General features: G+C 39.6%; 15 protein-coding genes across 22 annotated transcripts; 9 read left to right on the top strand and 6 right to left on the bottom strand.

The window, feature by feature from the left end:
- The first annotated feature begins 11,109 nt into the window (after positions 1-11,109).
- LOC119724358 (UDP-glucuronic acid decarboxylase 1-like) lies at positions 11,110-23,590 on the top strand. The gene is made up of 13 exons (XM_038195377.1): positions 11,110-11,515; positions 12,643-12,679; positions 13,009-13,054; positions 15,315-15,358; positions 16,095-16,155; positions 16,451-16,631; positions 17,093-17,257; positions 17,727-17,848; positions 18,363-18,526; positions 19,306-19,366; positions 19,631-19,688; positions 20,405-20,508; positions 21,719-23,590. Exons 1-13 carry the CDS (start codon positions 11,428-11,430, stop codon positions 21,818-21,820), a joined length of 1,233 nt encoding a protein of 410 aa, XP_038051305.1. The 5' UTR covers positions 11,110-11,427; the 3' UTR covers positions 21,821-23,590.
- A 2,763-nt stretch (positions 23,591-26,353) lies between these two features.
- On the top strand, positions 26,354-47,178 carry LOC119724356 (structural maintenance of chromosomes protein 4-like). The gene is made up of 25 exons (XM_038195375.1): positions 26,354-26,496; positions 30,891-30,981; positions 31,580-31,776; positions 32,034-32,228; positions 33,319-33,498; positions 33,806-33,970; positions 34,599-34,726; positions 35,463-35,603; positions 35,802-35,952; positions 36,233-36,397; positions 36,564-36,742; positions 37,034-37,274; positions 37,546-37,707; positions 37,998-38,038; positions 38,256-38,443; positions 40,508-40,740; positions 41,262-41,385; positions 42,169-42,358; positions 42,809-42,926; positions 43,444-43,513; positions 43,776-43,906; positions 44,057-44,236; positions 44,535-44,767; positions 45,117-45,300; positions 45,575-47,178. The coding sequence occupies exons 2-25, from the start codon at positions 30,924-30,926 to the stop codon at positions 45,776-45,778; spliced, it is 3,858 nt and encodes a 1,285-aa protein (XP_038051303.1). The 5' UTR covers positions 26,354-26,496; positions 30,891-30,923; the 3' UTR covers positions 45,779-47,178.
- A 4,804-nt stretch (positions 47,179-51,982) lies between these two features.
- LOC119724357 (polyamine oxidase 1-like) lies at positions 51,983-55,277 on the bottom strand. The gene is made up of 2 exons (XM_038195376.1): positions 55,052-55,277; positions 51,983-54,408 (listed from the first exon to the last, which is right to left on the bottom strand). Exon 2 carries the CDS (start codon positions 53,861-53,863, stop codon positions 52,457-52,459), a length of 1,407 nt encoding a protein of 468 aa, XP_038051304.1. The 5' UTR covers positions 53,864-54,408; positions 55,052-55,277; the 3' UTR covers positions 51,983-52,456.
- Positions 55,278-65,736: 10,459 nt separating this feature from the next.
- Positions 65,737-95,774, top strand: LOC119724355. Its single transcript, XM_038195374.1, has 53 exons — positions 65,737-66,020; positions 66,175-66,381; positions 67,999-68,139; positions 69,190-69,294; positions 69,732-69,989; positions 70,306-70,462; positions 71,619-71,832; positions 71,971-72,151; positions 72,443-72,736; positions 73,060-73,426; positions 73,545-73,719; positions 74,033-74,197; positions 74,420-74,626; positions 74,793-75,067; positions 75,348-75,492; positions 75,770-75,988; positions 76,168-76,318; positions 76,531-76,814; positions 77,012-77,212; positions 77,336-77,474; positions 77,674-77,856; positions 78,057-78,175; positions 78,317-78,607; positions 79,816-79,981; positions 80,353-80,568; positions 80,807-81,012; positions 81,223-81,328; positions 81,515-81,631; positions 81,815-81,953; positions 82,065-82,245; positions 82,675-82,951; positions 83,370-83,559; positions 83,735-84,062; positions 84,231-84,350; positions 84,444-84,572; positions 84,908-85,042; positions 85,173-85,583; positions 85,836-85,979; positions 86,251-86,428; positions 86,698-86,848; positions 87,291-87,418; positions 87,635-87,774; positions 88,089-88,230; positions 88,430-88,636; positions 88,954-89,157; positions 89,638-89,793; positions 89,927-90,537; positions 90,736-90,880; positions 91,213-91,434; positions 91,851-91,943; positions 92,317-92,648; positions 93,049-93,250; positions 93,577-95,774. The coding sequence occupies exons 1-53, from the start codon at positions 65,813-65,815 to the stop codon at positions 93,843-93,845; spliced, it is 10,731 nt and encodes a 3,576-aa protein (XP_038051302.1). The 5' UTR covers positions 65,737-65,812; the 3' UTR covers positions 93,846-95,774.
- A 993-nt stretch (positions 95,775-96,767) lies between these two features.
- Positions 96,768-134,437, top strand: LOC119724354. 2 transcript variants are annotated; one of them, XM_038195373.1, is made up of 56 exons: positions 96,768-97,399; positions 98,117-98,200; positions 101,821-101,885; positions 102,502-102,603; positions 103,188-103,325; positions 104,529-104,633; positions 105,933-106,187; positions 106,386-106,542; positions 107,335-107,542; positions 107,866-108,046; positions 108,529-108,819; positions 108,940-109,306; positions 109,822-109,942; positions 110,270-110,440; positions 110,676-110,882; positions 111,089-111,363; positions 111,837-111,981; positions 112,209-112,418; positions 112,905-112,973; positions 113,138-113,219; positions 113,459-113,742; positions 113,943-114,143; positions 114,681-114,819; positions 115,102-115,281; positions 115,443-115,561; positions 115,714-116,004; positions 116,759-116,924; positions 117,194-117,409; positions 117,723-117,934; positions 118,170-118,275; positions 118,500-118,616; positions 119,664-119,802; positions 119,967-120,147; positions 120,305-120,581; positions 120,770-120,959; positions 121,761-122,088; positions 122,409-122,528; positions 122,769-122,897; positions 123,105-123,215; positions 123,510-123,683; positions 124,136-124,279; positions 124,438-124,615; positions 124,845-124,995; positions 125,315-125,436; positions 126,142-126,281; positions 126,540-126,681; positions 127,085-127,291; positions 128,020-128,223; positions 128,661-128,843; positions 128,972-129,615; positions 130,033-130,177; positions 130,543-130,764; positions 131,355-131,447; positions 132,622-132,953; positions 133,403-133,604; positions 134,006-134,437. In XM_038195373.1, exons 1-56 carry the CDS (start codon positions 97,338-97,340, stop codon positions 134,272-134,274), a joined length of 10,353 nt encoding a protein of 3,450 aa, XP_038051301.1. In that variant the 5' UTR covers positions 96,768-97,337; the 3' UTR covers positions 134,275-134,437. The 2 variants fall into 2 exon arrangements, with proteins under 2 accessions (XP_038051301.1, XP_038051300.1); XM_038195372.1 differs by lacking the exon at positions 113,138-113,219 and having other exon boundaries at positions 112,905-113,055.
- An 8,134-nt stretch (positions 134,438-142,571) lies between these two features.
- On the bottom strand, positions 142,572-158,494 carry LOC119724353 (armadillo repeat-containing protein 3-like). 2 transcript variants are annotated; one of them, XM_038195369.1, is made up of 19 exons: positions 158,356-158,494; positions 156,100-156,160; positions 155,621-155,738; positions 154,948-155,073; positions 154,601-154,669; positions 153,726-153,927; positions 153,294-153,462; positions 152,908-153,091; positions 152,579-152,734; positions 151,135-151,420; positions 150,705-150,777; positions 150,237-150,373; positions 149,516-149,684; positions 148,547-148,650; positions 147,641-147,748; positions 146,359-146,571; positions 145,764-145,926; positions 145,300-145,395; positions 142,572-144,387 (listed from the first exon to the last, which is right to left on the bottom strand). In XM_038195369.1, exons 2-19 carry the CDS (start codon positions 156,145-156,147, stop codon positions 144,277-144,279), a joined length of 2,532 nt encoding a protein of 843 aa, XP_038051297.1. In that variant the 5' UTR covers positions 156,148-156,160; positions 158,356-158,494; the 3' UTR covers positions 142,572-144,276. The 2 variants fall into 2 exon arrangements, with proteins under 2 accessions (XP_038051297.1, XP_038051298.1); XM_038195370.1 differs by lacking the exon at positions 158,356-158,494 and adding an exon at positions 158,095-158,156.
- Positions 158,495-158,720: 226 nt separating this feature from the next.
- Positions 158,721-163,870, top strand: LOC119724352 (succinate dehydrogenase assembly factor 2, mitochondrial-like). Its single transcript, XM_038195368.1, has 4 exons — positions 158,721-158,825; positions 161,417-161,601; positions 161,904-162,013; positions 162,364-163,870. The coding sequence occupies exons 1-4, from the start codon at positions 158,727-158,729 to the stop codon at positions 162,492-162,494; spliced, it is 525 nt and encodes a 174-aa protein (XP_038051296.1). The 5' UTR covers positions 158,721-158,726; the 3' UTR covers positions 162,495-163,870.
- Positions 163,871-164,044: 174 nt separating this feature from the next.
- Positions 164,045-168,320, bottom strand: LOC119724350 (dehydrogenase/reductase SDR family member 12-like). 2 transcript variants are annotated; one of them, XM_038195365.1, is made up of 9 exons: positions 168,210-168,320; positions 167,661-167,725; positions 167,239-167,372; positions 166,520-166,602; positions 166,093-166,188; positions 165,765-165,908; positions 165,437-165,541; positions 164,736-164,964; positions 164,045-164,327 (listed from the first exon to the last, which is right to left on the bottom strand). In XM_038195365.1, exons 2-9 carry the CDS (start codon positions 167,714-167,716, stop codon positions 164,197-164,199), a joined length of 978 nt encoding a protein of 325 aa, XP_038051293.1. In that variant the 5' UTR covers positions 167,717-167,725; positions 168,210-168,320; the 3' UTR covers positions 164,045-164,196. The 2 variants fall into 2 exon arrangements, with proteins under 2 accessions (XP_038051293.1, XP_038051294.1); XM_038195366.1 differs by lacking the exon at positions 168,210-168,320 and adding an exon at positions 168,119-168,197.
- Positions 168,321-170,065: 1,745 nt separating this feature from the next.
- Positions 170,066-180,716, bottom strand: LOC119724347 (zinc finger protein 271-like). 2 transcript variants are annotated; one of them, XM_038195359.1, is made up of 2 exons: positions 180,631-180,716; positions 170,066-173,399 (listed from the first exon to the last, which is right to left on the bottom strand). In XM_038195359.1, exon 2 carries the CDS (start codon positions 173,360-173,362, stop codon positions 170,897-170,899), a length of 2,466 nt encoding a protein of 821 aa, XP_038051287.1. In that variant the 5' UTR covers positions 173,363-173,399; positions 180,631-180,716; the 3' UTR covers positions 170,066-170,896. The 2 variants fall into 2 exon arrangements, with proteins under 2 accessions (XP_038051287.1, XP_038051286.1); XM_038195358.1 differs by lacking the exon at positions 180,631-180,716 and adding an exon at positions 175,227-175,737.
- LOC119724351 lies at positions 176,564-182,228 on the top strand. Its single transcript, XM_038195367.1, has 7 exons — positions 176,564-176,962; positions 178,065-178,254; positions 178,530-178,566; positions 178,778-179,011; positions 179,467-179,591; positions 180,193-180,313; positions 180,590-182,228. Exons 2-7 carry the CDS (start codon positions 178,135-178,137, stop codon positions 180,730-180,732), a joined length of 780 nt encoding a protein of 259 aa, XP_038051295.1. The 5' UTR covers positions 176,564-176,962; positions 178,065-178,134; the 3' UTR covers positions 180,733-182,228.
- Positions 182,229-182,278: 50 nt separating this feature from the next.
- LOC119724348 lies at positions 182,279-192,495 on the bottom strand. 2 transcript variants are annotated; one of them, XM_038195360.1, is made up of 10 exons: positions 191,301-192,495; positions 190,386-190,631; positions 187,989-188,194; positions 187,313-187,509; positions 186,826-186,923; positions 186,534-186,573; positions 186,313-186,378; positions 185,831-185,901; positions 185,132-185,611; positions 182,279-184,619 (listed from the first exon to the last, which is right to left on the bottom strand). In XM_038195360.1, the coding sequence occupies exons 2-10, from the start codon at positions 190,540-190,542 to the stop codon at positions 183,739-183,741; spliced, it is 2,196 nt and encodes a 731-aa protein (XP_038051288.1). In that variant the 5' UTR covers positions 190,543-190,631; positions 191,301-192,495; the 3' UTR covers positions 182,279-183,738. The 2 variants fall into 2 exon arrangements, with proteins under 2 accessions (XP_038051288.1, XP_038051289.1); XM_038195361.1 differs by lacking the exons at positions 187,989-188,194; positions 190,386-190,631; positions 191,301-192,495 and adding an exon at positions 187,856-187,973.
- On the top strand, positions 192,407-205,801 carry LOC119724346. The gene is made up of 30 exons (XM_038195357.1): positions 192,407-192,641; positions 192,908-192,952; positions 193,142-193,195; positions 193,334-193,417; positions 193,785-193,805; positions 194,124-194,156; positions 194,434-194,489; positions 194,813-194,917; positions 195,077-195,132; positions 195,455-195,559; positions 196,263-196,335; positions 196,804-196,834; positions 197,196-197,300; positions 197,834-197,917; positions 198,184-198,483; positions 198,922-199,133; positions 199,454-199,829; positions 200,166-200,432; positions 200,630-200,686; positions 201,007-201,225; positions 201,641-201,781; positions 202,108-202,268; positions 202,466-202,533; positions 202,849-203,045; positions 203,360-203,479; positions 203,672-203,770; positions 203,873-203,977; positions 204,541-204,691; positions 205,042-205,211; positions 205,543-205,801. The coding sequence occupies exons 1-30, from the start codon at positions 192,438-192,440 to the stop codon at positions 205,738-205,740; spliced, it is 3,897 nt and encodes a 1,298-aa protein (XP_038051285.1). The 5' UTR covers positions 192,407-192,437; the 3' UTR covers positions 205,741-205,801.
- A 637-nt stretch (positions 205,802-206,438) lies between these two features.
- LOC119724349 (peroxisomal N(1)-acetyl-spermine/spermidine oxidase-like) lies at positions 206,439-214,102 on the bottom strand. 2 transcript variants are annotated; one of them, XM_038195364.1, is made up of 7 exons: positions 213,899-213,969; positions 213,227-213,402; positions 209,966-210,057; positions 208,743-209,649; positions 208,062-208,162; positions 207,537-207,740; positions 206,439-206,970 (listed from the first exon to the last, which is right to left on the bottom strand). In XM_038195364.1, the coding sequence occupies exons 2-7, from the start codon at positions 213,396-213,398 to the stop codon at positions 206,830-206,832; spliced, it is 1,617 nt and encodes a 538-aa protein (XP_038051292.1). In that variant the 5' UTR covers positions 213,399-213,402; positions 213,899-213,969; the 3' UTR covers positions 206,439-206,829. The 2 variants fall into 2 exon arrangements, with proteins under 2 accessions (XP_038051292.1, XP_038051291.1); XM_038195363.1 differs by lacking the exon at positions 213,899-213,969 and adding an exon at positions 214,005-214,102 and having other exon boundaries at positions 206,440-206,970.
- A 1,333-nt stretch (positions 214,103-215,435) lies between these two features.
- On the top strand, positions 215,436-221,673 carry LOC119724344 (monocarboxylate transporter 12-like). Of its 2 annotated transcripts, XM_038195353.1 has the most exons (4): positions 215,440-215,949; positions 216,135-216,278; positions 216,882-217,694; positions 220,874-221,673. In XM_038195353.1, exons 1-4 carry the CDS (start codon positions 215,754-215,756, stop codon positions 220,984-220,986), a joined length of 1,266 nt encoding a protein of 421 aa, XP_038051281.1. In that variant the 5' UTR covers positions 215,440-215,753; the 3' UTR covers positions 220,987-221,673. The 2 variants fall into 2 exon arrangements, with proteins under 2 accessions (XP_038051283.1, XP_038051281.1); XM_038195355.1 differs by lacking the exon at positions 216,135-216,278 and having other exon boundaries at positions 215,436-215,949.
- Positions 221,674-221,742: 69 nt separating this feature from the next.
- LOC119724345 (monocarboxylate transporter 12-like) lies at positions 221,743-226,668 on the top strand. Its single transcript, XM_038195356.1, has 4 exons — positions 221,743-223,990; positions 224,423-224,558; positions 225,405-226,246; positions 226,444-226,668. The coding sequence occupies exons 1-4, from the start codon at positions 223,810-223,812 to the stop codon at positions 226,554-226,556; spliced, it is 1,272 nt and encodes a 423-aa protein (XP_038051284.1). The 5' UTR covers positions 221,743-223,809; the 3' UTR covers positions 226,557-226,668.
- Positions 226,669-227,542: the final 874 nt, after the last annotated feature.

Genomic DNA, 227,542 nt, shown 5'->3' with positions numbered 1-227,542 from the left:
TGTACTGATTAGTCGTTAGTTGAGCGAGAGGTGCTCAGTAGTTGTTGAATTTAAAAAGTATTGGAAGGTGGGGACTTTCTTTTTTGGTTGAGTGTAGTTACATTTACAGTTCTGACGGGGAGACTAAGTAAATTAACAGGGAAGATTGGGCTTGGAAGAGTGACTGTCCGCGCAACGAAATCTTAACAAAGTACTGTATTTCAACCAAAAGGTTACCCGTTGGGAAGTTTTTAAGAAGCTAAAGCAGTTCCATCCCCTCCCGCCAAAAAAAATTGATGGAACAACACATAATTAATTACGCTAGATATTATTTTTGGCACTCAACCCAAACAAACCAAATTTCTCAAAGCTTTAGGGAAGTCACAGTCCAGAAAATAATCATTTTCAGACTTCAAAACGTCTAAGGTCAGTTATAGCCATGATCAGTGAATGGTAGGAATTTGTATTGTGATGCTCTAGTGGGTGCTTTGTGTTAGGATCCATATAAATACGCTCCATTTTTCGAACCAGTCATCCGCTTGACAACAGCAGCGGCGGATGCCTTCATTTCACAGCTATTGCAGTGTCACCCTCGTCGTGTTGACTACGACTTCCTTTGCTAAAGGGCAAACCTGTTGTACAGACCGTAAGTTCCTTCTTGCACTTTGGGACTCTTTCATTTGTCATTAACGCGGTGACATAAAAAGTAAAAAGTTAACATTTTGTGATTATGACTGGAAATTATTTTTCTTCTATTTCGAGCTCAATGGTTATGACCTTAATTGGGCATGTCAGAGTCGGCATTGACGATTAGATTTTATGGTGGTAACATAGTCTAGTTTTTATTGTCGCAATGTTTTTTTAATTGCCACGGTTTCCGTAAATTTGTTACAATCTTTTTATATTATGATATTATGATCAAATAATGGAATGTGGTTTTTTTTCCATCCATTGTCTCCAATTAAAAGTAACTTTCATTCGAATCGGAATTTTAATTAATACACTTTTTTGCACACCTCCTGGATTGTCCTATATCATTTGCAACGACACCAGAAGTGATTCTGCATTTCTCCAGAAGCTTCAAATCAGCGCGGGCTTCAGCTTGGTTTCCAGCGCTGCATGGACATTGGGGACGCCAAGTCAACTGTAGCAAATTCTGAAAGTGAGTATTGTTTTGGATGGCGTTTAAATCTTACCTTCTCGTATATACAAAACTGAAGAAAATCGCTCAATAAGTTAATTCCTCGTGTACATCATCTACATTGCAGTATGAAGTACACTCCGTATTTTATTGTCATGCAACAATTTCTTACAAAAGAGGGCGCACTATACAAACACTGCTCACCGCACTGATCCGACGTACGTCTGGCCGTTCGATATGTAAACTACACTTATTGAAAATTGACAAGAACCGCCAAATAATGAATGTAATATATTGAAAGAAATTGACGTGTCAGGGTGCACACCTGTTAATAAGCCTAAACCCATCCGCCAAGTTCATGAAAAGAAGTTATACCCTCAAAATATTCTACATTAGAGAGTTATGAGAGCCGTAAAATTGGGGAATTGAAAAAATATGGCAATGAAACACTGTCCCAGACTTGGGACTTCCAATTCTGAGCATTTTGGATGCAATGAAGCTCGAAAGTGGCGGTTTTTTTTTTCATGTTGTGGAGGGATCGTTTTTCAAGATGGCTACTTTTTGTCCGCTTTGGGGAAAAATAGGGGTCGTCTTCTTTGGGTGAGAATTTCTCGATAAGTCAATAACGGGTCAACCCACCAAAAATTGAAAATAAAATAAAAGATGACATATTGATCGCCATTTCTCTGTGCAGCTTAAATACATGTAAGAGTTCTGAGTATTTTTTAAAAGAATTTAGAAGTATGGGCATTTAGCACCAGTGTCTATGGGAATTTTAATACACTGTTGCACCCGTAAGGACATTCCGTATTTTCTCGTCATGTCAACACAGTTGTTGTGAAATTGGGAACTCAAGATAAACACATTGTATTGCAATGAAATTTCCTATAATTCGTCATGGTATTTGACACGAAATTCTAGAAACTTGACAGGAACCGCCGGGGAATGAAAGTAATAGAATTTAAGGAAATTGCAGTACGAAGGACTCTCCGTATTTTCTCGTCATGTCAACACAGTTATTGTGAAATTGGGAACTCAAGACAAACACATTGTATTGCAATGAAATTTCATGTAATATTTTGTCATGGTATTTGACACCAAACTCTAGAATCTTGACAGGAACCGCCGAAGAATGAATGTAATATAATTTAAGGAAATTGCAGTATGAAAGACACTCCGTATTTTATCACCGTGCGACAATTTCTTACAAAAGAGAGCGCGCTACACAAACACTGGGAATTTTAATACACTGTTGCACCTGTAAAGACACTCCGTTTTTTCTCATCATGTCAACACAGTTATTGTGAAATTGGGAACTCTAGATAAACACATTGTACTGCATTGAAATTTCCTGTAATATTTCGTCATGGTATTTGACACGAAATTCTAGAAACTTGACAGGAACTGCCGAAAAATGAATGTAATATAATTTAAGAACTATTTAAGAGGTGCGCCCTCTATTATAGTGGTCTCCAGCTCTACCACCAAACTCAATTTGGGGCCAATAACTCAAGAAACACACGTTAAATTAAAATGAATTTTCGTGCACTCATTTGTCATGATGCTTAATTTCATTTTAAAAAAGTCAAATAATCAAGCTATTATGAAAGTAACAATACAAATACAATCCTAATGGAAGTCAACATGGATTTTAAACGTTTAAAACACTAGATTGTTAAGATCATATTATATTTGTAGCTACACGTTTTCTCACGCCATTCAAACCACTTATGCTACACATCGTGAAAACTAATTGCACCCAATTTCAATTTGATCCATTTGGTATTTCTTGAGTAGTTCATCGAAACGAGGTTGTTCTTTTTGTTCAATTGTGCAGCATCCGTGTTGATGCGTTGCCGAGACCACTATTTATGTGGCGCGCCCTCTATTATAGTGGTCACGATCTCCACAATACAGGGTTTTAATCGCGACAAATACAATCCTAATGGAAGTCAACATGGATTTTTAACGCTTAAAACATTAGATTGTTACGATCATATTATATTTATAGCTCCACGGTTTCTCACACCATTCAAACTACTTCTGCTACCAATCGTGAAAACCAATTGCACGAACTTTCAATTGAATCCCTTTTCGTATTTCTTGAGTAGTTCATCGGAAACGAGTTTCTTCTTTTTGTTCAATTTTGCAGCATCCGTGTTGATGCGTTGTTGAGACCACTATTTATGTGGCGCGCCCTCTATTGAACGAAAATTAAAATATTCTACGGCGTGCGGATGTATTTCATGGCGGTGCGAGACCAGTAGTTTTATTCAGCGCGCTTTTTCTCGACAGATTTTTTTAAGTTGTTTTACTGTTTCTCACAAAACTTAATCTCCTCCTGTAAGACATCAAGACCGATCACTTGCTAAACTTACAACTTAATATAGCTTGACCTGGTGAGCTCGGGTTATTGCTCAAACAACGAGTGTATTGTTATTTTTCCATAATTATACGTTGACTTTTCATTTTTCATTTGGTTTGAATTTCTCACGTATAAAATATTATATTTGTTCCGGGTATGCTCTTTTTCATTGTTTGATGCTTTCTCATGGAATTAAATCTCATAATGTAACAGTCATCATGACAAATCACTGAATATTCAATTTTGAAATACAGAACAAACTCGTTTTGGGGGCAACAACTCAAGAAATACACGTTACATTAAAATGAATTTTCGTGCACTCATTTGTCATGATGTTTGACACGAACAGATTTAATTTCAGAAAAAAAGGTCAAACAATCAAGCTATTATGACCGTAACAATACATGGTTTTAATTGCGACCAATACAATCCTAATGGAAGTCAACGTGGATTTCTAGCGTTTCAAACACTAGATTGTTACGATCATATTATATTTATAGCTCCACGGTTTCTCACTCCATTCAAACTACTTCTCCTACACATCGTGAAAACTAATTGCACGAAATTTCAATTGAATCCATTTCGTATTTCTTTAGTAATTCATCGGAAACGAGTTTCTTCTTTTTTGTTCAATTTTGCAGCATCCGTGTTGATGCGTTGTTGAGACCACTATTTATGTGGCGCGCCCTCTATTGAACGAAACTTAAGATATTCTACGGCGTGCAGGTGTATATGTCTTGGCGGTGCGAGACCACTGGTTTTATTCAGTGCGCCCTTTCTCGAAAGAATTTTGTTAGTTGTTTGACGGTTTCTCACGAAATTTAATCTCCTCATGTAAGACATCAAGCCGTATATCATAGCTTGACCTGGTGAGCTCGTGTTATTGCTCAAACAACGAGTGTATTATTTTCCATGGACGTTGATTTTCATTTTTCATTTGGTTTGTATTTTTCACGTTTAAAATACTGTATTTGTTTCGGGTATGCTCTTTTTCATTGTTTGGTGGTTTCTCATGAAATTAAATCTCATAATGTAACCCAGTCATCATGACAAATCACTGAATATTCAATTTTGAAATACAGAACAAACTCGTTTTGGGGGCAACAACTCAAGAAATACACGTTACATTAAGATGAATTTTTTGTGCACTCATTTGTCATGATGTTTGACATGAACAGATTTAATTTCATAAGAAAAGGTCAAACAATCAAGCTATTATGACCGTAACAATACATGGTTTTAATTGCGACCAATACAATCCTAATGGAAGTCAACGTGGATTTCTAGCGTTTCAAACACTAGATTGTTACGATCATATTATATTTATAGCTCCACGGTTTCTCACTCCATTCAAACTACTTCTCCTACACATCGTGAAAACTAATTGCACGAAATTTCAATTGAATCCATTTCGTATTTCTTGAGTAATTCATCGGAAACGAGTTTCTTCTTTTTTGTTCAATTTTGCAGCATCCGTGTTGATGCGTTGTTGAGACCACTATTTATGTGGCGCGCCCTCTATTGAACGAAACTTAACATATTCTACGGCGTGCAGGTGTATATGTCTTGGCGGTGCGAGACCACTGGTTTTATTCAGTGCGCCCTTTCTCGAAAGAATTTTGTTAGTTGTTTGACGGTTTCTCACGAAATTTAATCTCCTCATGTAAGACATCAAGCCGGTCACTTGCTGAACTTACAACTTAATATAGCTTGACCTGGTGAGCTCGGGTTATTGCTCAAACAACAAGTGTATTATTAGGTGTTGGGCTTTAGCCCAACACCTATTGTTTTTGCTAGGGGTTTTAGAATTATTTTTTTCTTCTATACATATTCCTTCTCCAGAACTGTATGTCAAAATGAAAACATATATGAACTTCAATTGTCAATACATGAACACACAACCTACCGCAGATGTGTTTTTTTGCAATTACGTAATCATGACGTCATCACGGGTCACGTGACGTCACTTCAAAGTTTAATAAATTTTATCTTTGAAATTCCATATAAAATTAACCGTGAGAGACCGGAACCTGAAATTTGCGGGAATCGACATGGTAATACATGCTCTTCATTTTATCTTCTGCGCGCAAAATCACGTGACCCTTCCTTCCGGTCGAAACCGGAAGTGCCTAATAATTGTAAAGTGGAAAAAGATATGAACTTGCTTTTAACGATTGAAGGGTCTGCCTGGATTGACCTTTCAAAAAAATAATGGGTGACGCCATGAAGTGTTGGAGCGCCCTCTAGCGGCAGGTTAAAAAACGTCAAAAACGCATTTTCACTTGATGTCTGTGGCGAAGTTTGCGGTAATCGCTTCAAAATTAATGTACATGATGACCTTAATGCAGACAGCACCTGTGCGCGAAAAAAAAATGATTACGTCATCAGACCGGAAGCTACAATAAAAAGACCTTTAAACCTTCAAAAATTGCTAGAAAATATACCGTGATAGATATAATCGAGATTTGGCTGTATATAGCACAGTTAAAATAGCTCTTGAACTTTCTGGTGATGACGTCATAATGACGTCATCCAGTATCGTATTACAAGCAATCAAAGATTTCTAGATTTAATCTTTGAAAATCAATATAAAATCAACTGCTGCAGATTTGATTTTGTTTTTTATGGCAATCGATACAATATTGCAGGATCTTCAGTTTTGGTATTAAGTGCAAAATCACGTGACCCTTCCTTCCGGTCGAAACCGGAAGTGCCTTATTATTTGAAATTGGCAGAAGATGCGAACTTGCTTTCAATGATGTGAGTGTCTGTCTAGGCTGTACTATAGCAATATATTACAGGTGACGTCATAAAATGTCAGAGCGCCCTCTAGCGGCAGGTTAAAAAACGTCAAAAATGCATTATCACTCGTTCTATAATTGGTTCCTAAAAGGAGCGAAGGTCACTCTGCCTGGGAGATTTCAAGCATAATATTTGGTTGCTAAATTTAATCTGTCGGCCAACAAAAGTATTATCATAATGACGTACCTGAAATGTTAACTTCTTTTATATCAGGGGTGTGAGTGACCACTGATAAAAATAGCTGAAAACAGCTGAAAAAGGTGTAAAAAAGCTGAACTTTGGAAATCTCCTATACTTTTGTACACAGCAAGTGAGGGAAAAAAGCTGAAATCCAAATCAAATCAAGCTGAAATCAGCTTAAAAGCTGAGGTTTCACACCCCTGTTATATGTTGAAATTTGAAAATCCGTGAATAAATGGCTGAGAACGATCTTTTACTGTTATGCTTGCATAAAACCGCAATTCGCCAGAAAGTATAGTTCCAGAAAGCAGTGTGGCTAACAGGTGGTATTTCATTTAACCACAAGTCATTATCTCGCTGGGACTGTGGAGCAGGGAGGGGAGTTTGGTTTACTTGTTCCCCAGGGGCTTTCAACAGTGTGAAACTAGCCACTTTCTTAAGAGGGCTGGTTTCGTCATGCAAAGTTTGCGGTAATCCATGGCCCAACACCGTGTTGTTGTTTCTACAACCTCTAGTTATTATTATTTTTCCATGGACGTTGATTTTCATTTTTCATTTGGTTTGTATTTTTCACGTTTAAAATACTGTATTTGTTTCGGGTATGCTCTTTTTCATTGTTTGGTGGTTTCTCATGAAATTAAATCTCATAATGTAACCCAGTCATCATGACAAATCACTGAATATTCAATTTTGAAATACAGAACAAACTCGTTTTGGGGGCAACAACTCACGAAATACACGTTACATTAAAATGAATTTTCGTGCACTCATTTGTCATGATGTTTGACATGAACAGATTTAATTTCATAAGAAAAGGTCAAACAATCAAGCTATTATGACCGTAACAATACATGGTTTTAATTGCGACCAATACAATCCTAATGGAAGTCAACGTGGATTTCTAGCGTTTCAAACACTAGATTGTTACGATCGTATTATATTTATAGCTCCACGGTTTCTCACTCCATTCAAACTACTTCTCCTACACATCGTGAAAACTAATTGCACGAAATTTCAATTGAATCCATTTCGTATTTCTTGAGTAATTCATCGGAAACGAGTTTCTTCTTTTTGTTCAATTTTGCAGCATCCGTGTTGATGCGTTGTTGAGACCACTATTTATGTGGCGCGCCCTCTATTGAACGAAACTTAAGATATTCTACGGCGTGCGGGTGTATATGTCTTGGCGGTGCGAGACCACTAGTTTTATTCAGCGCGCCCTTTCTCTAAAGAATTTTTTTCAGTTGTTTGTCGGTTTCTCACGAAATTTAATCTCCTCATGTAAGACATCAAGCCGGTCACTTGCTGAACTTACAACTTAATATAGCTTAACCTGGTGAGCTCGGGTTATTGCTCAAACAACGAGTGTATTATTATTATTATTTTTCCATGGACGTTGATTTTCATTTTTCATTTGGTTTGTATTTTTCACGTTTAAAATACTGTATTTGTTTCGGGTATGCTCTTTTTCATTGTTTGGTGGTTTCTCATGAAATTAAATCTCATAATGTAACCCAGTCATCATGACAAATCACTGAATATTCAATTTTGAAATACAGAACAAACTCGTTTTGGGGGCAACAACTCAAGAAATACACGTTACATTAAAATGAATTTTCGTGCACTCATTTGTCATGATGTTTGACATGAACAGATTTAATTTCATAAGAAAAGGTCAAACAATCAAGCTATTATGACCGTAACAATACATGGTTTTAATTGCGACCAATACAATCCTAATGGAAGTCAACGTGGATTTCTAGCGTTTCAAACACTAGATTGTTACGATCATATTATATTTATAGCCTCACGGTTTCTCACTCCATTCAAACTACTTCTCTTACACATCGTGAAAACTAATTGCACGAAATTTCAATTGAATCCATTTCGTATTTCTTGAGTAATTCATCGGAAACGAGTTTCTTCTTTTTTGTTCAATTTTGCAGCATCCGTGTTGATGCGTTGTTGAGACCACTATTTATGTGGCGCGCCCTCTATTGAACGAAACTTAACATATTCTACGGCGTGCGGATGTATATATGTCTTGGCGTCGCGAGACAACTAGTTTTATTCAGCGCGCCCTTTCTCGAAAGAATTTTTTTAATTGTTTGACGGTTTCTCACGAAATTTAATGTCCTCATGTAAGACATCAAGACCGATCACTTGCTGAACTTACAACTTAATATAGCTTGACCTGGTGAGCTCGGGTTATTGCTCAAACAACGAGTGTATTATTATTATTTTTCCATGGACGTTGACTTTTCATTTTTCATTTGGTTTGTATTTTTCACGATTAAAATACTGTATTTGTTTCGGGTATGCTCTTTTTCATTGTTTGACGATTTCTCATGAAATTAAATCTCATAAACACTAGTGTACAAATAACCCCTAACCCGGCAAACTGGCTCTGTCCGAATTTTGTGAAAAGGCGCACATTATCACCATTATTTTTGGGGGGTGTCAGAGCGGGGGGGGGGATGCTTTATTTTTAATGAATTTCTATGGTTGTTCATATTTCCGATTCTATATTTCTTTTAAAATTGAAAAAAATATCGTTCCCTGAGAACAATTAAACTCATGATTAATCCAAACTTTAAACATAACGAAAACACATTAGAACACATACAGCACATTTTAAATGTGCCATGTTTTTGAAATAAAAATCAAGTGTTTTTGGTTATGTTTAAAGTCTGGATTAATCATGAATTAAATTGTTCTCAACAAACGATGTTGTTATTAATATTTTTTTCAATGAAAATATATGAAGCCAGTAATTGAATGTGATTTTTTGGAAGAGATTGTTTGAAAACGTCCTCACGATGGGTCCGAGTTGGCAGTTGGGTCCGAGTTGGTCGTAGTTGGGTCCGAGTTGGCATGGGTTCGAGTTGGTGTGGGTCCGAGGTGGCATGGGTCCGAGTTGGTATGGGGTCCGAGTTGGATAGAAACTACAAGTTCAACCGTTGTATCAACTTGACTGTTGTGCGTTAACTGGAAAAGTCAAGTCGTCCGTTGCCCATCTTGTCTATTTTCCAATTTGTCCTTTGTCCAACTCGTCCTTTGTCCAACTCGTCCTTTGTCTAACTCGTGCTTTAGGCCATTTAAAATACATGTTTATATTTTATATTATTCCACTTTTTCTCAACTTCCGTGGTCAACGTGTGACTGGTGTGGAAAACGGTCGGGTTCCTCTAAAAATAACTCAAATCCCAAACTTTGCATCCTTATAGCGGCCTGAAGATAGAGTCTATTTTGTTCTTCTTCCTCACACAAAAAATCTGAATTCAACTTTATAAATTTACACATTCATATATATTCCCCCACTTCGTCTAGTTACAAAGGTTATAAGAGCAAGTGGTTTTTCCTTGTTTTTTTTCATTCGCCTGTAAGTTGGTATTTGAAATTGCACCAACTGAGTGTCTGTGTAGTTTATGTGATGATGAATTCATCAAATACATTCAAGTGTTATCTTTTAGGCATAATAGGCATGGGCAGTGGCGTAAATCTGTGCCGGCGACTGGGGGGATTTTTTTTTAGTCATCCCTCATACGGGATAGTCTGAGTATCACCCGTTATCCACGGAGCCATCTCCTGTCTAACAGGTCTATTACATAGACTAATCCGGGATGGGGGATGACTAAAAAAAATTGCCCGGCCGTGGAAATTTGGGGGGGGGGGGGGGGGGGGGGGGGGGAGACTTGCTGGACACCACATGACACATAGGGGCGCTGATCATGATACATATCTTATACAAATACGCCACATATGTATACAAATACGCCACTTAACCTTACATCAAAACAGCGCATTTTTAAAGCTTTTTTTAAATTAAGTTTTCTCCCTTTTTTTCGTGAGGTTTGGGAAGTTCGAAATATACCTTAAAATCCCACCCCCGGTCAAACTGTGGGGGATACCTCCCCCTCCCCCTCCCATTTAGTCTGCCACTCCTGCGCTTCCGGAAGAAATAACAGACATCGCCTAAATTGCTCACGTGTCATTAACTAATAAGTAATTATGTTTGTTGTTACGACCGACAATCCATTCGTTTAATAGTGATCATGACAATCGTTTTGTTTTTTAATAAGTAAAAAAAAAATACACTGGAGTGTGTTTCTTTTGTAGATAAGCAAACGGCTAAGTTAAATAAAAAGAATTAGGCCTAGAAGAAAACTGTGGGCATGATATTTAGCAGGGTGGATTTGCCAACAACTTTCATGCGGCGTAGTAGGCTTTGTGTTGTGTGAATGAACTACATCAGTCGCTATTTTGCAAACTGAGGGTACCGCCGTTTTTTTTCTGCCACGTAATCAACGTTCACGTGGGCTAGGCTGTGCCGCGGCCGGCTGCGCGGGCGCGGCCGGTCAGTTGAGGAACAATACGTACACGTAGCTAGGCTACGTATCGTACTCGTACCGTACCCGGCCCCGAGGATCATTCGCATACAGGTTTAGCAAACCAACGGACCAAAAGACATGGCTTCAGAAAACAGTAAGTTCATCCCGAAGTGGATTTCTTTCCAATATGTTGATGTTGCTGTTGATGTTTTTCCTTGGCAATTTAAAATGATCAATGTTATGTAGTGTGTGTCATGCTATGAAATGTATAACGTTATGGCCAATGGGGCGAATTGTTGGGGCGACTTTGCACGTAAGCTTTATCATCGTACGTGCATTGCAGTGAACAACGAATGAGTGTGCATTTTTGGTCAAATTTACTGTGTTATGTCATGGCTCTTGGCGTTCATGAAGTGGTTGTGTTGACTCGAGGATTATATTTACAGCTTGTATACAATTTCTTGTTTGACTTGGCCGGCCCTGCTGCTTCAGTTTTGTAATCCACTGCGTGTTCTGGGCGTCTGTAAAGGGAACTCCCTAATCGATCCGTAGCCACGGAGTCAAGGCGAGATTTCGAGCAGGGCCACGCCGCCGCCACTCGCCGGAGATTGTTCCTTAGAGGCGGCCGTATGAGTTTCACCTGGAGTAACGTGGCGATGTGTGTGAAGCGGTTTCGCTTGGCCCTGGTCATTGGGGTTGTTTTTGCCCTTCTTTTCGGTCAGTATTGGTGTGGTGTTAAAGCCCCATGAGCATTATGAGATGAGTTCCATTTGAGTGGTCACATGGTCTGAGCATGAATTCTACCTCCATGGTCTGAGTAACTTGCTTAGGCCTTGAATAATTAGGCCTAATGGGACTTGATCTGGCACCAGATGAGAAGATGTCCCAATTCTAAAAAAGGCAATAAGTTTAAGACAACTGAAAATGAATATAAATTTATGAGCAGGGTGACCGTGAGGTCATACCCAAATTCTGCTAAATGCAATTCAAAAATCTGTCAGATTTATCAAAAATCTGCCAAATTCCCATGAATTACTCGAAATACACTATAAACACTTTGCTATGTTTCTCTGTTAAATAACCATTTTTGAGGAATTCTGCAAGAAATCTGGCAGAAAAATCCATTCTGTCAAATTTTCTGTCAAACTCATTTTTGAACAAAAAAAAGTTAGCCGAAAATCAGCGAAAACGGTCACCATATTTATGAGAGTAGGCCTATAAAACTTAAAAGCAGTGGATATTGGCCGGCACTAGTTTTTTTTTTTTACCTATTTTCACAGAGACTTCCTTTGATTGGGTCATATTTGCTTTGTATTTGTTAGCTTTCTTTTAGAATACGTTGGTTTGGTAATTCCGACAAAATACAACTTCTGGTTGATTTATTCTACCTAGGATGGTTATCCTACCTAGGACTCGACTAGTAGGAGACAATGTGCTTATTTTGGTACATGTGTATTCTTATTAAATTGAGCTGCCAACTACTGGTACTGGCAGTATCACCCTCAGTCTCACTGGACTGGACTGATTCACAACATTCTCACCTTGACTTGAATTGAGCAGCAATGTTTGAAGTGGTGTTTTACCCTGTGGGATTTAATAATGGGCTGAAATACATGTATACTTGACTGTCAGTGATCAGGTGATGGTAGTTTTTTTTTTTCATTGTAGATGTTGTGTCTGGTCCTGTACTCTCCTGTGGCTTGTTGAAAGTCCATACGTAATATTTTGTGACTGATGGGACAAGAAACGAAGCTCTTTCAGTCTGTGAATTGTCTTTGTGATGTAATAAATCGCATGAACTATCAGAATATTGCTAAAAAGCCTTGTTTTATATTTATTTTTAGGTTTACTATGCGGGACTCATGGTGAAGAAGAATCAAGGTACAAATTTGTCGCAGTATTATGCCCCTCCACTGTTCAGTGCTTAGTGCTAACTTCAACTGTATCATGTGAAATTGCATATTTCCCTGTAATTCGGAAAACGTGATAATTTTGCCCCTTCTAACAACAGCCAGGTCTTCTTTCAGAATAAAACTGTTAACTGCTTGACGATGGTGGTAAATTTTCTTAATGGAATTGCAGGAACAAATATGTGTAAAGAATTGCCATGAACACTATATATTATAGTTTATACAACGTTCAATTTGATAAAGTAAATTTCACCTGTAAATTATACCGATGTGGTCATCATCTTTTTTCATTATTTTCAGATGGGCAAAAGATCTTGGGGAAGGTGTGCAAGCACAATTGCAAAAGGTAATGTCCTTCAATTTTGTTTCCTATGTTCCAGGGCAGTAGTGTATGTACATGGCTCTTTCATGCAATTTAACACATTACTCGGACTTTGTTTGAAAAGCAAACGACAAAGTAAAAGAACATTTTTAAAATTCTTCGTAATTTATTATGGGCATACGTGTACATGTACAAGCACTCAATACATACATGTACTTTGCCATCAGTTTTGGCAGACCATGCAGCATCTTGTAGGTTTGTGGTTTCGTGTTTTCATGGGTTTTTTCCAGTGTATATGCAGTACAATAGAAATTTGTTTTCCTCAAAAATAAAACTTTCTTTTACATGTAAATCATTTGCCCTGATGCTTAAACTTGTATAAACACAAAAAAGGTGTGTATTGTGTAGGCAATATATGTAAGGAAACCAAGGTGATTATGCTAGAAACTTGGTATTCATGGTATTAATGCTCTGTTGTTGACATATAAAAGGATGGAGTGGCAAGGCAAATATGTTAGGTGTATAGGTCCAGCCTCATGTATTCTACATACATACATGTACATTTTGCATTGATTGTTTAAAAAAAAATAGTGCTGGGAGAGAGAAACAATTGAACCGTTAATCAATAACAGTTCATTTACTTCTCTGTACAGGGCCAGTCAAAAACACGAAACCCAAATGTCGGGACTGGCATTGTTTTAGTGAAGTTCTGCATGTAGCATTTTCAAAATCTAGGATATGAAAGCCCAATTCATAAGCTTTCTTTTAGTACAAGAATCTTTCAAATCAATCATGTACTTGGCAAGTTACGGAATTTTAAACACACCCACTGATTTAAAGTTCTGTCCACGGATCACAAAAAGGCAAGGTTCTTTCAGCAAACCGAAAGCAAATCACAAAGGGGTGTGTGTGAATTGTGTTCATTTTGCCGAAAGAATGCGCCCCTCAATTTCTCAAACAATAAAAAAGAAAGGTTTGAATGTCATTGATGGGGAGTTTTTAAACAAAAACCCGGCTACAGTGAAAAGCAAATTGTTTCTTTAACCCTAACCGCCCTGAATCCTCCAAAATCCTTTTTGCAAATTGGAGGAATTTGCAGGATTGAGGTTACATGGCAAAAGTGCGTTGCTGATTTCGGAGTACGCACTGTGTCAAGGTCTTAGGCCGGACCTTGTGTTGTTTATGCTCAGCCGTGCATAAATTTAGTCCTTGATTATACTTGACATCCTGCTCAAGGATGTCACTGCCTCAGCCTCAGCCTATTGACAGTCATAGCCGGAGGATTTTGCAGGATTCAGGCAGTGGTCACCCCTCCATGGACCATATTCAAGAAATAACGGAGGAATTTGCAGGATTGAGGCTACATGCTATTTTTCCATGAGGCCAATTGGAGGATTTTGCAGGACTGAGGCTACATCCTAGCAAAAAGGCCTAGGGAGTTAGGGTTAACGGATACCAGGGTACCCATGTTTTTTTGTTTCAATAAGGAACCCGATTCCCCTACTACCATTAAATGCACACCCCTAAACCATGTAAAGCTTAGCCTTGGTCAAGGCGTTTGTTATTATCAGTCTGTACGATAACGGCGGCATATCCTCGCTGTGCAGTGCATGTAAAAATACAGCGCAAACGGCGACCCCATGTGGCCACCCTTTATATGCAAAAAAAATTGCTGTATTTCTCAACATATTCTGGATGTATCAGTTTTAGAGGAGGGCAGGGACATTTTGCCCCCGCCCACCCCATTAAATTTACACCAATATTACTTTGCGCCTCTTTTTTTTTTTGCTTTTTTTTCTTTTCTTTTTCTTTTTTTTTTGTTTTTTTGTTTTTTGCTTTTCTGGGGGGATGCATGTTGTCACTATATGACCTTTCATGGCACGCTAACTATAATGCAATTTTCACGCAATGATCGACCAATAACAAAACAACTTTTTTGGAAGTCAGCTTAGGCTATTAGCATAATGAGCACCAAGGCGTTGGTCTAGATCCAAATGATTCGCATATAAAGAGCAGCCGCATGAGGTCGACCGCTGGTGGCACTGTATTTTTACATGTACTGCTGCAACATAGCAATCCGCAGTCAGCGCGCGGCGAGGATAATGCGGCCGAATACCGTACATGATGAATGTCTTGACCAAGGCTATGTAAAGCTGTACTAAATGCTGATTCTGATGTTTTTTAATGTGATTCTGAATCATTTGTGATTCTGATTTGCTACATGGAGTGTTTGTGCCATGTCTAAATGAAATATTCAATTTGTCTCTCTCTCTCTCTCTCTCAGCTAATACAACCTCTCCAGGAGAGAATACTTAAAATAGAAAAGCAGTAAGTAACATCAAAATATTTTCATTTTTTAAATCCCAACCCTAACAGTCCTGAACCCTCCAAATTCAATACGATATTGAACACCTCCTAGAAGTATTGGAAATGTTGAAATGGTACATCTAATGTTTATTGATGAGTGACTGGTCAACACTATGTTCCTTGCAAAGAGGGAAAATGCTGGAAAAACAAAGCCTTTACTTGTATTTCAGCCAGCCTTTTTAATGACAACTTTTTGAACAGACAAAAATAAATGTAGAAAGTACAAAGCACCTGCCTGCGTAGCATGTTGGGGTGCGATTTATATTAACCTCTGAATAAATAATGCAGTTATTTCAAAAGCCATGCCAGATGCTTTTGGTATCAAAGTCATTAGCATAATAAACTTGAAACAGCTGTTCGGTGTAGGTAAACTCTTTAGGTTTTAATTTTTGGAAAATAGAGTTCTGACATTACTCTTTCCCGTTCTTTTTCCTTTTTATTGGGGTTGTGTCCTGTTAAAAAATTATACTGGATTAAATTTAAACATTAAACATTGTCAGCAAAGCGGCATTCCCCCCCCCCCCCCCAGACACACACACCTCACTTAACCCTAACAGTCCTGAATGCTCCAATTTCAATATGATTTTGCGCACCCCCTAGGGAGTTAGGGTTAATGATTTAATTATGCTACGGAACATCTGACAGCATATTTCATGGATTTGTTTATTCATTTTATGTATTCAACTCTTTTCATCAGGACTGTGAGGAAGTACCCAGAAGTCCGTTATCTGCCTGAAAGTGAAAGAAAAAGAATATTGGTAAGCAGAGTAAGACGAAACATGGTTACACATACCATTAAAAAAGAGGTGTCATGAAAGTTCTTCACACATGTAACTTGTCATTGTAAGTCATTGGCCAACCTCCGAATTCACAGATTTCGATAACATTTACAAACCATTATGTCAAATATGTATTAGGCTTATAAATCATATTTATACATGTATTTACAAATAGTGCACATGAGTAGACATTGGCGAAGCATGTGAGTGATATTCCAGTGGTCTTGGATTGAAGTCCTATTTCAATCAACTGTTTTTGTTACTGGATCCTTAGATAACCGGAGGTGCTGGGTTTGTGGGCTCTCATCTCACTGATCGGCTGATGCTGGAAGGTCATGAAGTCACTGTGGTGGATAATTTCTTCACTGGCCGCAAACGAAACATCGAGCAATGGGTCGGACATCCTAATTTTGAGTTGATCAATCACGATGTTGTCGAACCACTTCTCATAGAAGGTGCGCATTCAGCAAGGATCATGCATATTTATAATAACATCACCAATTTCATTGGTTAATAGCTGACTTCCCTCTCACAATCTCTTTGAGACAAAGGCTTTGCTTATTTGTGCAATAGTGCATGCATGTACACTGGCAAAATGTGCTTACCACAGTTAGCCTTCGGCTCGTGCTATTATCCACATCCAGGCCCCTTGCCAGTACCAGCCAAGCACATAGTTATTCCACGAGGGAGCGTGCGTACGCATGCACACGCGCGAAACCCCAAGCATCTGCATGTTCATGCGTGCAAGCTCGAACAAAGGAGATTTGGCACCCATTTGCACACATCCGCACCCATCGGCATGGACGTGCAAACACACTCATTTGCAAAGCGATATTCCTTGACAAAAGACACCTGGCTGCACAGTAGACTTGAATATGCTCATTATGTGTTAATATGTATTCTGTCGTTTTTGCAGTGGATCAGATATATCACTTGGCTTGTCCAGCCTCCCCACCCCACTACATGTACAACCCTATCAAGACCATCAAGACAAGCTCTCTAGGAACACTCAACATGCTGGGATTGGCCAAGAGGACACGGGCAAGGCTCTTACAGGCATCAACATCAGAAGTATATGGAGGTGAGACTTAAAGTAGGAAAACTTTGCAAGCACTTTCATTCTATAAGGAAATATGATATTGTGAAACTTCCCAGTGCATTTAGTGACAACCCCCCAAAATATTCCCACAGTAAGAATATGCAACAAAATCCTGCAAACACAAATATGATGTATTTATTATTATGATTATTACTTATATGTATTTCTGGTGATGAAACCAAGGCTACATCAAAAGTGCACTAGGCACTGTAGCTCGCAATCCTGAAGAAACCTGTAGAGAGGAGACAATGAGAAGAAACTACAGTTTTACACATGGAAGGAAAACCCCAGAAGAATATTCTGGGGAAAACCCACCGAATCAGGTAGGGACTGAAAACCCAATCCACATGTTGGCCAAGGTGGGAATCGAACCCGGGTCTTAATAGTGGATGCAAGGAAAGAACCGCTATGCCAACCTGACTCCCCTGACTTGCTTTGTCTGTTGTTACAGATCCCCAGCAGCATCCCCAAACAGAGGAGTACTGGGGTCATGTCAATCCCATTGGACCTCGGGCATGCTATGATGAGGGCAAGAGGGTTGCAGAGACAATGTGCTATGCCTATGCCAAACAGGTAAAAGTCATAAGTGATGGAGGTCATTGACCCACTTAAGAAGAAAGTGAAGAACTTCAGACATGGCTGGGGCTTGGACTCTAAGCATGTTTCCTTTATGAAATTTGAGCTCTTTCAAATATTTTAAAAGAGTCTTATGCGCAAGTAACGGGAGCAAATGGTGTGATTTCCAAATAAAAAGGGGTGGGGAGCAAAAACAATGAACTAGATCAATTGCACAAAGAAAGCTCATGTGTTTCATGAATATGCTGTATGGTTTTATTAACCCTAACAGAACTCAACCCATCAAACCCCAGGAATTTGCCAGGATGGGTATAGCTCCTAGTAAATCATGCTAGGGAGTTCAGGTTAAATGACACGTGGAGGTACTTTTTATGGTCTGGAATGGACAAATACTCTATTTGCAAAAAATTGTTCAGTAACTAATTGTCACAAAATATGACCTTGGTCTACATGGTCTAGATGCCTGAGCCAATTTATTTAATTAACATGTTGCTCTTTAACTATGACACAGGAAAATGTTGAGGTACGGGTGGCCAGAATATTCAACACGTTTGGACCTCGCATGCACATGAATGATGGCCGAGTTGTCAGCAACTTCATCTTGCAGACTCTGCAGGCCCAGCCTATCACCGTCTATGGCCATGGCAAGCAGTCTCGGTCATTCCAATACGTCAGGTATGAAGTATCCTGCTATTAGGTTTGATGCATGTCACAGCGCTGTGATCTATATGAAATAGCGCTTTATAAGAACTTGTTATTATTAATATTATTACATTTAACCAAACACTCACAGGGGTGCCAAGGCCTCGTGGTCTGGAGCATTGAATTTGTGGTCTGTGGGTAATTCTGCAGGTTGTGGGTTCGAGTCCAGCATGGGTTTATGGTGCCCTTGGCAAGGAACTTTGTCACTCATTGCTTCCCCACCCCCCACCACGGAGGAAATTAGGTACCTGTGAGGGCAGAGATGGTTATTGTGATTGATTTTATCTGCATTGCACCGAAATGGGAGTATGGAGTTGTGTAATTCCCAGGGAGCTGAGATGGTATATAGAATGTTTCACTGATCCAATGAGCAAAGTAATAAAACAAAAGGAATTTTGTCAGCGCGATAACTTGAGAAATACTTTACATGTGAACTTCAAATTTGGTTTATGGATTGTTTTTGGTAATCCTAAGAAGCCTATTGCATTTGGGGCCAAAATGTCGATGGTCAATGTCACAGTGTCTAAAACAATAGAAATCTTGTATTTATTCTGTGATCATAGGGATTAAATACTAAAAAAAAACCTACAGAAAACACTTATGATGTCAATGAACGTTCCATGTGACCCAAGTACATGTACATGTAAGTTGATGTTAAAAGAGTGGTGTTATGTCATGGGAACAGTCATGGTTGCGGGGCATTTGTGTTTGTAAACACACCTGACTTGTTTTTCATCTGTTCTTTACTGCAGTGATTTAGTGGATGGTCTGATCAAACTGATGAACTCCAACGTATCCTCTCCTGTCAATTTGGTAAAAGAATTTAAGATTTTTTTGCATAAAAATATCAAATAAAAAATATTATTAAGAATGAAATATAAATTGTTAATAAAGTGATTATCTTTGATCTAAAACAAATTCTTTGCAGCTGCATAAATATAAATTACAATGACTTATAACCCTAACCATCCCATACAGTCACTACCCCTTCCTGCTTGCAGTTTGATCATTGACTCACTTAAATCCAGTATCAGGGTTCAAGTTTGATTTGTGACTTTGTTTCTAATGTTATCACAGGGTAACCCAGATGAGCACACTATCATGGAATTTGCCCAGATTATCAGGAATAAAATAGGCAAGTACACAATTTATGTTAGTAAATCAGGATAAAGAACAACAAGTATAAATGTGTTTGATCAGCACCACCCAACCATTTTAAAGGTCACACTCACAGAGATTAGGTGCATAGTAACTCTATGGCCAAACTTTACTGAATGACAAAATTTAGCAGAGAGATAGAATTAAAACCTAAGTGGTTTTTAGACACTTGATGGCTTCAAGTTCATGTACAACTACGGTACATTTAAGACAAGATAAAAGAGGGATATTGCTGAAGCATTTCATGCTCTCATTTAACTTTTAGCTTATACATTGTACCTTTTGTATGGATCAGCTACTTCTTTGTTTGTTTTACTCGATATAAATGCCAATGATAAATTTAAAATACTATGAAAATCTTGGTCGTCTTGAGCCTTTAATCCAGTTTTGAATACCCCATTGTATGCTGAGGTGTGAAACAAATATTGAAATATATCTCTGAAATTTAAATGTTTCATATACATGACTTTTGACTCTTTGCTCATGGACAGGGACATTTAATTAAGGTAGAGAAAAGCTTGTTTGTTGGCAGACAATGACATGAAAATATGGATGTACATGTAGATTGTGAGTTTACTTGACAAAAGAAATCAAGAGGAGGACTGAAGTTTATAATCAGATGTCAACCTGACATTACTGATGTTCCAAACCTGATCACATTATAAACATGAATGTTACTGTTTGTTATTTCAGGAGGCAACAACATCATAAAGAATGTGGCTGCTGCTGAGGATGATCCACAACGCCGTAAGCCGGATATTTCCAAAGCAAAGAAAGTGCTAGGCTGGGAACCTGTGGTGAGTAAATAGTACAATGAATACACATAGTTTATTGGGACTTCTATTGTGGACCTTCACTTCCCTACTTCAGTTCGCATGTGTTTCTATTAAAATCTTAAAATTCCATGAAGTTCATCTATTAATGTGTGCACAAGATTTGAGGATACGTGTACAAATGCACCAGATAACATGTATACAGGGTGAGTCAAAAAAAGCGGAACCCAAACCCCAAAAACTATATTTCATGTTTAAAAAAACATGTAGCACCAAACATAATTATGACTGGAAAGCCAATTTCATAAGCCACTTTTAGATGAAAAAATTACTGAAATTGGTCAATCTGTTAAAAGAATATCACCATTTAAACACAATGGCCCTAAAACCTGTCTCGTCCAAAAAAATGCGATTTCAAGAATCGTCGTCACAATTGTGTTTAAACATCACCAGCGATAATCTCTTAGTTTAAACGTTTAAATATTCAACAAAGTCTTTTTGAAGGCCCGTCTTTTAGAAAAAGTAGATTTTATAAATTATATTGTTTGCCTAACCGGGGTTGTTAATAAAGATATTGTGCACTACAGGTGGTGACAGTTGTTAAAACAAGTATTCTGTGTCATTTTCTTTGTTGTTCCAAACAGTCAAAACGCACAATAAATTGCTTTTTTGGACGAGAAAGGTTTTAGGGTGTTGCGTTTAAATGGTGATATTCTTTGAACGGATTGAGCACTTTCAGTATTTTTTTCATCTAAAAGTAGCTTATGAAATTGGCTTTCCAGTCATTATTATTTTTGGTGAAACATATTTTTTTAAATATGAAATATATTTTTGGGGGTTTGGGTTCCGCTTTTTTTGACTCACCCTGTACAAGCTCATGGGGGGAAATCAGAACCAAACCTGCAGTTTAAAAAAGCAAGGGAGAAGGAAAGAACAAGAATTACAGTTTGTGCAAAAGTGAGAATAAAAAATGTTGTAAAACACAATTCGTACTTTAAAAGAGGAGCTTTTTCTCCATTTCATCAGTACCCTCTGTAATTCTGAAAGCTTGCAGCAAATTGTCTTGAAAGGAAAAGGCATCAGAGCTTGATGTGTGCAGTTGCCAACTGGTGGGGCACATTTGTCACTAGAATGCCAAGGTGGCTTACGTAGATACTGAATTTTAGTCTTAACTCCCCTACTTCTGTAAACCCAGTAATTATTTATTCTCTACCATGATTTTGTTGGTTTGCAGGTGCCCCTTGACGAGGGCCTACAATTGACTATTGACTACTTCCGCAATGAGCTGGAGCATGCCAACAAGATGAAGGAGGTGCCCAAGAACCCTGTGGAGTAATACTCTGTAGAATATCTCCAAGTCTGCAGAATTTGTATGCAGTTACACTTTCAAATTCGTAGTGGGTTTGGTTTATTTCCATACGTCACAATAAATAATGGAACAGTTATTTATATAATGCACACTAGGGGGTGATAAATGGTGGATACCAGGCAAAAGCAAATGCTTGTACGTGGCCTGTTTCCTTATTTTGGCACATAAATACACGTACAAATATAATTACAAAATACAAAAGAGAAAAAAATTACAAAAAGTAACTAGCTGAAGGTACAAATGAATTCTAGAATTAATAAGAAATTAACATAGAACAAAATTTTGCTTATAAAAAGTAAGGTAACCAGTGTGCCGTGTGTGCTTCACATGGCTTGTGACAAGTGCCCGGCATATTGGTCTTATTTGGAACATGTCACACACTGTTTTCTGCGTAGCAGCTCCACGTCTCTTTCTATGCTCATTCACTGGGGTCGTAAATCCGCAAGTAACTGGCTCACAATATGGATATTATGCATCAGATGATTTTTTGCTTAGAATGTTTTATTCTTTAAATGAATTTACCTATGAAACTTTTGAGTTCCTGCTGATATACACATGTATTTTTGGTTAAAACTTATATAGATTTTACCCATTAGTATACATGATTCAGTATTCAGGTTATGTACATCCAGTGCATGTTGGAGAATTTGGAGACATTATTTATTCTTGGTGATGTGTTGGCTGGTGCCATAATGTGTCGTGATTTAAATTTGTAAATCACTTCAATGATTTGTAGAAGACCAGTAGAGAATGATTTAATCTCAAATTTTATACATAAATTTATATGATAAATGGCATACAAACTTTATGTGGATTTGTACAATTTTTACAATTTTCTAGATTTTGAATTATGCTGAGTAGATGTTTGGTTAAATATTTAGCCTACTTTATGCATGTATGTGGAATTAGGTCATTGTAAATGGAACTCAATCACACTCGTGTTTGTTTCTAACAAGACTTCAACTTGTTGAACTATTTTTTTTGTTTAAAGCCCATCACATTTGTTCAAAATTGTGATCCTGTTGGTTGCATTTTTTCATGTGTTTATTTTAACTCTCTTTATAGTTTTGATTATTTTATTGCTGTTAAAGACATGAGTGGGCAAACGTCGTAATTGTTTCCAAGAAACAATAATTTAGTAGGTGTAAAGATTAGATACACCTTTCTTTTGTATATATCTGCACTTGTTGCTTTATAAAAATTCAGTTCACAACTGAAATTACATTGTTGCGATTTATAATCATTTTTTTTGTAGTGGGTCTGTGGCTGTACATCTAAAAAAAAAAAAAGTAGTGTGTGCAAAATTACTAAATTACTAACCAGAAAACGTGAATGAAACGACTTTTTGGGACCACTTTCTCATGGGGCTTATTTTCTTGTTGAATTACCTGATCTCTCCTGAAAGATTGTTTTCTTAATAATTGGCTGTTACTTTAACGAATTCTGTAAATTTAAGTTTCGGACAGTAACCTAACTTATAGTAGCGGATTGTTTCTTCTTTTTTGTTCACTAGGCATCTTAAAAATAGGCTCATTCCTTTTGTTTCTGACACTTTGTAGAATCTACCATTTTACATTGCATTTTCATTTCCATAGTATGATTACTAGGTACTATTTGCAGACAAAAATGATGCGATGTAGTCTGCACAATATAATTTCTTATTATCAGAGGATCTGTAACTGTTTACCGATGGAAGAAAAATAGAAAGAAAATAAAACGATTCTGTTTGGCGAATGAGTTGTGGTTAGTTTTGGTTGAATCGTGGTGTGTATTCCGATCATGGGAACCAACGGTTTTTCATATAGCCGGCCCCTCCCACCCACTCCAGCTGAGCACTGTAACATCCAAAAAAAAAACAATTTGGAAACTTAATTGCTTGTGGAAAGTGTAGAAATAAATGTTGCTATTGAATTGAATTGAATTGAATTGACATAAAGCAGCTACTGTGGTGTTTATTTATTTGTTGATAGATTTTCCCGGCCAATTTCCTGAAATGTTCATTCACTTCTGAAAATCAGTCATTCGTTTTCGTTTGAATTTGAATGCACGTCTTTAATCTATTTCAATTTATCGAAGTTCAGGCGTTTTCATTGTACGTGCATCGGTTTTGAGAAACGACGGCCAATTACCTACCTGTGCATTCATCTACGCAAGCATACCTTTTCTAAATTGATTTCAGGTACAGGTAACTTGATTGACGGTTAATGAAAAAGAAACCCCTAATTGTATCTGGTGCCGATGACATTAAACTAAAACTGAAATAGAATGGTGAATGTTTGAAATCGCCCTCTAAAAGCGAAAAAGAAGTCTTGTAAATGAATCTGAATTGACATAAACGAATGGTGCTATACTCAATCACTTAATTGATTGAACTGAAATGGAATCGAATGCTAGTGAAAATGAACGCGTGTTCAGAGCGATTCTCAAATTCAGACGAAATGAATGACCGATTTTCAGAAGTGAATGAACATTTTAGGATACAGGGTGAGTAAAAAAACGAAACCCCAATGTCGGGACTATTGTTTTATTGAAGTTCTGCATGTAGCACTTTCAAAATCTAGGATATAAAAGACCAATTCATCATTCTTTTAGTACAACAATCTTTCAAATCACTCATGTACTTTTCAAGTTACGGAATTTTAAACACAACCACGTACCGTTTTAAAGTTCTGTCCACGGCGAAAACAATTCACACACATCCCTGTATGTGTGATTTGTTTTCGTTTTGCTGAAAGACTAGCACTGACCTTTTTGTGATCCGTGGACAGAACCTTAAAACCGTGGTTGTGTTTAAAATTCTGTATCTTGAAAAGTACGTCAGTGATTTGAATGATTCTTGTACTAAAAGAAAGCATAATTATGTATTGGGCTTTTATCCTAAATTTTGAAAGTGCTACATGCAGAACTTCACTAAAACAATGGTCCCAACATTTAGGTTTCTTTTTTTTTTACTCACCGTGTATTTCGTGTTAGATTGGGAAAGGGGCTTGTCGATGTCGCGTGTGAGGGATTAACCAATAATAGGGAAAAGGAGTCCGATTTTCATATAGGAGTCAGATTTACGCCACTGGACACTAGGGACGCTATATTTCATGAAACTTCTCTGCGAGGGTCACATTTCGGGTTTTGTGTTGGGGGCATTTTGGTACTGGGTTAATATTTAGGGGAGGACCCCCGCCCCCCCCCCCCGCCCCCCCCCCCCCCGCCCCCCCCCCCCCCCCCCCCCCCCCCCCCCCCCCCCCCCAACATTAACAGCCGGGAAACGTACATATTATTTTATTGGGCACCACCTTACACTAGAGGGCGCTCTTCAGGATATAGATGTACAATGTACATGTATATCAATGATCGTACTCGCGCTTCCAAAAAAACCGGCGCATTTTAAAAGCTTTTGTACTTTGTTTCTCCACTTTTCAGTGCTATTATATACATTTTGGTTCTTGGGATGTTTGAAAATACCTCGAAATCCGCATTTTTTTTCATCACGAAATTAAAGGTGTTTGTGGGGGGGGGGGAGGGGGGAGGGGGGGATTCAATAGCCCATACCCCTGGGCCCAATTTGCTTACCGTTAAGCCAAGCAGCTCTTTGAAATTGGGCCCTGGTCTTAAAGTGGGGGGTATATATCCCCCACCCCAATCCCCCCCCCCCCCCCCCCGGGACTTACGCCCCTGAGATGTCATAAAATCTTAACATTTTCTTTACAGAAATTATTTGTTTTTAAGACTGAACTTTTTAATTACTTATATTAACATTTTTAATACTTTAATATAGGTTTTCCCGGCCAATTTTCTAAAATGTTCATTCACTTCTGAAAATCGTACGTCATTCATTTTCATCTGAATTTGAGAATCGCTCTGAGCACGCGTTTCATTTTCGCTACCAGAGCATTCGATTCCATTTGAGTTCAATCAATTAAGTGATCGATTGAGCAGCAAATTTGATAGATAGATAGATAGATAGATAGATAGATAGATAGATAGATAGATAGATAGATAGATAGATAGATAGATAGATAGATAGATAGATAGATAGATAGATAGATAGATAGATAGATAGATAGATAGATAGATAGATAGATAGATAGATAGATAGATACAAGTTATTGACTTTTATCTATCTATCTATCTAGATACATAAATTGGTTAACTATTTTTATTTATTTTTAATTTGCACGTGTCTAGCCTGGCTTGCAAAACCGTGACTTCACTGTATCAATACACGTCATGGATTTTTCGAAGCCTCAACTTTTCAAAACTAATCAGCTGTATACAATTCAAATCTGCCATATTTTTCTGTCACATTACCAAAGTTACAGAATTCTGCTAGAAATCTGCGTAACAATTCATTCTGCGGAATTTTCTGTCAAACTCGGGTTTTTCCGAAAACTTCTTCTGTCAAATTTTGCCGATATCCGGATAAAACTGTCACCCAACCTCGTCCTCAGTGCTTACTTTATTTCCAACCTCATAGAGAGTGTGGGCGCGTACTGCTCGACACCCTGAGGACGAGGTAGACAATGGACATCGATTGATTGAACGAGCCTAATATTAGGCATTGTCCAATCACAATCTTCGTTAAAAAGGCGGTCAATGCACAGCGCCATTTTCAATTCTACTTGTTTTGAATTGACAGAGCAAATTGGGTAAGTACTATTTGAACAAAAATTCCCACTCAAATTACTGTTTTGGCGATATAATGAAGAACTATTGTCGATAGACTTTTTACTTTCTACGTAGTGTTAACAACATGGTTAAACAGTGGGGGTAGGGGGGGGGAACATTTCTTGAAAAGGGCACTTTTTTGCAGTCGCACATCCGACAATGTCCGAGCTGAAATGTAGGCTAGACATGCTAGACACGTTTTTTTTCTCCAGACACTTTAAGTTGGCCTCCGTAATATCAAATACTAAATAGTGGGGGGGGGGGGGGGGGGGGGGGGGGGGGGGCTGGTGCTATCTGTCAGGCATGCAACTTTTACTCGGATCAGCTGATTTCCTCTTTTTTTACTTCCCATGTGTGCCATTGAAAATAGAAAAGGCAGTAGATATTTTGCCGGAGACGGCAAACCTTCAGTATTATAACGTTAGTTTGCCGGATATGCACTGAACATGCGCGCAGTTACTGTTTTTTCGTACTTAAACATTTTCCGGTGACAAATTTAATCTGGCTCCACCATCTGACCATGCCAATATTATCATTGTATTTTTGTATTTACAAGATGGGAATCAGACCATTTTATAATTTCGGACTTTATTTCCCTTTAAAAAAAGATAGGGGCCTAGTGGATATTTTGCCGGAGGTAATGACGGCAAACTAACGTTTACTAAAGGTTTGCCGGCGGCAATCCATATCAACAGAGGGCGCTGTACTCTTTAAGATAGGGCTGAATTATAAGATGTATTAAATTCCCACCAAAAGTTGTGAAGCACGTTTGGTGTAGTGGTTAAGCAATAGCTCTAGAGAGCGGGATGACCTGGGTTCGATCCCGATCCCCGCCACATTTTAAAGTTTTTTTTTCCCATCCACGAATAAATAAGAATATTCTTCTTTTATTATTTTAACATGTCTCAAACATTTTATTGCAGAGTGTTACATTTTCTTTTTCAGATTTGTGGCTCTGGAGGATTTTTTTTAAAAGGGAAATGAAGTCCGAAATTATAAAATGGTCTGAATCCCATCTTGTGAATACGAGGTTACAACGATAATATTGGCATGGAGCCAGACTAAAATTTGTCACCGGAAAATGTTTAAGTACAAAAAAACAGTAACTGCGCATGTTCAGTGCATATCCGGCAAACTAACGTTTACTAAAGGTTTGCCGTCTCCGGCAAAATATCCACTGCCTTAAAAAAAATCCTCCAGAGCCACAAATCTGAAAAAGAAAAAGTAATACTCTGCAATAAAATGTTTGAGACATATTAAAATAATAAAAGAAGAATATTCTTATTTATTTGGGGATGGGAAAAAAACCCCTTGAATTTGTGGCGGGGATCAGGATTCGAACTCTGGACATCCCACTCACTAGAGCCATTGCTTAACCACTGCACCGACTGTGCTACACAACTTTGGTGGGAATTTAATACATGTTATAATTCAGCCCTATCTTAAAGAGTACAGCGCCCTCTGTTGATATGGATTGCCGCCGGCAAACCTTTAGTAAACGTTAGTTTGCCGGCGTTACCTCCGGCAAAATATCCACTACCAATAGAAAAGCACTGTACAATTTACAAAGAAGTCTTGAAAAGATGTTAGTTTCCTCTTTTTTGTGTGACTTCCCAGTTGCATGCCTGATCTGTCAATGGGGGCGTTGTTTAAAACCGACATACTCGTTACTCCTAGATTAGGCTCCGCGTGAGCGGAGCCTCGTAGCTGATAGTTCTTGAACTTGGAGTATAGTGGTGCACACTGTGTACAGACAATATTTGGTGCTTTTCTGTTCAGGGTGATTCATGAGTGAAACTGAAATTAAAAAAACCAGGCACTCAAAATGGCCGATGGCACAAAAAAAGGGTGCGACTTTCTTTTTAAAAACGGCACTTGTCATGCTTGTTAAAAAAGGGGGGCACTTGTTAAAAAAACAAGGGCACTATATCACGAAAGTAAGCGTAAGCGCTGGTGAAAAAAAGGGCATTTGAACAATGTTGAATGGAAAAGGGCAGTCTTTACAAAATATTGGGGGGGGGGGGTGGTAATACTTTAATAATAATAGGGGGCCTATCATCAGATGCGTATTGTGTAGCCCCACTTGTGTGGCCTCCGTATTGCTCCGTTGTACGTTGGGCCACACGTCTGGTTTTCCAACCTACTGAGGAGATTAATCCAAAACCGGCACACCTTTTGGGGGGCATTTTGTTACATACCACTGCATACGGTTGTATTCTATGATGTCTCATCTTTTGCCCTCCGGGCAGATTAGGTAATCTTTTTTCAAATTTTTAGAGAAATTTAGACACTTTTCTGGAGCCCTTATGTGCCAGTTTGGGATTTAACTCGTCAGTACATTGGGAAACCAGACGTGTGGCCTAACGTACAGCGCAGCAAAACAGTAGGCCACACAAGTTGGGCTAACCTATTGTGCAAACCCGACCCGAAACCGGCCCGACTCAAAACCGACTTCGGGTCGGGTTGGGTCGGTTTGTCCATCATTTGAGTTGGGTCGTGTCGGGTCGGTTTCGGTTTTGCGTTTGCGATTTTCGGGTCGGGTTAGGTCAGTTAAGCCATTTTTGAAAAAACCCGAAATAAACCGAAACAGAATGGAAATTCACATGGTGCACTATTTAGTGCAGAGTCACTGCGCGCAATGCCACTATTGACTATTCAGCACTGAAAATTGTTTGCGGTCTGTCTAAATCGGTCTATAACATGTAGGCCCACCAGTTGGTCACTTTGTGTGTGCCGTATGGCATGATTCCGTTACTGAAAGCCCACATTTTTTTACGCGAAGCGGGTCAGTTCAGGCGCAAAAAAAATGAACACATTTGCCAAAGCCACTTATTTCTTTCGGGTCGGTTCGAATTCGGTTTGTAAAATAAATGTCTCGGTCAGTTTGGTCTTGTCAACCCGACCCGATGCACAACACTAGTAAAAAAAACCTTACCAGGGTCGAGGTCTTTTTTCCCCTCAAGATTCTTTGCAATGCAGGATCCTACAATCGCGTGAATTTACAGAAAGCTTTGTATGCAAGTACTTATAATACTTGTGAAATGACGTGCCGCGTGACAATTTGAGTGTATTTACGCAAGGATGGAGTGTGGCATTGTTTACAACGCCACGTTCATATGTGTAGAGTAACTCTACACCCCGTGAACGTGGCGTCAATAACAATGCCACGCCCTTCGACATGTTAAAAATTTTCAACCAGAACATCAGTTGTCCCGAGGTATTACATTTTTGAGGGGAATTTGAATTTTTGAGGGAAATTGGGGGGTAAAATGACAACGTAAAACGCAACACGAAAATAAAGATGGCGATCACCGCACGATGTACCGTCATGACTGTGAACGCGCAAGGCGCACTAAATTGCAGGGCACCAACTGTAAAACGTGTAGGAAAAACCCTAAGAAACTGTTCAAATTACAAACAAAAGGTGCCATTAGAATTCAGGCAGTACTGGAGTCATAATGTGACACTGACATCAAGTGGAAGGGCGATCGTGTAGTGTAGGGCCCCTGTTTAGTTTCGATCAAATTTTTTGTTACTCAAGAATGACTTTTTCAACCTAAAGCAGACTTTTTTTTTCAATTAAATAGGCGTAGCCAAGGGGTGGGGGTGGTTAGGGGGTTACTTACCCCCCCCCCTCCCCCACTATTGTGAAGACTGCCCTTTTCCATTTAAATGCCCTTTTTTCACCAGGTCTTCCCCACCCCCCAAAAAAATATTTGTAAAGAGTGTCCTTTTGTGAACAAGTGCCCTTTTTTTCTTAACAAGTGTCCTTTATTTTTAAAAAAAAATCAGTCGTGCCCTTTTGTGTGCCATCGGTCGTTACGGGTGCCTTTTTAAAACATTTCGTGCAGGTTTCACCCTGAAAAGCACCATGTGTTGTTAGTTCGTGTGCGTAATCGTTGGTTTTGAACAGCGCCCCATCGACAGATGGTACCAGCCCCCCCCCCCCCTCTCGCTATTGGATTTTATGGAGGCCAAGTGTTCAGAGAAAAAAAAACCTGTCAAAATTTCAGCATGGATGTGCAGTAACCTATTCAAGAAATGTTTAAACCCCCCCCCCATAAAAATGACCTTGCTACGCCCCTGACAGTACAGTGTCTTACCCGTATCTCCCTTATTCATGTAATACATGTAGCTAGAAGTTTTTTTTATGGCACAACAAAAATAACTACAGTGGCTTATGCGGCGCAAATGGCTGATATGCATGTCTTGAGCCCACTTGCAACCAGGTGGACCTACACGAAGCTCTAAGCATGCTAACTAAACAGAAGATATTGCGGCAGCTGTTATGCATGCGCAGAAAGCAATAGGCATATATTCAGGGCATGATATTCTTGTAGAGGGCCTAATTTATATCTATTTCCCCTCTACTTAGTGCCTTTGCAGCATCATTTTTGGGTTGTACAAAATGGATGGACAAATTGAGGAACCTATGGAGACAAATGCTGAATCACAGGAGAATAAAGGTAAAAGTTTAATATTTTGCCTTCTGTTTTATTCAGACTTCTCATAGACAGGGCCAAAACAACCTACATGTAACTTTTCGTTGGATCCACTGATTTCCTCATTTTTTACTTCTCATGAATGCCATTATAAATTGAAAAACACTGTGCAAAGTCTTGTGTGGTTTGGAGTTTTTTTCCTCTAAATTCCCAGTTGCATACCTGTAAGTTGTATGAATGCCAGTAAGCAAATTAGTTGCTAGTTAGATAAGTCCACCTGCATTTTTGATACATGTACAATAGTGTAGTCCAGTCCATCGCACGTCACAAGTCATCACAAACTATCACAAGTCGGTCACAAGTAACTCAGTTTCTAGTCACAAACTATTCATATGAACTTTGACAAATGCATTCCTTAATGAGTCTTCTTCCCTTGATAACTTGTGAAAGGATTTGTGATTTAACATGCATCAACATTGTTATGGACTTGACCACAACTCAAAACTTTCTAGAGTGGAAGAGGGAAACTGATAAAGAATAAAGTCAAACCTACAATTAAATCCACACAAAGAGTTGGAAAACTTGCCGTCATCAGCAAATTCATCGTTTTAATCCCATAAAGAGAATGAGCCTTCTCCAAGCCAGACTGACCCACCGCGGAGTATCAGCCATGAAACATCAATCAACACTTCACAGTCCAGTGTCAATAGTGCAGCTAAACGTCCATCACCAGATGAACCCAGACTCATGATCTCCAAGATTGTCACAGAAAATTTCAAGTCCTATGCTGGGAAGATCTCCCTTGGCCCATTTCACAAGGTAACCTTTTGTGTAAATGACACTGTAAAAATCATCAGTTCCTCATGAAATTATTTGTTTTTACATAACATTAGTGTGCTGTTAAGAAATCTTGTTTTGTTGTTTTGCAAACAATTTGAGATGTCTTAAAGCACTTAAATTACATTTATAGTTACCGGTACACAATGGACCTATCCACCTTAATGTATGATTACACACTTTGCTACAATTTGTCCGTATTTTATTATTTGACAATCATGATGACCTTTTCCTTGTAGAGCTTCTCATGTATAATTGGACCCAACGGAAGTGGCAAGTCCAATGTAATAGATTCCATGCTGTTTGTGTTTGGCTATCGTGCTGCCAAGATCCGCTCCAAGAAGCTCTCAGTCCTGATCCACAAATCAGAACAGCATCGTAACCTGACCAGCTGCACTGTAGCGGTCCACTTCCAGAAGATCATCGACACTGGGGTAACTTTATATACAACATTTGCAAATATCCAAAAAAAAAAAAAAATGTGTATCAAATTATTATGAAACAGTACCTTACTGGACTGTTAGTGAGGCAGGCTGTCAGCTGACATTTCAAGAAAAGTGACATTTTGTATCAATTTCTAACACTGGTCGGCCAACCAGCTTGAGAAAAAAATACTGGGTTTTTTCCAAATATTGCCCCCAATTTCACATGTTTAGTTAGTCCGCATTTTGTTTACAATCGAGTACACCCGTATGGATGGGTACAAGCCAGCTAGACTAGTTCCCTGAACTTACAATTCCCGGACGTCTATAAATTGCTCCGAAATTTCATTAAAGTGGGGTCAAAAAACCAGACTACATGAGCAAGATTGTTTTCTTGGCTTTTCCAGCATCTATGAACTCAAAACTTCAAACAAGTCAGTGTAACAATATTGCTATATAATCCATCCTTTTCTGAATATTACAGCAAAAGCAAGTGTTGTATAATCCCTTTAATTGGTCTGTGTGTATACCTTTCATTATAACAACTGACAACTCAAACTCTCAATTAAAACAACTCAAAAGATTAATATATGTCAGAGAACCATTCAAACCAACACATACCAAAAACTAAATAATTATGAGTAAATAAATACAAACTAATTCTTTAGGCACATTTGCCAAACAAAATAATGCAGCTTATGGCTGCATAAACAAAATGGCAATGAATATTGTAAGCAAAGTATTATTTATGAGTGCAATGGACACTATTTTGTTTCAGGTGACAGATGCAATTCGAATGAAATTATTCTTACCACTGCATGAATGTGAAACATTATTTGTTATATACAACACTTGAATAAATCATTGTCATCTGATTGGTTAGAGCCACCAATCATGTGACCGAGCAATGGAATTTCTATTTAACACCATGAAATGGACCTATTTTTTCGGTGTGGCTGGGCCATGGGTTAGGACAAGTAATTCAATGACGTGATCAAAGATCTACCAATCAGATAACAGGGATTTATTCAGGCATTGTATAAAGAGGTCTATATTAGAACCTAATTATGGATTTGTTTGTTTGTTTGTTTTTTTTTTTCAGCCGGGTGACAATGACTACAATGTGGTTCCCAACAGCACCTTTGTGGTCTCTCGTACTGCTTATCAAGACAGCAGCAGCAATTATTACGTGGATGGAAAGAAAGTCTCTTTCAAAGAGGTCACTGCTCTGCTCAAGTTGAGTGGTGTTGACCTGGATCATAACCGGTTTTTGATCCTACAGGTACATAGGAAATAAGGCTGACACTTATTGTTAGTACATAAACTTTTATTTGACTTATTACTCTTTTTGCAGAATGACTTCCATTACAGTTTAACTGTATGGAGACAATGAAATTGAAAACTATTTATATATATGTTTTGATATTAACTTCATGCCATGCACTGATACTGAAATTGCAATATTTCACACTTTTTTTAAAGTGAAGGAAACACTTGCTACATACGTGTGTGAATGCGTTTCTTGAATACCTCAATTCATTGCAGCCTATTTTCATTCCTGTTCATTTTTCTCTGCAATTCCCTCTCAGGGTGAGGTTGAACAGATAGCCATGATGAAGTCTAAGGCTCAGACAGAGCACGAGGAAGGCATGTTGGAGTATCTAGAGGACATCATTGGCAGCAACCAGTACAAAGAACCTATTGAGGAGATGGCTAAGGCAGTGGAACAACTTAATGAAGAAAGAGGAGAAAAGGTAGAAAGGAGGGCAGGGATGGGTCCAAGGGTGTGCATTATGGGTAGTACAGGAACCGGGTACCCAACTGAAAAAAAACATGGGTACCCAGGTACCCGTTTAAGAAACCCAACCCAAAAGTTCAAATCTCGGAAGTTGCTGTTCAGATTGTTCTTGAAGGTCTGCACGATGTTACCACATCCGTGCATCAATGTATCAAAATACAGGTGTGTACAGTGGGCTTAATAGCGTTACAGTGTAAACTGCAATATTCGTGAGCGTCATAAACGTGAAATATGTTTTGTTTTCCTGTGTAACCTGCTTTTCATTTTGAAAATTCTCCACGCTCAATACCTTTTTGTTTTTTCATTGTCTGAGAAGTTTAATACTAGGTATTTGTAAAATTGGTATGTAAAAATGGGCACCCGATCCCATAATCTGGAACCAGTTCCTGACATCAGCGGTCGGGTACTCCACGTAACTGGTTCTCGATGCACAGCCCTAGATTGGTCCACACTGCCTGATCCTAACTAAATGCTTGCGGCATAGCATTGCATAAAAGTCACATTGTTCAACTTTACCATCACTAAATATGATCAAGCTCTAGCAGTTAATACATATCATCTCACTGTTTCCTTGTGTGTTGTAGTTGGGTCGCGTGAAGGCTGTTGAATCTGAAATGGAGCAACTTGAGAAACCCATGAAGGAAGCTCAGGAATTCCTCAAGACAGAGAATGAAATCACCAAGAAAAAGCACAAGCTGTTCAGCAAATATGTGTAGGTTTTTTTCACAATGTTGTCTTAATTTTAGTTTAAAATTAATAAAACTGCTGCAGACTGCTCTCTGACTGGATTGACCTGAAATACTGAAAAATTGATGGTCTAAAGTTACTATCCTGGTAGAATCTTTGTCAGAGCCATTCTGCAAGGATCGAAATGTTAGGCTGCCCATTTTTTTTAGTTTATCTAACTTTTAGATGTTCATTGACCACAAGTTGTCAGATTATTAACCCTAACCCTCCAAAATCCTCTTTGCAAAATGGATGAGTTTGCAGGATTGAGGCGATGTGGCAAAAGTGTGTGGCTAATTTTGGAGTATGCTTTGTGTCAATTTCTTAGGCTGGACTTTGTTTATGCTCATCCGTGCATAAAGTTAGGCCTAGATTATACTTGAAATCCTCCGCACTGCTCCAGGATGTCACTGGCTGTGCCGCAACATGTTGACAGTGATTGCTGGAGGATTTTGCAGGATGGAGGCAGTGGTCACCCTCCAAGGACCACATTCAAGACTTAACGGAGGATTTGCATGATTGCAACGAGGCTGTATGCAATTTTTACTACATAGAAGCAGTTGGAGGATTTTGCAGGATTGAGGTTGCATCCTAGCAAAAAAATGTCTACTTCATAAATCAAAGGAAAATCCCTTCGGAATACATATAATTCAAGTTAAAGTGTTAAATGCTGTTGCTGAAAAAGCCACACATTTAAACATAGAATGTTTCCTTCTGTACAGTCAGGACTGCAATGTGAATGAGAAGAAATCAGAAGAGAAGCGAAACAAAGTGGCCGAGGCCTTCAAGGAGATGAAAGAAGAACTGGACAAGTTTGCTGAGGACAACAAGACCAAAACAAAGGAAAACAAGAAAATATTCAAGTCAGTAAAATTTGCATGTGATCCATCTCCCTATATCTATTGTGGTCTTGATGCCCCAATAAACTAGATAGAAAATATAATCCAGAAATGTCTATGAGAACTATGGTACAGACTAGATACGTGTAACAGCTAAAATATGGCTGTGGAGTTTCCAAACTCTTTTTCCCCTTTTTAATAATTCCATGTTTCACATCACAGGACGTATGAAAAACTGTCAGAGATTGCAGAACAGAAGAAGGCAGACTTTGCAGAGTTTGAACAACAAGATGTGAAGTGTCGGGAAGACCTGAAACATACCAAGGAGAAACAGAAGAAACTTGTCAAGAGTCTGCAGAAAGAAAAGACCAAAGTATGATCAGTTAAAAGACTTGACAGGTTTTGTTTTAATCTGGGAATGCTGTCAGTTTCATGTTCAAAAGCACATGTAGAAATGTTGAGAGTGTTTTCTCAATGTTTCAGATAGTATACCCTTTCTAATAAAGTTCTGTTGGTCTTGCCTTGGGAGTTCTTTCAGAATCAAAGCTTCTTCACAAAACAAATTGATATTCACATAGTGACATCCACAAACCCATAGGTAATGAAAGCACTGATAAGGTTATAAATCATTTACTGTCATTGTCCTGTGCCAGTTGGAGGAGTTACAAGCAGTGCCAGCCAAGAGTGAGCAGGAGATTAAGGAGCTGGAGGCCGGTAAGGAAACTTTGGAGAAAAGACTGAAAACAGAAGAAGCTAAGATGGGAGAGATTATGGCCTCCCTCAAGACAGAGACACAGGATCTACAAGCTGAGAAAGATGTAAGTTGGTCCGTGTGATCAGTACATGTAAATACAAAAGTACTCAAAGAGATGTTTGCAGCCTTGTCTGGGCAAAACAAAATGCATATATTGAGTCCAGTTCCTGACCATTTCTTACAACAAAAATAGCTTTGAAACTACACCCCTATCAATTCCAATTTACCAGGTGAAAGAAGAGCAGTTGATGGGTATGCAGAAGGCTGTCAACGAGGCCAAGTCCAAGAAAGCTGAGGCAGACTTTGAGCTTGAGACTCAGGTCAAGAAACAAGGCAGTGCCAAGGCTAAGCTGGAGAAGGCTAAAGCTGATCTGGAGAACACGACAACGACGCTAGCTGAACGGAAAGGGTAAGGCACCGTGCATCCCATTTCCTCAGCTTTACGTTGGTAAAATACAGGGCAAATAATAGATAATAAATGAAAATTGTAAAGACCAGTCCACCGTCCAATATTGGATTGTTTTGCTGGATTAAGTCCAAGCATTAATCCTAACAGTCCTGAATCCTCCAATGGTTTTCCACACATCGTAGGGAACTAGAGTTAAGACCGCCTTAATGTTTGAATAACCAGCTGTATTTCAGTAGACTTGTAAGACTTGGAAATGAACTTGACTGCAACTTTACTCCTTTTTTCAATCAGTTCCATCAAGGAATTGGAGCGGCAAATCCCACAGCTCCAGAGCCAACTGCCCAAGGCCCAGAGTGACCTAGCCACAATCAAGCAAGCCGAGGCCAAGGCTTCTCAGGAGCTGCACGCCTTGGTCACCAAGGTAGAAGAGGCTCGTAGCTCCTTACAATCTGCCAGGGATCGTGGGGCGGTCCTGGAGGGGCTGATGGAGCAGGCAAGACGGGGCAAGATTACAGGCATTCATGGAAGATTGGTAAGCACTTGTCAATGGTCATTCTGAATCAGCGATGTGAAAAGAAACTAATTTAGGGTGCTGTGAAATATGTATGGTTTCCTTGTGTACTTCAGATTTCCTGCTGGAATGTTCCTGCACAATGGAATAGTTGCACAGGTGCCCCTCATTGGTGAAGTGCAGAAAGGTGAAGGGTATCAATGTCATTCATTACAGGACCCAATTTCATGGCTAGGCTTAATTCTCACAAAGAATTACATTTGTTTGTGTTTTTTTGTCTTTGTGATTGTAGGGTGATCTTGGAGCCATTGATGAGAAATATGACGTAGCCATCTCTACTGCCTGTGGTGCACTGGATAACATCGTGGTGAACAACATTGAGACAGCAGAGAAATGTGTCAAGTTTTTGAGAGATAACAATGTGGGGGTTGCCACCTTCATCGCTATGGACAAGGTATCAGGCAACACTTCTTTCCATTCAGACATCTTAATGTATTCCTGAAAGCAATGTTTAATCGCAATAATCAAAGAGTACAATTTTAGGAATTATTTTTGTAGACTCTCATTGGGACTTAAAACTTTGAAAAGGTTTAAGATCGAATGAGAAAATGAGCCTCCAGAACTTTGATGCTGCATTGTGGCTTTTACAAAATATTGCTCTTGTAATTATTTGTTTCTCTACAGTTTTTTGTTGTGTCGTTTCCTATCTGATACATTCAAAGTTATATCATTTTTCAACTTCAGATGGAAGAGCGGGCTAGGAATGCACAAGTGAAGTTCAATGCGTAAGTATCCTTACACTTATCCTCACGGTGTCAGTTCATTGCATCTGTATGTTTCTACTAAAAGAAAACTCTAAATTGTTTATATAAATAACCATAAAGATTACACATAAGTAAGTCAATATTCACAAAATGATGCAGCATAAGTAGAATATCTTACGTATATGAGATTGACCCAACTTTTTGTGTGTGTATGTTGCACTCACATGTTTGTCTACAGTCCAGAGAATGTTCCCCGTCTTTATGACCTAGTGCGCATGAAGGATCCCAAGTTTGCTGGAGCTTTCTACTATGCTCTGGGTAACACACTGGTAGCCAAGGACCTAGACCAAGCTACTAGGATTGGACTGCAGGGAAGCAAGCGCCATCGTGTGGTCACACTGAATGGACAGCTGATTGAGGCAACAGGTAAAGTGGGCATTGTAGTAACAGCATTTGTCAGACAAAACGGGCGATTCCCAGTAAAGTGCGACAGCAAATGGTTGCCACGGAGAGTTGACAAACAACAAAAACATGGCGGATTTGCTGTGGTTCAAAGGTATAGTCCATCATTTGTAATTTGTGCATTTTGTTCGTTTGAAGCAACAAACATGCTCAAAATCTAAAGAAGGGTCTGAACAACTAACCTGATGAAGTTTCTGCTCAGCTTCAGCTGTACATTTCGAGAAAAACAGCATTCTAGGATCTAGATTTCAAATCAAAAGTTGCTGAATCATGTTTTGAATTGTGCCTGAATTCAGCGTCCGAGACACGTTCACACTGAGCATATTGCAGTTACGGGATGTTGCGCACTGATCCGACGAATTATAGCAGCGCGCGCGTTTGCGTCGTGTCAACGCTTGCGCTCATTTCGCCGAATTAAAAAACGAACTACTAATGGAAATTTTAAGATGCACCATTGGAAAGGCCTTCTTTCGTTGATTTATTCAAAATGACAGCTTGCCAGAAGGAATAATTTCACAGGGTGTTTAGTCCCCTTACTATCTTTCAACCAAGTATGTTTTTCAACAATAATTATGTCAGTTACTTTTTGGATAGCTGCAAATGATGGACTGTAGCTTTAAACGAATGCCACTAGACAACTTGAGGAATTTTTTTATAAATCGAGGCATATTCTGCCGCCTCACAAAAAATACATTGTGATAAAAAGAAAAGACAAAAAAATACTTGTATCGTACGCTTACGAAACTACAACTACAATGTTAAGTGTCCCGCGCCACGGCGCATTTGTTGACCATCTCTCACAATGAACTGCGAAAAATTGACTGGCTGTGGCAACTTCTTGGTGGCACACTGTATTGGAAATGGCCCGTATGGGCCAAAGGGGAATGTTTATATTCAATGCAAAATTGATATGCCATATTGGTTGAGGATTGATCACTAAAGTATTTTGAAACTCTATATACATTGTACATTGTAATTTCTTGTACATCCTGTGGCACTCTCCACTTTTCTTAGTTTCAGTTAACCCTTGTAGGGTATACAAAACATTGTGGATCACATGTTGAACTTTTTTGTTTTTTCGCCAACGCTTCAGGTGTGTTGGGGTTGCTGTAAAGCAACTTATAGTGCTTGCACTTTTCCCACTACCTGATTTGTTTTGTTTAGTATTAATAATGATAACATGGCTATTGGTATGAGGGAGTTGGGTTGGCAAAGCGATACTTTCCTCGCCTTTCACGACTTTGACCCGGGTTTGTTACCTGCCTGGGCCAATGTGGATTTATTTTTCAGTCCCTACCTGATTCTTTGAGTTTCTTCAGAATACTCTTCTCTTCTGGGGTTTTCCTCCCACATCTTAAAGGGAATGTACAACATTTGCTTTTGCTGCAATTTTCAGAAATAAATGGATTTGGAGGATCAGTATGTAATAGAAAATATTGTTACACTGACTTGTTTCACATTTTGGGTTCGTAGATGCTAGAAAAACCAAGAAAACCAATCATATTCTTGTAGTCTGGTTCCCTGACGCCACTTAAGATGAACCAAAGCAATTTATAGACTTGGGGAATTGTAAGATCATGAGGATCAGTCTAGCAGGCTTGTAGTCTTCACAGGTGTGTAATCAATTGCAAAGAAAACGCAGACAAACTAAATATGAAAAATTAGGAGCACTTTTTGAAAAAAAAGCCAGTTTTTTTTCAACGCTGGTCGGCCGACCAGCGTTGGCAAAATACACTTTTTCTTGAAAATGTCAAAACGCCAGGAGCCGCAACTTTAAAGGATGCTTTAGACTGTCATTCCCTAACAATCCAGTGAGATATTTCATGATAATTTGATCATTTTATTTTGTGATGTTTGCAAATTTTGTATCCTCCCTTTAACCTGTAATTTCTTCACATTGTCTTCTCTTTATTTGACCCATGGGAGACAGTGGGTTCCACTGAATGAGCTACCCAGTTGAAATAAGAATTAAATAAATATAATATTTACAATAAGAGCTGATTTATTTGGTACGTTCTGTCCTTCCAGGCACAATGAGTGGTGGGGGCAAGCAGGTGGCCAAGGGACGCATGGGCTGTGCCGTGGTGGTGGACATCACCCCAGAGCAGTTTGCTGCCATGGAGCGTGAGCTGGAGGCTAAACGCACAGCCACAGCTGAGTGTAGGGACAGGCTGAGAGAGTTAGAGCAAGGGGCCCATGAGCTGGAGAAACAACTGAATGAAACCAAACTGACTCTCAAGAAACACAATATGGATATAAAGGTAATGCTTTGCTGTTTAGTGTGCTTTTAATCCTTTGTTTCAATTATAGGAAGTACAGCCCAAGAAACTGAAATTAAATTCAAAATTTAGTCGTTGAGAATGTTCTGTTGCAATGAATTTTGCAAGATACTTGATGGATCAAACTTGGCGAAGTTCGGGCAAGGACCATTAGTCAAATAGTGGTTGATTTGTGACGTACCTTACGCCTGCGCACTGATAGCAACGTGCGAACGTCTCTAGTCAAACGCTGGTCAAAATGTCATCGCAAATCTTCTGGATCCTGGCTCCCTGCTAGCGTTATGAATGCGCGCGGATATTGGTTACCAGCGAAGCAACCAACCCCAGTAGGCTGGTTCCAAATAGTCGACTAGCGTAGTCAACCACCGTTGACTAGACAGTGTTCGGGCAAATGTTAGTTAACCATTGGTCAACTATAGTCCTTGCGCGAACTTGGCCATAGATGAAACTTGTTCTCAAAATTGGATTGCATCAAGATTGTCTTTTTCTCAATTATATTTTAGGCCAAGGCTGAGCAGGAGGTGACATTACGAGACCAGATCAAGGAACTAGAGACAGTGTATAAGAACTCAGGCAAGGATGTTGACATGACTGCACTGGAGAAGAATGCTGCCAAGTACACCAAGGGTAGGCCATGCTGTGTTTGATCAGTAAAGTCCTTGATTTACAGTACAGTACCTACTATTTCCAACCCAGACTGACCAACAAGCTCAGTAATTCAAAGTGATGAGATGTCTCCACTAGTGAGCTTGTGAATGTCTTCCCATTAAACTTAATATTTTATGTGTGTAGTTTTGTGATTTTTATATTATAACTATGCAATTCAGCTTTTAGCTGTGAACTGGTATGACAAATATGAATGAATGAATGGGGAACAACTCTTGAAAACAACTTTATATATAAGTGCACATAAAAATGGTTGTTGGAATGTGCAAAATGATATTGATATTAATCTATTATTCAGTTTGGTGCACTGTTTAAAATTAATAAGTGCATGCGCTGCGGAAACTTCCATATATGGATATACCTCTGCTATTTAAATTGTGGATGTGTCTAACATATGACACAGTAAGTCGCCCATACCAATCTCCTTTTCTTTCATGTCCTGCGCAAATGAACAGACTTCTAAAGAAATTAGACCATTTGTTCTCATAATGGGAAGAATTCCATAAATGGACATCACTAATATTTCCCTGCAGTGACCTATCAGTCATCAGAAAGCGATAACATGTCATAAAAAGTCAAATTTAGCAGGGAAAATATTGAAGCATTTTATGAGAAGGCACTTGGAATTTTTCAGACCAGTTGCATAGGGTTTGTGCACAGGGTGTCAAGTGATGTCCAGATATGTAACTCTTTCCCTCAAAACTCCTGTCTGATCAATGACAATTGTTCCACTTTCCCTTTCAGAATACAACAAAGTGGCTGATGCTGCAGCCAAGGTTGAGGGAGAAGTCAAGGTCTTACACGATAGAATCATGGAGATAGGAAGCACTAAGATGAAATCTCAGCAGGCTAAGCTGGATAAGGTGACTAAGGAAATTGATGAAACTTCCACAGGCATCACCAAGGCCAAGGTGGCCATCAAGAATGCTAAAAGGTAGGTGACACTTGGGTCATTCTTGTTGTGTCTGTCTGTATTGAATTTGCTAGCATAATGCTCAGCCTGGACAGAGAAATGCTTACTTAAGGTCGGTTCAAACATGATGCAACTGTGAGATTTGAAATGCATTGAATAAAATTTGCAAATGCATCTCCAGATGATAAACAGAGCACACTGTTCAAAACATCAAGTTAAAACAACTAGGTCTTCTCAGAACCACACAACTCAGAAGAGATAAAATTCATATGGTGTTTCCACAAACCTTCCATACTTTATTCATGTCCATCATGTAAACCTACAAGTCTCATTTTTCGCCTTGCATGTTACTTGATTTTACAGATTCAGAAAGATTTTTAGCAAACATTTCTAACAACTAGTAGCTGCAAAGATGTAAATGGTCCTTACCCATCTGTTTTAGACATGGTTGTAATTTTGTCTTCATCTCAGGAACATCAAGCGTGCAGAGGAGAGTGTGGAGAACATGGAAAAGGAAGAGAAGGAGAACGCTGAGACAATGCAGAAGATTGAGGTGGAATTTAAGCGACTTGAAGATGATGCTACAAGGGTGAGACTTACAGTCCAAAAATGTTTCTGTTTCTTAATAGTGCGTACTACCTGCGATAACTCACTAGAGAGATATTAAAATAACAATACTCAGAATACTTTCATCCCTACAGAACCATTTGTGAAAATATGGCCACCTTCAGATCTTGAGAATGCACCAAGCTGTATGAAATATGATCTTACAGAAACTATGGAAGAAGGCAGTCCTTGACTCTGGCACCTAGTCATATTCTGTGTTTCTTTTGTATGATAGAGGCAATATAGTCCCATTGATTTGCCCATATGCATATCTAGTAGCTGTCAGAATGAAAAATAGTTTTGACACCGACAAAAGCAATAATGCTTTATTACAAGCAAAGTCAAATTGGATTTTATGTGCTTCTTTGGATTGTTGTATTTGAGTGGACATTGTGAAAAACACAGCAACATGATTTTAGGAGTTTTTTGGTCAATGTATATTAAATCCAAAATACCTTTACAGTTGTATCAACCTGTCACCTTGTTTACTGCATATGCAGGTTTTGGAGGCGTTCAGAGAGGCGGAGATGCAAATGAAGGACATGGAGGGCCAACTGGAAAAGAGCAAAGGTCTGTCAGCTTTTTTAGTCACATCAAATATAAAAATCATTGATACTTTCATTGCTAATCTGTGGCAAAATCCCAAATGGCAGTCATCAGTAGCCATTTTCCAACTTGGGCTTTGGAAGGTACAGAGGATGGTAAGAAGCAATTAGTGCTCAAGAATACTGGCCTTCTCAGACTGGACTCAAACCTACAATCTGCAGAAATTACTATCAGGTGTTGATTGCTTGAATTTATTGTATCCTTTTTTCTCTCTATCTTTGGGCAGTTGAGCTTGAGAAACTTCAGCAGCAAGAGTCTGAGATCAAGAAGAGACAGGTAGAGGTCAAACATGAGCTGGAGAAATACGACTCTCTGGTCAAAGAGAACCAACAGAAAGGCAAACACTGGAAGAAAGAGGTAAAGGGTCTAAGGTTTGGATGACATACAGCAAAATTGCTTTGCTTGTTATTGTGGTTCACTGGGAAGCTGGGTGGGCTAGTGGAGATTGCACAACTGTTGTCTGCTGCTAACATTTCCAATGTTGTTTTTTCCTGATTTTATCCATAGCTCGGGAAGCTGGAGCTGCATGCTCTGGTCGGAGAGACCTCTGAATCTCTCGAGGAGCTGAGTGAGGAACAGTTGGCCGGTATTGATACAGAGGAAGTCCAGTATGAGATCACAGTCTGTGAGGAACAGCTAGCCAAGATGAGCCCCAACCTGGCTGCTATACAACAGTACAAGAAAAAGGTCCGCCACAATCCAATAGAGGGCACCATAACGCTTACTTAGGGATATCCTGACAAGATTGCCAATACTCAAGCACAATGCAAGGCCCTACTGCCCTCTTACCTACCACTTCGAAAGAAGCAGTGAAGAAAACCTTGATTTAGTTTCTAAACCTTAACCAAATGCCAACTTTTTATCAGTGCACAATGTAGGTTTTGGTGTTTGCCCAAGTTTGCGTGGCGAGCTGTATTGACATATTATCATACATTTGAAGCACTATAATAAAATCTTTTGTTGTCACCTGCATTGGTTCTCTCAGGAGGAAGCCTACCTAGCTCGCGTAGCAGAATACGATGCCCTGACTGAGTCTCGTAATGCCCAGCGTCGCTCCTTGGAAGACATGCGCAAGCAGCGTCTTGACATGTTCATGCGAGGCTTTGGCTCCATCAATGAATACCTGAAGGAGATGTATCAGATGATCACGCTGGGTGGAGACGCTGAGCTGGAGCTAGTAGACAGTCTGGATCCATTCTCTGAAGGAATTGTCTTCAGGTTAGTAACTGAGTTCCATGAGTTTTGTCCGTCATGTGCAGAGGTTTAACGACTGCTCAGACAAGGAGGACCTAGCACATGAGGTTTTCTCAGCCAAGGAGGACCTAGCACATGGGGTTTTCAGTGCAAAATGTGATGGAAAATCATGGTGAAATGGTCATCCATAGTTTGGATTTTGGACTTTGTGGATTCATTCTTCGTGGACTCATTTTTCTTTAATTTAATGCTAATGGATGAACTTATGTTAGCACATCAGACCCATTTCCAGTATTTTTCACCCGAACCTTTTCACTTTGTGTCTATATGACAAGCTGATGTGCGTCTCTCTCTCTCTTTTTTTTTTAACTAGTGTTCGCCCACCCAAGAAGAGCTGGAAGAATATTTGCAACCTGTCTGGCGGTGAGAAGACACTGAGCTCCTTGTCTCTTGTCTTTGCCTTGCATCAGTTCAAGCCTAACCCACTCTATGTCATGGATGAGATTGATGCTGCCTTAGACTTCAAGAATGTCTCCATTGTAGGACACTACATTAAGGTATGCACTCTATGCGTGTGTGTTTCTGGCATTGCTATGGGCTCCGTGCAAAAGTACCCCCTGCAACGGTAGCGAAGGGAGAGTTGGGGGAGACCACTTGGATTGACATTTGAACACATTGACTATGATGCCTGACGTTCACGCGAAGACTTCATGGGTTTGTGCACATTCAAAGTAAAATAAGTCATGAAATAAACATTTGTTTCCTTATGCTAGTGTATGAATCTCAAGATGTGTGGAAACTCTTCATTTTTTTCTTTGATTGTTCACTCAGGAGCGAACCAAGAATGCGCAGTTCATTGTCATCTCGCTGCGTAACAACATGTTTGAGTTGGCCGATCGTCTGGTAGGCATCTACAAGACACACAACTGCTCTAAGACGGTTTCTATTAACCCCCGCAAGCTGGCGGCTCAACAGCCACCACTGACTGAGCAACAGCAGCAGCAGCAGCAGCAGCAACCTGTCACCTGCTCTTGAGGACACAATCCCCAGCCATACAATAGACAGGAAATATTCTTCTTGGAATACTGCACCAGGTGGGCAGATAATTCACATGGACTTGCCGAATTTTCTTTTGTTTGCCAGAATTGTTTTTCCAGCATGGTTTATACACTTAATTGCATTTCGACGAGTTCGGAAGGTCAGTTCTTGTGTGAAGCTCATTTTCTATTCTTTTTCCATTGTAATCATGTGTCACCTTTTAATACCGGAGCTTAAGGCCGTTCATGTGGTTGAAGTGAAAGATGCTGTCCAGGCAGATTCCAGCCACTTTAACTGAGCAACCTACACCATATTACACCCAACTTCCATATCTTAAAGCTAGAGTGGACTGCAGCTATCCAAAACATGACCAACCAAAATACTTACTTATTAAAAAGCTTACTTGGTTTAAAGATGCAATGACACTTTAAAACTCTCTGTGAAATTATTCCTTCTGGCATGCTGTCATTTTACAGAAAACATTAAAAAGGTCATTTCCAAAGATGTGTCAAGTGACACATTTTTGGAAATTAGCAGTTGGTTTGAAATTGGGTGAATGGGTGTGCACAAGCATTGACACAGTTCAGTATGTGACATCACATAGCTGCAATTGGCCGTTTGAGAATGGATGCTGATAATACGGGCGCAGTTGAAAATATGGCTCGGCAACTTTTGAATTAAAATCGAGATCCCAGAATGTTGCTTCCTCGGGAATATACAGCATTCACAGAGCTAAAACTTTGTCAGGTTGTTCAGCACCCTTTTCTTAAGATTTTGAGCTTTTTGTTGCTTCAAAGGAAAAAGACTGCACAAATTACAAATGATTCTCTCTGCCTTTAATCCATTGTACAATTCTATTGATGGGAAAAATAACATTGTTGAAACTGTACAGCACAGTGGTCGTGTGAACACAATATGCTATTGCACTTGTCCGATATGAAAATAGGTAAACTCACATATATGTAAATACATCATTAGACATAAAATTCTATTAGCCTTAGAAGTGTAGGATTATTGTATTCCAGTTCACTTGGTCCTTTGTGGCATGCCAGTCAGATTTGTCCTTTAGGTATCTGTCATGCAAAAACCAGGTTGTATAAATGTGGAATGCATTGAATCACGCTTGGAAATTACCGGTAATTGTTTATGTAAATATATGTACACAGAAGTCATAAGAGTTGCTGGGTGTTTTGTAGATGTCCGTTAGTTATGCAGCACAGTTTTCTATCAGGGCCGAGTCTGGCCCAACTTTGTTACTCCTTTCTCTCCTTGAGTTGATGATTTTTTTCAACTGTGTAGAGCACACAGTGTTAATGTAAATATTTAAAAGTTTTGTTTTGGGTTTTTATTTAAACCATTTGGTAATAAATGAGGAAAGACAAGTAGTAAGTCCAAAACTGATCATGATTTTCCTTTTATTTTGGTTTCTTTTGTTTCACTCATCTTCTTTGATTTGAAACCAGTTTTTTTTTTACATTTCAGTTCTTTAGTTGTTGACATTTCTCCACATTCACATAGAGTCAATTTATTCACCTGCAAATGGTACAACTTGATGTGTCAACCTTTGTGTGGTCACACAATTCCAATCATTGTTGTGCTGGAGGTCTGTACATGTTGATGAATTAGTGCAGACAGGATACTAGCCTTGCGTACAAAAGCTGTACTTAGTCACCTGCAGTTTCCTTTTGCACTTTGTCCTTGAATTATTTTCAACCCCAGTTGCCTACTTTGTCTGTTGACTGAATTTGCTTGAAATATGATCTGATTGTTGGTGTCTAGCCTGTGTAAAAGGCATGGCAGGGGAAGTGGGTGAAATTTTTGACTGTCTGTGACTGTTCAAACAGTGGGAATTGTTCTAATTAATCGTTATTTGGAAAGTTCTACTACAGTGTGTGTGCATTTTTCATCATAAACCATACATCATCATAAACTATCATCAAAGTGGTGACCTTTAACCTGTTGTGTATAGGCGATATGCACTGAGTACATAGATACGGACATGTACGTGTTGGCAGGTGTATTGTTGCACAATCAGTGACGGATGTAAGGGATGTTTGGATACAGCTATAAATAGCATGTTATTGCCAATTGCTTTACGCAAGACTCAAGGCCTTTTCAAACCGTTGGCAAATGCAACTACTGTGCTGGAAATGTACCAGTGAAATTCTGCAGCTGCAAATGTATTGTGGATGAATTGGTAAACAACCCTAGACTTGTTGCGGTTCTGTTTAAGTTTGGAACCATAGGATCAAGAATGCTTGTAAACCTCTGCACAGTTGACAACATTTAAGCTCCGTTTTTCTGTTTGTTATTTTGGAGAGCCTAAGGCATTTACACATGTATCTCTTTCATCTGCCAACAACTGAAACAACTGAATTGAATGCAAAGATACCTATAGAGAAAGAGAGATACATTTTGTACAGAGAATAGAAGGCAATGAGTGGGCTCGGCAAGGGTGCAAAAGGTATAGGCAAAGGGGGCATCAAGCGTCATCGTAAGCTGATATTCATTCCCCTGCCTCTTGGCTGCCCTGCCATCCGCCGCTTGGCTCGTCGGGGAGGGGTTGGACGGATCTCAGGCCTGGTGTACCATGAGGCAAGAGAAGGGCTGAGACACTGGCTGGAGGAGGTCGTACACCATGCAGTGATTCACTCGGAATATAAAGGCAAGACGACGATCACAGCATTGGACATTGTGCACTCACTGAGACTGAAAGGACACATCTTGTATGGATATGGCTACTAAGAACAGTCCTCTTGTATGGATATGGCTACTAAGAACAGTCCTCTCCTGTACACATCTTGTATGGATATGGCTACTAAGAACAGTCCTCTCCTGTACACATCTTGTATGGATATGGCTACTAAGAACAGTCCTCTCCTGTACACATCTTGTATGGATATGGCCACTAAGAACAGTCCTCCCCTGTACCTTTTAAGAATCACACAGATCAGCTGTGCATACTTGTGCACTTATCCTAGGATCAGCTGATTTTCACATATGCTTCACCAGTACACCATGAGAAAAAGGGGGGAAAAAAAACACTTTCGAGGGATACTGCTGAATTTGTATAGTAGGATGTTTCATTATCTTGGTGCGCATTAACTCTGAATTAAATTGAATTTGGTGTGGATTTAGCAGCAGTGCTCCTTATAAATCTGGCTGGGGGGGGGGGGGGGTGGCCAAAACACTTCAGAAGTAAATATATATTTGAAGGTGAATCTCGTAAAATGGGGATAATAGTTGTTTTTAAACATGTTGAATGAGGTAAAGCTCTTTAAGTAGAGAGTAAGCCAAGGCCAAGTAATTTATAATCCGTACAGTCATCTTGAGCTGACAACAGCTCATTTCCTGCGGCCTTCCATTTCTCTTTGGTTCTGCATCCCTGCCACAGGTTTTTGTATTTGCTGTATTTACATCACAGTTAATAATAAACGTGTATCTCTCTTGTCCATACTACAGCCTTATCCAAGGCGAAATAGACATTTTAACGGATAGAAACCACCTTGCATGTATTCAGAAATTATAATTGCTTTAACAGTGCTCATCATAATTTATGAATCAGACTCAAAAAGTCCTAAACCTGATCACTGCTAGGTCCACTCATGGTACTAAGCTGGAGGTTATTGACAGCAGACTCGCTACATTTGTACCATAGACCTTACAACAAGCTGTTAATTTTTATTTTACTGATTTTTATAAAAACAAAGCCATAAAAAAAGCCACACGGGAGAATCACTTTGGTGCATGTATATTGTTATCTCTTTATTTCAAAACATTCAACTTCAAATATGAGCAGCAAGGCATAGCTTGTTTAAGGTTTTTTTTTATTCTGAGCCTCTTACAAAGACGACAATTGTTGAATAAAATTCCATAACATGAAACAAAAATTCTAGGGTTTTGTTCATATGAAATGAGTATAACCTAAAAACTACAATATAATTGCAGATTTTACTGGGGTTACCCACACAAAAACTTAAAAGCAATTTATGATCTTTTACACTGCAGTTAATATATTCCACTGTTTCTTGAGCCCTCTTAAATTATGATTTGAAAACAAAAAGGAAGTTAATTTTGTTAAAAAAATTGCTGATATACATGTACATGTATTAGTGTTTACCTCGATGACTTGGCAAATCATGCCCATATGCCAACGAATGTGCATACATAAAAATACTGTAATTTTCTATTTTTCAAACCTTTTAACAAAGTGCGATTAGTTTTGTTCACAGGCTGTTTTCATCTATGGTGCATCTACATGTATGTATCCTACCACAAACGTGGATGAAAATTTTTATACAAATCAATTAATACTCTAATCATAAGAGTGATACACTTTAATGTATCACAAAACACCAACGTTTATGTGGTTTCATTAAAAACAAATTTAATTACCACAACCAATCTAAAACAAAAAAATGTAATTACTACAGTCAATAATCCGAGTTCAAAATTTGCACCATATGGGCGTACTACTACTAAGTTCAAACACTATTTTTGTACTAAGGTTACGTTACTCAGGCTTCAATTCTATACTATTAAAGCAGCCTTTCTGTGTATGTTCATAGGTTGCACATTGCAAACCAGGCAGCTAGGCTTTTGAGTGTTTGTGTGGGCGTGTGCATTCACTTATTAATTCATACATCAAGCATTTATCTCTGAATGTGTCATGTATCAATTATTACAATTAACCACAACTATGTGACCAAACAGGTTGTGGCTACTAGGAGGAGCTAGCCAGTGTGGGAAAGTAATACAAATTAAATCCTCAGGAAGTGGTAGATTCCAGAACTGATCTGACCACAATTGAATTCTAGAACTGACCACACATAGATAGTTTCTTGGAATAAGGAAGGATATATGCCTAGGCCTATTATTAGTAAGAGAAGGAGGACTTTCACTTTTTGAGATATAGATAGTCAATTAAAAGAAATTTGTAGAGACCAGATAGAAAAAAAGTTACATTTTATGCAGGGTAATAGAGAAGTACATTGTACATGTACAGTTTTGTATGAAGTGCGAAGCGTCTCTTCTAGAGTACAAGGAAGGACAGAACAGAATAGGCAAAGAAGGGAAGCTGCCTGGTTAATAATATATCCTTCCCTCTTAAATATTTTAAAACATTCGTTCATAATATCAAACTTGGTCTGCTCTACAAGCCATATTAGAAAAAGTGATTGCAGAATGTGTCAAGCTGACAAGTGATGATAAAGTCAAGTTAACACAACAATTGATGGATCTTTGATCAAATCTTTTTGGGGGTCAATACAGAAACAGCCACACTGACCAAATTCAACTCAAATCCAAAGCAAACAAAACTTTCATCAAACTGCATCAGGCAAGGCCACATGTGACATTTTAAGAATCCAATTGCAAAAAACATTTTAAATCATATACATTCAAATGAAAAATTAACCATCTACACAACAGTATCATATTGATCCATTGGTTAATTATTGTAAATATGATTGTGCATTATAATACGCATCTACATTTTATTACGTGTCATACATTGTAAAATGACTGCACGAGAGCAAGTGCCTATATCGTCCTTTGTAGCACAATTTTGTATACTTGCTTTTCTGGTATGTAAAGCTTAATCTTCACAACTTAAAGGGAATATACATTTGTTTGTTTGCTGTAATTTTCAGAAATGGATGGATTGGGGGGAGGGGGGCAAGTGTTTTATAGCAAATATTGGTTCACTGACCTGTTTGAAGTTTTGTGTTTGTAGATGTTGGAAAAACCAAAAAACCCAATCATGTTAATGGAGCAATTTATAGTAATCGATTGCAAACACAATTCAGACTAACTAAATAATTATGGTAAACTGGAGGCAGTATATGAAAAAAAGCCAGTTTTTTCCAACGCTGGTCGGCCGACCAGCATTGGAAATTGATTCAAAAACACCACTTTTCTTAAAAATGTCAGCACACCAGGTGCCATGATTTTGCAGGATGCTTTAGACTGTCATTCACTAACAGTCCAGCAAGGTATTTCATAACAATTGGTAGGTTTTTTTTATGATTGCAAATGTTGTATATTCCCTTTAAAAGTAAAACTTAATATTCCATAGAAACCTCTTACATGTATCTTTAAAACAAACATTAATATACTAGGTAATATACTTTAATTATGTCCTTTATGATAAGAATGTGTCTTTTTTTGTAATTTTTATTTCATGCTTTTAATATTTTTTTGTTTTTTTTGTTTTTGTGTCTAATCTAAATTGGCCAACATCATTAATGTAACTTACACCACTAAATTTGAAAATAATTTGATGGACAGAGCAACTGAATCATACACACTATAATATAATCCTTGCCCAAACATTTCTTGCAAAATAAAGTAGAGCTACAAATGCAAAAAGAACTTACTATGGAATGTAGTTCTGTACAAGAATTGGAATCTGAAATGATGTAGATTTAAAAAGCACAATTTGAAATACACAGGTATTTTTTCTAGCATGCACATGTACTACTTATATTTTGCAAGTAATGATTGGAAGTTTGGAGACCTGTGAAATGAGGACCGGGGAGGAGAGAAGAAGATAGCCAATTTCTTTTTAGAATTTTTTAAATTAGTTTTTCACACTATTGATTACAACCAACACCAATTTCACTCAACTATTAGTTGACATCATCAACTCATCCAATGATCTGTTTCAAACATCTTTCATTTGCCTAAAAACCCTTTGCGTTTAATCTCCCACTTCAGCACTCCCCGCATTATCTTCTTAGCCTCTCGCTCCCCACTCCTCATTCCCCCGATCACAAACCCCGCAAACTTGTCATCTGTAGCCTCACCCCCAAAGAAGATTCTCCCAACCGGAGTTTGGAGCTGATGGAGAATTTTACTTGGGGCACCATCGGGTAGAGGGGCGGAGAATGCCCCCATCTGGAGGGGGTCATTCAGCCAACCTGACAGCATGATATCAGTTGGATATGGCACTTGCTGTTCCCCATACAGGCCTCTCATGACAGTGATAATCTCCTCTCGGGTGGTGTCTAGTGGTTGGTTCTCTACTCGTTGAGCTTCAGCCCCAACTACAAATGCAATCAGGATGTTGGTACCAATGGGGAACAGACCCTGGGCCTCCATATTCATGAAGGCCGGGTAGTAACCCCTCCGGTCACTCACGTGCATGATCCACTCGCTGTCATCCCAGAATTTACGGGGAAACTTGAGGAAGATCTTGGTAAAAGCCCCCATGGGGGTATGGTTGAGGGCGGTGGTTTTCCAATGTGGCAGCGGTGGGGTGAATTCTACGAGACCGCTCTGCAGCACGCCGAGACTGAATGTGAGCAGCACGGCATCTGCGCGAAAGACTGTGCCATCTGCACATGTCACACAGACCTTCTCAATCTGCGAATGGTCGATGGAGATAACCTTTCTATTTAACAGGAGGCGCCTCTTTTCAACCAGGTGGGCGACCACATCAGCAAAGATGATCTTGAAGCCCCTCTGATCAATCACAAACCCTGAGCTACCTACACGATCCCAGTGCCCCACATCAAGTGAAGCTTGCTCTGGTGGGACTGTATACTCAAAATCAAAGACATACCACTCGACAGCCTTACGGAGGGCATCTGATGAGCTATCAGAACAATACCTGTCGGCCATGAAATCCCTCATAGTCAGCTCACTATTCAAACTATTGGCTGCAAAGTCACCAGCCTCCACCATAATGTCACAGACTTCAGTGATAACTTGCTCCACTTCCCACTCCGGGATAACTTCTCCATTCTCACTCATGACCATCAACTTGTGTTGATTGAACTCAGCTTTAACTTTCTGGCATTCCAAATCAGCTTTCTCTGCAATCTTCTTCATGGGTCCTCCAACGGGCTGCAGCCAATTAGCCCCCTTCTCAAGACGGATCCCGCCAAACTCAACATCATGAACCCGCCCACCGATGTGGTCTGCCCCTTCAATAACCAAAAACTGGTCAAAACCTTGACTCAGGAATGTGCCCGCCGCACCCAGTCCTGCCGCGCCTGCACCAAGGATCAACACTTCCACATCCCTCACGCTGCCAGTTCCACCTTCTTCCACAAGTTTCCCCGCGTTTTTCTGGTTCATTTTTATCAAACGGCATACAATTAATTACAGCAAAAATATAATTCAGTTTAATCAAAGGTTTCATGCAAACGTCACCATTTACATAATCAAGAGCAGCTGCGTGATGACGCATGCACATGCAAAATACCCTCTAATTACTGGAGGCTATAACTAAGTGTTTATTATAGGGTGTATTATTCAATGGGAGTATCAACTCCCTTGTAGTTCTCAGTATCACTTGGCTGGCCATTGTCTTTTCTATATTCATGAAGTAGTTATTAGGTAGTCTAGCTAGGAATTGTGTCTTGTTCATTTGCAGCCTGCACACAAGCTGTTGTTTCCACAGATCTCTGGAGTCCTGAAAGTGCCGCATTCTTGTCCGTTCTTCCGAGTTCAAAACTGGAAATACAAATATCAGCTGGTGCTCCACACCCTCCGATGGCAGCAGGAATGCATGATGAAAGCGTTTAAAAAGCAAGACAGAACGTTGAATAGATGTGTTGAGTTTTGTGCGTTCCCCTACGCTTTGGTAGGGTGAAGATGCTCGGGCAATATCAGCGGGAATTCTGGCAATTAAAGAAAAACATACCGCAAATTTATTAGAAAAAAAAATGGAAAGAATGTTGCATCCTGACACCACTTTTTTCATATATCATCTCAATGAAGGTCAGTCATTGCAAAAATGTTGGAAAGACATGAATCTGGAACTGAAACATTTCCAATTTGGTTAGAAAATACTTCAAAAATGTTCTTGATTCTCCATAGACTTCGTACACAACTGCTGAAGTGGCATCGGGATATGGATAGTAGTTCTTTTGAAATAATTATCTAGTAAATACAAAAATACTCTTTCGACAGCAAATATTACATTACTTTAGGTTGATTGTATTGATTGTTGATCTTTAAACAAACACACACACATAGAACACTTGTTGGCAGCCATATGTTTTTGTCTCGAGTTAAAATTAAAAATGTAAACATTAACATCTCACATTATAACGTCTCACATTTAATGTAACACCAGAGGCACAGACAGTGCTAAACCGGCAATATATGTGCAAAGTCTTTTCCGGATTATTTGAGGGACAATATCTGCTGATTGTGATAAATTATTTAGCATAGGCGATTACTAATACTTTACTAACATTTACAACGTAGGCCCTATGTTAGTATGTAATAATTTAAGAATTTCGTAAACATTGAACACACCTTTTGTTTTGACTCGATCTTTTAATTTACCGAAAACTCTTCTTCATAGAGGATAAAATTCTACGAAGCTGCAATTCAGCAGACCATCTCAGCTCGTTCTGATCACAAAAGAGACGACAGGCTGAAGTGTCAGAACTTGAAATTTGGAAATGTTATCCTCCTGCGTCACGTCAACAGCACAAAGCACACGACTCTTGCACAACTGATCGACGAAAATATCCTGTCGATCAGCTGATTTGTCATAACACAAGCTGCGCACGCACGTGACCGAGGGCTGGGCAGTTTGCCAAGGTTACTGCCATAGACTTGTACCAGTCCTTTGCTAGCAAAGGACTGGTATAGCGTGCTATACGTGAACAGGTGCAATTATTGTATCACTTCCCAGCTACCCCCCCCCCCCCCCCCCCCCCCCCCCAAAAAAATAATAAAATGAGCCCATGGTATTTGAAACGCTAAAATAAGAATTTGAAAGTGTTATTGAAGTAAACTTGACTTTGGTTTTGATTTTATACCGGTACCCTGATGCGTTTATGTGCCGCTGTTTCTTGGCTACGATCAATGAATGCAAAGAATATCAAAGAATAATTCATACCGCCACCCAAGGATACTGATTTGAAGACAGGTGTAGCGTGAATATCCGACTCCATGAAATGTGGACTCATTGGTAGTACTGCGCACGCGTGAGTACAATACAATGCTATTTTTAGGATCGTTTCGGGAGAGTACCTGTCACGTGCGAGGGATCAACCAATTATAGGGAAATAGGGGTCCGATTTTCATAGGAGTCGGATTTTCATGTGACACCGCCACGGTATTGTATGCAAATTTCACTGCCGCAATAACTTCTTCCATGATCTGGTCTGGAGTAAATGAAGCTGACATAATAATTGCACAATTAATTCTGCTACAGTGTGTATCCAAAAAAATGCGAACAAAATACAACGGAATGTCAAACGTAGAATATGTATAACCAACATATAGATAATATAGGTGGTTTGATTAAGCCTTTCCACTTCAAAATGGGACATCAACCGTCCAAACCTGATAATTTTTGACAGAGTTATATTGACCATGGGACCATGGAGGTACCAAGTTTTCAATTTTAGGCATTGGGACAAAGGTAGCCTAATTTTGCCTCTGTGTGGATATTTGCCTTGTCTTCAAAAATGTGTTTAGCGAGTACATGTGTAAACACAATTCTCAACACTTTCTTGCTATCACCTCATGCTAAAAATGTTTAGCATGTAAACGGGAAACATTGGCATATACATTCCAGAGGACAAACATGGATATTTAAGATTGGAGACGAATTGATTTGGTCACGTTTAAAGTATTTTTAATGAAAAATAATAATGGGTACTTATATAGCGCTTTTAATTAAGATCAAAGCGCTTTACATTATTATTACCCCTGATCATTGGGCAAATTAGACATTCTAAATACAATATCAGCTCCCTGGGCAAGGGCGGATCCGGGGGGGGGGGGGGGCAACGGGCCATCCCCCTCCAAAAAAAGAACCCCTTTTATGTGAAGTCGCAATAAAGTCAGGCACTGCATACACCACCATCTTTTCCGCAAAAAAAAATGATTAAAGTGGTCAGATACTGCCTCGAATCGCACCACAGAGCGTCTAGAATCCCACGCCGTATTTTTTGGGACCCACTTTTTGGGGGACCAACTTTTTTGTGCCCCCCCCCCCCCCCCCCCCAAACTGTGTTCTGGATCCGCCCTTTTCCCTGGGGAGTATACAGCTCGATGCAGCCACTTCGACGCAAGGCAGCTAAAATCAATAACAATCTCTGCCCTCAAATGTGTCCATTTGTACCTCAGGGGTGTGACTAATGAGTGACAAATTAAGTGCTTTGCCCAAGGGCACGCACCACAACCCCAGGGCGATATAACAAGAATTAGTTTATTTCATACACTTCTCTTTTTTTCGCCATAACTGATTGCAATGGTACTTCACCAGTTTTTCAATTTTTATTTTGGTCAAATTTAATCTGATTGTAATCATCTCACTATTTCCTGTCATACTTTAATGCAGGAGTCCTTACAATGTGGCCACGAACCATTCTTTCGTTAGCATAGAGCAAACGTTTATTATGCCCTGCAAAGACCAAAAAGCCACAAAATTCATTATTATTTTTTTCACAAAATAAGCATATTTTGTTGCTTATGCAGAAAATTAATGATTCGTACAGTCTAGCCACGAACCGTTCTTTCGATAATAAATTCAGAATATAATGTACGTCTGTGCAAAGACAAAAACAGCCATAAAACGTGTATTTTTAGATGACAGGCATGTGTTACATTAACTCCAAGGACTTTAGAGGCTCCGTCAATCTCTAAATTGAAGTTTGTCGTTTTTATTTTCGGGTAGCCATGTGCAGCACCAGAAATGCGCTTCAAAAGTTAGATTATGTCTTCCATATTATTCGCCGAGACAGCACCAACTCTCAATTGAGCAAGCAGTGATCAAACTCCTTTTTTTGTGCCGCAGTGTGGTTAGGGTTTGTGACTCATGATCAGAGGGTCAAGAGTTCGAATCCAGCTGCTGGCCATATGTCCTAGGGCAGACTTCACCCCACTTGCCTCTCTCCATCCAGGAGTGTAAATGGGTGCCGGCATTAGCTGTGGAGTAACCTGCGATGGACTAGCATCCCATCCAGGGGGAACAGAAATATTCTCTGAAACCGGAGATAAATGCCGGCGCTGCCCATGGCCCAATGGGCCACATTAAATTTTGCTCCTGACGGACTTTACTACTTAATAACTACTTTTATTATCTAAAAAGTGGTGGGTTAATGCCCCCATGCCCACCCTCGAAATAGGGTAAATTGAGAATATGCTGGCAAGGTATTTGGGGTTTTTATTATTTATTATAATTATTATTAATATTATTATTATTCTAGTTTATTAAAAATCAAATGTCTTGCAGCCTTGCGGCTGAATTGCACATGGTTACAAACCATTTTCTTTTTTGTTTGTTGGGGGGGGGGCAAAATGTGCTTACCCCCCCCCCCCCCCCCTCCAGAAAAATCCCGGCGGCGACGCCCATGGCATTCGACGTGACAGTCCCTGGCGGGTAGATGTGTGTGTTCCATAACTATTTGAATAACAATCTGAAGTCTTTATTACGGAAAAAGTTCACCGTACAGATGAGCCAGTTGATGGCCAAGATTCATTGATGACGCGCCCCTTCGTTTCAGCGAGGAATGTGATTTGCCAGGACGACCGTCATGACGAGCTGTCATGACGAATCGTCATGACTAACCGTCCAAAACGAAAGAACGCTATTAAGACCTAGAAAGTACAAACTGTTTTTGTTGCCACTGGACAGAACGCCCTGGTTTTGGTTTCTAAGGAGATAACACCGGCGTCAATGTATCATTCCCGCCCGTTTCATAATCACGAGTCAATTGTATTTATTTAAACAAAAATCAGATTGAATGTCACTCAAAATGAATATGTGATATTTTCGGTTTTCCGAACGCACACACCCCGGTGTTGGAACAGAATTTGGGCGTCAACAGCTTGAAATAATGTTCCTTTGTGTTATTTGATATTCTCTCGTTAAAAGCTTTCAACATGTTTTACTTGAACCTCTTAAAGTGGTATACGTATTGGGTGGATATTGGATAGCGCTCCCGCAAAAGATTTCTGCTGATCCGCATCCGCGGTTGCCCGAAATTTAACATAAACCTGAAGTCAATTATAAACTTGAACTGTTGCCACAAGGCCATGTTAAAAACGTTGTATTTGACTTCTGTTTACACTGCATTACTAAGCAACGACGTTTGGTTTTTGTGCACTGTTAACAATAAGGTGAGCCGGTGGCCGGTGTGAACTCGAACCCGGATCTCTTCAAGTGTGAAAAGCTCTGCAAACATCTTTGCGAATAGGTGCAAGGAAACACAAAACCGTTGCCTTCTGTAAGGTACGAAATGTCGTTGGTAGTAGGGTGCTCGAGGGAACCTGTCACGTGATTCAAAGAGGTTGGAACACCTTTCACATCAGTTCTGATAAAAACGAATATAAAGATTGAGTTTCGGTCCTGAGCTGAGCATGTTGCATTAGAACTGGAGAGAGATTATCATCCATGCCGATCATCAAGTGATCACATCTAAGGTAGGCATTCAGTGATGTACATGGCTTTATTTAGTCATCCAATACTTGGGGTAATTGCCTTTAACAACGCTTACCCATTATGATGGTATTAAATTGTTTTAATTAAACACCCAATTTCGATAGCGGTATCTTCGTGGTTTCAGTATATTTTCATGGCAACTCACGAATGTTTGTGTCAAACTGGTGCAAACAATTCTCCCCAAATGTATTAACACCTTAATTAGCTTTAAAAGATTTGTCCCGAATGTATAGTAAAATCAAGGACTTTCAATTATTCAAGTTGGTGCTTCAATGTAGGCCAATTTTGTACCCAAAGCGAAATGCTAATGTCGTGCCATGCATTGCCGTGTTGTGTTGGTCACTTTGGAATATTTATTTTAAAGCTGAGAATTATGTTGAATACTCTTAAAATTGCGATTTGCGTTTGTGCTCATTTAATGCACAAACGACGCACTTGCATTGTCTTCTGGCCGCCAATAATGGGAATTTAATAAAGTAAATTATTGCATTGACACCTAAACGTATGGATGGATATGGGGGGAGGGGTTGGTTCGATGTTTCATTCAAAATCTGATATAAACAGCTTTTGTAATGCTGTAGAAATTTTACAAACAGATTCAGTTTTTTTCGGGGTGGAATTTGCCAAAAGACCTTTATCATGCTGCCACCATTTCAGTCACGTTCCCTGTCTCCAATAACAGTACTGATTGATAATGGGTTTTTGTGCAAAAGGAACCAGACTATTTTTCCTTGTAGCCTCGCTTTGGTTACGTTGATTTGATTGGGAAAATCCAAATGGCCGCAACATGATAATGGTCTACAGCATGTGGAGAGCAACTTTAATCATGACAGTGCATTATTCATAATTGTGTAATAACCAGTAACCCACTGGAACTCATATTGGGAAGCTTAAAGGTTTGTCCGTGCCCGGAGAGTAAATATTGTTTCTAAGTTTTCGTCGAGAATATTGTCATCTCGGAGCTTCGGACAACTAGACCATAGTTTAATGATTTACGATGGCAAGATAAACCAAAAAAAGTAAGGAGTTCCTAAATCTATATAGAATTACTACTACCCGGATGTACCCGACAATCAAACAGACACTGTTTGCGGATGCCATGGCTGTGAACTGACCCGGATTAATTGTTTTGTAGGCCCCAGGCACCAGTGTTCCATAGGCCCTATACTCCGCCCTATAAGCGCCGGCACCAATACAAATTAGTAAAAAAAAAAACAAGTAAAGTACAAATCAAGCCAGTCCAAACTGGTATAGGTCCTAGCTCTAGCTGTTGGCACCAAGGGCGTCAGGGGCGGATCCAAAGAATTTTCGCAAGGGGGGGCCGGGGGTCATCGACCAAAAAAAATCTGAAATGTACAAAGGGGTTTTCCTCCGGACACTTGTCCTCCGAAAATCAATGGGGAGCCTATTACCATTAAAAAAATCCCTGTCAGAGCTGTTTGACCCCCCACCCTTGATCCGCGCCTGGGCGTCTATCGCTTCTCATGAGTGCATATACTGTGTCTTCTTGGTCACAACTAAATGCGAGTGCGAAGCCGAGCGGGGCCCATTTATTAGGGCCCTGAAAAATTGGATTCTAACGCTCTATGGCGCGATCTGACTGAGGCAATTTCTGACCACTTTAACCACATTATTTTTAGCAAAAGATCATCATTTAAACATCACTTTCGAGTTTGGAGTAATTGAATCGACTATTCTGAGTTATAGAATAAAATGTAGACTAAACTTTTTGTTTATTCGGGGACGAAAATAGTTGGAGACATACCCCCCCCCCCCTTTTTTCGTAGGCCCCCGGATGTTTCGTAGACCCTATGCAAAGTGCCTGCCTATTGGATAATCCGGGCCTGGCTGTGAATCAGTGTATTTGCATTTTCAAAGGGCAGTTCAATTGTTAAAATCTTAGGAAAGCTATATCGAATATTACTGACCAGTAGGTTTATTGGTTTAGTTAATTTAAATAACTATACAGTTAGCTTTATTGTTGGTTGGTAAATAATGTATTGATCGTAATATGGACGTGCAGTCCAAGATTATACATCACCGTGAGGCGCTGTTTTGTTTGGGATTTATGTTTTGTCTGATTTTTTCTCAATCGGTCATTATTATTAGAGTTAAATTAAGTGGAACTGTAATAGGTTTTGTTTATGAAGTCTGTTCGTCGGTTCGATGTAATTTTAAGTTCTTGTAAATAAATTCCTTTTTAATTTTTTTGCTTGAAATCTAGAATTTGTGTCTGTGTCCCTATAAATTCACTTTCCTCGTGACCGTTCCTTTCAAAGATCCCGAGTTTAGTTTACAAATGTATTTTTATCAGTAAAATCCCCGTAGAGTCTTTAGTGCGAGTTCCCCCATAGTGTCGTGTGTTTTTTTACAGGTTACACTTGCAACAATGTTCCTAACGCGGCGAGGCCCAGGAGGCTGCGTCATTAGACTTATGCTGTTACTGCTGATTGTTCAGCCACTAAGTGTACTAGGTGAGAACGTAACTTACAAAATAAAAAACATTGTATGACTGACATAAAGAGTAATAATGACTCGAGTCGATAGCACAAGTTTTGGATGAGTCGACTCGACTCGAGTCCCTTCGAATATAACTGACTCGACTCGACCGTATGCGTACTATTGTCCGCCACGTCACCTCGTGTATGGTTTTATAATGTAGCTGACAATTTAACTACAGGGTTTACTATGAGGTGCCCTTTATGACTTTATTACGAAACAAAACGAAAATCAAATATATATAGAACGTAAATCCAATATATATAGAACGTAACTCCAATATATATAGAACGTAACTCAAATATATATAGAACGAAACTGAAATATATATAGAACGAACTCAAATATATATAGAACGAGAAAAATATATCGAACGACAATTGTAATAATTATATAAAACGAAGCAAGTTGCAGATGGACTCCGTCAATTCAGGGTGACTGTAAGGTCAATGCCAAATTCTGCTAGATGTACTTCCAAAATCTGATTGATTAAACAAAAATCTGCCAAATCACCTATGATTTACACGAAATACATTATAAACACTTATACTCATATGCAGATGTTATAAAATTTCCTTACCCCCCCCCCAAACAAAAAAATAATAAAATGTCCTTTATAAAAAAAGTTATTAATCTTTTTTAAATGGCTCGTGTCTAGCCTGGTTTCCAATGTCTACAGTACTTTACTGTGTTCTCGTACCTCAACGCTTAGACTGGCCAAAAAAATAAATCCTTTTTTTTGCAAGCAAATCAGCTCTGCTATATTTTTCCGTCCAAATCACCAATTTTGCAGAATTCTGCTAGATATCTGCTTTAAAAAAATTCATTTGCTAGATTTTCTGTGAAACTTTTTTTCTTCAAAAACTGCTATATTTTCCCGTCAAAATAACCAATTTTGCAGAATTCTGCTAGAAATCTACTAGAATCAATTCAATCTGCTAAATATTTTGTCAAACTTTTCCCCCCCCAAAAAAAAATTTGTAAACCAGGCTAGACACGAGCCATTTAAAAAAGATTAATAACTTTTTTATCTGCATATGAGTATAAGTGTTTATAATGCATTTCGGGTAAATCATAGATGATTTGGCAGATTTTTGTTTAATCAATCAGATTTTGGAATACATCTAGCAGAATTTGGCATTGACCTTACAGTTACCCTGAATTGACGGAGTCCATTTGCAACTTGCTTCGTTTTATATCATTATTACAATTCTTGTTCGATATATTTTTCTCGTTCTATATATATTTGAGTTTCGTTCTATATATATTTGAGTTTCGTTCTATATATATTTGAGTTACGTTCTATATATATTTGATTTCGTTCTATATATATATTTGTTTCTAGTTCTATATATATTTGTTTCGTTCTATATATATTTTTGAAGTTCGTTCTATATATATATTGGAGTTACGTTCTAAATATATTGGAGTTACGTTCTATATATATTGGATTTACGTTCTATATATATATATATTGGATTTACGTTCTATATATATTGGTTTCGTTCCATATATATTTGTTTCTCGTTCTATATATATATTGGTTTCGTTCTCATATATTTGTTTCGTTTAATATATATTGGTTTCGTTCTATATATATTGGTTTCGTTCTATATATATTTGTTTCGTAATAAAATCATAAAGGGCGCCTCATAGTTTCCCGCACATTTTAAAACTGTTTTCATTCAAATTCATAAACGGTTAACTTCAATTTCGTCTTGAAAATTTATGATCTTGCATACCCTATGTTCTATTTCGTCTTTGGTTGCTCATTTTCACGTTTTGTTCAAACAATTTCATACCATATCCATACTTTCTCATGAAAGATCATTCAATTTCGTCGTCTGCAATTTAAACGGAGAGCTAGAGCTGGATAGTGTTTAATCAAAATTTTGGGAACAAATTAAGTTTTGGTATTTGAAAATTTTGTGACGAAGGCAGCCCCGCCCCCTCCGAGCTGTTCACGCCGCTTAAGTTAATTAATTTGAACAAGCTCTTAAGTTATATTTTCATGTTCCGCAAGTTCCAAGGCATCAATAAAAATTGTTTAATTTTCCCAATTTAAATTTTGTAGTACATTTTGCTCAGTATAGTGGGCACTGTCAAGCACGCTTTCATGTGCATGTACTTTTCAATGGGAAAAGTTAACATTTAGGCCTACCTGTGTTGGAAAATGGACATTTTCGTGTCGAACTTTTAAAGCCTCATTTTCATACACTTGGTATGTCAAACTAACCACAAGACAGAGCAACTGGCAAAGAAACTTGGCAGGCCTGAAAGGGCGACCTCTAGCGGTACGTCAAAAGATAGATGGAACAATTTAAAAACTATCACAATTTTACAAAATTAATTGCCTCTATATATTCTTTGTACAACCTCGAAGAATTTTTCCAAGGTTTCAGAATCATGACATCATCCGACTGGAAGTTATTGTGCGGAAAAAAAAATGATCAAGTTTTTTCCTTTAAATTTAAATTCGTCATATTTGATCGGTGTTCGCTGTGTTCGTACTTAATAATGTACTTCATCATTTTAACTTGTCACATAATTATATCGACCCTGATCAAAATCAAAACGAACCAAATTTCTTCCATGTACATAGTAAAGTATAGATTACACTTTTAACAATATGACGTCACAAAAATAGTTAAATAACTCACTTTTAACCTTCATAACTTCCTTCATTTTCACAAATTCTTTTCACTTTTAGATGAACATGTATCCTCTTTATAAACTGAGTCTCTTAACTAAATCAGTATTCATTAATTTGTGCATTTTTAATTTATGATATGTCATCAAAGTGGAATTTCCAATTTTAAGTTTCTACATACAATTTTAATACTCAAATTTATCATGCTCCAAAAGATGTTCTTTTTTCTCCAAAAGGCAAATCGTACTTCTCAGAAGGTTAATGATCCTCTTCTAGTACGATATTCACAAGTACACTCGGCAGGTTCTTATGAAAATGTCGCTCGATCACCCTGATTTTTCCTCACAATGCCATTTTGTCTATATATTTTGTTTTCCCCCAAAAATGTGTTTTGGTGTCCAGCACTTTGTTCAACAAGATCCTACTTGGGGTGCCATGTGAAGTGCGGCATTCTCACAACTGTTTTTCTTCACAATATCTTTTGTCTATACATTTTGTATTTTGTTTTCCCCCCCAAAAATATGTTTTTCGTCAAGAACATTTTTTTTTTTGGTGCTAAAATGTTTTTTTTCATCTATGGTTTTAATTGCGTGTGTTTTTTAATTCTTTCGTTATTTTTAGTAATGTATTATTCATTATGTCTTTTATTGTTTGTTTTTTTGTAATTTTTGTCGTTATTATATCATGGTTTTTATGTAATCCAGGGCCCCAGGGGGCAGGGAGAACAGTTGATCATAGTGACCGTTTTAGCCGATTTTCGGCTATTTTTGACAGATTTTTTGTAAAAAAAAACGAGTTTGACAGAAACTTTGACAGAATGGATTTTTTGGCAGATTTCTGGCAGAATACTGCAAAAATGGTTATTTGACACACAAACATAGCAAATTGGAGATTTGTTTTTTTAAAAAGCTTCAATCTTTTCAAACAAACACTTGCAAAAATAAGACAGGTTAACTGCCTTGTCTATGTGCTGAGGTTCACTGGGAATCGGATTTTGTCGTGACACAACCTCGTTTTTGACTGAAATTTACGCAATTTCATGACACCTTTTATGTGACTATAGATTGTTTATAATGTAATTTTAACTTTAATTAAGGCACCATATTACAGCATCTGCATATGATTTTAAGTGTTTATAGTGTATTTCGAGTAATTCATGGGAATTTGACAGATTTTTGATAAATCTGACAGATTTTTGAAGTGCATTTAGCAGAATTTGGCCATGACCTCACGGTCACCCTGCAGTTCATTGACAACTGATGGGGCTACCCTGGTAAAATAACATGATGAACTATCATCGTAAATAGATAAAATAAATAAATAAATAAATTTCGATAAATAAAATTGAAAACATACTTCCTTATATCACATGTAACACTTTCCAGGGCAAGCTGGTTATGTAGAATGCTATGTGGACGACAATGATGACCGTGCCTTTCGACACGATAAAATAGAGAACGACAATATGTCATGGGAGTGGTGCATGGACAGATGTCTAGATGTGATTGGTGGCAGTTGGGAATACATTGGCCTAGAGGATGGTGACGAATGCTTTTGTGGCTATTTCGGGATTGACTACTGGCGGCATGGCAGTGGATCAGGTTGCAACGATAAATGTGCTGGTGATAGCAGTCAAAACTGTGGCGGAGGGCATCGGATTGCCGTCTATCGAAGTAAGATTAAGAAATACGATTCACTTTAGGAGTTAATTGTTTTAAAAATGATAATGTGCATCTGATTAGAGGGATATAGGCTTAAGTTTCAGGCTTGCATGGAATTTAATCAATTATATAATGATTTCCCTCTTTATGGAATATTCCTTTTCAGTATCAGATGCAGTGTGCAGCCAGCCTTCACCAAGTCATGGATCATACAGCGTAGAATCCAGACCTTCTTACGCTCACTATTTGAATTTCTATGAGTACCATGGAACTCGTTTGCGTTTCACCTGCAACAGAGGATACTATTTTCCATCAAACCCTCCAACAACCACATGTAGTTCTGGAAGTTGGAGCCCTGCCTCTGACTGCCAAGGTATGTGCTAAGGACAGGTTGTGTGATTGAGCTACAGTTTTTGTATGCATTTGTACCATTTTCTGTAAACTTACGAACTTACTAAATTGTTTAGAAATAGGCTAAAAACTTTATCCCTTGTAAGTATTGGTTTGATTTTCACAAGGGTTTGAAATTATTCTCATTCAAATAAAGGCTTGTCAAAAACACACTCACTGCTTGCGATTTCAAGGTAATCATGCACATTTTTTCTAATGTGGAAATGGTTGATCATGTTCATGGTGTGATGATCTCGTTGCCTTATTTTACTTTCTGTGTTTTCTTTCTTTTTCAATCTAAAGATGCATTTTTGGAAATTTCTGTTAGTAGCGAATTAAGCACTTAATGAGTGTGCACAATTAATTAAACGTTGACACGATGCACACATGTGCGCAGTTGCTTATTGGTTTAGTGTGTAAAATTGGCCTTGAAATCGAGAACCTAGAATATTGTTTTCTGGGAAGATAGGCCTATAGCATTTACTGAGCTAAAACTCCATCAGGTTGTTAAGCACCGGTCTTTAGAATTATGAACACTTTTGTTACTTCAAATGAAAACAAAATTAATAAATACCTTGGAGAGTTGATGGTTTCTGATTGGTCGAAATTCGATCACGTGGCCGGGCATTAACGGTGATAATGACCGGGTTCAAAGAACAAGCGAAAAAAATGGCCCCTGAACCAGCATTGATCCAGCCCCATTGGAAGGCAATGATTGGTCAAATTTACAACAGTCATACGGCTAGCTTGTAACAATATAGCACTGCACATGCGCTCAACCACCTTCGCGTGACACTGACGCGCGCGTACGCAACACAGTTGCTATGGGTGTGCGCGTGCGTAAGGAAGTTTTAAAACGACTGGACATCGTACATGTACATACAGCAGTGCAGTATCTGATATACTGAGGATGTTTACGACGAAAGCGTAGATCTACGATATATTTTCTTGAAACACTTCGCCCAATGACATATTTACCTTTCCTAAACCAAGCATCTTTGTAATTCTGGACACGAGGAGTGTGTAAACGAAATTTCAGCTTCCTCCATCAGGTAAAAATATGAAAACATTGTTGTAAATATTTTGTTTCGCTACAGCAGCAGAAGTCCAAACCCTGGACGTCGTACGCGTACGCAATGAAGACGTTGTCCAGCAATGTCCAGCACAGCCTGGGCCCGGCTGTTGGTGTATATAACAACGCTTATGGTACCACGCATAAGTTAAAATATCGCCCATGAACATGAACACAAAAAAGTCTGGAAATATCGCCGAAAGAAAGTCACAAAATTGGAGCATTTTAACTGTTTATTTCGTTAAAAAGGTATTTATTAATGGGAATAACAGTGTGAGGATCCGGTCTTCACTGCGTGATAATGACCGGGTGTGGGGGTGACCGCTGTTAATGGACCGAGACGAAGTCGAGGTCCATTAACAGCGGTCACCCCCTAACCCGGTCATTATCACGCAGTGAAGACTGGCTCCTCACACTGTTATTCCCTTATTATTATCTGACTTTTTAGGCTTTACAGAGAGCTTTACTTGTATTCTGTCCCTATAATTTCAGCAGAGATTATGATTGCTTTCTCTATGTATTCTCCAGCATGTACACCAATATCACACTGTGTTTTTGGCCAGTTACATTGCACCACTGCCACTGACCAACAATGTGACCAGTGTGATGGAGACTATGGGCCCAATGGAGCAGCCTACTTGAGAGTCAATAATGGAAGAGAATGCAGAAGTAAGTTGAATATATCAATCTGATTTAACATCATATCAAACTGCAGTGACTTGTGTCTTCTAAATGAAGATGTCACGCCCCAACTATCGCATCGGTCCCAACTATAGTTGGGCCTGTCCCAACTATAGTTGGGACAGGCCCAACTGTAGTTCCACAGTTGGGCTGGCCCAACTATAGTTGGGCCACTCCGATCTTTTTATTTTGCGGTGTCCCAACTATAGTTTACATTGATGTACAACCATAAAACGTTCCCTACAGCTCTGATACACGTCTGACTTTACTGGGGACCACTGAAATTAGCTATTGATGGGGCGAATCTATAGTTGGGCCATCCCAATCTTTTTATTTTGCGGTCCCAACTATAGTGTACATTGTTGTACGATTATAAAACATTCCCTACAACTCTAATACACATCTGACTTTACTGGGGACCAATGAAATGATCTATTGGGGGGGACCATCTGTAGTTGGACCACCGCAATATTTTTATTTGGCAGTCCCAACTATAGTTTACAATTGATGTACGACTATAAAACATTCTCTACAGCTCTGCTTACATTGGCTTACATGTCCGACTTGGGACCTTTGACATTAGCTATGGGTGGGGCCCATCTATAGTTGGCCGGCCATGGCAATCTTTGAATTTTGCAAAATGTTGCTGGATAATAAAACCCAGCAGCTGGACAACTCGTCCAACTAGGCAGTACCACGTGACCGGCCAGCCTTGCGGCATGCATGCACCACGAATACACGGTGCCATCGCCGCGGAACATTTAATCCAACAAGATCTATCAAGCATGAAGCATCCGGCGCAACTCCAGTCCTAACTATAGTTGGGCCGACCCAACTGCCGCACTATAGTTGGGACAGTCCCAACTATAGTTGGGACCGATGCGATAGTTGGGGCGTGACAAAGACAAGTGACATGATGGCCGGGTTTTTTTACATGGGACATACTGAAGAGCACGGCATATAATCACATTGCAAGGCAATTAACATTCACTTGTATTTTCATCAATGTGTCATGTGTTTCTGATTTTGTTTTATTAGAGCAGTGTTCATGGAGGACTGACAGCAATGCGTGCTACCCAGGCAGCTGCACATATGCCCAGTGCACATGCAGCAGTGGATTCTCAGGAACGGACTGCAGAACAAGTGAGTTTGTATATATGTGTAAATTGGGGCATGTGGACTTCGTGTGCAAACTAAAGAGAGCACAATTAAGTTAGATTTTTGGAGGACAAGTGAAGTGATACAAGCTGCTGCTTAATGTTTTCATTTCAGTTTAAATGTGTACCATAGAAGGCATGAAGGCATAAAGGCATAAAGGGAAAAGCCCTTATCTACAGAACCTATAAATAAGCTATTTTTGTTCCCAGTCCCTCCATTGTTTAGAGTTCAGAAAAATGGGTTCAAACTTTGAGCCAGTCAGATCATGATCATGATTAATTATCTGGGTCTCTTACGGTATTGCCTTTTGATGCAATATAATGAATGCAGGAGTAGTAGCTTGGATAATGTTGTAGCCTTATTTGAAAGTAAACATCGGTGCTATATGGCTAAGACTTTGAATACTCTTTCTCACAACTTAGTTGGCAGTAGTCAAGCACCAGTCCTATCTGAGCATCTTGCCACCCTGAGCATTGGGGAGTCAACTCTAGAATCCCCCGCAGTCAATGGTAGTATGGACACCGTCTACACCAATGTACACAATTTCACAAACTTGAGGATCAATTGGATAAGCTCCTACCGACCGACTGGACTTCCAGACCCTTCTGCTGGTGGACATCCTTATATCCAAAGTGCTAGCTTGGGTGTCATAGGGGCAAGAGTGAATGCTGTTGTCAATCGTGAGTTCAGCCTCGAAGTGTGCACAGATAATTGACTCAATTGACTCATACTTAACTGGCTCAAGTAGTTAGATGTTGGCCTAATTTTTTATAATCGTTTCACATACATGACTTTTTGGCAATTTTGAAAGAAAAAAATTAATATCACAACAGCATGCTATTCTAGGACTTCAACTTTGTTAAAGTTCGACTTCAAGATTGAGCTTTGTTTGTTTTTTACAATTTCTCTTGAGACTTGCCCTGATCCATAGTTCCCACTTTATCCAGTGAATAACAAGATTGTATACTTGTACCATTATCTTGTCCATGCATTAAGGCGGGACATCAATGGTATATCAGATAGCCTTATCACAACCCTGCACCACAACAAATGGACTGCATTTCAGTCAAGACAACCCTGCTAAAGCCCTAGTTGACTGTGAATTCACAATCAACTTGGATTACAGTCGATGGACTCCTGCAACTAGAGATGTGTAAGTCATAACTGTCTGTATACTTGTATTTTAGGGGCAAGTTAGTTTGATAAAACAACTAATAGCAATGACACAAGGCAAACTGCTAAAACTGGTCCCAGAGCACACAACATTCTGTACAATGGATTCAGTTACTGGACTTGAAGTTTGCTTATCCCCCTCGCTTTCAAGCCAGACGATCGCGTATTGTGATCGCGCATTCCTGTGTGTGTCGGTGTGTGCGTGCGCGCGTGTTTATGGTGTAAATTGAGGACACACATGTGCAACATCATCGATGAATCGAGGACTCTTTGGTTGGATAACGTGTACAAAACCAATGAGAGCTGTTTCGAAACAAAGGAAAAGGGAAGAGGAACAAAAGAAAATCCTTGAAGTACACCATAAACAAATTTATTACACCATAAACAAACATGTGCATGCATGCATGCCGGTGTGTCCATTTTACTTTACAGTTCAGTCATCAATCTCCGCCATACTTGAAAGGTGTCTGTGGAGAGAAGGTCGATGTCAAAAAAATCCTTTCCAATATGTATATTTACGAGGTCTCTGGAGAGATACTAATGACTGTAACATATGTTAGTCCGGTGTCTCACCGAAACTCTCCATTCAACCCAAACTCCCCAAATCAACTGAGAACTGGTACCTGCTGGGTAATCAGGCAGTCACTGAAAATTGTCCTTACGAATATAACTGCCTGTACATGCATGTATACAAATTAGTGGCAGGATGCCAGGGGGATCGCACGTTTTACTTGCAGTGTTTTTATGAACCTGGTGTATACAGTGGATCAGATAAGCCCATTACAGGGTAATCCTAAACAACCAGGCTAGTGTCGGCCATTTCAGTCAGTCAGTCTGTCAAGAACCAGGTACAGAGAGACTGCATTGGACATCTCAGACCAGCAAATAGGTAAACAGCCAACATTTCTTGTACATATGACTTGGTGGGTTTAAAAAGGTTTTTGTCACTTTCTGAACAGGCCTGTGAAACTTTGTCACTAATGATTGACTGTGGTGCAGGCATTCTGATTGTTTTACTCTGCTTAAAACACAAAGAATTAAACTCCTTGGAAATGTAAGGCACTATAGTACAAGAGACGGAGCTCAAATCAAGAGTGCATAATTTATTTATTTCGAAACTTCTTTGTCTGTTGCAGACTGAGATATGATGTATCTACAACCAATGGCGGGTACCTGAAACTCTACAACAGAGACAACGCCAACGCCACCATCACACGCTACTATAATGGACAGACGGTATCTGGGGATTCCACTTTCACCTTTGACTTTGTTGACCCCTACCACTGTGTGGATGTTAGCAGTGGATGTCGAATCACCATGCTGAATGCAGGGAACGACGTCACCTCGCTGGTTAGCCATGATACTTTTGTGTACATTGTATACATTGTTTGGATTAGGTAGTGGGTATCGGTATGCAAGACTACATGTAGCTAAAGTGTTGATTTTCAAATGACTTTTTAAGTTTTCCAGACTTTTATATCATCACAGGCTACTGTGACAGTCACTTGGCAAGGCTGGGCAGATGATCTCGCTGACATCAAAGAATATGATCTGCTGGTGCGACAGCTGTCAGGTAGCCATGGCAATGAGATGACAGAAATCTTTGACAGTCCGGCTGTTTATGAAGGAGTAGCTAGCTCTGGGCAGACTGTCACCCTGCCCCATGTTGGTAGGTTTTGTTGGCTAAGTAGCTGTGATGTGAAAGAAATGACAAGTAACTTTGATGATATGGTATATTTGTTGATGGATTTAACCCATGCAAAGCCCAAAGCAGAGTTGCATTAGCCCAACCTGCCTTTCTTCTGGATTAGACCATCTGTTTACAGTTTAAAGTCTTAGTGCTTAGTGGGGGCATCACATCATGTGATTGAGTCCTACTCAAGTGCACCAATATTGTTAGCCTTTATCCATATTTTCTCCAGTAACACTCTTCTCATTATTCATCCACTCTTCTCCACAGGTGTTTACTCCGTCATCCTTACCGCTGTTGACAACGCTGGCAATGTGAAACTCAGCAGGCGTTTTGTGTTCTTTGATGATGATCCTGATGATGTCACTATGCAGAGCAACGCATCGGTGCGATTACTTTCAGCGACTGAAGAAACCGACTTTGAGTGGTTGATTGATCTAGACTCCAGCGGAGGGATGACATCAGTACTTCTTGATTGGATGAACAGATTCATTAATATTCATCACCTGAATCAAGGATTGCTGAAACCCATAGGGGATTACGTCAGCGCTACTATTGACAGTGGTAATTAATTAATTGTTTAGTGGAAAAATAAATGCAAAAGAGGTTTTGCATAAGCAATCCGCCCACGAATAGCAAGATTTTGATGTATCAGACAAAGTCCTGTATTCATCTTAAGAAAAATAGTTTTTGAACCTTGCTCAGTTTATTGTTGAGTTACTAATTTCTTCAAAACATCAGACAGTGTTCAAAATGGAGAGATATGATGCATTTTTATTAATGTTTTCAGTACATTTCTGTAAAATAATTAAGACTTCACGACTATTGAGGAACCATTACAGGGTAAAGAACAGTTTAAGTAATCTTGATGATTGGTTTGCTCCTAGATTACGACCAGTACTTTGGGCTGCGTGGCCGTGCAGCCATCCCACATGCCCTTGGTGTGACTGAATTCCGCATCTTGTATGACATCGATCACAGCGGTGGAAGGACCACTGTCAACGTCAGCGACGACAACTCAGACCACTGGAGTAATGAAGCTGCAGACACACAGGCGACCTACGACCTGACCCTGGTGGACGGTGATTCCATTCGGTTCTGGGTGGAGGCTAGGGACCTAACTGGGCACTTTGTGAGGGACAGTGTGTTGGTTCATGCTGATTCCTCCCCGCCTATAATTGAAGACTTCTGGCTGGTACGGGACGGGGAGGTGAATCTTGCCGTTCATAATGCAGCCGAGTTGCATAAAATGAGGTAGGATTTTTCATTTCATTTGATTTCTTTTCCATGATTACTAATCCAAAGCTTTATTCACGTTTTTAGTTGACAGACAGATTTTTACATTGTCGTTCTCTGCTTCTTCATCGTTTAGTGTTGAGTTCAGGACATACGACATTCACAGCGGTATCAGAACCATTGAATGGTATCTCTTCGACAACTTCACTGGCATAGAAATAGAAAACGGGAACCAGACTCTACCAGATAATGACACTGGGCCACCGATAGTACATGGCCATGGAAAAATAGCTGCAAGAAAATTGAACACGGTAAGGCAACTGGGGCATTAGAAACTGGTATTAAGATATTTAGAAGAATAGAAACATTACATATTCATTTCAATATTTAAAAAAACCCAGCTAATATTCTTTTCGTAGTAAATAATGTGTTCTGCACATTAGTTTAAGGTTTTAAGGATTTTCATTAAATATTAATTCTTTAAAAAAATGTATTGTCTAGCTATCAACACGCCTTTATTACGAAGCATGCACTTTTATATGGACATTTCAAAAAGCATAGGCATGTTGGAGGCGTGGGACATTTGGCTAGCTAATTCTCAGCAGTGACTTTTGCTTTTCACAGGAGGATTGTGATCCAGTCAGCTGTTTGTGTGTTCCAATCGGCGACTGTTACGCTGTTGACTACGGTTTTAAGCCAACATTCCACATTGGTACCCATGACTACGATTACTTCATCACTCTGACGGTTACCAACCATGCAAGACTGGTAACCACCCAGACAATCCAGGTATGCTTATGGAAGATTGTGTCTTTGCAACTATATGCCATGCTAGTCAGGTTAATGGGAGATCAGAGGATGAGTAGCTCAGTTGGTAACTAGAAAGTCAATATACCGGGCAGTGTTCCAGATGTTGAAGATATTCACCCACTATACATGTAGTTATTCCTCTCAATTTACATACATCCTACCAATTAATGCAGATATTTCTATTCCTACTGATTCATGCAGATAACAGTAGATACGTCCGGCCCTCAAGCCGGTGTGGTGCATGATGGGATACGCGGGTCTAATGAGGTAGACTTTCAGGAGGGCAACGACCTCTCAGCTCATTGGGAGGGGTTCTTTGACAAGGAGAGTGGGGTCAAATTCTACCAGTATCTCTTTGATGATTCCTGCTGGACCGGCAATACATCAATCGGCAGCGTCAGAGATTCGGTAGGTTTTGGGGAGTTTTCCTTTGTGCCAGAGTGTTGTTTTTAGTTGCCATTAAGCAAAAATGCAAGTAAGATGTAATGGAAAGCAGATGACAATCTACCTCCTTTGATGCAATGATACATCATGAAACCGTTATTGTTGGGTTGCCTCTTTACGCCTCCTGTAGATGAACAAAACAACCTCCACGCATGCGAGTTGGACAGCCCCCTTGCCTGGCCAGTACTGCGTCACCGTCATCGCTTACAACCGAGCTCTGGAACCCTCAGAGGCTGTCTGTTCCGACGGTGTCATGATCGATACCAGCCCTCCAGAGTTGACCCAGATTGCTATCAGCTATGCTCGGATGTGGCCTGGTCTGGCTACGGATGCCGAGGGTCGGGTGTGGTTCATCAACGAGCATCGCAGGAAGATAGAACTGATGAATGCATCCAGTGACTGCAGGTAGGGACATTAGTGAGATTGAAGATGTCATGCATTCAGATACATTGTATCTCTCATAATGGTCAGTGACAGCGTCTTCTCCACTTCTCCAGTTTCAACCAGCAGTTAGGGGGTAAGGGACTTTCAGTCCCCGAGCAAAACACTTTACTGCAATTGACTTTCTCCACCAAGGAGTTCAAATTTATAAAGTGACAGATGCTCTGCAATAGGATTGTAAAAAAAAAACGTAGTTACAACCAATATTGTGTACATTATATGAATGTATGTTTTTTAAACACAGTGCTAAGGCTGCTCTGGTAGATGATATATCTGTTTATCCTGAGATGTCTGGCACCAACGACACCTCAGCAATTCTCCAAGGAGACCTAGACTGCCTCTGGATCTCAGCCGTCCAGCAGAAGTTCTACCTTCCAACCGACAAACACGTACGATTTACAGATATGCTTGACTGGGCTTAATTAGCTGGGCTAAACTGGACTGCAGGGCTTGGTTGTATGGCATCGGCATGGCTATTTTGGGCTGAGATATAGTCTGGTCTGTGCTGAACAGGGTTGGTCTGGGTCAAGTATTTGGTCTGGGCTGGGATTGGGTAAGCTAGACTGGGCTGAGATTGGTTGGCTAAAAACATTTAAAGGATATTTAATTACTTAAGTCAACTTTTATGATTCTGTTGTTGATTAGCTTTGTTTTTATTAATGATAGGTGATAATTTCTTGGAATGGAGAGGATGCAGAAAGCTCAATCTATGACTTCGAGATCGGTCTCAGCAGTGATCCCTCCAATCCGACTCCTGACCTTGTGACCTACATGTCAACATCAGGTCATGATCACTTTGTGATGTACCATCCTCATATCAGCCATGGAGCTGTGTTCCATCTGGTTCTGAAGGCCATCAACAAGGCTCAGTTATCTACTTCCAAGGTGTGTGAAAAATATATTGTGCAGAACAGACAAGCCAGATAACTAAATGACCCTGCGGGCGGCACATTATGTTCTATGTGGTTCTTTTCCTGGTGGTGATGATTTCAATTTCCCCTTTTAAGTTAATACACATAATAATCATGTCTTTAAAACATTCTAGCTATTTTCCTGTTAACTAGGTGATTGGGCCAATTATCGTGGATACCACCCCGCCCATGTTTGTTGGGCGTGTCTCTGTCCATGTGGAGGATGAGTACTTGATTGCTGAATGGGGAGATAGTGGCTTCATTGATGATGAGGATACCAGCCTGAGATACCAAGTTGCCATCGGTGAGTCAACAAAATGTTGATCATTTGTCCAAAGTGCCCCGCAAATGTATGTTGGGCGTGTCTCTGTCCATGTGGAGGGTTAATCATTTGTTTTCCAAGTAGAAAGGCTTCGTTAAGAATAGCATACTCGTCTGTGTTATGACAGGTTTTGAGTGTAAAGTTAAATTATTTGGATCGTTTCAGTCTATATGATTTTTTTCTGCACTTTCCAGGGAGCACCCCAGGCAGCACGGAAACTCTCGATTTCCAGTCAGAAAAAGACTACAAAATGGGACCATGTACATCTCTGACATCCTGTGCTGTATTCTCATTGGCTGACCTAGACTGGCATCTCCATGGTGATCATGAATATTACGTGTCAATCAGAGCACAGAATGGCGCTGGGTTAGCTACGGTGGGGACGTCATCGGTTTATAGACACATCGTGCAGTTACCATCTCTGGGTGTTGTATTGGATGTTGCACCCCCTGGGGAAGGTGCAGTTGTCAGCTTAGGGGTATGACTACTGATTTATTGTCTCAAGTTAAAACTGACATCATTATTTAAAAGTTAATAACTTGCAGTTGCTTCTACTCATCTGGTTTTGAGATAATGAACCATTTGGGACGTGTCTGTGTGAATATGGTTTTCTAATTTTATAGAGTAGTTCTATTTAGATATTTCACCCATCCCTTCCCGTTTATTTGCTCGTAGGTGGCCAAGGATATTGACGTACAGATGAACACCACAAGCATCTCAGCTCGTTGGTTTGGTTTTGAGCATCCTCATCTTGATATCAACTATGAGATTGCTGTCGGATCAGAAGGAGGTGCTACTGATGTCAGCGATGGTTTCATCAATGTCGGCAATGCAACCTTCTATCGACTGCATGGACTGGATCTCACACCACTCATGGTAATGAAAACATGAATTTGAAAAAGTTGAAATCATTGAAATGACTTTCCCTTAAATTGAGACCTGACTTCATCTTGATGCTTTATGTTTTTCAACATCTTTGTGGTGATATTTTATTGACAGACCTATTATGTGACCATCCGTGCCAACTCTGAAGCCGGTTGCGTCAATGTCACTTCGGACGGTGTCAAAGTCATTCAGGAGGGTCAGGCACTGGAGGGAGCTGTGGCCAAAGACGGACTGGGCTGTGATCAAGATGAAAGTAAGGCCTTTCATTTTTCTTATTTCTTAGACAATGCAGTCTTTACAATGGTTAAAAGTCATTTACAATTGGTAACATATTTAAGTTTGAAAGACGTCTCTCTAGATCAGTGACTGTCTTTTGAGCAATCCACTAAGGCTCGTTTGACCATCCTTCGACACTCTTATCTAACAGTCAATATTTTCCCTCCTACTTGCAGTGTCTGATGTACCATCAGGATTATCTCATCACTCATCTGTTACTGATCAATCCTGTCAGGATGACATCACCTACCAGGCCTCCACCTCTGACATCTCAGCTCGTTGGACCATCCCTGAGATGCTGCAGCCCTTTGTGACTAACATCAACTGGGCAGTTGAGCAGGAGGTTGAGATTTATTTTGGTAAGCTTGATTTGAAAATTAAAGGGAATTATTATGATTTTCCTTTCAAACTCTGGTGCAAAGTCCTCACAAAATCAAAATCTAGTCTCTTTTCCTCGGGTTTGCATCCAGTCTTCAAAGTTAGGTACTATGAGTATTTTAAATCCAATTCGATTCCAATTTGTAGTGTGAAGAAGGACATTATGTTGTGTCTCTCACAGATGATGAGAAAACTACAACTGAGTGGATCACGGTGCTTGATGATCAAGATCTTGGCATGGCATTCCAACATGTTCAGGCTGGTTCAGGATTGCACAGTGGAGGTCATTACAGATCAAAGGTAGCAGAAACTTCTCCATTTATTGAAAAACAAACGAGTCATTGTCCAGTCCCACTCTTAGTCAGTACATTTATCTCAACAGAAAATTGATTCTAAGGTAATACAACTAGTTTCTGATATGCTTTCTTTTTATTACATTAGGTTACATTTTGTCATGTTAGTGTCTGCTTCCAACCCATCGTCAGTGATGGATTCTGGGTATTATCGCAACCTCCCGAGGTCGGTCAGATCACAGTCGGCAACATTGAGACCACGCAAGGCAGGACAGAGATCAGCGTGGTCTTCCAGCCTTTTGCGCATGATTACGTACGTCATGAAAACCCACATGAACTGATGGATTTCTATGAGTGGAGCATTGCTGAGGATGGTAGCGATGGAGCACTGCTGAGTCCCTGGATGAGAATCCAGGATTTGGTTTTGACTGGAGATGTGGTAAGTATTATTTATTATTATTATTATTATTAAATGGTTTATTTTACTCTCCTGTCGCAGCCCGAAGGCTGAATTGTGGGCAGGTTTACATTGGAAAACATTTTAAAAATAGACAGAGGTAAAAACTGTATGTATTACAATAAAAATAATTAGAAGACCGGGAAAAAATTATAATGATAGTTAAAACATAATGCATGTAACAACAAGAATGGTGAGTACACAATAAAACAAATTTACAAAAAAATGACTAAAAACAGTTGATTAAAAACAGTTGGGAAAACAAACATGGAGAAATGGATTGCTCAGATAATGATAAACAGTAAATAAATGAAGATAAATATCAAACCAGGGTGTGAGACGTAGAGCTTAGTTGTTCATTAAGAAGATTGGTTAAAAATGGGATTGCACTATTCTTGTATCGGTTGGTTCGACATCGAGGGATTGACAGGGTGTTGGTATTGCGGAGGTTGTTTCGCTCTTTTGGGTGGTAGCCAGTCACGGTATTTATGAGATGAGAGAAGGTTTTTACCAAACTTTAAACAGAGATGATCACGTCTTTTCTGGAGAGAGGGGATTTGTATCCTATTAGACATAAGGTCATAGGGAACGTGCTCGCAAACGTTAATGGAAAGGATTGTGCGAAAGTACACAACTGAAGCATAAAAGAGGGACAAGAGTAGAGGGAAAGTATGACATGAGTAAAACCTTTCAAGACAAATAATGCAGTGGTACAGTTTGTTATCCTGGATTTATTTGCCAAGGGAGTGTTGTGTTTGAAAGTAGAATGGTTGTATACAAAAATGACACTGTTTTGAGAGTAATTAGTAACTTCTTTCTCTGAGGACATAAGCTTAACTTTTGTCTCGTTAAAAGATCATTGGGTAAACATGGTTTGGTGTCTTAATAATGGACAATGCAGAAAATTCTTGCGCACCTGTGAACTGTTATTACAATTGATCATGAAATGTCTCTTATTTCCCAGTCATTTTGACACCAATATTTCACACTTTCAGCTTTAGAAAAGACAGTGTTTTAATCTGTAAAAACCCAGATCTTCTCCCAAAAGAACAGTTGTTCAGCTCTGTTAGACTGGTTTGGTGCTATTAAGCAAGTAGTGTTAGTTCTCACAAAATATGTTGATCACAAAACAGTGCAGTTTGTCCATCATTCAGATTTCTGAATGGATCAGGAATTCTCTTTTCCACCAGGTGCGTTTCACAGCATCCTACAGTGGTTCCTTGGACCTGGATGTCTGTCTTCAGTTATCAGTGAGGGGCTACAATAAGGCTGGTCTGTCTTCCATCGCTAGTACCAAGATTGTTGACTGCGATGATGTGAAGCTGATCGTCCCCCATACTGTCATTGATGCTGATCGTAAGTTTATCTTCTTTGCTATTTTGTAAATTAATCAAACGCAGGTTTAGGCAAAATTCTTTGAATTACGGCTGGTTTCTCTCATTTATTGCCTGATTTCATGGTACTGCACTGTGCTTAAAGTGTTGTGCAATAAATATAAGTGCTAAGAATCAGAAGAAAGTTTCAGAAAATTCTCAGAAGAATGGTTTCCTTTAGAACACAGATGATTGGTGCACAAAATTTATCATGCGCCATGTGCGTGCAAACCAATGCCTGTATGCAATGCGTCCCTTCCACACAGCTCACACAGTAATCCCGCAACACCATTTTCTGGTCATGCACTGAGCGCACAGGGAACACTTCATATTTTTTTATCTTGTTTTGAACAGATGAAGTCTTCATGGAGCAGAATGCCAAGTGGCCGGAACCAGACAAGAACTACATCTCCTCTACGTCTTCCTTATCAGCAGTCTGGCCCACACTACGCCACAGGGCCTACACCTGGGCGGCCATTTTGGACACCGGATCCACTGCATTTGGAAACTTGGACAATGGTCTGCGGTATCCCTGTAATCACCCATCAATGAAGGCCTGTGGAGAGACAAGTATGACATTGCTTCATTTAGAATGCCATTTTGAATTGTGACCTTTCAATCAGATTTCATATCAAAGGTTTGTTTGGAAAAATATTTTGAAAAGTGAAGAATTTGAAAAGAACAATGGGGGAGGGGAAGTGACTTAATCATGATGTAATCCTATTGGATGCAGAAAGTAATGAATTATTAAACAATCTGAAATGAGGGATTAGGATACGACACACTAATATTGGTTTTGGTTCAATAGGTAAAGAGTTTGTCAACATTCCTGATCTGGTCCTGCATTATGGCATGCGTTATCACATTTGCATCCATGCTGATGAAGTGACATTGGAGCATGAGTTTTGGAATGAACAGCTTCCTGCTGTGTCCAGCTGTAGTGATGGCGTTGTCATAGATACGACCCCACCGACCCCTGGCTCTGTCTGGATTGGAGTGGATCAAACTTACCAAGTACGTTTCTCATGTTTCTGCTTGATCAAGCTTTTTGGGGTGCAAGAAAGGAAAGCTTAGTCATACTAGATTGTTTTAGTTCTGGTAATTTATGTCTGGTTTACCCAACAATTTTTTGTTTGTGGTATGTGAGTCCTCACCACCAAATTTGTGAGGCTAGTTCTTGGAGATTACATTATTTTTTTCCTCTGTTCATGTTTTTTAATCTAGAGTTCTGTGTCTGAGTTAGTTCTTCACTGGGAGTCCTTCACTGACATTGAGGAACATGGCATGGCACGTCATCACTCTGGGATCAAGTACTATGAATATGCCATCGGTAGGAGCTGCTTGGTTTTCATGAATCTGCTAAATGATCCTTTGGCATTCAATAATGCAATAATGACATCGTCTGTCACACTCTGTATTTACAAATCATCTATAATTAAAGGCAGTGTTTATTATCAAACTTTACAGCAATTTAGGGAATTTAAACTTGATAATTATAAATTTCTTAATTTTTCAGGTTCAGAGCGAGGTGGTAGCGACGTGATAGATTTCTCGCGAGTTGGAATCACCAACAGCATTATTGTACACAACATGAGATTACAGAATGGTCATAGTTACTATGCTACCATTCGAGGTAAGCATCTGACGCAGCAAGAAACGTCTTGATACAAGTGTTTTTAAAAATGAAAACATTCACCAGCAAGCTTCATCATCTCCTCTCTCGTAAATTGCATCTCGTGTCAGTTGTTTTAGTAACCACAGAGAATAGGATTTTGCAACTGATGTGATTTCAATTGTTAATTTGTTTTCCACCCAGCGACTGACTTTGTTGGTCTGTCATCACAAGCAATGTCAGACCCAATCACAATTGATACGTCGCCGCCTGTCATCAGTGCTGATCATACGTTGGACATTGGAGGCAGCTTCATTCAATCAAAAACTTCCATCTCAGCAAGGTATGGTCAAAATCTGCTTATCGCCATAAATTCAAAAAAATATATAAAAATTAGAAAAAAAATCTACCAACCTGTTGTCACACATCATGTTTGATCTGTATTACTTTTCAGTTGGGAGAATGTGTTTTCTGACCAGGAGAGTGGTGTTGCATATTATGAGTGGGCCTTGGGTTCACATCCAGGCCATGCAGACATCATGCCATTTACTAGAGAGAGTACAGAGATCGGGGTCAGTGACCCCTCTCGACCTTTGCTCCTTCAAGAAGGTCACTCCTATTTCGTTTCAGTCAAGGTAGGCCAATGCCTTCATCTTGTCTTGACTCAAATGATTCAACACGCACTGTACTGGAGTTCTATTTGTCATGAGAAAACAAAATAAGGTCTGTCAAACTTTCATAAATTTAAATTAAAGTCAAGTCATCCCAAGTTTGTCACAAGTCAATCATAAAGTTTTCAGTCAGGTAATTAGCTTTACAGTTGAGTCGTAAAAGGCTTTCCTTTGTCATTGTTCACTATCTGTTGTGACGTGAATTGTATTAGACTGGGCTTTAACTCTGTGATCCAGTCATAATCACTTGTGACAAAGACTAGGCTTATTGGATGAAACTTGAACTCAACAGAGGCTCAAACTGAGACTTGAAGCTTATGACTAAAAACAAACCTGTCCCGACAACAACAATATAGAAGCATAAATCTTCATTTTTGAAATTATTTGACCCAGGCCATCAATACTGTAGGTCTGATCACACTGAAGAGCTACGGAGCATTCACAGTTGACGCAAGCCCGCCATTGGCTGGCCACGTTTTTGACGGAAACCCAGCAAACACCTCGGCTAATCACAGAGACCAAGACTTCCAGGAGGATCGTATGGTGATCAGGGCATTCTGGGAAGGGTTTCATGACCCACACAGCGCCATCGTTGGATATTCCTGGAGAGCTGGGATATGTTCAGGGTGTAGCAATGTCATACCTGAGCAACATGTGGGCTTGGACACTTGTAAGTACATCTGTTAAACGAAGATTGGCACAAATTATTTTTGTTTATAAAATTTGTGTTCTTAAAGCAATTAGGGGGGACAACTTTGGTTTTTTTAGGCAATAATTTATGTTTGAATGTTTGTTTATTTAAAGAAAACAACACTTTTTTGTCAAGTTAAGAGAATATGATGTGATTAAAATAAAACAGTGTAAAGTTAAAACAATTTTCAAATGCTACCTTAAATTAAGCTATTTTGCAAATGAAACTGATAAAACAGTGAAATTGTCAAGTATTTCTTAGTGTAGAAGGGTTCTACACTGGTGTGTAGATGTAGATTTTTTCCATGGAATTCCACAATCCCCATTTTATAATCAATACATCCCTCTTTCCAAACATGGTGTGCTAATTGTCAGTGTTGATGCAATTCACTTTCTAGATGTAACTGCGGAGAACTTGAACCTAGTGCCTGGTCTGACCTACTATGTGACGGTGACGGCTTGTAATGCCGCTGACCTTTGTACCTCAGTGACCTCTGATGGGGTCACGGTGGACGACTCTTCCCCGGTAGCGGGGCGTGTGTATGATGGCGGTCCTGGGGGTGGGGATATCAGCTACCAATCCTCAAGGTGAGTTCACCCCTGAATGTCACATCAAATTATTTATCTGACCACTAACGGTTGACCACTGACCAAAGATTGTGTAAAAATATAATTAATTGAAATAGAAATGGTTACATTGTATTGCTGCAAATCATTGCAGGTGTGTTTGTCTCAATGCTCATTCTAATGATATTCCCTGCAGGGTCCAGCTCCGAGCTCATTGGTGGGGTTTCCATGACCCTCACTCGGGCCTCTCCCACTACGAATGGCGCGCTGGCACGGCACCAGGAGCTGAGGACATTCTTACCTCTACACGCATCGATCTGTCAGAAGATGCTCTGATATTCCTGTCAGATTCGGATCAGATGCCAAACAACACCGATATCTACATCACGGTGCGCGCCTATAACCGGCTTGGTATGTGGAGTCAGGCTACGTCTAATGGGTTCCGTGTGGACTCTAGTCCACCTGATGTGCTGAATGCACCTGCTGTTGATGAGACACGGGGCATGGCTGTCAACAATACTCAGGTAGGACTTCTGATCACAGTAGGCTGGAGCTGCATTTCTTGTTCTACCTAGAATAATCTTAATCCTTTCTCCGACATACAGATATATTCTATCCAAAGAAATTTCCAGCTTTTCATGATCTTGCATGTAAGTAAAACTTCAACATCTTTATTTTCTTATGTCTCTCAGGTTTTGCAGGATGTGATGCACTTTTCCTGGAAGTTCAGTGACGCTGAGAGCGGCATTAAGGACCAGTTTGTATCCGCCAACACACATCATAATGGAGATGTCAATATACCTCCAACAAAGGTGAACTCTCTATTAAAAGAAAAAAAGTTACAATATAATTTTCATATTATGGGTAAACGAAATACATGCCAGTTGTGGCGTTTTTGATTACAGATTGCGGGGAGTGAGTTGGACCACACCTTCACCAATCTGACATTACATGAAGGCAGTCGTTACATCATTACCGTAGTGGCTTGTAACTTTGCTGGTGTCTGCACACAGGCCAGGACAGAACCTTTATTGGTAAGTAACCATTAGATCTGAGACATAATGACGTCATGCTTTGTTTACATGGGAAGGTAGGGACAATTACCTGGCTCATATAGGAAAGTGCACATGTAAACAAAGCATGACGTTTTTATGTCTTAGGTCTATTAAAATTGGTCATTGCTGAAAACACCACTTTCACAGTTCAAAATGTTTCAAATTGAATTGAGCAACCACATTCAGTAGAGTTTTTACATTGTTAGTTATGATTGCAGCTGTTTTGAATCACTGTACATGTCCTTTACGATCTCTGAGTACCTTTGTGGTCAAGACAAACTTGCCATTATTCCTTGTTTGTTTGACTCTCTCAGGTTGACGGTAGTCCACCGTCCGTCGGGACGTTTGCCGTGGGTACAGAGAGTGCTGCTAACTTGGATCGTCATCATATCATCTGGATTGATCCAACTGAACCAGTGATACCAACTATCACAGATCTACTGAACACAGTGAGTCATTTTTATTATTTGATAGTATCACTCTCTATATAACATGCAAACAACCTTAGTTTGGTACCAGCAACAAGTGCAGAATTCATACTTCAAGGCCTTATTATGGTTATCTCTTGAAACAATGCAGATTAATGGCACTAATTTCACCGATTCGACCAACTTCACTGCTGAGTTTGTTGCCACAACCGACTCAACCAACTCAACCAACTCTACTGCTGATTTCAACAACACCACTGATTTTGACAACACCACTGATTTTGACAACACCACTGATTTTGACAACACCACTGATTCATCAACCAACTCCACCACCGATGTTGCCAACACCACTGACTCCATCAACACCACGACCCAGAGTCCACCAACCACCCCATCTCCCCCACCCTACCACTCTGGTTGGATGACTTGGGTAGAAGACCCCCGTACATCCCTTGGTTCCTTAGCCCTTGCCTGGCTGGGATTTGCTGATGTACACTCTGGTATCAGCCACTACTTGGTCTCCATCGGACGCACCTATGGCGGTTCGGAACTCACTCCGGTATCTCAGTCTAGACATTTTGTTACTTTTGAATTCCCCAAAAGGTTGTTATTTGAAAGACTTGCTGGCATTGGAGCCAAAATTCAAGCTATTATTTTTATGAAGATTTGTTATTTGATTTTTCGGTCAATTAAATTTTCTCTTTTCCAACTCTGCATTTTTTAGTCTTTTCTGTGATCTTGTTGAAAAAAAAATCAGCATTATCACAGTGCCACTATTCCAAACAAGATCATATTTTCTCACCTTGTATAGAGTGGACCAGTCCGTGTTGACCACAGCTATGACGGCATGTCATTAGATGAGGGCATCGCGCAGACAGCCATCATACCACTAGAGGGCAGTATAACTGACTTAACTCCTCCATATCTCTACATCTCCATCTGGGCTGTCAATGGGGTAAATTGCTGCTTCATTCCATTCAATCGACAAAAAAATATACAGATGTTTTTCAAATTTGAATCAACACCGATTAGTCTAACGTTTTGATGTGGTGGTTACTAAAATAGCACATCAGCCCTGGAAAGTACCATCTAGGCTTTTATGTGGAAACTCATCGTCTAAAGTATTTTCACCGGTCTCATCACTGATACGTAGCAATCTTCCCTAGCATGCAATTGTTTGTTTTTGCTCAAAATTTCTTCACTGTCGTTTTTTTGGTCCATCCCAGGCTGGTCTACCAAGCACTCGCCATCATTCTACTTTTGAGGCTTCCCCTACTTCACCAAGTGAGGGCGCTCTTGTCCTGTTACGTCGCTGCTTGCCTGTGACATGTGAGGGCCACTGTGCATGTGCACCCATTCATCAAACGTGTCTTATGGTTCCACAATGCACTGACCTAACTTACAGTAAGTACAAAATCTCACATTGTACAGGGAGTCATACAACAATTGCATTCTTTTGATTGAAATGTGTTTTAATATCCTTCAAATTAATTGTTTTCACTAAATTATTGTAAAACTTGCAAGTCAAAATAAATGCATTTGAAGCTTCCAAAGAAAAAAAAACATTTTTTAGCCACTTTTCTATGTATCATAATGGGTTAAGTGATCCAAATATTCGCAGTATCTTCCAATATTGCTTTTCATTTGATTATTTTCTCATTATTTTTATCAAGATAATTCCAACACTGAGATCGAAGTTCTGGATGTACTGGATCTGATGCACAATGATATCGATAACGTGATCGATATTGATGACACAGCCACTCAGTATATGGCAGGTGCAGTCTGGCGAGTCACTGAGCAGAAAGGACTGGACATCAAGTGGTGAGTTGGCTCATACAATATTTCCTATTATAGAATTGAAATCAATGCTACTACTTAGAAACTGCAACTCAATCATCAACAACTTGTCCTTTTTGCAGCCCTGTATGTGATCTTAATCAAAGAAAAAAAGTGGAAAGAGAGCATTCACAGAAGGCTTTGACAGTTCCAAAATCTTGTCCAAATCAGAAGCAGAATTGAAATCAATAATACTACTTCTTAGAAACTGCAACTCAGTAGTCAACAGTTTTTCCTTTTTGCAGCCCTGCATGCAATTTTTAATCAAAGTAGACATGGAAATCAAGAAAACGTATCAGTAGACTTTGACCGTTTTAAAATCTTGTCCGAATTAGAATGAGAAAGGTCTTTGTTAACACACAATATGGGACTTGATAATGCGATCCTGGTGTGTCTAACACCTAGGGTTTTTTGGCTTTTCTTACAGGTATGAGTGGAGTATTGGTGATGATACGTCTTCAGACTTCGAGCCAACGGGAGTCTTTGATCCTGCCTTAGACAGAGTGTGGTTTGATGTTGGACAGGACAATCATACTATCATCCTGTTTGACGAAGGTATTAAGATCAATTGATTCCTGTGCTATCTAAAGTTTTGGTTGTTCAGTTCCTACATTTGGATATGTTCTTCCTTGGGAAAAGGTCCAAATAAAAAAAACTGTTTCTACTCAGGTTGGCTTCTCTTGAATAAAGCATCAGTAATGATTTGAAGAGAACAGCTTGTTCATTTCAATATATCTGAAGATTGTTTGCATTCGGTGTTTCTCCTTATAGATAGAAAGCTTAAAAGAGAGGTAACATATCACGTGTTCATCCGGGCCTGGTATGACGCAACTACATACGCAGTGTTCAGATCAGACGGCATTACACCTGATATCACACCGCCCAAAATATCAACAATCAGAGGCACAAAGGCAGGTTTCAATTTCTAGTTCACTCTAAGCTCTTTTGGTTAAATTAAAATTACGTGGTCTATTACTGGTCCTTTCACTTCCCAATTTGTTTAAGATTTATACTGACCAAACCTGTTCATAGGCCTTGTAGGAATCCTTTGATCTTCCAAAAATTAATCATACTGATCAAGCAGTCAGAATTGAAAGTTTGCTCCTTTGAGAGGATCGGGTATCTGAAATGACAGCACACACATTTCGATGAGTTTTGACAAATCTGGGAGACCTTCAACTTCAACATGGGCCCTCCGTAATGCTTCTGTATTTGTTGCTCTCAGGTTAAAGATCTTACAAGACCAGATGCCAGCAAAGACACTGATTACTTAACAGATCCTGATGTTGTCTTCATCTGCTGGGAGGGAGTGTTTCTAGACAAAGCAACATCTCACTACCAGGTTTCTCTAAGTACCTATCCAGGAGGTGAGTTTTTGTTCACTCTGCTCCGTCTCTTATCAGAGCTCATTTCCCAATTCTTTATCTTATCTTTAAAAAAAAAGCAGTCTGTTGTGCCGTGTTTAGACTGAACATTGGGAACATTTGCTACATGCTATCCTACATGTTTCTACTGGACTGTATGAATCATGCGTCGGCACAAACCTTGTTTGTTCGTCCTCCTCAGGTGAAGATATTCGTCAATTTGCTGACCACGTCTTCCCAGCCAGTGTGTCGTCCACACAGTTCACCAGCCTAAACCTACAGAGTGGACTGCGATACTACAGCAATGTACGAGCATTCAACAAAGCTGGTCTGCACACGCTCAGAAGCAGTGACGGTTTTGTGGTGGATACCAGGAGGCCAGATCCAGGCCTGGTCTTTGATGGCATAGGTATGAAGCCTCTTACCCAGTTGGCATTGATAGAGGATATACTAGTGTGTGCGTTACTTCCAGTTCATTTCTTCAAGAATCATTGGATGTGCTCAAGAGGACTCTCACTTCTCGTTCCTCCATCCACTACTCCTTGCCAAGGTCTTACTTTCTTCTTCATAACTTACCACAGCTCAAGCAAAATATCAACAGATACCTCCAACTCACTTCAACTTTCTTATTTATTTTTTGTTCATAAAGTCACCATCTTTAGTGGCCATGGCCTTGGGGTTGGACAATAAAGAACCAAAGACTTCTACTTCTTTATTTTATTCTAGAACTTCACGATGTAGAGTATCAGAACTCCAGCACAGTCATCTCAGCCTCCTGGCATGGCTTTGTGGATCTGGAATCCTACATAGACCATTATGAGTGGTGCGTTGGACAGACCCCTAGCCCTACAGATGATGGCATTCTGCCCTGTACAAGTGTTGGAATCCACCTGTCTGCCTCCAAGACTGTAGCTGTGCCTCTCACAGATGGTAAAATTGAAACCAAATTCACTGTTGTCATAAAAGATGTCAAATCAGAAGAAAGCATGAAGCAGTTTGCTGTCAAATTTGTTATTCAGGTTTTAATAATGATTGGTTCCCCAGCTTGAGAGCTATAATGTCAAAGACAAATCAAAAATAAAACAAAATATCAGTTATAATGAAAAAAAAAATTGCATCTCCCATGTTGTCTGTTAATATATGTTACATTGGAGCACAACATAAACAAAATAGTTTTTGGTGTGACTGGCGATTTTAACATCATTGCTAAGTTGAGCATTCTCTAAGCAGGTTCTTTGTGTTAAAGATTTGAAAGAATTAAGAGAAAAGATGGGTGAACTCTTCAAGAAATTTCCACTTGAGTTCCTTCATGATTGGCTTTGCTTTTCAACCCTTACCTTCACCTTAGTCTCCTATAAATGATGGATTCACAAATGCATAAATGCTACTCCTTTATTTGTCCTTGATCAGGCATCCGGTATTACTCCAAGATCTCAGCTATCGACGCTGCCGGCCTGCAGTCTGAATCAGTCTCTTCAGATGGGTTTGTGGTGGACACTACACCCCCTGAACCACTAGAACATACCCTTCTCGGGGAGAACTTGATCCAGAATCCATCATTTGAAGGTATAGAAAGATCTAATATTAAAATTAACCATTGGGAGACTTGGTTTTCACTTATAAAATATGTGTTCGGATTTTGTGGTATTCGAAAGATGTTTCAATGTTAAGTAATTAATAGATACGCTTATCCTTCCAGATATAAATGCTGAATTGTCAACAGACGAAACCACAACAACCCAAGGCGAATTGAAAACTGAATCAGAAAGTGAAGGAACAGAATCAACATTAACAGAATCTACAACAGTTTCCACCTATGAGGATGTGTCAGATAGCTATCCCACCGCTGCCACTAATTTTGTGACTAACATGCCACCCACCACAGATGGTATGGATACTGTTGAGGATACACAGCTGCCTGAATGGGATGTTGGATCTGTTAGCCAGGTTTCTGTCATCACATCTGACAAGAAGATTGCTCAAGATGGCCGTTCTTACTTGTCTCTTCATGGCTCCATCTCCCAAACCTTTGACACGTCACCGGGCAGCCACTACCAGGTGGTGGTCTTCGCGAGTCATGCCGTGTTGTCCCACAATCCTTTGCTGAATCAAGAAGGTCGCATTGAGGCTCCAGGATTGAATCGCGTCTTCAGGTTGTATGACCGGCCGACACACGGTCACTCAGACCAGAGTCTGAGGTCCATCCAATGGCATCAGCACAGGTTTTACTTCACAGCCAGCGACGATGTATCAACATTAACAATCTCCTCAGTCGGAGAATGGAATGGAATCCTGTTGGATAATATTCAGGTGAGTAAATCCCTGTCCATATACCCTTTTTTACCATATACCCTTTTTTATTATATACTCTTTAAAATTTTATCTCACATAATACTACTCAAGACACGTTTTCCTGTACCACCCCCTGTTATTGATATCAGCTTGCACATTCCATGGTGAATACCTGATAACCTAGCATTTTATCGGTTTTTTCCTTGTACATTTCAGGTGAGGCAGTTAACCACTGGATCAAGTACCGGTGATGGGTCCGTGGAAGTCCATACTCAGTTCATTCACAGCTGGTCGTCAATCCAGGCCAAGTGGCATTTCATTGACCCTGAGAGTCCCATAGTGGACTACAGCTGGGCTATAGGTAGGTTGAAGCTTGTATTCTCTAGTCACCCATTTAAGTACTATGTTTCTCCTCACGGCAGTGCGTCAAAGTTGTTCAGATTTAAGACGTAATTTGTTCGTCACATTTTTATAATCTTTTTAGAAATTGACAAAAGGAAACATGCCAAATGGAGATTTTAAAAGTAATTAGGCATACAACTTTTCCTCTGATCCAGTCATTTTTTACTTCTCATGAATGCCATTACAAATTGAAAAACACTGTACAAAGTCTTGTGTGGTTTGGAGTTTCCTCGTTTTTTCTAAATTTCCAGTTGCATGCCTGAAGTAATGTTAACACTACAATTTTGTTAGGAACTACGAGAGGTGGCACCCAGCTTCAAAGCTTCACGTCAGTGGGTTTACAGACAGATGCTATCAACACTGACCTCAACATGGCACATGGCTCCTATGTTCATGTCACTGTGATGGCAAGAAATGCAGCTGACCTCATTGCCATAGCAACCTCTGACCCCATACTGATTGACCTAACGCCACCACTAATTCATTTTGTGATTGACGGTGGCGAGGCTCATGGTATGTAAACTTAAATTTCCCTTCAAGAAATTTAAAGTATACAATTATCTAAGTCCAAAATTACTCATGACAAATTGTGAATATGTCGGTAATGAAAAAAACTTCTGTTTTTGATGGGAAATGAAGCCCATTCAAAAGCAGAAAATTCCAGCCCATATCTGAGTGTGATAAAAACCAGATCCAACACGTGGAAGGCAAATCTTGCTTGACACCACCCTCAAACTCTTTCCAAGTTTCTAACCAATTGAGATCACATCAGGGAACATTGGCAAAAGAAGCAACCTACTGGAAAACGGTAGTTTAAGTGATACACCATGTATTGCTCTGACGTAAGATGATAAATCAATCACTCATTTTGCATCCTGTGGCACCTTTTCAGCACAGGTCTCTGTCTCTTCTTCTTTATCTCTCAACAGATGTTGACTTCAGTGCGGATGATTCTTCTCTGATCTTCAGTTGGTCAGCGTCTGATCCTGAGAGTGGAATTGATCACTGTGAATGGGCAGTTGGTAAGTCCCTCAGTTCTCTTTCTAATGGTCAGCCTGAGGATCTGAACATCAGTTGGTCAGTTTTCTGAGCCTTAGTTGGTCAATCCAAGATTTGGGCACAGTAAATAGTCATGGATTTAGTTGGTGTATGTCAGCTTTTTGCCCTGCATCTGTCCCCAGTTGGTCAGCAATATTACTGACCCTCCGTCAGTCCACCCTTGGATAGCTAACATTTCATCCTGGTCATCTGACTCTTAGCCTTAGAATCCGATCAGCAGTTGGCATGACCTTCACTTGGTCAGCGTTTTGCTTAAAGAGTAGACAGTGAGTTTGGTATCTTTATTCTTTGACCCCCTGCATATTCAGTAAATTTTTAAATTTTTTTTTCCTCAAGGATCAGAGCCTGGATTTGATGACATCCTACCAAGCTCATCGTCTCCTGACGGCACTTCCACTGTCAACACCAGCCTGTCCCAGGCTATGGTTGAAGGTCAGCGACTGTACGTCACTGTCACATGCTACAATCACGCTGAGAAGTCGTCATGGAAATCATCAGATGGCGTTACCATAGAAACCGTGCCTCCTAGTTCCTCATCTGCTGTAGTCAACGTGAAGACACTGTCAGAGACTCGGCATGAAACACGCAACTCGTACCAGTCACAGAGAGACTCCCTCAAAGGATCATGGGATGGATTCATGGATCCATTCGGAATTCAGTCTTACGAGGTAAGTGCATTGTGCAAAATCTTCTCAAAATTTTAAATGTACAGCATTCCAGAGTTCGTCTGTGCAGGTATTTTAAGAGATTGTTTTGATCATGTGTAACATTATTTCCGCTTATTACGCGCTTATGTCATACATTTTGCTGCCTAAGTTGCCAAGAGAGAGAAGTAATCTGTACAAAATGTCTTGCTTAAGGACACAAGCAACTTGCTCATTTGCTCATTTGCTCAACTCAAATTGTGAATTTTTCTAAGCAAAACTGTGAGTGTGCGAGGGATGTTCATGGTGTGTTGGTGTCGTAGACATTGCAGTAATAATAAGGGAGGATGGAAACTGACTCCAATAGATAAGAAGCTGACATTTATAAACTCTTTACTTATGGATTGTTATGTTCCCCTCCCAGTGCCACCTTAGTGGACCCGATGCCTTCACCTCCTGGACACCTTGTGGATCCACATCAGAGACTCACCTGGATTGGTCAGGTCTTAGCCTGGTGGATGATGCAACCTATAGCCTGTCAGTCAGAGCCGTCAATCATGCTGGTTTGACCAGCCAGGCTATCACAAGCAACTTCACCGTGGAGTCTGCAGAGCCTATTTTAGGAGGTATATATCTCAGCAGTGTTGATTGTTTTCTTGCTTAATTTTCTAAATTTGAACAGAATATTCATCTGTTAAGTGTTTTAAGGGCTAAATAGTGATTCTAAATTAAAAAAACCCTTAAACTTTATACCCCTTGATTGCTACCCCTTCTAGTTGCAAACAAGGTCCAACTTGTGAGGTACCATTATTCCCATGTACCACATGCTCATCCCTTCATGGTTCACTCATCCACCCACCCAACTCACGTGAACACCACTTACCTTTTGATTTGTTGGTGTCTCTTACTAACTTGATTCATTCTTCTTGACATTTCTTGATTGATGTAACAGCCTCAAACCTGATCAGATATTTTTGGCGTGGTGAAGGGACGGTTGATCTTGCCTGGGATGGCTTGTTCTCCTCCCCTTCCTCCTCCTTGGTCTATGAGGTATCTCTGGGTACCATCCCAGGAGGTAGTGATACCATGCAGTGGGTGGAGACCATGGAGACTGATATGCGTGTCTCACCGCTGGCTCCCTACACCGACTACCACTTGACGTTGACAGCCATCAATGCGGCCGGCTTGTCACAGACAGTCAATAAGATCATTAGTGTGTAAAAGATTTACAAAGTCAAGATGGAAATGCTGCTTAATTTGTTTGTTTCATTACTGCTTTGAGACAAAATATGATTTTTGTTCCTTTCTTAATGGCATTTACTCATCAATTTATATACATGTTCACAGATTAGTTTGCATGGTTAGGAAGCATTTTTTTCATTTTGTCATTACATTGTGTAAATTGTATTAATTGTAAATTGTTCTCTGAGGCTAACGTTTTAAAGTTCATTTATAAATTCAATACTTTCTCACCATTGGTCTGAAAAAATAAGCATACACATGTATGTATACATCGTAACATACCCTTAGAATTGCAGAATGTTAAGCCGATTGCAAATTACACGAATCTCATTCCTTTTACTATTTTGTATAAATGTCCTCTATTTTTTCTCAGTTTTGTATCACAAACTATTATGTCAACCTTGACCATCTTAGATGATGTTACTTCTAACTGTGCGAAGAGTTGTTAAATGTTTAACTTTAGGGCAGCTGACAGAAATTGTGTCTCTTGAAATGTTCATGCATTCACGTAGTTTGAAGAACGGCTTGATTTATACAATATTTGTTCTTTTACATGCTGTGTAATGCTCATTAAGTTGTTCCAATTATTACCTTTTTATCAATGTCTGTTTTATAACATATTGCTGTACAATGAGAAACAGTTGAGAATTATAGGAACTTTTTCATATTTTATTTTAATCGTTTGTGGCTTGAAAATCTTGTCCACAACTTTGCTGTGTTCTGAATGAGTACTTTGGCTGAGAATCATTCAGAAGCAATAATCATGACATCACTTTTGGTCGGTAACCATTTTTCTTTCTTCAGAAAATTCTTAATGTTGTACTCCATTTGAAAGACATTCGTTCACTGATTCTTATTGTACTTTGTGTACAGGCTCATCATGTTTGAAATGTATGAGTGGACTTTACATGTTGATCAACTGTCATCCACAAATGCACATTTATATTGTAAGCCTTCTACTCTGCACTTTGGATTTCCTGGGTAAAATGATACACCATCCTACACCAGGATATCCAGTGAAGTGTGGACATGAAGATACCGATATTGTAAATGGAAGTTACCAGTTTGTAAAGTATAATGACCTAAAATTTGTCTGATTGACTGTGAGTTTCTGTACTTAATTCTAATTAATATAATCCAGCCCTCCAGGAATTCTCGTCAGCTTTGTAGACAATGGACAATTCCTCCATGTTTTTCATGAAACATTGATGGCAATCTGAAATAATATTTAAATATGTTTTTATAATGTTTACTTTACTGCACAAACTGGTGGGGGGGGTTTGGGTCTAAATATCCATGTTGTATCAAAAGTAACAATTACTATGACGATGAAATGAACTTTTTAGCTCCTAAAAAAGGAAATATTTTCTATCCTTTTATATAACCACATAGTTTTAATTTTGATATCAAAATGTAGGCCTTTATAACAATAATCGTTATCGTAAAGAATAATTCCATTTTTATTTCCATCATTTATTATATCATATAGTTAAATTTTCCTATATGCAGCTGCATGGAAATTCTTAGTTACATGTTGTTAGCCTGGATTCTTCTGGGTTTTTTAATGATAGCACAGCAAGTGAACAAGGTAAAGAATATGCCAACAAAATTTTTGTAGATTTTGGGAATGTTGCACGTCCACCAGGAAACAGATAGTATGGGCTTTATTAATGCCCCTTTGATTTAGGTTTTCAAAACAGAGTGTTCAAGGTCATCATTAATAAGTTTCCAAAATCACAGACCAACAAAACAAGTTAAGAATGAATTACAGCCGTGAAAAAAAAAGATGATTTTTCAGATATTTGAAAGTTTGGTATCTCCTCGTATTTATACCCAGATTTTGTTGGAAATGATTGAAGCGGCGAATGATTTTGTACTTAAATAATAAACTTTGTCTTTGCAAGCATACTTTGTAGATGTTCACGTTGTATTATTGCAGGTGATAGGACCATGGAGCTCCTTTTTTATAGCTCCATGATAGGACAAAGTACATGTACACATAAGTTAAAAAGGAAACCTTTCCCCTTCCATTTGGTGATTTATACAGCCTTGACAGGTATTTATCGTTGTGCCGCATCAGGTGACCTGATGAGCCCCGTTTGTGTTAATGAACGTTTAAATATTTCCCTTCCCAAAGGGAAACTATTGACCGCAATCCTAGGCTACCATGGCTACAAACGAAGGCCAGGTACAATATCCGGGTCAGTTTGCACTGTTATTATTTGACCGGCACTTCACGGGTTGAGCGCAAATTTGCGACAGGTGTGATGCGCAAATATTTGGTTGCAGTACTTGACATAAAAAGACGGTCAACTTCTACTTGTATGGGTTGCATTACATTACAGTCAATTACGCCAAGTTAACTTTGAAATCAGTCGATATTCCAGTGAGAAGTTGCAAGAACTTATAACTAGCCGAAAAAAAGAAACGCAACTTTATGGTAATTCAGGATTACACTGGAGACCGTGTTCTTTTTTTTTCAGCAACATCATACACCGGGCTTCTTTTTGGGAGTCACTGAAGCGTGCCAACAGGAACCAACTACATGTACTGAGGTTTAAGACAGTATTGTGTATCGCAAGCAAGATTATCTTGAAAACTATTATTCGAAGTTGCGTTTCTTCCTTGGCTAGTATATTTATCTTTCCATCTACTCTGCTGAAACAAAATGAGAGAAAATAGTCAATTGAACATGATCACACCTATCTGAAAAATTATCTCTTTGGTTGTAAACATGCAACGATGTAATGCGTATCTTGATCTCGCAAGAAAGTTTCCGGACCTCCGTGTAAACACGGAGGTAGTGTAAACTACCATTGTGAATGAACTTGTAGGCTCACTTTCCAGAGAACACAGTGTGAAGGAAACTGCAGTTATGTAACAGCTTACAATTGTGTCTATATGCTCAGTCAACAAAATCCGGGTCAAATAAGGCCGGACACTCATTCCTGAATATTTCTTCCCTTTGACATGGCAGCAAGGTGACTGAAACTGTGGACGGCCCTGATGCGATCCTAGCCCGGCTTTTATTTAATTGTCTGTGCTTCATGAAAACGTCATTGTTTACTGTCTTAATACTGCACAGACCGCGTGAGCTTTCTGATTATGCGGTAGAATAGGCCTACACATTATAATCCTTGAAAGTGGGATTACTGAAGTTAATAGTTGCATGCGCACAAGAGTCGTTATAGTCACGGTGGTATGTGGAATGTGAGACGAACGTCACCATTTTCCTGCAGATTTGCTGTTTGAGAGAGATGATACTACACTCGACTTCAATAGGCCTGTAAACTGGGGTGAAGTTCAGGCAGAAGATGAAAACGGATTCTCCCAGGGCCACATCGAACTAATAAGTCGCTCTGCCATTAAATGTATGATGCTGCTTTGAACGCCAAGACGACGATCAATTAACATCAAAGTAGCGGGCTGAACGATTTTAATTTACCAGAAAGAATCAGATCGAAAGGCGTCATGTTAAAGCTCGGCTGTCTCCTAATCGTCTTCAAGTTGCTCACTATTTCGCCACGTGCACGGTAAGTAGGATACCCGTTTTCCCGCTATTTTTTTTAAACGTCATGGTATAGGCTATTCTTATGATAATCATATTTAATTCCATACCCAACAGTTGAACTTTTGGAAGTGTTTCCAGTTTCTAAGAAATTCGGTTTTCATAGCACAATCGCCATCTATAATTAGTTTTGAATAAGCAGGGAAGTATGAATTGCTTATCATTGCTCTTAGGCCCATGCTCGTGGGTTCATTCATTGCATTCAAGGTGCCACTTAAACTTTTTAAATAGCGCCATCCTGCAACCAAACCGGATGTCTTCAATCCCAGTCCGAAGGGTGTGTCAATCAATTGACAGTGCCAGGGGGAATACACAGTGGCCAGCAGTTTATGACCAGTTATATAATATATGGGGCAAAGTAAATAAGAGCAGGAAGGTCCTTGAAATGAGAGTTCATGCATGTGCTGAGCGAAAAGTATAGGCCTATTCGAAACCGGGAGCCCTATAGAAAAAAAAAACAAGTTTGGATTACTGAGAGCCTATAGCTCCATGCTTAGAGAAAAGGTACATCCCCATGCAATTCTCAAAGTGAAAGTACATTTTAGAAGAGAGACTGATTTTTTTCCTCCATTTTGTTTGGCATGAGTACCGTAAGTGTTGTCATTTGTTTCTACTTTATGTGCAGGCAAGGGACATATGTTTTCTAAATGGAAACCATTATGCAGCTTTGTTTTTTAAACAGGGCCACAGTTTGTTCGTACAACTGCCCACAGCGCTACACCACAACGTGTGGATTTTTGGGCTTGTCTCGCTGCACCAGATACAGGTAATTCCTTTTACACCATGTTAATTCCTTCCTCCATGGTTTACCACACATCATTATAGTAGCAGTAACAATAACTAGAAAGCACTCAGAGCGCAAACCTCCGCCAAGGCTAAACAATTCCCCGCCATGTTGTCAGTTCACGCAAAAGAAATAGGCCTACTTATAAATGGTGAAGAATCCTAAAAAAAAAAATACAAAAAAAAAATACGGGATCCAGACCCGTACCCAGATCGACCCATATCACTTCCAAAATCGAATCGATTTGTACTTGTTCCAAGGACCAACCCTAACAAATTGTACATGAAAACCGTCAATAACTTTTGGAGTTATCTTGTTAACAGACAAACCAACCAACCCACCAACCAACAAACTAACAAACACCGATGAAAACATAACCTGTCCTTGGCGGAGCATATGCAGGTTCTTATATAGGGCAATAAGATCAAAGCGCTTTACATAATATAGTACGGCCTCACGTACAATGACAGATGTTTAAAACAAATGTAATTGAAATATTGAAATTAATCACCTTTCCTGATTGGTCGATTGCGCGTGACACCTTTAGAAGAAAGAAGAAACTACGCGCCGCGCACCTTTTTTTTTTTTTTTTTTTTAATCCTGAATGGACTAATGGACATTGACTATACCAAATGGAGATCAATGCAAATACATCAGAGGTATGCGTTCGAAATGTCCCTTCCTTACCGTTGAGGGGGTACTTGTACATGGAACTCGCGCGCTGTATAAAGCTGTTTATGCATGAAATGGTAAACAAGTTGAGGAATGTGACTTTGATGTACAGACGGTTTTAACTTTTTGGTGTGGAAAAGACACACCAACCAGCTAGTACTAATACAGGAAACGTATTTATGAATTTTAATGGGCATTCACAGTGTCAGTAACCATGCAAGCTAGATCCGGCGGTAAGTTTATAATACAGGCCACATGTTTCTTGAGATGAAATGTTGAAGTTGAGCTTAATAAGTTATAATTTACGCAGTGGCTATTGTTACGGCAGCCGTAACGCATTTCCCATTTTCTATCGTTACGGTAGTACTGCAACTTTTATAAAAACATGAGAAGAAAATATAAATAAGAAGGAAAAAAGTGAATTTGAACGTTATAAAATTCGGACTTTATTTCCCTTTTAAAAAAAACCCTCCAAAGCCTAAGGTTAGAAAAGGAAAAAAAATTGAGTGCAAAACTGAGATGCGAACCCGCAACCTCGCGGTGCAAAATCCTACCCGCTATCGACTGAGCTGTCGCACTGTTCACCGAAACACGGGAAAACAAATAATTATATACCTGCGTGCGTATCAAAAAAGAATCGTTGAGGGCGCTAAACAACGAATGCCGTAACGATAGCCACTTCGTATAATTTATAGTTATATTGGTCAGTTGGTATACCTTACTTTATGGCATATGCACAGTCCCAAATCATGTGGCCAATTTTAAATGCTTACGGGGAAAGATTCTCATATCTGGCCATCACTAATTTTTCCCATCAGTGACCTAGGCCTGTCACTGTGATGTCAGCTAGTATCAGAAAGTGGTAATCCTTACTTTTAGGACACCTCTATTTTGTACGAGTTCTGTTCAAAACTGACTTTTGCAGATGACTGTCCAGTACCAAAGTGACTTTTGCAGGCTAAAGAAGTCTTTTTTCTTCAGACAAACTCATGTTAGTTATAATTTTGAAAGCACTTTCAAAGAAAATGTGACTTTCCTACCTTTTTTTGCAGTTCGCCATCTTGCTTTTTAAATTTATTTTCTGTTTGTCATCGTCGTCTTTAACCCCTCATAAATCAAAACCCTGCCCTCTTTCTACAAAATTAAACCTGCTGATATTCAAGAGGTGTCATTGCCAAATGTTCAAATGTGTCAATAAATATCAGAATGTCACTTTTGAGTGTCATAGTCAGCTGTTTTGGTGAGTCTTTTAACCTTATATAGGAAAGGGGTCCTAAAAGTAAGGATTACCCAGAAAGTGATCAGGCATATATCCAAAAAAGTAAAATTTAGCAGGGAAAATATTGAAGTATTAGGCCTATTTACTCACTGAGATGGAGAAAACATTTTTAAAAAATTCAGACCAGTCTCATACGGTTTGTGCATAGGGTGACAAGTGATGGCCAGATATGGAAATCTGTCCATTTACGGATGCAGTCTGGTAAATTGGCCACATTTATAGTCTGGTTTCCAGACCAAGAGATGCTGACTAAGCCTATTCCTGATGAATCTTTAGGTCAGGTAGCCGTCAGTACTACTGACGTGACAACAACGGGAGGAATTCTCCTTTTTCCGAAAATGTCCAAAGTTTGCTGAATTCATTTCATCGACAATTGGATAGCGCCCGAGTATTTCCCAAATTACTATAGGTTTATTAACTGCTAATTAATTGCTAATTAAAAACTTTAAAAAATGAGTTGATAATTAATATTCATTGACATTGCTTTCATTTAGAAAACTTGAAATTCAGCAACGATTTTGTGCATCAAGTATACTCGGAATATGTATATGAGGGGCAAACTTTTGGCGATCGTGTTTCTACGGGCCCGGTTCCTATAAGGAAATAAAATCCACTGTTTAAACTATTTAACCTACCAAACTAGTTGGTGACATTAAGAAGATTTTCCAAAACTGGACGTGGTCTCTAACAACAGTGCTATTTTTATTTGGTTGCCTAACTTTGAAGATTCCAGGTCAACATTAGTCAATGTTTTCTTACAGAAATATCAAACTGAATATCATAACTGTATGATTATTATATAGCAAGTGATATTTAATAATTTGATTGGAACATTAAAAGCTACCTAAGTGATAATGCGAATTCGGAAAACGAAGCCGAGCTTTGAAAAAGGGCGTCAATGTTGTCATGTTTATTTTTAGCCACGGAGGCTGCCTGACCTTAATTTAGACGTGAGCGTCAGGAACAATTATCAGGTCTGGGAACCAGACTACATTTAATATGGGGCTAGGGCTTGCTCAGTAACTTGCTTCTGATACTGACAATACTTAGGCCACGCCCCTTGTCTATTCAATTTATTGAAGAGAGATTTCATTATATGTGGAGCGCTGGAACTACGGTACCCTCGGTAAGCGCTGCACCGAATAGGCATACTTTGATGACTGGTACATGATATGCATTTTGTGCATACCCTCGCGAAGACAAAAGGCCCCCCACCCAAAAAAAAACAAGGAGTAAAGAGAATACAAATGGGAAAGACAGTATTGTCAGTAACCCTGGATACATTCATGACATCCCATAAGACCCCTTAAATTGTTTCCAACATGCAGTAATTTTGAAGGGAAAAAAAGTCTGATAAACAACTATCCATTGAAATAAGACTAATAATGAATATTATATAAACTAAATATTCAAGAGAAATTCAATATTCATAGTGACGTATTGCACTATCATTGGCCGGCTTGTGTGTTGTCGATGTCATGTGTAACGTGCTGTTAGACTTCCAGACACTTCAAACACTATGGCCGGGTGCCATAGTGACGAACACGTTTGGAATACGTAATAGCTGAAATCTCAGCTGATCAATAAATTAATTTAAATGAAGTCTTCCCGTTGCAACCTTGCAATTTTATCTATCTTCTATCTTTCTCAGAGACCGAAATTGCTACCAGTGTTGTAGTGGATGGACTGGAAGCACTGATTCCGGTTGCAGCCAAGGTACAAAGATTGATTTATGTTTAACAGTAATTAATACTGTAGATCTGAGGCATAATTTCAGCAGGCTTTTTGCTTACGCATATTAAAGGTAATTTACAACCTTTGCTTTTGCTGTTATTTTCAGAAATGGATGGATTTGGGGGTTAGTATTTTATAGCAAATATTGTTACACTGACCTGTTTAAAGTTTTGTGTCAATACCATAAGGGGATGCTGGAAAAACCAAGAACAAATGCTGTTCTTCCCTGACCCTACTTCAGACAAAATGGAGCAGTTATAGCAATTTATAGGTCAGGGAACTTGACTAGCTAGGCTGCACCCTTTCATGGCTGTGTAACCAATTGCAAACAAAATGTGGACTAACTAAATTTGGTAAATTGGGGGCAGTATTTGAAACAAGTCAGTTTTTTCCGACCATCATTGGAATTAATTTAAAAATTCCTCTTTTCTTGAAAATGACAGCACACTAGGCGACACGATTTCACAGGATGCTTGAGACAATTATTCACCTAAAGTCATATAAATAAGGTATTTCGTAATAATTGGTGTTTTTTTTTAGTTTTCAAGTGTTGTATATTTTAAACCAAATGAGATTTTCTTTTTTGGGGTCTTTGTAGCCATTTGTTTTGGTGTCACTACATGTCCCAATGGAGGATCTTGTACAAATCCAGACTCTTGCACCAATTGCAACCGAGGCTATTACTCTCCAAGATGTGATGGTAAGTCTTGAGAATATGGACTCCCATTTCTTATAACTGGATTTGTTATCTTGGGAAGTTGTTGACATTAGGGTTTTTCGTGGGGTCCACCACATGCCCATCCCTTGTCCAGTCACAAATAAACCACAAGTTCATTCACAAGTAACAATTGTTGTACAAAAACAAAGGAATGCCTTTGTCAAAGCTCATATGAATAGCTAGTGAGTTGAATTGGGACTTTTGAGGATTTGTAGACACACGTAATTGACTTGACTACAAGTAACAACGCTGTTGGAGTTGGACACAACTGGACAAATCAAAGCTGATGACCCTGTTGACCTTGATCTCAGGGGAGGGACTTTTTCCCAAAACAAAATCTGTTGCAGAAATTTCTGACTAATTAAACAAATCATTGAGGAGGGTAGTGGGTTATAGTGGGAAGCGGGGGACAACATAGATTTATGTCCAAATGCAAATATAAATCCTGGTATGTAGGCTGTAAGTCAACTACATTTTTGGTAACTTTTCTTTGAAGGGTCAAAAACTTATTAAATTTTAGAAGTGTCTTTTCAATCTGGATGATTTGTACAATTTCTTTTTGACAGCGTGTTCACCCATTGCCAACTGTCTTGAAGTGTTCTGCAGCTCATCTTCAGATCAGAAATGTGATCGGTGTGATGGTGAATTCGGCCCTACTAGTGGAAATGCCTTTCAGAAATCTGGTGACCAGAGACAATGCATCAGTAAGTTTTTGTCCTCCAATAATAATCCCCCAAAATACTAGTCAACGTATAATGCCCGCAACAAACTTGTGAACTAAGATTTGGTGTCCAAATCATTGCAGTAAGGATTCCAATGTTCTAGGTTTTTCCGAAAGAACATAGTTTGCTCTTTATTTTGAGTTATAAATTTTGCAAGTCTGGCACCGATCGCATAATTTGGTTGGGTTGGGTCACATACGCTTCTTTTCTTTGCCTCTCAATGCAAACATCAGTGAAATCTGGTACTAAGATTTGAGTGCCAAGAGTAATTTATTGAAGGCCATCATGTGGTTAAAGTTTACTAATACGTGCCAGATACACCTTCCCTGTTATCAGACCTATGCAGTTATTTATTCAGTTTTTCCTCCCAAAATGGAATCCCTAAACCCTAACCCCCTAAAGGCTCATCGGGGGGGGGGGGGGGGGGGGGGGGGGGGGTCATAAGGACCAAATACCACAGAATACTACATGTGTTTTGCACACTTGTATGGAAAGAAATGCATACTACAGGTAACTACTCACTTAGGGGCGGTTAGGGTTAAGCCATGCCCCATGATGTTGGACCAATCACAGTGGTGATCAAAATGTCTGACCTGCGTGAATGCATGTATGACGTGTGTAACTGACAAAAATCACTGCCTGCAGATTGCCTCACTGCTCTCCCTTACTGTTCTATACAGCACTCACAAGATTTTATTTTTTGGGTAATCCAAAGATAAGCTAAACAAGACCTGATGGTTATTCAAGTTCACTTTTCATCCTTGGACGCATCCCCCTCCGATCCTACCCAGCCTGACTGTTTTAATGGCAATTCCAGATGTCTTTACTATAAAACCACATCCAGGAATTAGCCAGCTGTTGCCTTGGCCTGTGTAGTTTTCCGTTTCCTGCTTATGTTTTATTATATTTCCATGTCATTTTACCTTGCAGAAAAAAACCCACTGAATTGAATTGACCAGGAAAGGTTACTGCTTTTCAAAGACGTCCTGGGTCATCACACTTCTACAGAATTTCCTGGGTGATTGTAGATTCTGTGGAGGACGCTGTTTGATTCTGTTTATAAATATCTGATATATCTGTAGGGTGATGCTAAAGAAATGGTTGTTAAAACCTGGGCTAGAGTGGGATTATGAACCATAACTCTATCTGTTCCTCACCCCATGTCCTTTTTTCTCCATATTTTAGAGCAATGTTCATGGCGGAGTGACAGCACTGCATGCTACCCAGGATCCTGCTCAAATTTCCTGTGTGCTTGCAGCCCAGGATTCTCAGGAACTGACTGCAGAACAAGTGAGCGGAATCGTTAGACAACAAAAACAAAATTGAATGTGCAGCAAGATGATGCCCTCTACACCAAGACAAAACTTTTCCCCATAGTTTTTTAATTTCACACTCCCATGCCTAACTCTAGAGATGAACCATAACAGTTAGTCCTTATCGACCTGTGTTTCAACATTTTGATGTGTATTTGTAAGTCCCATCTTCATTGGGAAATAGTAATCAAAGGATCTAGACAATAGAATTTTCAGTGTCTATAAAAATCATTTTCTAAAACATTGAAATAAAATGTAAGTTTTAATAGTTATGCATAGCTGCCAACTGTTACGAATTTTTCGTAATTATTACGAATTGTTTGTTAAATTACGAAAATACGATATGCCACTAAAACATTACGAATTTCCCATTTTCTACCTAACGGAAAAAAAAATACTTGTATAGTATCGTTTTTGACCGAAAACTTCTGGCGAAATGTCGCGATAATGGATGGACTGGTGACAAGTCTAATAAGAATGCAGTCAAGCACCTGATAGACATCAATGCAGTGTGCGCAGTGGAGTACTTGAGGACCAGACTAAATCTATTTTTCAATGGTGTGTCATTTGTGTGCTGCATCTCGTGGATGTGTGGTTGTGTGTACTGTATGCGAGTTGTGAGTACTTTTCAGTGACGATCGTGAGCACATTTGGTCGCTTTTTGCTGGGATGAGTCTATCAGTGCGAGATTTTAATCATGGAATTTAATAAGATTATGGTTGGAATAATTGGTAATAGAGTTTGAGTTTGTCACAACGTCCAGAAAAGATAAATCAGCATGCGTTTGCAAGGTATGTTGATGGGATATTTCTATTGCATACGGTGGCCCTAAATCAACGTGTGTAAAAACGTTGATACGAACTCGAAACTCCACATCGATAGCATGCATCTCAAAAAAAATATGCGCACATGTTATTATTGTTATTATTTATTTGACTTCAACAAACAAATACAGACATTGAAACAAAATTAATTTTTTTTAATTATTTTTTTAAATTATCTTTTTGCCTACAGTACATTATTATTCACAACAAGAAGGGTATGCACATGTATGTGTACATGTAAACCATGTATCTGTACTCGATGTTGATAAAGCTTTTGATAAAACGAGCAGTTGAAAATGACCGCGCGGGTTGATTACTAATTGGGATTTTGAAAAGTTGGCAGCTATGGTTATGTAATGGAAACTCGTTTGACACCTGTCTTTGTCAAAAGTTCCCAACTTGGACAAAAACTTGATTGCTTTACATTAAATGGATTGCATTTTCCTGTGTAGTGAGTGAAGTACCAGTGATATCAGAGCATCGTGTCACCCTGATTGAGGGGACGACAACTGTGGAATCCCCCACGGTCCAGGGAAGTACGGCCACTGTTTATACCAACCTAAGAAACCCTCGCAACCTCAGAATCAATTGGATTAGCTCTTACCGGCCATCTACCACGCTCCCAAACCCTTCAGCAGGTGGACATCCTTACATTGAAAGTGTGGGCATTGGTCTCATCAGTGCACAGGTCTCTGCTTATGCCAGACGTGAGTTTACCCTTTACTTTGCCATTACCGATTACTGTGTACATTTTGTAGTGGTTCATTCCACAATTCAAGTGGAAAGAAGAAGATTTTCAGTTCAATTTGACCGCAGTAAGATCTCAACAACATCATTATAACTGTTGGACATTATTTCAACATCACAATGGGATTTGATTATATTTTTCTCTTTGCGTGCACTAGGTGTCGGCACTGGGACAAATGTTTATGAATCGGGTTCACAGGAGTGCACAACATCAACAACTGGAAATTCTTTCAATGCAGACAGTCCTGCTACAGATCTGGTATCCTGTGAATTCACATTCAATGTCAATGCCTACACACCACAAACAGGAGATGTGTAAGTCTGAGACCATTTCATCCACAAGTTCGAAATCTAGCTATTTGTATGGTGGGAGGATTGGTTGTTAACAAAGAAATGCTCATTGTCTTGACAGAGCTGTGAAGCTGTGAACAGATGGTTTGTTAGCACAGAATGTATATATCCCCTTATCGGTGACAAAGACAAAGTTTGATGGAACCTGAAATGCAATCAAATTAATCATGCACACTGTGCATCAGATACGTCTGAACCAGGACAGGCACGAATGGTGACTAGAGTTGCACCTTCTTTTGTTAACGTACAAATGGCCATATGTTGTATTGGGTGCAGTGGCAGATCATATCGTCACCGACACCACAAACTGAACACTCAGTTACACGTGAGTGTCCAGCACGCGCGCGTACTTTACAGAACCACGTTATTTTCGTTTTTCACGACTGTACCGACCTTAATTTCACCAGTGAAATTGTTCGTAATTAAACTTTTGTGTAAGCCCACAAGAATATGGATGGATTAAATTCGTGTCATACCTTTCAAAGCATGTTTCTCCGAATGGTATTTTCGCAACATGCTTGTGCTTCAGTTCTTGCAAAACCAAAATCATTATACTTCAGTGTACGAAGTGCGTGCCCGCAACTAGGTGTCAGTTCGTGAAACGGAAATTATTGATTACGTGTTTTTCACAAACTGACTCCAAACAGAGGGTGCGTGTCAGATCGTGAAAACCTTGACGATATGTACCCTAAGACTTCTCCTCTGGAATGGCTGAATTAGAATTCACTGTCTTGCATCTTGTGTGTTGTATTGCAGACTGAGGTCTGATGTGGAGTCTTTCAACGGTGGAGTCTTGAAACTCTACAACCGAGACTTCTATAATCTGGTTGTCCCACGATACTACACTGGCAGGTCAACCTCCAACCATGCAACCATCACCTTTGACTTTGATGAGCCTTATCACTGTGTGAATGCTGGATGTAGAAACTCAATGCTACATGCAGGCAATGATGTGACTACACAGGTCAGTCCATGCAGTCTTTGGTAACTGTGCCCAATTTAGAGATGTCGAAGGAAAAATGTTTTGTCCTTTACTGTCTGAGGAACAAAAGCTTGTATTAAAAATACAAGCTTACAAGTTGTATCCAAAATACAACTTGTATAAAAATAACAATCTTGAGCTATTTTAAGTTTTCATTGTCTTCTTAGATAATTTGTCCCCAATATTTTTTTTTCAAAAGCTTTCATACAGTATTGAGCATGGTTAGAAAATTATTTCTGCAACTGGTCTAGAGCCCTGAATCAAACTTTCGTGATGATTCCGTAAATTTGGCAATTTGTCTCCAGGCAAGGATTACCATCACATGGCAAAGCTGGGATGACAGTCTCTCTGGCATCAAAGAATACGATCTGCAAGTGCGACAGCTGTCAGGTAGCCATGGCAATGAGATGACAGAAATCTTTGACAGTCCAGCTGTTTATAGTGGAGTGACCAGCTCTGGTCACGCTGTCACTTTGCCCCATGTTGGTAGGTTTGCTTTGCCTCTGTACCTGATTTATGATTTGTTTTGTGCAATACTATCTTTATTCACCCTCTGAACTCGGTGTAGAATGTTGAATGATTTGAGAAAGTTTTGGCACACACTTTAATTAAATGTAGCCTTGTTAAATTATTTTTTAGAATGACTAGGATGATCTCTGTGAGTCACAAGTCTCAAAATGTATGGCTGTAGGTTCTGAGTTCTCACAGATAAAGAGTATGAACTGTTCCTAGAATTACTTGTCATTTAGAGATTGATTAAAATTTTGCAAGACAAGAATTACTCAATATCAAATTTAGATAAAAACAAAGCTAGTAGAGGACAATCGTTGATTGGAAAGGTGCATAAAACCAAAAGAACAGTTATTGGAATGCCTTATTAGGATGTGCTTTGAGGAGGGTATTTTAAAAATTATGTTGAATCTTAAATTTCTTGTAAATTCCCTGTTATTCTTTTCCATCTCCTGCAGGTGTGTACTCCATTATTCTCTCTGTCATTGACAATGCTGGCAACGCCAAACTCAGCAGACGTTTTGTGTTCTTTGACGACGATCCAAACGACGTCACTATTCAGAATGATAACCCTATGAGGATCCTGTCAGCATCTTCAAGAAGCAACTATGTCTGGCAGACCAATCTAAACTCGGGAGGGACGACATCCGTGGAGATACAGTGGACAAACAGATTTATCAATTTGTATTATGTCAACCAAGGATTGTTAAAACCCATCGGGTCTTACATCGGCGGTAACATTGAGAGCAGTAAGTGTGTTGTTCAGGCAGAATTAATAGTTTAAAAATCAAATACATCTTGCTGCCAATATCGGAACTCTGTGTAATTAAACAATATCTTATTGCATGCATGATGACTTTTTTCCCTAGATTATGACCAGAACTTTGGGCAGCGTGGCCGTGCAGCCATCTCTAATACCCAAGGCATAACAGAATTCCGGGTCTTACACGACATCGACCACAGCGGTGGCAGGACTACCATCACAGTTAGCAATGACAACTCAAACAACTGGAGTAATGAAGGCACAAACACACAAGAGACCTATGACCTGACCCTAGTGGACGGTGATTCCATTCGGTTCTGGGTGGAGGCTAGGGACCTAACTGGGCACTTTGTGAGGGACAGTGTGTTGGTTCATGCTGATTCCTCCCCGCCTGTGATTGAAGACTTCTGGCTAGTACGGGACGGGGAGGTGAATCTAGCTGTTCATAGTTCAGCCGATCTGCATGAGATGAGGTGAGAATTCTTCTCTGTAATAATCAGTAGTGGTGTGCTGCAAACGTCGGTTTGATGACATTAGTTAAAACAGGGTGGACCACGTGAAGGTTGTGATTCATCATATGAGTTCTGGTTGATCTTTCACATTTTTCATTTAATCAACCTTTGCTTTCTCATTGTACAAGTTGTCTTTGAAAGACGGTGATCTTCTTCAACCTTGTTCGTCCTTTTTGAGATCGCAAATTAAAAAGAATTTGGAAATCACAATTTAAAATATAGTGAATGAGGATTACAGTGTTCAACTTGTGTGCCGTGGTACATAAGTTCATAGCCTTATTCAGTCAAATATTTTTCCACAAATCTCTTTCAAATCATAGATCTTAATTGAAATACAAAGTAACTAATGTAAAGTTGAAAATTCATTTGAATATTTAATCAAGTTTAAAAGTACCATGTTATTAGTCTGCTTGCAACTGTGTTCTTGATAAATCTAAGGTTATTTTTTATTATTCAACATTGTCTTTCTGTCACAGTGTTGAGTTCAGGACCTTTGACATTCACAGCGGTGTAAGGACCATTCATTGGCGACTCTGGGATCCTGTGACGGAGACAGAATATGGCAGCCAGACCATTCCAGCCAGGCAAATCAATCCAGTGAGGCAACCATTGTCATAATATGCAACCTTGAGCGCTCTAATCTCCTGCTTAAAAGTCTTCTGTAACCCTTGCAAAATAAAGTGTCTTAAAGATTGGAGACTCATTTTTTGAGCATCCAATAAATATCACATAAAGGTTGTGGCTTATTGTTATCCAGCTGATATAATATTATTGGTTTGGCATATATGTAAAGGGTATAGGACAATTATGTTGTTCCCTATTATTTACTTATAACCCTCTTGATGTTTTTGTCCATGACATGCCCTTGTGTCACACTTGCCAGCTTTGATAAGCACAGCCTGTTTTATATTTTTGTTTTGACAGGACACTGAAGACTGCGATCCAGTCAGCTGTATGTGTGTCCCAGTCGGTGATTGTTACGCTGTTGACTACGGGTTTAATCCAACTTTCCACATCGGCGCCCATGACACTGATTACTTCATCACATTAACGGTTACCAACCATGCAAGACTTATTACTACCAAAACAATCAGGGTATGTGTGCAGCATGGTTCAATTCCGCAAGCAATTTTTAAAAGAAAAACTTAGTCGAAAACCAAAATTAGAAATTATTACTGAGGTGGCACAGAATCACCTGCAGTATGCCTGTACTTTGGGTTTTTTAATTACATGCATTTTTTCAAATGAAGAAGTGTGTAATTTGTGCGCAAGTGTGCTGACTGCCAGAATTTGAATCTTTATCATCTACAACCTCTACATCCAACCACAGATAACCGTAGATACGTCAGGCCCTCAAGTAGGTGTGGTGAATGATGGGATACGCGGGTCTAATGAGGTAGACTTTCAGGAGGGCAATGACCTCTCAGCTCATTGGGAGGGGTTCTTTGACAAGGAGAGCGGGGTCAAATTCTACCAGTATCTCTTTGATGATTCCTGCTGGATGGATGAGACGTCAATCGGAAGGGTAAAAGATGAGGTGAGTTGCAAGTGGATCTCGCTTTTGTTTTCCTTTTTTCTTTTTGATAAAGCCATTTACCGTAAATCATTGGTTTTCTTGTGAAGCTTCAAGAAAATGTGGAAATCAAACCAAATTTCAGAAGTGAATACTTGGCACTAGGGACAGATCTCCTAATGGACAGTAGACCCTAATCCCCACCATTTTTTACATCGTCCATTCTTTAGATGACAAGAACCACTTCTACGCATGCGAGTTGGACAGCCCCCTCGCCTGGCCAGTACTATGTCACCGTCATTGCTTACAACCGAGCTCTGGAACCCTCAGAGGCTGTCTGTTCCGACGGTGTCGTGATCGATACCAGCCCACCAGAGTTGACCCAGATTGCTATCAGCTATGCTCGGATGTGGCCTGGTCTGGCCAAGGATGCTGAGGGTCGGGTGTGGTTCATCAACGAGCATCGCAGGAAGATGGAACTGATGGATGCATCCAGTGACTGCAGGTAGGGACATTACTGAGACTCAGATGTCGAGCCGAGCATTCCGATAAAACGGATGCTGCATATGGACCCCCTGCAGGAACAGAAGATGCTGCTTAGCTTCATGGAGTACTGAAGTGAATACGTCACGTGCACAAAATGTGCGTGAAAGACATTGGCGCGTGATTTAGCCCGTGAACCAACACGCGTGCATACTCCACTCATTTGCACTACACTTTCTGGTTCTAAATGACGCCACACTTCGGTACTCCATTGTGTGAAACATGCTGCATAGTGTGCATTGCTTCACACATATTGGTATTTCCCACAGTATGCACAACTTATTTCATTCACAATGTTAATGAACAACTGACAAACACGTAGTGGCAATGGTGTTCACATGCCTCTGTGCACCCAATTACTGTCGGATCTTTGGGCTTAAATTACCAATGGAACTTTGTATACTTACGTGCGCTATTTACTTCTCTTGCCCTCAGTGCTAAGGCTGGTCTGGTAGATGATTTGTCTGTTTATCCTGAGATGTCTGACATCAACGAAACCTCAGCAATCCTCCAAGGAGACCTAGACTGCCTCTGGATCTCAGCCGTCCAGCAGAAGTTCTACCTTCCTACCGACAAACACGTACGTTTTACAGATATGCTTGATTGAGCTTAACACATAGTCAAAATTGACTTGGTTTAGTGGGCTGGACTATAGTTGGATTGGGATATTCTGGTATGGTTCAACTGGGTTGGTACAAGGATTGAAGCTAGACTAGGTTAAGGTAGTTAGGCTTGGGTCAGCTGGGATGTTTTAAGTCAACCTGCAAACCTTAAGATACCTGACTGGTTGTATTTTGTGTCTGACAGTTGACTATCTCCTGGACCGCAGAGGATACAGAGAGTTCAATCTACGATTACGAGGTCGGATACAGCTCAAGCCTCGTCATCGACTTCTTCACCTCCGTGTCGACATCGGGTCATGATCACTTCATGTTGCACCATCCTCACTTCAGCCATGGATCCGTGTTACATGTGACTGTGTTGGCCATCAACAAAGCTCAGATATCTACGTCCAAGGTGTGTAAAATAATATACATACATCATAATTGCCAAGAAACAATTGATGAGATTTCCATTCACATCCCATGATTGAGACATCCTGGTCAGTTTTATTCCATGTGAGACTCGGGAACTTATCTCATTCTTTTAAATTGACCTGGTGTGTAGAACTGGGATTGTGCTGTGAATTTATGACATAATTTTGGATGTTGTCTTTATTTAAGACGGTGCCTTTTTGTAATAGGAATGAAGACTTAGCGTTGACTCTTACACATGTTTGATGGATCTGATCCTTGACATTAATGGAATTGACCTGATAATTGCGGGAAGACTGATGCCGCCAATGCCACAGATGACATTGAACTACGATGTGACTCTCGGTATTGGTTAAATGTTCTCCATAATATTAAGTTATCACCTTGCTGATGATGCCACCCCTTTGAATGTTTTACCTTGCAACATTTGGGAACTTTTAATCTTTGGAAACATTTGATATCTCTGCAGGTAATTGGTCCAATTATAGTAGATACCACCCCACCCATGTTTGTTGGGCGTGTCTCTGTCCATGTGGAGGATGAGTACTTGATTGCTGAATGGGGAGATAGTGGCTTCATTGATGATGAGGATACCAGCCTGAGATACCAAGTTGCCATCGGTGAGTCAAATGTAGATAGTGTTGGTTATTGGTCCAAAGTGCCCTGCCCATGTTAGTTGGGCGTGTCTCTGTCCATGTGGAGGATGAGTACTTGATTGCTGAATGGGGAGATAGTGGTTTCATTGATGATGAGGATACCAGCCTGAGATACCAAGTTGCCATCGGTGTGTCAACAAAATGAACTGTTGACATGTTAGTTTGTTTATGTTTGCAAGTTTCACTTATATTACCTGCCTAATAATTCAAGAAATATTGATACTGTCTCTGCCAAAGCATTGTTTTCACTGTTGACTTGTAGTAAAATAACTATTCATGCAGCGTTTTTGCAATGATGCTCTTTCTAACTTCACAATAATAAGAGTTCTCCTCAAGATTTGGTCAAAATTTTCCTGCCTTATTCCAGGGAGCACCCCAGGCGGCACAGAAACTCTCCCTTTCCAGGAAGAGAAGGACTACAAAATTGGTCCTTGTTCATCCCAAACCTCCTGTGCTGCATTCTCATTGGCTGACCTAGACTGGCATCTCCATGGTGATCATGAATATTACGTGTCAATCAGAGCACAGAATGGCGCTGGGTTAGCTACGGTGGGGACGTCATCGGTTTATAGACACATCGTGCAGTTACCATCTCTGGGTGTTGTATTGGATGTCGCACCCCCTGGGGAAGAGGTGGACGTGGACTTTGGGGTAATGTATCCTGAAATCAATCCTACTGCATCTTTTCTATAACTTATTGTTGATTCCCATACATTTCTTAGAAGCTAAGAAATGTGTCACAAGTCTGTAACAGGTCAAGTCACATGTAAAGAGAAACAATGAGGATGGTATTATTGTCTCCTGTCTTTTTAGTCAAAGGGATTATAGTTGCTAACTTTCCACCATAACAGGTAGCCAAGGATATTGATGTACAGATGAACACCACAAGCATCTCAGCTCGTTGGTTTGGTTTTGAGCATCCTCATCTTGATATCAACTATGAGATTGCCGTCGGATCAGAAGGAGGTCCTACTGATGTCAGTGATGGTTTCATCAATGTCGGCAATGTAACCTTCTATCGACTGCATGGACTGGATCTCATGCCACTCATGGTAAATAGCAGCACGTTTGAAACTTGTAGTGTACATGCTTGTATGCTTCTTGGAAACACAGCACACACCAATTGACTGATGATTGTACTCTCTGGATGCACTCCAAACAGGTTCCCTTTTAGAGCAGACCATTCTGAGATTGTATGCATGTATGCACTCACTTGAGACACAAGCCTTTCCACAAGGCAAAGAGGAGAGCGTGCATTCTTGAAGAAACTTGCCCATATTTCCACGTTGGCAGAAGACATCATCACTGTACTCTAAAATGTCTTTTGAATGGGGGCAAACTTTCTTGACATATTTTACTCAATTTCTGAAGACAATTTTGGGTGATTTCTTCCTCTTAAAGAATTGTCAACCCTTCTGAAGTTTCTCTTATATGACATTGGGATGTCACCTTTTTAAATTGTCTTCGTAGGTCCACAAGCCCCCTTCCCCATGCGCAAAGACCCTCCCCTCCAAATAAGATAGGTCTTCCTTGGTCTTTTCTCAAGATAATTTAATTCAATTCTTTTTTGCATAATGCTTTCTCAACAGACATATTTTGTGACTGTCCGAGCCAACTCAGAAGCTGGTAGTGTCACTGTCACCTCAGATGGTGTCAAAGTCATTCAGGAGGGTCAGGCACTGGAGGGAGCTGTGATCAGAGATGGACTGGGATGCAGTCAAGATGCTAGTAAGACCTTTACTTTGTTTTATTTCTTATCTACTTCATTCTTCATTCATTCTAAAATGAAAATGTTTTTTGTTATCTAACAATTAGTCGATATTTAAGCTTGAATGTTGGTCCCTGTAGAACCGTCTATCTCCTCTGTACCCTCTTTTCAGTTTCTGGCATCCTTCTTGCAGTGTCCTTACCATCAGGATCTCTCATCACTCAGAAATCTCAGCTCAGACCATCCCTCTAGATCCCTCCCTACTCTCTCTTCATTCACAGTTTCTTGCCTCCTTCTTACAGTGTCCGTATCATCAGGATTATCTCATCACTCATCTGTTGCTGATCAACCCTGCCAGGATGACATCACCTACCAATCCTCTACCTCAGACATCTCAGCTCGTTGGACTATCCCTGAGATGCTGCAGCCTTTTGTTACGAGCGTTCTCTGGGCAGTTGAACAGGAGATCGAAGTCAATTTGGGTAAACTCATAAAACTTGTCTCATGCTACATTTTAGTTCATGTGTCATAAGTCTGGGGTTTTGACATCTTTAAAATCCCACACTGTCAAAAGTGTCTTTTTACCTTATTTAATTTTTTGTAAACATTAGTTTTCTAAAGGTTATTTTTTTGTATTACACAGATGATGAGACCACTACAATGGAGTGGATTACATTACTTGATGATCAAGATCTTGGCATGGCATTCCAACATGTTCAGGCTGGTTCAGGGTTGCACAGTGGAGCTCATTACAGATCCAAGGTAGCAGAAACTTCTCCAGTTACGGAAAAATAAAATTCTTGTCCGTACAGTTCAAATCTGACTCTAGTCTGTTTTTCGTTTCAACAAAAAAATTCATTCCAAGATAATCTTCTCAGTTTTCCATGTGGTTTGTATGTATTTTTATTTGTTAGGTTCAGTTTTGCCATGTTGGCGTCTGCTTCCAACCCATCGTCAGTGATGGATTCTGGGTATTATCACAACCTCCCGAGGTCGGTCAGGTCACAGTCGGCAACATTGAGACCACGCAAGGCAGGACAGAGATCAGCGTGGTCTTCCAGCCTTTTGCGCATGATTATGTCCGTCATGACAACCAACAAGTACTGATGGATTTCTATGAGTGGAGCATTGCTGAGGATGGTAGCGATGGAGCACTGCTCAGTCCCTGGATGAGAATCCAGGATTTGGTGCCAAGCGGAGATGTAGTGAGTTTATTATTCAGATCGAAGCAAGTAAATTACAACTCGATGGATGGGGGAGACAAAGGAAGACTAATCTCAAATGTTGATGTTGCAAGAAGAGTCTATTTATGAATACGACTTTAGGGGTACCTTTTGAGGTGCTTTGTTTCAGAAAAGACAGTGTTTTAATCTTAAAAAAACCCCAGATCTTCTCCCAAAAGAACAGTTGTTCAATTCTGTTAAACTGGTTTGGTGCTACTAACCCTAACCGCCCTGATGAATCCTTCAAAATCCTCTTTGCCAAAGTGGAACAATTTGGAGGATTGAGGTCACATGGCAAAGTGCGTTACTGATTTCGTAGAATGCACTTTGTCAAGGTCTTGGGCCGGACCTTGTGTTGTTTTTGCTCAACCATGCATAAATATAGGCCTGGATTATGCTTGAAATCCTCTGTACTGCTCCAGGATGTCACTGGCCAAGCCTCAACACATTGACAGTCACTGCCGCAGGATTTTGCAAGATTCAGGCAGTGGTCATCCCTCAACGGACCATTTTCAAGAAATAATGGAGGAATTTGCAGGATTGAGGCTTTATGCTATTTTTCCATGAGGCCAATTGGAGGATTTTGCAGGATTGAAGCTACACCCTAGCAAAAAGGCCTAGGGAGTTGGGGTTAAGTAATTACTGCTAGTCCTCACAAAATTTGCTGATCACAAAACAGTGCAGTTTGTCCCTCGTTCAGATTTCTGAATGGATCAGGAATTCTCTTTCCCGCCAGGTTCGCTTCACAGCATCCTACAGTGGTTCCTTGGACCTGGATGTCTGTCTTCGGTTATCAGTGAGGGGCTACAATAAGGCTGGTCTGTCTTCCATCGCTAGTACGGAGATTGTTGACTGTGATGATGCATCACTGGTCGTCCCTCATACTGTCATTGATGCTGATCGTAAGTACATACTCTACTCCTGGGTTCTCTGATGGATCTGATGAAAGATAGGAAGTTTTATTCATTGCTGTCCTTACTTTGTCAGTTACTTACATCACTTATTTTGGAATTTCATCAGACGCTTGAATTTAATGTTTGCATTTCTTAACTATTTATTCTTCAGTAGCCCAAAGTTAGAATGTCAGATTCAACCCTGCTTTTAAAGTTGACACTTTTGCTATGAAAGATCCAATTTTCATAACGTACTCTCTTATTTTCTTGTGTAACAGATGAAGTCAACATTGAGCAGAATGCCATGTGGCCGGAACCAGACAAGAACTACATCTCATCTACGTCTTCATTATCAGCAGTCTGGCCCACACTACGCCACAGGGCCTACACCTGGGCAGCCATTTTGGATACTGGATCCACTGCATTTGGCAACTTGGACGATGGTCTGCAGTATCCCTGCGATCATCCAAGGGCGAAGGCTTGTGGGAAAACAGGTAGGAAGATTGAGAAAGAAATTTTGTTATTTGTGAATTACTTAGCACATTTTAATGCAAAATGCTGGCGTAACTTGGAACGGAAGACAACAAAAAACATCAAGTTTTGAAGTTGGAAGGAAAAAACCAAGACAAATAGTTTGGAAAACAGCTAATAAATATATAGAATGAAAGTTAGCGCATATTTTAGCCTAAGTGAGATTTTAATTTTATTCACACAAATGTAATCAACGTACTCACCAAATGTCATTCTCACAGTCATAGCAATATATAGCAGTTGAAATGTTTGTTTTCTATCTTGTCATGTTTGTAGACAAAGAATTTGTCAACGTTCCCAATTTGGTTCTTGAACATGGCATGCGTTATCGCATTTGTATCCATGCCGATGAAATGACATTGGAGCATGAGTTGTGGAATGAACAGCTGCCTGCTGTGTCCAGCTGTAGTGATGGCGTTGTCATAGATACGACCCCACCGACCCCTGGCTCTGTCTGGATTGGATGGGACCAGCATCAAACTTACCAAGTAAATGTTTCTTTTACTTATTTAGTTTTTTTTTACACACAAATTGTTAATCACAACTGCCAGTGTGTCAGCGTGATTCAACTCTTTTAGACTGCCTTTTACAAAGCCATTTATCACGATTACTTTTTGGCACAAATTTAGACTTTAATGAATACCTTGTTTTGTAACATTTTTGAGGAATTGGACGTTTTACCATGACTTTGAATCTGTCTGTGTCTTGTTTTTGTCGTGACAGAGTTCTGTGTCTGAGTTAGTTCTTCACTGGGAGTCCTTCACTGACATTGAGGAGCACGGCATGGCACGTCATCACTCTGGGATCAAGCACTATGAATATGCCATCGGTAGGAACAAACTTGGCTTTCTTAGTAGAATTATTGTTGACTTGAAGGTTAGCAAACATGCAATATTAACTGTTTGTTTGCATTTATTTCTAGTAGTTCCACCACCAGTTTGTTTTTCCTTTGATCCATTGACACGGAATTCACCCATGCCCATGTATTTTTCCCTAAAAAAAGGGTAATTGTAATCACTTGTCATATATTTTTATACATTTGACCTCTTTCAGGTTCGATGCGAGGTGGTGGTGACGTGAAAGAGTTCACTCGTGTTGGAATCACCAACGGCGTTATTGTACACAGCTTGAGATTACAGAATGGACACAAGTATTATGCTACAGTCAGAGGTTAGGAATAGATGATAAATGGGTGTAAATGGGCGTAAATAAATGGGCGTTATTGTACACAGCTTGAGATTACAGAATGGACATAAGTATTATGCTACAGTCAGAGGTTAGGAATAGATGATAAATGGGTGTAAATGGGCGTAAATAAATGGGCGTTATTGTACACAGCTTGAGATTACAGAATGGACATAAGTATTACGCTACAGTCAGAGGTTAGGAATAGATGATAAATGGGCATATAGCTAAGTGATAATGAGTGGCTAGTGATATGAGTGATATGAGTGGCTAGGTATTGTTGAATAGATTGTGGTTTCAGATTTGAAGCTCTATAAACAACGTATTTAATTTTTGTCATACTGATTGAGACAAATACAAAATGTTTCAGGGCATATGTGGTTTAAATCTTTCTGTGCATTGTTTGTAATGCTCTGTAGACCGTTTCACAGATACCACCATCTTTGTTGTCATGAGTTAATCCATGGAATGATGGGACATATTTCAATGAAATTCCCCAGAGAGGGCAGTATCCATGAAATGGTCAAATCATAGTATACAAATAATGAATGTGTATGAGTGCAATGGTAAGACTTATTTCATGGGGTGACAGATGGAATGTTCCATTCCATGAGGCGAAGCCCTGCCATCGCTGCATGAAATTATTCTTTCCATTGCACGAATGTGAAGTATTCATTATTTGTTTTATACAACACCTGGATAAATCCTTGTCATCTGATTGGTCAGAGCCGCCAATCGTGTGACCGTGCCATGGAACTTCCATTTACCAAGGAATGGAACTTCCATTTACCAAGGAATGGAACTTCCATTTACCAAGGAATGGAACTTCCATTTACCAAGGAATGGAACTTCCATTTACCAAGGAATGGAACTTCCATTTTCGCTGTGCAGCCGGGCCGTGGGTTGGGACGAAGAATTGTATGAAACGTATTAACAACCCACCAAGTCGACCCTGAGTTATGGGACAGTAAAGCTTCATGGCTGTCAGGTTTCATTTCAAGACTTTCTTGATCAAATTTTATCTCCCACCAGCAACTGACTTTGTTGGTCTGTCATCACAAGCCATCTCCGATGTTATTGTCATTGATACATCATCGCCTGTCATCAGTGCTGAACATACATTGGACGTTGGAGGCAGCTTCATCCGATCTACAACTTCCATCTCAGCAAGGTACAGACACACATCAACAATCTTAAACTCGACCTAAGATTTATGATGATTTTTCCCTCTTATTGACCAGCCATAGGAAACAACTCCAAGTAACTCCAAATATTATGCTTACTTTGGATATCAGTGAAGTTATTTCACACTGGTTTTTCTGTAATTTCTTTCAGTTGGGAGAATGTATTCTCAGACCAGGAGAGTGGTGTTGCATATTACGAGTGGGCCTTGGGTTCACATCCAGGTCATGCAGACATCATGCCATTTACTAGAGAGAGTACAGAGATCGGGGTCAGTGACCCCTCACAACCTTTGCTCCTTCAAGAAGGTCACTCCTATTTCATTTCTGTTAAGGTAAGCTGAAGGTTATTGATATTTTCGTACTATTCATCCTTGCTCGTACATGTAGTTAACGAGGCAAAGCAATCTTTTGATCAACATATAGTTGATCAACATAATTTGATCAACATATTTTACATTGAGTTTCTGATTTCTGTTCCTCCTTTTTCAGGCCATTAATACTGTAGGTCTGATCACACTGAAGAGCTACGGAGCATTCACAGTTGACGCAACCCCTCCATTGGCTGGCCACGTTTTTGACGGAAACCCAGTAAACGCCTCGGCCAATCACAGAGACCGAGACTTCCAGGAGGATCGTACAGTGATCAGGGCATTCTGGGAAGGGTTTCATGACCCACACAGCGCCATCGTTGGATATTCCTGGAGAGCTGGGATATGTTCAGGGTGTAGCGATGTCATACCTGAGCAACATGTGGGCTTGGACACTTGTAAGTTTCAAATACTTATTGTTTAATTCTGATTGGTTTTAGTATTACAAAATCTCCTGTCTATCATCCAACTCAAGTACACCGAAAAATAAACATTTTTTGCACAATTTCTTCAATTTTTGAAAATGACTTGGATTTTGCAAGTGAAGAGATGTAATCATCTAAAGATTGGTTTATTTCTCTCACAGATGTTATTGCGGAGAACCTGAACTTAGTGCCTGGTCTGACCTACTATGTGACGGTGACGGCTTGTAATGCTGCTGACCTTTGTACCTCAGTGACCTCTGATGGGGTCACGGTGGATGACTCTCCCCCGGTAGCGGGGCGTGTGTATGATGGCGGTTCTGGGGGTGGGGATATCAGCTACCAATCCTCAAGGTGAGTTAGACAAAAATTTCCAAAAACTGGAGACAAATCCCAAACAGGAAGAGTCACAATGGTAGATGCCTAATGGGGCTGACAGCCAATTCTCTAAAATAACTGAAGTAGGATTGGAACCTGTGACCTCTAAACTGCCGTACTATCACTCAAACAGAAAGCCATGCCCCATGCTGGTGGTCTCCTAATTCGCGGAGAGTAAATTTTTCAAGTTTACAGTCGACAAAACATGGCCCATTTGAATGAGTGTCGGTAGACAACTTGAGCTAATATGTCATAGATTGGGGCATAGCGTTCTGCTGCCTTACAAAAACACCATATTGATAACAAGAAAAGAAATGGGCAAACAGATCCTCGAATCATACACTTAATTACGAAACCACTGACTGGAAAAACTAACAATTTCAAATGTCCCGCACTGCGAATTTGTCGACCATCTCCCACAATGCACTGGGAAAAATAACTCTCCGTGGCAAACTCTTGGTGGCGCACTGCACTGTGAATCGCCCGAATTGATCTGACTTATCCTGACCAGTCAAAACGTAGTCTTACTGAATTGTTTTTGATGAGAATTGACTAGAGTCGGTGGTATTTGAGCTTGGGCTCCTGAGTTCTATACTATTGCTTCACTGCTATATTTGTATAGGTTTCCCTTGCAATGTCAGTTTCCTTGTTCTGTGCTAGTTACAGGTCACACCATACTTAACATGTCAGGAATTAATAGATTACAGTTCAAGAGTTTCATAAATGACTATGGTGCGATATGATTTCATGATTTGTGTTTTTTCTGATTGTCTGTAGACTTGAGTTACGAGCTCATTGGTGGGGTTTTCATGACCCTCACTCAGGCCTCTCCCACTACGAATGGCACGCTGGCATGGCACCAGGAGCTGAGGACATTCTCCCCTCTACGCGCATCGAGCTGTCGGAGGACGCACTGGTATTCTTGTCAGATTCAGACAAGATGCCTGCCAACACTGATATCTACGTAACGGTGCGTGCCTACAACCAGCTTGGTATGTGGATTGAGGCTACGTCTAACGGGTTCCGTGTGGACTCTAGTCCACCTGATGTCATGAGTGCACCTGCTGTAGATCAAACTCTAGGCATGGCCGTCAGAAACACTCAGGTAAGAATACAAAAATGACTTTCAAAAACATTTCTTCTTCTTGTGTTTTTTGGGAGTTTCTCTTAATTTAGTGTCGCTGAGAGAACAAAAATATTAAAAATTTGAAAGGTTTTTGATTCTTGTCTATTGAAGTCTTATAAAAAAATTCTCCAATCATTTTCAAATTTCAGAGCAGACTGGTATTAATTTGTAATTAACTTTGTGTCATTGTTTTCATTTCTATTCGCAAGCTCCAAAAATGAAGATTTTACCTCGCTTTCAATTTAATATGGCCAACTTGGAATAAAGCCCATGATTGGTTTGTACTGTTCAATTTTCAGGTTTTGCAGGATCTGATTCGTTTTTCCTGGAAGTTCAGTGACCCTGAGAGTGGTATTAAGGACCAGTTTGTATCTGTCAGCACACACCGCAACGGAGACGTCAATATACATCCAATAAAGGTAAAATCGTTTTATCAACACAAACTGTTAAAATAATAAACTGGGTTAGAATTTAGTGGGAGTAAAAGGAATGTAATATTTTTAAATCTGGAAATGAAACCACCGTTCAAAGTTCTACAAATCTTTTGACACAGGGAAGAAAAAGCAGTTCATTTTGTGTGGCTGTATTTGTTTTGAACAAGTTTCTAATCTGTTTGAGTTCCAGCAAATGAGAGTATCTTGTTCTTTCATCATTTGCAGATTGCGGGGAGTGAATTGGACCACACCTTCACCGATCTGACATTACACGAAGGCAGTCGTTACGTCATTACCGTAGTGGCTTGTAACTTTGCTGGTCTCTGCACACAGGCCAAGACAGAACCTTTATTGGTAAGTGACATCCACTGCACCCACTGTCTCATCATACCACTTATTAACCACTGCAGTCAAAAACTGTTCAGTATCTCCTGATTCTTAATTGGTTCTTACATTGTTGTATTATCTTCATTATGAGGTTTTGTATGCTTTTACCAGCTTGTCCTGTCAAAAATAAAGATGGTACAGTTCCATCTTTCATTGTCCGATTTATTTCCTCAGGTCGATGGTAGTCCACCGTCCGTTGGGACATTTGCTGTGGATACAGAGAGTGCTGCTAACTTGGAACGTCATCATATCACCTGGATCAACCCAAACACCGAACCATATGATGTAAGTCTTTTATATGCCACCCAATCCTTAACTTTTCTGGGTGTTTTTTGACTTATGATTTGACTTTTTAGTTTATTTCCAACCACTACACAGTAAGTTAAAATGCTCACTGTGTGCTGATTAAAAGTTCTAAGACACTTAATTTTTCATTTGAAAATAAAATATCTCAGTTTAACGAGGACTCTCTAACACTGTAAAAAAGGACAAATGCTGTAGCTTCTATGCCTAGACTTGCACAATGTGTGTATTTACAATAATACTATAAATGTGGTTCAATTCTATCCCTTGATACAGCCTGATGTAGCTTCCCCACCCTACCACACTGGCTGGATGACGTGGGTAGAAGACCCCCGTACATCCCTTGGTTCCTTAGCCCTTGCCTGGCTGGGATTTGCTGATATACACTCTGGTATCAGCCACTACTTGGTCTCCATCGGACGCACCTACAGCGGCTCCGAACTCACCCCGGTATCTGTACAAATTTCATTGAATTGTCATATATGGGTGGTACATTACTGTCATTATTAAGTGAAAATCACTGTTCAAAGGCAACGAGAAATTACATAAACCTTAAGTTCCCAAAGGTTTCCACAAGAACTGTCAGTTTCTTACTAAAGTGCTTTTAAGTTTCATTTAATTGCTTATTTTTTGTGCTCATTAGTGCTACAGGTGTGTTCTTTCAATCTTTCAATTAAGTTAGAACTTTCAATAATGATCCATTCTCAATATTGTTTTATATTCAAGTTATTTGAATTTCCTTTGTCCACGTGTTACTGTGATATAGGTCTATCCTTCCATGTCTGTAGAAAACAGTCCAATGCTGTAGTTTTATAACATGGATAATGCAACCGTGTCAATATTCAGAATATCATCCTCCATCATGCATATTCATTGACTTACAAAGTTTGTGATTTCTCCAGAGTGGACCAGTCCGTGTTGACCACAGCTATGACGGCATGTCATTAGATGAGGGCATCGCGCAGACAGCCATCATACCACTAGAGGGCAGTATAACTGACTTAACTCCTCCATATCTCTACATCTCCATCTGGGCTGTCAACGGGGTAAATATAAGTCTCATAAATACCCTCCAAAAAAGAATTGTTCAAAAAATTGATGAGATCAAAATAGGAATTACTTAAAACAATGGCAGACTTTGTCTTTGAATCAAAAGATTTTCATTCATTTTCCACTAGTTTATTTCATTTCTTTCTTCACACAGGTTGGTTTACCAAGCAACCGCCATCATTCCACTTTCGAGCTTTCCCGAAGTTCGACAGACGAGGGCGCCCTCGTCCTGCTGCGACAATGCTCACCTGCAACATGCGAGGGCCACTGTGCATGCGCTCCTATTGATAAAGCCTGTGCCCCGGACAGGAGTTGCAATGACGTAACTGATAGTAAGCAGAGTTTTTATCCAGCGACGAATCCCATGAAACAAAAAATCATGTTATCGCTTCAATAGTGGTCATAATTTAAACATGGAATCTTAAGGGAGAATTTAGTAAAGTCTTGTAATTAAAGAAAGTTAAGACTAAGGCAGCATGGACCCGAAACAGGATTCAAACCAGCTCCTTGTTGCCATGGTACCATTCATGTCTTGACTCACTTTCTTACCATTACCTCAAGGTAATCCCAACACTGAGATAGAAGTTCTGGATGTACTTGATCTGATGCACAATGATATCAATACCATGATTGATATTGATGACACAGCCACTCAGTATATGGCAGGTGCAGTCTGGCGAGTCACTGAGCAGAAAGGACTGGACATCAAGTGGTGAGTAAATATATGATTGATATCGATTATGAAATTGACACTGGTGAAAGTTTTACTCAGTTAATAGCAACTGCTGCTCTTTGGTTCACAAAGCAGGAAAAGCATTTTGATGTTCAGTTTTGCATGATGTGTAAAATTGCAAGATTGATATTTGTAACTCTTACACTCAGTAAATCAAAAAGTGAGTCTGACAGCTGTAAGCTATCACTCCTAACTTGAAGTTTCTGATCTCGCCAAGTGCAAGCGAGTTTTTGCACCGTTAACACAAATACTGCCTATGTGACCCACTCTCTTTCTTCATTTATCTGAATATTACCAGGTTTGAGTGGAGCATTGGTGATGATTCCTCGTCTAATCCATCGGGAGTCTTTGATGCGGGAAGGGATAGAATATGGTTTGACGTAGGACAGGACAATAAAGTTATCATCATGCTGAATGAAGGTAAGAAAATTGATTGAAAGAAAATATGTTTCAAGAATCACTAGCTATGACATATTTCTAGAGCCTTGGCAGCTTTTTAAATTATATTAGGCTCCTGCTAAAGATGACAAGCTGATTTGTGAGGTGTTAGTTGCAAAACGAGACGGAACTGGGCACAGGCTGTAATGGAGAAAAATGCAAAAAACTAAATAGGAGTGAATTTTTTCTTTCAATTTTCACATTCATTAATATTTGTAACCTTTGAAATTTACTTCACATATTTTGAAAAAATAGTATAAAAATCGTGGAATAAAAGCATTAAGGAGAAACAATTGGCATCTTTCATTTTCACGACTAAAAAGTCAAACTTTAAAGGCCTTGTTCCATCAGTATTTTACTTGTTTGACATGTCGGTAAATGCTAACTTTAAACAGCCACAACTTGTCAACGGAATGTCCGATTGAAGTGCAACAATCAGTATTTGTAAGAAGGATTTTATTCTCTTTCCTAATACCTGCATTTCAACCTCTGCCCAGTTCTGTCTCATTTTGCCAGAACACCTCACATTTATCATTTTAAATATCATAGTGCATTATTTCATTCTGTTTGATTAAAACAATTAGGTTCCTACACAAGAAATTAATTGCATGAAGGTTCTGCATAAACTATTCCAACTTAACTTCTGCATCGGTCCATTATCACCTTTTTGTCCATCATATCCGTCAGACCAAAAGCTGTCCAAGGGAGTCAAGTATCACGTGTTCGTCCGGGCCTGGTACGATGCTACTACATACGCAGTGTTCAGATCAGACGGCATTACACCTGATATCACACCGCCAAAAATATCAACAATCAGAGGCACTAAGGTAAGAGAACTAGGACGTCAGTTGTGAAAGTTGACAACCTGAAGCTAACTGCAGATACATGTCTTCTGTAATTCCCATATTAAACAATGTTAAAGTTATTCAGTCAAGTAGTTGATATTATGTGCAATCTGGTCTTTGTACTCACACTATCAGATCCCTGAGAATACTTCAACCATAATTGTAATATTCTGTTATCTGCTAATCTGATCATTAAGTCAATCTTGTTAAGATTAATGGAATATCTTTCTTTGTTTCCAGATAAAAGATCTTGCTAGATCTGATGCTAGGAAAGACACTGATTACTTGACGAATCCTAGCACCATCTTCATCTCCTGGGAGGGGGTGTTTTTAGACGAAGCAATGTCCCAGTACCAAGTGTCACTTAGTACCTATCCAGGAGGTAAGTACAGTGAAATCTACTCGAATCCATTGACAAAAGACTCTCATTAATAACGTGGGTCATCCAAGTAACAAATTTCGTCTTAGATATCCTTACGTTGACCCTGTTGGGGCTTGACTCCTACTCATTGAGAATTCAGATGCAATTGGCATTGAAGTGTGGTGACAAGCATTCCTGTAAATTTGCAAAAGTTGGTGATGTTACAAAGATTGTGAATTTTGCTGCATCGTTTTGTGAATTTTGCTGCATCTGTAGCTTTGCATTTTCAGTTGTGAACAGTATGAACCATTCTTTGCTACAACTGTTCTTGTGTTGGCATGGCAACTCTAACCTCATGGTACAAGAACAGTGGAACTACCTTGTAACTCATCTTCCAAGATGCTCTGGTCTCTTTTCCCCTCAGGTGAAGATATTCGTCAATTTGCTGACCATGTCTTCCCAGCCAGTGTGTCGTCCACACCGCTCACCAGCCTGAACCTACCGAGTGGACTGCGATACTACAGCAATGTACGAGCATTCAACAAAGCTGGTCTGCACACGCTCAGAAGCAGTGATGGCTTTGTGGTGGATACCAGGAGGCCAGATCCAGGCCTGGTCTTTGATGGGATAGGTCAGTCTGTAATATTTTTTCCTGTACGAATAAACATTTTTCATTGGCTGTGTGTCTCTGTTGCTCATGATTCATCTTTATTTTTTCTGACTTTGCTATTGAAGTGCACAATCCTTGAAATTGCCCAATACAACAATTTGGCACTCATATTTTTACCTAGATATATATCACAGTCACAAGCAGAAAAAAACCTCTAAACTTATCACAATTTGCTTGAAAAAGTTTGATCCTTTATTCCAGGTATTCACAACATAACTTTGGCACTTGGATCAGCACTGGATGGCTTGAGATTGACTTGTGATTGACTTGTGATTGCCTTGTGATGGACTTGTGATTGCCTTGTGATGGACTTGTGATTGCCTTGTGATTGCCTTGTGATTGACTGGTGATTGACTGGTGATTGACTTGTGATTGCCTTGTGATGGACTTGTGATTGCCTTGTGATGGACTTGTGATTGACTTGTGATTGCCTTGTGATTGACTGGTGATTGACTGGTGATTGACTTGTGATTGCCTTGTGATGGACTTGTGATTGACTTGTGATTGACTTGTGATTGACTTGTGATTGACTTGTGATGGACTTGTGATTGACTTGTGATTGATTTGTGATTGCCTTGTGATGGACTTGTGATGGACTTGTGATTGACTTGTGCTTGACTTGTGAATGACTTGCGATTGACATGTGATTGCCATTTTACACTCTGATTTTTTTCCATCTTTCATTCTAGATCTTCATGATGTAGAGTATCAGAACTCCAGCACAGTCATCTCAGCCTCCTGGCATGGCTTTGTGGACCTGGAATCCTACATAGACCATTATGAGTGGTGCGTTGGACAGACCCCTAGCCCTACAGATGATGGCATTCTGCCCTGTACAAGTGTTGGAATCCACCTGTCTGCCTCCAAGACTCTAGCTGTGCCTCTCACAGATGGTAATGATCCAATGTCTTACGTTCGTTGAACTGTTTGCCTCCCCTACACACCTCCCTGAAACAATATGTATTTGCTTAATGTTAATTGCATTTTTTTTAAATCTAATTGTGGTTTCTAATTCTGTAGTCAAAAGGCCCAGGGAAACACCTCTTTAAAAATGGAGTGTGACCCAATTCAGAAAGAGTACGGGAAATATTTCACTGATCAGTTTTACTGGGCAGAGGCTGGCCAACAAAAAGTAACTAGTACGAACATTTTTGGAGGCGTTTACAGTAAAATTTAAATGGGACACGCAATCATTGTCTCGGTTCCTTTTACCAAAAATTGTTAACCAAGAACTTTTATTCCATGTTAGGAAAGTAATTTAATTCCCCTCCTAAAAGCCTAGGAATATTAACAAGATTAACAAGACCTTGTTTTATATCTATCTTTTCAGGCATCCGGTATTACTCCAAGATCTCAGCTATGGACGCTGCCGGCCTACAGTCTGAATCATTCTCTTCAGATGGGTTTGTGGTGGACACTACACCGCCTGAACCACTAGAACATATCCTTCTTGGGGAGAACTTGATCCAGAATCCATCATTTGAAATGATGCTGCAGGAACCAGACAACACAGGTGAATATTAAATTCTAAGGAAAATAGATGCTGCCTTATTTGAGACAAAACTGATGGAATATCATATAAATATATCTTTATGAAAACATTTTAATGAATTTACTATGTATCATTTATTGTTCTTTCAGATATGGAGGATATTATTACAACAGTTAATCCTGACAGTGGGTCATTCAATGAAACCATGACAAGGCCAACAAAGTCACCTGATATTAATGCAACTCATGAAGCACCGACACCTTCATTGACAGAGTCCTTGACTGTCAATGCCACTGATAGTTATCCCACTTCTGACACCAATTTGACAACTGCCGAAATGCCATTCACAACCAGTAAGCCATCCACAGCTATTATTGATGTTACACCAGATGAGCTGCTAGGTCAGTGGATCATTGCATCTAATAGCCAGACTACTGTGGTCGCTTCTGACAAGAAGATTGCTCAAGATGGCCGTTCTTACTTGTCTCTTCATGGCTCCATCTCCCAAACCTTCCACACGTCACCGGGCAGCCACTACCAGGTTGTGGTCTTTGCGAGTCATGCCGTGTTGTCCCACAATCCTTTGCTGAATCAAGAAGGTCGCATTGAGGCACCAGGATTGAATCGCGTCTTCAGGTTGTATGACCGGCCGACACACGGTCACTCAGACCAGAGTCTGAGGTCCATCCAATGGCATCAGCACAGTTTTTACTTCACAGCCAGTGACGATGTCTCAACATTAACAATCTCCTCAGTTGGAGAATCCAATGGAATCCTGTTGGATAAAATTCAGGTAAGCAAATGGTTTGGAAATCTTGAATGCAAAACTCTAAGCACTTGGAATGTTCTGTCAAGAATATGTTCCCTTCTCAAGTTCAGAATGCATGCTCTATTTAATTATCCAAGAGTGCCGTTTGTTTCTGCATATAGAGATATAGTTTGTCTCAGCCCTTGATGATGAACCTCAGTGCAAGTTTGAAACTCAGTCTGTTTCATTTAAGAAGCTCAAGTGTTTCCAAAAGTTCTTCAATCTGGGAATGTTACAAGTAAACATTCTATAAATGAAAAGCACTCGCCGCTGTTGGCACCTGTTATTATTGCCTACATGGCAGGCAGTTTGTCGCACTTTTTTTATGAATGATGGTGAAATTCATCATAAAATATATATGTTATTAGCATAATTGTAAAAATTCCAATTCTGCCTTTCTAGGTGAGACCACTTACAACGGGACCGAGTTCTGGAGATGGGTCCGTAGAAGTCCATACTCAGTTCATTCACAGCTGGTCGTCAATCCAGGCCAAGTGGCATTTTATTGATCCTGAGAGTCCAATAGTGGACTACAGCTGGGCTATAGGTAGGTTGAAGCTTGTACTCTTTTAAGAAGAAAATCATTGAAAAACTGGCGCTTGAGTGTACCAGTGGTGCGGTCAAGTACTCACAAGTTCTTGCAAGTCATTCACAAGTCATCCCCAGTCAAGTCACAAGCTATTCAAGTGAACTGTGACAAATGTATTACTTTGCTAGAATTTGTCTGTTAGTTGTGATCAGACTTGTGAATTGACTTCTGATTTTAATTTTTGACCACAAGTGTATAAACATGTAAGAAACAGATGCCCATCAACGAGTGACTTCAATGTCAGAGATGTTCTATTGAAGACCTATAGCGTTGTGATGATGTTTTGTATCTATTAATCCTGTCCTTTTTTGTTAATATGTTAGGTACTACCAGGGGTGGCACCCAGCTTCAAAGCTTCACGTCAGTGGGTTTACAGACATATGCTATCAACACTGACCTCAACATGGCACATGGCTCCTATGTCCATATCACTGTGATGGCAAGAAATGCAGCTGACCTCATTGCCATAGCAACCTCTGACCCCATACTGATTGACCTAACACCACCACTGATTTACTTTGTCTCTGACGGTGGCGATGCAAAAGGTAATGTTAAATTCCAACATTTTGTATTCCAGACTGACGTGTCATGTCCACTGAAGACAGATGTTGTCATAGTAGGATTCAGGAAATATACTTTAGGCACAATTCACACTTGGTGAGTTTGGAAGGACTTATAAATCAGGTTTCGCCCTCAACTGTTTTTTTCACAGGTCTGCAGTTTCACTAGCCTGTGGACTAAACGGTTATCTAGTCCACGGGCCTTTCAACGAGTCCGCAGTAGAATTTTTAAATGTTTACACCAGAATGTCATAAACAACGATGTTATGTACAATAAGTTTGGCTCGCCAGGGGGACTACTTAGGGAATGGTTTTGACTAGTCTACCGCTGTTTTTACTCGCATTTTGAGTATGGTCAAACCCTGTAAATGCATTGCTGCAGTACGCCCGGTGCTCATGTGATGACAATAAACGGTTGAGTTCTTTCAGAGTAACACCATATACGTGAACTAGTAGTCACTCATAGTGTGTACCTCCCATGGTGTCCCTCACAAAGAGCTATCTAATGTTTATGCACTAGTCCACAGTCTCATGGCAAGAACATCTCAATAAGATTCCCTTTTGTCTCCCAACAGATGTTGACTTCAGTGCGGACGATGATTCTCTGACCTTCAGCTGGTCAGCGTCTGATCCTGAGAGTGGAATTGACCACTGTGAATGGGCAGTTGGTAAGTTGATATGTCTTAGTTGAGGTCACGTGGTTAAAAACCAAAATCAAGAGCTGAATTTTCCTCCTTGACAGGTCACTGAGTAATTAAATGCGTCTCAGTTCTCTTGTTTTAGCATCCTGGCCTAACAGGAGAATGACCACCATGAGTGGGCAGTCGGTGGTGCAAGCATCCCTCAGTTCATGACTGACTATCATTTTAATTGATCCGTCGTGGGCAGATTCAGGGGCGGTTGGAGTGGCCCACCTCCCCCTGTCTTCCGAGAAAACCCAAATCCCAAATGTCATTTCTTGAAATTAAACCTCACAGTATTACAATTTGATCACTGCTAAATGGCCTTTGATCTCTTTATGTGTAAAATCAAACCTAAGGCCCCCCTAAAAAAATCTCCGGTTTCTGGTGTGGAGCTTGCCCCAAAAGTGGTGCGTTGATGCATGTTTTTTTTTTTTTTTTTTTTTCAAATGTCGGCTGATATTGCAGATAACACTTCAATCCCCTTAAAACTCGCAAAAATATCCTTCAAAGTGGAGCTTGAGGTGACCTCAGTAAGGCCATAAGGCTTGAGAATTCTGCACCAACTTATGATCTCGACCGCCCTGAACATTCTTATGGAAATTTGGATAGTCAAGACAAAAATCAGAGAAAACGGTAACGTCAGACCATACAGCCACATTCAACATTGTACATGTGCTGCCAGGCTGGTCGTTAGTCTGCTCCTTTACATACATGTATTGCGCTAATTAAAAAACATTTTACAGATACACGACCATCGCTCCCTCAGTCTGGCTTCCAGATGCACAATTACAAAATTATAACACCGTCTGCAAATGGTGCCTGACTAAATTTAGTGCAAACTATATGGGAGCTCAGAGGGGCCACATAAAGCTTTTACTCACTCATAACCCTATCTAAAAACAAGTTAAAATTGTGCAGTGGCAGGATTCTAATCAAACCAGTGAGTTTGGCGGTTTTGAGACATCATCTTACATTAAAAAATAAACTGTTTAATTTTGCCGACGCGAATGGCTACGGCGATGCGCGCGCAGACCAGAAACCGGAGAATTTTTTTTGGCCTATAAAGCCATTCCCCTTGAATATAACTGAATGCCAACACCTTCAAAGGCTCACCAACTGAAATAAATTATTTCTTGCTTTTTTTTAAATATTCTCCCAGGATCAGAGCCTGGATTTGATGACATCCTACCAAGCTCATCGTCTCCTGACGGCACTTCCACTGTCACCACCAGCCTGTCCCAGGCTATGGTTGAGGGCCAGCGACTGTACGTCACTGTCACATGCTACAATCACGCTGAGAAGTCGTCATGGAAGTCATCAGATGGTGTCACCATAGTAACGGTGCCCCCAAGCTCATCAGGAGCTGTAGTCAACGTGAAGACACTGTCAGAGACTCAGTACGAAACACGCGACGGGTACCAGTCACAGAGAGACTCCCTCAAAGGATCATGGGATGGATTCATGGATCCATTCGGAATCCAGTCTTACGAGGTGAGCTACTTCTTAGATTCAATGTTAAAACTTATCTGAGGATGATTACAGCACTTTCTTATTTTAAAACTTTGCCCAGGGCATATTTCGCACCACAGGTTCTCAAAATACAATATTATTACCCCTGTTCATCAGGACTATAATTGTGTTGACCTGGGTAACATGAACCCAAGTGGAACTCCCAAGTGGAACAGTACACAGACCATTTTCTAGTTGAATATTTAGAACACTGTCGTGTGCAGTGTGCAAGTAGTCCATTTTTAAACGAGAACATGAAAGCATGAAATTTGCCCTCAACTGTTATTGTCATGTTTCTGTCACCTGTGGCTTTGTTCTGCACAGAGCCCATTCTCATTCATAATTGCCTGCGATATGTCAGTATTTATTTGATCAGATGCAGTTTGTTGTCTAGATTTGTATTAAAGTTGACCTCTCTTCCTCCCTCCCAGTGCCACCTTAGTGGACCCGATGCCTTCACCTCCTGGACACCTTGTGGATCCACATCAGAGACTCACCTGGATTGGTCAGGTCTTAGCCTGGTGGATGATGCAACCTATAGCCTGTCAGTCAGAGCCGTCAATCATGCTGGTTTGACCAGCCAGGCTATCAGTGGCAACTTTACACTGAAGACTGCAAAACCTTCTGATGGAGGTATGTAGCTCAATGTTTTTTTTCTCCAAATTAATGTTAGTTTCATGGTGTCACGAAAAACATTCCAAAATGTACAGAAGTGACTTTAATTTCTGTTGGACATTTCAGTGCAATTCATGTAACAGCTACTCTTTTTAAGGGGCTATTGCAAAAAAAGGGGAAACCACCTTAAATTTTTCTTTCACAATTGCTCCAGATACAAAACAAATTTAGAAATGGATTTGTATGTTTGCTTCAAGTTGGGATCTCCCGTCAGCAACTACTTGTTAAAGTCTATTAACAGAAAAAAACTGGCAAAAAGCAGGCCAATCTCTTTTCTGCAACTCACTCCCCACAAACCTACCAACCCATCTATGGAGCCATGACCTGTTCCTTAAATCAATTTGTTTTGTTCCAAACAGCCTCAGGTGTGATCAGATCCACCTGGCTGGGAGACGGGACGGTTGATCTTGCCTGGGATGGCTTGTTCTCCCCTTCCTCCTCCTTGGTCTATGAGGTATCTCTGGGTACCATCCCAGGAGGTAGTGATATCATGCAGTGGGTGGAGACCATGGAGACTGATATGCGTGTCTCAACGCTGGCTCCCTTCACCGACTACCACTTGACGTTGACAGCCATCAATGCGGCCGGCTTGTCACAGACAGTCAACAAGATCATCAACAGTGAGTAGTGCAATGTTATAGTCTCAGACCTGCCAGCTTTCATTTTTTGACAACAAATATCATTATTTTCTGTTGGTTTTGACTATTCTTGGACGTTTTAAATTGTAAGGGGTTAACCTTGCATTTTCATCAAAATTGGGCAAAATTTGGCTATTCTTAAACGTTTAAAATTGTAAGGGGTCAACCTTGTATTTTATCAAAATTGGCCAAAATTTGACTATTCTTGGACGTTTCAAATTGTAAGGGGTAAACCTTGTATTTTCATAAAATTTGGCCACAAATTTTACTTTTTTTTACACATTTAAAATTGTAAGTGGTTAACCTTGTATTTTCATCAAAATTGGCCAAAAAGTGTACTTTTTCACACATTTAAAATTGTAAGGGGTTAACCTTGCATTTTCATCAAAATTGGGCAAAATTTGACTTTTCTTGGACGTTTAAAATTGTAAGGGGTTAACCTTGTATTTACATCAAAATTGGCCAAAAATTGTACGTTTTCACACATTTAAAATTGTAAGGGGTTAACCTTGCATTTTCATCAAAATTGGGCCATATTTGACTTTTCTGAGACGTTTAAAATTGTAAGGGGTTAACCTTGTATTTTCATAGAAATTGGCCAAAAATTGTACTTTTTCACACATTTAAAATTGTAAGGGGTTAACCTTGCATTTTCATCAAAATTGGGCCAAATTTGACTTTTCTTTAACGTTTAAAATTGTAAGGGGTTAACCTTACATTTTCATCAAACTTTGGCAAAATTTGAATTTTCTTGGACGTTTAAAATTGTAAGGGGTTAACCTTGTATTTTATCAAAATTGGCCAAAAATTGTACTTTTTCACACATTTAAAATTGTAAGGGGGTAAACCTAGCATTTCGATCACAATTTGACAAAATTTGACTATTCTTGGATGTTTAAAATTGTAAGGGGTAAACCTTGCATTTTCATCACAATTGGCCAAAAAATGTACTTTTTCAATCATTTAAAATTGTAAGGGGTAAACCTTGCAATTTTATCAAAATTGGCCAAAATATGTACTTTTTCACACATTTAAAATTGTATGTGGTTAACCTTGCATTTTCATCAAAATTGGGCAAAATTGGACTTTTCTTGGACGTTTAAAATTGTAAGGGGTTAACCTTGCATTTTCATCAAAATTGGGCAAAATTTGACTTTTTTTTCAACGTTTAAACTTGTAAGGGGGTTAACCTTGTATTTTCATCAAAATTTGGCCAAATTTGACTTTTCTGAGACGTTTATAATTGTAAGGGGTTAACCTTGTATTTTCATGAAAATTGGCCAAAAATTGTACTTTTTCACACATTTAAAATTGTAAGGGGTTAACCTTGCATTTTCATCAAAATTGGGCCAAATTTGACTTTTCTTAAACTTTTAAAATTGTAAGGGGTTAACCTGGCATTTGCATCAAAATTGGGGAAAATTTGACTATTTTTCAACGTTTCAAATTGTAAGGGGTTAACCTTGTATTTTCATCAAAATTTGGCAAAATTTCAATTTTCTTGGACGTTTAAAATTGTAAGGGGACCTTGCATTTTCATCAAAATTGGGCAAAATTTGACTTTTCTGAGACATTTAAATAGGCAAGGGGTTAACCTTGCATTTTGATCAAAATTTGACAAAATTTGACTATTCTTGGACGTTTAAAATTGTAAGGGGTTAACCTTGCATGTTCATCAAAATTGGGCAAAATTTGACTATTTTTGGACGTTTAAAATTGTAAGGGGTTAACCTTGCATTTTTATCAAAATTTGGCCAAATTTGACTATTCTGAGACGTTTAAAATTGTAAGGGGTAAACCTTGCATTTTCATCAAAATTTGGCCAAATTTGACTATTTTTGGACGTTTAAAATTGTAAGGGGTTAACCTTGCATTTTTATCAAAATTGGCCAAAAATTGTACGTTTTCACACAATTAAAATTGTAAGGGGTAAACCTTGCATTTTCATCAAAATTTGGCCAAATTTGACTTTTCTGAGACGTTTAAAATTGTAAGGGGTTAACCTTGTATTTACATCAAAATTGGCCAAAAATTGTACGTTTTCACACAATTAAAATTGTAAGGGGTTAACCTTGCATTTTCATCAAAATTTGGCCAAATTTGACTATTTTTGGACGTTTAAAATTGTAAGGGGTTAACCTTGCATTTTCATCAAAATTTGGCCAAATTTGACTTTTCTGAGACGTTTAAGATTGTAATTGGTTAACCTTGCATTTTTATCAAAATTTGGCCAAATTTGACTTTTCTGAGACGTTTAAAATTGTAAGGGGTTAACCTTGCATTCTTATCAAAATTTGGCCAAATTTGACTTTTCTGAGACGTTGTACGTTTTCACACAATTAAAATTGTAAGGGGTAAACCTTGTATTTTCATGAAAATTGGCCAAAAATTGTACTTTTTCACACATTTAAAATTGTAAGGGGTTAACCTTGTATTTTCATGAAAATTGGCCAAAAATTGTACTTTTTCACACATTTAAAATTGTAAGGGGTTAACCTTGCATTTTCATCAAAATTGGGCCAAATTTGACTATTTTTGGACGTTTAAAATTGTAAGGGGGTAAACCTTGCATTTTTATCAAAATTTGGCCAAATTTGACTATTTTTGGACGATTAAAATTGTAAGGGGTTAACCTTGCATTTTTATCAAAATTGGCCAAAAATTGTACGTTTTCACACAATTAAAATTGTAAGGGGTAAACCTTGCATTTTCATCAAAATTTGGCCAAATTTGACTTTTCTGAGACGTTTAAAATTGTAAGGGGTTAACCTTGCATTTTTATCAAAATTTGGCCAAATTTGACTTTTCTGAGACGTTTAAAATTGTAAGGGGTTAACCTTGTATTTATATCAAAATTGGCCAAAAATTTTACGTTTTCACACAATTAAAATTGTAAGGGGTTAACCTTGCATTTTTATCAAAATTTGGCCAAATTTGACTATTTTTGGACGTTTAAAATTGTAAGGGGTAAACCTTGCATTTTCATCAAAATTTGGCCAAATTTGACTATTTTTGGACGTTTAAAATTGTAAGGGGTTAACCTTGCATTTTCATCAAAATTGGCCAAAAATTGTACGTTTTCACACAATTAAAATTGTAAGGGGTAAACCTTGCATTTTCATCAAAATTTGGCCAAATTTGACTTTTCTGAGACGTTTAAAATTGTAAGGGGTTAACCTTGTATTTACATCAAAATTTGGCCAAATTTGACTATTTTTGGACGTTTAAAATTGTAAGTGGTAAACCTTGCATTTTCATCAAAATTTGGCCAAATTTGACTATTTTTGGACGTTTAAAATTGTAAGGGGTTAACCTTGCATTTTTATCAAAATTGGCCAAAAATTGTACGTTTTCACACAATTAAAATTGTAAGGGGTTAACCTTGCATTTTCATCAAAATTTGGCCAAAATTGTACATTTTCACACAATTAAAATTGTAAGGGGTTAACCTTGCATTTTTATCAAAATTTGGCCAAATTTGACTTTTCTGAGACGTTTAAAATTGTAAGGGGTTAACCTTGCATTTTTATCAAAATTTGGCCAAATTTGACTTTTCTGAGACGTTTATAATTGTAAGGGGTTAACCTTGTATTTTCATGAAAATTGGCCAAAAATTGTACTTTTTCACACATTTAAAATTGTAAGGGGTTAACCTTGCATTTTCATTAAAATTGGGCCAAATTTGACTATTTTTGGACGTTTAAAATTGTAAGGGGTAAACCTTGCATTTTTATCAAAATTTGGCCAAATTTGACTATTTTTGGACGATTAAAATTGTAAGGGGTTAACCTTGCATTTTTATCAAAATTGGCAAAAAATTGTACGTTTTCACACAATTAAAATTGTAAGGGGTAAACCTTGCATTTTCATCAAAATTTGGCCAAATTTGACTTTTCTGAGACGTTTAAAATTGTAAGGGGTTAACCTTGCATTTTTATCAAAATTTGGCCAAATTTGACTTTTCTGAGACGTTTAAAATTGTAAGGGGTTAACCTTATATTTATATCAAAATTGGCCAAAAATTGTACGTTTTCACACAATTAAAATTGTAAGGGGTTAACCTTGCATTTTTATCAAAATTTGGCCAAATTTGACTATTTTTGGACGTTTAAAATTGTAAGGGGTAAACCTTGCATTTTCATCAAAATTTGGCCAAATTTGACTATTTTTGGACGTTTAAAATTGTAAGGGGTTAACCTTGCATTTTCATCAAAATTGGCCAAAAATTGTACCTTTTCACACAATTAAAATTGTAAGGGGTAAACCTTGCATTTTCATCAAAATTTGGCCAAATTTGACTTTTCTGAGACGTTTAAAATTGTAAGGGGTTAACCTTGCATTTTTATCAAAATTGGCCAAAAATTGTACATTTTCACACAATTAAAATTGTAAGGGGTTAGTTAACCTTGCATTTTCATCAAAATTTGGCAAAATTTGACTATTTTTGGACGTTTAAAATTGTAAGGGGTTAACCTTGCATTTTTATCAAAATTTGGCCAAATTTGACTTTTCTGAGACGTTTAAAATTGTAAGGGGTTAACCTTGCATTTTTATCAAAATTTGGCCAAATTTGACTTTTCTGAGACGTTTAAAATTGTAAGGGGTTAACCTTGTATTTATATCAAAATTGGCCAAAAATTGTACATTTTCACACAATTAAAATTGTAAGGGGTTAACCTTGCATTTTTATCAAAATTTGGCCAAATTTGACTATTTTTGGACGTTTAAAATTGTAAGGGGTAAACCTTGCATTTTCATCAAAATTTGGCCAAATTTGACTATTTTTGGACGTTTAAAATTGTAAGGGGTTAACCTTGCATTTTCATCAAAATTGGCCAAAAATTGTACGTTTTCACACAATTAAAATTGTAAGGGGTAAACCTTGCATTTTCATCAAAATTTGGCCAAATTTGACTTTTCTGAGACGTTTAAAATTGTAAGGGGTTAACCTTGCATTTTTATCAAAATTGGCCAAAAATTGTACGTTTTCACACAATTAAAATTGTAAGGGGTTAACCTTGCATTTTCATCAAAATTTGGCAAAATTTGACTATTTTTGGACGTTTAAAATTGTAAGGGGTTAACCTTGCATTTTTATCAAAATTTGGCCAAATTTGACTTTTCTGAGACGTTTAAAATTGTAAGGGGTTAACCTTGCATTTTTATCAAAATTGGCCAAAAATTGTACGTTTTCACATAATTAAAATTGTAAGGGGTTAACCTTGCATTTTCATCAAAATTGGGCCAAATTTGACTATTTTTGGACGTTTAAAATTGTCAGGGGTTAACCTTGCATTTTTATCAAAATTGGCCAAAAATTGTACGTTTTCACACATTTAAAATTGTAAGGGGTTAACCTTGCATTTTCATCAAAATTTGGCCAAATTTGACTATTTTTGGACGTTTAAAATTGTAAGGGGTTAACCTTGCATTTTTATCAAAATTGGCCAAAAATTGTACGTTTTCACACATTTAAAATTGTAAGGGGTTAACCTTGCATTTTCATCAAAATTTGGCCAAATTTGACTATTTTTGGACGTTTAAAATTGTAAGGGGTAAACCTTGCATTTTCATCAAAATTTGGCCAAATTTGACTTTTCTGAGACGTTTAAAATTGTAAGGGGTTAACCTTATATTTATATCAAAATTGGCCAAAAATTGTACGTTTTCACACAATTAAAATTGTAAGGGGTTAACCTTGCATTTTTATCAAAATTTGGCCAAATTTGACTATTTTTGGACGTTTAAAATTGTAAGGGGTAAACCTTGCATTTTCATCAAAATTTGGCCAAATTTGACTATTTTTGGACGTTTAAAATTGTAAGGGGTTAACCTTGCATTTTCATCAAAATTGGCCAAAAATTGTACCTTTTCACACAATTAAAATTGTAAGGGGTAAACCTTGCATTTTCATCAAAATTTGGCCAAATTTGACTTTTCTGAGACGTTTAAAATTGTAAGGGGTTAACCTTGTATTTATATCAAAATTGGCCAAAAATTGTACATTTTCACACAATTAAAATTGTAAGGGGTTAACCTTGCATTTTCATCAAAATTTGGCAAAATTTGACTATTTTTGGACGTTTAAAATTGTAAGGGGTTAACCTTGCATTTTTATCAAAATTTGGCCAAATTTGACTTTTCTGAGACGTTTAAAATTGTAAGGGGTTAACCTTGCATTTTTATCAAAATTTGGCCAAATTTGACTTTTCTGAGACATTTAAAATTGTAAGGGGTTAACCTTGTATTTATATCAAAATTGGCCAAAAATTGTACATTTTCACACAATTAAAATTGTAAGGGGTTAACCTTGCATTTTTATCAAAATTTGGCCAAATTTGACTATTTTTTGACGTTTAAAATTGTAAGGGGTAAACCTTGCATTTTCATCAAAATTTGGCCAAATTTGACTATTTTTGGACGTTTAAAATTGTAAGGGGTTAACCTTGCATTTTCATCAAAATTGGCCAAAAATTGTACGTTTTCACACAATTAAAATTGTAAGGGGTAAACCTTGCATTTTCATCAAAATTTGGCCAAATTTGACTTTTCTGAGACGTTTAAAATTGTAAGGGGTTAACCTTGCATTTTTATCAAAATTGGCCAAAAATTGTACGTTTTCACACAATTAAAATTGTAAGGGGTTAACCTTGCATTTTCATCAAAATTTGGCAAAATTTGACTATTTTTGGACGTTTAAAATTGTAAGGGGTTAACCTTGCATTTTTATCAAAATTTGGCCAAATTTGACTTTTCTGAGACGTTTAAAATTGTAAGGGGTTAACCTTGCATTTTTATCAAAATTGGCCAAAAATTGTACGTTTTCACATAATTAAAATTGTAAGGGGTTAACCTTGCATTTTCATCAAAATTTGGCCAAATTTGACTATTTTTGGACGTTTAAAATTGTAAGGGGTTAACCTTGCATTTTTATCAAAATTTGGCCAAATTTGACTATTTTTGGACGTTTAAAATTGTAAGGGGTTAACCTTGCATTTTTATCAAAATTGGCCAAAAATTGTACGTTTTCACACATTTAAAATTGTAAGGGGTTAACCTTGCATTTTCATCAAAATTGGGCCAAATTTGACTATTTTTGGACGTTTAAAATTGTAAGGGGTAAACCTTGCATTTTCATCAAAATTTGGCCAAATTTGCCTATTTTTGGACGTTTAAAATTGTAAGGGGTTAACCTTGCATTTTCATCAAAATTTGGCCAAATTTGACTTTTCTGAGATGTTTAAAATTGTAAGGGGTTAACCTTGTATTTACATCAAAATTGGCCAAAAATTGTACGTTTTCACACAATTAAAATTGTAAGGGGTTAACCTTGCATTTTCATCAAAATTGGGCAAAATTTGACTATTTTTGGACGTTTAAAATTGTCAGGGGTTAACCTTGCATTTTTATCAAAATTTGGCCAAATTTGACTATTTTTGGACGTTTAAAATTGTAAGGGGTTAACCTTGCATTTTTATCAAAATTTGACTATTCTTGGACGTTTAAAATTGTAAGGGGTTAACCTTGTATTTATATCAAAATTGGCCAAAAATTGTACGTTTTCACACAATTAAAATTGTAAGGGGTTAACCTTGCATTTTCATCAAAATTAGACAAAATTTGAATTTTCTGAGACGTTTAAAATTGTAAGGGGTTAACCTTGCATTCTTATCAAAATTGGGCAAAATTTGACTATTCTTGGACGTTTAAAATTGTAAAGGGTTAACCTTACATTTTCATCAAAATTTTGATGAAAACGCAAGGTTAGCTCCTTGCACTTTTAAACGTCCTAGAAAAGTCAAATTTTGCCCAATTTTGATGAAAATGCAAGGTTAACCCTTTACAATTTTAAACGTTTAAGAAAAGTAAAATTTGGCCAAATTTTGATGAAAATGCAAGGTTAACCCCTTACCATTTTAAACATTTAAAAAAAGTACAATTTCGCCTAATTTTTGATGAAAATGCAATGTTCATCCCTTACAATTTAAATGTGTAAGAAAGGTACAATTTTGCTTAATTTTGATAAAAAAATACAAGGTTAATCCATTCCATTTTTATACGGGGAAGAAAGGTACAATTTTGCTTAATTTTGATGAAAATGCAAGGTTAATCCCTTACAATTTTCAATGGGGAAGAAAGGTACAATTTTGCTTAATTTTGATGAAAATGCAAGGTTAACCCCTTACAAATTTAAACGTCCTAGAAAAGTCAAGTTGTGCCCAATTTTGAACTTTACATTTGTAAGGGGTTAATCTTGTATTTGAATCAAAATTGGGCGAAATGAGACTTTTTGTAGTTTAGTTTACATAATTTTTTGTGTACTGCAAGTTTTAATAAATTATATGAAGATATAATTTTATATTTTGATGCATTTCTCTGACCAACTTGCAAGTGTTCATGAAACTTAATACACACATAATCTTAACAGTAACATTTGAAATCAAGGCCTGTGGTCGATTAAACATAGAAAAAATAGTTTGTTGCTTCCAAAAGTACCACTCTTTAACATTAGTACCTGAAAACCTGGACGGAAATGACATATTAACATTTTTTTGTGATATATGAACTTATTAATACCAGCAGCTGACGTCACGATACAGTGCGTAACTTACGACTTGCGCACAATTTGTTGCGATGGATTTTAATGAAATATTGAGCATCTGCGCAAACTTTTAAATAATCTGCACATTTTTTTTATGAGGATAATGACATCATTTTTGACAACCGTTTGTCTTTGATTGGTTCAGTTTTGCCTGACTTTCTTCAGATTCTTGCTTTAACTCTGAAATTCTGTCACAAGTAAAATAACAATTTGTTTACTTCAAACACACAGCTGTGAGTGTCTTCTATCAACCTTGATAAGTTGTGCAATGACAGGCTGCAAGACAAGCATGATTTGCTAGCAAAACTGTTAGTTTTCATTTGCTACACCACAACTTACAGCACCTTAAATGATTACCCAAGCTACGCCATAACTTATCCCGCAAGTCGCAGTCTTACTCACCATGAAAAGTGTCATAAAATGTTGTGCAGTGTCAAATTTTGCGCAACTTATGCAATAAATTATGCGCAAGCGGAGTTATGCCATTGGGAAGTTTTGTGAAGTCAGCTGCAGAAAGGCATGCCTTTAAATTCTACCTCAAACGTTATATCGAAAAACAGTGAAATTGTATCCAAAAATGTACATAAAGGTTCACTAATTAACATGTGTAATATCAATATGGCATGTACAGTTTTTACAGAACTTTAGAAAAACATTGAAATCTATGCAACTACTTTTCCTATCATGATATTAGTTTTTTACAATTGACTTATAAACAGCTTGACAGATGCTATCATTTTATAGAAATATGCTGAAATGGCATCTTGAGTAGTTAAACTTGTATATTTTTGAGTAGTTAGCCTTGTATATTTTTGAGTAGTTAGCCTTGTATATTTTTGAGTAGTTAGCCTTGTACATGTATATTTTGGTTGTAAAAAAAACAAAGGTGATGTACAACTTGTAACTATACATGAGGCGAGTGAAATATAAAACTTAAATGTGATTAAACCATTACAGAAACTCCATCCATGCGTGACTTTCAGTGCTCTCATAGTGTAAGTTTGTACAAGTATTGAAATTGAATATTTCTCTTGATTAAACAGTATGCTTCAAACTCACATGTGGCAGTCAGAAAAACTCAACGCCTAAAGCAACGACCATAAAATACAATGCACTTCCTTCTACATTTGTACAACTACAATTAGGAATGTACATACTCTGCATACAAAGATAAAGAATATTAAGAAATTGAGTAGTTGCCCCCCCCCCCCCTCAGTAAAATGAAAATACCCTTAGAATGCACAATATTGACCATATTTTCAGCGTTGTCATTTTTCTTGTACCCTATTTCTTGCAAATTCTCCTCACAACCCTTACTTTCTACGAAATCCTTAAAAGTTTCCTACCGGTTCTCCATATATTCGCCTTCTGTTGAACGGATCCGACGACATTAAATCTTCTGGTAGTTGGCAGCATCAATGCTGTCCGTTCTCATGAGTCGGCCAGGATGGTGCATCAAATCAACGATGTAGGACTTGGGAGGAAACTTGGGTTTGACTTGCTGTAAGAAAACATGAGGAAAAGAGGTTAATAAGCTTTCATTCAAATACTAAGAAAATTCCTGCAATTTGGGAGTCTGAAAATGTCTTGGTGCAAGTATTGTGGGGTAACATACTGAATATATCGTGTTTATACGTCGGTGAAGGGCCAAACCTAATATTGAATTGACAGGTATCTACAGTAGTTGAAATATCTTGTTTTTGAGGGGAATATGAAGTTCTTAAAGGCAAGACGAAACTTGGGCAATAGTTAAAGAGTTTTGGTAGGTTCAAAATGCTTTAAGTGATTCCAGGTGCAGCATCACCTTATGTGTTCACAAACGTGATTCAAGAAAGTGAACTCCATGCTTAGCTCATGTCATCAAAAGCCCTTTGATGGTGGTCACTATAGACTACTACGATGATACCCATTTTCTGCGGTGGCACCAGGCACGCACAAGTCACGCTCAGGTAATACACATGCACTCTGGGCTCCTTCCACCAACAGCGCTACCAAAATACTGAACGCACTTTGCCTTTAGGAACGTGTGTGGCATGAGTGCAACATGGCACCACTGCAAAAATGACTTCTAATTTGTTTGGCGAATTCCAGTACATGAAGCAGAATGGGATCATCATGGAGGTCAATGAGCTGGTGTTTAATAGAGCTTTTGCATAGCAGCCATTTGATCCCTCAGGTGCATTCAATATTACTCAATCAAAATAACAAAATATCCTCCAAGGTGGCTGCTATAGAGTACCAAAGTGTTACGTCATAAGACCAGAAAATGTAGTGCAAACGAATGGAATACGCGTGTTGGTTCACGGGCCGAGTCACGCGCTATAATGCCTTGTACATACATTTTTTTTGCACATTAAGTATTCACTTCGGTGCTCTATAGATGTCAATATCTGAAACAAGACAGTCATCTTACGTTATCATCTTCATCTATCAGCACGACTTCATTCCAAGCTCTGTTGTAGTCGCCTCGCACGAGAGAGCAGGCCACACCAATACGATCACACAGAGTCTGGTGAGAAAGAAAAGATACTCATTCACTCTGAGTGCAGTTTTCATGAAAATGGTCTCATGTCCTGATGAACAGGGGTAATTATTGCGAACCACTTGAGGACCCTTGATATAAAGCACTATAAAGCACAACATTATTATTATTCTAAACAGTTATTGCACCATAATTCCATCTTATGAATAGTTCTTGCACAAATTAAAGAGGACTCAATCAGGAACAGTGTATTATGTTTTTTAGAAAACTTGAAACTATTGTCATACTTATTTGTATGGCCACAAAACGAGTAGAAACTTAATAGATAAATTTCAGAGTTCTTCAAAGAAAAATCTGTAAATCTGAATTTTCGTCCGTTTTCTGGCCAAGCCTACCTTGAATAGCAGAGCCCTGTGGTAGTGGATACCCTTGTCTATTCTACCGATGGGAAGGATGTTACTCTTGAGTTCATACTTGAGCTGACTGATTGACAACTCATAGCTGAAGCTGGATAGCTGACCTCGCTCAATGGAACCACCCATCTTGTCACTCACAAATCTGCCAAGGAAAAGAAACAGGCAAATTAAGTGGTGAAAAAATTACCAGGAATACTTGAACTGGTGTACTGTTGTAGGTCTCGTTTGGTAAGATGGGGGAGGGGGCAGCAGCAGGCTTCAAATGTTGTTCCAATGCATCAATTTCACAAAAGCTGAGCTTGCCTATTAATGACATTGAATAACTATGCATCAAAGACACCAGAGCAAAACTGAGATGTTTTTGCATGTATTGATAAATTGGTCCTGTTTTTTTTTAACAGCATGAAACAAGACAGCTATTACATGCTCACTGAATGAGGCCCTTTCCTTCACATAAATTGTCCAATGTTGGACTCGGTCCAAACGATGCGAGTATAGGTATATGTTATGCCACTTTACCACTTCCAATGAATTCGGACATGGCCTTGGTACAAACATTTCAATAGGAACTTACTGAGCCACCACATCCAGCTGTTCCCTAGTGGTGGGCAATCCCGCGGCATTGATCAGCATCTCTGTGATGTACTCTTCTAGTTTAGGGTCAGCTTGGGGTTCAAAGGTCGGTGGTTGCTGAGCTAAGATGGCTTCCTGCTCAGCCAGACGTTCTGCTTCCATACGCTCACGTAACTCTCGTTCCTCTTTCTCCTTCTTGGTTTCCCGTCTGCCCCTAGAAAAAAAATTTTTAAAAGTAAAATAACATAGGAAGACATACCGTTATAAACACAAGATAAACAAAAGTCAACTATAAAGGAATGTCATGGTAATGATCTATCCAAGGCTGGTAAGAACTAGGATGCAGAACAATTATTTTGATAACACCGCACTCACAGTTTCTGATTGGCAGAGAGGGAGTCACATGGCATTCACTATTTGTTATCTTGCTGTGCACTGCCAAAAGTACTTCACCCATAGTAACCAAAGTACTATACCCATAGCTACCAAAGTACTATACCCCAAGCAACCAAAGTACTGTGATACACGTATTGTGTGCAAATGCATATGGGCGTACGCAATGCGCGTATTGTTCCTAAGCGCTAGCGCAACAGAGCTGGGTTCAAACATTTCGTGAAGGGGTAGTTTTGGAAAAGTGCAAGTAAATTTTCAACTAATTTCGTATTAAGATAGAAGTTCATTTTACTTGCATTTTTAATAGATGAAATTAATTAGTTATCGCTGAAAACCAAGCAAAATCTGTGGGAGAGGCGTTATAAAACAAATATCACTGTTTTATCTCGTGATGTAGTAAAACTAGCCTCCCTCGGTGATCCACGGAGCATTCTATTTTCCCTCGGCTTCACCTCTGGAAAATAGAATGTCCATGGATCACCTCAGGTGCCTAGTCTTATTACACCACTCGAAGCAGTCAATATTTGTATAAAATAGAATTTGCTATTTTGGAAGCCCAAGGGAATGTTTGTTCTAGCGGTGTTTGTTCTAGCGGTGTTTGTTCTAGCGGTGTTGGTTATAGCAGCGTTTTACTGAAATCTCTTCTCATTCACATTAATGAAGAGACATCATTCCAAAAACGCAAACCTTTCACGGTTTTGTTACCTCACTATACAAATGTGAAAACTGTTCTGCTAAAATTAGCACAATTTTGCTTTAAACCTTTAAGAGGCAGCAAACATTTTTTTATCATGCCAGCCAGAAAATCTTAAGGATTAGAACTAACACACAACCCTTGTTAATGACAGAATAGCCACATGGGGCATTGGTATTACAGCTTCTTCACTCACCCTCTCATTGCTGACTTGGAGGACTTGCTAGCTACGTTAGTTCTTGAGGTGTCTGTCTTCACATCTAGTTCTGATGGGTTCGTTGGTGGTGCTGGGGATCTGGGTGGGCTGCAAGGAAACAGTGAACAAAGACGATGAGCGTCAACCTTAAGAACACAAAAAATGAGGCAAGGACCAAGAACGATCTGCAACAAAATGAAAAGGCAAATAACCAACAAGTCTGAGCAGGAACTGGGTTAACAACAGCTTGACCAAATTCATTCGTTGAGGACATATTTCACAAATCAAATACAGTGGAATGTCGCAATACCAAACACTGCTACTGAACATTGTGCTTGGCTCCCGATTTTGTGCACAGCACGTACTGAACATTAGTGTTGAACAATGTCAACAACAGAGCGACAAGTGGCTATTATTTCCCCATTGCTGTAGATAATAAGCTCAAAAATTGTGTAATTACATAATTCAATAGACGGCCTGGGTTCAAAGTCGTCTTTCAGTAACTACCAGGGCGTGCAGGGTGACGTTCGGAAGGGCGGTTTTTATTTATTTATTTTATTTATTTTAAATCTTTGGACAACACAGAAGTAAAAAATATCTCATTAGCAGGGTCTGCTTTGAAAAGTGAGTACCAGAGCACCAGCAGATTAAAACCGCACATTTACCGAATGATCGCTATATTACAAACAATTTCTGTGGATCCCGCGATATTTGTTATAACGACGTTCAACTGTACAAGTCAATCAATGAATCAACGCGGCTTGCTTTACCCCAGGCTACATCCAGATTACTTTGCTACGACAATCATAAACACACGCACCAAATGGACTGGCCTAGGCCACTTAACATACACATGTAGAACTGCTAATGAATGGTGATGATTGACAATAAATAATGACAACCCACCTGGCATCAGCTGATACACAGTTAATCAGGATGACTGGTCTCTTCTGGTCCACTTCCTGTTTGCTCAACTCTTCTAGAGTCAGGAACTTGCCCTCTGTGCGTACCTGCGGATCATTAAACCACCAATAATCATTAAAAAATGAATCCTTCCATTGGAGTCCTTGAGCAAGACACTTTACATCAATTAAATCCTTTCTCTAAAGAGCTAAGAAATATATGGATAATGAGACATTGTCATTTTATTCTTGCATCTCAAAAGAAAGATTCTCAGCATGCACTGCTTCATGTTTACGACCACTAACACATTTCTTGGTGCCAAAAGAATATTCAGGGAACATGTCCATCATTCTAAATTACACTCCCTATGCATGGTATAGATGCCGTGTGCAAACAAAGAGGACACATTTTGAAAACTGTTTGAGATCCCTGTGGATGTCACACCGTGTGCGCATACTGGTTCGCATGCATGAAGCGCAAAGTACGCACATTCTGCATGTGCAAGCCATGGCATCTTCCTGGAGAATCAGGCACTGTCAGCAATGCGTTTGAATGTCCCTCCCAGCGGCCTCCACTAACTTTCCTTTCTAACTGTTGTGTAGGGCTGTCCCGAATATACCAAATATTCAACTATTTGATCATTTGTTCATTGTTCCCATCCTTTAAGCACTTACAACATTCCTACTGTAAAACACACCAGCTGCCCATAATTGTGATCGCCGCACGCATCTTTAGCCCAGCGTGGCAGGCAACTGCAAGTGGGGTGTGTAAAGCTTGATCAAAGAGTTTTGAATAATCAAATATTCGGTGGAACGAAGCTCCGTATAATTGAATACTCAATTATTGGAAAAAGGACAGTCTTATACCGTTGAGGGGGTATTTGTGTTCAGAGCTTATAGTTGGAATAAGAAACAACATTTTATTTCACACTGCTAACATTCGTCCCAAGTGTCGACCTCATGGTTATCTTACCCGGCCTGCATCATAGAATCCATCTTGAATGATGTCATTAGGACCCAGTACCCCCATCAGAGCATACTTAGCAGGCAGAGTGCTGTCTAGCAAACGTTCCAAGGCAGCATCACTGAAACTGCTCTGTCTTGTACTGGACAACTTGATTTCCTTCAGGATATCAAGTCCGCTGCACAGAAGCAAACAATGAGACAGGTGTAACTGCCCATGTGGTAGTCATCAAGATTCATGTGTACTCTTGAAGTGTACATGTCCTTCATTACGACACAGGACTTGGAACAAAGGCTTACCTGAGACAATAAGATCCCTAAATACCTGAGCACAAGTTCTTGGTGGTTTGAGTGTGCAAACGTGAACAAAAGAAGGGAACAGTACGGGACCTGGGTAGAATAGACCGATCTGAGTGGCCCACTTTTTGTGATTTTTGAGTTGGCTATCCAATATTAAGGGCACGTTCCAATTTCCCTTTGGTATTTCCCACAATGCACTCCCCTTCCATGATGTAATTAGAGCTATAAAAAATGCACCTGTGAGGGGCATTCAGGCTTGGACGCACCCCAGTAATGGCTACCAGAACTGTCATCGCAATTTTACAATCAAATTGGTGTATAGAAAAACCAGACTCTATGCACAGACAGTGTGCCCCACAATCTATGCTTACTTGAATCATCATGTTGCTACATCTACTGGAGGGCAAAATTTAAATATGTGTTGGACTCACCCCAGTTTGCATAACTCTGTAGCGACGAGAGGGTCTGTAGCACACACCATGATGGCCCATGATGCACTGCGTCGGACTTCATCATTACCTGATTGTAGGAGCTTCAGTAATGGAGATAGGCCACCTAGGCCACGCAGCTAAGTCACAAATAAACAAAATAATTAGGGAATAATGAATAACCAGGTTGATGTTGGTTTTTGTAGCTTTGGTTACAAATTACAATTTGTGTTTTAGTACTTAGTGCTTTCACCAGATCAAACGTACAATTTTGTACAAGCACACTTTGACAATTTTGGCGATTTCAAGAAAAGGATTTTACATTGCACTGATTTGCACCAATATTGAAGTTACATGAAAATGACTTGCTCAACAATATGAACTGAATATCTGAAGACAAAATTTAACTAGGCTGCAACAACTGAATGAGATAAAAGTTGGCTACAACAACTGATAGAGAAATGAATTTACCTGATTACGGGAGTCGGCATCGCATACGAATGCTGCAATAGCCAGGGCTGCTTTGCTCTGTACTGAGGTGTTACTGTATCAACAAACAAAGAAAAAAAAACAGTACTCACTTTGGTTTACAGAAAAACTCTTCTTCTTGAAAGAAATATGGTAACAGACTTTGAAATACCCACTGTTTTAAAAACAAATCACTGTTGGAAAACAAAAAGGGGACTAGAAAAACCAAGCCACGTATTTAAAATAGTAGGCTTTTTTAAGTGCTGTAGTACACTGTAAAGTGAGGGAGAAAGCTGAGAGAGATATACGGAACATAAAAATAAAAAAAAAACATTCGCTGGCAACTGCTTACTGGAATGACCTGAAATATACACATAAAAAAATAGGCCTGTTTTCTTGATGGAAAATTGAATGTAAAAAGATCCCATCTTACGTTGACAAAAGGGGCGTAATGAGAGCCCCAACCACACCCCTTTTCTGGATATCCACTCGTAGGATTTCATCTGTAGCCATATTGGTCAGTACGACGGCCGCGTTGGCCTGAGCGCCCTCATGTGAGTTAGTCAGTAAACCAATCAGCGGCTCGATACCGTTATGGTCGGCTATCTCCACACAGTTAGCCATCTGAGAGGTGGTCAGGTTAGCGAGGGCTAGCGAGGCATTCTGGACGACTTCTCCATTTTTGTTGTCCAGGAGTTTGATGAGGGGCGCAATGCCATCTACACACAGAAAAACAAAACCTGGTCACAAATCAAATTTGTGGGCTCTTTTTTTATTTCAATTTGTATTGCACACACTCTGTGTGGTAACCGTAATACTTTTGACTGATGGCCATCATTTTCCAAAATCTGGGAGCACTCTTTGTCAAAAGTGTAAGTCAGCATTATATTCACAAGTCTTATCACCTCCTGGTGCCATTACAGTGTAACAGCGAATAAACACTGGGCAATCCCGTAAATTCAGACGTAGATGTCCAACACTTTAATGAGCTGCTGTTGGAAAAGTGAATGTGATACATCACTAATAATGGGACATCTAATGAGTGGGAAACAATTACAGACCAAACTAAGGTACCACCACCTCAATGACCTTGTACATCATTTGGTCTGAGGTACGCAGAGGATTGGATTGTATGGAATGGCCCCACTGACTACTGACTTGTCACAGTTGATCTGACTGACTCATTATGGACACATGATGGCCTTATGATTGGCTTTTGATGAACTCATGATGGACATGTGATAGCTTTGCGATGACTGGTAATGGATTTGTGTCGACAAAGCTGGTCTTAAAGGTAGCCTCCATCATTTGTAATTTGTGCATTATGTTCGTTTGAAGCACCACAAGTGCTAAAAATGTAAAGAAGGGTGCTGAAAAAACTATAACCTGATGAAGTTTCAGCTCAGTAAATGCTGTGTATTCCGAGAAAACAATATTCTAGGATCTCGATTTCAAATCAAAAGTTTCTGAGTTATGTTTCGAATTGGGCCTGAATTTAGCGTCCGAGACACGTTCTCACTGAGCTGATTGCAGCTACGCGATGTCGCGCACTGAACCGACGAATTATAGCAACCACGTGCGTGTGTGCATTGTGTCAACGGTTGCGCGCACTTTGCCTAATATAAAAATGAACTACCTATAAAAATTTCCCAACGATGTGTCTTTAGACGCATAATTAGAAAGGCCTTCTTTCATTGATTTCTTCAAAATGACAGCTTGCCAGAAAGAATAATTTCACAGGGAGTTTAGTCCCCTTACTAAATCATTACTAAATCATTGCCCTTACTAAATCTTTATAATCAAGTATGTTTTTCAACAATAATTATGTCCTTTTTGGATAGCTGCAAATGATGGACTCTAGCTTTTATGATCCTTACCATATTCCGCGATGGTTACTCTGCAGATAGGACTCTGTGCCATGATCCCGAGTGCCTGGGCAGCAGCTCCCATGACTTGAGCGTTATCCGACGTCTCTAGCAACGAGATCAACGTCTTCTCTCCCTCCTGCTCATGGAAGATCTTGCAGTTTTCACCTGCAAGACAAAAATCACAAAAAATAAAAAATATATAAATGGGTTTGGCCCAAGCATCCCACAGAAGCCCAAGACATAACCAAGCAAGTAAAATTACCAACCCCAACTTCAGGTGTTTTGGGAGTTTTTTGACATACAACAAGATTTACGCCGGGAACAAGCCAACTACTGACCGTTTCTTGCTGCCCGTGCGATAGCCTTAGCGGCATGCATCTGAGCTTCAGGCACCGGTGACTCCACAGCGAATGCCAGGAGTTTCTGTAGTCCCCCAGTGGTCTGTATGAGTTCCATGGTCTCTACATCCTCAAGACAATTAGACAGAACCAGAAGGGCGTGGACGTGGAGATCCTCCCACTCCTACAAGAAATAACAATCAACACATGGCACTTTAAAAATGAGGGACCAGACAAGGTTCTTCAAGTATCAGCAAATTAATTCTGTATTTGCAAAGACAGAAACTTTAGACAGAGTGTTAGCTCAGTCTTCGACAATGAACAAGTAATCAAATATCTACAAATCAATACAAGTAACCAGTTACTACACCAATAGACAGACCAACCTTTGTGCTTACAAACTCCACCAGTCTCTCCAGGCCTTCCACCTCCCTCAATGCTTCTCTGTTCTCTACGTCCTGCGTACACAGCGTCAGGCAGCGCAGGGCCATCTCCTGAATGCTGGGGTAGTCAGACTTCAATAAGTCCAACAAGGACTCCAGACCATGCAACTCTCTGAGGATAACACAACAAAGGCTGGCAATAGTTATGCTATTAGCAAGTAAAGCAATAAAGTCACAGTGGTCTGATGTTATCAATCAACTTTCAATCTTTAAGCTAGAGATTTGCGTTTGTTGAGTAACAAATGCTGGGTGATCAGGTTTGAAAAAACCCTAAAGAATAAGACTCCTGTCTTGGAATTTGACTAACAGCATGGACTCACACAACGTCCAACCATTTCACTTTTTATTCACTTCAATACCAGAGACAATCCTGACCTGATGGCCGTTCTAGTCTGATAGTCCTGCAGCAGCAAGCAGACTGCCTCCACAGCATTCTTCTGTACGTCAGGATCAGTGACTGCTAGCAGCATGATGAGAGGCTCCAGGCCATCCTGCTCAATGATCTGAACTTTACTAGTGAACTCCTGGGCCATGCTAGCTATACACAGACTGGCAAATTCATGGACGAGAGTCTCCTCTGTCAATAGAACAACAGATGATAATCTTGTCAAAAATGACACTAAAAGTCGTATCGAAACCAAAATGTATGTAAAGCAATTCAACTCAACCCAAACAGAATACAGTTTCGGATTGCAGTTTTTTTTACCGTTCATTTTTTTCCATTGCCTAGACTCGGGGTTATCCAAGCAACTTCAACAGTCAATCTTTTGTCTTGGTAACTTACTCCATTTTCAATTCTCAAAATGTTAAAGTACTTATTAAAAGTTCAGAGAATAATTTGGCTTATTAACCGAATAGTACTTGTACTACATTGTATTACATTTGTGTTTATTCACTGAAGAATCAATAAAACCATTGACAACTGATGGGGCTACCCTGGTAAAATAACATGAAGTAAGTAAATAACTAAATAAATAGAGCGCTCAGGTGGTTTTGGGCGCTACAGTGAGTAATAGGCAGGGCAGTTTCAGTTGTTCAAGTGACTTAAGGATTTAAACGACTCCTAAACATTATACTGAAATGGGTTATCATTTACTAAAGGAGAAATGCACTGTGACAACTGATCTGTTTTCTTTTGTCTTGTACAATTCACAGGACGTTCCATTCCAATGGCCGTCTGTGATAATTTCCAACCACTCAACTATGACGACAATCTGATGAGCGATCACAAATGTTAGATTGGGATTTACCGTCTGGTGAGAGAAGCTTGATGACATTCCCAATGCAATCACTTTTCCTGAGCACTCTCCGAACTTCAGCTGTGGGCAAGACAGGGAAAATATAATATAAATGACACAAAAATATCTCCGTCATCATTCTAAAAGAAAGGATATGCTGTTTCATTGCTAACCAAGCTTTGAAAGTACTGCAATTAGTGAGTCAATATGGCTCATCATGCAAGTGTTCATCTCTGGTTTCTGTGCCAGGAACAGATTGAGAATGTTCGATTTGTCCTAGATGGAAGACCAGGCCATCGCAGATCCTGAACTGTCCGTCGGTCCACACAACGGACAAACACTAGACAAACTACACTTACGATGTGCTGACATGACTCCTAGTGTCATGGTGGCATTCCGACGGACAGTCTTCTCCTCCGAGGTGATGAGTTTCAGGAGAGGCGGGGCGGCACCCATTTCCATCAAGAGGGCCTTATTCTCATCACCTGTTGCCATGGTAAAACAAAGATAGGTTTAATAAGTGAGAGGTTTGCGGTAACACCATGTGGAACTTTCTCTTTTGTGAGTATGTGTGGCTCTGAGGAGAACCAGTTGGATTAATAGATAGGTTCCTTGACCGTGACTATTATTATAATGGCATCGTACACCTCCTACCAAAACCATGCTCATTAAGACTTGTTTTTGCCCAAGACCCTCCCAAAAGAAACACTTTCAGAGATGTAATTTGTAATTGTTCTGAAACTTATTAACAGTTTGACATGTTCTAAGAAATGATGCAAAATCAAGAATCAACTTCTCAAATCTATATAGATTGATATTGAATGAAGTACCCCTATCAACGAAAGCACAGGGTAACAACTGGCCTTAACATTGATGTAAAGCAACTAGGTATATATTAAAAGTAAAGGAACTTTTGTGCCCTCTAAAAAATTGGAGTTTTAACGAGTCCCTGTTCCATTCAATCCTCACACAGTGGTAAACCCGTATTGAAAAGAATGACTTGATTTATTTTGGACATGAATGAGAACATACACTTCTCTGCAAATTTGTAGAGAGCCTCGCATGATTTGATGAGGATGTCGTCTTCTGTGCTGTCGAGCATGAGAACCACAGTGGCTGCCTTCTTGCTCTCAACAGACAGAGCGTCAAACTGAAAGAGAGAGAGAAAAAAAAAAACTCAGCTAGATTTTGAAGGAGTTATTTAATGATTTATTTCAGTGCTTCTGGAGGGGTGTCTGTTCAACTTGCACAAACATTTTCTCATCACATTTTATCATGGTATGTAACCATGGAGGAAGGAATTTGTGTTCCTGCCACCATGAGTAAACATTTCCATAAGAGCAGTACAGTTAAACTTATTGTAATACAGAGGTATATATCCAAAGTTTAAGTTACTGGCAGTAAAATTGCGTTTTGGAGTGTTTTGATATGACCATGACAAAGTCTCATCAGGATTTGATAATAGAAAACTCTAACATGATAAAAGAACTGTGACACGATTCGGTACTTACAGTATCTTTGGGTGGTGCCTCTGTCTCCTTTTTGTTTTTCTTCCCCATTTTGAAGCAGTTTCTGTATTTGCAAAAAAGATGTAACCTGCTCACTTAATACCAAGTAAAGGAGGAAATAGAATAAATGTTGTAGCTAAAACTACAGACGGTGTACAGGGAGCTCAAGTTTAGCTCACTGGAACTTAACACAACTTACACAATTTTTACAAAATTCTAACATTGACTTATGTTACGGTAATTGACCATAGGGTTCCCTGACTTGACTATCAACCAAATGGTTCTTGGCCTTTATTTACCTTTAGAAAATTCTCCAAAGCCGCAGATTTCGAGGAAGAAAATGAAATCTACTTCAATAAGAAAGTATGATTAGATTAAAAACCCTAAAATTAAATGAATCTATAGTCAAAGAAAATTAAGAAAAACAGTTTGGCACAGTGTGGATTTGATCCTTCGAGCTACCAAAGCACTCTGGTTGGATGGGCTGTTATAAATTAGAAGGCACCTTTCCATTATGAAAGGTGCCTTCTAATTCTAGAAGTAGGTATAAATGTGATATAAACTCGCAACGTTTTTGCATGGCAATGCCCTAATGATAGCAGTTGAAAATCGTGTTGAGGCTGCCGTAATGATAGCCACTAACGTTAATTTTTTTTTAAAAATTACTTTTTCCTAAGGATTCTGAGTGAGAAACATTTCCACATTTTTCTTTGAAAATACTTCAAAAACATTTTCTAATCCTGTGTTTGAGAAAATTCATGAAGCTTTCCTTCTCTTTCGTAGCCAAATATTAACCAATAAATGAAATTAATGTTATCGTTTTATGTCATTTCGTTCTGGGCAAAAACCACAACATGCTCAACCAAGGTAGTGAGTTCAGCGTAAAACGTAACCACGACGAATATATCTGAAAGGGCCTGAAAAATGGCTGAAAATTTCGCGTTATTAAAAATAGTTCCTGTTGCTCAAATTCGACTTTAAAATGATTCTGAAGATATGGAGGATGTTTTTATGAAAAAAAATAAGTTGAGATCATTATAAAAACCACTTTCCGCATACCACGATAATAGGGAGTTCACCTCCGTTCGCACACTTGGTGCATGTCTTTTTTCGCAGGCATCGTACACATAATAAGCCACACCACCGTCAGATTTATTGCAATTTGAAAAGGAAGAGTTATACAACACAAAAGACAAGACAATTCGGGAAGGTTAATGGGCAATCTCTATTCCGAATGAGAAACGTGATAAGTACCGCGATAACAGGGAGTCCCACTCCCATCTTACATTGTAGGCCCAGACATGGCTCGGACAAGTCGGACAATCGTGCGGTGTAACGGGGAAAATCATAACTTTTTTGTAATGAGAGATAAAAAGCCGATTCAAAAACCAAACTTAAACTATTGTTTTTTTTATAAGGATTCCGATGACATTTAACACTTTGTTAAGTTTGGAATTTTGTGGGAAAATTAAGAGGTGTTAAAATAGTAATATTTTAAATTTAATACTAAAAATTACAGAAATTTCATTGAATTTTGCCATTTATTAAAATAATAAATTTTAAATTGTTATATCTCCAAAACGCAAGCTCATAAGGCAAAGTAAAAAAAAAAACATGTTTAGCGTCCCCGCCCGCTTCCTTTTTAGAGGCCGCCTCCTTTTTTTTTTTTTTTTTTTTTTTTTTTTTAAAGACAAAAATTGATAAATTTTAACGATCTCTGACGAAAGAAATCGTATTTTTAGACTTTTATACCGTGTTTAAAGCTGTGGAAATAGTCAATGAGTCCAAGTGGCGGCCATTTTGAAAAAAGCTGGTAACCATCTTGAAAAATAGCCCGGCCGCGTTGTCTTGAAAAATGTGTCGGGCGGCCATTTTGAAAAGAAAAAAAAAAAAAATAAGGGCCTCCTCCTTCCTTTTTGTCAAAGAGGCAGGACGCTAAACATGTTTTTTTTTTTATTTTGCCTAATATGAAAATGATTTAAACGTCATGAACGTTACCGATTTTGTCGTGTGATTCTCTTTCCAGTGATACCAAATATTCTAGGGTTGTAAGAAAAAATCCAAAAAGTGCTGAACTCCCTAACAAGGAAGGCCCATTAAATATCACAACTGGTCAATGACAATTCTAACGTGACACACGTCAAAATCGGCTACCTACTATCCTACTTCCTAGTCCTACTTGCAGACCTGCCAAAAAAATCCAAGATTGTTTCAGCTGACGGTTTAAAAAAAAAGCTGCTTGCAAATGGAAATTCTTACCTCTTCTCACAGTGTCAAATGAAAAGAACTGAAAAAATGGTTAGGGTTTTGGGAAGATGGGAATCCGGGAGAGTGTATTCCGATTATCGTTTGGTTGTTAGTGTTGCTATCGCTATAATTATGACGTCACACAATGAATAAGTCTGGTACCAACCTCGTCCCAGTGCTTACTTTATTTCCAACCGCGTTTCCAATAGTAAAGGTAGTGGTGGGCCCGTACTGCTCGACACCCTGGGGACGAGGTTGGTCTGGTACCGATTCTTGCAATTTTGCGCGAAAATAATTTTACGAAGAGACGAATGCCAGACAAGGTCACTGGATACCAGACTTATCAAACAGTGAAATAAGGTTCCTCATTGCGCCAGACTTTTATGCAAATTCTTACACAATCCAAGATGGCAGCGTCCATGGTCAACCAGTTTTTGGCTACTTCGTGGAGAACAGCTTCCCGTTTTTTACTGTTTCAAAAGGTTTATATTGGATTATATATTTAACAATTGATCAGTAGCTGTAAGAATACCTGAAAAAATATTGCATCCTGACGCCACTTGTTTTGGGTCTGGAACTGAGAAACATTCCGAAACTAAAGCAAATCATGCAAAAAGTGGGTGATGTCCAATTTTCATAATTTTGTCAAGTTCTAATTCAGTAATTGCACTCGACTCATTCCAGTCTCAGCCTAAAGCGTCTGCTCTGTGGTACCAGCTTTGTACACGGCCAAAGAAGTGGTGTCTAGATACCAGTGTTGGAGGTCTCGAGGCCGGCCTCGGCCTCGAGGCCGGCCTCGAGGCCGATTTTCATGGCCTCGGCCTCGGCCTTGGCCTCGGAGGTGCAAGGCCTCGGCCTTGGCCTCGGCCTCGGAGCCTTCTGGCCTCGGCGAATCAGTCGAGGCCGGCTCGAGGCCGCCCATTTTGATGTGTTTTCTATTCTAATTAATTTGAATTTTTTACCGTATCAAACCCTCGAGATTCTGCCGCAGTGGGTTCCGTAAAACGAACGCATATACAATGTACGCACAAATGAACTGGAAATGGTTGCATTGAACGTACCCACGTACGTAGCATCTTCGCCTAGCCTGCGCTTCAGCTTTCCACGTGCGTGCAAGCGTTATAACTGTTACCGCGTGCCAGACTACATAAGTCTGGCACCAATCCCATTTGCGTACAATAACATTTGGTAGTAGACTAGTCTGGTTGCAGTGTTGTAAAAAATTTTCTCGTTTCGCCTCTGTACCCCGACCTTTAAAAATGAATTGCGGCAAGGTGCGGCAAGCTTGATCATTTCTTTTTATAGGCCACTGTTTCAGTAAAAGTCTGAACTTTCTGGGTACGATCGAGTGTACTAGTCCGTACCATTTGTTTTCATAAAGATATGATAAAAACAATTACGATTTATCTAGTGGATTTTATTTTTACACGGTGATTTAAATGAAAGTTCCGGCTCACACGGTAATGTTTGGCGCAAATGGTCGATATGGAAAGCGCGATTTCAGAATTCGTTTTTCCATCCAAATGAATGCAAAGTTCTGAATGAATGTTTTAATAATACGAGTCAGTATTCCTCGTGGTACCAGGATACTTTTTGTATTTTAGAGCCATGTTGATACTTATTACATGTATAAGCACGGTTTGATATTGACTAATTTTGCGTGGTTACAGATATACGGCCAAACCTGTGGACTCCCTACCTCTTGCCATGATCTTAACATTCTTCGAAGCCATTGGATTCAAATCGGATGATCCGAGAATTCATGGTCATTTTGATGAACTGAGTGATATCTTGCACGCATGGTCCATGTTGCCGTGTTGTTTGGAGCGGGATTGGCCATTGCCAGACTTTGTCTGGTACCGCGGTATTAACAGTGATAATGCGTGGACACTTATCCCGTTGTGTGGAGCGGGATTGGAACTATGCTTTGCCCGTGCGTAATGGCGGGCCGTCTGGCATTGTCTGGTCGCATCGCGGTGTTTGCTCGGCGCGCGCCAGGACAGTGCGAAGGTCGGGGGTCGTGGTCGTAACTTTTTGGTTATGAGTGGTAAAAACCTGATTCAAAAATCAAGTTGTTGTTTATTTAATGGGGATTCCTATGATATTAAGCATTTTGATAGGTTTTGAAAATAAGATTTATAAAACATGCTAAAAGTAAATGATGTAAATCTTACAGAATAGAAACTCAAAATTTGGCCATTTAAATTGTTGTATCTCCAAAGGGCAAACACCTATGAGCCTGATTCAAACGCCATTGATTTTGTTGTGTAATTTGCTTTCAGTGATACAAAACTTGAGATTTCTTTCTTTAAAAAATAAAATTCGCCGGACTCTCTACAAGAGGAAACCCATTGCAAACTGTAAATTTGTAAGCCAGGCACTCCAAAACTCAGTGAATTCAACTAAAAAGATGTTAAAACTCCAACATAATCTTAGCCTTGTTTTAGTGATTTATATTTTATTACGTGTTTTGATAGCTGGCCTCGGCCTCGGCCTTGGCCTCGGAGGTGGTGGCCTCGGCCTTGGCCTTGGCCTCGCGGTTGTGGCCTCGGCCTCGGCCTTGGCCTCGGAGGTTGTGGCCTCGGCCTTGGCCTCGGCCTCGGAGGTTGTGGCCTCGACTACAACACTGCTAGATACTGCATTCTTTCCGAACATGCCGAATACATGTATTTGTTTCAATAAAAAGTATGATGTTTATTTTATTTTTTTTTAGTGTTTTTATTTTAATTTTTTAATTTATTTATTTATTTTATTTTATTATTTTAAATAAATAATTTTAATTGTCCATTTATTTATTTTATATTTTATTTATTTATTTTTTTTTGGGGGGGGGAGGGAGATATAGTAGAGAGTGTATATCCCAACATGCCTAGTCCGAGTAACTTGGACCAAACTTATCGCCTTTTTTAACATTTGGACATCGCCAGACCATGTCCAAATGTTAAAAAAGGCGATAAGTTGGGTCCAAGTTACTCGGACTACAACATGCCCAAGTTTTTACCCAATTTTTAACATCATTTCAGCAAGTGATAAAGGGTGGTAAACACTTTGATTTGCTGTATATATTTGACAGATTCATCTCGGATCATCAAGCAGACTATTCACATCGTCAAGCAATCCCATTGACCCACCACTAAATGCAGAGATTCCTATCCCTGAATGGAAACAGCCTGAGAATGAAAGCATTGAGCTGAAACGCGCCAGGCTGCTCTACCAGAGCCGCAAGAGGGGCATGTTGGAGAATGGTCTCTTACTCAGGTTAGTCCTGTTGAGCCCATGTCTGTTGTCCAGTTTAAGAAAATGGCATGCGCAATTTTTAAACATGTGCTCTTTATATTTGTAAAAAATTGCAGAGCACTCTACAAGTCTGAAAAGCTGGTAGTATATTAAAGCAATTTACCAATTTACCATACTGACATAAATGTTGTAAAGTGAACTGTGTCAAAAATTGTTGGGGTTGAAATGCTATTTGAATGTGCGCTTGTTGAGTAGATGTAATAAGTTTAATCCCACTGTTGTAACTTCAGAGATAGTAACCAGTTTTCTATTGTTTTCCACAGCACATTTGCAGCCCGCTATCTGCCCGCACTGAACGACGCACAGCTGGAGCAGTATGACCAGCTGATCAACAAACCTAACAATGACTGGGACATCTTCCACTGGGTAACAGGTAATGCAAAAATAGTACTATTAATCATTTCTGGTAATTAAACCAAAGATTTCTTAAAAGTACTCTATATAAGCACTATAGCTTGCAAGCCTATTAAAGTAGTTTTAGAGGTGGGAGGAAAACCCCAGAATGATCTTCTAGGGAAAACTCACGGAATCTTGAGGTCGGGACTGAAAACCCTACGTATTTACATTAACTTTGCCTCTGAAGATCTTGTCAAGAACCAACATCAGGCTGCTGAATTTTTTTAATTACATTTTAATATGATGCCAGCCGAGGTGTTGTATGGCATTTAGAATGTTGCTTGAACTGTGCCACTGATCACTGTCCAAATTTGTCCCTGCATACAGAGCACAAACCTACACCAGATGAGTACCAGGGCGATGTGATGGACCTCCTGAAGGAGCATGTCTCCAATGTCAACATGGAATCAAGAATCAGACAACCAGATCTACCAGAAGAAGAAATCAGGAAGATGTGAAACCAGCCTCCCAACCCCCTCCCCCACCCTCCCCACTTGTAGTAGACATGGTGCCCACATGTATGTAATTGGGCATATGCTGGAGTGTACAATTGTGACATTATACTATCCACAAGTCATCAGCCAAAGCTGCTGTGCCGCTTGGGTGTTGACCTGAGCACATGTTCTCGATTGTAAATAGTTCCTGAAAGCAATGTGATCCTGTTTTGATAACTACATATTGTTTGCTCAAATTGAATTCCAGATAGACTTGCTACAGAATTAAACTTATCACTTGCAAAAAAAAAGGAACTGTTGTCGATTTGCACAGGGGCTGTCCAGTTAAAAGAAAAGGCCTTCATCATTGGTTCATCTCAAATTGCTTGGTATTTTGTAACTCATTTCTAATAGTATGACAGATTGGCTGAAAAGTGTCCATTGACAAATAGGGTAGCAACTTATATGTATTTCTTTGACAGTACACATTAACCATTCATGAAAGAGATCTGGAACTTCTCACATGCCATGGCTGATGGTAATACCGGAGTCTTATATAGCGCACGTATATACCAACAATTAGGAACTCAAAGCACTGGAAATATGTCTATAATTAAAGACGGGTAAATGAAGTTTATGAGAAATATTAGACCCATGGTGTAGCACCTTGTAAGGGTATACAAGGTGCTGCGGCGCATTTTGCAGCCACTGCCAGAAACACTGGGGCAAACCCCTTCTCTTAGCGATAAATATTACTGTGTTTTGAATTGTGCATTACGCAACGCATGGGACCTACGGCTTCACGTCCCATCCAAAGGATGAAGCAATCATCACAACCTTAGATGTTCTGGTAAGTAAAGGGTTATAACGTAAAAAAAATTGACAATGTAAAACCAAAGCATTTCTGGATTCAACCACAATTGTTCCATCACTGTTATTAGAATTCTGTGTAAAATACAAAAATTAAGAGCTGTAAATAACTTTGTTTTATGAACTGGAATAAGAGTGAAAGAAAGACAAACTATAAATAAACTTCAAACAAAATCTCATTTGCCTTTAATAAATTATTTGTTTGCAAACAGTGTAATTGTTACGTTTACTGCAATTCTACAAAATGGTAATTTTTAAGAGCAGTGTACCCTGTATCAAAATGTACAACAGCATACAGGAAATATAATAGAATTTAAAATTGGTTGTGGTAACTTCAGCTTAAAATCAAAAGATGGGTACATTACATACCTTTTGTTTTTAATCATAAAGTAATAATGAGAAACCTTGAACCGTTCCAAACATTTTTTTTTAACTGAATCTTTGGTCATATCTAGCATCCAGTCTGCATTTAAACTGCTTCTCTTTCACAAAGCAATAAAAAAGTTTCTACTTTGTTATGCAGTCATTGAGATTTGCCATTCTAATATTCAGTTTTGTTTCAAAAGTGTAATTCTACTGCTTCATAAACATTTCCCCTTTGGTGGAAATGTGATTTCCCTCCGTAATGAAGCCCAAAAAGTTGGTGTTACTGTTAAGACTTTTGGAAGTGCGAGCAGTCACCTTTTCAATGGACTGAATTTGAATACATGTATTTCAAAACAACGGCAAAATCAGCTGTTGCTTTTATACAACACTTATACTGCTTATTGTATTGCTGCATAATCTTTCGAAACAACATGCTCCATAATGATAGGGAGACAGCCTAATACAACACAATGGAATGAGTTTCATTCTATTATTCAGATGACTGAGCCACTTCTCTGAATGGAGCTGACAAGCTTTCCAGGATGTGCATCAGTTTCTCTTTCTCTGCTTCGTTTGATCTCGTCCAGGCTAAGGCCAGGTGCTTGGCAACTGACTTACGATCTGGAAAGGGAAGAACAATTAGCAATCATGATTTTTATTTTCTGTTCAAATTCAAGAACTTGGTAAGGAATTTCACCTGTGCATGCGTACATCCCATAAATTTTCCAGATTGCCTTTTTTTATGAGGAACACAGACTGTTGATTAACCCTATCTTCCCAACTCCATCAAAATCCATTCCCTTTGGAGTGATTTTGAAAGACGAGCCATCTGTACCAATCCATCAAAATCCAGTTATAGTATTGGTGGTCTTGTCGTGGATTTCAATAGCTTTGGTCCTGAAGCATAATGTGAAGCAGGGTCAGTGATAGATTTTAGCAGACTTGGTCCAGTGCTTAGTAAACACATTCGGGAGTTCGGGTTCAGCACAAAATTAAACAGAACTATGAAATTGGGACTCTGGTACTTACCCAAGTAAAACTGTCCACTAGGTTGATCAAGCACTGCTTTGGCTGCACACAACCAGACTATGGTATCAGCTCCCTGCTCAGGACTTCTCAGACGATTCTTGAGTTTACTGTGGAATCCAGGCATGGAGGTCTGTACAGCCGGTGTGTCGGCCCAGCCTGGATGCATGACGGAGAAATGGATCGTAGGATGCAGTTTGGCCCACATTTCTGTCATGACCATCTGCTGACGCTGTGAGGACAAACAGAACAAGAGGTTTGAGCCTTTGAGGATAAAAGCATTTGTCATATGTATTTATGATAACTTCAAATGAAAAGAAATCTACACATTTATCTTGGGAAAATATGTGGCTTAAAAAAGGTGCTTCGTTTTCAATACTTCAGGCTTAATTGTTTGGTTGGATAAGTTACGATTATGAAGGTCCAGGTTTTTTGAGAAAAAAAACTCACACTTTAAAGGACACACAAATGTCCAAAAGACCTAAGTGCTGGCAATCAAGTGACAAACATTTCATTTGAAAAATATCTCGGTAATTTTTAATAGATGAGTCATTTTCTGTCCGTAGGTACAGACATTCACCACACAGCACATCAAAGTTAAACAACGGAAAGTGCAGTCAAAAGTACCAAATTTTGACTGATTTCTTTTTTTCCCCAAGTATGTTTAGAACAATTGTGCTGAAAATGGTGCAATGTAAACCAACCTTGTTTTGTGCATAGACCATAGTTCCATCAAACGACATCCGTTCACTTTGTAGATCAGAAAGACTCAGTTTTTGTGAGTACATTCCTCCAGATGATACAGTTACCTAAGCAGAAAATGAGCAAAAGTCCATGAAAAAACATACAGACAATTTTGAATCTTGCAGTGACTGTCCTAATTCACATTAAAAATGAGTGGTTTACAAAAAAATGATCTGACTTTGATGGGTCTTTGATGAGCCTGATTGCAAGACTGAACACCATGGCATCACATTCTATGACTGACCACTATGACCAAGCTGAAATTACAAATAGAGGCTATCTACTTACAACTCTTGATCCTGCTGAGTTTGTAAGCAGAGGCAGTAATGCTGTGGTTAGGAGGTAGGTTCCCATCGTGTTTGTGGCAAAGTTCTTCTCTAGTCCATCTTCAGTGACCTCCCGAGTGTTCACCATGCATCCTGCGTTATTCACCTTCGGGGAATTAAACAAATGATGGAATATTCTAATATATGTACATGACCTTATTTGTGTTACTTAAAGTTACAGATTTCCCATTTGTGGTTGTGATATACATGTATATTGTTTGGAGTGTAAGTAACCCTGCTGAAATGATGATTTGAGATCGACCTCTGGTGTTTTATGGTGTGTTCCTTACCAAAACATTCAGAACTTTCCCACTCTCCCTGAATTGCGTTGCAAACTCATAGACTCGTCTCGGTTGGGACATGTCCAGTATGTGCAGGTGTACATTCTGAAAGGATAAATTATATGCAAGTTAGCAAGCTTTCATTCTGTGAGGGAATATTGTTATCAGTTATCATTGATAACAACTATTAGTAACCAAAATTAACTGTGGTGTTGTTTTTTGAACTATCAAAAATATCAAAACCATTACCATGCTAAATGCAACAAAAAGCAACACTGGTAAAATTTGGTAGCACATAGCAGGGTTCTTATTTCAGCAAATTGCATTTTGTTGCATTTGGCAGGGTGCCTAGAGAAAACCTGTTAGGGTTTAAAATCTCAATCCTCCTAACTTGGGTTTAATAAAACATCTTTGAAAACACTTCCAGGAGTCTTACTTGATTGCCACTACTCTCCGTGATTTCCTTCAGTGCTTCTTGCCCCCTTACTTCACTGCGACACACCATGTGTACTGTGCCACCTGCCAAAGTGCCAATCAATCATTAATAATATCATAAATAATACTTATAAATGTCTGAGGTTGGATTTAACCCAGCCTATAGAATATCCCCTTGCACAGCAAGTGTCTATGATATGGGAGCAGATTCGGCGCTGAATTATGCAAAACAAGACTGTGTCTTGACCTCGAGATTCTGACCATTCGGGTCTTCCGTAACCCGTTGTTGTTTTACAAAAACATAGCATCCAAATTGACCAATCCACAGCTTAGTACACATTTCTGATCGAAATGACGTCCCAGTCTCTAAAGACCACTCCAATTGGCTAGCCACATAAAATTTACATATTACAACATAACGTTCAAGGCTCTGCCAACGTGAATGTCTGGTCCTCAGACTAGGTAAATTCTCACTCAACATTTTTCTACAAACCTTCCAGAATCCATCAAAATCTGCACTAAATCATTAAGAAACATCCTTAATCCTCAATAATCAAGGGGAACATGGGGAAAGCCCGACACGAGTAATAGCAAATAGTCTCTACCGTCCTAAATCCTGCAAATATACCTCCTTGCAGATTTGAAAGAGATAACAAGCATTTCATGTCATGATGGAGTCTTGATAGAAAGGCACAGAACCAACTGCAAGTGGCTGCATACCTCTCTTTGCAAGCTCATATGCCGCACATTTCCCAATACCACTGTTAGCGCCGGTAATCATGAATGACTGGCTAGAAAGGTCCACTTCAAGATCCTTCGGGTCAAAATGCTTGGCAGCCGACTCATAGCCACTCCTGGAAAAAAAACCAAAGAATAAGAAACAATATCAGGTGAGGAAACTTAAGGTTAGAAGAACTAAATTTGTTTAGAAATTAAGAATTTTTGTCAACTTATTTCTCAATGACTAAACTATTTGTGATCTCAAATGGATCACTTGTACAACCCATTTATTGTCATTAAGGTCTCTGTTAAACATCTTTTTTTTCCTTCTGAACTATCGTTTTGCTCTTGGAGTTTAACAAATGTCCATATTTCAAAATAGTTGAATACAAAAGATACCAGATTTTTGTGTGCGATCTTACCTGCAGAATTCCCTCAGGCCTTTTACAATGAAGACAGAATTTCTGTACAAAGTCATGGTGACGTACTAAAAGGGGCAAGAAAAAAAATATGCTGGTTGCTATGATCTTGACCTTAAAATGTACTTTCAAAATGTAAATGAGGTCACACTTAGATTGTTAATGTTATTAAATTGATTGAACATATTGTATTCTCAACTTGATTGATGATACTGTCCAAAAATGCAAATCTTATTTAAAAATATATTACAAATTGGTATCCCCCCCCCCCCTCCCGATAGACACATGCAGCCCTCAACATTTCATAGCCTGGGCTATTACAAAAATACAATGATGGGGAAAGAATGTAGTTTTACTAGTCAGTTAGTGAGTATTCAGACGCCACTTCTTTGGTTGTGCACACTTAGTCTAAGCCCCATAAATGTGGCCAATTTACTGGACTACCATCCGCATATTCTCACCCGCAATGATGTACTCACTAGTGAGTCTACTGGTTTAATGCAGTAATTACTTGTGGCTGCATTGTTACGAGTGCCGAAACGTCATACTTACAATTCAAACGTCGTCCTTCTGTGAGAAAAAGCGTGGCTTTAAATACTAACGCTTCGACGGAATTATGAGAATACGCTGATATGACATGTATGACTATGAAGGAACGAACGTCGCAAGCTCTACACAGTCATCGAAGCTAGTCAGTTAATCAATAACACGACGGTTTTTCCACTGTATTCAATGCTCAGTAGTCAGGGTACCATCCCGAGTTACACAACCAGGCACGTGCGTATTATATAACGTACTAGTACGTACAAGGGTCACTGGCCTCTGGTTGTGGAGGGGGCGTGGCAAAATATCATACGCGCTATAGGGGAACCCCCTTCTCAGCATACAATAGCGTTGCCAGGGTGATACTATACAGAGTGGCAGAATGCAACGGGCTAGAGATTTCAAAGCAAAATCGGGACGATGATAATATTATAAGAAGCAAAATAAGGACGTAAAAAAAAAATGGATGCACTATTCACTAAACTGTGATAGATTGTCACGTGAGCATTAATACATGTAGTACTAAGCAGCTGACACATAAGTCGTATCCGTTAAGGTTTAATTTCCATCCCAAAACAATTAAATTATCAATAAAGACATGAGTTGTCGACGAAAATTTGACATTTCATTGCAAACAGCCATCGTTTGGAAGGTCAAGTTACAGCATGCTAGTGCCATGCTCTAAAACTGATCAACAGACCGCGGAATAAAAAAAGAGAATGCATGGGGCGGAACTCAAATAATAATATTTTATATAGCGCCAAAGTCCGCATAAGGCCAAACAAAAAATAGTTCTGCTTCCGATTACATGTCATTTGAAAATAGGGGTAGGTAGGTAGGTAGGGAATTTTTTTAAAAATTTTTTTGCACATTTTTTTTGTGAACGATCAAATGGAGGCGTCTGTGTATAGTCAAGGGTAAAAGGTAGAAATTGATGGCTTTGGGTGTTTTTTCCCCTCATTTTTCCAATAAAAAAATTAGGGTAGGGGCTGTCAGAAAAGGGTAGGTAGGGAAACTGGAGGCAGAACTATTATTTCTTTTTGGCCTAAGAGACGCTCAGTGCGCTTCACAAAGATAGAACTTAAAAGCTAAGGCCAATCACAATGTTTAAAAATAAAAAAAAAAGAATTAAGAAAATGAGAGACATGAAAATAAAAATACTACTAAAAGGCATATCCAAGCAAAAGTAAAAGATCACAAAGAAACGAATCAATATAATAACAAAAGCATAAACCGAGAAAATATAAACCAATACGTATTCTACAAGAAAAGTAAACGTTACTTTCAACTGGGCAAAAACAGTAAACGCCGCACCAGCAAGTATCAGTATACCAAATACAATATGAAAAAAATCAATAAGCAATATCTGAACCCACGTAGAAATAACTAAATCGTCCATAACAAAATAACAGGAGTAATTACTAAAAAAAACAAAAGGAAAAATCAATAAAACTTGGACCAACCATAGTAACCATTAAAATAGAAGAGTCATCATTTCAATCAAAATGATGAAAAAAGTTGTGTTTCTTCAGTGCTTAAAGCTGCTAACAGTTGAAGAAAAATAAATCTAGGAAAAGACAAATTACTTTGCGAACAATGCAAATAAATATATACAGCACTTTTTTCGGCTGACATTTTGTCGCTCTAAAAGTAAACGCATCACTAGAACGACGACGTATACATGTACATGTACATAGCCTTTTCAGTTATTTGAACTGCATGCTTAAGGGCCGGCCAGCCCTGAATGCATAAAAATAAGTTATTAAATGACGTTAAAAACGTTAGAACCCAATACAAAAGTAAATAAATGAAAATGCTTAAATAATAAAATATAAATAGTTTAAAGAATTAAAATTAAAATAAAACCAACATTTACGTAACATTCAACCTGTGAAAAACAAAACAAAAGAAACGGGACCAACACTTTGTTAGCAAATTGTTAGAAATAAACATTAATAAAACAGAGCAAATGCAATATAAGTTAAGATGCTAAAAAAGCAAGAAAAAATACCTATGAATATTTGAAGAAAAAAAGCAACCACAAAAGAAATATAAAATATATGAAACAACCATATTTTTTTAACTAAGGGCATATCGACTAAGAACACGTCAATAAAAAAAGATTCAAATAACACTTAATCAAGCGAGAAACAAAAACAATAGATGATGATGATGACCCCAAAAAGTCCTTTAAAAAAAACCCAAAGTAGAAAATTCATTGAACATAAGCATTTTAACGATCAAAAAAGAGAGCCATCACACTTTTTTGAAAAATGTATTCACAGGCAAGATTTAATATGGAAAATGACATGCAAAATCAAACTATGAGACCAAACACTTGTTTTAACTTACTGCGATCACATCACGAAAATTAACTTCCAAAGCAATAGCATTTATTGATATCAAATTGCAGGGCCGTAGCCAACCTGTAATAAACAATTGATTACGCATGGAATTAAAAAAAATACACATTTGAATAAAACTCAAGGTCAAAATGTCAATGGCGAAATGTCAAGACATGAAGTGTTAACTAGCCGAATCACAATAGCTCCTGCAGTATATAGGCAGTACGTTTGAATGTTCACAAAATCTGCAAGAACAGGATACTTGATGGTGATCAAATTGTGTGGTGATGATTCTTCGATTTCGAATTTTGATAACGCAGACAGCCAACTTTTTTTTTTTTAGAACATGGTTTACAGATTATCACCCAAAAGTGTCGTGATTGGCATGACGTCTGCTTTGTGAACATTGTTTCTGTGAACAGTCCGGGCCCTAATTTGTCTGAAGGCTCGACCACAGATGTCGCAAGGATACGGTCGCTCATCCGTGTGCGTCCTCCTGTGATCGGTAAGGGTGCGAACAAGAGAAAACGAACGCTCGCAAATGTCACACTTAAAAGGTCGTTCTTTCGTGTGGATCCTTCGGTGGTTCAAAAGATGGCTTTTGATCCAAAAACCATATCCACAAAACTCACAGACGTGTGGTTTGGGTTTGTCTGAGTGAGTCCGCAAGTGTTTAACTAGGGTCTTCTTCACAGCGTAACGTCTGTCGCAGATGTTACAGACATAGGCTTTCTTTTCTGGATGCGAAGCCCAATGCTGTCCAAGCTCAGTGCTCGTGGCAAACGCTCTACCACACGATTTACACACAAATGGCTTGTCACTACTGTGGGTTTTCTGGTGCAGTTTAAGGGTATTATGGCGCGTGAATGTCTTTTCGCAAATATTACAGCTGTATCGCTTTTCTTTGTTGTGTGTAAACGTGTGGCGATGCACACTGGCACTGGTAGCAAAATCTTTGGAACAAATGGGGCATTTGAAAGGTCTTTCCTTCGTATGACACCGCATGTGACGTTTCAGGTCAGTTTTGGAGACAAAATTACTGTCGCACAAGGTACATGCGAACGGTCTGTCGACCGAGTGCGTCCTTTGGTGTTCTTTCAGTCCACAGGTCCGTGCGAATGATTTTTTACAGATATCGCAGACGTGGGGTCTTTCGTTGAAGTGAATTTTCTTATGACGCTCGAGAGTAGGCTTATACTTAAAATCCATGGAGCAAATGTCACACACGAACGGTCTATCGTCACTATGCGACCTCTTATGTCCATTTAGAGTCGCAGCGTTGGCAAATGTCTTGGGGCACATGGGACACTTGTACGGTCTTTCTTTTGTGTGACATCTTCGGTGACATTTCAAAGTGCCTGAGCGGGCGAAGGCTTTATTACAAAACTCACAAACATACGGTTTCACATCAAAATGACTCCTCCTGTGCCGTCGAAGTGTCGAACTTCTCTTGTAAATATTTGGACAGAGGTCGCAAGCATACGGTTTCTCTTCAGTGTGTACATGTTTGTGTGTGGTTAGCAGGTTAAGTCGGGCAAATTGTCGCCCACATTTGTCACAAACAAACGGCTTCCCGTTATAATGAGTTTGTCTGTGTTCGGAGAGGTCGGATTCGCTCTTAAAGTTCTGCTCGCAAACGTCACATTTGAAAAGACTTACGTGACAATCTTTATGCGCGATAAAGACGTGCTTCCTCGTGAAACCTTTGCCGCAGGTGTCACACTCAAACGGTCTCTTGTCTTGGTGTTGTCGTTGATGGTTGGCCAGGCTTTGGCTGTCTACGTACGATTTGTCACAAAGATCACACTTATAGGGTTTTTCTTCAGCATGGATCAGTAGGTGGTACTTTAAGCCAGAACGTCGCGCGAAAGCCTTATCACAAATGACACAGACGTGCAGTTTATCTCCAGAATGTAGCTTCCGATGGCGTTCACAATCGCCGTAAAGCGAGAACGACTTCTGACACACATCACAAACGTACGGTTTGTCGTCAGTGTGAGTTCGCTTGTGACAAGTCAGATGACACTTGCGACGAAATCGTTTGTCACAAATGTCGCACATGTACTGACTGTCGCTAGAATGACATACGTTCTCGTGTTGTTCAAGACCGAAGCGCGTCGAGAAGACCAGCTTACAAGTGTCGCAGGTGTGTGGTCTGCTACTATGGGTGACCAGGTGACGTTTGAGATGGCTACAACTCGTGAAGTCCTTGGAACAAATGCCGCAAACAAATTTCTTGTCATCGTCGTGTACCTGCTCAAGTGACTCTCGGTTGTCTCTGTCACAGTCTTCTCTGTCGCGGTCGTCTCTCTCTCGGTCGTCTCTCTCGCGGTCGTCTAGGCTGTCGCGGTTATCTCTGTCGCGGTCGTCTCTGCCGCGGTCGTCTCTCTCGCGGTCGTCTCTCTCGCGGTCGTCTAGGCTGTCGCGGTTATCTCTGTCGCGGTCGTCTCTGCCGCGGTCGTCTCTCTCGCGGTCGTCTCTCTCGCGGTCGTCTAGGCTGTCGCGGTTATCTCTGTCGCGGTCGTCTCTGCCGCGGTCGTCTCTCTCGCGGTCATCTCTGTCGCTGTCGTCTATTTCGCGGTCATCTATGTCGCTGATGTCATCTTGATATCGCTTTTCGTCGTCCTCGTGTTTCATCTTCTTGTGGATGGTGAGGTTCTCCATACGGCTGTAAGTCTTGTCGCAATAGTCACACTCATGACGGATATCGAAGTGTGTCTTGCGATGGCGCCTAGCAGATGACATCCTTGGGAAGGCTTTGCTGCAAAGATCGCAGATGAAAAGTTTCTCCATGGTTTTGTTTCGTGAAACTGGCATCCTCAAATCACATATCGATCTGTTTCTGGTAAAATTGCTGCAGACAACGAAACACAAAGGAAACAGAGCAAGTTCAGCAAAATAGGAAACAAAATTAAATATTGGTGCACTCAAAGTTTTGAGGGAACTGTTCCTACAGACACTCACTGTACATAATAATAAGTGATTTTCGATAAGAAATAATTATCAATTAGCAGCTCGTTGTAGCCATTGGAAAGCGAACGGAAACGCGACTTTGTGAAGTCACAGAAATTTGTCCCGTTGCGAATTTGCAAAAAAATGAACATATCAACTCTGGCTAAATTCGCAACGATTGTTACGTGATGTCAGGTTCGCTTCGCATTAATTCACGTGAAGCATGAACCGGCCCGATTCAAATTCCGGTACGCCATAATCAAACACTTCCCTCATCACAGGAATAATTGCACTTTCCATGTCTATTTTGGGCCACCGTACGTACTTCCTAGACTTTAAAAGCCTAGTCATGATAAGCATGTTTCATATTAGTTTTAATGGCTTCACCGTATGCTGTATACTCGGTAGTGATACATTGCTTTGACCCTTGACCTTGAACCGACCTTGGAGTCGGTTGGTTCTTAAAGGGACAGTTTCTGTCTCCTCGTTAGAGTATAAAAGACCATATTTATACCTATCAAATAATTTGCATATTCATAAAATAATTTACATCAGTAATAAGTCATAAGAGTGGAAAAAGGAGAACTTGAAAGAAACAAAAATAACCTAAAATCTACGCAATTTCTGTTAATCAAAAAGTCCCTGTTTAGTACAACCAAACCCCGGATATATCTTGACTGAACAGGTGCAGAGAATGATAACTTTCTTTATCAAGGGTCAAAATCCAACACTCAATTATGCAGACATTATATCTAGGCCTATAAATTATAATTTCCTCTAAATGCCACGTCCAATGTACCTTCTGGCAATATTCAGGGGAAGCGAGTAATCATATTTATTCAACGTCATAAAATTGTGTATTTACCATAAACTGCATCTTTGTCTTGCATGATATACTGATCTTCATTAGATTTAAATTATTTTCTGTTTAAAAAACGCCCAAGCTAACAGGGAAATTAACGGTACTCCCACATTTTAAAACAATTTTTCGGAATTCGCCGTCCATTGTATATTTAAATATAATCTCTTTTTTTAGGTAATTTGTAGACAACTTTCTAACCCATCTGCACTTCAGATGAAATATAAATTTGGGCGAAAATCGCAAATATTCCTTCTTTATCTAAACACTAACCAAAAATGTGAATACCCCTGAATTTCCCTCCTCCAACTGAATGTCAATCATACCCAGAGAACTTTAGCGTCTATAGGGAAGAAAAACAAACAAAAAAGACCTTTGCGTGACTAGGGCCCAGTTTTACATTCGGTTGGTGGGGTGGCTAGCCTACTCGGAGGAAAAGGGTGCAGGACGGAGTAGGTAAGTCTATACTAACCTTTCTTAATTACAGACCCATACATTGATTTCTATAGTCTACCCTATAGCGCCTCAGTAGTAAGAGTTTTCAAATGCGTGCATGTCTCAATACAGTTGCATGTAGGCCTACTTAATGTGTCTTCACATAGGCCTACATAGGCCATAACCAGCTTTTAAATTTAAAGAGGACTGTCGTTAAGATAAAATGAATGTACAACTAATTGAAAAGAGAACGAAATTAATAATTATTGTCAAATCTTTAATTACTGGTCAAACGAGAAAATAGCCATCTCCAAGTAAACACGTGGTCCGCTAAATTAGGCATAATTTTATCTCTGAACAAAGACTTCGTGTGGCTACCGTTTGTATACAGTCCACCCATTACATGTACATGTATAAGGAAATAACTTCACTTACAAAGATGTTACGCCGCTCCTTCATGCAGTCGATCTTAGAGCAGTCAAATCACACAATTCTTGTCAATTCTTCTCAATTACAACGAGCTCCTTAGCTGGTCTTGGTACTCTGTCTGAATTAAGACTGTAACCAACGGGTCCCAAATAGTTCCCACAGTGCTCTTGGAACTTTCACTGTGCTCAGGCTTGTAACAAGGAAGCGAGTATTATGCAGGTACACGTGTACAAAGTGAGCGCCACCAATCGACAAACTGTAATACGTGAGATCCTTGCAGCTGACTGGCGTTACAGTTTTGTTGACAAGTCTTTGTGATAAACTAGTGTCCTCTGTGGGGCTTGCCGTGGAACCCTGCTCTATATGTTGTCTGCTCTTCAACTTCAACTAAGTAATGCATTTGCAGGGTTAGTTGGCATACATTCCCGCTCTGTTTCCATATTTGGCCAAACCCTTGCGCGCCCTCGGCATTTGACCGAGGCTTCCTGACATTCTGTCTTGGGGGTTTCTCCGCGCGTAGGGCCTATAGGGGCCGGGTCGCGCTAGTCTGGAGTAAGTTGTGTGACAAAGTTGCACGACAAGACATTTCGTCTGGGTAATTGCTCTACGTGCATTCATGTAAAGGTCGCGTACTACTTCCTTTGGATCATTTGACCCGTTTTGAACTGTTAAACTTTGTCGCATATGGCAAAAACGCACTTTTGCATGACCTTTTCAATCAACTTGAAAAGGAACCAAGCAAACAGGAATTCCCCAGAAAATCCCTCAACAATCCAGGGGGTTGAGTGAAGTTTGCCCACGGCAATTTCTTGCACTAGTTTTGAAAAGAATTGAAAATAGCTCGTCACAATTGGGACCTGCCCTCGTGACATCTCTCCCCGTCATGTCTCCCTCTTTTTCTTTTCTAAACTTAAACAGAGTATTCTCTCATAATATAAGCAGCACTTTATTTAGGCCTTCGTGTCAGGAATTGATCGAAGATTTTTTTTTCTGTCCTAACTTTGAAGTTCCCTGGTGCTATACACTGTAAAAACGTTGGGTAAAATACTGTTGGGCAATGTAATTTACCCGACATTGGTATGAAATTACCTCATATTGGGTTGAATTGGGTAAAAACTGTCAAACTATTGGGACGAATTTGCCCAAGAGTGTAGGCAGTTGATAATTCGACCAGCACTGGTCGAATTATCAACCCATTTTGCCTAACTTTTTTTTACAGTGTAAAAGACCAATAAGTTTTCAATATGGATTTAAAATGCCTATTTAAGTTTCAATGTTGTTGCTAGAGCACAATGGATTTGAGCAGCGCAATTAGATTCGTGCACGATCGAAGGTAAACACTGCACTTGACAACGGTATTTGCCCCTCTGATAATCTCTACGGTGCGTTCAATGTATCAAAGAAAATAATAAACTGGTGGATGGTTTATATAAAAGAAAATACCCATTGAAATCAGGCTGTCGTGTTGGTCGCTTAGTTGAGGAGTGTTTCTGCTTTGGTAAACACATACAAAGGTGGCCATGTTGGGTACGGAGTTATAACATAATTCACACCATGCAGCCGTTAGTTGTAACTTGATCCAGAGTCACTAAGCACAGATTTCAAATTCATGTCACTGAGTTAATGGGGACGCGAAATACTGGTCATTTGCAGCCGCACAACAGAAGGACAGAATCAACAGCTTGGAAATACGGAGGAAGTTTGTTCATTTGTCACCTGAGTTGCGTGAATATATTTCCAGGGTAAGTTTTTTTTTCACTCTCATAGTTAAAGATTATCCACAGCACAGGCCCCCACCTTGTTTTTTAACATTAAAATCAAACTGCAACTGTCCAACAAAGATAATTGCCTAGTTTAGATTTGAAGTGTTCGTTAATTAAAGTATATAAATATTTCTGTATATGAAAAAGGTGTTCATGATTACTTTAATTATCCGATGACAATGAAAAGACAAAACTCCCACAAGGTTCAAGTCGCACTGTCTCAGCACTGCAAACCTCGAATTAATCTCAAATTCTAAGAATAGCGATTGACTGTACAGGGCGAGTCAAAAAGAAAGAACCTGGATCCGAGATTTTTTTCCTTTAATATCTATCAAATTTAATACATTAATGAAGTATGTCTTAAAGAGCATGTTCTTTCACTCATCGGAAAAAAATAAACTGAAATTGATCCATGCTATCAGATCAAGTTATGTCTATTTTACTAAAGGAACCTATTAAGCTGCCCATGTATGGAATGCATTGGAAGCTATTGAGCTGAGTGAGAATTACAAATTACACACAGGCATTCAAATACAAATGGGATTTTAATCATTTGAGTCAAGATTGAAACATTGTTTTTACTGTTAGTTTTTGCGTTTTGAATATGAGTAACAAGCGCACTTTGTTTCAGGAATATTGATGGCAATTTGTGTCTGTTTTCCTTTGCACGTTTTCGTTCATTCGTGGAGGCTGGAAAACGTTTATGTTTCATTGTGTTTTATTCATCAGTTCGTAGAACGGTAAACGATCAGTGGTGGAGTGAATGTGAATTTGTGATCTATTTTTTTATTAAAACAGTCATTACTTGGGAATACAATGAGTGTGAAACCAAGTGAAATTTTGACAGTTACTTGTCAATAACATGTACTTTATCCCATGTTATTTTTATAAAAAAGAGCGAGCCACATATTTTTTTTTAAAGATTTTGATTTCTAATTCGGTCATATTCTTTTGGACTCACCATGAAGAATGGCACTCTTGCTCTAAGCTAAGGTTCTTTTATAAGCAAATGTCTATAACGTTTATCAGTGTCAGTCGAAGTTATTATTTATGATAACAAAATCTTGTTTTTTCTCTAAAGTTCATCTATCAAATAGTTGCCAGGAAATCAGCCCAGAAATCAATTGAAGGAGCATTGTAACTTTGACAGAATGGGCTGCGCGCCCTCGGAGGTTGCTGCTAACAAAAGTCCCTCCCTAGTCTACACCCACACCAATAATAACATCAACCACATCCACAGATCCAACTCAAAGAAAGGGACACACCCTAAGGTAAGTCTGATTATTTTAAAAACTCCTTTAAAAATACAATAAACAACACCTAAAATAACTTTATGACCACGCCTGTATTTTATTTCTGATTGACAGTCACTCGAAGTGCAACCATAAGCCTTGTTAATCAACATTCGTCTTAGCAACTTTAGTGTCAGATTTCATTCGGATGTATTTGTTGCTGTTATAAAATTGACGTCATTTGAGAAAGAAGGAAATAGCCTGAAATTTCAAGGATTTTTTGTTCTTTCTTTTTTAAATTGACATGTGTACAGGAAGGGTCTGCGATCAAAAGTAATACTCTGCATAGAGGTGAGCAAAATATGTCTGAAATATTATGAATTAATTTAGTCTCATTTACTTGAACAATAAATGAAAGTTTTTGTGGCATTCTTTATATATTTCGAGTGAGTTTGGGTTGGATTTCTTTTGGGAGGGACTAGGACAATTATTTTTAATAGTTTAACTTGAATACAAATTATTTTCTCGCTGGACTTTTTGGTTCAATTTTTCCTTCTCATAGGGAGTCCATTGCCGCCCCGTATATCCGTCACTGTGGCTCCAGACTTGGCCCTCCTGGACGTAGTCCCGACCACGCCCATTGAAAACCCCACCCTGTCTGGTTATATCTACGTACCCCCTCCCATATCCGTACTGGTGTACCAAGGAGAAGACATCTTTACTCGGTGCTACCTCACTGTCAAAGGAGACAGGCTGATGTTTGAGTCCACAAAGGGCGAGTTTGATCAATCAGAGTGTACGTTTTGAGATTTGATATTAAGTCGTTTTACAAAGAAAAGTTAAATCACTTCACAGAGCTCGTGACGCTTATGACACCTTGCCAGTAAAGCGGATCACAAAAATCACGCCCAAGACTTGGACTCAAAGTTTGTATAATAATATTGCACGCACGTCGATCGATGCTGTTGCCTCATTCAACTAATAAGATTTACTATTACTAAATCCCAATTGAAAATTAACATGTAATTTTTATTCGAAAACATCGATTAACATTATTTGCTACACCTTTAAGGGCAAAATGTCACGCGATAGATAACAGAATTCAATACTGATAACGGTCTTTGTATAATTGTCTAAAATGAGACTTGAATCGAGAGAAGGTAAATGGCACGTTACCTTGAAGGTCAAAAGTCATCATACATTAATGATTCCTTTCCTGCTGTTGATATCTGGGTGTACTTTGCTTTGTAGATGTGTTTGACATGTACCAGTATGCCAGCAAGTGTGCCGACTTGGGTACAACGGTTAGCCTTGTTCACAAGCAGTCAATGCGATGTATCGCCTCGTTATCAGAAGACGGTATCGCCACACTCATGGTAAGAATTTCACATTATAAATAACAATCTATCGAAAATTTTGTGTCTGCGTGTGGGATCTGCATGTTAGAAAATGACATTATGAGTTGGCAAAAATTTGACATTACGAGTTAACAAAATGAAGTACACAACAAAAATGAAATGTGTATGGGCACACAATATTGGGGTCAACATGTTCCCGAAATAACGATCCCACATAATTTTAAAAAAATACGTCACTTAAAATGGTTTCTAAATCGTTACGATATTACACAACGAAAATGACTCATTCACTACAATAAACCCAAAGAACTTGTGTGGAAGTCAATGGAAAAAAACCTCATTTGCACAAAGTTCAATGTGATTAACGTCGATGATTAGTGGTCATTACTCTTCAGATTATGAAGAGTAATATTCCCGTAGAAAACTATTAATCGATCCAAACAGAGCAGTACAATGCATGTCAAAATATTCTGCTATGATGTGTTCCTGTGTTATGAACAACTGTTTTCATTGGCTAACTGCTGCCCTATATTTTACGATGTATATATGCTCGAGTATGAAAAACCAAAGCGGATTTCCTTCAGTCTTTGATCAAAATTAATCACATTTTCTTCCCCAGGATTTTCCAGAATGGATGTCCCAAGACAACGAAGAGATTGAAATCAATTCACGATTGTTCTTACGAACTCAAGAGAGTGCGAAATCGGAATACACGTTATTCCGATGTCTCAACGGACCAGGTATATAGACCATTTGCATGGCAGTATATCTTGACAGCGATTGAGTGAACCTTTTGAAAAAATATTGCGACCTGACGCCACTTTTTTTCTTCATATTCTCAATGATTTGCAAAAAGGCTGATAAGACATCTGGGACTGAGAAACTTTTCCAATTTTGTTAGGAAATACTTAGATAATGTTCTTGACTCTCCTTAATAGACTTTGTACATGAAGTGGCGTCAGGTTGCAACATTTTTCCCCACAACCAATTCATATTTTTACGTTTTTCCTTGTCAGCAAAATACCTTGCAAGAGATGCAGATACGAACAAGGCTTACCTGTCTCCCTGGATGCGCTACCCTGCCTTCTTACAACTCAAAGTAATGACGTCAGAAGACACAGGTGATGGCGACCATTCCAGTACGACATCCGACGAGTAGTCCATCCAGCATTTCAGTCAGTCATCGTCAAGACGGCACGGGCAAGACAGCACGGTCCTCGGCGCCGAAGTCGGCGTCCCGGCGGTACGTTCTGGCTCCACATGCTGTCTCAGGCTATTCCTAACTTGGTCGTCCCAGTTCTGTCCAGTATGTTTTTGGGAAACATCGTGGTCATGACCAATCTACAAGCCCTTTGTTCATATTTTGTTGACATTTAGATTTGAATTATCGAGAACAACACTGCTATGTTCACGGCAAACTTTCAAAAAATAAGAGACTCCAGTAGCAAGACATTGTTCACTGTGAGTGATAATGGCACAACGACACCAGACTATTCTTGAGGTGCGTGGCGCTCTTTGGCGTTAATTTTGCACAGACCACGTGGTACAGCTTCAATTGTTTTGTTTAGGAATTCAAATTCAAATGAATGTTAGACAAAGCTTTTACCTTCCCTTAAATTAATATTTCTTTTATTTAACGATAAAAAAAGAATTTCTTAAATCTTTGCTGAGCTGAAGTGTGTGCTGTAACAAAAAGGGTATGATGATTTCTTTTTTTCGCCCTTTATAAAAATTATACCAATGAACGTGTTTTCGAAAACACGAACTTGTTTGTATATATTGATTTTCCACAAGAAAAATGTGTTCATATTTTATAAACTGTTTATGTTTTAGCGCCAATGAGTAGGGACCACTGGAGTTCTCCAGTGTTTTTTCCCTCGCTATTCTCTGTAAAGATGTTTTAAACATGCTGCGTTTGGTTTCAATAAAAGTACCGGTTGTTTTACAAACGTGTGGCCTACTTCTAAAACAAGGTCATGAGGGCAAATTTTAAAAAAAATGAGATGTGCTTTATCTTTTGGTCTTTACTAATCACGTTTGCTTCCAGAACAGACAAAATTAAACATTGCCATCGTATTGTTTGAAACAAAATCGTTGGAAGTTAAATGGATTGCATTTTTTTTAGATCACGTTATTGTTCCAGAAACGTGTGCGTTGTACATTTCTATACAATATTCAATATTTAGGCAGACTGTGACTTGAATTAAGCAGGTTTTTCTCCATGACAACATTCCATAACTAAAATTTAGTCACACACTTCCACAGTGTTCATATTTGCCAGCCAACCCGCCCGCCAGGTGTAACATTTCCAATTCTGTGAAAACATGAGAGACTGTCCCACGCACACGCTAATGCCGGGGATTAGCGAAGTTCTAAGCGGCCTATCTTGCATTAATCCTGACACCAACAATAGACCACCATGGCTTCATCCGTCACACTACCGAGATTTATAAATCCGATCTTTTGATGGTAAACCGCCAATAATTTGCTCAACAATGCACACTGTAGAACTCGCCGGATACCTCTCCAAAAGTGGAACGGCAGTGCACTCGAAACCAGGTGTTAGGTGCCATTGATGACATTTTGTAACGGTAAACCTCTAGGTTATTAACACTTATAACCAGGTGATTTTACTGGTCTATAAAAGCGTCCGGGGAAAACACTTCAAGTAAAGACTGAATGAAAATCCGATTATTTCATAGCGATGAGGGCAAAGCTTGTGTTCTTTTTATTTACAGTTCGGCTCAGCGCAGCTGAAGCAAATAGCACACACTCCAAAAGCAACATATAATAAAAACCTGAAAACTGTCACAATACCTGGTAATAATGCCATCGCTGGTGGTAATAAAACAATACATCTTCAGTTTTTTTCATATTCAAATAAAAAAAGGGAAAAGTGCGTAAAGAAATCTGGCTACTGTTTCACTTCCCAAACAATCTGGCTTGCATTCAAAATAATAGGTAACCGAAAAATTTTACTTCATTTGTAAAAAATAAAACAGTAGTTAAAAACAATTATGCTATAATTTAAAATATTTCCCAATTTTAAGTGTTTTACACAATCTGTTTTTGAAACAGGGAATTAAATCATCCATGCATGATATCGCTAATTTTCTATACCGAAAATTTATTTTAATAAATAGACGTTTCTTTGAAATGGATGTTTCACTAACTTTCAGTGATATATTTTCAGTACAAAGAAGTTTTCAATTTAAACGTTTGTGCCTTAGCGAATTATATACATTATTTAACTAGCGGACAATAAGGTTTTAAAAGGGAAAGCAACAAAGTGTTTAGTGTTTCACAGCAAAACAATCTGTGTAAGAAAACAAAAAGCCTTTGGAAAATGTATGCAGCTCTTCGGGAAAAATATTTACAACAAAAATTACACTACGAAAGCAGAAATATCAATGCTACACTGGCGGATCCCCCGGGGGGGGGGGGGGGGTACCAACAGAGGCCAAGCCTCCTCCCCCATACTATACAGTTATACGATATATTATATACCTAATCCCTTTCCCCTTTTTGAAGATAAAAAATACTTGAGCTCTTGCCCCCCCCCCCCTTCAAAAATGTGGTTCTGGATCCGCCCTTGTCTCTTAACTGATGACTTTTGTTAATTTGACACAGCACGATAACAAGCACACGTAAAGCTCTGCAAGAAAACCTGCAGTAAATATTAAACCCATTTACATGCCAGTCAAAGACAGGTCAAATAGGTCGCATAATTATGAGGCTGCGTTGTCATATTAAACTCTGCCTGGCAATACATTATATATTGGCAACTGGGTTGATTTTATCGACCCTGGCACTGGCAAGTGAGATTCATCTGATTTTTTCACGTTTTGGCCAAATTATGTTTTGGGACCGTTCATTATGGCCAAATGAAGAATTAAACCATTATTGATAAGTGAAAATAGTCACAGATTCATAAGAACATTGGCAACAGCATGTGCCTGTTCAAGGACTGTGCCAGTGAATCTCAGGTAGCAATTCGACAAATTATTGTTGAAATCTGCATCCACGATACAACCATACACAATTTAGAGTTTACTGAAACATTTCCAATTACTACCACTTACTGAACAGTGATTGTAATTTTTCCAACAACAGGCCACTGTTAGGCAGTCCTTATTATCAAATCAAATATAATATCTTTCTGTTGCTACTGGTCTGTCCCATTAATTGCCTCACAGTCCTTTCCAGAGTCAGTAGGATTCTGAATCTCTGTACTTTCTGCTAGTTCCTTGAGACCATCATGCACTGGTTGGTCATTGTGAATGTCTTCTCGAGCAACATCATCATTTGTTTGTTGCACATCTTGGACTTCTTTGGAAAAAACATCTGTTGAATCATCTCTTGCATCGCCTTTTAAGTCACTGCTCTCCTTTGGTGTATCGTCTTCTACGTCATCCCGACCCGTGTCTTGAGTCTCGCCACCAGGATGGTCCTTGGAGATTCCTTGCTCGGCGATGTCCTCACCATGCCTCTCATCATCTTCTTGTTCTGCATTGTTTGCTGAGACAGCTCCACTTGGTTCATCCTGACCGGTATCTTTATCAACTGAGGTATCTCCTTCATCTTGCGCATCATCAACAACTGCTTGTGCAATCTCTTCTGAGGCTTCATTGCTCCTGTGCGTGTCCATGCCTTCCTTGCTGCTTTCCACCTGTACAGTCTCCCCATTTGTGACAGCATTTCCTACTTGATTGTTGTTATCCTCCTTGGCGCAATATCCGTGTGCAACATCAGCTCTGGGAGTGTCTTCTTGAGGTGTGGATTGAGCATCCTCATCTACATCACTATGTGTGCTAATCCTGACAGAGATCTTGCTTGAGTTTGAAGATGGCCGGTCTGGGATTGCATCTCGGGGTTTGTTGGTTGGAGAATCATCGCCGCTGTTGTTCCTGTTGTTGGTTCGGACATTCCTTGCCTGTTTGATAAATGGCAGTTCTGTCGTGTTCCCAGACTTCTTGGTGGTGTACAGCAAATTACTGCGTGGAGGTGGAGGAGCTTGGGGACCAGACGTCACGCCGTACTTGATGCCTGGACAATGAAGGATAGTCAAAGATGAACAATAATAGACGTTGTCTTTTACAAAAGAGACTGTACTTTACAAGCACAGCTTTGCATGAGTGAAGGTTTTTATACAAATCCTATGTTGGAATAAACAACACTAGTCGAATATTTTTATGGGCCATTTGGTACACTGTGCTTTCAAACAAAGTTTCTCAATATTATTTCAGTGAGTTCATATGGGAATAGTGGCCTTTAAACTTTTCTAGAACTTCATACAAGATTTTGAAACATCACTCAACTGACACATGGTCCCTGGGATATTTCGGCTATATCCATCAACGATGGTAAGTGGGTTTGCCTGCTTCCTTAGATGCATATGTCATTGTCGGCCACGACCAAGAACTCAGCCTTACCCATGATTCTCAGATGATATTGTTTGACCCCATGTAGTCCTTAAGATACCTTTTCATGATTTTCAGTTGACACTGCATTCCCAGATGTCATACTTGCAATGAGTGCGACAAACTTGAGATACTTACCCATGATTCTAAGATGATACTGCTGGACGAGCATGTGATCCTTGTTTTGATGCCAATCTCCATCCTCCTCCTCCTTCCCTGCATCCTTGACTCTCATGAAGTGACTTCCTGGAGCAAAGCGCTGGTATTGCCTAGGAAACTCCTCGCTCTTGCACATGATGCAGCACTCCTGACCACCATCTTGCTTCAAAGACTTGCCATCAATTATCTTCAGCTTAGGTCTCTTCCTCCACCCTGAACCACGCTTGGAGAGGAACGTCTCCTGACTACGGTTGGCTGGGGATGGGCTGGGGGCAGGAGTGCCAGTACCATGCAGGGCCCCCTTTGAGGCAACCAAACGGTCATCCTGTCCCAAGGTTGACCAGGCTGATTTAGGACAAGGTGGGTCCCGATTCGACGCTGCTAGTTCACTCAGGTTGGACTCGCTGCCAAACGACTCACAGCTCTCGGTCAGGTTTAAAAATGATACACTGCCTCTCACTGAACCAAACCAAACAAAGCAAAAACTCATGATAACCAAAGCCCACAAGAACCTGTTTAAAAATATAGAAACAGGATTATATACCCCCTCCCCCCTCCAAAAAAAATGTTCCATTAACAGTTGTTTATCCAAGATACTTGAAGTAATAATGCACGGTGATAAGTTTCATAAAGAACACATGTCTTTGAAGTGAGCAGCAAGACAATCATTCTACTTACAGTGTGCAACGTTGCTGGGCAGGTTATCCTTGACAGGCACATTCATCTTAAAGCAGTGCAGAGGATCTTGCCTGGAGACAGAGAGACCAAATTTACTCAGGCAGTTGGAAATTGATACAAAAATTCCACTTTTCTTGAAACTGACAGCGATTTCATAGGATGCTTGAGACTGTTATTCGCTTACAGTCAAGTAAAGTATTTCATTATTTGGTAGTTGTTTCTTTTTAAGTGTGTGCAAATGTTGTATATACTATATAACCTTTTAAATAAGGATGCTTAGAAGAAACATTCTGACAGTGGTGAGTTTTTCCATCCAATTGCTGTCTGCTACACAGGAAACAAACAACCTTTGCTTTTCTCATCTGTTTGACTACTTGACTGTTTAGACGACTGAAATGCTCTCTTTCCAATTCATGATTAAAAACAAACACAGTATTAGTTGAAGAGTAAAGAGATGTCCACCATGTTATAAACCAACGTACCTGTTATACCGTGCACCAATCAAAAACTGACGAACCGTTTCATCACCTTCTGTCACAGGCAGCAAACTGTAACGATGAAGAACAAAATACATTAACCCTTGACAATGAAAATACATGCAAGAAAACTGGCTGTGAACTGGCTCAGTAGACGCCATATTTACTGTAAATGAAAATACATTATAATACAATTCATCATTTCTGTAAAGATGGAAGATACTTACTCCTGTGGAATATCAACACTTTTGTAGCGCTCTTCAGTTTCTGCAAAACAAATATCAGACAATTTTTTATTTGGATCACTACGTCCACGAAAAAATGTCAGACACGGACGAACAATATCAAAGAAAACTCTTGATTAGAGTTCCTTTGAAACTTGAAACTGGATAAATTGTGATTGCATTTTAACGTGTGAGGATTTCACTTCAAAGCTTGGTTGTCTTATAACTTCCAGTAAAAATCTTTAGGGAGAATGAAATGGCCAAACTTCCCTTCGGACTGCGATGAAAAACTTACTTGCTGCCAGTTGCTGTTGTTTGTGTAGATGAGTCTTTACCTCCACTATGGCTCGTACTCCAGGCGCCGATTTGGTTCGTTGTCTGACCCGCAACAGGCTGAAAGAATGAAAACAAAATTGAATGTTAAAACTACTCAATTCCTATTAATATACCATTCAACACAGCATATGACATAACAACCCAAGTGAACTTCATGGCTGTTCATGAGTTGATAATAGCAGAACAAAAGTGATAGTGCTCAAGTCCTAACAATCCTCTAACAAGTCATCCAGTCCCAAGTCACAAGATAATCCAATGAGCATTCCTTTCTTAATGTTCATCCACTGATACTTGTGCCCAGACTTGTGACTCGCCTTGACCATAACACTGCAGTGAAGACCACAGTCTGAGTGAGTGACCCTACGTGTTGGACTTGAAACATGAGTGATCCAAATTATGGATAAAAATAACCTTAATTCTAACAAAGATTGGACAATGGACATTACCTAGTCCTAGTGGGTCGACCCAGTGCCAGGTCCACCAGTCTCTCTGATTGGCCAGGCATCTCAGTCGCAGTCAGGTACTGATGTGTGCTGTTACCTCGGCAGAAATAATCCGGATCATCGCGATACATGCCAGCACTCTGGCTCTGTCTCTTGCTGACAGGGTTGGGAGCGGGAAGCACACCATCTACTTGCTCTTGCTGAAACGACAAGATAGAACACTAAAAGTGACTTGCCCATGGACATGGCAATTAAACGACAGATTCAAACCCCTGACCCTCAGATCATGAGTAACCATCAAACCACAAGGCCACCCCTAGTCTCAAAACTAACCTTGTTGGCTCCTGGGACGTTCTGCAATATCAGAAGCTGTTCCCTAAAACCCTAACCACAAGGCCATCCCTAAGTCTCACCTTGTTGGCTGTTAGGAAGCTCTGCAATATCAGAGGCTGTTCCCTGTGTGGATTTGAACCCCTGACCCTCAGATCACAGGACACATATCACAAAACCCTAACCACAAGGCCACCCCCAAGTCTCAAAACTCACCTTGTTGGCTGCCAGGAAGCTCTGCAATATCAGAGGCTGTTCCCTGTGTGGATTTGAACCCCTGACCCTCAGATCACAGGACACATATCACAAAACCCTAACCACAAGGCCACCCCCAAGTCTCAAAACTCACCTTGTTGGCTGCCAGGAAGCTCTGCAATATCAGGGGCTGTTCCCCTGTGTGGTTCTTCTCCTTGTTAGCAGCAGGTAGCCACTGCGGTGAGTTGGTGCGACATTTCTGTTCCTCCCTGTACTGAGCATTGACGCTATTCTTGACCTCTTCCATAAACTCTTGTTTGTCAAAGCCAGAACGGGACAGAGGATACTTCTTGGACAGACCTGGGTGTTTATAAAAATAGACACATTGAGTGGACATAATTAGTTTTAAAATATTAAATAGATAAACACACCTGGATAAACAACTTATCTTTTACTACAATGTTTTGTGACATATAGGTTTTGACCCCTCAAACAAGGTGTACAAAATTTAACCCAAAAAAATGCCATGGTCCACATCACAACAATCAGTAGGGTAAATGGACCAACATCTGACATATTTTGTTATTAAAGGCGCTCAAGTAATTAAATGTGGCCTAAATTTTATATATACTTTCTGCGGTAGTGGTAAATGTTGTCATTATTTGTCCTACATGCATGTAGTTCAAGAGGTACTTACAAATGATAAAATACCACTTAGTACAACCACAAACAAAGTATTCCCTAACTGTACTTGTGGCATCCTATTTCAGTGAGAGCCCTTCAATATGTAAGCCTCGTAGTATTAATACTTCAAAGGACACACTCACAAAAAGGCCCCCTCTATGCATGATTTAGGTCAAACAAACACACATGTGGGCCATTGTCTCTCTTTGTCATAAGCTTGTCTGTTTTGAGGGTACTTCAACTCAGGAAAGATTAAAGTACAACATCGGATGATTCGGTTATTTTATCGCTTGGTTACCCTGATTTGCATTATAAGCAAAGTACAATTTTTTTTATTTACAGCTGGAGTTATTTTTAGCAGAAAATTGTACTGTATTTCCAATCTTTGTCTTCTGAAGCAAGTCCTACATTGTCTTTGTACAAAGATATATAAAAAAAAAACCCATAACTTAATGATCAAACAGAAAAAGTATTTTTTTTTGCATAATTTACAGCTTTGGGTTATTTTCACTAATCAGGTAAATTTTGTAGCAAATTTGCTTGACTGATAAATTTGATCTCATGATTTTCAGTTGAAATCCAGTTCAACAGCCCTTTTCTAAAACAATGTAATGTACATTTCCCCCGTAAATGTCATTAGGCCAAAAAAAAAAGTCTCCGGTTTCTGATATGCGCGCGCGTCGCCGTAGCCATGCGCGTCGGCAAAATGAAAAAGTTTTTTTTTCAATGAAAGATGATGTCTCAAAACCGCCAAACTCACTGGTTTGACTGGAATCTTGCTGCTGCACAATTTTAACGTGTTTTTAGATTGGGTTATGGTCGAGAATAAGCTTTATGTGGCCTCTCTGGACTCCCATATATTTGCACTAAGTTTAGTCGGGCACCATTTGCAGTCATCAGCCGACATTTGAAGCAAAAAAATCAGGTAAAAAAAAAAAAAAAGCCGCGTCGCCGCACCACTTTTTGGGCAAGCTCCATACCAGAAACCGGAGACTTTTTTTTTTTGGCCTTATGGACAACTTTCCAGATAAATATCTTGTATCACATTTTCCACATGATCTAAGATGTCCCAGTGAAATATGGGTTCAAGTTTGCAAATGGGTAATAATTACTGGAATGATCTATGCACACTGAGCTCATTTATAAAGTCTAGAGGCTAATGTGACAATTTTATGGGCTCTTATTTCCAAAAAAAAATGTTTAGGAGAACCCTCACTTTGTTTATTTGAAGGTTGTAAAATACTGTATCAGTTGTGTGTAACTATGGACAGAAGCCAGGCAGGCCTTTGTGGGAACAGTGTCACTGTTAACAGTTACACATTGAATGACATTGTAGTCAGGTGTGTTTTACAGTGGTTGGGTAAACACTGCAGTATCAGCTTATCAGATTTACCATTGATATGTCAACAAACTTATTGTCATTTGAGATGGCTTAGCCTGCACAGAAGTCAAGTCAAACTCATTAACCAACACAACTCACTGTTGGCAAGGAATCAACGATATTTCTTTTTGGGTCATAATTTTTTCATACTAACATGTAACTAAGTGGGTAATTCCAGCGTTATGAAAGGAAGTGTAACGTCCGTGACAGGGCAAATCACCAATGATATCTAATTAAAGATTCAGAGAAATGATCCAAAACTCCTAGTCTGTAATCTCCTTGACCATTACTAGATGATGGATGTAGGCCTATAATATTTAAAATTACATTTTCAGCTTTATTCACTGAGCTCTTAAAAGCTCTGAGGTGGACATTTCACAATTTAATGTGGTCTTTTCTTATAAAGTAGAGTGTTATGTACATCAGGCGGTGCTAGTTTTTTTGTTGACTTGGGGTTTGATACGCATCCGATTAGAGACTCATTACCTTTGTATCCACCATGTGGTCTGCCTTCCCGTCGGCACTGGCTTGTCCGGCTACCAGTCACACTCCCTGGTCCCGAACACTGTAATACCAGCCGCAGCTGTCTGGCTCGACGCTCACGCTGAGTATCATGCATCTCAACTCCTGTCCCTTTCCTCATACCAGGACCCAAATGATGCGAGCTGTGTGATTTGCCTCACCTTAAGTCAAGTGGTTTCATCAGAGCTGCTGCAAGCAGAACATTTTCAACTGAAAAAAAAGAAGACAAAAGTCTCACCAAGTAAGAAGGAATGGCCTATACAAAAAAGTAAACAACTGTTAAGAACTTTGCAATTGTGATAAATTTTGGGGTCAACCAACTGACTTTTCCCAGCCAAGGCCTCTCTCACAGTCTCAGACTGATAGGCAGACGTTCCGAGTTATAATCAAGAAAAAAAAAGGAAAAATATAGGGACAAATTACAAAATATTTGAAACATGTTTAGGCCTAAATGTTTTAGAAGGTTGCAGCAACTTTAGGTTTGCAAACAAATTGGACAAGATTTCAGGTACTTATGAGTGGTTTTATACAACATTGCAGGCACTCAATTTTCAGTCCTTTTGCAGATATTTGTACATTCCTTGCACGTCTGTGTCAACTGTGTGTTGAGTTTGATCATTCTAACCATGTTCCTTGCTCCATCTATCTGTTCCAACTCACTGACCTTGTCACTAGTTTGATGAAACGATTCTAGGCCTATTGACTCAACATTTACTGGCTCAAAATTCAAAGCAAAATCGAGTTGTTAAAGTTCTTATTCACAAGTGACAAAAAGAAGGCCTAAATGTATTACGTTAGGATGCTAGTAAAGTCAGACAGTCATGACAGTAGCTGAACATGATTTGAAGCATTTTTTTAATTACCATTTATTAAACTTACCATTGAACAAGTTCCTGTCAACACGATATCTGCAGTCAATTTGTTGCAACCAATTTCAGCCGCCGAAGTAACAATTTTCTTCTGTTTTGCTTAGTTGATGTCCGCAATTATCATCGTCTCATTATCACATAACAGCGGGTAACACGGTAGCCCTGCACACCGGGTCACAAACCACACAAAAGAACCGATTTCAAGGCCTCTCTCAGGTGTATTGATCGAGCGATTATCGTATACACGGCCCAATAAACACTTGCCGTGTATTGTAATGGATGTACACCTGCTGCTGTGTAGCTGTTCGTTTGACCCGCCGAACTTACGATTTTGTGTATAGACCGACCTGTCACAACTTTGCAATGGCGAATACGTGCACCGTCCTTGCGAATATAGTTCCAAATCTTTCTATATTTGAGTTAAAGATGATAAAAGATCACTAAAAGCGTACGATATCCAAGTATAATTAATGAAGGTTTGTGTAATTCATCGAAATTTGCCTTGTTAACGGTTTAAATGTAATCATTATTTTTCGTGCCCACGGATATCGGCAAATTGCATCTCCTAGCAACCGTAAACTTTTGTTGGACTGGATTTCCTGTTACTACAGAGGGCGCCCTTTACTGGTTTGTTTGCAATGCCAAATATGAAAATTATTGCATAATGACAAAAATAAAATTTTAGAAATTCTCGTATTGGTTTATCTATTTTCTATTGCTTGAATGCGACAAATTAATCTGAAACGTGAAGATTAAGAAAACAGATCCGAAATTTTTCCTTGATTTTCTCACTGACCCACAGTAAAGTGCGCCCAATGCGTCTGTGTTAGTTGCGCTGTGCCGATCGAGGTTGTGACGAAACAAGGGGACCGACGTTTTTTCTCCCAAGCTTGTTGTAGTTACAATGTTTCTTCTTTTGTCTGCTGTACGTTCCTTTTTCAACTTTAGTAATACCACAAACAGTGTGGCTGCACAATCATTAGGTTAACGTTGTACACAACCAACCCCTGAACCTGTCCTATAGCTTAAAGTTGGGAAGCACTGGGCGTTCCGGGCATTTTGCCCGTGAAGATCGCGGCTGGCTGGCTGGCTGTCAGCGTTTGCGCGCGACTTAATAACATTCCCGTGAAGTCTTGCAAACTTGGCCATGAGTTACCGCGGTACAAAACCACTTCCAGGCGGTCAGGGCAGACGAGCCGAGGCGGATACTCCTGCATCACTCACCCCAGGCTCAATGCTAGCTCCTACGGTTGATTACGGAGAGGTTAACAGTCTCGGTTTCCCTATAGCCATCAGTCGACAAGCCGACATCCAGGAAGGACTAGGGGACATTGCATCACGTCTCAATAGGGTAAGAAGTTTGCGATTTCTACGTCACATTATTCTATCTCGTGTCCTAAAGCTTGAGGGGCAGTTGAGGCGACACGACAATAATGGCTCTCGGAAAACAATTCACCAACCCTGTCAAGCTGTCATGAGCTATTTAAGTGAAGCTGAGTGATCGGGGTCGGTAACTTCTGCCGAAGACTATATTGTTTACTTTAAATCGATGTGTGAGTACAGTGAGTGGAGTCGCTTATATTATAATTCTGTGTAATTTGTGTTTTTTTTCTGCAGGCACTGGGTCAGTACGAAAATGTTTTTGACGACGATGATGAGGTGGTAAGTGTGGTCATGAAATGTTACCCTTAATAACGTTAAACAAAGACAAAAGACCGTCAACAACCAACATACGAAATAAATTTGCCTCGGTGGCGTAAGAGCACTCACTGAATTAATGCAGAACAGACTATATATATAGATCACTCTGAAATACTATGTTCCTTTTTCCCATTTGTTTTTAATTCAAAGAGCAAGGATGCAGACTGGACTGTTGATGGGCAAGCTGACGGCCGCAGGATGGGGGTGAGTTAAAAAAAAAAGGTTAATTCCAGTTTCCCAAAGTCATTACATTTTCCAAGGGTTGATTTTCAATTGAAAACCTTTACAACATAATTTTTAATACGAGAGGCCTAACATTTATGACGTCTCGTAAAATTTCAGGCACGAGATGAGAAGAGAGAATTTCAGGCTCGATATGAGACTATCACTGCACGGGTAGACGCCATGGAACGAGAGCGAACAGAGGTGAGTCTAGTTTTCTTACTCTCCCAAGACGCCAGTAGGGGTCTTATTATTATTTATTGGGCATAAAACAAACAACAAAAATAAAAAAAAATAAAAAAATAACGACAACGACCCATTCCTTTGGCTATCAGTGATGTTTCTTGAGCCAAGGGTAAGGGTATTTTTTTACAAGTCCGCAGACTATCTAGGATTTGCCGATATGGCTAAGCCTCAAGGATCGATGGAATTTACACAAAGTTCTTTTCTTGTCGAAGAACGAGGATGTGAATTCGAACGGGCCTCAAAAAAAAAAATATATGTTTAGATCAAAATATAGCAAACTTAAATCCCATCATTTATTCTTCTCATGTTTTTACTTCATTTTCAGTTGATGAACTCAATGGCACAGGTAAGAACCAAATTTTTTACCATTTATATATTTACAAAATAAATTCACTTGTTCTAAAATCTACAACATTGAGGGAATTTCTTTTAAACAGTTTTAGCAAAAGAAACCACGTTGGCACCAGATAGGCGAAAATAAATACCTGAGCATCATACTCTGTTAAGTGCTACCCAATGTTTGTTCAATTGCTTATGCGTAAATGCCACCTTTTCCAAATCAGTATCAGTCTACTTCGGCAAAATGTAGTTATTGCATTTCTATATTTCTCAAATCCTAACGCTAATTTCTTGTTTGTCGTAATTTGCTTCGACATCACACCAGTGGCTGGAAGCAGAACCAGTGCAGTGGATACCAGTAAGTACTCTTACCCGTTCTTACCGGTGTTCTATCTCAAGCATTCTAAAACTTATTTCATTTCTGTCATCAACATATTGTTCCACATTTATCCGTCACTGTATATGAAAAGAATTACAAGCCACAAAAAGAGTAGGCCTATTTGGATTTAATTTATTAATGTTTCTAAGTGAGGATTATACAAATTTGCATGTCCGCATTGACAGTGATTTCATTAAGGAGTACCATAATTTACACGTTCATTTCGCATAATCCAAACACTTGTGGGTTATTTTAGACTGCAGATACGGGCGCAATCACAGACGATACCCCTCAAAAGGATGGCTCCATCAGGTATGATATGTATTATGATATAAACCAGCCCGCATAATTGCGTGTCAGGCCGCGTCAGAATCGGTACATTAACGGCTAATTTGTCTAACCATTTTTTTGCGCACTATACTCTGAATAACCGTAGCCATAATAGACAGCGATGCTGGTTTAAACTCCAAGATTATTGCTAAGGCACACACTGCCCCGACAATAAAGTTTGAAAGGTTCAATGCAAGGTCAACCCAGTTAGAAACATTTCCGATATCTGTACCACTCCCATAAATGCTAATTAAATTCTATCTCTATTTGCAATCATAATTTATTTATTCTCTCGACATTAACAGAGATCAATTATTGAAAACCAAGATGGGATTCGAGCAGTTGAAGCAGATGAATCACGAAAAGGAACGTCTTGATAACCAAGGACAAGACACGGGACATCTGCAGGAGTAAGTTGTGGTTCTTGACTTGGATATCAAAGAAAGAGTTATCTAAATTCTCAGAAAAAATTCCTTGGGATGTAACTTTTACTTTTGTAAATCACGGGAAACCAATTATCTTGTGCGATTGTATTCAGTCTAACAAACAGCAATTATTTTCATTTTCAGAGCGTCCTCCAATCTCCAGATGAAAGTCATCACAAAGTTCAAGAAATTGTACGAAAGTAGGTATTTGTGCCTCCGTTATTACCGCATGTTCCTTAAAAGGCAAATAACAAATTTTACCGCGTCGGGTCGAGTGTGACCATGAACCAAACTCTCAAAGAAATAGAAATCGACGAAAGAAATGTGTGAAGGATTGATAATAAAATAAACAGTGATTCCGTTTCCGCCGAGGTTTACGGAACAAAATTTAACCTAACAAGATAAACACATGCCTGCCTAGTCTTTCATTCTTTGAAATGTTCATAAAAATTATATTTCAAGGAATACTTGGTGTACGGCTTCTTTCCCCATTATTGACCGTCTTTATTTTCATGCTTGCAGCAAAGAAGTTGGCGGCAACTCGACGGAGTTTTGGAACGCATTGGAAACACGCGTCGGAGGAGATCGTGGGGCTACTACGGCGCATTCGATCGGAGGGAACGGACAGTAAAGAACACCAATATTGGTTGATCATTTCTAGGAACCGTACTGTGACACTATTCAATTCCTCGGAAGCTTGATATTTTAATGTGAATTATTTTTTATTACGATTAAGGCAATACTTTCTTTGTGACTGAAAAAATAATGCTACCCAAATAAAAAAAACAATACCACCGCGAATGAATGCAATATACAGGGCGAGTCAAAAAGAAAGTGACCTGGATTACTGATCCCCCCCCCTAAAAATTTTGTATTTTGAATATGAGAAAAAAATGATAGTGAATTTTGTGTGAATACTTTCATTCATCCATGGAGGTAGTAAAACGTCCATGTTTCATTGTATTTAATGGGTATTCATCAATGCGTAGAACGGTAAATGATCAGTGGTGGACAGCTGAATGTTGTGAGGTTTGTATTAAAAAGAACATAGCTTGGGAATAGAGTGTGCAAATAACGTGACATTTTCACAGTTAATAACATGTACTTTTATCGCAATGTTGTTTTGTATTAAATGGAGGGAGCCGAGTTTTAAATACTTTCTTTCATAAGGTCACTTTCTTTTTGACTCACCCTGTAGTTGTGAGTTACTGTATGAGTTAACTTTAAGAGTTAACGCTGAATTTTCGTTGAGTAGAGTCCAATGAATTATAATCTAATATAGGAACAACAATCAGTCGATCTCTACATATACCATTTTGTCTTATTACAGACATCGATGCTTTGGAGGAGCAACTGGAAAAGGCGATGAATGCAATACAGCGACAATCAGAAGAAATGATGAGGTATCAATTCTATAGGCTTCTATTTTACCTGAGCCCAAAAATCGGGGAGTTTCTAATGACAAAGTGCCCAAAATTTTATACTTGGCAAGTCATGTCATTGCTGGCCAAACCCAGCTGACAGGCAGTCAAAGGGAAAATGCTGCACAGAAATATACACACGGCGAAAACATGGCTGCGCATGTCTAATTTTCTCCAGTTTAGTCTGCGGTCTTCAAACTTGTAGTAGAATGAAGCCACACTGTCCAGCTCCCTATCCATGCATGGGAAATTTCTGTTGACACAATTTGTAAACAGAAGTTTCCGATATTTTTGCGAGATAGTTAAACGTAAATTGGAACTGAATACTGACATTTTGTCCACGATCGTTGAAATTCTCAGTTGCACCTCAAAAATAGTGTAGTATCAAAAATAAGTGTGGTATGTTTTTTAAATAATGTGATTTATGCGATTGCTTTTCATTTATTTTAGGCTTGAAGGGCAAATACGAGAAAAGGAAGAGGTAGGCTTCTTTCAAGCTATCTTTATCTTCTGTCCAGAGATATTGTACTGGAAGATGAAATGTTTCGATTTCAAGTTCTTCTCCGGGACCTCCAGACCTCGATCAGTTCATCATGCATATCATTAGAATGCATATCATTCTTAGCAGTTATTGGGGATTATAACTAATATACTATTATGTTGAAAACATGTTCGTAGATGATTATAGGCGTATCAAAAAAATTAACTTTTATCATGCATGGCTGCTTTTCCCGCTCAATTCTTGAGACGGTTTAAAGATCAGATCACCGCACATCATTCTTTTCCCCGGCTAAATATGGAAAAACCAATTTGTCAAGTGTTCGTTGTCATGTGATCCAAAGATGGTGGAGAAGTGGTCCAAGGACAACGTCAAGCTGACCAATGACAACCTGTTGCTGAACTCAGAAAAGGAGAAATGCCGCGATATGATCAAGAAGTTGAAAAAGGTCAGGAAATTCAATAGAAGTGAGCAAAAATATTTTTATGTGAATTTTATATAAGTAGAGTTATTGCAATGAACTCTCATAGAGTCAACACATTAATTCACTTTTAGAGCACACTGTGTTTTACTCCAAGGTTCTTGGGAGTTGAGAAACAATGGACGTTATTGTCATCTCCAGTAGACTTACTTTGTAAAGGGGGGGGGGGGAGTCCAATAAAAGGTTCCCTTTCTGTCCCATATACGTAACCCCATGACTTCTGTAATTACATAAGCATCACAAAGACTAATAACATAAAAATTATTGTGGGTATTCTCCTTGCTGATGCCCAAAAGTTTAATAAAAAAACACTGAAATCCATGAACATCTCAGAAGTTTAATCTTGCGTTATAATTATACCTATGGGACATAGCCTACGCGAATTCTTGGACTTGCCAAGGACATGGGTCAGAAAACACTCAAACCTCCTCGTCGAGTTTCTCCTGCTTGATAATAATTGTAACATTTGATTATTTTTCTTAAATATTTGATTTCTCAAGGCTTTGATCGAAGAGCGACGTAAGAAAGGCAAGCCCACGACAGAAGAAGACGTGGAGAATATAGCTGAAGGGAAAGCGATAAAAGTAGGAAAATATTTCTGTCCATTTTCTGATCAACTCTGAATAACAGTTACGTTTAGAGAAGCAAGGGAATGTTGAATGAAATTAGGCAGTTGATGTTAATTTATAATTTGAGAGTGACAGCTAACTAGTCTTGGCTTACTCCAAATATACCTTTGAACTTTTTGTTTCGTTTTGGCATATGATTGTCGAGAATTGAAAGTGAAAACACTGAAAAAAAAAAAGAGGCCTACTTCTGCAACACTGAAACGTTTTTGTTTTGATATAAGAAACAGACACCTGACATCCAGCAACAAACACAGCGGGGCTTCAGACGAGTTGCCGCGGGCCGGGACGTCAAAAGAGACAACGTGCTATGCCAGATTTGCCGCCGGCGTGTTGAGAGTGGCATGAGGCCGGAGCGTGCCGCGCAGGACCCGGTCAGGTCGGCCGAGACTAGGGAAGGACTGGGGGAGGGGAGGGGCGAGGGTGCTAATGAGGCGATCACTGAAGATCTGGTGGCATTACAGGAGGAGAATGATTGGTTGGCTGCCAGAGTCGCTCACTTGGAGCAGAAACTTATCGAAAAGGTCTGAAGGCAACACACTGTGTTTGAATTCAGTGGGACCCCACACGAAACTTATAAGTTTTAGGCCCAAAGTTTACCAAAAAACGCACTGTTGTGAGGACACTCGACAGTTTACTTTTTTTCAAATGTACCTCAAGGGGCGGTCCCACCAAGAAGCTTGGATGATTTATTGTGAATTTGTGGGAACCTCTTTGTTCCATGCCTGGAAACTCTGGAATAACAGACCAAATACTGACTGGTTTCTCTTGTTCTCCCAAGTATGATATCTAGTGGGCAATTCAACCACGAGATCTTCTTGTTCTTTTAGCCTAATTAATTTTTCACATTTGTCGTCACAATTTTATTTCTTATTTTAAAATTCAGTGAATTTCAGCCGATAGTTAAACGAAACAAAAATATTTCAGGCTCTCTGTTTAAAGTGAGTCATTTCTTTTAACAGGAGACCCAAATGATGAAACTGGAGTTCCAGTTATCCGAAATGATGGAAGCCATTCAGACCTCATCTCCACACATTATCCAGACACTGTCCTTGACAGACCCAACATCTCTGAGTTCCTTGGTTCGTGTCACTAGGGACACGTCTCAAACAGGCAGCACTAGGCAGACAGAGGGAAATCCATCAACTGAGGACTCTGACGGACAAGGTTTCAGGTACTGCGATGGAAGAGTTAAGGCCAATACGAAAAGAAATTTATAATCACAAATCAGTCAGGAGTAAAATGTATAAGTCAAGTCACAAGTCAGTCACATGTAAAGCACAAGTCCTTTACCAATTAGTCATAAATAAAGTCACAATAAATAGCTACAAAGGTATGCTTTTCTCACATTCATCTGAAAAGCTTTTGTCTCAACTTGAGACTCAGTGGCTTATGACTTACTCGTGGTTGACTTCCATTTGATGTCTTCATATATAGGGCCCATATTCTTGACTTAAACAATGGAAATTGTTGCCTTTTACTTACGTCACAAAGCCAAAAACCAACTTCTGGCAAAAAGACCTCCAATCTCGTCGTTCCTCGCGTGATCAAACCATCCTCCAAGAAGACAGTCAAGCGACGTGCTGGTGAGCAACAGCCCATCACACAGCCACCAAGCCAGTCTAATCTTGCGCAGCCCGCTGAAATCTCACTGCTAACAGAGGAACGTAACAAGCTACAAGAGGAACTGGTTCAGGTCAAAGGTCAACTAATGCGGGCACAGAGAGAGCTGATAACCCTCAAGTATGCCTCCAGTGCCCCGCCGGTGTCGATGGGGACAGGTGGACCACGACAGGGGAGAGCGGGAACCGGGGAACGATCCAGTCAAGAAGTATCTGCGGATAGTGACAACAATCTGTCGACAACTAAGGTCAGTTAGCCCCAATCGGTGAGATTCCTAATCATAATCACATTGCTTGAATAATTATCACTTGAATGATCACAAGTTTCAGACCCAATCAAGTAGCCAAACCTACTGCCAATTTTTCTCATTTACACCCTGGTCATTTAGAAGGGGAATTTAGTTTGTAATAAATTAATGGTCAAACCAACGTATTTTTGGGAAGACATTCAGTACTTAAGTAATAAGTACTTGCCACAGAACCCCAATAACATAGTGTTTTCATTCAAGACAAATACAAGGAGAGTTGAGCAGCAGATATGATAGCGCGAGCATCCTTTCATATTTTGATATTTTTTACAAAAGATGCAAGCCGAAACAACCACGGCACAAGAAAAACAAGCCCAACACAGAGCCAAGCCCGTCGTAAAATACGACGATGAATTTGAGGCTTACGCGGAACTCATCAGTAAGGATCAGGTCAGTCGACCGTCCCGTAGGATGAGTCGGCCGTACCCTAGTCAGACCGAGGGAGGCAAGCAGCAAGGCCCGGTGGCCAGGGTAGGGGAACAGAAAGGGGGTCATGAGAAACAAGTGCCACTCCAAATGGAAGACTACATCACTTTTGACCAGGTGAGGCAAACTGACATCATGTTTATCATAAATTGACGAATGACAGTTACACAAAAACAAAATGCAGCCTATGGTACTGAGATCCCAGAATTTGTAAAAAATTAGACTGCATAACTCAAAAACAACGCTTGGGTTTTGATTGCTTACGTAAAAGTTCAGTAGTTGACAAATTTCTGTAATTCTTCTTTGTCCATCAGGGAATGCAGACAGACCCACAGATGGATCCTCTTGGTCAATGGTCCAACGTACCATCAGTAAGTCACTGTGAAATTCAAGCTTTAATACAATAAATATCTCCTCCTCTCACACATAATGTACCAGTCTTGAATGTGACGAGGTCGCAGAGCAGCATTCACCTTTAATAAGGCAAAAAAATGCAAAATATAAAACACAAGAACCCTTGAAAACAACATCTAGAAATGGTCCACCTCAACTAAATTTGAAGCTTGCCCCACATGATAGGTTTCTCCAATACAAAACGCCAAAATCAAGGTAGAACACCCCTATATAATCAGAACCTCCAACATAATCCACAGATATCATCCAAATTTGACGTTGTCTTTTCTCCTTAAAGCTGAAGAAGCGGAAAACGGACCATCAACCAATCCTGGACACACCCAGCGATCAAGTGCCCATCGCCCAACCACCCACGGAATGGACCCACTTTGACCCCACTGGACCTATTACACCTGCTACTGATAACAAGAGAGCCAGTATCTCCCTACAGATGCGTGCTGGGCAGAAACCTGCAAGTCTAGACACTGGAGGCATCGTGGAATATGTGGATAGAGAAGTGAACCAGTCGCTTGCTTTCATTTCTTTATTACTAGTGCGCAATTCAGGCATCCTTTGGAGACATCTCCTCAAAGCTCAGCCTTGCAACAGCAAGTGACTGCATCCAAAAACATCAACTACCAATTATTTTTAATTATAAACCAATTTCTTTGGAACAGTCCGAACCAAAGAAACATAAATCTATATTAATAAACAAATACTTAACACCCTGGAAAAAAATATTGCGACGTTTTCCACCTCTTTCCTATTGGTGGATCAGCAGTTGATAACCTTGAGTTCATGTTTTTCATTAAAATTCATCTTTTTGCCTGTCTAATAATTAAAAAAATATGATGGGTTTCATACGCCCATCCCGTTGTAAGAATTCACTTTTCAATGTGCCAGTTATATAACGGGTTGTTTTGGTATTGTAGCTTGGCCGTATCATTCAAGGCATCAACGGCTTCACGTCCTACCTCAAGCGACTGATCCAACGTGAAGTAACCGATATGATCACTACAAACCAAGACATTCGCAGACGCCTGTCGGAAGTCACGCTTCAAAAACTGGACCAGGTGAGAATTCTTTTCCTCTGAATTTAATTTAAACTTGCAGCGATAAAGCTGCACTACAAGAATCAGGGAGGAAGATGCATAACAAGTTAACCACTACATTCCTAAAATCTATGCGCAATTGCCCTAACATACCGAATCCTTCAAAGAACCTTCCTGAATCCATGGACAGTGCCCAATTCTTTGTATTCAACCTCGATAGGACATCAATCCTAAAGTAACGTAATAGTGGCTGAGCTCCACCCTCCTTAACCCTTAAAAATCCTCCAAATAATCCAAAGTCTTAGATAGATCTTGGAAGGTAAGCTCCATGCATTATGTTTCCGTAGGGAGTGAAGGACAGCACTCATCCATCCGCTGAAACCAGCAGGAGGAGCAGGGCCCTGGCCACTCCCATCCATAGAGGGCGCTTTGAAGTCATCAAGGATCATAAACCATCCAAGTTTGCCACAAAGAACGCATTTGCGTCTCTTCAGTCAGGAGGCAGAAAGTAATTCCCATCAAAGCTCTCCTTGTAGAGCTCCTACTTTGCCAAGGGATGTATTACGTACACTTGCTACAAGTGATACCTAACTGTTTACTCACCCACATATCCACAATAGTCAAGAGCCTACGAAAAAACTAGAGAGACAAACAAAAATGTTCTTTAACATTAACACCTAAATTTCTGTTTCCTGTCTTTACAAGATTTTACCACTCGGCGTCGCCAATCCCTCCATGGAACATATATTCGAAAACGCCGACCCCTTTGCCTGGTAAGATCCATATTCTTCTTGGTGAATAGTTATCCCATTGAGGGATGACGTCGTCAAACTTGGACAGCTATGAAGGACAACCTATAAGTCCATTTTTTATCAGAGTAACAAAAATCTCTTTAGAAACACAAGAGATAAACCGCATCCTAATAAGCTATTGTCTAAGGGCTTGTGGCGTTTACAACTATGTGACATGCTGAAAAACGTAGCCGTAACTCTGAAAGCCCCTCTCAGAAACGGCCATACCTAACCTCATAGTGCTAGCTAGAAGGCAACACCGGTCTACATTTCTATTTCTTCCATTGGTCAAACCAGCTGACTACATGAACATGAGCACCTTTGCCCACGATCACATCACGATGGCCGATGAGGTGGCAATGGAGAGGTACCTAGCAAGCCCGCACGATACCATCTGCTCCCGACTGCAGCATCAGATTGACATGATTGGGCAACACGCCATAGATGTGCTGAAGGGGACCACGGTTTTCTTCAAGGAAACTGTCACACGTCAGGTAAGATCACGTGGACCAATCAACTTCAACCACCTAAGCCACCTTTGGCAAGACCTTCTGGAGTCCTCCAATATCCTCAGCTCTGCAGGAAACATCACACAATATTTGCCGTTTAAATTTCAAGGAGCACTTAACCCATGTACAGTGACAGTGCCTGCAATGTACTTTCCTCGATATTGTAATATCTTAGATTCCTAAACTTCCTTTTCTGTCATTAGACAGGGTCTTAAATACGGCTACCATTATGGCTGACACGGATCTGAATTTCCACTTTGTCAACCAGTAACTGTAACTGATTTCTTGGTTGATTCTAGATGGAGGAATACAACACACTCCACGGTGCCTTCAGTATACGACAGGAGCTGAAAACTCTCATGGCACCCTCAACGACACCCACTGAAAGTAAAGATGGCACAATGGAGTCAGGAAACGGGGTAAGAACAAACACTGAACTACAATTGCATCATCCCATTCCCCTCAATACCATCAGAGAGCGTTTATTGTCACACTTACGTTTGATGACTCATCTTTCTACCATAACCCTAGTTAAAGGAACTCTTTTTGAGTACTAGCTGCAAATCTAACCCTTCACAATCTTAACAGTTTGTTTCTTCAATTTCTCATAGGAGACTCAGGCAGATGTTACAAGTGATCATGCCCAACTCCTTTATCAAGATCCTCCGCTCAAACTGGCAAGATCCACCTCTCACAACAGCTTCCTTGAGGTAAGCTTCTACCGCACTTGCCTGCTGTTAAAGGAATCGATTCTCTCCATCTTGAATTACTTTTGAACCTTACGTTGTGTGCCTTTTTTTTTTCCTTTTCAGTCTCGCAACATCAAGTATGTCCAGGAGAAGAAACACATAGACTTTGATTTCCAGAAACATCCCAAAGTATATCCCTTGGGAACACAATCACTCAGCTCCATGCAGGTAATGAGATCTATGACTACTACCAAATAAAATCACTTCATTGATATACTCCAGTCCCTGTACAAGACACTCATGAGAACAAAGGGATGGAAAAAGGTCCGAGTCTTAAAGAACACAGTCGTTAAGCTTGTACAGGTGACAGATTAGCAAGGTCTGAACTCGGGTCAAGTCAGGGTCAAAACGGACCTCATTGTTCCCTTCTCTTCCATACCCTTCACAGAATGAGAAATATCTCAACCTCGATAAAATAAGCCATTATTAATCCTAACCTCTCAGTTGAGTGATTTAGTAGGTACCTTCCTCACTCTTGCAAAATCCAACACCATAATTGTAACTGTTTGGGACTCTAGATTATGGTGGTATGCCTAATAACCCCATGTACAGCATAATCAGTTTACTAGTGCAGGCCTCACTCCAATGGATTCCAACAAAACATGCAGTTGAATTCTGAACGGTTGGGATGGTTAGGGTTAATAACTATTTTTTTGTACATGTACACGAAATGTTGCTTTACATTCATGGTTACCATGGTTACAGAACCAAATATCCCTTCCAAATTGCAGAGTTCCCATTGCTACTTGCCAGCCCTCGCTCTCTATGACAAACAAACACCACGGAATAGATACGAGATGAAAGTACCAAAAGCCACGCTGCCACGCCGAGGCCTTGTCACTCTGCAGGTCAAGGAGGCTGCTGTGAAAATGGACGCTAAAGGTACCGGTAGTCTGCTGATATAGATTGCATCATCCCAACCACAGATGCTTGTTGATGAAAGCGCATGAAATGATTCTAAATCCTGTGAATCCTGAATCCTATGATACCAGAAGTTGCAAAACGAATGCTATATAACAAAAGGTAATGCGTTTCAACTACCAACTGGAGAGCCAATGAACCGATGACACACACACATAACGCAAGACTTGAAGACTGCTCAAATTGTGTAGGCATACACGTCTGCCAAGCATACAGCCTGCAGGTCACACTTCACCACTCTTGCATTGCACCTAAACTTTGCTAGTGTTTGTTGAACCAGTTCTGAATTATTACTATCTGTCATTTACCAGGAGTTGATACCAAACGTCGTTCCCGCCCGGTTGCCATTTCCCACCGTGGGCTTCAGTCCCATCAACGAGAGATCTTAGCCAAACAGGGGACGGCACAGGACAGAGGGGAGCAGGATGAAGAACCTCGGACTACAACCTTGGAACTAAAACGGCAAATTCTACAACTGCAGGTGCTATAACCCCTTCATTACAATTCCGCAATAAACAACTCCAAGATGGCTGCAGCTGTTCTTGGTAGTTAGTATCGTTTCCAGCCATGTGTCTCAAGAAGCATCCGGACCCAAGTAAAGCACCAATGGATATGTTTTATCTTCTCAATCCTTCAAAATCCTCCAAAAACTCACAGCAAATTGTGGAGGATTTAGGAGTAGGAGAGCTGGGATGAAAAGAATCTAAGACCTACCTACTAAAATGTTTTTGTTTTCATTTTTGAAAGATGTGGAAACCGTATCTTAAGACTTCAACAGGCTTATAGGATATTTCTTTATTTTTCTTTTAAAGGCTAATCAGCTCTACCAAGCCGCTGATCAGAGCAGCTTACCCACAGGGGACCCGGATACCGATGCCAGAAAGACCCTACCCCTGCTGGAGAACGAACGACGACGTGTCATCATCCATGCACAGGACCAACTGCGTGATACAGTGCAACGATGGGATAAATATGCAGGGCTTCTTTCTGATGGGCGTGGTCCTGAATAATGCTCATCAATTTAAATAACATAAATAAGCTAAACTAAACCTCACAGTTAGTATAATGACAAGCTTGTCAGATATGTAGCTGGCTGTTTTATTATGGTTTCAAAATTATTAATTCAAACTGCTTATTCTGGTTTTCAATAAGTCCAGCTAGATAAAACATGAATATCAAAGCAATGTAAAAACCACGTATTTCTCCCTCAAACAATATAATCACCATACCATATAATAATTTGAATCAATTTACTATATATATTATTGCACCAAATCCATAAAGCAAATCTGAATAATTAAAGAATATTCTTAGAAATTATTAGCCTCAAGAGATAGAAAAAGATCCACCACGCTGAAAATATAATAATTTTGTTTAATATCTACTCAATTATAGTCCCTTAAAGCACCAAAGATATTTCAGTAATACAATTTTCAATGAATATTACATCATATTATATTATATATCATATTACTATTGCAGCAAGTATTTTAAACTGTCAAGAGCTTTAACCTGCTAGAAGGATGATAACAATTAACCACCGTCGACCAAAAAATTTACCGTCGAAAAAAAAGAAGGCAACTGACATTTAAGGAACAGCAAATTTACAATAAAATAACATCACAGTCGTATGTGTACATGTACGGGTGTAGTTTTTTTGTTATATATATATTTTTTTTGGCAATATTCAAAGCCGCAAAAACTATTTGAATATTCGGTTGATGATGGGATATTCAAATATTGGGTGCATTCGGGACAGCCCTAATACCTTGACCATTAATACTAGGAGTGATTCCTGTGGACAGGGTACAGTGTCTACATGATGTATACTTACTCGTCTAAAATTTAAACTGCTTAGACCCAAAGTCAGCCTAGAGATATTATTCAGGTCTGTGGAAGATGCAGACATAGATCTAAACAGTTTTTATTGGGCAGTATTTACAGGCACGCAACTGGGAATTTAGACAAAAACATGTAAACTCCTAACCACACAAGACTTTAGCAGCATTTTTTATTTGTAATGGCATTCATAAGAAGTAAAAAAAAAAAGAAATCTGAGGATCCGAGGAAAAGTTGCATGCCTGTATTTAGGCTACAGCTTACCCCTGATGAGGCGTGGTACCAGACTGGTAGAACTGAATAAGACGCTGAGCTTGTTGCTGGCCTGTTATCATCGCAGCGTGTACGGTGGAATGATTGTCCTTGTGGCAGCCCTCACCAGCAAAGAGTAGCACGGGATACTAAAAAACACACAAAATACAGGGAATCAGGTTGGCATTGCGGTACTTTCTTTGCCTTCCACTGCTGTGACCCGGGTTCGAATCCCGCCTGGACCAATATGTGGATTGGGTTTTCAGTCCCTGCCTGATTCGTGGGTTTTCCTAAGAATATTCTCCTAGGGTTTTCCGCCAATCTCTAAAACTGTAACTTCTTCTCATTGTCTTCTCTTACAGGTTTCTTCAGGCTTGCAAGCTACAATGCCTAGGGTGCTTTTGAGGAATCCTTGGTTTCACTACAAGAAATAAAAATAATAATAATAAGACGAACAAAGTGTACTTTGTTAAGTTTGCTGGCAGAATTTTAGGCAACACCCGAATCTCTAGTCTTGAGCTATTGTCTAGGTCTTCATCCCAGAGTCTTTTCCCCCCAATTGTTGAAATAAGAAGTTGCCTTCTATTTCACAACCAACTATACTTCACAAATAGCAGTTTCATCTGACAAAACCTGAAGCAAGGCCCTCAACTCCTAAATCCCAACTTTTAAAAAGGCCCCTGTACAATCCCCAAAATTACATCCCCATTATTACCTGTGTCGTGTTTCCATCTGCTAACAGACTTTTTCGCCAAACTGGACAAGACATCACATCAAATTCTTCTCCCGTCCCATGTGCAGGAATAGTACTAGTGTAGGATCCTCTGATGTATGGGTTGCTATGCCAACGGGTTACAACCACTTGGGTTGGTTCTTGGATGTCCCTCTTCAGAAACTTGCGCAAGATGTCAGTGCACATCTAAGGAAAAGAGTCAGTAAATACACCTGAGAAACATGTGCCCTCGATGGAGTAATCATTTGAACAAAATCCTGGGCATTTTCTTCCAAGAAGTTTCCTAAATCTGGCAAAACAAGAACTGTTTTCTTTTCTTTTTTTAACCAATAGCACTCTTTTGAACCTTAATGAAACATACATGTAACTCATGATTTGCACACACCATAGAGGGTTTGGGGTTATAGTGTTATTTATGTTAGTCATCCCAAAGCGTTAACTCATTCTTTCTATAAGTAGGACATACAAGCCTTTAACAATCCCAAATCCTTCAAATCAATTTACTACCTTAGCAATATCTTCATCAGGAAGTTGTTCCATGAGTTCAGCTTCACTGCCAGAAATCCATGCACACAACACGTCATCGTGACCATCAACGGTATCAAAACCTACAAATGCACGGAGAATAAAACACGATGTTGAGTACATCACTATTCAGTCAGTCACCATCCCGTAACAAGTCAAGTCATAAGCTAAAGCACAGTCAAACTGACTGTGATAAGTTGCATTCCTTCGATATCGTTCATCCCCAGTTACTTTAGACCAGGGCCAAATGTCATAGCGTTGCTTAACAACCGATTTTGTGCTTACAGAGGATCTGATCTGTCTACTTTATAAGGACCGTAAGCAGCACAGCAAAAGCACGCTTAATCCCAGAGGAAAAAGTTGCCTTAATGAATGATGTAACAATAGAAATCTCCCTGCGCGCACAACCGTTAGCACGTCCATGCCATGAAATAGTGCTTAAGCAGCGGCCTGATTTTCTGCTATAGGACGCACAACTTTTCTGCTAACTCTTAAGCGTCGATATGAAATTGAGCTCAGACTTGTAAGTTGACTTGCAATTTGGACTTTGAACTATAGTGACACAATTACACTGGGGAAGAAATTTGTTGATGTAATAAATCCTTTTAAACAATTTTATGTGGATGAAATTGCAATATGATCACCAATAAGTTCTGAACAAACCTGTGAATCTTCTCATAATTCTGTTGTGCAAATCTCCAGGTCTCTCCCCGATGTCATCCGTTGCCATGGTGACCGGTGGCTCATCATGCCATGAGTCTTTCTCCCAGAGCAGCTGTATTCCTTCAAATTCTCCTTTGCTAAGACCAGTCCAAAACGGCTCCTCAAACTTGAGAAAGACTTTGTCAACGGTACCAAAGTTAAGGGTTTCAATCGCCTGTTGTTTGTCCTTAGGCAGGGCAGGCTTGAACATTCTCTGGTGATACTCCTTGAGGTAGCCATTGGACGATGTAACAATCACATGATCAGCCACTGTGTCTGGATGGCCCTTCACTTGTAAAACAACAAGTTGCTTTTCAAGGTTTGTTTCAGTAAGCGAGTCTAGTTCCCAGACTACTTGATCGACTTGCATGTTACATTTTACAACGTCTTTGGGCAGCTTTTCCAGGAACGTGTCTAAGACACCTTGGTATCCTTTCTTCCCGAGACAGCAGTAAAAGTCACCTGGGATATCGATGTAAAAATTGTAGTAAGCCAGGCCCAAGTCTTTAACACTTTGGCAAGCATTGTCTGTGCACTCGGTTCGCAAGCACCACTTGGCAACGAGATCGTAGACGTGTCTCTCTTCTGCACTCAAGCCTTCCTCTGCAATTAACTTTCCAATTCCCTTACTGAAGTACTCTCCGACACTAAGACAGTCGCCATGGGTACTGGCATCTCGACTAGCAATGGTGAGGTGGCTGTACATCATATAAACCTTTTTGACAACTGACGGAGGGACAAAAGTGCCGTCTTCAAGAACAAACAGGTCCCCGTCCAAGTGCCTAGTATTTATGCAAGTGCCGTTATTGTCACTTGACTCTGAGCTACTTGAGCTGCTGCTACTGTCCTCTCTAGACGACTCATCTCCCTGTTCAAAATGGAAAAGAAAATCAGTTTCTTCTTGTATTGGGCTCTAAACTCCCTTAGCTTGGATGGGACTCTAACCCACAACCTCCTCCTAAGAAAGCGCTGATGTCTTAGCTACTCCACCATCTAGCCTGCCAGGACTTGCTGGCTAATTCCGATTCTGAATTGCAATCCAATCGGCTCCTGTACTGGGGTGGATTTAGGTTCAGGTAGTTTCCAAGAAAACTGCCAAAAGAAGCGAAGCTTAAGAGAACTCTCCTCTGAATAAACCAAGGCCTGACAAAACGTTACTAATCCCTGACAAGAGTGAGACTTACCATAAGCAGTCCATTCTCCTTAGCAAGATCGTAAACTGGATTGCCCTCTTCACCATGGATCCAGTTGGCTCCGAGTTCAATCAATCTCGGCCCTACAAGCAAAATGAAGCACACAGACACACCACTCAGTTTATTAGAGATCACAAAGTTGTAGCCTTTTCCACAGGCTCAATATAACGTTTCAGCAACTGATGGGTTTAAATAAAGAATAATGAAATTGAATTAATTAATCATTACCCATATTGGTCTGACATAATAAAGGAATAATATAAAAAGGTATATAACTCTAACCCCCAACGAGTTCATTTGGGGCAAAGTACCGCATACATGTACTACAAAGTACTACAAAAATTATGTATGCAGGTACCAAATACTAGAAAATATTATAACACCTCACCCACAGATTCTGTGTCTTGATTGGCCGAGAGCGAGTCACATGATAATTTCTATTTTTGCCATCTTTCTGTGCACGGCCAAAAGTACTATACCCCTAGCAACCAAAGTAGGCCTACTATACCATTAGCAACCAAAGTACTATATCCATGGCCCGGTATTTGTGTGCAAATGCATGCTGGTGTGCGCATTGGGCGTTGCGCTTAGCGCGTTTTGTTCCAAAGAGAGCGCGTCGCAGAGTTGGGTTCAAACATCTCGTGAAGGGGTAATTTGGAAGAGAGAAATTATACATTTTCCACCAATTTTTTCCTGAAATTGAAGTTTATTTCAACTGTGTTCAGATTTAAATAATTTAAAATATTAAAACCAAGCAGAATCTGTGGGTGAAGTGTTATGAAACAAATACTGAATGCTTTATCTCGTGGTGTAGTCAAACTAGCCTCCCTCGGTGATCCATGGAGCATTTTATTTTTCCTCGGCTTCGCCTCGGGAAAATAGAATGTCCATGGATCACCTCGGGAGGCTAGTTTTACTCCATCACTCGAAGCATTCAGTATTTGTATACTACGAATGTTGTGCTCACTTAAATACATTTTGTATGCTGAAGTACTGCATACTACAGTTTACTGCTGGATGTAGTAGTATTTTGTAGAGGTTAGGGTTTGAAATATAGAAATACATTTTAATGCAATAAATTCAGGATATGAGTTAATGAAACTTTGGCATATTTTTCTTCTGGACGTCTGTCGTACCGTAAGGCACTCATCAGCAGAATGACATAGAACATAGAATGCAAGTAGCATCTTCCCTCATGTTGAACCAAGTGTGCGTACAGGTTATCTGTACATATACAAATATCTATTTATATCCCAGCAAAAATGCCTAGGGAGTTAGGGTTATGGAATATTAAAAATTAATTTAAGTTTTTTATTCCCCATATTGATAATCCATAAACCTGCTGATTAAATTAGTAGGCATATTAAAAAGGATTTCAATCAATTACACATGTCTGTGCGAATCTGCAGTAATTAGATATTACACCAAGCTCCAAATTGCATTGCAAATTGTATGGATTTCATAACCTTTACTTAAAATTAATTTAAGTTTTTTATTCCCCATATTGATAATACATAAACCTGCTGATTAAATTAGTAGGCATATTATAAAGGTTTTCAATCAATTACACACGTCTGTGCGCATCTGCAGTAATTAGATATTACACCAAGCTCCAAATTGCATTGCAAATTGTATGGATTTCATAACCTTTACTTTTCTCTCTATTTTTTTTTTTTTTTACGAAAGAGCGACCCATGGAGCTAATTATGCTGGCTTTATATTTAATCCATCCAAAAATTCCAAAGAGAATAAAAATATACATTTGTAAACTGTGCAAGGTGTGGTTTTACAACTAGCATGTACAAACAAAACTCCTGCATACAACAATGAATTGTACATGATTCCCAGTCCGACAATTTTGGACTCTCAATAACATATAAAATGGGAGTCCCAAAACTTGATAAATATAGTAAAAACGTGTAATACAAGACAATAGACTGACACATGAAACAACCAGTCCAACACCCTTTTAGTACTGCATCTATCAACTGTGTCAATAGAAAAGTCTGGTACCCAGTCTCTATTTCTACACATTTTCATAGTCATGATGCCAGACTACTAAAGGGTCAATCTTCTCAAAAAGTTGGATTTTGTTTCGAATTGAAATCACTTGGCTTCACTCCAAGGTGCAAAATATTAAAGAAAAGTCTCCTTTCAAAATTGTATTGAGACCTCAAACTTAGCTGGTGAAATAATGAGGACCTTTTCTTTGCCTCATTAAAATGTTCGAGAATTCCATTGGCTAAAGAGTGGGTAAAGTTTGCCTAATTTATTTTGCATGTTTTTCTGGACTCAAGGTCCCCGATCTGCATGAATCCAAGATTTGACATAGGGCTCAGGCTTACCTACGTGAAGAATGTTGCTTCCTGTTCATACATGTACATGTCACGCAGAATAAATCTGCCCAAATGCTAAACGTGCAACAGGTGCACACAGTTCTCCCAACTATTGAATTCAGATTTGTAATGATAATAATAGAAATTTAAAATTTATAATGCGCCCTTTCCATTGTATTCAATAGGCACATTACAAAGAACTAATTTTAAAACTAATTTCAAAAAGTTATACGACAGAGAAGAAAAAGAAAAGACACAAAGTTTGAGATAAAAATAGGTCATCACACCAAAGTATGGGGATTCGTCCGTCCCGTCAGCACGGTTACTTAAGCCGATACCCCCTTCTGACATCAGTATTGTCTCGACCCCACCTACGTAATTAAGCACCTCACCAACATAACGAGGTGACCCTAGAAATATAGACTATACTAGAGAGAAAGCATTAAACACCACAATCACACATTAGGCCAAGTAAAAAAAAAAAATTTATCGTCCTGCTTTTTCTTTCTTTTTTTTTCTTTCCAAAATTGCCGTCTGACCAGGCTATTTTTCAAGATGGCCGCCAGCTTTTCTTTTAAATGGCCGACACAGGAATGACATACCAGCTTTATATGGGCTAGATGCATCAGACAAAGAGGCCAGCATGATGTCACTGTTTAAAAATTTATCATGTTTTTGTGTTTAAAAAAAAAAAAAAAAAAAAAAAGCAGGCGGGGACGCTAAACGGTTTTCTTTTTCATTTGGCCTTAATTTGTGTTATTGTTAGCAAGAACTGCAATCGATAGCACAAGTCAGCATAGTCCCATAAATGTGACTGAAATACTACCTCCGTAACATACGGAGGTAGTCCAGCATTTTAGTCACATTTATGGGACTAAAGTCAGCAGAGCCGTGACATTGCGCCCTTATTCTTTACCCATTTGCCACGATGTGTGGATGCGTCCTCCGGGACGTTCCAATGCCTCATACACCACGATGTCAAACATGTTTGCCTCGGTCAGTGTGGTAGCAGCTGCTAGGCCTGCCATGCCTGCACCGATGATCACTACACGTGGTCTTCTCTTGGAACATGTTGAAGCCATCATCATGCACCTACCCACATGCAAAAACAAAACAAAAAAAGGATAGGGTAAATCTTTTCTCAAATAACATGAATAAAAAAGTGTTTCACGGTATTAATATGCGCCATCTTGCCGACAGGGCAATTGAAGTCGTGTTGCTAGCTGTGTTCACATCATCAATGAAAAACTTTGGTGCTTCCATTTCCAAGTCATCATGCTGTCATTCCAAAATGCGCCCACATCTAGTTAGCAACGCATGTTCTTTTTGCCCAGTGTCCCAGGCAGTGAACAAGATGGCGCATATTACCGTGAAACACCTTTTTCAACCTAACTCTGTGCAGATTTGATGTGTCCGTCCCACTTTGGACATTCAGCAAACATTAAGGAATGCAGAATTGTCTACAAATACAATTAATAATCCTTGAACAAAATCACTCAAGTCTGCTGCAGCTGCACAGCCATGACAGCATGCGCGCAAACATGTGGCAAAGCCAAAGGATCGGAGTAGTTTGGCCTGGAAAGTGTACCTTCAGGTGCACGAGTGTATTCAGTAAACGGTATTTTGCCTGCTAAAGTGCTAATGCTAGATTGTACAGCGCATAAATTAAAATACATAAGGTATTCAATTTTTACCTCCACCCAAGGTCCGGTGCGGTTGCAAGTGTGTCTGCGCAGTGCATGCAATGTGTACGTACGTACGTGTACAAACAATGTACACGTGCTAATTGCCCGCCGCCCGCGGCGCCCTCTAGTGGACTTAGTCTGGTCCCCCGACCTCTACACGTCTTCATCAGGAATAGTCGGAATCTTTTGGTCTGGGAACCAGACTATAGTGGACTGTGCAGCGAGTCACCGAAGCGGGCGCCCTTTACACACGCCAACCACAAAATAAAATGTGAGGCCAACAGCTAGCTGGCCGCAAAGCAGTGCGCCCCGGCCCAACAGTATAGAAATTCCCATAGACACCAGCGATAAATCCCCATACTTCAAAATTCTTTAAAAAACACTCAAAACTTTCATAGGTGTTCAGGCTGCACAGAAAAAATGATGATCAACGTACATGTCATCTTTCATTTTCTTTTCAAGTTTTGGTGTTGATTATTAACTTTTTGAAAGTAAGAAGACCACCCCTAATAAAACGAGTGATGTTTTCCAAACTGGAAAAGTAGCCATTTTGAAAAAGGATCACTCCACGACACTGCTAAATAGTTTCCAAGATGGATTCAATGCACCCCGTAATATCTCAGGATTTCCTCGTCCTACTTTATTCAGGATGTCGTCATCCCATCACAAATTATAAATCTTAAAATTAATGTGGCCTGACGTTGCGAACTTAGCAAGTTCTTCTTCAGAGGCTAAAACAGAAATGACAGAGGTACATACATTAACATGGGGGTGCACACAAACATGCAGGGCTGAAAGAAGAAACACAAAAGAAGGATTAAGTGGGAAAGGTGTAGAAAGATGCAGGGGAGGGTGGATGAGAGAACAAAGAAACAAAGGGAGATGGCAAACCACAAGGGGTCTGGTGTGAACAGGGGAGGGACCAGAAAGGGGAAGGATCAAAGGTCACAGGGAGTGGGAACGGACAAAAGAGTGTGGGAGTGAAGGGATGATGCGGGGGGGGGGACAGTATTGAGGTGGAAAGGGATGAAAGATGGGGGAAGATGGGTAAACACAAACAAGGAAGACCAGATGGATTATCTGTAACAGAAGACAATGGAGGAAAAAAAGGATTAATCATTTCCAAGTTGGATGTTGAGACCATGTGGTTGAATAGTTCGTTCCCACTCCCTGTGACCTTTGATCCTTCCCCTTTCTGGTCCCTCCCCTGTTCACACCAGACCCCTTGTGGTTTGCCATCTCCCTTTGTTTCTTTGTTCTCTCATCCACCCTCCCCTGCATCTTTCTACACCTTTCCCACTTAATCCTCCTTTTGTGTTTCTTCTTTCAGCCCTGCATGTTTGTGTGCACCCCCATGTTAATGTATGTACCTCTGTCATTTCTGTTTTAGCCTCTGAAGAAGAACTTGCTAAGTTCGCAACGTCAGGCCACATTAATTTTAAGATTTATATATTTCAGGTCCATCCAGTCAGTAAGCAGTTTGCAGCAGTTTTACTTTTTTACATCACAAATTATCTCAGAATGTCGCCGCTTTGAATGCTGCTCTACGATGACCTTGGCGAAAGGCTATGGAACGACCAGACCGTGAAGTTATTGATCTCCGCGAGGCCCCGGTGGCTTAGAGCTGCGAAAGCACGAAGCGACTGCTTTGTCTGATGCCAGCGAGTTGAGCCACGATGGCCTTGGCGATGCCGCCGCTGTACCTGTGTTCTTATTCCTCCATGTTATACCATAGAGCTGTGTTCCTTCCTCCATGGTATGCTTAACTTCGCAATGGAGTTTAGCCGTAATGGAAGTTTCATCACCCTTCTGTTTTTTACCACTGAAGTGGTTTGGGGATGTCTTGCCAAAAGTATGGGCGTTTTACTTCCAACTCTACGGGACCAATTCACGACGGAGACGTGGATCATTGGTATAGTGCTAGCGTTACAGGGAGTTACGTCAGACGTTGCAGGTAGTTCAGCGAAATTTGTATACTTTGTGTAAACTGAGACATTTGTGAGATGGAATTTGCGAGATTATGGCTATAGCTCCATGGGCTAACCGAGTAGTTTGAAGTATACGTGGGATTATGCTTCGCAGCGAACGCTTTTTTTTTATTTTAAACGAATTTAATAATTGATTATTTTTTAAATGAAGGTTTGCTTGCAATGCCCCTTGAAAAACGACTCGGTTGTCGGCGAGTATTGATCTACGGCAGCGTGGTTGCAATGATGGGTCTGGTTTCGGTGGCTTTTGCAACAAGCACCGTACACATCGCCCTTGCTTTGGCTCTTCTCACAGGTAAACAACGTTGTATTGCATTATACCTCTAGGCTCACGTTGGTCATAGGCCTTCTGCTCTGAGTAAATGTCCCAAGTTGCAAGTGAAAAAGTGCGAGTCAAACGAAAATAGAAATCCATCAATACTACACTATCACTCCTTATAAGATTGATAGTTCAGGCCTTTTTTCTTTCACAAATCACGAGAAAGAAACATGCGGCGCAAACCATCATATGGGCGCCGCGAGGGGAGGGGCGCAAGGGGGCACTTTACACTCCCCCCCCCCCCCAAAAAAAAGGAGGGGGGAAAGGGGGAAAGGAAAATGAAGACAATAAAGAAGACGTAGGCCTATCACGCTTTTTAACAAAAGGTCGAGTGATGTCTATACCTCTCGATTGGTCCACGACCGGTGATTTCTCCCTTCGCTTCTGGTGTGTGCTTTGCACCATCTAGAAAAAAAACCCCAAATACTGGCGACGCCCATGCACCACCATGATTTATTCTTTTGATACCTATTTTTTAAACCTTGCACTTCGCTCAGCCCAAACGCGTTATATCTATTTATTTTCTTTTGATAGGTCACATTTCAGTAAATCTGATTTTTCTTTCCCCCCCCCCCCCAGGACCCACTTTTGGCATCATTACAGTTCTAGATAAAGTCCTCTTAGGACGTCATTTTACAACACATTTTGCTCTGGCCTGTGGCATAGGTCACATGGGCAAAGGTTTGGCTCTTCTCGTGATCGCCCCGCTGACGCAACTTTTCCTGGACACTTATGGTTGGAGAGGAGCGGCTTTGCTTATTGGTGGAATCTGTATGCATTTGATACCTTCTGCTGCCGTAGTCCAAGACGTCAAGCCACATTATGAGAACATCAGTGATGAAAGCTCTGCAGACAGCAATGACCAGAAAGGTTTTGACACTGACGGTAACATTTCTCTGAAAGCATCATGCCTTGGTATTTGTAAAGCTATGGACCTCGGAATACTTCTAGAGTTCAATTTCTGGATCGTGTTCATGTGCAACTTTGGACTGACGTGTACCTTTGATGCCTGGCAGTTGTATTTCGTTCCTCATCTTCAAGTCAAAGGGTTCTCGGCCCAAGTAGCTGCCTCGCTTTGCACAGCGGCTGCTGTGGGGTATCTCATAGGCACAGTCATCTGGTCGCCTTTTATCGACAGAGGTCTCATCAAGTGCTCTACAGCCATAATCATCAGCAGCCTCGCTCTGACCTTCTCGTTTGTGGTTGATCCTTGGGTGAATGACGTCATCGGTTACGTCATCATCACCACTATCTGTGGCTTATTTGCCTCAGCGCTTTACACTCTCATTGACGTCATGACCAAAGACATCCTTGGCATAGACCGACTAGTCAGCGCGTTCGGATGGATGAGGGCATTGTTCTTTGGAAGACTCATCGCAGGTTTTGTACCAGGTAAATGTTCACAAATACTTTAATATTCACTTGTTATTTAACATTACAATTATTGTAAGTATTACATATTACATTTACATGTATATTATGAGTTATTTCTGGCCATGAACCAAAGATTAATTCCTCAAAAGCGCCCTCGGCAGTATAGCCTATAGCTGGCAAGCCTGAAGAAACCTGTAGAGAGAAGACAACGAGAAGAAATTATTGTTTTAGAGGTGGGAGGAAAACCCCAAAAGAATATTCTGACGAAAAAAAACACGGATTGGCCCAGGTGTACGGTGGCCCACAACTGTCACGGCAAAAGCAAAAGCGCCACGGCAAGCGCAAAAGCGCCGCGGCAAGCGCAACAGCGCCGCGGCAAGCGCAACAGCGCCACGGCAAGCGCAAAAGCGCCACGGCAAAACAAAAAGCGCCGCGGCAAAAGAAAAAGCGCCACGGCAAAACAAAAAGCGCCGCGGCAAAAGAAAAAGCGCCCCGGCAAAACAAAAAGCGCCGCGGCAAGCGCAAAAGCGCCGCGGCAAGCGCAAAAGCGCCACGGCAAGCGCAAAAGCGCCACGGCAAGCGCAAAAGCGCCACGGCAAGCGCAAAAGCGCCACGGCGAAAGCAAAAGCGCCACGGCGAAAGCAAAAGCGCCACGGGTTTATTGGGAAGGGGCGTAATCATACATGCCGCTACTACATCAAAAATAAAATGGGAAGGAGAATGGCCGCCACCAGGAATTCTTATTAAGCACAGAATTTAATTCTTTGAGAAGTGATTTTATGGCTGAGAAAATAGCAAGGCCAAGGAAAACCGGTCAGGAAATAAATCGTCGATATTAATTTGTTGTAGGATAATTATTATTCCAAGAGAGTTGCCGCCGTGAATCAGAGTTTATAAAGGAGTGGGACTCACTATCAGCACCATCAGGGCCGTTCCTCATTTCTTTACATTTCGTGGGATGCAAACAATTACGAGGACGGGAGGCTCTGTGAGCTGATGCATTTTTTTGAAGAGTTTTTTTCCTTCCGACTAGCATGCAGAGAAGAGTTCCGTTAATTTGAGACTTAGTTCACCCATGGGCGTCGCGAGGGGGGCAAGGGGGCGCTTCCCCCCCCCCCCCCTGGAATAGCACACAAAAAAGGAAGGGGAAAAAAGAGAAAAAAAGAAAAGAAAAAGAGGATCGAAGTCATAGTGGTGTAAATTGAATGAGTTGGGGGGGGGGGGCAAAATGTCCCTGCCCCCGTCTAAAACTGAGAAATCGAGAATTTGTTCAGAAATACAAGAATTTTTTGGGAAAAATATGTTTTGCCCCCTCTAGAAAAAATCCTGGCGACGCCCATGAGTTCACCGGTGTGTATACCAGTGTAGGCACACAATTGAGCTGCCCAGAGTTTGGATATAGAATAAGAAAGAAAGAAATTAACTCAGAACCTAGAACTCATTGGCCCACCCACCCCCGGTTCAAGAAACCAACAAGCCGAACAAGACCTCATGATGCTTAGCGATAGCGATGATGAGTTGCCCTGTGGACAGTCTTCCACATCATCGCAGAATCAGCCTGCAGGGCAGAAAGAGGGCTTGTTTCCGGCATCAAAGAGTTCCGTATTCACTCGAAACAAAGCAAACGGCTCTTTTCAGAGCCACCAAATTTTCATAGAAGAGCTTAGAACTGTGCATCTCACCGATAACACTTCTCCTTTGTTTAGTGTCTCTCCCTTACCCCCCCTTTTTTTAAGTTAATTTCTTTCTTTCTTATTCTATATCCAAAGTCTTCGCCTGTGTTACGTTCCTTACATGAAATCCACGACCTAACCTCCTCTGTCGAAAGCGTTGCAACTGTCTAATAGAACGATCCATTTCTCGATTTGTGAGTTATCTTCAACTCAGTCGTGTTTATTGGGAAGGGGCGTAATCATACATGCCGCCACTACATCTAAAATTAAATGGAAAGGAGTATGGCCGCCACCATGAATTGAGAAGTGATTTTATGGCTGAGAAAATAGCAAGGAAAACCAGTCAGTGCAAGCAACGTTCAGCGAAGAGTTTTGAAATTCCCGCTCTCTGGGAATTTCTAACCTAATGGGCCCGCGGGCGAGTTACGTGTTGACAAGCCTTACCCACCCACTGCCGCAGCCCTGCAGGAGAGCCTTAATCGACTTCCTAGATGTGTATGATATACTGAAAAAGAAAAAAAAAATTAACTCATACACTCTGGGCAGCTCACTTGCGTGCCTACACTGGTATACACACCTGTGAAAAAAAGGCTCAAATTAACGGAACTCTTCTCTGCATGCTAGTCGGAAGGGGAAAAAATGTCTTCAAAAATGCATCAGCTCACAGAGCCTCCCGTCCTCGTAATTGTTTGCATCCCACGAAATGTAAAGAAATGAGGAACGGCCCTGATGGTGCTGATAGTGAGTCCCACTCCTTTATAAACTCTGATTCACGGCGGCAACTCTCTTGGAATAATAATTATCCTACAACAAATTAATATCGACGATTTATTTCCTGACCGGTTTTCCTTGGCCTTGCTATTTTCTCAGCCATAAAATCACTTCTCCGAAGAATTAAATTCTGTGCTTAATAAGAATTCCTGGTGGCGGCCCTGGTGGCGGCCATTCTCCTTCCCATTTTATTTTTGATGTAGTAGCGGCATGTATGATTACGCCCCTTCCCAATAAACCCGTGGCGCTTTTGCTTTCGCCGTGGCGCTTTTGCTTTCGCCGTGGCGCTTTTGCGCTTGCCGTGGCGCTTTTGCGCTTGCCGTGGCGCTTTTGCGCTTGCCGCGGCGCTTTTGCGCTTGCCGCGGCGCTTTTTGTTTTGCCGTGGCGCTTTTTCTTTCGCCGCGGCGCTTTTTGTTTTGCCGTGGCGCTTTTTCTTTTGCCGCGGCGCTTTTTCTTTTGCCGTGGCGCTTTTTCTTTTGCCGTGGCGCTTTTGCGCTTGCCGTGGCGCTGTTGCGCTTGCCGCGGCGCTGTTGCGCTTGCCGCGGCGCTTTTGCGCTTGCCGTGGCGCCTTTGCTTTTGCCGTGACAGTTGTGGGCCACCGTACAGGTGGGATTCGAACCCGGACCACACGGTGAAAGGCGAGGAAAGTATACCGCTACGCCAACATGACTTCCACGAGTCAGGTTATTCAGTTGTATATATTTTCGACCTCTTAATTGTTTGTCCGTTTGTGTTTTCTGTTTGACTTGACAGGCTGGATGTACGACGCAAGAGGGAGCTATGACTTGGCGTTCGTCGTTATTGGCATCATGCCAAGCGTCTGTTTACTCCCGTTGGTGATTGGTCTAATGTGGAAAACATTCTAGAACGTCGAGGTCATTCTCAGGTCTTCAGTGAAACTGCAAAGAACAGAAATATTATGTAATTGCAGGAAATGTCAATTCGCTTTCATATTCGTTAAAAATGCATAGATCATGCTAAGTTTCAATTTGTATGTTTTGTTTTCACGGGAAAAGTACTTAACTCCGATTTTGAGCGTCTGCAACCCTCTAAAAAGGGCTTTGATTTTGTGCGCAAGTAACCCGCCCTGCGAGAGCCGAATTATTGTCTGGCAGCGAATAATTCGAATTTTGTGAAGAAATAATTCACTAACTAAACGTCTTTGGATTTTTTGTTTGTTCTGTGTCTCTTTCAAGAGTGAATTATATTGCTGGGAAAAAGCATTACAAAAACAAAAACAAAATTTCCAACTTGAAAATAGCGGGTCATGCATCTTTAGTCTAACAAAACGCTAATCGGTCAATTCAATTTAATTCAATCCAATTCAATTCAGTTTAATTCAGTTCAATTCAATATGTAAGTCGTATCTGCTCTTATACCAAAACATTTGTGTTTTAAGTGGCATACGTTTGTTTTAATTAAATATGACAGAACTATATACCTGAAATGGTCTGACAATTTCCTGAAGTATTCTCTGAACGAACTAAAGCTTGAGAATGTTGAAACATGCAGTGGAAATTCAGCTCATCTTGTTTTCATGCATATATTATGTGTTGCAACAATACATAACAAGATCTTAACACTTGTTTTCATTGGAAGTGACAAAAAAGTGGTAGTTTTCAATTATTAGCAATCCTTTCATCAATACATGTAAGAGGGCGCTATTTTGCTTTTGTCACACAAGGTACTCCTTGTCAAAAGTGCATATGAACAGTACAAAAAATAGTCCCTCAAACTTACCCACAAAAAAACAAGTTTTGAAGAAATATTGGCCACTACCATTGTCCAAACAAGCTTTTTAACATGATAAACAGTAAAAAGTGGAACTTACTCCAAGAAAATGATGAAATGTTTGGTTATATTTGTTCACAACGCTATGGAGACGCTTCTGTTCTGCCTTGAATGACATCACGCTTTGGCTCATGAATATGGAAATTTTCATTGGCATAAAAACAGAAATGTTGAAATTTCTCCCTTTTACTGCTACAAAGGAGGTGGAAAGTCATAGTAACATGGCAAGAAAGCTGTTTTAAATGTATTTAAGTCATAAAAATCCCATTACATGTTCCTTTTAACGACCGTGTGCAACTGGATCCGAGTTTGTGGAGTGGGCGTATTGGATGACTTAAAATGTAAAACCATATGGTGTTGTACTGATGGAAATTTGTTCTCTTTTTTACCAAGCTGATTCTCTATGTCTTTATATTAGAAAAAAATAGTAGTTGCCAAATGGCAGGGGTTTCAGGCATTCGGTCTTACTAATAAAAACTAGCAAGTAGCAAATGCTAGGAAGTTTCAGCAAAAAAAGTAAAAACATTTACTCAGTGCAGTAAGGAAAAGCAAATGCTTAATTCCGTATGAATATTCCCTTTTCTGTTCAGCATTTATAGACAACATCTTGATTTGGACTTTTACCTTATTTATGTACACCCTATGTGAGGCAGTTATACGCAAAAGAGACCATATGTTGTTGACAATCATTCGTCCGTGACTCCGTGAAAACAATCCAACAGTAAGAATTACTGTTGGATTGTTTTCATGGATGAATGGTTGTCAACGAACTGCCACACATAGGGTTTACATAACTAGGGTAAATACATGTAGTATAGTATATTTTGATCCTTAAATGCTTAAGACACTTTTCGCCAGTTGCAGAATACATAAAGAATACATTATTCATTAAAATTGTAAGGTCCAAACAGTGTCCTATAGACGTCACAATTGCATACAAAAATCACAGACAAGTGTTAAAAGCGGGTAAATCATACCAATATTCAATACACAGAGGTTTTTGTTTATTGAGATATTCAATAAATATAATAGTTTGCAAAGATTGGTGACCTAAATAAATGGGCCCCACATATATTATCAATTCCCGGAACTAGTCTTGGCTGTGAGTAAACATCAACCTCCCATTTTTCACAGTCATTTACGAGCAAAAAGGGCAGTCCAGGCTTCTTCGAAAGTAACCCATTTTCCCTCCCCGCCCGGCCCGAAAAAGTTTCTATAGACTTGAGTCAAGTACGAGTCAAGTCTAGTGTGATTTGAGCGCAGTGATCCGTCGCAAGACCGCTGTCATTCGCTCGAGGGTTCGAGGCTTGTTGTTATAGACCTTTCTTTTGTTTGTAAATATTGACACCATTTTATACGGACTGCCGCAAGGCACATAAACTGAAGCCGGGGTTGGCCTTATTTTTCCAGAAAACGTCATCATTACGCTCCCAATCACAGTCAAAAGGTATGTGTAGAATTTATGTCGTAAGTTTATTGACAATGTTGTATTTCCAACAATCAAATAATGTTTTCGTTTTCTTTAATACATTTTGTAACTCTTCATTTTTGCATCGTTGGACCTTCCATAGCTTTGCAACCCGTTATTGGCAAAAATGCAGGTTGCCAACCAAGCGTAGAAAAGTCTATTGAAGCATTGTGCAAAACATTTCCCAACCAAGTTCGGAAAGAACATGGACCGCCATTGTTGATACCGTATTAAAATTATTTCATGTTTATGAACGGGTTGAAAATTGTTGCTTTTATTGTAGTAGCTACAAATCTGTGTTTTATGTATTCGGTATTCTGTTGGTCCTGTCATCGCTGCACGGGTTCAATGACTTCAGTTTGAGCTTACGCCCTGACGAATTGTATAGCAGATAAAACGAACTTAACTTGAGAATACAGGGAATACCGCCATGGAGTTTAATCGTTATGGTTGTTTCATCACACTGTTCGCATTTATCAACAATCTGATATGGGGATGTGTTGTCAAAAGTATGGGCGTTTTACTGCCGACTCTACGGGAACAATTTACAACAGAAACGTGGATCATTGGAACAGTGGCAGCACTGATGGGGGCCACATCTGATGTTGCAGGTAAAATAAGTTCTTGGGTATTATGGCATATCCCCATGTATAGGCCTATTGTGGGATATTTTTTTATTTGCATGGTATATATTGTATGTATGTACTGTGCGTAGGCCTGTGGGATACACACACTGCATTAATGTTTAAGGCATCTTTGGAGGAAACATTTACTGTTCGGCGATTTCATCTTTAGCTAACAAAAGGTGCCCCTTAATTAACACGTCATATCTTCATCAAAAATGACAAAGTGATAGTAATACGTACATAACCGTGCAGCATTTCTTATAGAGTATCGCGTGAATATTGGGCAATTTTGTGTGAAACACAATACATTTCCAGCCGAACAAAAAGGCCTTGTTGGAAACAGTCATACTATTTAATCCGATTTTCCATTACTGGCTAATTAGTGTATTCTGGTGTTTTTTATATATATATATGAAGGTCTCTTAACACTGCCTTTGGAAAACGTATTTGGTTGTCGGCGAGTGCTGATTTTCAATAGTGTGGTTGGAAGCATCGGTTTGGTATTGGTGGCCTTTGCAACAAGCACTGTACACTTCGCCCTAGCTTTCTGTACACTTCGCCCTAGCTTTGGCCGTTTTAGTGGGCGAGTATAACGCTGTGGCACCAAAGGCAGTTGTAACGCGCGCAATAACTGCGGCGAAACTAAAGTTTTGCGCTGTTTGTCACCCTAACAAGCAAAAACACTCTAAAGAAAACACAGGAAAACTAAGAAATAGAATGCGAAAGAAAATTTTATTAAACAATTACCAAGACATTAAGAAAATTTATCAATCAAAATGTTAAATGATTAATGGTAAACTATTAATAAACACAGAACTGGGTATGAATTAAACGAAATATCAAGGGATAAATATTAAACTAAAACAAAAGCACCCAGCAATGCCAAACAAATAATACAATTTCATCTTAATAAACACGTGGTATTTTATTAGTCTAATCCAATCCTCAAATCAACTTCTCAACTCAATTCTTCAAATCAAATCTCCAAATCAATACTTGAAATCAAATCTCCAAATCAATTCTTCAAATCACGTGGATTTATTCTAGTCTATAATCCAATCCTCAAATCAACTTGTTCAATTTGATTTGAAGTATTGATTTGTGGATTGAATGAACGCCCACCAAGATCATTCGCGAATCATGCGACCGCCGGCCGAAACACGTCCTGGCTGTAGCTTTTTGTTTTTAACGAAAAATGAGTTAAATGACCCATTATGTCCCCACCCGGTCCCCAGGACCGCAAACCTGGAGCTCCCCAAGCTTGTTAGTTTGACGTCTCCAGACTTGCCAGACCATGATTGATGAATAGTCCTCTTGTAAATCACTTTGTAAGCATAAGCATCCAGGCCTACCTGAAAACACAACTGTGTGTGTTATTAATTAACTATTTTTGTCCCCATCTTGCAGGACCTGCTTTTGGTATTTCTGGAGTCCTTAGTAAAGCCTTATTAGCACGTCATTTCACCAAGCACTATGCCTTGGCTTGTGGGTTAGGCTACTCTGGACAAGCAGTAGCACTTCTTACTTTCGCCCCGTTGACGCAACTTTTCCTGGACACTTACGGTTGGAGGGGAGCAGTGTTACTTATTGGTGGATTCAGTATGCATCACTTACCAAGCGCTCTTGTAGTGAGAGACGCCAAACCACAGTACGAGTCACTGAAAGACAGTCCCTGTGATAATCCTGATAACACCGATCATGGTAGACGTCAGGGGGGAAATGAGAGTGATGACGGTACCATCTCTATCAAGGCGTTCTGGCTTCGTCTCTGCAAAGCGTTAGACTTGGCTATATTCTTTGAGTTCAATTTCTGGATCGTTCTCACCTGCCGTTTTGGGATCACCAGTACCTTCGTTTCTTGGCTGCTGTATTTCGTTCCTCATCTTCAAGTCAAAGGTTTCTCGCCCCAAGTAGCTGCCTCGCTCTGCACAGCGGCTGCTGTTGGATTTGCCTTCGGAACAGTCATCTGGTCGCCTTTCATTGACAGAGGTCTCATCAAGTGCTCAACAGCGATAATTATCAGCAGCCTCGCTCTGACCTTCTCGTTTGTGGTTGATCCTTGGGTGAATGAAGTCATCGGTTACGTCATCATCACCTTTATCTATGGATTATTTGCCTCTGCGCTCTACACTCTCATTGACGTCATAACCAAAGATTTGATAAACCATGATCGGCTTGTCAGCGCTTTCGGATGGATGAGGGCGTTCTTCGTAGGCCGTCTAATCGCCGGTTTTCTACCAGGTCAGTAAAATTCTCGTTCAGCCTTGCAAGGAACAACAACCATTTTTAAAGGGTATTCTTTGCGGTTTCCTCTTCCCCAGATAAACTTCTTAGGTAATATACTAAAATTTTCAAGTAATATAAGTAGTACAAGGCGACGAGCACTGATTTCAAATGCACTAATAATACCCAACGTGTTTCCGTTGATTTCATACTAGGCTGGATATACGATGCAAGCGGCACCTATGACATGGCGTTCATCCTTCTTGGCCTCATACAAACCGCTTCACTGATTCCACTGATTATCGGGATACTGCGAAAAACATTCTAGGACTAAAGGAGGACCATCGCCTACCAAGCCCGCGGGAACGGGGGTGGGGGATGCTGTGGGTGCTGCAGCACCCCTATAACTGTTTGGATTTAGGTGCTGGAATATGCTTCAGCACCCCCTACTCCCAGGCAAAAATGTGTTCCAGCCAGCAGTGTTCTACGACAATGAAATTGCGCCGCTACGCTATACATTATGCTTGCTCTACATCTCCTTCGTTTTATTCGTTTCTAGTTTTGCCGCGGCTAAGCGCGGCGCTTCGAACGTCTTGCACAAACACTGTAAAATATCAAGAGGAGGTATTTTCTAAATCTTCAGCCAGTGCAGAATCGTTCTTTCTCTCAATATATCTAAAATCATGACATGTCTATGATATTTCCGCCACGGAAGCCGTTTGACCCGAAAGCATGACAATGGTGGCAAAGTTGATTATGCTTGCCAGGATTTTGTTCATTCGATCTTTCAATAGGGGCAAAAGTTCATACCTTTCCCCTGAAGGTTTTTCTTTTCATTGAAAAGTTTCATTGACGTTGCTAACATTCTGTACTTCACAAAACGCACCATTGATTGCCAATTCGCACCGCTTCCGCATACCCGTACCGTACCCCCATCATGCACACAATGCTTCTCTCTTCCAAATAAGCCAACGGATGTAATTGCAATGTTCCTACAAAAGACTCACTCATGTAAATGAACCACTGAAATGCATAGATTTTATTTACTTAAACAGGCTAAACAGTGTTTTAAATGCCTCGAGGTTATTTGTTTGTCTGTTTCTTTGTTTGTGATTTTTTTTGTGGGGTTGGGGATTTGTGGGACATGTTTGTGGTTTTTATTACTTTTTTTTTAACTGGGTCGAATTTCCACAGATCAGTGTCAGCACTTACCTGCTTCATCAACCGTTACGATTAGTTTACTTTCTTTTATACCCAGCAAAGGTGTTCGCGTACTTAGATGTTTACACCTGCTGATGGCTTCATCTTGCCAAC

Source organism: Patiria miniata, unplaced genomic scaffold, assembly GCF_015706575.1.
Source record: "Patiria miniata isolate m_02_andy unplaced genomic scaffold, ASM1570657v1 HiC_scaffold_18, whole genome shotgun sequence".
In the NCBI taxonomy this organism is placed as follows: Eukaryota; Metazoa; Echinodermata; class Asteroidea; order Valvatida; family Asterinidae; genus Patiria; species Patiria miniata.
This window is presented reverse-complemented; position numbering and strand designations above follow the sequence as displayed.

Bases quoted from the DNA above. Each gene is read 5' to 3' on its own strand.
- LOC119724358 (XM_038195377.1), top strand. From the start codon at position 11,428: ATGAGTTTCACCTGGAGTAACGTGGCGATGTGTGTGAAGCGGTTTCGC. The intron at 12,680-13,008 runs GTACAAATTTGT...CATTATTTTCAG, and splicing joins CATGGTGAAGAAGAATCAAG to ATGGGCAAAAGATCTTGGGG. The intron at 19,689-20,404 runs GCAAGTACACAA...TTGTTATTTCAG, and splicing joins GATTATCAGGAATAAAATAG to GAGGCAACAACATCATAAAG.
- LOC119724356 (XM_038195375.1), top strand. From the start codon at position 30,924: ATGGATGGACAAATTGAGGAACCTATGGAGACAAATGCTGAATCACAG. The intron at 30,982-31,579 runs GTAAAAGTTTAA...AATCCCATAAAG, and splicing joins TGAATCACAGGAGAATAAAG to AGAATGAGCCTTCTCCAAGC. The intron at 36,398-36,563 runs GTAAGTTGGTCC...CCAATTTACCAG, and splicing joins ATCTACAAGCTGAGAAAGAT to GTGAAAGAAGAGCAGTTGAT.
- LOC119724357 (XM_038195376.1), bottom strand. From the start codon at position 53,863: ATGAACCAGAAAAACGCGGGGAAACTTGTGGAAGAAGGTGGAACTGGC.
- LOC119724355 (XM_038195374.1), top strand. From the start codon at position 65,813: ATGTCATGGGAGTGGTGCATGGACAGATGTCTAGATGTGATTGGTGGC. The intron at 73,720-74,032 runs GTAAGGCAACTG...TGCTTTTCACAG, and splicing joins CTGCAAGAAAATTGAACACG to GAGGATTGTGATCCAGTCAG. The intron at 84,351-84,443 runs GTGAACTCTCTA...TTTTGATTACAG, and splicing joins TCAATATACCTCCAACAAAG to ATTGCGGGGAGTGAGTTGGA.
- LOC119724354 (XM_038195373.1), top strand. From the start codon at position 97,338: ATGTTAAAGCTCGGCTGTCTCCTAATCGTCTTCAAGTTGCTCACTATT. The intron at 126,682-127,084 runs GTAAGTACAGTG...TTTTCCCCTCAG, and splicing joins ACTTAGTACCTATCCAGGAG to GTGAAGATATTCGTCAATTT. The intron at 129,616-130,032 runs GTAAGCAAATGG...CTGCCTTTCTAG, and splicing joins TCCTGTTGGATAAAATTCAG to GTGAGACCACTTACAACGGG.
- LOC119724353 (XM_038195369.1), bottom strand. From the start codon at position 156,147: ATGGGGAAGAAAAACAAAAAGGAGACAGAGGCACCACCCAAAGATACT. The intron at 153,092-153,293 runs GTTGGTCTGTCT...TATTTCTTGTAG, and splicing joins TGGAGTTTGTAAGCACAAAG to GAGTGGGAGGATCTCCACGT. The intron at 151,421-152,578 runs GTAAGGATCATA...TTCTGTGTGTAG, and splicing joins AGTAACCATCGCGGAATATG to ATGGCATTGCGCCCCTCATC.
- LOC119724352 (XM_038195368.1), top strand. From the start codon at position 158,727: ATGCAAATTCTTACACAATCCAAGATGGCAGCGTCCATGGTCAACCAG. The intron at 158,826-161,416 runs GTTTATATTGGA...TATATTTGACAG, and splicing joins GTTTTTTACTGTTTCAAAAG to ATTCATCTCGGATCATCAAG. The intron at 161,602-161,903 runs GTTAGTCCTGTT...TGTTTTCCACAG, and splicing joins GAGAATGGTCTCTTACTCAG to CACATTTGCAGCCCGCTATC.
- LOC119724350 (XM_038195365.1), bottom strand. From the start codon at position 167,716: ATGACTTTGTACAGAAATTCTGTCTTCATTGTAAAAGGCCTGAGGGAA. The intron at 166,189-166,519 runs GTAAGACTCCTG...TTATCCTTTCAG, and splicing joins CGGAGAGTAGTGGCAATCAA to AATGTACACCTGCACATACT. The intron at 165,542-165,764 runs GTAAGTAGATAG...TTTTCTGCTTAG, and splicing joins ACTCAGCAGGATCAAGAGTT to GTAACTGTATCATCTGGAGG.
- LOC119724347 (XM_038195359.1), bottom strand. From the start codon at position 173,362: ATGCCAGTTTCACGAAACAAAACCATGGAGAAACTTTTCATCTGCGAT.
- LOC119724351 (XM_038195367.1), top strand. From the start codon at position 178,135: ATGGGCTGCGCGCCCTCGGAGGTTGCTGCTAACAAAAGTCCCTCCCTA. The intron at 179,592-180,192 runs GTAAGAATTTCA...TTTCTTCCCCAG, and splicing joins ACGGTATCGCCACACTCATG to GATTTTCCAGAATGGATGTC. The intron at 180,314-180,589 runs GTATATAGACCA...TTTCCTTGTCAG, and splicing joins CCGATGTCTCAACGGACCAG to CAAAATACCTTGCAAGAGAT.
- LOC119724348 (XM_038195360.1), bottom strand. From the start codon at position 190,542: ATGAGGAAAGGGACAGGAGTTGAGATGCATGATACTCAGCGTGAGCGT. The intron at 186,574-186,825 runs GTAAGTTTTTCA...TTTGTTTTGCAG, and splicing joins ACAACAGCAACTGGCAGCAA to AAACTGAAGAGCGCTACAAA. The intron at 185,612-185,830 runs GTAAGTAGAATG...GGTTTGGTTCAG, and splicing joins GCCCAGCAACGTTGCACACT to TGAGAGGCAGTGTATCATTT.
- LOC119724346 (XM_038195357.1), top strand. From the start codon at position 192,438: ATGAGTTACCGCGGTACAAAACCACTTCCAGGCGGTCAGGGCAGACGA. The intron at 202,269-202,465 runs GTAATTCCCATC...TGTCTTTACAAG, and splicing joins CTTCAGTCAGGAGGCAGAAA to ATTTTACCACTCGGCGTCGC. The intron at 203,771-203,872 runs GTAAGCTTCTAC...TTTCCTTTTCAG, and splicing joins CTCACAACAGCTTCCTTGAG to TCTCGCAACATCAAGTATGT.
- LOC119724349 (XM_038195363.1), bottom strand. From the start codon at position 214,051: ATGCACTGCGCAGACACACTTGCAACCGCACCGGACCTTGGGTGGAG. The intron at 210,058-213,226 runs GTAAAGAATAAG...TTTTGCTTGTAG, and splicing joins CCACACATCGTGGCAAATGG to GGCCGAGATTGATTGAACTC. The intron at 207,741-208,061 runs GTAGTAAATTGA...TCTTTTCCTTAG, and splicing joins CTGATGAAGATATTGCTAAG to ATGTGCACTGACATCTTGCG.
- LOC119724344 (XM_038195353.1), top strand. From the start codon at position 215,754: ATGCTTAACTTCGCAATGGAGTTTAGCCGTAATGGAAGTTTCATCACC. The intron at 215,950-216,134 runs GTAGTTCAGCGA...TTTTAAATGAAG, and splicing joins AGTTACGTCAGACGTTGCAG to GTTTGCTTGCAATGCCCCTT. The intron at 216,279-216,881 runs GTAAACAACGTT...CCCCCCCCCCAG, and splicing joins TGCTTTGGCTCTTCTCACAG to GACCCACTTTTGGCATCATT.
- LOC119724345 (XM_038195356.1), top strand. From the start codon at position 223,810: ATGGAGTTTAATCGTTATGGTTGTTTCATCACACTGTTCGCATTTATC. The intron at 223,991-224,422 runs GTAAAATAAGTT...ATATATATGAAG, and splicing joins GGCCACATCTGATGTTGCAG to GTCTCTTAACACTGCCTTTG. The intron at 224,559-225,404 runs ACTTCGCCCTAG...TTTTTGTCCCCA, and splicing joins TTCGCCCTAGCTTTCTGTAC to TCTTGCAGGACCTGCTTTTG.